General features: G+C 40.1%; 3 protein-coding genes across 4 annotated transcripts; 1 reads left to right on the top strand and 2 right to left on the bottom strand.

Annotated features, from left to right (window-relative positions):
- Window positions 1–2,395: 2,395 nt before the first annotated feature.
- Window positions 2,396–10,403, top strand: fam219ab (family with sequence similarity 219 member Ab). The gene is given in 6 exon segments (XM_073467022.1): window positions 2,396–2,562; window positions 4,142–4,241; window positions 7,032–7,137; window positions 8,265–8,345; window positions 8,439–8,502; window positions 10,103–10,403. Coding segments are annotated over 6 exon segments (630 nt in total). The 5' UTR covers window positions 2,396–2,484; the 3' UTR covers window positions 10,304–10,403.
- Window positions 10,404–11,926: 1,523 nt separating this feature from the next.
- klf9 (Kruppel like factor 9) lies at window positions 11,927–17,070 on the bottom strand. The gene is made up of 2 exons (XM_073466526.1): window positions 16,451–17,070; window positions 11,927–13,994 (listed from the first exon to the last, which is right to left on the bottom strand). The coding sequence occupies exons 1-2, from the start codon at window positions 16,845–16,847 to the stop codon at window positions 13,714–13,716; spliced, it is 678 nt and encodes a 225-aa protein (XP_073322627.1). The 5' UTR covers window positions 16,848–17,070; the 3' UTR covers window positions 11,927–13,713.
- A 12,417-nt stretch (window positions 17,071–29,487) lies between these two features.
- Window positions 29,488–196,582, bottom strand: trpm3 (transient receptor potential cation channel, subfamily M, member 3). Of its 2 annotated transcripts, none has more exons than XM_073466053.1 (27): window positions 196,379–196,582; window positions 108,415–108,494; window positions 106,910–107,111; window positions 105,575–105,788; window positions 103,799–103,923; window positions 101,417–101,588; window positions 87,011–87,185; window positions 85,893–86,016; window positions 75,069–75,141; window positions 65,996–66,096; window positions 64,324–64,458; window positions 64,066–64,116; window positions 59,929–59,964; window positions 59,623–59,763; window positions 57,300–57,329; window positions 55,494–55,786; window positions 52,409–52,637; window positions 46,170–46,373; window positions 41,755–41,895; window positions 39,102–39,230; window positions 37,825–38,076; window positions 35,509–35,683; window positions 34,850–34,978; window positions 33,069–33,219; window positions 32,296–32,489; window positions 32,007–32,139; window positions 29,488–31,108 (listed from the first exon to the last, which is right to left on the bottom strand). In XM_073466053.1, the coding sequence occupies exons 1-27, from the start codon at window positions 196,580–196,582 to the stop codon at window positions 29,488–29,490; spliced, it is 5,514 nt and encodes a 1,837-aa protein (XP_073322154.1). The 2 variants fall into 2 exon arrangements, with proteins under 2 accessions (XP_073322154.1, XP_073322155.1); XM_073466054.1 differs by lacking the exon at window positions 196,379–196,582 and adding an exon at window positions 166,752–166,841 and having other exon boundaries at window positions 34,886–34,978.
- Window positions 196,583–207,586: the final 11,004 nt, after the last annotated feature.

Here is a 207,586-nt window from a genome sequence, read left to right as displayed (position 1 = left end):
AATAAACAAACTGAGCTTAAAGGACAACACAATTTCATACTGTTTTACTTTGTTTATATGTGGCGGACCCTGCCACCTTTCTAGCTTCAAACAGTGTTCTGGGACCTTATTTTCCTCTGAGAACAGCTTGTTTATTCAGTTATGGAAAATATACATATTTCTGAGTTTGTATTATTACCTCATTAATATAATAGATATTACAAGTCTGAGTTTGAATTTATTTTGCAAAACTACATAGTGCCCCTTTAAATTGCATATGTTATTATACATGGGTTATATTCTTTCATTATTCAAAAACCATACTATTGGTTATACTTTATAATTATTTTGTTTTATGGTTGAATTTTTCTGAAACAGATTCAACATTAAAAATCACATTCATGGTTTTTCTATTTGCTAGATTCTCTGAAATGTCTTGGGTACGATTATCTTTATTTTATTTAACTAGTTGTTTGAACTCTTCTGGAGCTTGGCCCCTAAGAATTTGACTATACAGTGTATGATTGTGAATGAGACAATAAACTTGATGAAGTTTGATTGTTTGAATGTTATTATTGATGAACATGGAGGCAGCATTTTAAGGTTGTTGGATGTTGGCTAGTTTAATCTATAACAATGCAACACATGTTATTAGCTGATTATATGAATGTATGTTAAATTTGAATCTGTTTAAGTAAGTATAGATGTCAGATAAATGCAGTACATTTACTAAAGTTCTGTACTTTAATACAATTTTCTGGTACTGGTACTGGTACTTACTTTATACTTCCACTCTGCTCATTTCTTAAGCAAATATTGTACTTTTTACTCACTACATGTATTTAGTACACTAGTATAGTCACAAGTTACTTTGCAGATTATATGCTGCATCAGAGCCAAAGTAGTGCATTTTTAAATTGATTATTTGAAAAAAATACTGATTCGGACAATCAGAAAAATATGAATATCACACACATGTAAATATATGTATCATTTACTTTTACCTGTACTTTCTTTACTTAATAAACAAACTGCTAAATATACTTTAAAGTATACTCCAATGAAGTATAGGCACCTAGAAACTGTGCTTAACTGTAGAAAATCTACTTGAGTAAATGTACTCAGTTACTTTCCACTGTTTTTCATAAACAGGATGCTGAGTGATGGCATGAGTCAGAAAGCTGTTGTGTACTGCAGCTCCTTGGTGACAGAGGCTGATTGACGTCATATAAACTAGTTGATCCTAATTGTTCATTAGGAACCCAAAGATATTCAACCTCAATAATGAATGGTGACAAATATTACTTTGTTTTGTGTTAGACATCCATTTTTATCCCCGATCAGCTAATTTCATGGCACTTTAATTAGCTTAATTGGTTCCAAACTGTTTATTTGATTGATTAATCTATTCTGTTTTAATTGGAGTTTCTGGGTGAAGGCCCCACTGTTAATTGGCTTTCTGAATGATGGCTCGTTAAGTGGTCTGCTGCTGCTTTTCCTAGTATTTTTATAATAAAGGAGTGTCTTGAGTATTAACCGCCCTGCAAGATTTCAACTGCGGTTGAAACAATAAAAACTGAATTTCATGCCATGAGTGCCGGCGTAGAGACTCATATTAATGATGGAACAGGAGAGATTGTTAATCCCCGAGTTCATTTATTCACTTAAATTTGATCTGAGACTCATCGGTTACACCAGAGGAGCGAGAAAATACAAATATGAGAAACAAAATGAACAAAAAGCTACACATGAAAGGTCATATTGTTATTATAATAAAGTGCTATGGGATTTTTCAACTTTTCCAATAAAATCTTTTAGGATTCACATGTGTTTCTACTGGATATCTGTTTTTATTTCTTCCATGGGTTCCTATCACTTAAAAAAAAAAAAATCCTACAGGAATTCTATGAGAAAAAAATGTCACAGTCTTATTGGGAATCATTTTTTCTGTGGGTCCCAATAAAATCCCTCAGGATTCCTATGAAATTCTTAAAATCCCATGAAACATTGTATTCCCTTCATGAGAAAAAAAAATGTCTCGTTCTGTTTTGGTGGGACTTTCAAAGACTGTTTGTGTTCTTGTTTTTCTTTCTACTGGATCTTAGAAATATGTTTAATGTCTTAGAAAACTGTTCACAAATCAAGTAGAATTTCTCTTGGAGATTATCTTTGGATTCCTATGGGACTCACTCACGTCACTATGCCTTCAGTCCAAATCACACCACTTTGCTGGGGACCACCTCGCTCCTCTTCAACAGGCCCCTTCTGGGTGCCCGGACCATAGCTTGGGATACCCTACCCGGAAGTGGGTGGTGGAGTCACCGTCACCCAACTGGTCACACCACCGTCGACATACTGCCTGCTGGGATGAGGCTCGCCACCGGAGAGCCACAGAGATTGTTACGAGTGTGAGATCACAACACAATCTCGGCGATAAGTCGTCGAAACGAGCATCTGGCAGCAGTTTGTTTCCGGGAGCAGGGAGGAAAGAGGCGCGTCGCCAAAATGATGGAAGAAATAGATAGATTCCAAGTGCCGAGCGCCGTGCAGGAGGCGGAGATGCAGGCAGAGATGCAGCCGCTGGTGAGTCAGATACCAGATCATCATCAGTGTTTTGGTCGTGTTGTTCCGATCCAACACGTCTTTATTAATCCGGGATTATTAGTGTACGAGGCCTGCCATTCATAGTGTTCTGCTCTGGGATCCCGATACATCCATCACCTGCCATGCGTAATATGGGCTGATGTGCCAACAGAGCGTTTTCACCAAGTTTTTTTTTTTACCACAGTGAAATGTAATAAAATGTCAGAGTAACGTGTGAGATAATAACTGATCTGCTCATAGTCTGGCGTTTCTGGCCATGTAACGCAAGCAGCGTCCGGTCTGCTGCGTAGTGAGCAGCATCCGTCATGTCTGGCGAAAACAAGCATCCCATCCCAGCGCCGCTGCTACATCCTCAGCATCCATGCAGCAAGTTGCTCCGGCGTCGACGCCGATGGTGTCGCCGTGACGTGATTAGTGAGCGGCCTGTAATGGCAGATGTGCGCTCGTGTTTACCCGTCAAACCGCTATCTTTTGATTTAAAGAGGAGAATCAGTGGACATGGTGTGGCTGTGCGCTCCGTGGCCTGTAGCGGGGCCCTGGGTTACTGCAGCCTGCAGGGCGGCCTCTGCTGCCCACGGCCGGAGCCAGACTAGACCCAGAGCAGCCTGACCTGGTGTCCATTCATCCCTGGTCCTCCTGTTTCCACTCATTGATAAGATCTTTTTTCTCCTCACCTTTGCCCTGTGGATATAAGGTCTGAGTGTTTCCTGAGGTGGGATCCAGGGACTTCAAGAAGTCCTCCAAAGGGTCCCAGAGCAACCTGAAGAAAATAAGTGTAGTTTTAAGTTCAGTGTTTGTATGGCCTGGCAATGTATCAGTATTATAGATTAACATCGTCTCAAATGTTGGTTGTATTGTGATATGGCACACCTGTAGTCTGTTTTGAAAAGAGACATTTTTAAGGTATGGCCAGAATTTGAGTCTAACGGGTTACTATGTAACCTCGGAGGAGAAATTTAAAGTCATAATTCTGCTATATACAATCTTAATGAGGTAATAACACAAATTCAGAAATATGTATATTTTCCATAACAGAATAAACAAGCTGTTCTCAGAGGAAAATAAGGTCCCAGAACACTGTTTGAAGCTAGAAATGTGGCAGGGTCCGCCACATATAAACAAAGTGAAACAGTATGAAGCTGTGTTGTCCCTAAAGCTCAGTTTGTTTGTTCAGTCACAAAAACAAAGAGAGTTTGTTTATTTTGTTTGATTAGACATAAACTAAACTACATAGTGCACCTTTAAAGGTGGCTCATTCCTAATATTTTGCATGCACTTGAGACGAAATGTCAAATGTCAAATGAGACGAGTAATCTGTTTTGTGTTATAGTTTCAGTCTGTTTCTGTTTCTGTTATCCATAAATATACACAGGTGCTCATTAGATAGAGGAGGATTCCTCCTCACACGTTTTATCTATTCATGAACTGTTTTATTCTCATAGTCTGGGCATAGTAGGGCCGATTGTGCATTACAAAAGTGCATTAATTATTCAGCGATGGCTCTGTAATGCACATTTCTGCTCATCTTTCTGCCGTCTGCCTTGTTGTTTGTCTCCAGGACCCGGCCTCGTCCACAGCCTCAGAGGCAGACTCAGACACCAGAGAGGGGGAGCCTGTCACTATCAACTACAAGCCCTCACCCCTGCAGATGAAAATAGGTGAGTAAAGGAGCTGCAGTGTTTATAGGCCAAGTGTCTGCCTGTAGGACTCAGCATCTCTTGTAATCTACTGTAAATTTAAAGTCCCGTAAAGAGTAACCTGCAGATGTGGCATAATCTCTAGACAAGACAGAGGGATCTGCACAGAGACTGTGTAGCTGTGTTGGGCCATTTTATTTCCTGGTGTGATGGCATTTGAACAGTGGGGATCAATTTTCGGAAAATCTTTCTATGACGAGACAAATCAAGACTGTTGTGGTTTAATCCTCCTTGTTATGCTGCTAAATTCTCAGTAAAATGTACCATTATCGTCCATTTCAGGGTTACAACTAGATGAGTTATGAGTTATTTTTCTGGTTTAACCCACTAATCAGTGAGTCTATTATATGTGAGGAAATGGTGACAAATGCCAAGTTCCCAGAGTAGGGTGTTACCAGGATGATGCCTGTTTTCTGTGCGGTTACATACCTCAAAAAGTCTTCAATTTACACCATATAAAACAGAAAAAAACACTAATCCTCATATTTTAGAAGCTGGTGGCAGCAAGGCTCGGGCATTTTTGCTTGAAAAGTAACTTAAACAAAGACTCACTTATCAAAGTTTGTCCGTTACTTTTCAATAGACTAATCATTTCAGCTCTTATAAATGATATGCATCATTTGGCTTATGGATATCCACGGCAAAAGATATTAGCCTGTTTAATGTTTGGCAATTGAACTCTCCTGTGTGTTTGTGAAAAGCCACAGTCCTTAAAGTCTCATTTCAGCCCCTTGGACAGAATCCAGTGGTGAGCAGCAGCGCCTCTTTATTTTTCTTTTACTCCTACTGCAATACTTTCCTAGCCAAAAACCTTAAAAGCACCAAGAATATTCAAAATGAGTAAACTGCTCAGCTACAGAAATGCATGAAAAATAATAAAAAATGATAATAGTGTAGTGATTTACAGTATGGTGTTAGAAACAGAACCCAATAGAAAAACAATAGAAAAAGTTCACAAAAATCATAAAGATCAAACAAGAATGCCACTCACTAGAGTGCATACCTCCACCAAGGCCCAACAGTCCCCTGTAATTCAATCAAGCCTAATCCAATATCAAATAAAACATAGTTAAATCCTCTAGATCCAGGGGGATCTGCATCATATTGTCCCCACTGATAGATACCAGCCACCTAAATATGTCTGTTTTTCCTATCAAGATCCATGCTTTATTCCCTGAGAAATTTACGAAAATGTCTCGCTATGTTAAAGAAAGTGAGAAAAAATTCCTGCATCCGTCACTTCATACGGATACACACCAGAAGTTAATGGGGTCTATTCTGGGCTAAGACCCATCCTACATCTAAGTTGTGAAAATTTGTTCGGTAGTTTTTGTGTAATCCTGCTGACAAACAAACAAACAGGTCATGGGTGATAAACATAACCTCCTTGGTGGAGGTAATAAAAAGGCAGATGAGAGACGAAAAGAGACAAAAATCTACATCATTAACTAAGCGCATGCCTGAATAAGTCGGTCTTCAGTTGACTTTTGAAACTGTGAGCAGTGCTTTCATATCTGAAGTAACTGGGAAAGGTGTTTCACAGTCTTTGGGCGTAGAGGCTAAAAGCTGCTTTCTCACTTGTTTTGTGGGCCACTTTAGGATCAGAGCACCAAAGAGCTGGTTGATCGGGAGTTAAAAGGTCCAAAAATGTAAGGAGGTGCTATTTCATTAAGAGCTTTGTATGTGAGTTAAAGGATCCTAAATCAGTTCTAAAAGAGCCAAGGAGTCAGTGTAGGGGAGCTGAAACAGAAGTCATTTGCTCTCTTGTCCTAGTTTCTGTTAAAAGTCTGGCAGCAGAGTTCTGAACTAGCTGGAGTCAAATGAGTCAACCGCTCCGCATCATGTTTTGCCACACTTTGGCAACATTTCTCAGGTGGAAGAGTCTTGATCACATTTTCTAATATGGGCCTCAAAGTTCAAATCGAGTCCAGAACGACTCTGATTTGGTTCTTTGTGAAATGCAACTCCAGCAATGTCAGCCAGCGCAGATGTTCATGTCAGTCTACATCCATGGTGACAGTGAGAAGCTTTAGTTGTACTTCATATTATTCTGTTTAATCTCACTGGAGTCTTTTTACAACATGTAAACACAGCACTTCCTGTGTATAAAATACAACCTCCTCATATTGTAATAATGCGTGCTTGTAAAACTAGTGTCTCTGTGACCTTGGGATGGAAAATACTCTGATGGACGGCCTTTTAAAACTCTTTCCAGGATTAAACATGTAATGCCATTAACTGGTGTCACAATATAAATTAGACGCAACATGTTCTGGTGTCACTGATGTATTATATTCTAGTTAACCGCTGGCTCAGACTAGACTAATAGCATTAGTTTAGCCATTTGTTTTGGGATCAGTGACGAGAATGGAACCATGGGAGAAGACATCTTTTCTTTCTCAATATGTTGTCTAATGCTTTTATGATTTTCTATTTTATTGATCGTCGTACTTCCTGATGAGCATGTGTTTAAATTATGCTGATATCTTCTTGTTAAATCTGCAAATCCGACAACCTGGAGACTTCCACAGAGTTTGCAGTGTTGTTTTAATCTGATGCTATCTGGCATTGCTATGCTTTACATCAGCAAATTACAAAAGTTCCCCAGTTTATTCAGGAATCTTACTACAAGCAAATTGCAATCTTACAAATAGCCGACACTGACATTAGTTCAACAGTAATCCATCACTTTTTCATGCATGTTTGTGTGTCATTTGGAGCTAACCTGGTGTGTGTGTGTTTCTTGTGCAGAGAAACAGAGAGAGCTGGCCAGGAAGGGCTCATTGAAGAACAACAACACTGTAGGAAGTCCCGTCAACCAGCAGCCCAAGAAGAACAACGTCATGGCCAGAACACGGTAAGAAGTGAACGCTGTGGTCTCCACTTCCATCTTCTTTCATTCGCTGGTGTCTTTCTGATAGATGACAGCAATTCAAATGTATTTTGTTTCAGTACTCTGGTGGAGTGTAAGGTAAAGGTAGAAATAATACAACAACCAGAATGCACCAGACCCATAAACTCTCCCGCTGATGGGTGACATAATGTGAGTTGGGTGGTGCTTGGTTTTGGTTTTTGAAATAGGAAACAGTATGGCAGCCAGCTGTTAACAAACAATATCGTATTACAGCTGAACAGCGCACTAAAATATGTTTATGAAAACATTTTTGGAGAGAAAAAGACAAGATTGTGGTTCATATTTGATCAGCACTGCCTTGTTTTACAGTTTGATCAAAGCTTATTCAGCCTCTTTTATTTTCACAATACAGGAACAATATGGCGGCCACTTCTAGCGCACAGGCTTTCTCTATTGCGGCTAAACAGTATGCTAAAAAAAAGTTCCTGAGGCAAAGACTTGGTTTATAGTTTATCAGCACTGCATAGTTTTGAAAGTTTGATCAGAGTTTGGTGAGACGCCCCTCACTCTTGATCCGAGAGGTAGATAGAGGGGCGGCTGTGTCTCTTGAGCCATCTATACCCTTTGAGTCCAGGATGCATGCAAACAATATGCAGGAACAACAATCTGTTGTCAATTTACTGTCTGTAAATTGACAATTCCAGCAACTGTTCCACACAATATCACCATAAAAAAGTCCACTTCTCCAGTCCTGTGTGGTCTACCTCACAGTGAACCGTATGCTGTTTTTATGTGTAGGATCAGAAGTATGTTTTCAGGGCTTGACAAAACGGATTATATTCTCTTGTCATTATCTCTGCCTGTCAGTGAGGCTGGCAGGAGAATAGTTTTATTGATTTTGGCACTTGTTAGATGTCGGAGTTAGAAATTAGACCTCTTTCATGCTGCTTTTGTTACTGTAGTTCAGCTGTGAGGCTGCCTCAAGGCTGCCTTCCTTTTCTTTCAGCATTTCTGCCAGTCTTGTTATTACTCATCTCTTCCTGTGTTTCCCTCCTCCACCTTTTCCCGTCTTGCTCTGTTATACCCTTTTTTCCCTCCCTCCTCTTTCTCTCTCTGTTCCCACCCCACAGGTTGGTAGTGCCCAATAAAGGCTATTCCTCTTTAGACCAGAGCCCAGATGAGAAGCCCTTGGTGGCCCTAGACACAGACAGGTGAACACAAACACACACATTAACACACCTCTTGCTACATAAACATCCTAAACACACAAGTAAAAAGCTAACTTGTGCTTTTGTTTCTTTCAGCGATGATGATTTTGACATGTCGAGATACTCGTCGTCGGGATACTCCTCTGCTGAGGTGAGATAAGTTACAGCTTCTTCATCTCATCCACTCCCTCCCTCCCTCCCTCCCTTGCATTCTTTCCTCCATTTTCTTTTATTGTCAGGAGTCAGATTTTATAAGCCAGCCTTGAAGCAAACCCATTTGTATCCATCCTGCTCATCCATGTTAATTCTCAAAGCGTGTGTGCTCTTGCTACATGAGTGCATGATTACATTGCAGACGCACATGAACACAGATGTGTGTGCGAGACACAAAGCGGGAAACAAATGAAATGTCATCTCTGGGTGTCTGCTCCTGAAAATCCTGTTTTCAACGCTGCTGCCAATATAAGTGCAAATCACAGACACATCATCTGATTTATTCTCCAGGGGGAATCCTCGTTCCCACCCACTACATCCATTTTATGCCTGACAAGGCCAGGCTTGTGGATATATTGCGGGTGTATGCCACAATGTTGTCACATAAAGTAAATGTTTTAACCCAGTTTAGCCATTGTCTCCTCCCTCCTTTTCAGCACTTGATAACAACAGCAAGGGCAAAGCACACACCGTAGCAAGAGCAGGATTAACAAAGTGAGGGATTTTTGTTGTTGTGTATGAAGTACAGTAGATACAGTTAATCCACTGTAGGCGAGGCAGCTAAATGCTGGGATTTTGAATGAAGTCATGAAGACATTGCTTCTGTTTTACATGCAAACAAAGGCATTGTTTTGCCAAAAACAAATCACACCAGGACAGTAGTCATCGTGTTCATGACTGAGCTCCAAGTGATGATCCTTGCAGCCATCTGTGAAAGTGCCTCAACTCACTTTGCCGTGGTTACTGCTGTAATTTTACCCAGTCTGAGTCAGAAGCTCAAGAAAACTTTGCTAAATCTGATAAAGTCAGAGGGAAGGTGTGTTTGTGTGAGAAACAAAAAAGACCAGCGAATTGTCTCCTTTTTTTTTGTACAGATTAAGCAACCAAGATATATAAAGACATGTTAATTGGTGTGATTTAGAAGTGCTGATTGGCACACATTTTGTTATCTTTGGACGGAGCCAGGATGTTTCCAGTCATTGTGCTAAGCTAACCAGCTGCTCTCTGTGGATTCATATTTATGGTAAGACATGAGACAGGAAACGAGTCGAGCTTCCCATCTAACTCTGCCAAAAATGTCTAATTATTTATTTAATCTCTCTCAAATTGTGTCACAATGTTTTTTTGTTTTGTTTTTAGCTCGATTAGCTAGCTAATTGTTATGATAACACACTACAAAATTTGAAACCAGAATTTGAACCAAGACCTGCAGTTGTTACATTTCATCCATCATCGACTGCTAGCTCACCAGGCTAATTCCTACATTAGCTACACTCATTAGCTCTTCCCACTGGGTATTTTCTAGCCTGGGCTATACTTGCAACACATGACAGACACGGAAGCAGACGATCTGCACAGAGAAAATTCTGAAATTGAATTCCTAATTTTGAATTGAAAAACTTGCCTGCAACTATTTAGCATTAAAATATAAGAATATATATAGTCAATATGTTGAAACAAACATCCTCGTTGTGTAAAGGCCTCATCAGGTAGCAAATGCTCAGTAGCCGGGTCCTGGTTCACGGCCCTGGTGAAGGGAAACGCAGCTCCAACCCATCATTCTCGTCTCTCTGTCCTCCCTTCTCCAGCAAATCAATCAGGATCTGAACATCCAGCTACTGAAAGATGGTTACCGCCTAGACGAAATCCCGGACGACGAAGACCTGGATCTGATCCCGCCCAAATCAGTCAACCCTACCTGCATGTGCTGCCAGGCAACCTCCTCCACCACCTGTCAAATACAGTAACCCCACCCCCCTGACCTTCTCCCCCTTCCCCCTTTTCCACACAATATAACCCCTGATCTTCATCTGCTGTGAGTTTACTTCGCCGCCAGAGTGGCGACAGTGAAGCATTGGTAGAGTATTGTAATGACAGTTAAGTGCTATGATGATAATGACAATGAGGAATAATCAAATTAACATGTAGAAAGTTTTGGTTTCAAATCAAGGGAAGGAACACACATGAAAATATTCAAAAACAAGAGTTAAAGTGGTGGTTTCCTCCTATGGTAGGACGTGCACTTGTGTTCGAGAGCCTCTCTCCTGGTGATGTAACATAACACACTGATATTAGTAGACAGAAAACAAAAAGGCTAATTGATGCTGTAAAGTGATTTCCATTTCCCCCCGAAGATTAAGAAACATTATCATAACTGCTGACTCAACTGTTCTGCTTACCTGAATTCTGGGTTGCATTTTTCTAGTTTGTTTTTTTTACATTTTTTTATTTAAGTGCTTACTTTTTTTTTAAAACCCGAGGGATATGTATGATTGTATGTGTTGACGCGGGAGATATTTTAAAAGCATGGACTGCAGTCTCGGTACCCCAAATAGAGGATATTTGGTACTGTATTCATCGTACTGTACAGGTTTGTTATGTAGCACAGGCCAGGTATTGCACTCATCCACACCACCCTCAACACTTAGTGGAGGAATGTATGAACATGTATGGCTGACGAACAAACTACATGAAGAAAGAACACTGGACTGAAACAGGAAAATAAGAAGTAAGTAGCTCGTTGCACATTTGATTTTGTCCCCATCTCTACTGTGCAATCACACGCTACTGCTGTGGCACTAGCTTGACTTGTGTTGTTTTGAATTTGCACATTTTTTTGGGCCCATATCTTTGTACTCTTTCCTGCATTGCAGTGACAGTGTCTTATCTGAAATGAACTGTGTCAAAAAGGGAAGACGATACAGCACACGATGCTCATGTGATTCACATATTAACAAGGCCAAAGGGAAGGTGGGGGGCCTGTAGATCGATTTTTCAGCACACACTGCTGTGTTATCCCCCCACTACATTTTTTCTCAGTGTCACTCCTTCATTCCCATTTCTGTTGTCACCTCACTGATCACACACATATGCATGCATACAGTGCCAACATAAAGAGTGAGATGAGATCTATTTGTCTCTTTCGACTAATAGTTGGAAATTGTTTTGTAACTTCAACATCAAGGATCATTGACTTGGAGCACTAATATTCTTCATTTACGACTCTCTGCCCCCCTTAAATCAGTTGATTATTTGCAATGAGAGTATGCCTTAAGTACAGAGAAGTGTATTTATTGCCATCTTGATGATTTAGTTTATTTGAAGAGCATTTGCCGTCTATGAAGTTATGCTTTTTTTTTTTTTTACATTTAGACACGGGTGAAAATTTTTGTTCTTTGGTTTTCCTTTTTTAAATGATTTTCTTGTAAGGTAAACACTTCCATTACAGTATTTAACAATGTTATTGTTATGTGCGGTGTATGAAAAACAATGAATAAATACAAATCTAATAGAGCACTTCCTGTTGTACTGTTTGTGAAATACAGTGTCAGATGTGGTCGTGTGATGTGGGACAGAAATACTGCGCAGGGTTTTTAGAAAGAAAAATAATTTTAATGTTAAAACATTTGAGCAGTCATTATTACACAGCTATGTATATTGCAATAACTTGGGGTCTGCGTTGACAGTCCCTGATTACAGTACAGTAGCATCAGAAGTAAGGGCATTAACCTGAAAGGCACCAACATCTAATCACAGTTGTCATAATGCCGGAAAAAGAAAAACATTTCACTGTACAAATGTATGTAGTTTGTGTCCTACTACACCTACCTTACACTCTATCTGGACGTTTGAATACATTATGTTGCAAGTATAAAAGAAAATTAATGACATCAACAATGTTTCTGGCTCCTCCAGTGGACGAATAAGACCTCTCATCCCATTAGTAATATTACAAAAGATTACCAGACAATTAAAAAATACATTGTACCAAACAAATACATACAAACATGCTACATGATGTAATTCAAAAAGACTCGGAAAACAAACTAATCAACAAAGAGAGCGTGCCTTAAAATGCTTGAACAGAAAATAAAAAAAACTGTTTGTTGTGAGAAATGTTGTGCTTCCACATCACCACCAGGGGGTGTAGTACTGGTTGAAATGACCATGCATCATTATTCCCTGATAAGAAATGCAGTTCAGATACAGAGTAAACAAAAGTTTCAATGTACAGCAACTGGCACTGTTGGCATAAGAGACAGTCATTGATATTCAACGTGTTGTTGAATATCAACATAAAGAATCTGATGATGTTCATTTAGGTAGTATCTCCAAAGGGTGAAAATGTAGAAAGTCCTCTCTGCTACAAAACCCTTGAAAGGCACAGACCTCCTACGTTAACTGTACGTGAATCTTTATGGTCTTAACACCAAAGAGTGAAAAAAAATCTCTAACTTTACCTTTTAAAGGCTTTACCCTGTTGTGTTTTCCTGCACTATTGACAAAATTCAAGCCTGAAAAAATTTATTTTCCATGAGGTCTGCTTATATATTATGGTCAAGCAGAAGTACTTTAAAAGTATTCTGGTTCATTATGATGCGTCAACATTTATGTTTCCATACAGGAAACACGCTGTCTAAGCCTACAAGCTCACAGTATACCTGATTTACTAAGCCCATAGCCAGATATAAGAAATTAAATACCCAAGCTCTGTTATTCTCTCTATTATAGCTTTGTCTCTAATAATACTTAACTATACTGAGTATACAATCCATCTGAAAAGTAGTCTGTTTATTTTATTTACATGATAATACTGCTATACTGTACATTCACCTTGTCCTGGACTGGAGATAACTGTACAAGTATGAGTGTATGTGTGCAACAGTAATATTTACTAAACGACCATTCCCAAAACGTCTCAACACATCTCAGTCATGATCTGTTTTCTTCCTGTTGTCTTCGCCTGAAATGAAATCTATGATGCAAAGTGAACACATGTAGTGTTAATGTACATGAACACCTCTTAGATTGCAGACTGTTCCAGGCAAACATAGAAAAACCTCACACAACACATAGTCAAATAATTACAAATGGCGAAGCAACTAGAAGCTGTCTGACAGGCCCTGAATAACCCTTAATAAATACCAATCACCTCAGGGAACAGAGAGGGGAAGCTCTAGTTTGATTACAGTCAAAGCTATGTTTCTGTTACATGCGTAGAAAAAACTTTAAATAGTGGTCTGGCTGGTTGAGGTGTGCGACTCGACAGGATGTGTGTAAAAGTGCACACCCTGCATGTGGTTGTGTCTGTATTTGCCTCTGTATCTACTGCATGAACCTTCGTGTATATACAGTATGTGTACTATGAGGGTGTGTCTCACACCCCCGCAGGGCTTTGGTCTCCAGAGTCAGAGGAGGACACGGACACGGAGCAGCGGCGTCTCTTGGCCGCGCCGGCGCCCTGGAGCATGCTGGGATGGAAGCCTGCGTGTCGCCGTGCATGTTTAGTCAGGTGGTCGCTCCTCATGAAGCACTTGTCACACATCGGACAGTTGAAGCGCTTCTCGCCCGTGTGTGTGCGGTAGTGACGCGTCAGCTCGTCTGAGCGGGAGAACTTCTTGCCGCAGTCTGGCCAGGTACACTCGAAGGGCCGCTCACCTGAGGAAACACACAAGAGTTTTGTATTACTATTCCTCTGAAGACTTTCCTTTGACTGGATTTAAAGCTTTACCACTTTCATACTTTTCTATATACTTGGTTTTAATGAGGTCAGAAGAAAAGACAAAAGTATTAAAAGGAGACTTATAATTGATTTTGCAATTATTGTTTCATATGTGCATCAGCAGGGTTCCCAAAGGATGGGGAAAAACAGCACGGGGGCTAAGGTTGAAGCTCACGTCCCATTTTTTGTGATATTTTAGTCCTTTACACACACTGGAGTGTGACTTTAAGCTTCAACCTTAACCCCTATTTTTTGTTATCCTCTTTGTTTGGGGACCCTGCTGCTGTATGTGTAAAATAATAATAGCAAAATCAAGAATTAGTTTCCTTTAAATACTTTTTTTCCCCTCCTGACCTCATTAAAGCCCAGTATATAGAAAAGTATGAAAGTTTACAATATGTGGTGATGGTGACAAAATACAAAAATAACCATAAAGTATTGTTAAGGTACTAACTATACAAATGTTCATGTTTAACATGTTATGTGTGCTATATATTAATAAACATATTCATTTTATTTGCTGAAAAATTGTTCACAGACCAAGAAATATGTTGTTTGTCATCCTCCATAGTGATTTTACTACGGTTTAGAATGGATTAGTCAGACCTCAGAAAGGTCAAACTTTCTGCTTTAAGTTGGGATTTATTATGACCAGACTATATTTAAAGGGTAACTCCGCATATTTTATGCAGAGGAAGCTGCATGTTATCTGATTAACTGCCTCCAGTGCTGCATACTGGGTAATGTAGGCGCCAGGTCTTGAAAAGGAAGAAGAATGTAACCATTTTGATAATTTATTTTTAAGGTGTCCATAATGGGTCCAACAGTGTTATAGGTGTGCAATGCTAGACCAGTGGACTTTCAAAACCTGCAACTACATTACCCACAATGCAATTTAGTATTTGAATGACATCACTGGAGGCAATTTATCTTTTTACTTTTTATTACATGCAGCTTCCACTGGAGCCACAAAAGGATTTATACTACTTTTTCCACATATTCAGTCGGACTCCCCAAGACACTTTAATGTGTCAAATTGTTGAGGACTGGGGGACCAAATGAAAATCTATTGTATTTAACCATGTTTTACAGGAGTATCATGGTGATAAAACAATTTTTGAGCTGTTAAAAAGGGCCTGAGGTCTCCAGGAGCCCAAACAGAACACTGAAGTTAACCTTTGTCAGTGCACACCTGCTCTATAACCTTTACTAACCTATTATTAACTCACATTATGATTCAGAAGCATCATTTTACGTCTTAGTCCTGAAAAAGAAGGCTGCAGATAATGAAAACAACACACAAACACAGAGATTACAAAACATGTATCTATTGAGAGGAGGGGGAGGCAAAAGATTCTGTTTTCTTCTGTGTCTGTGACAAATCATGTTTTGGACACCTGCTGTGCATGAACAGCATTTTCCTGGAACAACAACAGAACATATTGATTTAAAAATGATGAGTCATCATAACAGTCCCATGAATAAAACCAAAAGAAAAAATGAGCATGGCTGCCCCCCCCCCCCCCACTCCTCCTCCTCCTCCTCCTCCTGCTGCACGTGCTCTACTGAACCACATGTCTGCCCTTGTTTACAACCCGGCGCAAGGGGAGTGGAGGAGGATGACGTATGAGGAAATAGTGGTGCAGGGAGATTATCTCCGGACAAGAACATGTGGGGACAACGGTGTCGCAGTGACCTGCATGTGAATCAGAAGCCAAGATGTCGACTTTTACTGCTCTGTTATTACAGTATCATGTATGTACACACAGAACCGGATATATATCGATTAATAACAGCCATCAATCATTTGAGACATCAAGAATGTTTAATGATCCATGGAGGGATTAATAAAGTATCTCATTATTTGGATAACGTGTCTTGTGAATTTTCCAGATGACCAGTCCACCATCTTTTGTACAAACATGGGCGGTGTTCCCTGATCGCAGTGGGTGCGTGTCAACAGCAGATTAAAATACCCTCCCCCCCACCATCTCTTCTTTATCTCACACACCTCCCCTCCCCTCCCCTCCCCTCTCCTCCCTCAGCCAGCCCCTGACCAGCCATGGGCCGCTCAGTCACACCCCCCCAGCAGCAGCAGGGGCCAATTCATGGGACCACCTTTCCTCTAATCTGTTATTCATTGGCAGGAACATGTGGTCCCTCACTTACCCTCCTCTCCTAGTGGAGTCTGTGGCGTTCAATGTCACATTATAACTTATTAAATCATGGGTGATGATGATGATGATGATGATGACATCATTATCAGTGAGCTATTTTCTCCTCCATGCTTGACGTCTTCAGCCAGTAGAGTTTGAACAGTGATGTCAACACATGCGTCTGAAATAAAAAAAAAAGATGGCAGAAGTGACGCAGAGCGGTCACTCAGGCTTACCAGTGTGCACCCTGAGGTGGGCTTTGAGGTGGGACGACTTGCCGTACATCTTCCCACAGCCCGTAAAAGGACAGCAGTGTCTCTTCTCGGGAGACTCCTGTCTCACCGCCACCGCCCTCTTGTTCCGGGACTGTTTGGGTGCCGCTGAGCTCCGGCTGTCCCCGGCGTTCAACCGGCAACTCCCCCGCTCCACCTTCTCCTGCGCGCCTGCAGCGTCGCTCATACCCCCGAGACATCTGCTGCCTCCGCCGCTGACGGCGTTGGGGTTGTTCAAGTCCAATAAAATCATTGCCACCATCAGCAAAGTCCTGTTCTCCTGGTTCTCTTTCAACATGTCCTCTGTCCGACCCGGTGGTCGGCTGGGGTCACAGTCTGCAGAGACTCCAACCTCCGACATCACTACAGCAGGTCCGGGTGGAGGAAGGGAACAATGTATCTAGAGTGGCTGTTTGTTCAGAAACAATCCGACACCATAAAGTAATCAGACCGCGGTCTTCCCAGAAAACATGTGGTTAACCATCCACACGTGTCGTCTTCAATGTGACTATTCCGCAAAGGCTGCGTTTCTCGTTGAGGTTGCAGGGTGGGTAAGTAAACACCCCCACAGCAGAGATAGCACTTTGAGTCCCGGCTCTTCCTCTCCGCTTCTCCTTCTCTGGGTCCCTTCCCTCTAACTGCCGGATCAATAAACACACAGCAGCGCAACGAGGCAGCTATTGTGTCTGCGTTTATTCCGCCTTTCTGTGCGCTCCCACACATGCGTCAACTTGTCCTATTTTACTGCGAGCGGCACATCTCTCAACTCCAAGAAACAATTTCGCGGAATCCCACGGCGTCATACGAAAGCAGGGCTCTGATTGGCCGCGAGGAAACACGACTCAGTTTTTGGAATTGCCTATTCACGTGAGTGAGCGACGGGACGCTGGACCAATCGCAGGGCGGGATTGATGAAAAGAGGGTGGGACCAAACTGATGCCACATTCAGGTGCTTAAAATGACCAGGAAATATGGGCATCGTTTTCTAAAATTGATTTTGAAGCGTCAGCTAAAATGACTACGTACTCAGAGATGGGAAATATATTATAGTATATGAATCCAAAATATATACAACATTTATTATAAAATGTCTTTTTATTGAATGTTATAACTTTAAACATAGCGTTTGAGTTAAATTTAAATTTTATAATAGAGTTTGAGTTAAAGATGCAAAATAACTTGCAGTTGATCATAATTGAATAATTCTAATAATTCTATTATGATTTCAGTTCAGTGATCTGGATTTGTTGTTAGTCTGTATACAGCAATGTCCCATCAATATAAATTGTTTATATTGTTCCAACTGTCTTATATGCCTCTTGTTCATAAGTAGCTTTTTTAGTTATTTATTATTTATTGTTTTGTAATGCTCATCTCTATGTTGCTATCCCTTTTGCTGCTTTAACAATACAAATTTCCCCGTTATGGGAATAATAAAGGATTCTCTTATTTACGTTGATTTTACTAATGCGTTCTGAATTTCAGTGATGGAATTACAGCTTGATTTACAATTAGTTTACTACCTGATCCTTTCACACTTTGACGCAAAAAAAATGGGAAAATTAAACACTGCTGAAAGGTTATGAGATGTTTATTGATAGGTCAATGTGGGGGGATTTAGAGCAGAAAACTGTCATTAAATTTAATCCCATTCATTTTATCATCTTATTGTTTACACTTTTGTCGGTTTAATTCTTCAATAGCAATTCAAAGCACTTATGTTTCTCGTCTGCTAGAAATTCCTATCACCAGGTCCATTTTTCCATTTCCCACCATACGCAACTCATAATTACGACATGCTTTGAAGAGGCACTCGAATGCAACATGACAACAGGGGTACACTGACTCAACATGGCACGCCTACAGGCCCGGCCCACACTGTTGCCTCATGTTAGAGAAACCTGCCTATTTATTGTATATTTTCATAAATACATATGTTAACACTTTCATATTTGTAAAATAAAATAACTTGCTGAGAGATAAAATAACAGATTTTATTGAATTTTTAGCCCAGCATAAGCAGGATCATGTTGACTTGCAGGAAATGCACATCCTTTGTGTGCGAGAATAAGAGAAAACAACAATAGACTGTATGATTGCTCACGTGCATGCAGTGAAAACCAGCCGCCACAATTTACAGTCTCTGTGATGATAAATTAGATGCACCACAAGCCACACTGACCATGTCATGTGCGTGTGTGTATGTTGATTGTTGTATGATTCATAAAGAGGCCAGTTGTGGCTTGTGTTGCTGAATGTTCCGCCTACAGCTGCAAAAGTATTTGCCCTGCTGTTATCAATCAGTGAAGGTCAAACCATGCATGCGGCCCGTGTGCTTTATGCTGCATAAGGTCATCTGTGGACCGTACGTTTCTGGTGGTTTCTCCTTTAATTCTACCAGTATGAATCCTGTGTGCAAAGGTGGACAACTGATACTGACATCCACATTATTAGCAGTGAGTATTGGCATCACACCAGAGCTAGTGCTTCTGAATTTAGAGCTTTAAGAGAGAGATGCACGTTTTGTTTTCTCAGGTGAAAACACGACCCAGCCACTGTGGCCCATAAAGCTTCAGATGTGGACAGGTCTCACTTTGTGTCCCAGTTTCACAACCACGCTCTGATCCCAAATTAGCGCAGTCCTCAACGGTCCTCTAAGGCACACTTGAACTCTCTGTGCCAATGCACCCTCGCTTGACACCGTGTATCAGGTATGTCCATGTTGGCATTGTATAACAGTGTTTTCTTAGCAAGAGAAACAGATATATGAAGTGTAAGTGTAATGTTAATTTAGCTATGTCACCTTGCAACAGCAAACTGGTATCATAATGAATCCCTTTCTTCCCATTTAATTCCCAACAATGATAATTCAGTCATTATCTACTCACAATCATGCTGAAGGAAAGTCAGGTGAAGTTCTGTAGAAACACAAAACATTTCTGGAGCTTCGCAGCAAAACAGCGCTGCAGCGTTCTCCTCAACAACTGAAGTGGATGGAGAAAAAACAACTAAAAGGTTAAATCAAGGGCTCTGTACAGCTGCTCGTCTTGCGTAAGCCAAGTCTGAGGTAACCAAGCCCTGAGGTTTTAAAATTGATTTGGAAAGACTTTATTCACACCCTTTTGAAAGAGGAAATCTTCACTGTAGCTGTTAAACTAAAAGCGTTAGCAAGCACTCTGTCTGAAGTGAGTTTACAAGCTTGAACGCTCGTCGAGGGTGTAAATATCGTCTTTTCAAATCAATTTAAGATTGGATTATGGATTATGCCCGATGAGCGGTGCAGAGCCATTTCATGTTTTTTTTTTTTTTTAAGTTTTAAAACAAGTCCCCATCCACTTCAGTTGTTTGGGAGAATGCTGCAACGCTGTTTTGCTGCAAAGCTCTAGAAATATTTTGTGGACGACGAAACTTCACCCGACTTTCAATTGGAAAGGGGGTGAGTAGATAATGACTGAATTTTCATTTTTTGTTGAACTTATCCTTTAGTGTCTGACATTAGCATAACAATATCTGCATCCTCAATGTAAGAGGTCTTGTTAATGCATAGAGATGTTTGATGATTACAGTCATAAAGCATTACAAGCATGAATGTACCAACAGATTACAATATAAAGGCATGTATCACAATGATATAAATATAAATCAAATAAAAAATGCTCTACCTAAATGCATGAAAGGTTGTGAGATTGTATTAGCAGAGAGTGGATAGTGTGGTTATGGCTTTCTGTAATGTTTTTATGACTGTTCTGTATCTGTTTCGGGTAAAGGAACATGTTGACAGGTGTGTGTGTAGTGTTGCATCTCATGGGATTTAAATATTTAGACATGGCGTTTTGTTTTTTGAGACAGGACAAGAAAATCACAGCTTTTCTTCTCTCCGTGATGTTCAGTGTCACAGTGACACACCAGAATATCATCACGATTTCTATTTTTGAGACAGTTTGAGTGGAGCACAAAGGTAGACAGGAACGAGGAGTTCTGCAGTGACTCATACTTGTTTTGGTTTTTTATTTTTTTTATTTTTTGATGTATGAACCATCAGAGCGTAATGTGTTTCTTAATCCTGCCACACCAGTATACCCACCCATTTAATTAGAGACGTTCTTTCAACAAGGCTGCAGTTCTGTTTCTTCCTGCCTCAATGCACTTTCTCTCAGCAAACAAGGAAATGGAAAAGAACAAATAAAATAACACAAAGACAAACATATACTCTCATACTGGCATCCTCCCCTGGATTATGCACAGCAGACATTTAGTTAATAGGGTTGACCTTTAAGTTTTGTGTAACCAGCCAGTAAAGGGTCCCCATGTAATCACATAGTGATCGAGCTTGTTCAACAGAGAAGTTGTCACTCTCTCATAAGCAGCCACTTGTGCCATTGTAGTGATCCATTCTTCATAAGGGTGTGGGTGTTTTTCTCTCCAAAGTCTCAGTAGTATCCATTTAGCTGTTATAAAAAGCCAAGATGATCCATCTCTTCTCAGAGGAGGACAAGTCAGAGTCCAGAAGATCAGGCTTGAGCCCAAGACAGACAGTTTTGCAGAGACCTGGAACCTCTTTCTCAAGGTTTTAAAATGGAGTCAGGATCAACAGATACTGTGATGGCCTGTCTGCACCCTGTGATGTTTAGAAGTAGACCCTTACTTTATTTAAAGGTTGAAAGCATTAGCCTGCATCCCGAATGAGGTGCGTGCACAAACTCGACTGTGCGCCAAAGGTGTAATTAACGTTTTTTCTGGATCACAAATTGATTTGAAAAGGTGTTTTTTTCACTTCAGGCAGGATAGATAGATAGATAGATAGATAGATAGATAGATAGATAGATAGATAGATAGATAGATAGATAGATAGATAGATAGATAGATAGCCTTACATGGAACATGGATACAGTAGATCAAGGTCTTATAATGCAGTTGCATGTGTTATAATAAGCTACATTATCATAAATGTTAAGTGGATCTGCTGATCTTGTATAGAGATACTTCATACAGGCCTATATGCAGTCTGCAGGAGAGGCTATAATGCAGCCAGCCTGTGTAACCAGACCCTCTGCTAAAAAAAAAAGTGCTCTCAGTGCAGTGGGTGGTTCATTCATGGGTAAAGTTCCTAGAAAATTCTATTGAACCCAGAGTGGGCTGGGATTGAGCAATGCTGCTTCAGGACGTGAACTGTGTGTTCGGATACATGTTCCTCCCCGGGGCTGTTCATACGAAAATACAGTGATTCAGACACAGAGCTGAAAAGTGTTTTCCTGCGTCTTCACAGCACATGACTCAATCATATGTCACTGTTTCCCCTCAAAGATACTTCACTGCTGTATACATTTCAAACTGTGGGAATGTCACAACACAGCAACATTTCACAACAGGCAGAGGGGAGCCACGCCTCTCAGCTCTTCAGCTGAAGCTGAACCCTGTTTGCTCTGCAGTGACTCACTGCTGTGACTACTGCATTTATTATTGTCGATGCTGACATGATATAAAACAAAATGTGCCTGAGGAAATGTTCAAGGAGAGGAAAAACAAGAAGTCCCTATTTGCGCACAACAGATGCGGGGAACTCTCGCCCTTTTCCTGGATCGTCTCGCCCCGCTACTCCGCCTCCACTTGTGCGCGACTCAGTGGCAGAACCCCAAAGTTTTCCAGGAAAAAAAAAAAAATCAAGGTTGGGGGAAAAAAAAGATGTTTCTTGTAGTTTCCTGCAGCAGCCCCCTCCAGCTCCTCCTTCAGCAGCAGAGCTGTAAACATTCCCTGGAAGAGGAGGCGCCTCTTCGCCCTCCTCCTCGCCGCTCCCCCGCTTCAACCCCTCAGACAAGTTCAGGAGTGCACGGTGCATCTGGGTCATGTTGTTGTGCTGACATGATGTGGTGAACGTGTCAAAGATGTGGCGCTTGCACTGTGCGCGTGCTGTGACAGAGGGGAGGGGCACGCGCATGATCCCGGTACAGAATGTTCCCTTCCACGTGCGGAGTTAGGGCTGACGCACCACCGCCGCCACGCGCCCTTATATGACTCCACAGACAGGCCTCACACCGCTTATGATCCTGTAATATAATGCAGTGTGAGCATTGAACGAGTTAAGGAGACTGGTTTAAATTAGCCACTACAGCTACAGCATTACAACCATTACTCATCTAACACTATTATAGAGTGAGTGAAAGTAGATATTATGTTAACATATTACTTTGGTAAAAGTAAAAGTCACCCATATGAATAATACTTGAGTAAAAGTCTTAAAATATCTGAGTAAAAAGTGCAATGTTTCCTTCCAAAATGTAGTGGAGAGGCAGTATAAGTAGCAGAAAAATGGAAATACTCAAGTAAAGTACTCCTCTACTCAAGTCATGAGTATTCTTCTATTATTAAGTATTATATTGAGTGTTACCCCTGTCCTTACTTCAGCTCAATCATATCAATCTATTTAGTGAATCAACATTTGTTTCCCCCACAAAGATCAACAAAAATAGAACATTGTAAGGGGAGGCACAGCCAGAGGGAGGCCTGGGGTGGCACAGGATTTGAAAAGATGTTATATACACGTGTGATGTGATCGAGCTCATGCTACAACTTTAGAAGGGGAGTGCGCTAATGCTGTAGCTTAGCAGCTACAGTGAAATTTTATACAGCTTATAAAAAGGGTGTGAATAACTTCTTTTCAAAACAATTATCCTAAAACATTCTGGGCTTTTTGCCTCAGTTCGAGCAAACTTTTGAGACTTTCCTTTTAAGTTTTGCACAATTTTGTCAATCCAATATTTTGTCCACACATGCCTATTTATTTTGTTGCTACTTTATACTGTGAATTTATTTGTGAATGTGCAATGTTTTCTTTTGTGTGAAGCTGCCCATGAGGTAAAACTGATTTGAAAAGACATTATACACACCCTTTTTAAAGCATAAATCTTCACTGTTGCTACTAAGCCAGAAGTGTTAGTGTGCACACCGTCTGAAGTGGGTGCACAAGCTCAACCACACCAGGGGTGTAAATTAACATCTTTTCAAATCATTTTGGGATCTTAGGGGTTCTAGATACATGGATTACGCAGGACAAGCTGCAGGGTGCTATTTTATGTTTTGTTTTTTTTATGTTTTATAACAAGTCCCCATCCACTTCAGTTGTTTAGGAGAATGATGCAATGCTCTTTTGCTGTGAAGCTCCAGAAATGTTTTATGGACTATAAAACTTTCCATCGGTATGGATATGAGAAGATAATGACTGAATTTTCATTTTGGGATGACCTTATCCTTTAAAGAATCTGATTGGTATGACAACATTTTATACAAAGGAGTATTCTGACATGCGTGTTAATGTGCAGGTACTTCCCACCCTTGCACAGTCAAAAATGTCTGGATGCGTCACTGGTTGTAAGCCTGACAAATGAGCAAAATTACTCACAGTGCTACTGCGCTGATTGCATTATAATACAGGTGGTGCAGGCACGTGTTGATTTTATTGTGTCCATAAAGCAGGATGAAACCAAATCTCTGCGAAGCAACACACGCCTAAATGCAGAAGTGGTGATTTTCAGTTTCTGAGCTATTTGAATTTAGTAAACCGACGCCCAGGTGTTTACTGGTTGTTTCACACACAGGCCAGAGTCAGAGCTCAGGACCACAGCTATGAAGAAGTGACTTTATAAAACAATCATTTATAACGAATATGCTGTCAAAAGTGGCACATGTATTGAAAAAGAATAATGTTTAAATAATACAAACTACACATTTTACAACACAATTTAAAGGCTAGTTGGTGTTAATGGCTGTGGGACAAGTTTTAAAAAGGACTGTCCATCCAGCAGCACCTGTCCCACTCATCTCACCAGCAGGCAGGGGGGAGGCCTGCTGTCCTGCATTAACTGCAGCACAACTTGTCTCATGTGCCTCATTACTCGACAGATTACAGACCGTGTGTGTTTGATGTTTAATGAGTTTTACAGCGACGAGGTTAACAGCTCTCGGCCTCAGTTTGTCGCTCACATTAAGGGGTCAAAGAAATGCAGATGTTCCTGATGTTTAGTCCAACAGGCTCTTTTTCTCTCGGCCTCTTCCTCTGTGTAAGTTTGTGTCACAGAAACACCTCCCTGCTTATCTCTCTATCATTACTGTAACCTGCTGAAACCGCCATGCCATATGTACACGTTTGAAACCTCTGTGGGTCAGAACCAACATGGCTGCAGAATGTGGCTCCAAAATGTTGTATTCTATGAGCAGTCTTTGGGTTTCATTTTTATTTTGTTCTTTTCTGGAATGATGTTTGTGTATTGATTGTTTTACTTTAATTACTGTGTGTTCATTTGGAAATTCTTGTGTTTTGTTCAATCTCTATGCAAAGCACTTTGGTCAGCGTTTGTTGTTTATAAATGTGCTCCATAAATAAACAGAGATTTTAACAAATGACTGGGAGATGTTTGTTTTTATGAACCTTTTACTGAGTCTGCTGAAGAAGTGGAAAGAGCTAAAATAAAATGTAAAAAAAAAAGACAATCCTGGTGGAGTAAAAACAGGCGAGACACAGGCGTACCAATCTATGTAGTTTTTTTATTTAACAATGCATGCCAGACATGATCCTATTCACATTGAAGAATACAGATTTGTATTTGCATCCAAATACTCACTACTTTGATTTCATATTATAATCTCTCTCTATCTTTCTCTCAGTCATCTTTATAGGTCGTCTCTGTACACTCTGAGTGGAAGAACTGCATGCATTTGAAGGACATTAAATAAAGTGTGACCAGTAGGGGGGTTAAGTCCCTTTTCTGTTGTAAAGCAACATCAGCAGTTATTGCAGAAAAAACATGTGCGTGAAACTCTCTTCTAGCTCACGACGGAGGTCATGGGAGGAAAGCAGATCTGTTGATTATCATCATAAGCTCATGATTCCACAAAACTGTACGATACAGTATAGGAAAATATTTAAAAATACTGTACATCGACATTTTGTTAGGTTGTGTTGTGTTGCCATGCCTCCCCGTTATTGGTCTCACCTACATCTCCGGATTCACACGCAGTTAACTTACTCTCACAAACACACATACACCCACGCTTCCTGTCGAGACCTTCCACAACAGCCATGTCAACAAATCACAAAACCATTTCTAGAATCATGTTCTCACGAGTTTAGAAGTGTCATGGATATGTATGCTATCTCACAATAAAAAATACAATTGATTTGCTATCACAGTAGGTCAAATAGGAGGGTCTGTTTTCGTAATTATGTGTACAAACCTGAGTTGAGCTGTACGACCTTTGGTTGGTGCCACAGCTGTGTAGACAACAGGTCAGCAGAGCACAACTCAGCTCATTTCCATTTGGTTTGGCAAAGTTTGGTTTGGCTCAGCAACTGTTAAAGAACTTAAACTCCTGCGGGTGAACAATGTCAGTCGATCAGGTATGAAGACATTCATTCATATTCTATTGCCATTCCTGAAGACATAGAGCACAAAATACAGAGATTTCCCTACAATCCTCAAAGACTCAGAAAGCACAGTGATTATATTAGAGGCTGTCTGCGGAGAACAAATTCAAATCTATTTCTTTTTGTATTTCCATCTTTCTTTCCACAATGATATACTTACAGCCTTGCATCTGGGGTAACATTGTCCCTGAGCATTGTCTTGGGGTCAACCTTTCCTTTTTAATTCATACCTGAACCCACATATTTCTTGAGGAAATTGCAAATCTGATCCTTTGTATGCATCAGTGGGCTGAGACAATTAGGTTATTTTCAGGTTATTTTGCTCGAGACGTAAAGGTCCAATTTCTAAAAACAGTTGACTGTTGAGTAGCATTCCCAACTCGTCAAATACTGGCGCTTTCGGTCAGTAGGTCGGGCCGGCCGGCAACCCAAAGCATCAGTATTTGACGAGTTGGTTATGAGACTCGACAATAAACTCTTTTACAAATTGGACCTTTAAAATATTAAACAGATAGCCTGCTTTATAATCTGGGGGCCAAAAGTTTGAAAGATGAGAGTGAAGTTTTACAGAAAAAGAAGGTCCATCAAAGGAATCTACTGAGTTGCACTATGGCAATTTTAGGCTCCAGTGTTTTTGAAGCTTGACCAATACTGACTAACAGGCTGCTCACACTTGGTATCAACATGTGTCCTGAGTGATCCAATCACAAGTTGACAGCTCAAGATGCATTGAAGATGCATTTGAGATCCAATTATTCAGAGGTGGTCTTGAACGCATGTGACCACATTGACGGACGTAAAGCTATACACTTGTGATCGGCTAACTTAGGACAGATGTTAATACCGGGTCTGAATTCCCTCCAAAAGTCTAGATATCTCAGCCTCTGTTTGTTCATTTTCGACCATTTATTTTAAAATCTAGAAAGTCCCCAAACTCTGTGGATGTGTACTTCTCTGGTCTGGGTCAGGGTTAGTGGGTATATGAAGAGAGATGTGACACAGATAAGTCATATGATAAAAACCACAGCACCAAACCTCTGGTGATGCTTTGCCCTCAGCTGCATGTCTCAGTTTAATGTGCAAATATATTTGTATCTTCAGCTATGAAACTAGCATTCTCACTGAGTTCTATTTACGTATTTTGTGGGATTCAAATAAATGTCCATACAGGCAATGAAACAGTTTACTTATGACAAAATTCCCCTCACTCTGTACATCAGATGTCTTTAAAGAGAACAACAAAGATCTATGGAGAAGCCACATGTTGAAAAAAATAATCACAGATATTTGGGCTCTATGATTCGGAAGAAGAAAAACAAAAGGAGATGTTTCACAGATTTCTGAATCACTTCAGTCCCCACATACTCCATCCATGCCCAAAAGGCACCCTAAGTTTGGTATACGGGCAACTGCGTATTGCCATGTCAACTTTACATTAGAAAATTCTCATAAGCGTCTTGATAAAACATACAATAAAAACTACTTTAAATACTTTAAATATGATTGAAATGTACAGTATATTAGACAATTCTATATTTAATAAATAATATAATACATCAGCATTTAGTGCATGTCGATGGTCATCTTTTATTAAATTTAAAAGCTTAATTAGAAAATACTTAAAATTCGACAAAAATATCACTGAGAAGATATAAATATTGATTTCGTAATTCAAACAGGCATTTACTGTAATTATCAATAATGAGCAAGAAAATGTCAATAAATAGAATCAATCTCAAAATAAATGCAACATGATTATTAAACTGAAATGTAATAGTGAGGAAATATAAAACAAACATAAAAAAATCAGTAAGAATTCTATTAATTTCACCTATCTTATCTTTACAAAGCTATCAGAGAAGGGCATCTTCCTCCACCCACATTTTTCCCGTTACAATAAAAAATGAGAGATTTTAAAACACTGATCTGGCTTTCATTTTTTCATAATAATATCCCCATGTTTCCGCCTTCATGTCACTTAAAATGCTTTCTTATATCTCAGCTAGAATGCATATACTTGACAGCTTATTTCAAGCTTTTTAAAAAATAAACTCATCCCTTTTTCTTCAGGAACTCTTCTTGACCTGTTTTATAATGGGCTTTAGTCATCGGGCAATGACCGTCTTTTAAAGTCTCCTTTTGCAGTGGCTGGCTTTCAATGCAATTTAAAAAATAAATAAATAAATAAATAAAGGAGGAAAAAAGAAAATGAATGACAGTTATGTAATAGATGAAGGACGGATCCATTAGGTGTAGGTGGATGTTAAACCATTGCAACGTAATGCCACTGTAGAAACCTAAAGGAGGAGGAGGGTTGGGTGCCAAGAGAGCAACGATTGGTTGAGTGTAAGGATTTTTGGTGTCGGGTGCAGGCAAAGAAGGCTCACATCAGGTTCACTCAGCAAGCATTGCTTCTGAAGTAGGCTCACAGCGCCCTCTTGTCCTGTGTTTTTGCAATTGCACTTGTTAAAGCTCTCAGGGATCAGGTCTGAAACTTTCTCTTGTGTTCTTGTGTGTGTGCAGACATGTAAATATGATTGACTTGATTAAACTCTTCTATCTCCTTTCCTTCCCTTTCCTGTTGTAGATGCATGCCTTGACTCAGTGCTGTCACCTGCTAGTCTCTATTTATGTCACTCTGGTCACATGGCTAATTAAAGCCAGTTTTATCTGTTCCACTTAACAGCAACATGTGACTGAGTGACCTTTTGACTGAAGTACGTTCAAACACTGCTTTCTCTTTCTAGCTGAACTGACAAATGAAATAAAAACAGTTTTGTAGAGAAATTATGCTACAAATACAATTAAAGGCAAAATCGATATTCTTCTGAAAAAAAAAAAAGATAATTGGTGATTATTTGAAAGGTGTACTGTACTTGTGTATCCAGAGGTAAGTTGTTGCCATGTTACTGCAATCATTTCCAGTGCAACCAAGAGGAGAAAAAGTCCCTGATGGTTCCAAACACTTTGATTCCTTTAAAGAAGCAGCCAAAAACTTCTTTCTGTTTGCGAGTGGAGTTATATGAAAAGAGAAAAATGTATTTAAAGCAAACGTTTTGCAACAGTAAGGACTCTATGCTAAGACAAAATGACAAAATGAAGTGGCTGTTTTTTCTTTCTCCGCTCTCTTTGTCAAACAGACTAAACAGTTTCTACCATATAACGCAGCTAAGAGGAGTAACAGTATACTTTCTCTGACTAACATGATTGATATGTGATGTAACACAGTGACAGATGTCTACTTGACGTAAAGGTTGGTGGGTGGAACATACAGTACAAATACACCTTTCATTGCCATAACACCCCATTGAGAGTTACTTAGCTACAAGAGGAGGTAAAAACTACTCTAGATTCATAGCTCTTTGTTTTTGACTGGTGTACAGTAGGACCCCTACATCTCCCATCTATTCATCCTGACTTCTGATCCAGGGTAAAGTTGCCCCCCAGCACTGACTATCAATAAACCTTTATCATCTTTTCTATCTATGGGCAACTTCACCCTGCTTTCACTTTCACCCTCAGCCCTCTCAGGTTTCCTCCCTGGTCCTAACAATATGTGTGAGTGTGCTGACCAGTGTTACTGTCACGTGTAGTTTTGTCTATCAAAGCTGCGGAAAGCCGACGGAGTGGCCAACTTCCTCATAGATAGGCTGTCAGTCTTGGCTGTATCAGGCCTTGCTCCAGACTTGCTCCTGAGGAAGGGGTTTCTGGTTCCTGCCAGACCCCGGCCCCCCGGCCCAGGCCCCCTGTCTGCCCCCAGACCCGGTCCCCTCTCCATCCTCTCACTCACCGACAGGCTCTTCCGTTGTGGAGGGGCCAGTGTGAGGGAAGGATGGGAGTCATCTGAGGAGCAGCTGTTTGCTCGCTCCAGCCTGGAGAAGGGGGAGCAGAGAGGGGCCCCACTGGGCCCACTAAGCCCCCCTAGACGAGGGGTATCAGGGGCCGGGATCAGGTCCTCAGGGTCCTCTGGATCAGACTCTGTATGACTAAGCTCTGCCTCTCTCTCTGGATGAGAGGAAACAATGTCTGACGGCTTATCAAAGGGGAATGAGGTGGATCCTCCGGGGGAGTTTGAGCGTTCTGCAGGAGTGTATGGAGCTGAGACACAGCGCGTATCAATGCAGTCAGTGATGCTGGTATACTCTGCAGCTTTTACCTGGACTCCTGCCCCTAGTCCGCTGTAGCAGCCTCTTGGTGTGAACATGAGGCTGTGGGACTTGACCAGAGGGGGCTCATCCAGAAAAGATGTGCCTGCTGTGGAGAGGTAGCGGCTGCTCTTAGAGCGCTCAAGCAGCCCTGCTGAGGGAGGTGGGGATGGTTCTATGTCCCAAGGAGGTAAAGTGGTGTCTGGTAAGAGGTGGGCTGAGCACAATGACAAATCAGCAGCTGCACTGTCATCAAACATAGCTCCAGCTGTTCCGCTGCTGCCTGCACCACCCTCCGAGTGCCTGTCGCCCATACCGCTGGTGGCGACGCTGCTGAAGTCCCGGCCTCCTGGCAGCACCGTCTCCATGATATCTGACTGCAGCGAGGAGTCTCTCTGGAGTTGTGGGACCATACGGAGAGGATCCAGAAAGACCTCTGCAGGACCCACCTCCTCAGAAGTTGAGACATAGATATCGATGCATGACGATGGACGGTGCTGCTGGGAGACCGACAGCGTCGCCAGGGGGAGGGGCTTAGACTCCTTGGGGGCGGCACCTGAGGACACTGATTGTGAGCTGTTGGCTCGGTGGAGACTGAGTGAGCGTTCCTTGAAGAAGCTCTCTGCTCGTTCGGCTCCACTTGAACGTTCGCCACCACGACCGCCTCCAACATAAAATGAGTGGCTTCTTGTCCGTGTAGCCATGCCAGTAGGAGAAGGAGGGGACATTGAGCCTTCCGCTGTTCCCTCCAGGGCCTCCTGCAGGCGGTAGGCGTTCCCTTCTGTGCTGTTAAAGCTGCTTTGACGGAGGATGTATGCTGCGTCTGGGCACTCACCCTGGCGGAGTATGTATGCTGAATCTGTACAGTCAGATGAAGTCCGGGAACGTACTTTGTTGACCTCTCCACGTTCAACACCTGTCACACGCTCCAGTGCTACGGCAATACGTCCAATCAGCTCCTCCATTTGGGCCAGACGGATGTCAACAGTCTGCAGTGAAGCTTTCATGAAGTGTTCACGTTCATTGACTTCCTCCAGACGCATTGCCATATTCTCCACCCTGATCAAGAAGAGAAGAAATCAATGAAAGATTAAAAGCACTGGAGGGTGGAGAATAGCATGGGACAATGGCAGAGAGAGACCACCACACTGACAGAAAAAGAAAAAAACTGAGAAAACAGCAAGATCGCATTCAGAAATTGAATGGTATATGACAAACAAGCAAATACAGATACAAGTGACTGAATACACTGTGGTTTGGAGTGTCAAAACTTGAGTAAACTTTCTACTTAGTTCACCACCAATGATCTATGTAAATTGAGGGCTTGTGCATTAAAGGATAAGTTCATCCAAAAAAGAAAATTCAGTCATTATCACCCGCATGCCGACATAAGGTCATGTGTTTTTGTAGTCCACAGCATTCTCCTAAACAATTGAAGTAGATGGGGACTTGTTTTAAAAAAGCGTTAGCACACACTCTGCCTGAAGTGGGTGCCATTTTATGTTCTTTTTTCAGTCCATTTTTACGCATTACAAGAAGTCCACATCTACTTTAGCTATTTAGAGTATTGCAATACTGCAATGCTGTTTTGCTGTGAAGCTCCAGAAATGTTATGTTGACTACAAAACTCCCCCCAACTCTCCATCGGCTTGAGGGTGAGCAGATAATTGGTTTTGTCCTGTGCTGTGGCCCATTTAGTCAGTCACAGTCTAATTATAAAAAGAAGTAATTCAGCAGTTTGGTCATTTGTGTTCCTTTAAACATTTCAGCTGTGTGTTCATGCACTGTATGCATCATCATAAAGACAAGAAGAAAAATTATATAATCAAAATATGCACTACAACCTATGAAGAGTACGTCTCCTCTTTCCTGGTAGACAGAGCACTGGACTTATTTATATACCAATTACCCACAGACTGAAAGCCTTAGTGCAGACAGATGTGATACTATGTCTGACCTTTCAGAAGTGACTCTGATCCTCTCATCGTTAGAGGAGTGGAATCGGTCATCTTTCTCTCTGAAGTACTCTTCTATGCATTGCTCCTCAAAATCGTGGACTTTCTTAAGCTCATCCTCGGTGATGAAAAGTTCTGCAGACGAAAGAGTTTGAAAAAGGTTGATTGGTTGTACAATAATAGCAAAAGTTGAAATCCAAAATATATATAGCACAGTTATAGCACTAAAAACAGAGAACTGAAAATAACTTTAAATTGAGTTATCAGACTTGTTCATGTTCTGCCACTCACTCAGTCCGTAGTCCCTCTCGTCATCGTCATGCTTGCGCCAGCGACAACACAGATGCTTGAGGACCATCGTTATATGACTGAAGATGATGAGGGGTGGAGGGAGGACTGGGCGCTCATGGAAGGTCATAATGAGCTGGTATCGCTGGAATTTCCAAACTTGGTTGGAGATGGACTTCACCTCGAAGAATGTATTACTATGATGGACAATAACACACCAACCATGAAATATTACATGCACTGAGAAAGATCATTACTACTTCAGATAGTATACAGATTAATGAACTAATTCCTTCACTCAGCCAAGTAGGGACGAAGAGCATGTATGCAGATCGAAATGAATGCGGCAGCTGACGATGGCTGCTGTAATGAGATTAAACCTTCAATTTAGCTGCTGTTTTTATTCCATTGTGCATTTTTTGGTAATTACCCTGACAAACGTGAAGAAGAGGATGATCGTCCTTGCTACAAAGATTATTCAGATGTACAATAACAGATCATTAGCATGATAATGTCTCTGTGGAAGAAGTGCTAACACATTTTGTTAACACAATTTGCTAGCAGCCTCTAGTGAGTGTCTTAACAAACAGAAACTACTGTCATATCTCTTGCTCTCTCACATATAAACACACAAATCTCGAGAAGTAAAGCAATACAGTTGTGTCAACAAATGCAATATTATTTCATTATTTTATTATAATTCTGCCAAAATATGTGTGTTTCAGGTCCTGAGGTGTCTGTAAAGCAGCGCAGTGTTGATTAGATAGTGTACGTACTTGAACACAGCTATGAGTAGGTTAACCAGCAGGATGTTGGCCACCAGCAGGTAGCAGGCCATGATGGCTGGGACAATCCAGGCACCGGTCTTGCAGGGAGGCAGGGCCACCACCACCCCATCCTCTGTGGTGATGTTCTGCCCACAGGGGGCTGCACACCGCCACAAAACAAATACATACACATATAAGTTAATACAAGGTTAACAATGTCTGCAGATAGAGACGTGAATACATTGTGTATATTTTGGTCGAAATTGTAGATGCACAACGAATTACGATGACATGGAAACACAGAACATAAATGAAAGATACAGTAAAAAAAACAAAAAAAACAGCAAAATAAAATCAAAGCAAATAACATAAACATAAAACATTGAAGCACATACTGTACACTGATGTACAAGACAGAAACAATAACAAACAAAGAGACAAGCAGACCTGAAAATACCAAACAAAATGCACAACTACATATTTTGCAAACAAACAAGAAGCATAATTCGTCTTTATGCTTCTTAGCGTGGGGACTGGAACGAGTGGACACTATAATGGTTGGGGCTCATGTTCAGAAATGTGCATCTGAAAACAAAAATACACCAAAAAAAATGCATTAATCATGTGTCATCACAATCTGTGTTCCCAATATATTTAAACATGACGTCCATGTTTGAAATATATTGTCACATATGTGTGCCATAGCTTCATTCAGCAAGGGTGGATTGCTCTAAATCATTTGAGATGTATTTAGGATACATAGTATGTTTTTTCCATCTGTGATGGTTCAGTTGCTGCGGCTTATCTGGGGAACATTCAGCATTTGTTCTTGGTTTGTTTGCCTTTGAGATTCATTCTAGTCATGCTCATCATTGCTTGATGTTCAATTGATTCACACAATGCAGCCCAAAGACAGAGAACTGAAGTAATTTTTCTATTTAAAAAAAAATAATATTTTTACCTTTAAAAAAATTTGGATTAAAAACTCTGACAACTGAACCACGTGAAAAAACAGATTATAGATGATGAAAGGTGGCTGATTAAAATATTTGGTGTGGATGTGTGTATATTTACGTGTATGCTGTGGTATTCATATGTAAATTTCAATGCTTGCTTATGTTAAATGTTGGGGAAATATTGGTAGAAATATTTTGGCAATGTTGTCATTGCTCCAGTGAGAAGCTGAGCGGGCATTAAGGGCAGGGTGACATGGTTTATGTGACAGACGGTGTTAACATGGCAGGGTCACTTTTTCAAATGAAACTAATTAAAAGTCAAGAAACAAAACGGGTGAAAGAAACATCAAGGGAATATCAAAGTTTAAACTTTGATAGTTCCTCTTGATATGACAGTCGTGACAAAACCATAATATTAGAACACATTTGAAAAAAGTGCTACTGCCATATAACAGTGCCATTTGCCAGCCAGTGCCAAAATTAGTAAGGTTAAAGTTGCTTACAAGTTACAGCCTTGGGTCAAGCTACCAGTCAATCAAAGATTCGGAGAAGATGAGAAGCCTTATGAATCAGGTTGTCATTATGTTTAAATTATCTAAAACAAGCTTCTGTCAATATTTAAGTAAAGTGTTGTTTAGATACAGTAGCTGACCCAAGATACCAAACAGACAAACGCAACTTTAACCTTAGAGCGTGTGGAGCCGCATGCACACTTTTGTCTCAAGTGGCCTCTAGTGGTGGGAGTGGGTATGACATGGTGGTAATGTGAGGATGATGAAGGAGAGGTGGGATACGTTGATGTGGTTAAATTGACGTCTGTATGTATTGATTTACTGGGATTTTGACTGCACTGGAAAATGTGGAATGCACCATTACTACGCCAGCTTCCGTGAGTTCGAAAGTAATTTTCGACCAGCCAGAGTTTTTCATTCAGCCTGTGCTGTAACTTCCTACTATGCATATCTGAAACAAAGAATGAAAACATTATTTCAGATCTCTTCTCTTTGGGCCACTCCTCACATTCTGTAAACACCATCATATACACTACCATCCAAAAAGACAACAGAACAGCACATGGATGCACTCTCACTCTCAAGACATTTTCTCACAGACACTGCTCACAGTCTATGTTTGATTTATTGAGTTAAATGTCACTTTGTCTACAAAGTATGAAATAACGTACAGACAAAAAAGATCCAGACAATCTGACAGTAAAAAAATATGTCCTGATGTAAGGAGCTACAGAATTTGAAAGGAAAAATTATGCAGATATGACTAATATGATGCAACTTCTCTTGTATTTGATAATAATGTATTATAAAAGGACAACTCTCAGTGTTAACCTGTGGAGGAATGACTGAAAATTAAATGTAATTCTGCACTCAGGTAAGTGCGTATTCAGTCACATCACTTGCATCTCTCTTTATTCTCCCCTGAAATTAAAGAAAAAATAAGTTTATTCCAAAGCTCTGATGCTCTGGCCCTGAACTTACGGTCAATCTGGTCGGCAAACACCTCTCCGTAGATCATCCAGTAAGGCATGAAGAAGATGTTCCTTGCTAGCATCCAGGACGGGTCTTCATTTGGGTTGAGGATGGCCTGACGCGCCACTCCGAAACTCATCAGCACCACCAACATGATGATCACAAAATACATCATGTCGATCATCTGACAAAGGGAGGGGGGTAGAGGAGGATTGTCAGAGAGAAGGGAAGGGGTGAGTGGTTAAAGAAGTGAATAAAAACAGGGAGCAGTTGGTGGGAATGTTTTTTTTTTTTAGAAATTACTGATTGCTGCCTTCAAATTGATCATGTTTTCGATGTTCATATGAACACCCTCTCTGGTGGTATTCAAGACCTCTTAAGTCCCTGACACACTAGGTTGATGGTTGGCTGTCGGGCATTGTCAGAGCTGTCAGTGAGCTCTAGTCAGTGCGGTGTGTCCCGTAATCTGATTGGCTGTTCAGGTAAGTGGATCAGTTCACAAAAAGAGAACCGCAAAACGAAAGGGAAAACCCACTGAGTCTGTTGCTATAGTATCCATTATTTCACCCATTTAGCACAATTTCCAATCATTTTTCTCCTCGGCCTCTTCCCCAGTGCCATTTGCAACTTTTTATCAGACATATTACTGATTAGAAGTGGCTGTATTAGCGAGAGTGGTGTCAAAAAATGCTGCTTAGTCATAACAATCGTTTGTATATTGGCGGTACCTCCTCTCACGCAGGGGCAGAATGTATGAACTTGTTGGCCGTCAGCTGTAGTCTTTGCAGTGTGTTCAAGTGCACCTTGTTGCTAAAACACAGGAGCCATGAGCTAACGCAACAGTTGGCCTTTTATGCAGCAAGTTCTTTGATGTCAGGTTGGTGTGTCTGGACCTTTAAGTTGAAATGTTCTGAAAGCTCAGAGTTCACGAGTCGTGGCGTGTTCAGAACCGCCACCGCCTCATCCCCATGGGACGCAAGATATACCAGTTCCACAACACTCCAAATGTCAAGTTCAGGTTCGCTGACCTTTTCAGAAATGGCGGAGGCCGTGTAAGTTCAGCATACTGTGGATGGTAATTTAATATATTGTAATGTTAGTCTGACAGAGTTTTTCTTTTTTTAAATAATTTTTTTGGTGGCTTTCATGGCTTCATTATAGAGCCACACATCTGATTTGAACCCTGAGCTACAGCAGCGAGGATGCAGCCTCTGTACATGGGCCACACTCTCTACCAACTGAAGTCCCGGGGCGCTTCTCTTTGTACAGTTTCTCTTTCTAATTTTATAATATGTCTGAGGGAAATTTTGATATTACAGCCTCAATATTACAGCCAACACCCAAACAGCCTCATCTTTTTTATGCATTTTCTGCATTAAGTTCCCTGCTCCCTATCAGCATGGGTGGCTTGTAGAAGCCGTTGCCTTGCAGTGGTGTTTTAACAACTCGAATCACCTGAATGCCGAGCATATCATGTATACGTTTTCCACTGTCGTAGTTCAATTTGAAGGCAGCAGATGATAAAACCAGAGGGAATGGATATGATGAAGAAAGCAGCAATGAGGAAAAACAAGTCTGGTCCGTTACAGCTGGAGAAGCATTTTAACAGGTTTAATAAATGATGGTCCGCATTTGCATTTTTTGATTACTATGATTCCCAGAGTCTTGGTTGGTCAATCAAACTTCAATTTTAATTTGTTCTGGAATGAAACCTCAACTCAATATTTAAAATAAACTTAATCCCTGATTGATTAAGGGAGTTACAGAACCGAAGAGGGACAAAAACTTCAAACAGGCAGAATTATATTGCACTCACTTCTGTGTGTGTGTGTGTTTTTTTTTATGAAGGCTACCATTCATTGTCCTTTTTACAAAAACTGAAACACATCTAAGTTATAGTCACATTATAAGGTTCTTTCTCTCTTTAACTAATGGCTACATTTTCATATCAAAGACAGCTCGGGTCCAATGGTCCATAGCCCATGTAAAAGACAGGAGAACATCAGATACAGATTTGGGCCTTTGATCCCTTCTGTAGTTTTGTCTACATGTATTTATCAGAGGCTCTGATCTTGTGCTGTTTGAGATCAAACAATGAGTTTTAGAAGCTCCATTAGGGCCAAGCCTGCGCAACACATACAAATGAACCTTTGTATTCATAGGTCCCTGTAAACTCTTATAATCAGTATGAATTGTGTGGAAGGTAGGAAAAGCCAGACATAAATGAAGAATAATGATGGACTGAGAAAAACATGAGAGATAATGTGTATAGCAAAGAAAGACACACACACACACACAGACGTCACCACCCCTGGTTCTTCTCACCATCTTGCCAATCATCATCACATAGGGACCGAGGTACTTGTTGACCCCGAAGATGTCCAGCAGCCGGATGTACCAATAGATGATGTTAACGCAATAGATGACCCGCCCGTAGCTCATGAGTGGTGGCTCCTGGAGACGCAGGACCATGCCGACAGAGAATATGAGGATGGCCATGAGGTCTGTGATGTTCCAGTACTCCTGAAGCCACACCTTCACCTTCTGTAACAACTTCCCCGGCTCTGACATCAGGATCTGGAGGTGGGTTGGAAAAAATTTACTTAAGCATCGATGCCTTTCAAATGTGGAACAAATTGCAAGAAGAGCTAAGAATTGAGACAGTGCGAACTACTTTTAAATCCAAGCTAAAGGCCTACCTGTTGACCATTGCTTTAAATTAACTTTTATAACTTTCTGTGGGCTTTTTTTTATGTTATTGTTTCTACTCAGTCTGCTTTTGCTGTTTTATTTTATATATATTTGTGTGCCTGCTTTTACAGTTATTATTTTTATCATGTCTTTCTTGTGCACTTACTTGCAATCTGTAAAGCACTTTAGGTTGCCTTTGGGTCTGTAATGTGCTACATAAATAAATTTGCCTTGCCTTCTCACTTGCCTTGAGAGAGGAACTCTCATATGCAGGAATGATGGAAAGATGTGTTCATAAACACATAAATTGAAGGGGGGGAGGAAATTTAAGTATGCTGCAAAAGTGATTGAAACAGAGAAGAAAAAAAGACATGCATTATATCTTGACCACCATTAGAGGGCAGTATGAGTTCACCAATCAGGACATCTAGCAGATGTTTGAGGAGGCATTGTTGTGCAGCTGAGAATGATGTGACATAATGATTAATGCATTTCATTCACTTACAGTACAAACACAGCCACAGAATGAGGCTGAACTAGATAGTCTCATATGGCACATACCTTACTCTCTATTTACTCATTTTTTTGCTGTGTTTTTTCCCTTCTCTGTCTCTATCCTTCATTTCCACCAACCAGTCTCCTCTTCCTTTCTCTTTCCCTTTGATTCTTTCTTTTACTTCCCCTTCCAATTATCACAATTTCTCTGTTTATTATGAGCAGTTTGCTGATAAAGACATAAAATTTAGCCTCGGCCCTCAGCCACAGGACTCACTGAATTAAACTGAACAATTATAACTATATAACTGTCTTTGTGTCTTCAGTTCACTGGGTAGTGGTGAAGAATTGATTATTGAGTTTTCAATACAGTAGTGCATGCAGGGTGCACATTTGCATGCTAGGATGGGTGGTACCTCTCTCATCTTCTCAATGCCGTTGGTGAAGATGTAAGCGATGACAATCCACTCTTGAGGAGAGGGCCACAGGTCCATCTTGACCAGGACGATGTAGTTGTACAACATCAGGTAGCCAACGTACGCCATCTGCGTAAAACACAACAGCAGAGGGGAATCAGGGACAAATTTGGCCAGTTTTGCAAACAGTACATCAATAAAGTTAAATTCTCTCTTCAAAGGGCTACAGAGAAAAGGAGTTTTGTTCGTACCAACTATTAGGTGAATGATTGACCCTCATTACACCTTCCTTCATGCAGTGTCTCAGATCTGATAATAGAGGTTTGATGTCAAGACACTTGATTGCTGTACATCCACACTTGGGCTGAAAATATCCATTATGCTCCTCCTGTGGCTATGTCTATTTAAGTACATGTCAGCAGTCCAATTTCTTTTTTTCCTGCACTTCTTTAGGCGCTCTGGCTCATCATGATCCACGCTAGATAAAAATTTGATTACAACGCAAGCCTAACCATCTAAAGATCAGGCCTGAGACTTGACACAAATGTATTCAAAATCAATTTTTACATGTTTACCTCATTCACAGGTCCTGACATCAGTTCAATCATATGTTTGACATTTTTGATTTAGTGATTGGTGATCCAATATCATTGGAGAACATTTAAATGGAATGAATATATTTGGTTGTGATTTGGACACAAAAATGAAAAGCTTTAACGTATCTAAATTATGGATTAAAGTAGATACAAACACACTGGGGGGTGGTTTCTCTTCCAGTCCATGCTTAAATCAAGCATTCTAGTCAAGTAAGCAGGCAAAGTGATTATAATCATGTGTGACCAGGACTGTCATTCTGTCCCCCATGCACAGTTGGTTTGTGTGATATATTTGACTAATATAACTATAAATGGGCAGCGCTCTGCAGCGGATGACAGGTTTGAATACAAATCTAGTAAAGATGTAAATACCACATCTTGACCCTGAGAAAATCCAGCATCTGTTCTTATCAGAGCAATAATGAAATTCACAGTATATTTTCTTTAACCTCGAGGGCAGGAAGAAGAAGTGAGGGGTGAGAAGAGTACGAGGGGAGTAAATAGCCACTGAAGAGAAAACAGGATGAAACAAAGCGCAGTCAAAATATTTTCACAGCATAGATAAACAGGGAAAACCCTGCTGGTGATGTATAAAGATGTTTTCACTGGGCAAGCAAATTGAAGGAGCCTAAGATGGGAAACAAAATATCAGCTTAAATCAAACATCACACACACACTCACAGGCAGATACTGTACAAAACACAAGCCCACACAGACTTCAAAGAAATCAGGGGCCAGATGCAAAAAAACTCGACTAAAACTGTGTGTACATGCAGAGACAGAAATGTGCATACACATTCTTTTTGGCAGATTTATAAAGCTGTGCATATGCCTGATTCTGTTTTATAACCCTTAATCATTGTGGAAACTGTTTTGCACGTGCACGAGCTTCATTTCTACTGACACAATTATCCAAAAATAGATGAAGAAATGCCCTTTAACATCTGTTTGTATATCGATACTTATGCTCACTCCACCACTCATTAGACCTGGCAGAACAGAAAGCAAAGTTTCCAACAGCATCACAACTGCTGTCATTATACGCAGCTGTGGCTTTTAATGGCACCCGTACCACTAATTCATCACATGCATCTGTAAACCATCATCGTGGTAATATCTCAGTCATGATTATTAAAAGTCAGAACAATGATGAATGGTTAATCTATAGAGTTTATACTGAAACTGACTTTATAAAGTGCTTGGCAACTTAGGATGAAATGAAAAGATCATTACCAGGGGAGTAATGGCTCCGAAGTCAATAAAAAGAATTACAAAATTCATCACTCATAAAGAATTGAAAAAAAAAAAAAGTTTATCAGTGTGCCTCTGAGCGACCTTTTACTGAACGCTGTGTAGACTGATAAATAACAACACAATCAGTGACAATGGCAAAATCGTAAACAGCGTTTACATCGCTCCCCTCATATTTCAAGTACACCCTGTTTTACCCACACAAGAAGCTAGAAAAATGTGTGTATGCTGGTCTGAAGTAAGCGCAAGGTACGCACATTCTTTATTCACATTCTTCCTTTATAAATACCAGTTGTGGGAAAAATCACACAAATTTTTTGTGCGCACTCATTGTTTATACATTTGGCCCCTGGAGTTACAGAATCCACATGGACAGTGCTGTATAGAAAGATTTTAAGACACACATACAACATGCAGACTTCCCCACATATGTAAACACTATTTACGTATTGTAATATTTCATCCTGTGGCAATATGCTATAACTGAGAGGTTTCAGTGTGTGTTTACACAGTTAACACAAAACCTCCTGGTTCAATCTTTGATCGCATCTCTTTCTCGCAGCTGTACTTTTCTCCCCATGTTGCTTCCATCACTCTCCCCATCTCTTTCACACAGAAGCTTCCCACCCCACAAAAGCTGGGTAATGACAGGGTGGAACAGCAGGTTAATGACAACAGAGGCACTGTGGCAGTAGAAGCAAATGGCAGGGAACCAGGAATAGTTGGTGTTACAGAAATACAGTTAGCACTGACACTGGCAGCAGCAAGCTGAGTATGTAGGTGGCATTGCTGCAGCTGACACTGACCGTATGGAACCAGAACTTGACAATTGGAGCGTTGTAGAACTCGTATATCTTGCGTCCCATGGGGATGAGTCGGTGGCGGTTCTGAACCTCCTCAACATCCTTCTTTCTGGATGTCTCTGTGGTAACCTTACCCAGCATTGCCTTGGGGAATGCAAACCCCACATGGAGCGAGGGAGGAAGTGAAAGGTGTGAGGGATAAAAGCATGGAAAGAGTGGGAAGAGGGAGGTGTGACAGATTGGAAAGACAAAGGAGGAGGAGTGGGGGAGACACACAGAGAGGATAGAGATGAAGGTAAGTATGTGAAAGAGGGGAGGTGGGATGGGAAGAGTCGAATAACAAAGGAAAAAGGAGAAAAAAAAGAGAAGGGGGAGAGGGTTACAATATGGCCACTGCACAGTTTTAATATCATAATCAAAAAGCAAGCACAGGCAATGTCATCATTCCAAAATGTGAGATGTGTGTTTGAGGTGGAGTGTTGGGTGAAGGCTGGTAACACTGTATGATGCAGACAGGAACACTCATGGATTGTGTCTCAGACAACAATTAAGAAGCAGAAGAGAGACAAGATAATGACAGAAAGAAGACAGATAAAGAAAAGATAAAGGGTAAGACATAGATATCTCTTTTCAATCTGTGACACATTTCCTTATCCATGAGAGAGGGTTCGGAGCCCACTGATTTAATGGGTCATGGTCTTAATGTCAAAGCAACACCAGACCTCTGAGGGAGTTTATTCATTGAATTGTATTGTATGTCAAGAATTATACTGCCCAACAGACAAAACACAGTAACTACATATTTATTGTTATATCATATCAAAACTGAATTATAACTTGTATCTAACATTCTTGTATCACATCAGTTTTACTATATAAACACATATTATACCAGTGTTTTAAATCTGCAGTAACTACAAAGCAGACCAATAGAGTGCTGCAGGAATAAGTCATATAACCCGAAAATAAGTTAGCATTTATGCACTTTCAGTTCCCTTGTCTCGAAGTCGAAGTTGGTTAATTGCCCTCAATAAGGTCTGTTGTTAGCTTAGGATATTTTCACGTTTTGTTCTACAACATAAGATATATCTGACTTCAATTGCAATCTATTCTAACTCTAACTTTACAACTCATATATTGATCAATTTATAACAAAGTGTGTATAGTATTGTGTAGTAAGATCCATAGAAATGGCGAGCGCAGTGTAGGTCATTATAGCTTAATGTTAGCTTTTTCATTCTGGCGATTGTATTTACCCTTCAAAAATCATAAAAGTGTTCATCTGTGAAGATTATTTTACTGAACAAAACGTGCAAGTATCATAAACTTGTGTTTCGAACAGAGCTTATTTTCTGTAATAATCCAAAATCCAATGGAAATATCTCATAGGAGCTTTGTCAGGGGAACCAGGACGATGCTAACTTCCAAGTTAGCCAGCAAAAATTTGTTATCCCTGCAGCACTCTATAAACCAAAAGGCAATATTTTACTGCTCTGTAGCTTGGTAATCTGTGTACTGCAGGACTGCACTATCTGCTAAAGAATTGCAGCTAACTAGACTCAACTCATGAATTCAATGTGATTTGGTTTGGTTAAGCTATCTGAAAATCATATACTTTGTAGACTTTTACTCTTTTAATTTGTAAATTTATGTAGTAAATACTGATTACGATAGAAATATTAATAGTACTTGGACAGACAGAAACCAAACACTTGGTTTCCTATAAGCTGTGGACTAAGTTATAATTAAATTTTCCTCAACAAACTAGTTAAAACTGATAAGAACTGCAGTTTCTCTGAGCAGTGATTGTTTTTAATGGTTTATTTGAGAGGGATGATACATGTAGGCAATGTTACATCTAAATAAAAGCAACCTATGAAATGAATATAGCACTTCTAGCTGTAGCATATAGCTTTTCTGTTCTTGTCTCTTGTATAGTGGAGTATATTGCATTTTTTTAGCCTATTGTGTTGGTTCTATTAAATGACATCATTTGAAAACTTTTACAAGTCATCTTTTTTACAGTTTGCCATCCAGTCTTAAAAACCCTGCTTCACTGCTTCTGTAGTTACTGCACTGTCTTTGTAGGGCAGTATAGCAGACCCGGGGAAAGATAAATATTTGATCTGTCCAAATATTTGAAACACATGAGTAGTTGGTTTAAGTTCCCAGGCCACTGAGTAGGTGATAAAACCATCATTAAGAATTTAAAGAGGACATCACCATCAGTAAGGAATCAAGGGATTTCTATATTTTTCCAATGTTTGAAACATAAACAGTCAAAGTTTCGTCCAAGGCACACACAGACAGGGGCCTTCAGGGTGAACAGATTCAGATGCCAGTGTGTAAATCACACCATGCCTTTACTGTACTGAACATGCACGTTATCGATCAGCAAGTGGAGATCACACAAGCTATAACATTCATCACAGTGTGGTTTATCTAAAGCATCTGAGGATAGGACAATACAATCTCCCTCTGTGGTGTAGCAGTCTGTGTATATCTGTATGAATCTTTGTGTGATTCATAAGTGTCTGTAGGTGCATTTGTACAGTCAGAAGCCAGGACAATAGTAAAGGACCATTGCAAATGCATCCTTTGGCAGCAGGGTTCTTTGTGTGCCTCAGTGCCTCCAGGACTGCATGTGTAAAATGGCCCGTTTTGTGAATCTTTGTGCTGGCTTGGCTGGCTGTGCTCAATGCAGATGAAGAGTATGTACAGTGGTGCTGAAAGGCATTCAACTTCAATTCAATCGCTTAATGGGATAACCTCACACTCTGGCTACATGTAACGTAGGAGAACCATTCACAGAGCTGATGTGCCACTGAATGTATCTTTTTACTTGCTACACCTGCAGCGCAAGTACGCCGTAGAGTGCGAGTCGCAGGCAAATCAAGACAGTGAGCTTCCCTTTTTTGGATTGTGTCTTCAGTTGTGGAACCCATCACATCCCTGTGAAACTTCAACCTTTCACTGAGTTTTTGTAATAAGTTAAGACTACAGTAAGCTAGATAAAGTTACTAAGCAACCAGCGGCGACTATTTAATCGACCCCTTTCAAAACAGACAAAAGCAGGAAAAACACAAGTGGAACTTATAATATTAATGATGGCTGCATACACTTTAGGTGAGCTAGTTCCAGGTATTGTGCTTGCTCACTCACTGACATGACTTACTGGGACACTGAATAGAGAATAAATTGTATTATGTCACACCTGTGCTTGTCCTGCCTTGACGAGTCAAAATGTCTGCTATGAAAAGGGTCTACTGCTGACAGGGTGATCAAGACCTCAAAGGAGAAGCTAGCTGGCATCATTTCCTGTATACAGGTAGTTTAATCTTAAAAAAATTAACACTTTATATATATATATATATATATATATATATATATATATATATATATATATATATATATAAATAAAAATATATAGCAGACTGGTCTAGTCTTATGCTTGTAGAGTGGATCTCTTACGCACTGCACTTACGTTGTGTGTTGCAGCAACAGCTCCATCAACAGTCGGCATACGTTAATGTAGCCTGTCTGTTAGATTCAGTTTGCATATTAAAATTGTCTTTCGTAATCCTGCACTTGATTTCAACAAACAAACTGGATCTTGGTATCATCTCCAGAATTGACTGGATTGAAATGGAACGAGTCCTAATCCTGCTGTACATCCATGTCTATGCAGATGGATCAACTCTTCAACTGTGAGCCGGGAGAAGATGCTCAGACTCTGCATGATTTAAGCTCTGCAGCAGCAGGCGGCAATGGTTATATAATGCAAAAGCCTGGGCCTCCCATGCTCATCAGCCAACATGCTGAGTGGTATGCTGCAGCAAGCCATCATCATGATGGGAGAGAGTGAGGGGCAGCAATCGGCTAGCATACAGTACTGTACCTCAATCAGAACTGAGCTTGGAGAGACGGAGAGAGAGAGAAAGAGCTAGAGGAAGGGGGAGCCGAAAGCAAAAGAAATAAAGGAACAACAGAGGAAAAGAGAGAGAGAGAGAGAGAGCTGGGCAGAGAACGAGAGGGACCAAAGAAAAGTAGAGAGAAATAGAGGAGGAGATAGGTGGAAGAAGAAACATACACGAGGGAACCCACAAGCGGCGACAGACTGAGACGCTACAACTCCAAGACCATGTCTTTGCTGAGACGACGAGAAACAGGAAAGGCCGATTTGGCTGGAGGGGTCCAGTTGGCCAGAATAGAGAAACAAGTATGTGTGTGTATGTGGAGAACTGGGTGCATATGTGTGTGCGTATCGACATCTCATTGTGAACAGGTTGTAAAAAACTGGTCCACAAGAGAAATGTACAAAGGACACAGAATCGGGGCTATGTGTTCAATGATCAGCTGTTTAACGTTTGAATATGTGTATAGATTCTGAGATGCGGGGCTGAGGTGGGTTCTCTCACCACGGAGTTGTACTGCGTCTCACAGTAAGATCTTACTGTGAACTCCATGTCTTCCTCCTCCTTCTCCTTGACTGGTTTCTCAGGCTCCTCCTCCTCCTTCTCCTGCAGGTAGGTGTCCTGATCCTGGGGCATGTAGGACATCTCATCCTTGTTCTTGAACTCCAGACTCAGGATAGACGGTGGCAGAAGCAGCCCTAAGATTACCTGAGTGATGAGGAAGCGGAGGTTGAAGTGACAGATGTGACAACGATGTACAGTTTCATGAACAGCGCTGCTGTAATTAGGACACAGAAAGTCTGGAACAAACAAACCTTCATGATCAGGGAAAAACACTTTCCCCTCATGCCTGTACACGGCTGAATGACAAAGCCTTGGTATTTACAACCGCTAAAGCGAGGGTTCTCATTGTGGGAGTCGATTACAAAAGCATTAGTCCAGACAGGCAGCATGAGTATTGTGCTGCCACGATAGATGAGAGGGACAAACACCCGCAGCAGATAAGGGAGTCAGGCATGCTGTAAACACTTCAGATACAGTGCATAGTACCAGTCAAACAAGAAAAGCGTGAGCAAGGCTGTTACCACAGTAAGAAAGTGACAAATAAAAGACAGAGAAGATGGAGAGCAGTATGTCTTCTTATCTCTGGACTGAAAATGTATCTTATAATTTAAAGTCAGTCACAAGTTGCTTATTATCAGGCATATTAGTAGCATATTGACTGATCATTATTCATTAAAAAGCACTTAGTGATGCCTTATTTTGCCTTACCATATTCAGCTACAGCTACTAGGCCACAAAAACTACCAAACTACTGCTTTGTGATCAGGATGTTGTGCATTAATTACAAGGTTGATATGCTTTAATCAGTCTGGGCTTTATAAGGTACCACAAGAGCCGGGGTGGCAGTGGCTCAAGAGGTAGAGCCCCAGAGCCCCAGATCCCCCAGCTGCTTGGAAAAGATACTGAACCCCAAACTGCTCCCAGTTCCATTGGTGTGTATCAGTGGCTATGCATAGAAATGAGCATGGGCAGCCTCCACCTTGTATGATTGTGCATGTGAATGGGCGAATGTAACATGTGTTGCAAAGTGCTTTGAGTAGTCGTTGAACTAGAAAAGCCCTATATAAATGAAGTCCATTTACCATTTAGTACCATGAGAATAGTCATTCTCTATTTTTATGTAACAAAACTACATGTGTTAATAGTAATACTAACACTAAATTAAGCCTTTCTGATTCAGAAAATCTCTCCCATTCTGAGGTGAGGTCTTGCTCATAACTAATTCACTAGTATTTTGACACTTATTAACCCACACAGGTTCTACTAGTGAATAAGTTATAGTGAATGAGACCTTATGTTAGAATGTGGAATGTAATCTGAGTGAGAAAGGCTTAATCAAGAGTTCTTTGGACACTGTAAATACATGTAGTTTTGTGTTTTGCTACACAAGAATAGATCCATTTTATGAAGTATTAAGGGAAAATAAAAGGTACCAGGTAATTTATTGGTCATTGTACAACACAGGTTTGCATAACAAAATTAAAGTTCTTAAACTCCTTCGTGCTACACAAAAAACAGAAGATACATATGTATTAGGCCTGCACGATATGAGGAAAATCTGCGATGTGCGATAACACTGTTCAATATTGCGATGACGATATAACTTGCGATAAATAAACAAATATTGAAGTTTGCATATTATTAACTATACAGTTAATAATAGTGTTTCCGCATTAATAGGTACACTGCTAACATAGACCCCAAACATTGAATAGCCAATGTCCACTGAATAAAGAATGAAATAAATTATTTCGAACATGCTTTTATTGAACAAACTGCACATGAATACCCAACCAATTAAGCAGAACATTAATTTAAATAAGACATTATAACTATATGAAATTAAAGTTTAATTTCCCCTGCTCCCTTTAAACTATTTTATTGTAAACTCAACCAAAACATCTCTTACCATGCAGAGTTGAAATAAATGAAACATCCAGGGGGAAACAACTTAAATAATTAAATAAATATAAATTAAACATGGCACTTTAAATTAACTGTAATGTCTCTCATCACAATCATCAAGGCCCTTGACTCTGCCTAACAAGGTGCAGAGATCTATAGTATGAGGGACAAAACTGAAATAGAGTAGGGCCAGCCCACTAAATCAAGAGAAAATAAAATCAGGAAAAAATATCTACCCGTTAGGGCAAGTTACAACCTTAGTTATTCCCTTAACACAAGTTCTTGGCCAAGAAAACCAGCATGTTAACTTTGTTAGGTTGTTACCACATTCCCAGATGTGCTGATGTGCTCACACAGTACCTGTCATTGTAACACGTTGTAACAGTCAGTTGTTTAATGTAGCAGCACTAGGTGGCGCCTCCTTTTGTTTAGTGGGTAATGTAACCTGTACGATGAAGAAGAGCAGGTGTACTTCCGCTCCTCATGAGAAAGGATACCGCTAACAGAGCGAAGACTTCCCTTTTTATTTTGTCTTTATTTTGTGAAGTGTTGGTAGAAGAACCTCGGCCTGTGTTCATTTGCATGTATGCCTGTAACATTAGTGCCGTAGAGACCTGGCATGGTGCGGTCAGTGTTATGAATAAAAGTGCCATGCGGAAACCCCCACATGTTGCCTGCCGTCTCTTGAGTAACCGGAGCAACCGCACTAAAGTGGACCATCACCTTCCCCTTCACCAGCCCACGTTACAACGTCGTCTCTCCTGAATCCAAAATAAGTTCATATAGCAGAAGTGCTGTTTCTTTTCACCACAAGGCCTTCGTCGACCATTTTCATCGCTTTTTTCTCCTCCCTCAGCCATCATAACCTGGCAATCACCACCAAACTGATGCCGATTAATTTTGTCAGGGTAGCTAACGGCTAGCTGGGGCTTCATCTGATTGGCCTTTGTAAACAGGGCTCCGTCTGATAGGCTAAATGTTAGCATGCTCATGGCGCATGTAAACAAAATGATTTTTCTTATTCATCGCGTGTCAGGCAGTCTTTTGCGATGTGTTTATCGCACATGTTCATATCGCGATGACGATGAAAATTCGATTTATCGGGCAGCCCTAATATGTATACAGTTATTTATATATAAATATACATAAACATGTAGTGTATCTTTTGAATTTGCATCGGTGTGCAAGTTAACAGCAACTACAACATGGTGATGATATGGTCGGCATCTTCACATCAAAATTTCAACATCTGGGAAACACTGTCCATCCACTTTGAGTGTGAGCACCAAGCATCAATGTTATAAATACAGAGTCCACCTCTCATCATTCGGCTGTAGTCCTGCACTCTGTTGGTTTGAAACACTGCCCGCTTGTTGAGTACAACAGCTTGATCCGAGATGTTGTGGTGGAGACAGGTCTCAGGAGGCACAACGGTCTCTGATTTCATTAATTGTTTGGCCAGTCCCCTTTGTCCATTTCCTTTTCCTGCGACCAAACATTAGTCAGGAGCAGCCTTAAAACCAAGCCGGATTAGCATGGCTCTTATTCCAATTCTCTTCCTCCCTGGGGCAGTCTGACTGCTCAGGTTGGATGGTCAAAAGATGCTGTGGGCAATGATTGTCTCAAAGTCTGCTGCTCTTAATCCAAAACACTCGCTTTTTTCCCTCCAATGCTGATGAAGTATTTCTGCCGAAGGCAATAGGTGTTTCAGCAATAAAGCAGAAAAAATTACAATTACTTCTGACTATTTTTGTGGTACTGCCCGCCCTATACAGTCCAATACTGAGCGAAGCATATTATGATCTTAATTTATATTCAAGAACTTCCTAATCAATAAGCAGTAATTAGGAGATTACTGAGGGAAACTCTTAGTTGATAGCCTAGTAGTAGTAGAAGAATGTGGTCATGCAGAATAATGCATAATAGGAGTTTTAAAATGACTAATAAAGAGTCAATATGCCACTAATATGCATGCTAATAAGGATGGTATCAGGATGACATATAATGAGGGTAGTGACTTGTGAAAAATACAATTAAAACCACAGCACAGAAAGTGAAGTCTCAGCTTCTCTTGTCATCAGTCATGTCGAGGGGTTGAAAGCAAAGAAATCAATAGTTTGTCAGACTCATTGATGTGTGAAGAAATCAATGTACTCATCTTTGCAATTCATAGTCTACTCCCAGCCTCCAGTAACGGTATACTGATATGGTATGAGAGTGTTGGGAGGGGTGAGGCCGAATGCCCTAACAACTATAGCAACTCAAAAATGTACACACATATTATTTTGACAACATTTTGACAATGTTATTTGCTGTATATCATGAACTCCTGGGGGCATCGAATCTTGTTTGTTCCACTTGTGGTTTCCTTCCTGTCTTTCTGCTCCGGTGAATTTGCTTTAGCAGTGAACTATCTCTCTCCCTCCTGCAAAGGCCAAACCATACTTAAAGCACTTGTAGTCTGCCCTGCTCCAAGACCTATTCCCCTGTCTCATTCTATGTATGAACGAGTGTGAACCCAGCCGTCCCTCCAGCAACTCCCAGGGTGACTCTTCATTATAAATAACTCTAACCTCTCCGATCTGAGCGGCTGCCTTCTGTCACCCTACCACCAGACATCGAGAAAACCCACATGAGCAAAGATTACTCAAGACTCAACCACCAGTCTTAAATGAATCTACTCTGGACTCAAAGGATGTTCACCAAATAAGCCTCGATATAAAGTATGTGGCAACAATGTTTTGAAGTAATATGGTCTGTACTTCTGTCCCCTCTGGCTTAATTAAAATGCTTTGTAGGCTCATACTAATGAAGACCAAAGTTGGACCTGGCGGGCCACCTCATCCAGACACAGTTACATAATTCAAAGTATTACCATCCAAAAAAAACCTCTTTCCTACAAATAAACACCCTAAAAATAAAATATTTAACAACTTTCTGTTATTAACCAAAAGGCTGGATTTCGATTTGTCCAGAATCCAATGAAAAAAAATCAAAATTTAATTGTAACAGACTTTTCCATCGGGGTCAGGTCTGTTTAGTCCTGAGCTTCCACAAACTAGAAGATAAAGTGTGTTAACTGTCAGTGGTGACCTGTGGTCTTTTCACAGCCCAGCGCTCTCCACATTATTGTGAATGAGTCATCAAAGCGAAACCACAGATATAACCAGCCAGATGGGTGTACTCCCAGCTCTATTTAATGAAGGTAAACAGCCCTATGTTGTACAGCATATGGGTTATCTGAATTGATTATATTGTTTTTTTGACTATGTCCTGATATTTGAGAATTGTGGCAAAGATATGCAAAGATATGCAATGATATCTGCAACTGTGAAAATATGCACCTGTCAATGTTTTTAAATTACCTGCATTTCGTACTGCTATTTCTCATCTGTCAACGTGTACACTGATACTGCACATGTACCGATATATATTTAATAGGCAGACCCAAACAGAATCTGCTGATTTTTTTCAGTTTTGTGGTGATCCAGAGTAAAAATCTACAGAATTCAGAGGAATGTTTCTTATTCATTTAAAATAAAAAAGACTGTTTTTGAGCAAAAATAATACATTAAAGCAACCGAAAATTATCTAAAAAAGGTTGAAATTAATATTCATTACTTAGTTCCTCAGCAGTAAATCCATTTTTTAACATATTGTCACACTGCACCACAAATTTTCTTAACGTTAACTGAAAACGAAACACAACAGTCCCACACATGCAAAAAAGGGCTGAAGATGTGTCAATGTTCTGAGTTTAACAAGCAGCAACTGTGCTCTGTTAGAATCTGTGGAAAATCTGGGGAGTTGTTTACTGAATTCTGTGGCTGCAGATTGCGTGTGAGCCTGGTAATAACCTAATGCTGGGTGACCTCTGCTTCTCATATAGGAACATTACGTCCAAAGCAACTAACAATTTTCATTTTCTACAGGAAGGTAATCAGCACTTCTCTCTGCTTCACATCTCTACAGTTCCACACCTGGCAGCTGTCACATGTAACAACTCTCCACTTAGCAGCACCACTCAGCAGATCCACAGGAGTGATTTGGGCCACCTCTGCAGAAGTTTCTCAGAGAGCTGAGAGCCTTTCTCATTACTTTCTGTGCCATAACTTTTCTCAAATAAGTCTGAGGGGATTCAATCGTTCCAGTGCAACCCTGCCTTTCTAGCCTGAAGCCTGAAGTAACTGTGAAGTGCACAGAGATGCTACTTAATGTGAGCACACTTTCCTTTACCCACAGGTTATCCCAAACATCTGTCCAACTTCTTTTACCTTCAGGCCTGAGTTCTTGCGCATCCGCAGGCGTCCCATCCACATGTCGGTCAGCAGCATCTGACTGCAGGTGTGAGCGATGAAATCTCTGTGCTTGGCTGCTACCGCCAGCTGCAGGCAGGTGGCGTTGCTCCAGTTCTTCAGCTCATACGTCAGCAGCTTCATGGCCATCTGCTCGTCCTGTTTATAGGACTGGTCGAGGAGTTCCACTGCCAGCTGGCCAAACTCTCTGGGAAATTATATACAGGACATATACAGGCACACAGAGACAAGAACAGTGATACACTGTGCTCAAAAATGTGAAAATGTAATTAAACTAGTCGAGGAATCACTGACCATCTGGTCAGATTCTGTAAGAGATTAAATTTGCATACAAACACTTGCACACAAATAGCGATACAACATTTGGTAAATCACGGCACACAGGGAAGGTCAAGGACTTACAAGAAAAGCGTATCTAATTTCCCTGGTGGATGCACACTCGCATACAGCAAAGTACCCAAATTCTCACTGGTAACTATGTCTGTATCTTTTCCAGGGTGACAGGGTTTGAAACACTTGTTATTTAAATTATAATGTATGTATACTGCATGCTGAACAAGAAATGCTGTGTGCAGCAGTTATTACACAACGACAGTGCTAATATGAAATATTTCTTCGAGAAATTAGGCAGAAATATGAAAACAATATCTAAAAGTCTAAATGTTTGGATGTACTATGACCAACACACAGCACACAGACAACACAATTTATCAAATATAAAAAATTGCAAAGTAGCATAAACCTCTCGCACCAACACTTTAATACGTCCCCTTTGGACAATACACACATAAATCAATACTCCGAGATCAAGTTTCATCCTAATTTTAGCCTTTGAGAGGACTTTCTTCTACACACACACACACACACACACACACACACACACACACACACACACACACACACACACACACACACACACACACACACACACACACACACACACACACACACACACTCACACGCATTACAGCACAATATTGCACACTACACTAGAAAGCAATCTGTTCTGTACAGTTTAATGTGTATAACAAGGCACCAACACCACTGGGGTTGGGAGGATTTATAAAACAAGGGCTCAAAATGGCACAGATGACAGCACATAACCCAGTTCAGCAGTTTCTGTTTATATGAGGGGCTTTCCTAATGACTTGTATATCATGAAAATAAAAGGTGAATATTCTACAGTAACACAGCTTGTTTGCAAATGTCTTGGAAAGTAAGAAAAGGTCCCTACAGAATGTATGCATTACTGTATGTACTTTCACACAAAATAACAAGTTCACATAAACATCCCTCGAGTTTATCCATATCTACACACATACAGTCATTCTCAAACACTGCAATCACAAATAACAAAGGTTTACATGTAGATATAAAAATGCATGAAGTTAAATGAGCTCCTCGAAGGAAGCCAAGCAAATTCTCTGTGGAAAGTACACTTAAAATATGCCAGCTGTAAGGCTGTCCTTTGAAACTGTGTGTAAGTGTGTGTGGGAAATCGAGGTTGGCGTGTTTTTGCTTCATCTGTAGTAACTGAAAACTTCCCCCCCAATTAACAGTAATTTCCATAGCCAGCATTTTCATCTCTAGGTGATTACCTTCATCTCAAATGCATATCCTTAACTAACGATGATGCATGTTATTAGATTTCTGTATCTATGTCACTGACGTCCCATGGGAGCCTGGAGTAGTCCGAAACGGGTCAGTTTGCAGCGAAGAAGGTATGTTAGTGTGTGTCTATGTGCCCACATGTAATGGAGTGTGGAGGCAAATGTCCCGTCTAGACTCGCCACTCATCTTTACATAAATAATTTAGAGCAGAAAAATGTGCATGAGAGAGGTCTGAACTAACAGAGAAGGACTACAGAATCTCAACATATTGAAATACCCCGTTTAAGAACACATATGGCTGCAAGTGTGAGTAGTTGGGAAAAGTTGGGACACTGTGTTCCTTCAGTGTGTTATATAGGTCCTTGTGCATGTAAAAGAACGAAGAAGGGCGGGCCTTAAAAAGACAGTAGCTAAAACAGAGTGTCAGAGAGAGAGGGAGTACAGTGCTGCAGCACTGGACAGAATCAGAATAATTTTTTTTTTTTGAGCATTAAAGGTTGTAAACCTACTCGAGTAGTAACTCAAAATAAAATTATGAACCTGAAAATAAGCATACTGCTGTGTCCTCCATTGATTTTTGTAAATCTATTACTTATCCTGAATTTGATGCCATATGTATATATATATATATATATATATATGTATATATATATATATATATATATATATACACACACACACATATATATATGTACTTGTGCCATATAAATATACTTATCCTGAATTTGATACCAGCAACACTTTTTCAAACAAGTTGGGACAGATGCAACAAAAGACTGTAAAAAGTTGTGGAATGCTCCATAAACACCTGTTTGGAACATTTCACAGGTAAACAAGATGACTGTATCATGATTGGGCATGAAAGGGGCATCCTTTTAAGGACTGGGTGAGGTTCACCACTTTGTGAAACACGATTGTATAAAGAACATTATTACATGGGCTGAGTTTGTTTGGAAATCATTGCATTCTGTTTTATTTCCATTTAAAGCCCAGTTCAGACCAAAGATTTGCGACACGAAAGTTGAAGGGGAAAGATGCAGCAGTGTGAACTGACCCATTGCAGCTCGACGAGGCTGGCTGATAATGTTGCCTGCGATCCAGCTTGCCAAGTCGTGGCTGTTTTTGTTTTTCTGCCATTCCATCATTACTACAAATGCAACTATAGCAAGGATCTCTGTGCACATTCATATTTAAAAGGTGTTACAAATATATCCAGCTATAAAAAAGCCTGACAAGCTGGCAGTTACCACAGAAGTACAGAGCATTGTAAATGAGATGATAGACCGCCTCATCTAGTCGCATTGGTGTGAACTGGCAGGTTTGCAGAACGTTGCAGACTGACACTCGTCTCGTCACAGATCTTTGGTCTGTACTGGGCTTAACACAGCGCCCCAACTTTTTTGTAATCTGGGTTGTAATTCATGTCACCCACCTGGAGTTGTGGTTTAGTTCCTGAGAGATGTCGTCCACCATGTCGTTCTCGGAAGCTTCGTGTGCCATAGCCTTACAAAGCTTACATGCCACCAAGGCCTTGGCCATGGCCTCTTCGCCATGCTGCCAGAAGAACAGCGCCATCTTCTGACGTTTCATGAGCACGGCCCACACCATGAGCTCATGGAAGGGGAAAGGAAAGTGGTTGATTTCAGGGTCGTCTAAATCGATGTCCACTTCCTCCTCTCGTTTACGTGTCGTCTTCTGGCGACCTCTCCGGATGGGCATGTCATCCTGGTTGGGACCCATAGTAAGTGAGTAGGGTGGAAAGAAAGAGACAGCTATGTAGATAGACATATTTTGGGGTGAGTTGTTACAGATTATAATTATTTCCATAGGTAGAGTACAACTGCAGAGTGTTTTAGGTTGATGCTGTACTACTTTTGGATGTATACAGTCAGAGCTTGGGTTCTGGATTGTACCCGTAACTCTGTCTCTGAAGGACTGGCCCTGTGTCTGGCCACATTGCACACAAGTCTAGAGGGGTCGTAGCACTCAAGGAAGATTTTCAAAATGTATTTTCTAAATTTGCTCACCCTCCACATGATGAGAGTTAGTCATGAGGCAAAATCAGACTTTGAAGGACATGGGTGGAAGGACAAAGAGCAACACACAAAATACGCATCACAGGCTTGATCTCATACACTTTTCAATGAAATCTTCTCAGAGGATTTTACTTTGGTCTCTCTTTTTATACTTTTCCATTAATTTTGAGAACGGAAATAGCTCCTCGATGCAGATTGTCTCTAGAGGGATTGACACTGCCAGTTAATGTTAAAATGCCACATCAGCTGGATGGCATTGATCTCCAATAATTTCATATTTTAATAATTGAGGACTACTGATGGTTGATCAATGACAGAGATCTGAGAATTGGCTTTCAGCTGTTGTAGAACTGCTGCTTGCTTTGAGACAGATTATGGCATTAAAAAATATGGCATTAAATCATTCAGTTGGTGACAATCCATTTACAAAAGGGTACGTTTGTGATTTTTTATGGATATTTTGGAAAGATTACAGCACCATATATTTATATCTTCAACAATCACAAGTGTCGAAGTTAACAGCAGGAAATTACACTGATTAAATTATAAATTGAATTACAAAAAGAGAGAAAGACATTAAGGTAAAGACTTGAACAGACACACATAAACACACACTGACAGGGAGACGGATTTCAAACAGGCAGACGTACAAAGGAATGGACAGCCATGCACGTTAGATATAAATACCTCTGAGAAAACTGTAGACACATGCTGTGATAAAAGCTTTATGATGTGGTTACTTCATGGTGTGTACACCATGGATACATGTGAGTCCACAAACCACATATTATGTAATCCTGTCAGGTCTGTCATAACCTATTCTGTGAAAATGTGACTGGGCTGCTCTGACATGTATCATAATAGTTACGGTCCATTAAACAGTAATGTGGACATATTTTTTCATCTTATAAATCTCTAAATTGTAAATGATCTTTGAAAAAGGTAGTGTAAAATGTATTAATAATTTTATCTGACACAGATCCTTCAACTGGCTCAAAAATGTATGCAATTTCCAGCAGAATTAATTCAATATGGCTCAAGATCTTCCTTTCAAAGACTGAGAGGCACACACACAATGATTATTTTGCTGAAAAGATTCTGTAGACTGACTATACACTGAACATGTTATGAGGGAGAAGACGAGAGAGAGAGGAACAGTAAAGGAATGACTGAACGACAACCTTGATGAGATCAACACTCACCTCCATCCCCAGCAGTTTCAGGGCTTTGGGCTAGAAAAGCAACAAAAAACATAAAGAAACAGAACAAGACCTTGTCGGATGTGTTTTTATAGAGTAATGTACTCTATAAGTACAACACAGCACAGACTGACAGAGAGACAAACTCACTCACATGAAACCAGAAACATTCTTTGATATGGTAAGTCACTCACTTTCAGTTTAATGCTTTTCTTTAAAATGGCAACATCAATCAGGGATAGTAATTTGTGCTGGTGTGATTGACAGTATACGATACATACAGAAACAATCTCTTGTGGTTGCGTGCTTGCATGTATTATAGGAGAATGTATTTGTGCATTTGGTACAGTACTGTGTATCTGTATTAAAGCAGGGCATGTATGAATTATGTATTCATGAGCCATCATCTGAGTTGGTAAAAATAGCCCAGGTCTCCTGTGGGGATTTTGTTATCTGCATCTATTTCGAGGCTTTGTTTTTTCTTGTGTGTGTGTGTGTGTGTGCACGTGAAAATGTGATCCCAGGTTTATTTCATCACGAAAATCACAGTTAAATTGGAACTGATTGACAAACACTCTTTCTCTCTCTCTCATTTTGCCTCTTTGCTCTGCTTTTTGCTTTATCTGCGTCTTTCCAGCTGCTTTGTTTCTCCCATGGCACACATACACTGAGATAAACAAGCACATGAAGACTCACATACACACATTCAAACATACAAACACAAAGGTGCACAATCAAGCAGAGGTATGGTGTTACTGATACAGCTGTGTGTTCTTCTATTTTCATCACACCTGTGACGGTGCGTGAAGTATTGAGGCAGAATGAGAGAATTAGAACATCAGAATATGAACATAAACCAGATAATGTGCAGAATGTGTGGAGTGAAACACACAAGCACCAAACACTATAGCTCATGATTTCAATGATCAGTTCCTCCACTTTGATTGAAGGTGTGCTAATCAGTGATATGAGTTTCTGTAGTGGTTGGAATGAAGTGTGTGTATCATTCGGGTTACGTTATGATGGCACATGATGAAGAGCCGCTGCTATAGATGGATGATCTGTTGCTCTCTACTTGATGTGGAAATGAACTATTATGTTTGACCTCTGTGGTTGAGCATAGGAGAACGTGATTTCGGTGGATTTGGTGACATCTTCCCAATTGAAACAATACAATAACTAATGAAAATATGTTTGTTCATGTTTTGTCAGGCTGACATATGTATGCAGATTTACATTTTCATCCTTGTGCGACATTAGCTAGCAGTTGCACCCCCAAAACAAACATGTCAAACCTGCGTGTTTGGGCTCATACATAAGACTGACATAATAGAAGTCATTTGTTTTCCATCTATTCCAGGAGAATTGTTCCTCCCTGCAATTTCAGTCAAACATTTATGACATTTATAAAACTTTATTTCCTACGCAACGGAAAGATCAAAATCCACTGGCAGTATAAAACTATAATGATTGTCTCACGGTTGTATGCCTCCGCATACCAGTCAAGTTGCTGGTTCATGGGCTATTGTGGATGTTTGTGCCAAATTTGAAGCAATTCTCTCAATCGTGTTCACAAGAATGGGACTCCATGAGGTCAAAGTGACCCTGAACATTTACCTTTGACCACCAAAATCAAATCAGTTCATCCTTAAAGCTGCTGTATGTCATCGTTTTAGCTAACTTTCTGTCCGTTTTGCAGTTTAGCAATCCCCTCCATCCTCTCTACATCACCACATGAACAGGGAGTGGTCATCGCCAGATATAGCAGCAAACAAGGAGGATCCTGCTCTCCTGCTAATGTGCTGCTAATTAACACTTATTTTAACAATAAAATATCACTTACAGCAGCTTTAAGCCATAGTGGACATTTGTGCCAAATTAGAAGATGTACCCTCATTGTGTTTCTGAGGTATAGCATTCACAAGAATGGGACAGATGGTCAGGCGAAAACATAATGCCTCTGGCCCCGGCTATCGCCAGCGCGGAGGCATAACAACATACAAACAGGATGTGGTTAACTCACTTCTGTCAACCTTGCTGTATTTCCTGCTCATTCAGTCATGTCACAACTAATAACATCTAAATGTTCATGCTAATTCACTACTTGCATCAGCAGGTGAAGTTTGCCCTTGAGTGCACAATGCCTAATTAACATTTTATTATAACACATAATTTGCCCATATTATTCATCTTTCCCTTATCAGGGATAATTTGATAATGAGGTTCATTTCACTGATATTGGTCTTTTGATTAATGGCATTAATAATCCTAGACATTAGTGTATTAAATGGAGGGGTATTAATTCAGTTGAAAATCTTTCACTCACCCTCTTGGGTCCAAAGAGGTTGTGGTAAAGTGTTCTGAATCTCTTCCTGGTGTAGTTACAGCGATACGCCCCGCCCATGAGGTATTCAATGACCAGTCCAATGTCGATGAGGCTGATGCGGTAGTCCGGGGGCAAGTTTCCCTAGAAAATCAGAAAGTGTTAACAGGCAACAACCCAAGGCAACTGATTAATAATGGAGGTTAAACAAAACGAGTACAAAACGAACCACACAGTCTTTCGCACACTTTACAAAATCTATATCAAACATTTTTTGGCTATCAAAGAAAACGTGATTATCGGATTCACCTTGAAGTAGATCCAACTGAACCCTGGATATTCTCGCTTGGAAAGAACACACAATGTCAGTGAGTAAACGGCACGATAAGCAAGAGCAGGGGAAATGAGATACACAGAAACTCTCAGGCACCATCTCTCTTCCAGCCTCTTTAATAAATGGTTATCTCGGCCAGACTGTGGTTCAGTTTATGTTTTTGTATTGTGTTTAAAAGTCTTAAAAACTATGTGAATCTAGAATTCTTGAGCTATTCATCTGACCTCTTAATTGTTTGAACCAAGAGCTGGTCGCAGCTTCAGGTTAAGACATTAATCCCGAGCCCCGGATGTAAATTGTTCTCTTATTGAGGAGCAGAAAATGAGGAGAGAATGAAAACTCAGGTGCAGTATGAATCGCAGAGAGAATATTCTGACTGAGGACAATTACTAAGGATGTAAAAAATTGAATGATTTATCATAATTTGCATTTAGGGAATTAATGAGATCTTCTCAGTAGAGTTTAATGTAGTCTTGAAGAAAGGAAAAGAAAGAGAGAGTGGTAATATCTCATTAGCCTGGAAGAGAGGGCTAATAGCATGGAGAACAGACAGGTGGGAGGGGAGAATCGCTATTGAAAAAGAAGTCCTTTCACGTGAGGACTATAACCATATCAACACTCACTGCTCCTCATCGTGCCCTCAATGTCAACCCTGGATCCTGCAGTCATTATCCTGACCCCCGCTGTGTCTTCGAGCTACACACAATTACCTTACATATCTTTACATCTTCCTTGATACCATCTCCACTCCTCTGCCTCAGATGCGAGATCCTAGAAATCCTCTCTGACCTGCTCATGCCCAGCCTGTCTTCATATCCTACGATTCAATTTCATTGGCGGTAAAGCCTGGCAAATCCCTGTAGGCCAACTAATGTGCTTTGAAGTAGAGAGAGCCACAGCTACTGCTTGTTTTCATACATCCACAGTTTAAAGTGAATACACAAAGCTTCACTTCCTGCTACTTATATAAAAATGCACCAGTCAGCGGTCAGCCGAGCCCACTTTTAATTCTCTGTGGGGTTGACGCTCAAGGTAATAACTGTTTCTTAATCTTGACTGGCATCCGAAGGGAAAAATGATGGGTTAATTAACGGAAGTACAGCAGAGTTGACATCAAATCGAAACTAGACCAAACATTTAACACAGTTGACAGCTATTCTACAGGTCCAAAACTTTGCATTACAAACTGGAACGTGTAACTACTTGGAAATAATCTATGATAATAAAAAGTGATTCGTTAGGAAGGTAAAGATGCTACAGGATGCTCCTCATACAGGCAAATATCACCGCTGGACAACACAATCATGACTTCGATTACAGTTACACTGACAGTTAATAAATTAAAGGACACTGTGCCTGATATATGGCTGTTGGGACGGACTCACAAATCTATTACACATTACTACAAGTTGAGATAAAACTTCAACAGATGGGAAACCAGAATAAATACTAAGTATAAATCATGAAAAAGTTGACTCTTCCACAGTTCTTGTTCTTATTTCAAACTTTACTAACACCTCAGGTAGATGTAATAATGAAATCGATGAATAATGGAGTAAAAACTGAATAGAAACCAACTCGACAACAATCCACACTGAAAATCAATTACAATACTATACTACTTAAAAAATAATAGATGTGTAGAAAATACATTCATATATTTATAAAATAAGCAATTTCGACAATGACTGCCTATTTCAAAGACATAGTGAGTGATGCATATTTTCTGCCTAAAAAATGGATAAATTACTCGAAAAATGGCCAAGAAAGAGATCCAGAGTGTCTGATAGACTCATCTGAAACACTAGCAACTAAAATGTAAATACTGTAGGTTACAATAATTTCTTTAAATATGATAAATAAGGAGTCAGCTATGCATTTGTCACTAAAATGTAAACGCAAAAACAGTAAAATAGTTGCAAAACTGTATAAAATCTAACAGGAAACAATGGTGTGGATGACACAAAAGAGAAATGGGAAACAGAATGGACAGTAACAATTTTGGAAGAAGATTGGGAAGAAGTATTGTGAAGACATGAGGCTTTTTTTGTTGTTTTTTGTGTTGATAATGTTTTGGGGGATAGTTTAGGAGGAAGCCCCAGACATTTTTCAACTGGAAGGAGATAAATATCTGTATACAATAATATGCGTAGCTGGACTGAAACCAATCACACAGAACTGGCCGGACCTCTAATCAATTCAAACCAACTTCTGACCATTGGAAACTTACAACAAAGTCAAAGAGATCAAAGAAAGGGCAAGAATCAGTCATTAGTTGAGAAACAGAGAAAAGGGAATTTAAAAGAAAGAGTAAATAGACCCACTCACACCCTTTTTTCCCTGTCTTTCTTTCATTTCTGTATGTCTGTAGTAAAAATTAATAAATGCATAAATTAAATAAAATTTTCGTACATAATAGGCCAGTGTTAACCGCAATTACTTTAACAGTTGCTTTTGTCAAGGTGTTATTTTTTGCCAAACTTACAGAGGCTCACCAAATTATCACAACAATACAATACTAAAATGTATAAGGCAGTATAGTGTTTTTTTTATCTAATTCTCATGTCATAAAATTCAAATAATAAACTGATGACCAACAATACAAATCAACAATAACTCTGGCCCATTCCTGCTATCAACTAGCAATGAAAACTTAAATATAAAAACCACTCGATTACATTTGGATTTTCTCCTAACCAGTCTGAGACTCAGACACAAGGTGTATTGCTACAAGCTTCAACAAAACTGCATCGTTCATTTACTCTGTAGGAAAAACAATTTCTGCTTTGGCAGCTGTAGCCCACAGGCCGATCTCTGTAATTCTCTGTTTTATGACTCAGTTTTCACACAATCTAATGAATGGAACAGCTTGAACCTGAGAGCAGCCCTCACCTACAGCTGTTAACACGACACCTGCACGACACCTGAATCAAAGTATGACCTGCCAATAATCAACACCATGACCCAACAATCTACAGAGAAGAATGACAAAGGAAGAGCACAGCAATGACATGGTGACTCTACCTGAGGGATAGCAGTTACAACTAATTAGCATCGTACTATGAAACAACAATCACACACAAACACTTAGCTACACTATGGCAATCACGCACAGCTCTGCAAAAAGACGATGAGGATGTAATGCCATGCAGATTAGTGTGTGTTTTGCATGTGTATGAGGTGTTGTGAGTATAAACTGCATATTCTCTCTGCACCAACTTCTGATCAGTTGTTTTTAAAGACAGAGAGGAGATAAAAGAGAAGAGCTTACAATATTGAGCCTCCTCAGTGATTCCCAGAGGAGCAGGCAGCGTTACTGTAATCAGTAACACTTTAATTAATGAACACCTCTACATGCTAATGGTGGTGCTGCTGACCTCTCCATCATCTCTCAGCAGTAGGATCACCCCTAATTGGCGGGCAGACATGTACTGACTGTAAAATTTTATGTTGTTTCTTTTATCGCAGCATACACCACATAGGGTTGATATGTTTTGGCTTTAAGTGCAGCCACAACCTACTGAGAGAGACGCTTCCACCATTTCAGCGTCAGACACATGAAAATAACACAATGCTGGGAAAATACAGTTTTACTATTCAAAGAACCACATGATACTCCATATCAAAAGCAACACACTGATTAGTGTTGTTAATAATACAAATAAAAAAAAGAAATGAATCAAGTGAAGGCATCTACTGAGTTCTTCCTTCTCAGCCTCACAGCGCTCCACTGCGCTCCAGTTTGCTAAAACTCAAGCACTGTGGATAAAGCAACGTTTAATACATTTAGTGTGTGCCTGAGAGAAAGAACAGAGTAAATTGCTGAAAAGTCATGAGAAGGATGTGAGTCGTGCACAGCTCTACACAGCCACTGCAGCCCGCAACTCCAGCTGAAAGAGAAAAGCCGGCCTCTATTTGCAGTTAACAGCAACTAGGGCTACCAAACTTTACACACACAGACTGATGCAAACAGAGTCACAACTCAAACTGCAAAAAAAAGCAACTGAAACTCTATGTAGTCAACCATCTTTAATATACACATTCAAGCCAACATTCCCATACAGTGTGCCCGAACAGCCATAGAGCTTAAAGGACAGCAGTGATGCCCTTACCTTTTTGACATCTCTGACAAGGTGGTACAGCGTGTTGGACGGTCCATGTCTCTGTTGACAAAGCAAACAAACACATAAAGATATTATTACCATCACTGACAGCATCTAGGGACAAAACTGAACCTACCTGCTACACTGTTCATTATCAGCACCATGTTTTTCTGGGAAAATAACCTTTCAATCAACATTTTACTTTGAAACTCACTATGGCAACTATTGGTTTGTTGCTAATATAACCTTCTGCGCATTTGTTATTACCGTGTTGTAGAGCTCCTCCAGTCTGGAAAGCGTGAGGAAACGGTGCATGCTGACTCCATTTTCAATCAGCAGCTTGACAAAGTCCACTCTGTCCAGAACTAAGGCATCAAGCATCGCCTGCTCCAGGGATCCGACCTAAGACAGATGGGATGGAGAGTATATGTGCTCACAGCCGGTTCTCACTCCCAACGTATCAAATCCAGCAGCCTGGTCAGTAGCTCTACGCTTCAAAGTTATTCATAGGACACAAGAGTGAGGAGTAGTTTGTTTTTAACTGACCCAAGTAAGTGAACGTACGTAAATTGCATAATTGATGTCACATGAGTTATGTGATGTGAGTTACTTCACTTACGTAAGTTATGTTAGTTATATTAACCCAAAGTATGATCTTTTCATAACTGTAACCAAGTAGTTTATTTGTTTTTGCCAACTCCTAACCAAGTAGTTTATGTTGCCTAATCCTAACCAAGTATTTTATGTTGCATAATCCTAACCAAGTAGTCTATGTTGCCTAATCCCAATCAAGTAGCTTTTTGCCTAAACCTAAGAAAACCGAGACCGTTTGACAATGTTGATAACATTCCAAAAGTCAGAATTTGTTATACAATGCAAACGGATTGTCAGCACACTTTATTTTCAAAGTCTAACCAGACGTTGTATATAACTTTTTGTTGCTAACTTGACTGCGGAGTCCTTCCCATCCAAAACTGGCGCTAGAGGGGTAGGTAGAGCGTCATAGTTTGAAGCTTCAAGGCACTGACTAAGCTGCCAAATTGAGTTCAGAGTAACAATGTTGATACTGACAATACTATACAGAGCACACATACACCTCATATGATAAACTATACAACAGGGAAATAATTAAAGATCATTCACACCTCACTACAACAGCATTATTATGATGGTATTTCACACAACTTATGAATGGAATTCAAAAATATCTATTTGAATACTCATATTTGTGTCTTCTCATGTTCTATCCGTAATAACTTTCACATCCAAAATAAAGAGTTGAAATAAAATTCTTATTGAGACAGCTTCAAATTATACAGTTTGAAGACTGCAAAGAATGCTGATAATGATTGATAATCATGATTGCTTATTAACCAGCCAATTAGCTGGTTGCTGAACCTTTCACCCATGACTGATCCTGAGCTGCTTTCTGCATCTAAACTGCCTTTTAAAACTGAAAGTATCCTTTAATCTGCTGTTTAAGTTATCATTTCTCTCTCTCCGACTACTTTAGAGACAGTCAATCTGTCTTGATGTGAAGCTCTTTGAACTGCGGCTCTGGAGGTGGGTGGGTGGAGTGGGTCATCCACAAATCACAGGGTTGGTGGTTGGATCCCCACCTCCTCCTGCCCACATGTCAGTGTGTCCTTTGGCTATATACTGAACCCCAAATTGCTCCTGATGGTGGTAACTCAGCAAACTCGGCAAAAACCTTGTAAAGCACTTTGGATAAAAGCATGATATTAATGTAGCCTTTTAGCTGCATTTCTTGTCTACAATACCATTTATTATTAATAATACCATCTGATGAGAACTGTAAACAAACTTCAGGCATGGTATTTCAAAAATCAGAGAGAATCCACAAAGAACACACAAGCCTTGAGAATACAATCAATATTTCTGCTGCAGAATTCTTGTTTATGCTGTTTTTGGTTCTTACAGGCCACTGCTGTCCGTAGATGAAGATCTGACTGCGGGCGATGTCCACTCTGTTCCATGCCAGAGCCAAACTCAGCTGGTCAGGAGCTGAAGCGTTGGCACCTGAGAGAGGATACAAGTGAGTTGGGAGAAAATGTCATATTGCAGGAAAACAAGGTTCCTTTACCACTGATCCACATAATACACTGGTATTTTGTAGTTGGTGAGTTATTAGATCTAATTTGCTGTTATAGTGATGTCTTTACTGCTTAATGAAGTTTATTTGAAAGTCAGAGAAGAAGAGAAGAGAAAAGATTTATTGTTCTATGTTATACACATCATCCTATGGACGGAAGAGAAAAAGATGGTGAGTGAGTGAGTGAGTGAGTGAGTGAGTGAGTGAGTGAGTGAGTGAGTGAGTGAGTGAGTGAGTGAGTGAGTGAGTGAGTGAGTGAGTGAGTGAGTGAGTGAGTGAGTGAGTGAGTGAGTCCCTTTTTCTGTAATCTGATTGTGTAGATTTTTCAGCAAAGGTCCTCCAGGACATAAACCAACTAGCTTCCTTTGTTGAAGGTTGAGGGCTTTCTTTGTGAACTGCAGGAGCTTCATCTAACTTCAGGCTTTGTGGAGCTTTGCTTTAATTTGTAATGTGTCTGTTCCTTTTCCGTCTTACTCTATGTGTCTGCAGAGAAAAGATGTCTTCCCATTAAAGAATGACAGCTTGGTCTTTGATGTATCACTCAATTTAACGCTTCACCTCATCCCTGCATAAAATGTGGAATACAACTGCGTTCTTTTGATTTGCTGTGTCCGTGCTCTGGTCCTGCTGTAAAATCAACATGAATGTAATGTACTCAGTAGAAGAAGAAAAAGAAGTACAGTACGTACGCCCACAAGACGAAAAAAAATGTGAAAATGAAAGGAAAGATAAAAAAGCGGCATTCTGGACAGATCTGATTTGTTTAATATAATACTGAGTGATGTAAAGGAAAGAAAAAAAACATCTTGCTTATGAGATTCAAGGACACACTGACAAAAAGGATAAAATAATGTATTATATGGCACTGATGAGCTTTGATGTGTGTCATTGCTGTGTGGTGAAGGACAAACTGGCTGATGTAAATCTGTGACATATTCACAATGCATGGCTGGTTAGTTTGTTTGGTGTAACTTTTCAACTTTACAGGTTGACCCTGTGATTATTTTTGCACTCATCTTTGGTTTAAAAATATACTTGACATACTTTGGAATATATTTTGTTGAGTTGGGTACTTATATTATCCAGAATGTTTCAAAAATTTTCAAAACCAGAGAAATCCAACGGTAGGCTTTACAGTATGTTCCTGGTGTTACACAGTGGTCGGGCATAGACCCAACACAGTACTTGCCCACCGTTGTTATGCTTTTTAAAAAATCAATACTTAGCTGGACGACAGAAGCTACAATTACAGTAATGTCACATTTCACTTGCAATGTGACAAAAGTAAGGACAGTTAACGGACAAGATGATGGTGGAGGATTTGTAGTCAAAGGAAAAGCACAATTTGGCAATATTTCAGATTTAAACCCAGTGCTAACAGGGAACCTGATAACGTTAAAGGAAAAGGAGTTGTCTTATGTTACCTCACTGAAAAGTTGAACAACAGTGGTGCTAAACTCACTCTACACATTGCATTTCCTTTGACTACTTGACTTCAAAAGAAAAGTAATCTCGCGTTTCACCCGTTAAATGCTTTTTAATGTAAAGCTGCAGCAAAAGGAAATGTTCGGTGCATTTCATCTGGTCGCCTGTGGCAATAACTTCTGGGAAAACATTGGATGACTCGTGAAGAAGGATGTTGGTGAATGTTACGAAACATAATGTGAATAAAACTTAAATAAATTACATTTCTGCTTGAGTCACATCAGATAAATTTTCATTGGCCACATTGGTTGTTTAACAATGAAGGCAACAACTCCCATGATTCCACACTACTTCAAGTTGTCATCAAACTATGTCCTAGTGACAGAAATTACATACTGTGGATTTACTTGATTCAAAGAAACACCTTGAAATGCAAGGAGATGATTATGATGGGTTTTAGGATCATATAAGCCCCAAAGACTAGGAATAGGGCCCAAGTATGCACAGTAATACCTCCTACTGTAGGTATTTTTTATAGCAGCGTACTATAGATAACAGTCAGAGATGTTTGGATGTTGGAGATGAGAGAATATGTCTTAAAGCTGGAGTGTGTAAGTTATTTCTGGCATCATTTGGTCAAAAATCAATAATAACCTTTCAGCATATTGTAATTCATAGTGTTATGACAGAACACTGGACTTCTGTGTCTCCTCTTGGCTCTGTATTCAGGCTTTAAAAAATCAGTGCCGTGACGGCAGTGTTCAGCCAATCACAGTTCATTTTACAGAGCAAGCTGTTTTGGTCGTTCCTATTGGTTGCTTGACCAAAGTCGATGCGCATTCACGTTCCGTGAAGGTGCAACGGCGGACGTCCCGGCAGGTAAAGCCGCTATCCCGGCATTACCAACAAAAGCGTACACGGCTAAGCAAGCCAAAAAAAGGATGACCGATGTAGAGAAACGAGAGTCTAAGAGGGAGAGTGACAATAGACAGGATAAATCGTATGTAAACATTGGACAAGCATATCCGAGGTGGAGAGAGCTTAGCGATAGCATCGGGCTGAAGCTGGATTCTGAGCTTGCTGTTCTTCTCCTGGACAGGTGAGCCTCCAATGCAAGTTTTACGTAGCTGATAATCTAAAGGTGTGGTAGTAATTGGCTGTGTTGTTGAAATGACCGTGAATCTAATTAAGCAGGCGGTTTGTGGTCACAATTGACGAGTAATGTTGTGAGTTGATTAGCTTTATGCTAACCGTAGCCAAAGGCTCACGACAACAAGCAAGTCAGAGCCAAAGTCAATGTCAAATGTATTGTCAATACCGTTGTATATACACGACATACAGAGGACGTGAAAGCGTAAAAGTTGGCAGCTATGTGACAGAAAAGTTCCGACGTGAATATTCCAAGCGCTACAGTCGCACGTGTCCACGAGAGTGGAAAGTGAAAGTGTGGAGCTACAGAGTCAAAACAGGCAGGGGAGGGGGGAGCGCAGTTGTTTCCATCCCAGTCTCATGCGTTTTTCACATATTCTACAAACTCCAGCTTTAAACACAAAAATGAAACAGGGACAGACCACTATAAATATAAAATCAAACCTCCCTGTTCAAGACTATATAATCAAATGTAAAACACGTCACTGTAAAAATGCTATTAAATGTGCTGCAAAAAAGGCATTTGTAGTGATTCACTGTTGTAGTGAAACACTTTAGACCAGTGAGATCTACCACAAAAACCTCAGTCTGCTGTTCACATAAACAATTCACCTGTGCACGGGGGGGAATTACCCAAAATGAGGAAGATAAAGCAACAATCATCTCAGTCTTTAGAGAAATCCGATGTTATACAAAAAGTATAATAATAATCCCTTGTGTGTAGACAAGACTGTGTAATTTTTAATAAGCACACCAGTATCATCAATTTACACAGCGCCCTCTCCGTCTTAAGGGCCTGTGCAGCATTACTGGAGCTTAATGTTCAGTCAGATCCCAGCTAATGAGATGCAGAGCCTACTAATAAGAGCTTTAGTGGAGATATGTGTATATTAAAAAGGCAGAGTGGCCTTGCTTCATTAAAGGCCTGCGGTTTCACTCTGTCTGCCTGCAGGGTGGTTGAACTGCAGCCAACTGACTTTATGGACCCAATCTTCAGGATATTGACTACCTCAGACAGCAGATCATCAATTACTCCAAACTCCCCTTGGTTACCCCATGTGTCTTTAGCTGCAGTTTCCTTCCTGCTCTATCTGTTCTCTGTCTCTTCTCTAAATTTCTCTAACACAGTCTATCCTTTATTTTTTTTTTCCTTGCTCTTGTGCTGTTCTCACCGCAACTTGTATTCCTGACTGTGCTGTGCCTTGTTGAGCTTCAGGCAGTAGCTTAGTTCTTCAGTGAAGGAGTCTAATCCAGTGTTTTAAAAAGCTCTGAGGCAGGATGTGACTGATTTCATTTTACACTAAATGTCTTAATGCGTCTCATTCACTCATTCGCAGAATGAAACTTGCATCTGAAATGACCCTCATGCTGTTTACCATAAAGCACTTTTTTGCTCCTTTTCTTAATGTTCTCCTCTCATCCTTTCACTTCTTGGATTCATTCCTTTTTATTTATCTTTTTCCTATTTTCTCTTCTTTTTCTTTGGTTTCAATACCTCTCTTCACTCATTCATCTACATCCCTCTCCTACCACAGTGTGAAATGAAATGACTAGAAAAGGGCGAAAACAAAGGAAACAGATGGAGTTGACAGAATACACGAGTGAGACATGTACATGGTTAGAGTAATAGGGCACGAGAGCGAGAGTCTGACATGAAGACAAAGATCAGTGAGTGATGCATGGGCCAAAGAAATCATGCGGCTTGACTGCTTAACATAAATTATGTAGAACACATTTCTCTTTCACTCATTCCCTCTCCAAACTCACTAGTTGAGTCTCTTTTTCTCTGTGGAATGAAATGTTTCTCTGAGGAACAATTCCTGAGATAGTCAAGCATATGCAATGAATTGCTAAGCAGTCCCTCAAGACTCATTTCCTTTTAGTACGCGTGCATGAGTGTGTACCTTCGGTGTTCACATGTGTAGGTGTGTATTTGAGAGAACACGCATGCAAACTCCGCTGGGCCTGGTTAGCATTAGAGTCCTTGAAGGGGCAAGAGCAATCCTGATCAATATGGGCTACTGAACAACCAATCAAAGGTATGGATCTCCTGTGTGTGTGTGTGTGTGTGTGTGTGTGTGTGTAGAACATTGTGTAGAAAAGTGTAAAAGCGGTAGAGGAAGGGGAAGAATGGTGGTTGAGTTTAATTGCTGTTTCTGCACTTGACACATTTTCAATTTTGTAATCCAGTTTGGTCCAATTCATTGGCAATTTGTTACAATGTAAAGAGTACAGTACAGTCTGCTGACTGTATATCTTACTGTTTTATATCTTAGGTCACTGATTATCCTGTATGTTTACAATGTGATTTGTGGCTGCATGGCTGCACACTGAAATTGCTCACACAATAATTATTTTAACTTGACTGTTAATTATTGTATTTTGTCTACCTCAAATGTATTATATACAAACAGTTATAAGCCGTTATATTGTGTCATTTCCCCGTATGTAGCTTAATGTTATTTTATCATGTGGATATTCTGTTACTTTTCTCTGTGTATAGCTTTATACTGTATATATGTCTTTTCTTTGACATTTGCACAGTTGACGGACTTGCTGCAATCCCATTTCACTGTCATTGTATATGTACAGTTATACACACATACATACATGTGACAAATAAATCTATTGAATCTTGAATGTAGAGGGATAAACCAAGATATCAGCCTTTCAATCTTTAATTACTTCCATGCCTGCAACTATTAATCTTTATTTATATACTAACGCTAGGTCAACTCTTTTACAGGGACAACATTAGTTTGCATTTTTATGCAGATGACTCCCAGATTTATTTCTTATTTGAATCAGCACAACACAATTGGTAAAAGTACAACCCTGTCTTACAGATGTAAAAAACTTTTCTGTCCTGTTGCATCAAATCCCAGTATAGAAATCTCCGTGTTATCTTTGACAATAAACGTAATTTTGATCGACATGTGAAATCACATGTTCAATTGCGCTTTCTTCAACCATGTAATAACTCAAAAAAAGATATTTTTTATCCACTGTCATGCACACCTTCATTAGTTTAGATTACTACAATTTGCTATATTCCTGTCTCATGCAAGACAATGTTTCCCAACTTCAACCAGTTCAAAATACTGCTGTTTTAGCATCTCTACATGGGCTACCTGTATGTTGTCTAGAATTTATTTTAATCATGGACTAACTAACCCCTGACGAGCCTGAACGCAGACTGAGATCTTATGGCAGAGGACTGTTGATTCCTAGGTCAAGGCTGAAAACCAGGTGTGACCGAGCCTTTGGAGTTATAGTCCAACGACTTTGGAACAAGCTGCCAGAGGAGATCAGGCAGGCCAGCTCTGTTTCTTCTTTTAAAATCTATCTTAAAAACATGTTTTTTCAGGAGACTTTCTCCTGAATTGCTCACTCTTCCTTTGTTATTGCTTTGCTTCGCTTGTTTTATTATTGTATAACTGTATGAATTGTACTGTTGTTTATCATTTATCTGTAAATTTTCCTGTTTTTATGTCTTCGTGAAACACTTCGTAACTTGTTTTTGAAAAGTGCTATATAAATAAAGTTATTATTATTATTATTATTATTATTATTATTATAATGATGGTTGTGTAACAATACCTGTATAGATGCTGGTCACACTGTAAGGATTAATGTAGTTCTGAGAAATGAGAAGCAAATGTTGCATAATAGCATATCATTAGGCCATGTGTTTGTTTTCGAGTGATTATTGATCTCGAAGGGAATTAATTTCATAAATGCAAATTAAATTGAATTACATACTTCAAAAGAGATATTAACAATACATCATAATTCGTGGGTGACTGCAAGAGTGGTCCAGTAATTATTTGTCTCTGGCCACACATTAATGAGCAGCTGCGATCCAGCTAATTAGTTATTCTGCAGCTGTTGTTACGATATCAGGATTTTATTAACATATAAAATAAGAAGTGGGAACTCACTGCAAGCTAGTCTGAAATGGCTTTAATAGCTGAAAGGGCACAAGGGCCATGTCCTCCTCACATTTGAGGGCAGAGTTCAATCATTTGTGAGACACAGAAGATGGATGTATAATAAATATGTAGCTAAAGCTAGCAGCTGGTTAGCTTAGCACAAAAACTGTAAACAGAGGAAAATTGCTATGACTGTCCTGACTCTGTCCAAAGCTAACAAAACTTGCCATCACTTCTAAAGATCACTAGTTAAAACATTATATCTTGCCGCAATTTGTAAGAAATGGCCAGAATTCAAAGGTACCCCCAAAACCACAAGTGGCAGCATAACCACTAACTGCTGCTCACGATACTCTTTGCTGTAGCTATCTTTGGCTGTAGTGACTAGCTGCCATTAGCAAGCAGTTCAGTTAGCCATGAAGCCAGGTCGCAGGTGTCTGCTTAGAGCGTGGAATCACCGCAGGCAACTGGGCTCTGCCGTCTCCCAATGAACACAGCTGGACACTAGATTGGGACCAACAGATGCCAGTTTGAGGACAGGGGATACAGTATTGAGATGATTTACAGCAGCTCTGACCAGGACTACAACTCTGTGCCCAAGCAGACATGGCAGGTGGGGACAGGAGAGGCATGAAGCAGCAGAGGAAGGAGAAAGAGTCATACATCAGCAATGAGTGGAAACAGCGTGTAAAGTTGGAAAATTCACTTAGTCGATGAATTAAGGGTTTTTTTTTTTTTTTTTTTTGACTAAACCAGAGGTGTATGTGGGAAGACGAACCAGGACTGTCTCATTGCAGTTAAGCTCATCTCAGTTCGGTAAAAGAGAGAGACTTGAAATCAGAAGACATTTTGTGAGTTAATTCATTTCACTTATTAGACTACTGCCCCTTTTCCACTGGTCAAAAATCCCACTTAAACCCACTAAGATCTGCCTTTTGTGTGAAATGGGAATGTGTAAATTCTGCATTTACACCCAGGTCAATTGACTCTACAGTAGACACAGGTTTTTATCACCTCGGCTCTGCTTTGATCCAAATGTAAGACCCGGGTGAACACGCTAAATTCCGCCGCGCAAAGTGATGATGCGTTATCAACATCCAGTGGTGACACGTAAATAAAGAAGGAATTTGGGATGCATCTATCCAAAGACGTTTTATTACTAGACACAGTGTTGGAGGCGGTGCCCCGTTCATTCCTATGAAAGCTGCCCAGTGATGTTTTGAAGCCAAAAAAGCTCGACTTCCCAGCTATGAAAATACCTGGATCGCCGACCGAGCCGGATAACTTCAGGTTTAGTGCCCGGCTTACTTGAATGAGGTTAAAATAATTTAACTGTGCAGCTCTTCTAGACTTTCAAAATGTTATTGGACTGAATGGCTCAAATTATGACAGTGAAACGAGTCATTTCGTAGGGGTTGTGACACTTAACAGAATTTATCCACTGTTTTACAGACACTTCTTTCACAATGAGTCTGTTGTTGTTTTCTCTTCTTTCTTTCCGGTGCATTTGTGACATGAAACATGACGTCACTGATGTACAATGTGACGCTTCAGATAAAAATTACAGACGGGCTGCCTTGCCTGTAGGAAGTGGGAATGGGGTCAATAGGTGATTTTTAGCAGGTTGACCCGTGTTGATAAAGCCTGTGTAAACACGCTAATTTTGGTGGAAAAGTGGTATAAGTAGCAATACACAGATGTCTTTGACATAATAACATCAACGCTGTTATTCTTCATATTCTGTTGATAATGTTAGTTCCTTTTTCTGAATGTTTTAAGCTAAAATTCTGGCCATATCTTAAAAAATTCCCCTTTAATCAATTCATAAACTCAATTGGAATAACAGCATGTTGTAGTTTTTAAGGGTGGTTAAAATAGTTAGCCTCAAAGAGAAAGATATTTTTTTGGCAGTGGATAGTTGACTTTATAGGACAGGCAGTGATAAGAGGAATATTATATGCTCATGGTGCTGTTTCTGCTTAAACTGTAAGAAAGCAATTGTTTGATAAGCTAATATAATACCAAGATTTAATGCTGCAAGTTTGCTTTGGAATCTTCCTGCCCTGCAGAGATCAAAAATCGCTTAATGGAGCTTTAAGATAGAAAAAAAAAAAGCATAGATGTCTGATTTATTCTTGAGCTACTCCAAAAAAACACGAACAGACGTAACATATACACCTAAACTGGGACAGTGAGAGGAAAGCTTTCTGAAACGATATCATCTTCCTTTTATGTACAGAAACTTCAGAATGACAACATCCCTGGAGGGAGACAGTGAAATGGAAGCATTTTACTGTACATCCATGCTCCAACACACACACACACAGGCACACACACGAACGTGCGCACGCGCGCGCACACACACACACGCACACACAAGTGCATACACCCACCTTTGAGTAATGCAGTGAGGATGGCAAGGTCAATATCCTGATGACCCTCCGAGCCCATCCGGAAAACTGTTATCTGAGAGACAAGGAGAGAGACAGAGAGCAAGAAAGAAAGAGTGACAGACAGGTGAATTAATTCTATTCAAGCCAAAGTGTTTGAAAGTGACTTTACTCTATTACTTATAGTGTTGTTTGATTGATTGATGTCAAGGCTAATACTATAAAATTCACATCCTGAGTAAAAGTGTTCTCATTTGCAGGATAGAGGCGAGGCGAGGTGAGGCGAGGAGAGGAGAGCAGAGGAGAGGTACTGCTCTGATGTAATGTGCTGTATCTCCTCTCCAGACTCTCTGCTGTTTCCTCTTGTGTCTTGTGCAGAGAAAACCAGAAAACTCTCTCAAACAGCATGTTCACTGTGAGGTGGGAATGAAGGGATTCGCTGAGAAGACAACTGAGGTAGTAAAACATGACATAGACAGGGATCAACTTAGTATAATTAATGGTGCTCTCCATTAACAAGTGATATTTTGTTCTTTTTTTGAACATTTTTTTGGATTAGGATTTATGAAAAATATTTCACTCTCAGTTTAGGTCTTCTCCTGTGTAGTCTGATGTGTCTTTAAGCTGCATTTTTTAGAGCCCCGAGTGAGATGAACTAATGGTGCGATGGATGAAAGCCAAAGTCCGCTGAGAGGGAAATCAGAGAAGTGGGGCAGCTTTTGTGGAATGTTTTTTTTTTCTTTGGTCAAATATAGCAAGCGCATGTACACATACTGATACTAACATGTGTGTGGGCAGACATGCACGTATGTGTGCATGTGTGAAGGGCACCTTGTGGGAGCCGTGTACGAGAGAATGCGTGTTCAGAATGCCTGACGAGCTATTCCTCTAATCCTTCCATCCACCCATTCATCTCCTCCCACCACCCTCTTCTCCCTGCAGCCCATCTCCCTTCCCATCTCCCCCTCTAAATGGCTTCATTTCATGGAGCTCCTGGAATCTGTGGGCTCTGCTGCCGCTGTTGCTGCTGCTGCTTTCCCTTGGGCGATGTTGCAATCTTGAAGCCTAACCCTCCTCTCTCTCTTTCTATCTCTTTCTCTTTTCACACATTCTAAATGCACAGCAGCAATTCAATTCACATTGATGATTTACAGTATCTATTATGTTGCCACATTCATCATTTGCACACCACATGCCGATGACATGTTGGCTCCTCCCTGAGAGAGGAATGAGGAGTGAGACATGATGTAACACCTTGGACCTGATCCACGCATTGCAAATGCAATCACTAATAAGGAGAGAATCTTAGTGTGCTAATTTGTGTGTGGCGGTCACTATCAGCCTGTCTAATCAGAAGCTCCTTCTCTACGTGAAATAGGAGTGCAATGGGATGTGAAGTATCGATTAATAAGTCACTGGTGTAGTGTGTAATTTTATGTGGTTCTCCGAGCTAAGTTATAGTGTGTGCTGTTCTCTCTGTGTGTGTGTGTGTGTGTGTGTGTGTGTGTGTGTGTGTGTGTGTGTGTGTGTGTGTGTGTGTGTGTGTGTGTGTGTGTGTGTGTGTGTGTGTTTAAATGGAGTGGCTAGTGGCAAGATTATTATTTGCTAGAATGCATCGTTGCTCACTCTAAAAGATGTTAACATCACACTTAAGGAAGCATCTGAAGGACACACATGCAATACAATGATCTAACCAAGTGTTAGTGTGGGTGCGTGTGTGTGTGTGTGCGTGTGTGTGTTTGGTATTGGTAAGATAGTTGATTTTTGAGTCTCATTCCTAACTCGTCAAATACCGACACTTTCTGATGACTGCCGACTCGATCTACAATCCCAGAGCGTCAGTATTACTATCTTATCAGCAGGAGCTTTAAGCCCCCTCCCTAAAAGCCCACTTTCGCGTGATTGAACAAACTTCCAGAAGCCTGTCAAGATTTGCATGCTAATAATCTTTTGATCCCGTGTGAATTGTGCCATGAATTCCAGTAAAGAATAGTTATGTTCCACTCAGTTTTGTATTAAATTGCTCAGTGAACTACATATACTTCACCAACACCAACAACGCATGCTGGCACAGTAAAAGTATTAAAAGAGGTGAAAATCACTTAAAGTCTGGAAATGATGACAGCTGCAGTTATGCGAAAGTAGAGTTAGTTGGTTACGCAAGCTTGCTAGCATGCAGGACTGGTGAGGTGAGAAAATAAGTTGTAATTTAAGAAGTTTCCAGGCGTGAAGAAAGATTTACTTGGGTCGAGCAGATCCAGCGGGGAGAGGCAGCTCGAAGGACTACTAACTGCACGGCTAACTTAGCTAACTGGCTAATGGCAGCAAGTTACAGTTAGCGTTTACTAGCAACAAGTAAGTCAGCTGCGATTTCATGCTCTCTCTTCCCTTTGACAGCGAGTTGACAAACACACTGCTGCAGTACACACATGGGCCCACCTCCACCCACTAATTTAACTCAGATGCTGTTGTGTTTAACATAAAGGGCACAAACCTTGTTATATATTTCTCTTATAATTAAAATTGTAAACTTCACGTCATCAGTGATGTCAGTTTTTCCCAATGTTATCGAACATGGTATTGAGTATCTATATTTTTCATGGTATCGTATCAAAGTTAGAAATTCCAGTATTGACAAGTCTATGACAACACCAGCGTGCTGTGCCTGAAGCAGATCACCAATAAACAAATGTCATCAGATCTTTGTGAAAGTAGAAAAACCTGTTGGAAATGGTGCATTCAAAGCAGTCAAAAACATTAGCTTTTTGCTCAGCAATCACTACATTACATACATTTACCTCGTTATTTAAAACTGTGGCCCCATTTAATATAAACTTCCAACACTGTAACATCTCTCAACCTCTGAGAGAGTGAGTGGTGTTGGGTGTGCTCCTACGCTGACTCTGAAGGGTCAAACTACATGCATGCAGAGCTTTCTAACAAGATCAACAAGATCTTGTTTTGTTGAGAGAGAGAGAGAGAGAGAGAGAGAGAGAGAGAGAGAGAGAGAGAGAGAGAGAGAGAGAGAGAATAAAGAGATAAAGAGAAAGAGAGTGTGTTCATGTGCAAGCACTAATTTCAACCAATCAGTGCAGGTTCCTATTCCGGCCACATGCTTTTTATACCCTGCAGTTTTCATTATAGCAGAATGAAGACACACACACACATGGCTCTTGGCTGCCTTAAGGACTAAAGATGGATGACGGTGTTATAGGGGATAGATGATGATTACAGAAGATGTTCTCCATTGTTTCTATTCTCCCCTCTCCCTCCAGGCTCCACCTGTACCTCTACTCCATTGCTTCCACCCATCATCTTTCTGCCCTCCTACCTACAACCACTAATCTTACACCAATGTCCCACTGGCATGCTACTCTCCCTCCCCCTTTCATCCTTACCCACTCCCTCCCTACTTCTTCCCCCTCTTCCCTTCCTCCAATCACACCCCCAAGGTGACCCTGTGGATATGTTTTCATGGAGGCTCAGAAACACAGAGGAGGCTAAGAAACACAACCGCTATGACAACACAAGGTTGCTAATTTAATCCCAACGATCCCACAGAGTCATCTCTAGGTGTGTGCGAAGGTAAACAGACGGTTTCTCCCCATCTGTTTTCATCATATTGTACAAGCGAAGGTGCTCTCAAGTACTTCTTGTGAGCAAACATATTTTGTTTGTCTTTTTTTTAATCTCATAGCATAAACCCATCTGTAGTACATTACATTTTTCAATGCTTCAATGTTTCAGTTTATCTCATGTTTAGTTAATGTAGCTTAAAATGTCTTTAAATGCTGAATGTATTTTTTGACCTTTCTCTGCCTCTACACTAACAGCCATCACCTCAGGGGTCAACATGCAAGAGACAGAGCGCTGACTTGTGTCTGTCGCACTCCATCTCTCTGTTGACAAGGAATGAAGAGAGAGGAAGAGAACGGGAACGTTAACGAGGGGGGGACGAGAGGAGGCAGGAATCTGGAGGGCCGACAGAAGACGGCAGGAAAGAGGAAGAGGAAGACAGAAGGAGGGAGATTTAGTGTCAACAAATTGAAGACGGACGTAAGCTATGAAAGACGAAGAGCACCGCCGTGTCTCCCAAACGACTGGATTCTGTCGGAGGATTCCTGCATCTTCAGAGATGCCTAGCTACATGCTTAGAGGATCAGAAAACTGCTCTTCACGCTGCAATGAGCCAAGCTGATTGGAAAGCATTCATCTTCATTTAACAGGCAAAGACCCTGCTGATGTTGCTACACATGGCGGACCACACACATGCGCGCACACACACACACACATTAACACACACGCTCGTACAGTCCACAGAGTCTTCCATCTTCTCCAATCCATCCATTAACAATGTACAGTGTGTAGCAGTTCAGATTTGATAAAGATCTGCTGGTGGTTTTATCTGTTTGAAGTTAAGCATAACATATGTAGATGTATATTTATTACTTTCTGGCATAAACCATAAACCAACAGTCTTTACGGAAAGATGCAGAGGAAAGATGGAAATAAACTGATACACTGTCCTGCTGATTATCAAGGAATTATCTCTCTTCCAGCATATTTATCTCTTTGTGGCTCAAACTCTTTACTGTACCCCATTTTCACATTTTGCTCTTCACCCAAACCAAATTTGTTTTCCCTCTCTCTTACTTCTTGTCTCATTTCCTCCATCCCTCCCTCTCTCTCCCTTCATCTGCCCCTCAAACCCTCCCTCTCTCTCTCATGGTCCATTTAAGTCACTCTTTTGCTCTCCTCGTCGTCCTCCCACTCATTCTTAGTCTCTCTTGTCAGGGGAGGTGGAGGGAAATTGCGGGTTGGTGGTTCCTCCTCAATATTTAATCCGAATTAAACATATAAGGACTATTCTACACTCAATTATTCATACCAAGCTGGGAGATACCAGAACATTCATCTTGCATCCCCTCCTCGCAGAAGAAGAGGGGGAGGGAGAGAGGCACTTCTGTTTTAATTACACCTTGAATTGAATTCACACATTTTTAAAAAAAAAAGAGCTACCCGACAAAGTCCTTTGTGATATTTCTCACGTAGCCTGTAGTCTTTTCAATATGCTTGTTTGACATTCATATGAAAATGTTCCACCTTTGTGCAAAAGAGATAAAAGAAAGAAGATAAGTGATGAAAAAGTATGAGGAAGATAATTACCCTTATCATCTTAACAAATTGATGCAAATGTGGCCTCTGCTTTCATAAATATTCCTTTTCATTGCACTTACTGTATATCACACATTATCTGTATATTCTATACACTACATCTGCTACTCCTCTATAAAACTCACGAGCTAGCACATTATTCATTGATTAGCTTTGCAATTATTTCCCCTCCTTCCTCCTTGGAACCTAATAATCTGCCATCTATCATAAGAGATTTTTTTACAGCGAGATGAGCCAGCACACTTTGAAATTAGAACAAATGAACGCATAAAGCAGTTAATTGGGGTGACTGTTTATAGCTGCAAAGAGGACTTCTTAGTTTTATAATTTACTGCCTAACTAACTTCCCAGCAATTTATTTAAAAAGCAGCATTTTGAAATGAAAATATTACTGCAAAAATGGCTATGAGGCTTGTTCCACCTGGTAAAACAAAGATACAAACATAGAACACAGAGGTGCAAATATATGTATACACTTCAGTGAGAATGCATTAAGGAGTGCAAGTTTATTGCCTCTCCATATAAAACATAAATAGTCCTGAGAACGATAAACAAAGCAGAGACAACAGGGAAATAACTGAAGCGCAAAATGTCGACATGAATAAACCAACAAACTGAAAATAAGGGAAAAAGCAAGACACAGCCTTCCCTTGGTCTTCACACACACACACACACACACACACACACACACACACACACACACACACACACACACACACACACACACACACACACACACACACACACACACACACACACACACACACACACACACACACACACACACACACAATCTCCCTCTCAAACATTTCCCCAACCAGTCACCTTTACTCTTTCTCTTTTCCTCCCACTCTCTGGCTTTCCTGCTGCACAGCCAAAAAAAAAGGAATACATAAATAAAAAATATGAAAGCACACACTAGCGTACTGGCACACAGACCAACACACTCTCATTGTCTCTGTCACATACTTACCCATTTCAGACCACTGCACTGACCCAGGATAAACCTGCATTTCCTGCCAATGTGAGTGAGTCAACACAACTCTCTCGGTACCCTACTCTTGACCTGGGTGTTAATATGGATTTGACACTACTTGGCGAGCAAACATAGGTTTCTGTAACTGCTTCTGGATTGTGTGGAAGGTACAACAGAAGTAATACGGTATCACTGCAACGTCTAGACCTCTCAAGCAGAAGTTACACTCAAGACATCTGAAGAGATACATGAACATGATTGTAGTGGTATTGCATTAACCTTTCACATGTGACAGAATATATAAAAGTATCTCACCAATTCCCCTGCAATGTCAGCCATTTTTCATCTCCAGTGTCTCGTCATTCGTGCGCAGCAGTTTTAAAGTTGTATAATTCTCTGGGTCAGCAGGGATGCGTTAGGAGCTACACTCATACAGTATGTATGAATAAAACACAATAATCTTGTAGGTTATAAGATTTTTATCATTGCCCTGTTAATGATACTATGTGGACCTGGGACTTGTCAGTTTCTTATTTTAGTTTGTGCAAAGTGGTCGGCAGTTGTCTCAGGAATACCTTTGTGGCAGCGCTGAGGGAAGCCAAAGCCAAAAGCCAAATGCTGCCAGTACAAGTTGGCTTTTCCCACTACAGTACAACACCGAAGACCACGTACATACTACCAGTCAGCTAACTAGATATGATAAACAGTTGTTCACTGTGTTTGACCTCATTGTGTAAGTGTGGATAACATTTAGAAATCTGGTGTTACAGAAACTGAGAACGAGATGAGGAAACAAAAAGACAATTACTTGAGGTATCAAGATAATTTATCATGTGAAAACGACTTTTGTTTTCTTGTGATCACAGGATGATTATGGGAAACTCAAAAATGAGAGTCTGGTTCATTTAGTCACACCTGAATTCAGCCTTCAAGATCATTGCCATGACTGTCAGGACGATTTATTACTGAACAATACAGTTGCGTGCATTTCAGTGATCAGTAAAATCACTGTGGAATTGCTGCTGGACAAGTCTTTTTTTTTTAAATGATGAGGACTGATCTGAATGTTATCTTTAACAGAAAGACAGTTGATTGATTGAAGTACAGTCTGATGTACTGATTAATAATTGAGTACCCATTATTGATTCAACATTTTCAGCTTAAATCAGTCACTACAGTCACAGTGACAATGCTCGATTTCTTGAGATAGAGAATTAATTAGCTTGAGATCTGTGCAGCCATTTTGAATATTCATACAGGTAAACAGCAAACATGGAGGATAAAACTATAATCACATCCTGAGAGATTCGATTAGGCCTCATCATAAAAGTATCTCCACAGCACTGTGTCAGCGTTGCAAAAAGTTCTGGCTTTACCAATTCTCATTCTGGTATAAGGGAAAATATGCTCTGGCTGGCTGTTTGCATGTCTTTAAACAAATCGCAGCTGTCTTTGGCAGCACTTCACCCAGGATGCAGTGACAGCGCCCCTGCAAAAAAGTGTCAGGGGAGACTTGGTTTGCACGTGTGGAGTTGATGCCTGACATTGAAATGGCTAAATCCCAGCAAAAGAAAAAGTCACAGCTGCTCGCTTGTTCATGCTCGTGCTGTTGGCGAACAGGGTAGTGTGAGAGTGATTTGCCAATTTCAGCATGTAAACGGCTAGCTCGGAGGTTGTTGCTGTTTCAAGTATCGATGGCTATTTTGAAAACAGTACAAGCAGATAGCAGAAGGAAGGGGGAATAGGGGGCCAATGACATGCTTTATACCAATAGTCTACACCCCGTAAGTCAATCTGTCTCAAAAGGGATGCACTGCTCTTATAAAGTTGCCCTGCAGCATTGAAATGTTTGACATTTGAAAAGTGGTTCAGTCTGATTAGGGATCAAGAGAGCAACTTTAACACAGGCTGTATTAGAAAAAAAGAGGAAGCTCCCTCAGAGCAAAATGAAACAGGAGTCCAAACAGGATTTTTGAAGGACTCCTGCTCATTAATGACCTCACTATTAGGCCAAACTTTACATATTCTCTAACAAAATCAGTTAACCACAAAGGGAAATGTGTTCGGTCCACTTTAGGGTCTTGAGCCGAGCATGACAAGATTGTTTCTGGAACTCTCTTTTGCTCATTCGTATTTTCTCTTCCTCTTTCACGGTTACTACCCTCTAATCTCACACACATACACACTTGAATCTGTGGCTGATCGTGGAGTGTGATCAGGAGGGAACCCCTGTGATGCCTATCAGCCTGATAAACAGGAGAGGTGCCAGACAGCAGAGAGGTGAGACATCTATCTCTCTTTCTCCCACAAACATAATAAACTTTGGCTTTTTGAGATTCTCTGCGTGGTGCAAGGGCAATAATAACTGCAGTATGTGTTCAAAGAAAAAAGACTGTACAAGTAGGAGGATTGTGTCTACTCATAAGGGAGTATGCTTTCAAAGTTTCATGTCTGGGTAAATGTTTTATGGCATTGTTCAAGTTATAAGCCACAGATGACTTTTTATTTTCACATTCATACATACTACATGAAGCACAGCATCCTACCTCACTGGCAGTAAATGGATTATGAGAGAAATGCCTAATTGGCCAATAAAATGCAGAAATATTAATGTAAAGGTGAAGCAGGGTTGGGGAACTTTTATAATGCTGCGAAACACACTCTCAGTGCTCAGCTTCAGTATGTAGTATGAGTTAACAGTTTTGTAAGTTTGGAGAGAGGCAGCATCTGATTATCTGGCCTCTACAGCTGCTCCTGCTGAATGATTCACACCCCATTGTTCTGCTCTGGTGTATTGTGTTCAGAAGATCCATCAGTGTGAGCATCAGTCAGCCACTGGAACCCCACCGAGGATGCGATCAATCCACTTTCACGCTACACAACCATGACCAATGCTGGGCTGCCTGCAAATACAACGTGCACTATGTGTGTGCATGTTTCTGTATTTGTGTTTTGGGTGACTCGTTGTGTAACAATTGTCATAATAACTGACAAACAATGAAAACAATTAACCTACAGTATTTTTACAAACAGAGAAGACCATAGCGTCATTTCAAACGTTAAAGATGCACCAAACCAACATCATAGAACTAGCTGCGGTGAAGGCTGACTGTTGCGTCGTCTCATGTGGACTGTGTCTCGGCCAAAAAGCTGCATTTGAACACACCGCAAAGACTACAGCAGACCAACTACCTAGTATGTTCTGCGATTGCATGAGAGGAAATACCACAAGATAGCGGTAATCTGTATTATCTGTATTATCTATCTATCTATACTATTATTATCTGTACACCATTTGAAAAGGGAAACCAGAAGACTCAGGACTGTGTTGTTAGGATTAAATAGCGTTTTTTGACACCACTCTCGCTAATATTACTACTTTAAATCAAGAATATGTCTGATCAAATGTTGCAAATGGCACCAGTGAAAATGCGGAGGTGAAAAACAAGGAGTAAATATGCTAAATGGGTGAATTTTTTGGTTAGCGCCACCGGTTCTGCAATCTCAATCGTCCAAAAAGCAGCCAACAAGGGCCAACTAGTGCAAATGGAGCGCAACACACTGCAACGAGGCCACAGACACTCACCATCGGCCCCGACATTGGTGTCTCAAGGCCCAAACAGATGCTAAACCGTATTCTAGTTTAGCACTGTTACTCCAAAATTCATGATTAAATATGGCTTAGATGTTTATGCAACTAATTACAAATTTATTTTGGAAATGCCCCTAGCTGCCAGCAGTACCAACAGTCACTGATCTGGCAAGTATTCCCCTCCTTACAAAAGACATTGTACGCTATGTTCAAAGTGAGTTGAGGCGAGAGCATCCAAGTAATAAATAAGTCTGAGATGCTGCAGAGCTCAGATACTGTAAAAGCTGCTAGCTGTTTGTTTGCAGCATAGAGGATGTGCTACACTATTATCTTGTGAATGAGTGTAGGGTTGTGTGTGGGTGTTTGCATGTGCACTGCATGTACTGCTATGGCAAAGTCTTTGGATCGCAAGCAAGCACCGTGCCCCCTGCTACTGTGTTAAAATGTACCATGATAAACAAACATGCAATCATGGAAGACACACATCACCTCTACACAGACAGCATTTAACTGCATTAATAAGAGGTTGATGTGACTGACAGTGCTCCAAAGGGACTGAGACTGTCCCCTCGGGGAGAGGTGATGTCTGTGACAACCCCCAGTTGACAAGACGTTTTTCTTGAGTTAACCACTGCCAAAGGGGTAAAGACTCTCAAGGTGGAGGCCATTTGGTCCTGAACGTCATCTGAATACATTTACATCCACTTAACATTACACGCCATGCATAAAAGATGGGGTAATAATTGCTTCAATAAAAGTTTCATGATGAGCAAGCTTCATTTGACAAATCCATTTTGTTACTCCCTCACATATTTTTCATTTTTCTTCATACAGCAGAGACATCAAAACATAAGTGAAATGTGATATTGGTGTTATTAGTGGTTTAATGGTGTGTGCGTGTGTGAGAGAGAGAAAGTGTTTATGTGCATCCGTCTATGTAAGTCTTTTCTTCTTCAGTGTTTTGTGTAGATACTGCTCATATCTTTGCTTTCTCTGCTTCTGCAAATACACTCACACCTGGACAAATTTGTGCATGTGTGATACCTGGGACGTGTCCATGCACATGTGTTAAAGTGACACTCACCAGTTCCTTCTTCTTCATGCACTCCATGAGGATGATGAACAGATGTTGGGCCTGTGTGCGGCTGTAGGTGAAAGTCTTCTGGATGGTCACCAGCAACTGGTCTCTTAGAGACTCGTTAATTATGCTGCAGAGGCAAAGGAATAAAAAAAGAGAGACTCAGGAAGGGGGTCATATAGAGGTAAGGGGAAGAAAATGGTGAGGGGGAAGCAGGAAAATTTGATTTGTTTGTCAGTAAGTGAAAACAAGGTTGACTGTAGCTCTCAGCATTACTTTCTCTGAGTCCTTGGTGAGATGTGATTCTGTAGGTTTACAATAATCTGTAACTGGATATATGAGGCTGTAAAAACACCTCTGAACTCAATGTGTGACTCATGAGAAAACCCATAACCCAAAATGTTTGTTTTTTTATTAAAGCAATGCATCAGCACATTTCAGAAAAAGTTGCAGACTTGTATCACAAAAGATGCAGAATCCATCTAAATTTATAGGGCCATCACTTAGCTTGATTTTGGGGACATTTTCTGACAAAATAATGATGCAGGAGTGAGTGTAATATATGTTTCTAACTGTAGCCAGCCTCCTTTATGTGAGCTAATTGATGGCATTGAGGAAACACAGCTACTCTTGTAACTCAGTCTTGGATATTTATACAACTTAAGAAAAGCGTATATAACGTGTATTAAGTCTCTGAAGTTTGTTTTGATTTCCTTTATAACAATCATGGAGATAACTGATGTTGATTCAGGCATGTATGAATAAACTTTTTTTTTGCTTCTCTGTGTAACATACAGCAGTAACAGGTAATTAATATCTATTTTCCAAAACTGCCAGCACACAATTTTATCGTTCATCAGTGTGGATGCTCACATCACTATCTTTATAGCTATTGTTATAGTGATCATTCTTGGTGTGGACGGCCCTTTACACTGTTGCTGCTATGTACTGTACAATAAGCAAGACATTGTTTGCTTGTTATATTTGATAATGGGACTTAAACAAGAAAATATTTTCAGAATTTCTGTTTACAAACAATCTAAGGAAGACATTTTACACAGCATAACTGATTTTCCACACCGGATACAATTTTTATTAGTACATTAGCACATGTGAGCGCATACCCTCCCTCCTCGGAGTATTTGTGTCCGAAGGCCAAGATGTCTGACGCTCTTCCGCTGCCGTCACACACCACCACAGGGACAGGAGGTGTGTCCCTGAGGTACTCCAGCACAATTGAGATGACATTCGGGCCTCCTTCGACGATGAGAGCCACCACTGGCACACCCTGACCAATACCTGCACAAGAAAACAAGCGGGGAGCAGGAGACACACAGGGTGCAGTGTGATTGTAGAGAGGAAAACAGGGATGAACAACAGGGTTAGAAATGTGAAGAAGAAGGAGAGAAGCAAAGGATAGAAAAAACATAAGGAGGAGAGTCAAAAACTGGGCTTCATCACATCAACAAGACCTTTGAATTGATCTTTGAATCCAAATTTGTTATCAAGGTGCAGATGTGTCTCTTGACTGTACTGTCAAGACACTTAATGCTTTCTAATTATGGTAGAAAGGGTTTAAAAAAATGCCTGTACCAAAAATAACCAACCCACTTTGTGCTTTGTGCTCTGTTCCCCTGGCATTGACGTGTGTGTGTGTGTGTGCGCGTAAGAGAGAGAGAGAGAGAGAGAGAGAGGGAGCGATAGATAGAGAGAGAGAAAGATAGAGAGAGAGTGTGTTTCACTGATAAACCCCCTACTGTTCCACACAAAAAACTGGCTCCTTGCCTGCTAATCACAGGCTATTTAGGGAAATTATGCATATTAAGCAGGTGGGCTGCTTTGCACATGGCAAGTCTATGTACAGGAGAAGCTACTGTAGATATTAAAGTTATTGCCAAACTCTCAAAGGAATTTCGTGCCCTAATCTTGCTTGTGTTGCTCCTTTTTCCTCTTCTGGTTTCCTTTCTGTACTCTTTCTCATTATACCACTGAACATCACCTTTAAGACACCATGAACCCTACAAACCCAGGAGTCTCATTCTCTCTTACCCCCTGTGTTCTTTCCCTTTTTAGTGGTCTCAGTGCAATCCATTTTCTAAGCCCTTCCCTCATTCCGCCCTCTGTCTCACTTCCTGTCTCACTCTCTCCAGCTTTCCTTCCAATACAGCTGCTCCTTTCTCATCCTCTCCACACCATTCTGTTTTATGTGATTGTGTTTTCTGTCGGGTGTTTTGACTCTTCTAATTCAAAAGCTGTGTAACTGCCGGATCTTCCCCGCCCAGCACCCTCATCCTGGTCTGCATAATTCACGGAGGAAAGAGCGTAGTCTGTCTCTCAAACACGCAGGCCGTCGAGCACATACAGATAAGTGCTTACATACTCTATGCACAGACACACACACGCAACACAAGCACAAGTGCACATTGGGAAGCAAGCTTTGCCTCACATAGCCCCGTGCGGCCTTGCAACAGGGACAGTTACATAAGAAGAATATTTTCGGGGCCTCGCCTACTTCAAAGAGGTAAAACGTCACTGTGCCACAACACATCACACGACCATATATCAACAGAGCTGAATGTGAGAGAGAGAAGCAGAGTAATGACTTGCATTTTGAATCTGATTCTTCCTTTTCTGCTGAATGTGTGTTACCTGCGTGTGTGCATGTGTGTGTATACGAGCTTGCAGTTGGTGTTGGAATGATGGATATTGATGACGAGTGAGCTTTGGAGGCAGCGCGGCAGTATCTAAAGCAGATTATTGTTCAGATGAAACCCACTGAGGAGCAGATGAGGAGGGGAAAGCACAGCTGTGTCATGGCTAATTGGTAGAAGAAGATTCTGCCTGGGCGCACACATGCACACACATACACTCAAACAAATACAGATAGAGGCACTAACACATAACAAACCACAAATAAAATCAAATTCTCTTTTGCCTGACTAACTTTTAGGCTCACAGGCACATTTTATGCTTGACTTTTGACCTCAAATTCAAAGTTAGTTTTTCTAATTAACTGTATTTATTCCTGTGGGAACTTGGATGCATTAGACATGGATGAGGAAGCCAAACATGGCAGCCCATTTATTCTAATAACAGCTGTCAACCCAGAGCAGTTTGTCCTGTTTCCCACTGCGGGTGCCAAAAATGCACATGAATGGCACCAAAATAATATTACACTTTAAATTTGATTCTACCTAATGGTTATAATTGTGATAATCCAATTAGCAGTCTGTGTGTGGCGCCCATGAAAAGCTGTTTTTAGTTTTGCAGACATTTGTATTATACTGTACTGTGGCGACGGAACGTTTTTCTGGATACACGGACACGATGTGACCTGAATTTCGATTGGGGCCGCCACTGAAAAACTGCCTCACAGTCCAGTGATATTCCTGGAGGCTTGAGTGGGAATTGGAGCCCTAAACTTAGCAGCGTTAACGCTCTGCCAGCTGCTGATTCTCCTGAACTTGCAACTTTACGGTCTTTTTAAATTTAATCCTGTGATTGTTAGAAAGCTTAGAGTTCTTTGATTTATTTTGTCTGTGGAGGCGGATTTTGTGGTCTGAACTCTGCTTTTATATCAAATAAAACACAAAGTATTTGAACAAGTGCAGTTTAGTTATATGAGTCAGCCCTTTCAGAAGAATACCTATTGTTTCTAGATGGAAATGCTCATCTGTTATTACGTATTTACTGAAGACACAATCTTCAAAGTGCTAGACTGTTGTGCAGTCGACTATCGATATGCATCTGTGATTTATTCTCTTCATTTCTAACTTTATTTTCCATAGCTGTTTCTTTTTGTTTGCTAATCCAGAAGTGAGGTAGGAGGTACACTTTTTTGCTTATTTAACTACCTGTTATTGGAACCTTTTGAGTTCGTAAATACTTAAAACAGAAAAGAAATATTACTTTACAGCCTGGTGTTTAGTAAAGTTATAGGCTGTTATGACTACAGTTATTACTTGAATACTACCATCTGATTTTAGGTAATATAACAAATCTATATCTATTTAATATTAAAAATAAACTCTATGGATCAGTGGCCCCTCTCCTCTAATCAAAATAATTAGTGGGCTGTTGATTATGTGATTATGGACTATTGGGTGTATTTCTGCAGCAGTGCCACAATCAGTGCAATCAGTGCTCAGTGCTCAGACCTTGAAATCAACTTTGCCCCTGTGTTTGGTATTTTTATTCCCAGCACAAGTGGGAGGCAAGGCACAAACACATGGGATGTTCACTCAAATGAGGCAGAGCAAGGCGAGTTGATGATATTTTGGTGTAAATTGGATCTTTGACTAGCGCTACAAATATACGTCTCAGAACCACGTCAATGTGCTGCCACTTTGGTGATTTTGTTAAAGCTGCTGTAAGAGTAGTCATTATTTTCACTGACTTCCTGTCCGTTTTGCAGTTAGCAGTCCCCTTCCTCCTCTCTACGTCACCACACTTGCAAAGCTCCTTTCTTTTTATGTAGTCAGCTCAATTTGCCTCTTTCTTTTCTTCAAATGATTTCATCGCTTGACCTGTTTGGTGGTCCTGTCACCAGGACCACTGGAATTGGTAGTATTCCCTGTTCAGCCATTGCTCGTGTAGGAGGATCCTGCTCTCTGAGAGTTCTCTGTCCTGATAGGATAAAGTGGGCAGGCATAGCAGAACATTTATTTTCTTTTTTACTGCATGAGCAGGGGGATGAGAGACGTGTTACTGACCAAACACTCTAACAGTGATACTGCTGAGCTATTTAATACTTATCTTATATATTATAATACATCACTTTAGGCAGAACTAATTCCCCCGCAAGTAGTTGCTTTTAAGTTGGCATTAAAAATTATGTCGAAATTTCAAAAATCCGTCTGCATTTATTCATCACCACATCCCCCATTGTGCAGTACATGCCACCTTATCTTCTTGGGATGTTTCACATACACGAACCACAACAGCAGGTACATTTGGAGGCACCCACTCAGTCAGAGCACCCAAGACCTACCAATTTTACGGTCACTGTGCTCACAAAATTTCAAATAATCAATATTAAATCAATATGTATGTTGCTGAGTGCAAATGGCATTTATAAAATCAAATTATTTTTCTTTTCTAGTTATGTTTTTTTAATAAGATGTAACCTGTTTTTAATCATCAAAATAAAAACTATGATAAATATACTAATATATACAGTACAATGTAAACATACAGTATGTTCTGTGGGTACATGATTTCAGAAAATACATACTCTGCATAACACACCCTATACAATCTGTACTGTTTCTCTCAACACATTCAGTCTTTCTACCCCCTATTCTTCTATTGACTGTATCCATGCACCATTCACACACTCCAACGCATCAGATAAATCAGTCGTCAAACCCCTACTTTCTCTTTCTCTTCCTTGTCTCTCTGTGCCACATAGATTGTTTCAACCCAGTGCCCACATCTTATATCTCAGGAGGTACACTACCTTGAAAAAGTGTAAAAAAAGAAGAGGCAGAAGACAGGGGGAGCGGTGGTCGATGCCACTCCGTGGCCACAACTTTTTCTATAATTATCCAGCCTGGAAGACGAGGAAGTAGCGAGGAGCAGAAGGAATTAGGGAGGGAAAGAGGAGCGTGTAAGCGAGACACACATAACATGCTTAAATGGTCCTAATTAAGGATCGAGCAATGACTCATCCTCTGTGTGTGTGTGTGTCTCTATGTGCGTGGGTGTGTGCGAGTGTCTGCGAGTTTGTCCTTGTATGTGTCAAATTAGTATCAGCGTGACTGGAGGAGGTGTGCTACAGTATGTGGGTCGTTGTCTTCGCACCCCCCACACCACAAATAAAAAAATAAAAACACGCTCACACACACAACAGCATCAACTGAGCCACAACTAAAGCAGACAGGAAACATCAGATCCATGATGGCAACATGACTCGACAGGCTACAGAACAAAAGGTCAGGGGTGCGGTACATTAAAAGGGCAAAGCTTCGTCAAATTTTACTTTTCAGTGTTTTTTTTTTGTGACATCAAGAGGAATTAAGATTCAATCGAATGGTCTGTGCCACCTTTTCATCAGTAATTTGAGTTGAGTTGTGGTGCTACCAAGGCCGAATGAGCCAGAGAGAATCAAACATGAATGGTGTCTTTGAAAAAGAAAGGAGATTTTTAACTTTGAAATTGAGGTCAAAGGTATTTTATTCTATTGATTTCCGTGTTAATGGGTAAGTGTGTGTCATCCTTTTGTCAGTGCTGAGGATAAAACCATGGCAACGATGGTGCATGCAAATTCAGCAGCCAGTTGCCTATTTAGATTTACTTACTTTTAACTTTTAGAGACAGAAATTAATTCAACAGCATTGAAGAAAAAAGCGCAGGTTTTGGATTGAGCTCAACAGACTTTGGGACGACCACTGCCCACTGCACCTTTTGACCAGCCAGACCAGGATTGGGAGCCATGTGAGCCCAGCTTGGACTTAAGGCTGCTTCTGGCTAATATCTGGTGGAAAGAAAATGAAATGGACGAAATGGGCCAAGCAACGGGAAATCAGAGACTGAGACTGTCTCCACCACAACATCTCGGATCAAGCTGTAGCACTCGACCGGTGAAACTGTTTCCTGAACCAACAGCACAACTCAACTGCAGGAGTCAGTTTCAACTACATGGTTGATGCTTGGTACTCAAACACAGTCAAAGTGGATGGACAGAGTTTGTCAGTTGTTCAACTTTTAATGTGTAGAATAAAAAACATTATCATCACCATCTTGTGCTGCTGTTTATATTCACCCAGATGTAACATTGATTGTACCCAAACAACATTACACAAGTACACAACCTCATGGTGTCCTGACACACCACAAAACTGCTCAGGAAATGGCCCAGGGAACGTGACAAATAACTTGAGGCATTGCCCTGTCCTCCAAATATCCCAGATCCCTATCCAATCTAGCATCCGTGGGACATATTGGAACGAGTCTAATCCAAGGAGGGCACACTATTAATATTATGCGGCTCAGGTCTGTTAAAGCATGAACCAGAACCTCTGAGGATGTCCTGTTGTGTCTCATAACAGGACGCTGGCGGCAAAACCTTTGAGTCCTGTGGGTTGCAAGGTGAGGCCTGGATCTCACTTGTTTCAGCATGTCCCACTGATGCTTGATCAGACTGGGATCTGGAGTTCTTGTAAATGGTGGTGCGTGTCAATTGGAAACCACACGAATGCCAGGACTCAGGGTTTCCCAAATGAATATTGCATTGTGATAAAATGCTTAGTGTTACTCACTTCACCTGCCAGTGGTCTTAATGTTGTGGCTCATCAGAGTATAGTAATGTATATACAGTATGTACATTATGTTTGTGTGTTCAAGAATTGTTAAGCTGCATCAACTGAAGGCAAAGTATCAGACAACTATCAGATATCAATTGCTAAGTGTTAATGCATCCAAGAAGAAATTGAGAGGGACTCAACTCCAAATGTTCACATCACCCCGGGAGGTTGTTTAAAAAGCATTCTAGCAAGATTTTAAAAATGTGTAAATGGATTCATCTCTTCCAGACACATACACTAGATTTAGTCCTCCCAAGTGAACATGAGTTATCTGTCTGTGGACTCATAAGACCCATCACCTGAAAAACTGACAGCTAAAGTTACACTGAAATGAATTGTCACTCTTCCAGTCTCAACAACAGAAAAAAAGTGACTGCAGTGACTTCATCACAAATAGTCGTTCAGAGGGTTCAACAAGTTGTTGCAGAGCTTATCTGATCTCTGATCACTTTGACTATTGAATGAGCTCAATGGGTGACAGAGCTATATGAGACCTTGAAGCTGGCTAGCTAGTTATTGTTATAACATAACTGCTCGAGTGGAGAAAAAAAGTAAAGTACAGCTTCAGGTGCATTACCACCTACTTTTTTTAGACAAATTGTAATTACAGACTGTTTGTGCTGCAGCTGGCTTTTTAAAATAATAATACCAAAAATTAAATATTATAAATGTTGTTAATATTAAAATCTAGTTCACAACCTTTAATCTCTTTGTTAAATTTTGCAAAAACATTCTAGATTCAGCTCATTTAATAGCATCTAATGCACAGTATACTATGTGTATATATATATATATATATATATATATATATATATATATATATATATATATATATGTATTCTGCACTGCCTTTTAATGCATAATATCAAAAGTGAACACATCATCATGAGTTTGTAACACTTGCCTCAACAAAGACTTGGTAAAAAAAAAATACATTTACATGACAGGAAGTAACAGACTTGTTTGTTTTGCTGTTTAATCTTTCATTGTTTACTTGTGTGAGTCGTTTACAGGGCATTTCTGGCATTTCCCAACAGACATTTTCAGCAGTTCACACTACTGATCATGCACTCAAATTCTTTCCACACCACATAACATGTTGCCATCCATGCACTTCCTCAAACTGGTACCATACCTGGAGCAAGTCTTGTTTCCAAGCTCACCCACTACTGGCTCTTATCTCTCCACCACAGGGTTGAACACTCTGGCAGTTTGTGTTCATCATTTTGACATGTTTTTTGCATCCATTCGTGCATGAGCACACCTTAGCCCCATGACTTCCACTGTTGCCACATTGTCTTTGCAGGCCTATTCTTACGTGCCTGCAAATATTTATCTACTGATCTACCCCATAGTTTCAATTCAGCCCTACTGATTTAACCTGTTATTAATTCAGAATGACCAAAGAAAAACAAATATTTAATTTAAGTGACTCATAAGATTATCTCGAGACCTAAATGAAATTTTTCACAAATTTCAAGCTTAATATCTTCCTTCTGTTTGTGCTTCATTGAAAACAGTAGCATTCAGTGGAGGTTGACATTTCTAAGCCTGATTCAGAGTTTGAAACTGCAGCTGTGTGATATGTGTCAAAGAACAAGAGCCATCAAGTAATCCAGTTGGTCACACAGTTGGGCAGCACAAAAAAGGGGCACTATTATTAGCTACTGTATATCTGAAAAATCAAGAGTTTGTCCAGGCACTTATGGTGCTTGAAAGAATAGTATTACAACCCTCTTCACTTCCCATGTAGCAGGGTTTAACTGTAATCTCTTCTGTAAGGGCTGCCTCATGGTGGAGGTCACAATGTCACAGCTAATCTGCAACGCAAGGCCTTATGGCTTCTGGATTCAATTACCCCAGCTACTTCATCTTTTACCTATGCTGTGATTAATGAAACCACTGCTATAGGAGGTCTGTGAAGGTTACACAGTGGACATAGAGCTTAAACACCCATATGCCTGCACCAATGCACACATTCAATACACAAAGTATGTATGGTATGTGCCCATTTTATTTTTCTAAGTAATTTAGGGGAAATGGAAGAGGGCACACTCAAGGTGCCTCAGTCATACTCAAAGAATTTAACCTGACTTGCACAAATTACTTACAGCTTTTTCTCTTCTTTCTGCCTAGCATATGATTCCAATTTAAGATTTTCATGTGTGAACACACAAAAGGATGAATGAGTAAGCTGCAGGATTTTCATATTTTATCTTCTAACTGAAAGAGAAAATAAGAAAACACTCACGTATGAAGCCTTAAAATATTGCTTTCTCTTGCTGCCTTTTCACTTTGTCATCCTGCTTTTTCAGTGAAGACACCTCAAGGTAATATGTCGTCTCACTGCCTGGGTCCTCAGCTGCTTCACACATCCTTCGCTTTTTGTATTATTCTCTTCCCTCTCTGCTCACCCTCAATCCCTTTTCTCTGTCTTCATTTTCTCACTCTCCTCCCTTCCTCTTTTACTTGTCATATCTCTGAGACAGGTGTGTGATTAAAACACATTATGACCACTGCTGGAGACATGTCAAAAGAGCTGTGCAATGGTTGAGTGAGCTGTGCTGAATGGTGCCAATCATTTTTATTGATTTTCTCCATCTTTAGGTTTGACAATGTCTGCCAGCTTCAGGAGACAGTAAGGAGGAGTTATGTTATGCCATTGTAAGTGTGACCTTACAGACCATAAATAATAGTGTGCTGGGATAAGAAATATTTCTTTTACATCACCAAATTCATATATGATCATGCAATGTATGTTAATGATCCCTGGTTGTATGCTCTGTCCTTCTGTTTGCATGTGAAGCAATCTTTGCTGCCTAAGCTCATTCGTATTTGCATCTCAGTCCATGTTACATCAAGCTACACCACATCTGGTGACCACAAGTCACGAGAGAGCCATGCATGTACAGCAGGGCGCACTGCAGCATTTACTCTAGCGTGTGAATGTGTCAGCACCAACTGCCATATTTACAGCCCCCCAACCCCAGGCTCCTTTCTTAAGACATTTACTTTGTTTACCCCTGACCAGAAATGTCCCTTAGATATTTTTGTCCAAATGCCTCTAAAGAGGGTACAAAACTATAGGCGGCGACGCCTTCAGTAACATCAAATACGCAGTAGAGACCAGAGGACAAAGTATGCAGATGGAAAACACACATCTTCTCATCAAGGGGGTGTTAAGAGGTTTCGGGACTGCGCAGCTGTGCTCCACTGATGAGTTTTGACTGGCATCAATAGTGCTGATGTAACTTGCAATGTGCAAAAAGACCACAATTATCAAAATGTTGCCAGGTTTTTACAAAATGTTCATGACTCAGAAGATTTGTTCAGACATTGTTTGCAATATTAAATTTTTTTCTTGAGCCAAAACACCAATAAAAGTAATTATATAGAATCAATTCCCATACTGTATCTTAAAACTGTGTTATAATATTGTGGATCCAATTTGATTGCTTCAGCATTTCCGGCAGCCTCATGGTGATAGCCGTTGCATGGAAAATTGCACACAGACACAGTAGGATTAGCCACAGGATTGCCCAGACATCATAAAATACCACAGGGGGAGATTACGCATCTCTATCCACCACACTTCTTTCATGCAGTGTGCAGTGTGTGTGACTGTGTGTTGAGAGAAAAAAGAAAGAAAGAAAGATAAAAGAGCTTGTGGTTACATGTGGTCCACAGCCCACATGTTTGGCCATTCAAACTAAACTGCTCTTTCTCTCTTTACCTGCTTTGTCCTCCTTTCCTGACAGAACCTGAGGCTATACTTGGATCCCACAGGAGCCCTGCTGTGAGGAAAATTGATAAACTCCTCGATTGACCATGTACAGGTAATCAAATCAAGAAATGGTCCTTGTCTGCCAACCCTACAGCTATAAATGACGAAGTAAAGGATACATACGCGCGCACAAAAAAGTACAGTAAATCATACAGACACATACAGTAATCCCACACGGCGGCTTTACTTGAGAAACATTCATACAACAAGAAAATGTATATGTGGCCGGTTTGTGATAGTGTATTTATGTTACCTTCTTTTAGAGTGTCAAGGTATTTTTCCCATGTTTAGAAGCTTAAAAATCTTAATGGGCGTCAAATTTTGAAGCAATAAAGATTTAGTAATGAATATGTATAACTTTGATTGCTTTTCAACAACAACTCTTATTGGTTCCTTCTATTTTTTTCCTGTTAAGGGTTTTTTGGAGGTGTGTAAATTTGTTAAGTCCCTAAACGCAAATTTGTAATTTCTGACATTTGGAAGATAAATACAATTAACGTGAAATATTAATAAATGTGTGCATGTGCAGCTGCTGCATCAGCATTTTAATTGGTATATACCACATACAATTAAAATTATATTTAAGCACTTTTTAAGTCCAATTTGCCAAGGCCATACTCAACAGGTGGTTATAATCGGTGGGTGATTAACTTTTATGGTAATGTTAAGGTTTTGTAAATCTACCAATTAAAAGATTCTGAAATTTCTAACCTGGGCAACATTAAAAGCTAAATCCATCACATGTTCTTGATTTAATGTAAAACAGTGCCCAGACAAAAGAGGTTAACTTGCTTTGACTGTGGAAATAATGTTTGTAGAGCCAAATCACTTTATACTACATTAATACAGTTATTGGAGACAGGTTATAAAGTTGAAGCTGGCACACAATGTAACCTCAGACACAACTCAGGTTATTTGGCACTGTGATAACAGGACTACTGCCTCTCCCTAAATGTCAGCAAAACCAAGGAGCTTTTTATGTATTTTGCAAAGGAGCAGGGGAGGAACTACAGTACAACCCCCTCAAGATCGATTGGTCCACAGTGGAGAGGGTTAGGGTTAGGGAACCACTCCAGGTTCCTCAGGGTCCAGATCACAGAGAACCTGACAGTCTGTCCACACTAACATCTTGATTAAAAAGGCACAGCCATGCCTTTGATCACCTGCACCTCATGGCTGTCAGGACGGTGTAGCTTCAGGGAACATCATCGCCTGGAATGCAGCAGCACCCAGCAGGACTGCAACGCCCTGAAGAGAGTGGTACAGTCGGCTTAATGTACCATGGTACACCACGCAGTGCAGGACCAAGGTCGATAGATCATTAAGGATTCAAGTCATTCAAACTATGGCCTCTTTGAACTGTTGCAGTCAGGGAGGCACTACCACTGTTATGGGTGCCGGAAGAGAGAGGTGAGGAGCTGCTTCCCCCAGGCAATCTGATTCCTGGGTTAGGGTTAACCCATGGACACCACAAGTTTGTGTACAACCTGATGACTCATGTTATCCCAGCATGATTTGACAGTATCCTACAAATCATCTTGTGATGTCACAGATTGTTTGGCTTTCTCAGTCCTCAACTGCCCCCATAAATGTTCAGTGGGGCTGAGGTCAGGTGACTGTGGAGGAAAGTCCATGACAGTCAGGACTCCTTGGTGTTCTTTGGTCTTCAAGTAGTGCTTGCTAAGCTTTGAGGTGTGTCTGGGCTCATTATTCTGCTGCAGTTTGAGGCCAAGTCAAGTAATTGCTCGACTAAAGCTTTCTAAGGGGGCATTGCTGGGAAATCTAAATCACTTTTTAGAAACTGGATCAGTTGCATCCTAAGCACAGTCAACACCAGACCACCAGATGATTAATACATCAAGCTTATTTCCCCAAGAGTTACAAAAGAACTTCATCACAGATACAGAATTTGCTAAATACATAATGTAAGACTTCAAACAGCAAAATGACTGTCAAAATAAGGCTGTCTTGTTGTGGTCTCATCAGATGAGTAGCAGTTTCTAAACCCCTTCTCAGGAGGGGACACAAGGCCATTTGTTTGGGGGTAGGCAGTGTTGGCACTTGACTTGGATCCAGATATATGTTAAAGCTACTCAAATGATGGATAAATCAGGGACGGTACTGTACATTACCATTATTAGATGGTCAGATGCTTGTATGACGACTGGGCGTCCCTTTGCCTTCCCAGCCCCTTTTGTATGAGTCCAGGCATAGGATGACAAAGGGAAGTCCATAGGTCACATGACTGGATGATGAACAGGGAGGAAGTACATTTGCGTATCCTGTCAACCCCAGTTAGGTTTCTTAATTCCCTGAAGTCAAGGGATTAGGAGGAATACGGTAGTGGTTAGTATAAAAAAGCCCAATTTTATCCTCAGTGACGTTTAAAATACCCTCATAAAGTCCCTATCAGTGAACATCAGAGGTAGGGTCTGACAGTGAACATAAATAATGTCGCCAAAGGTAAGGTCTGAGTCATGATATTGCTCTTGACAGTGTAACCACATATCCATTTGGTGACATCTATTTCCTTACACCCTCAGTTTTTAAATAAGAATGGATGTTAAAATGTGTGCATTCATGTCACCCACACCCTGAGGAAATTTTTATAAAATGGCTTTATGTTGACAACAAAAGAGGGTAATAACAAATAGATAGCTGCAAACAACATTTCTCTGACTCAGGTTTGTTCCAAGCCCTGACACATTTTTAACAATGCTGTGAGAGGCAATTGAGAAATGCATTTAAAGGGTATCAGAGAGGTTTGTGAGTGCTTGTGTCTTTGTTTGTGTCTTTGTGTGAGAGAGAGAACAAGAGAATGAAAGAGAAAAGTAATGCATTTTGTATTTATGCAAATCAATTTGGTTTTGAGCAAAGGTATAATGTGTAAATTGAAAACGAAGAAATGCAATGTGACAAGGGCTCGACGGTGGATGAACACTCCACTCGCTGGCCAATACGAGCACATGCAGTCACAAACACATGAACATACACACAGGACAAAAACACCTATGCCTTCAGGCACACAAACAAGAAGTGAAATACACTCCAGCTGCCCTTGTATGAGCATAATGGGCTTTTGATGCAACACATTTTAAAATGAAGACATGGAGAGCTGCACAGGAATACAGAATAGAGCGAGATTCTGTTGAGTTTCAACAGCAGCTATAATCAGTGGTGGAATACGTATTCAGATCCTTTACTTAAGTAAAAAAAAAGCAATACCACACTGTGAAAATGCTCCACTTCAATTAAAAGTCAAGCATTCAAAACATTACTTAAGTAAAGTATCACAATATTATCAGCAAGTATCAAAAGCAATCATCCTTCACTGACCTTCAGATTTTCCAAAGGATGTGACTTTACACACGTTCTTGAGAGCCCTGTCTCTTCCACAGAGCCCCGTTACCTACTTTACAATATATACTGTTGTGTATTTTAATCTACAGCAATGCATCATATTCTATCAGATCATCATATGTTTGTAGTGTGGCTGTCTTGTGAGAACCACATACCTTGACAAAGTAAACTAACTAATCCAAGAAGACTTGAAATAGTTTATTTAGCTGGAGAAGAAAACAAATCCTTCAGATTATCAGAAAAAATTGGAATCCATATCCCCGAATTTGGAGATACATGGTTTTTATTCAGTAGGCAAGGTTATGAAAATTGTAATCTGAAAAGTAACTAGTAACTAAAGCTTTCATACAACTGTAGTTAAATGAAAAGAAAACTTGCCTCTGCGATGTAGTGAAGAAGTTTAAAGTTGCTTAAAATTAAAATACTCAAGTAAAGTACAAGTACCTCGAATTTGCACTTAAGTGTAGTACTTGAGTAAATGTACTAAGTTACAGTGTCAGTCAAACTACGCATAAATCACACAAAATTAGGCCGTCCTTACATTCTGTGATATTGACCCTGTGTGCTATGTTCCAACTGGTTTGTACAATCAAGTGTCAAATAAACATACAGCACGGCAGTAGAGTACACATGTGTGTATATGCAGGTACAGGGGTTGTGTGCTGGTCATAATGTCTGTGTTTGTTAGCTGGGTTGGCAGCTTTGTAAAGCAATTTATCAAGCAGGTTCGTTTGAGGAGTTCATCAAAGCTGTCAGGAAGCTTTAAAAGAAAAAATAAACCTCTCCTGACGGCAGGGACAGTTTCAAAGGTTCATTGAGTTATATCACAACTGACTAAAAATACACCGTCTGACAGCATGTGTTCAGTATAAAGCAGGTAAAGATAGTTTTAGTCTGGCCGCAGCTATAAAATAGAGTGTGAACTCAATTAACCCACAGTGGTGTCGTTAATAAAACAAGGATTACAGTTTCATTATGCTGTTATCACACGCTATGTCATTTAAAGACACCTCCTCTAATTTAGGGAAGATAGGTCAGCCTGGCAATACCCGTGACAATCAGATACAGTAAATTCCACTCACGCGTGTTGATCTTCTGCAGAGAGATGTGTTTCTCTAGCTGGCGTCGCAGTTTGACCTCAGCGCCGTACTTTCCCGTGGTGCCATTGTCTGCCAGGATGAAGTGGGAGTGGAGACTGTTTAGAACTGTCAGCTTGCTCATAGGGTTCGACATGGTCTGGTATGGACGCACCACCTAGCCAAGAGAAGATAACATTTGACAATTACACAAACATCCAAGGAGTCCACGTACTGTATAACAGAGGTATATGATGACTTGACAAAGGCTTGACAAAGACTTTGACTTGACAAAGGCTAGTAATGTAACTAGTAATGACTAGTAATGTAACCCGAGTATAGGCAACATGAATTGAATTTGGCAGTTATTACAGTATGATCTAACCTGAAAATCTCGAACTTGTGTTAACCACATACTTTGACTCTGGGATTTAACCAAAAACCAGTCCAAAAAACCCACTGACTTTGAGACAAGGGAGCCTGAAGTGCAAAAATACTCATTTACGGGTTTGTACGACTCACTTAGCACTCTATGTCCTCTGTGGTTTGAGAGGAAGCTTTCCAAAGTTTGAAAAATAATCCTGAGGATGTCATCAGGGATTATCTTGCCTTGTTTTTGGAGGTTAAACATTTTTTCAACAGAAACCCTGTTATAAACTGGAGCATAGAGATTGAATGGCATGAGCATTTACCATGTAGGGACTAATAAAGAGTTGCTATTAGTCACGTTATGGGAAATGCAGGATCCAGATTTTTCAGGGTTGACCCATACTAGAGACTAAATGTCTCAAAGCAGTATCTCTGCCTCTGATGCACTGATTTTGACAAATGTTTTCTTTTTTATTTTGAATCCGTGTCTTGTGAGTCATCCAACTTTATTGAAGTACAGTACTATATAACTGGAGTGTCTTTTAGGACATTTAACACATCATATAAGCATACCAATTTTGACAAGGTAAAGGGAAGATGTTTCTTAATAAATAATCATAGAGATGTTCTGATACCATTTTGTCCTTCCCGATCCTGATTCTGACACCTGAACTTGCGTATCGGCCGATACCAAGTACGGATCATATACCAAAAAATATATATGTATATAATTATTACCTTTAAGCAACTGTATAATACTAACCCTGTAAGAATGTGATACGACTGCAATAATCATCGTATGGCCTGGCTCAGGTTAAACCCTTTGCAAAACATGAGCAAATACATACAAAGGGAACTTTCTTCTAAATTGACACATTTTTTAAACAGAACTGAAAAATAACACAAATATCAGCAAAAGTATGTTTAATGACCTATGATTGAAGTTACACTGGTCACTTGCCCTTTACGGATATTGACAACTTTAGTAAAGTTGTACAAAGGCTTACAGAATGCTGCTGGGAAGTAGCAGAGTCCTGATCATGGGCATTGAGTCAGTGCAGAGACTGCTGTAATCTGGGATACCCAATACAGCATTTTAGGCTCAGAGACATTTCCAGTACTGGTATCGCTATCGGCAAAACCCTGAATAATTAGAAAAAAGTGTCGAAAAGCACAGGGGTGACCAACAATGTTAACGATGACACCATTCCATTTAGTGTCCCAGTGAGTCATGCTAACTAGTGAGCATACACAATACTAGGGCCCTGTAACTAGCTCACCTAAATGGAATGCAACCATCATTAATCTTACCAATTCCACCTGTGTTTTTCCTGCTTTGCCAATCAAAATGTCTGTTGTGAAAAGGGTCCATTCTCCTAGGTATTTTCTATAGTTCCTGCTGTCTTTTCTACAGCAAGGTCTACAGCAGGAATAGCTCACACAGACATTGATATGCACAAACACAATTATTGTACTGGTATTAAAGTAACAGGGAATTACACTGGGGGAACATCTATACAACATTAATGACAGTTTCTCAGAAGCCTAGATTCAGTCTATTGGGGCACTGCCTGACAACCTGAGGTAAATTCATCTGGCCATTAGGCATACAGTTGAGACCAATCAAGCATGAAAAAAGAGCCTCAGCACTTAATAGTCTCATTTCAGTCACCAACATTAATCGTCTCTGCTCCACTTGTTCAGTTGGACAGAGTGCTGATGAAATTTTAACTATAACATAACATTAATTTCAGAGATTTGAATGAGTCAGCATGTGCTCCGCAGTCTCATGTGGTTCTACCAGCTGTCCAACTCACTTTGAACAAGTGTTTATCACAGATTGGATTGGCCTACTCAGCATCTCAGTTAATAAACTGTCAACTGCAATTTACCGTCCCTAGCAACTGTGGACTGCATGTGACATTTTTCACATATACACAGAAAACATCAGGGCTAAAGCATGAAAAAGCCCACTCAGTGACTTCATATTGTTCTGTTTCTTGGCTCTCAGGAACTTACATCTTTGCCAACAAGATCCTCTTGATTTTCTACGATCCCCCACGGTGCAATGCCAATGGTGCAGATCTTCCCCCTTGACTTGGAGGCGTGATCTTTCAGTGCATCACCCACATGGCGAATCACCCCTGTGTGTGTGTGTGCATAAATGTTTAGTGTTGAGTATTTGCAAGGGGGACAGAGAAACATAAAAAAAAAAATCAGTTTTGTCACAATCAATACCCAGGCTACACTTAGATAATGATACACTCTGCTGAGAAAGATAAACATAATCTATTAGGTGCAGAGTACAACAGTGTGGCAGCCAATGTGAACGCGCGCGCACACGCACACACACGCACACACACACACACACACACACACACACACACAGCTTCAAACACAGACAGGTTGTAGCTCCCGCCCTCTAGTTGTTGTCCTCAGGGGAGCAGCAGTCAGACCTGGAGGCCATCTTATCCCATCTCTCCTGCTGACATTCATTCTTTCTCTTCCTTCACCCTCATCTATCCCTCCAATCCATCCCTCTATCCATTATTCAGGCCTCTCTCTTCCTCTTTCTTGACTCTGCACCCATTCTGTCACTAAATCTTACTTTCTATTCCTTTCTGTATTCAAGTGTGCCCACTCTTCAGCATCCAACACTGTATCATTTCTTTCCATCTGTTCTTAAACATTGTTATCCTGTCGTTTTTCTTATTTTAAGCCAGCTAATCTTAATCTACTAAAAATGCTTCTATTTTTGAAGATCTAGAAACAAACAGTGAACTCTTACAGTGAAGATAAAGTGTAACAGCACTGATAACAGTTCCAGTATCAACACTACACATAAGGTTTTGGCTAAAAGCTAAGAAACAAATATGCTGTCCGTACCAACCCATTCTAAAAAGCATGTTTATTTTGCAACACAGTCATTAATGCTAATCCCACCACACGTGACACTATCTATAGCTTACCAAGATCAGAAACATGGAGCTCAAGTTTTCTTGCAGAGACTACTTTTCCATATGCATGTTGACTCCACATTTAGCATAAGTCATAAGCTGTCAAACTGTCCACTGACTCTTCACTATATTCTTTTCAACAAATTTTGTCACAAACTCTGCTACCCAATCATCTTGCTGCTGTCAGACTTTGAAATAATTTCTTTCTGGACTGCTTTGACCCTCCTCCTCCTCCTTCCACTATGTGTTCAAGATCCAGTCCACTGAGCTCCTCATAAATCCTGCTCCAGGCCAAAATCATCCTGCTACTCAGTATCTGCAGAAAGAGATCTCACAGAAGTCTAGAGTCTTTTTCACAACCTTGATTTTACTAGACTCCAGCTGGGAAATCCCTATATTGCTGAGTGAAGTGGAAATACCACTCCTAGTAAAGTATAAGTCCATGATAGCCCTCATTGCTTCCTCAATCCTTTCTGTCACAGTCTGTAATGCAGTGTGCGGACTCAAATACACCTTTAGGTCTAAATGTTACACTCCGTCACAGACTTTTGCCGATAAAAATAAGCACTCTACACTTCCTGACACTATTTTCATTAAAGATGCATGAAATAATAATTGAGAGCTATCACTTCACCTGTCTGGTCTGACTATGAGTGTCTCTCAGTATAGTTGAGTGCTCATAATATACTTAAAAGAACACTTTCGCAGTGATCCAGTGGTTCAACATCTTTACAGCCTTAAGGGGCTGGTGAATGATTATTTGATAGCTGATAACTTATGAGGAACATTTGACTACATGTCCACTCAATGTGTTTAAAAAGTATGTACAGTTCTTCACCTGTGTTGACCCCTCCGGTGAAGATCCAGGCTCCAGTTGTCATGGCAGCCTTAATGAGCCCTTTGCCAAAGACCTGTTTGAGTTTGGGCTGCAATTCAAAGTTCTGCAGACCCCCGTGGACTGAGATGAGCAGCTTGGGCAGATCCAGCTGCCACTCCTTGGTCATCAGGTGGAGCAGCAGGTCAGGCTTGGTGTCATAAGAGACTCGCACGTACTGAAAACAATAGAGCATGTGTTAGTGGTGTACAGTAGTACATCTGCTTCACCCTCAGGCACATGAGGACTAGAAGCCTGCATGCGCCTGAGAAATAAACAAACAGGAACACATACATAAACATATGTACAGATTACACATGTAATAAAATCATTCAATGTGAAACACATCTGTGAAAGCAATTAAATGAAAGATAACACATGGATGAGTGTTGCAGACCTGCCGGAGCTTCACTACAACGGTATTGAACAGATGTTCGCTGTTATTGGAGAACCACATGCAATATAGAACATCTGTTTATCTACCTAATTCACCCTTACACACACTGCCTGACATGTGTCTGGATTAATAATTTAACACTGGGAATAAATCAGACAGTTCAGCCTTAATCATCTGAGTCCCCTGAATGCTATAGCATGTGTGATTTGATTCTGTCACCATGGTTGTGATTGACAGTAATTGTGTGTAATTGTGTGACTAACATATTCAATCAGACTACTTTTGGAATGGATCGTTTAATCAAGCAACACTTAAGTCTTTTTAAATATATAATGACATGATTGCATATAATCATACTCATTTGATCTGATTTTGTTGTTATGGTATGTGAAGAATGCAAATGCAAGAATGCATATGTGTGACCAATCCTCATTATCCTCATTACATTTCATTTCCATTTGGATTTGGACCATGTATGTAATAATTCACAAAAAAACTTTGTGGGATAAAAACGTGGGATATCCTGGGAAACGTAGCACTGGTATAACTTTGCCATCCAGATCAAGAGTAGAAATCATTTCTGTCATTTCAGACATCAACACTTTCCTCCTTTGTACCTGTGTGCTGTTACTCTTCATGAGTTTACTGCAGCTGAGGAAAATATTCATCATTCATTATTTTTTGCTTTTAGCTTTCAGATTTTACAAACCACACATTGGAAAGCTTTAATCAGAGGTCATAATCAAGTTCTTGGTCCCTTGTGTTGTGTGGAAGTATATTTTTGGATCTCCAAAACCAAGTTGTTATTTTCTTGTTTGAACCAGATGTTGACAATCCCAAGAAGCAAGGCATCTGCAAGAAACTGACAAAATACATCAAATTAGATGTGTTATGGGAGTCACCATGGCTTTGTTGGAGTGTCCCCCTCCCTGGAACTCAATGGTGCCAAAGGCATCAGTGGGGCTGAGCTGTGTGTGTTTGCTGATCGACCACTTCTCCGACAGGCTGTCATTCTTAGCCAGGCGCTCTGCCTTATCATTCTGACTGGATGAGATGCCCGGGGGCAGGCCCACATGCTGACCTATCAGACGCCCACAACAGCACCTGGAGGCGAGGAGAGAGTAGAAAGGAATGTAAGATTGGTATATTAAACTGTAAGCTACTGTAGCATTGGGAAGGAAAAAGAAGATGATGAGAGAGACTGTGTGTGTGTGTGTGTGTGGGTGTGGGTGTGCATGTGTGTGTGTGTGGGTGTGTGTGTGTGTGTGTGTGTGTGACTGAGAGAAAAAAGCGTGCGAGCTGCCATAGTTATGTGCCTAGCAGTAAAAGAGGGCAAGTGACAGCTTGTCATCTGACTTTCATCTCCTGATTGGGAGGAGAGGAGGAGAACGATCTGTAGGCCCCTGCAATCTTTTATTGGTTCTGTCTCTTTTTGTTTTCTGCTCTTCATAAACATCTGTCTTTTTCTCTCCTTCGCTCCCCTCTCCTTCTCCCTCGCTGCAACCGCAGGAGTTAGCAGATTGACAGTTACATGAATTGTAGTATTCCTCCACGAGTACATGCTTATTCAGATGTACTGAATACAGCTTTCATATTCTGTTTTTTTTAACCTTGCAGGATGGAGTTGGAGCCCTGGGAGGAAAGGGAGTCAGGAGGCTTTGATTATCACTTCATGTTTACGTCATCTCTTACCAGCGGTACTTTGCCTCCTTCTGCCTAATGCATCAACACAAGTGCTTTTGACTAAAAAGGAAAAAGCTGATTTGATCTTGAGGAACATCGGGCTTCCACCCACTTTCCTTCAGTTATGCTAATTTTTTTTACCTAACAAACAGTGGCATTTCCTGTGTCTGTGTGTATATGAGTGTGTATCAGGGCCCTTGCTTCAAGAATTAGACTTGCCTACCAACATCAGCTGTAGTAAATATTTCAGTAACAGCCCTTATAAATGTACTTTCACAGTTAAACTTTGCTATACTTAGCAGAACGCTCCTATGAGCTTAAATAAACAACCTTTTAAAATGATGTGGAATATTTTAAAGTCTGAACTGGGCCGACCCTGAATTTCACATTTGTGGTTTTAAATTGTATAATGTCAGTGTTTGGCTCATTAGTGTGGAGCCTCTACCTGTGACGCAAATAGAGGCCAGCATGATATTACTCTGAGGCATGTTTTTAAAGGTCAGTAGTGAAACAGAGCTCTTAATCTGCTATATGTGAGCTGGGTATTCACATTAGCTAACCCGCTCATTACAGTCTCATAGCTTTTAATGCACAGCTGAATCCTGAATTTAGAAAAACTCTTTACCTTCTTCTTCTTCCCAAATTAACAACTAAATTATGTTAACAATTATGCATAATGTCATTCATATTCAAACACAGTAATACATCACATATTCTTACTCACCTATGGGGGTCTTTGGCGCTCACTATGATATGAACACATTCTCTTTTGCTGAACGCTCTTTCTATCCACGATTTCTGTGCCTGCAAATAAAGACATAAGAACTCAGTCAGTCTTTGTGCTGTCACTCCTGCATGCTCAGGTCATAACTCCATTATCTGACAAAGACAGCAGAAACAGGCTCAAATCCTGCATAGACTTGTGTTTTGACAGGAATTCACCTGTAAAATAAAGAGTTTTCTTGTCCTTCAAGAAAAAATAAGTGTTCTGTTTCTTGTGTAAAATGACCCAGACTGATCTCTGTTGTACAGATACGTTTTATCCACATCTCTCCAGTTATCTGGGATAGCAAACAGAACATACACTTTGAAATGTTTGACCTAATGTCTCAGACGTTACATTTTTTCTACAAGTTTGGAGAAAAAACAGCAATCTCACATCAAAACCTGGTTTGAAAACTCAACACACAACAAACAAACAGTCCCTCACACATAATTTAAACGCTGAAGACAGAAATGTTTTATGTTATTCAGCAACTCAAGCCTGAACAGGATGAGATGAAGAGCTGGCAAAGAGAAAAGCGGATGTTGAATGCAGTGAGGCAGTAAATTGTGTCCCAGTCCACAGACACTCTTGTGTGCAGCCAGCTGAGTGTATGTCTATATGATCAAGTGTGTGTACTTCTATGTGTGTATGCATTGTGTCGTTATATTGTACATAGTCAAGAAAGACTTCCTCAGCATAATGCAGCAAGTGAGATGGTGTATGTGTTACACTGCAGTCGCATCTGCTGCAGGTCTGAGTGACAGAGACTGACTGAGCCAATTATCCTGACACAGACGCGACCGGAAAGACGGCGTAGAGCTCCAGAGCAAATCTGAGATACACATGTAGCACAGGATTAAAAGCTGATGTATGTCTCAACAGATTTGTGCATGAATACTTGTTATGTGCAAACAAGATTTCATGTACAACAAGAGTTAATATGTTGTTTCTAGTGAAGAAGATGCTTCTTACAGCTTATAGGAAAGGGCAATATATCCAAAACTCTAAGAAACAAATGGGGAAAATAGTCCACTTGTTTTATTCAAAGGTGCATCATACTTCTAATGGCACGAGACCTGGCACTTAAGTGTCTTTGGTTTGTTATGTACCAGATACATTTCAGTTGTACAGTAGATACTTGCTCATGTTTCTCTTCTATTAACCAGTTGGAAATGGGAGTACAAATGATGGTACCCCAAAGGGCAAGAGTAAAAAGGACTATGCTCCAAAGTGACTTTTAAAATGTCACCTATTGCACCATTAAAAGAAGTTCATTTAAGTTTGACAAGAGAAAGTACATACTGCAGTTATTCCTACATAAAGTTCACAAAGTACTGGTACACTGAAGCAAAGAGGTATTTCCATCAACATGCACAGCAAGTTTTAGAAATGAAACGCAGAAAGGAGCACATAATAACGAGTCAATCCAGAGCTAACACACTTGGGATTAAAGACTATGATTAGACTTGTGTCGATAAACAAACAAAATCCTGTGAAAAAACAAATTCTCACGTGTTTATTTCCCAAAACAGAACCTGACTAATCAAAAAGAGTTTGCCTCTGTCATTTATCTTCCAATCAGTGCTGACAATGAGATAGGAAAATAGAAAAAATCTGTGCTGTGCCCTAATGGTGTATCTGATATCGTCGTGTTGGACAAACTTGTTGGTTAGAACATCATAATTAATATTGTTCCAGGGCCATTTGCCATTTCAATTTAGCAAAATGGGACTAAATCTGCACTTAGAGCAAGCTGTTTCAGCTGATTGGTTATGTATAGGACTCTCACTCAGGAGACAGGGGTTTGAATCCTGTATGGAAGATTTTATTATACTGTTCACTTTACATTAAGTTCACTTATTGGGTTAAAATAGACCTTTTTCACAACAGTAAATACATGTTTGAAAGGATAACTTCTCCCATGGGCATATTCTTCCAGCCTTTTTCAACAAGTTGCAAGCTATGACATTACAAAAACATGACTGATCAGTTATGATGATGGTCCTGGAGCAACATGAACTCAGGCATGCTTGCGTTAACACGGCATGCTTGCACTAATAACCGATAAAGCGTATGTTTGCACACCATCATTGTTCAGTCTGATTTTATAATTTCTTCTCCTCACAGGTGACGTCAAAAGCTCTGATTGCAAAATGAAACATGTTTAAAATGGATTTCAATGACAACAACACAACTCCATTCATGATGATATGATTTTATCTCTAGAACTAACTTGTCCCATCAGTCATCCTACCTTAGTCATTTTGATAATCATTTGTATAATAAATTATAGTAGGTATGCATGTCCCTGCCTTAAGAGATCAATATCTTTCAGTCTTTTTCACCCTTCTGTAATAAAGTTTTCATGTGTGTGTTAATTAACTGTAGAAATAAAATCCCAGTTCATCCAAAACAGCTATGTATTGCACACTGCACAATTTACATGTTCTATTTCTGTGATTATGATAATGTTACCCTCTGCCATTTAAATGTACAACTTTCTACTCAGCACATTGTGGTTCAAAGGTTGCACTTCCTGTGTTGACACCACCATTCCAGGAAGTGGATTATGTCTGTGTGATTTTGTGGCAACAGAGCACAACACTAGAGGTCCAAAATAGGACCTAATGTCACAACCGGACAGTCACAGACAACCAGGAGGACACACAGACCAGACTCCCAAACCCACAGCGGAGGGAACACAACAGCCGTGAAAACAAAAGGACAGAGCTTTTTTTCTGCTTTTTACTCTGGGAGAGCTGCCCCGGCTCTTCTCCCAGCCAGCAGAGCTGAGAGCTGCTTGTACAGGGCTTTCCCCACTGCCACGGCTACAACAACACACGCCCCATCCGCCTGACTGGCCCTGTCACACCACGGCACGCCAAAACCCACCGAAACCGGCCACAAACAGGCTCGGCTTACACATAGGCACACTTACCCTAACACCAGACTTCCCACGATTAACCATTACTCTGGGGGGCTGGGGGGCTGCTTTTAGAGATCACCCTGGCCACGATGACTCAGCGGGCCACAACAACGCCCCCAGCCCCATTCTTTCCCTGACGTGCTAGAACTGTGTATTCATCCGCCGGCTCATCCTGGGACAAACTAGACCCGCTCAATGGTAGCAGAAGCAGGGTTTTAGATTTGATTTGTACTGACAGTCACGGTACACAAAAAGCCTTTTATGTTCTCTAAGTAAATCCTTAAAAGAGAGAGCACAGTCGTTTCACCTCAGAGCGTCCCAGACAAACATATACTTCCCTTTGCACCCCATCTTTTCTCCTCCAACCCTTTCACTGTTGATTTCTCTTCTTTTCTGTTCAGACATTGTATGCACATTCTCTCACTCTCTCATACTATTGCATGTCTGTGTCTTGCTCTTTCTCTCACGCTCTTGCTGTTGCTTATGAGATTTGACATGGTATGATGAGATGGCACATGGCCCGCACTCCATTTTGTAATTAAGATTTATCACTGGGGCGCACTCACACACACAAAAACACTGCTGCTGTGTTTGTGTGTGTGTGAGGAGTGACTGTGCGGCAAGTGAGCAGCATCTGACAGCCTGTTAGGGGTCTTGACTCCATTACGCTCAAACTCACCACTTCCACCGTCTTCCCTCTGTCCTCTCTTCCTTTTACTATTGTATCTCCTCTTTCTTATTGGCATTGGCAGGGAGCTGAATTGGGAGCCACATCCAATCAAGAGCCCTAATCTCTTTGCTCCCTCTCTTTTCTTCACCTTATTCTGTTTTCCTTTTTACAAACATGAATGACTAAGCTTTTCTATGACTATACAGGTGGCCATATAAGCACCCTGTATCACTTTTGCTGAGAGCATGTTTTCCATAAGATATAAGTTGCCTTGACAAGAGATTTTTAAAAATGGATACAATTAACAAGAGGGATACACACACATTCAAGATACCCAAGCACTCCTCCTTTGTTTTTCTGATGTGAATAAAGCTAAATAATCACCTTTCCTCTTGTGCCGCAATATCTTTATCTTCCCCTCTTTATAAACCCTTCAATTATTTTACACTGAATCTGGCTTTACTGTCATCTCAGTGGTAAAAGTAATAAAAACGCACCCTGAAGTGCATCTTCATTTCTTTCTTTTATTAACCTGGATTTAAGTGCACCAAGAGCAGCATAACACAGACAGTTATACTAAATTTAAACAACTGATGTCAGGAGACAAAGAAGACTTTGAAGATAGAGGAGGGTCAGGATGGTCAAAGATGAGAAGAGGAGTATCATAAAAGATATACATTTGATTCACGTTTAGAGTAAAAAAAAGTAAAGTCTAGAGATATTAAATGAGCAAAACTAGAATGGCACTCAATAGAGAGCATATCTCCACCATCTGTATGAAATCGTACTGACTCATAGATACCAGTCACCAAAATACACCTGATTTTTTCATCAAGATACATGCATTATTTCCTGAGAAATTAGCTTAAATTTTCGAAAAATGCCCTATCCCGCAATGTTAAAGAAAGTGAGAAAAATTTCCTGGAACCATCCCTTTATCCGCACCAAAAGTTAATGGGTTCTATTCTGGGCTGAGACCCAACGTCCATCCAAGATTCATGGAAATCCGTTCATAAGTTTTTGTGTAATCCTGCTGACAAACCAACAAACCAACTGACAAACAAAAGGACACAGGTAAAAACATAGCCTCCTTGGCGGAGATAATGATATCATAACTCAGACAGTTATAAATGTCAGCAGACAGTGAACACATTTATGATACAGGATGGTCCAAGATGAGAAGATAAGTATTACAAAAGATACACTCTTCTTATGACACATTTGATGCACCTTTAGAGTAAAATATAGTAAAGTCTAGACTCTAGAGCTATAAAATAAAAAAAATAAAATAAAGAAATAGAGAAAAGCTCTACCGTATAGCCCTTAGATGGAGATACAAGCCTCTGGATATACTACCACTGAAAGAGTCTCTGAAGACACTCCAGCATCTCAAATACAAAATATTGTATGATGTCAAAATTTTCTGCCCAAATGTTTCAATCAAGAATGACAGTAGTAGTAAACAAAAATCAGTAAACAGAGAGATTGAAATCCACAAATGGAGAGATAGTGTAAACTGCAGAGAAGAAGTTTTAACAACAATGCCGAAATTAAACAACTATCAAAACTGTGACACACGTCTTGTTTTGTGACTCACCTGTATTATGTGATGGGCTGCATTGTTTTTGCCATCCCTTCATAAGCATTGCTGAAGGTAGTGTAAGAGGCATGTCCCAACTTTAAAACTAAGATTAATGAATGAAACTGATCAGAGCAAAACTGATCAAGCCACCTCTCAGTCGACTGGCAACTGGTCTACTCTGGGACTATTAGCACTGCTTGTATGTGTGCATGTTTGTGTGTGTGTGTGTGTGTGTGTCTGCGTGTGTGCTAAAGGTACCCACTGAGAAAGCCCTGAAACACCACTAAATTTGACTTTGCCTGTCTCTCACAGTCTCCTCTCTGCTCCCAGATCCAAACAGCTGTCAGTGCATGTATGAGCTAAGAAATTAAATGTTAATATAAAAAAATCACATCATGACACAGCTGGTTAACTATTTTTACGTAATGCAAAAATAACGTCTGACCCCTGTGAAATATTCCAAAGAAAATTAGCTGCTGTCCTCCACCTCTAACAAGAACCTCACCTGTTTTAGATTCAAATTAAAGTTGGACTGTCAGGCTGTGTGTGTGTGTGTGCATGCATTCATGCTGAGTATGTGAGTGTCTGTGTGTTAGAGAGAGTGAGAGTGAAAGAGAGCGAGTGATCTAAGCCACAATTCTGTCTGGGATCAAGACCAGAGGGGGAGTCTGAATGGCAAGAGAGCCTATTAGGTGGAGCGATATGACATCCCTCTAGCCTACTCACCATCCTTACCTTGTCCTAAATGACACACACATACACACACACACACACACACACACACACACACACACATGCAATCTTTGCTGTTGCATCTGCAGTTTTCCAAGATTAGTCTCCATGCTGTTTTCAGTAAAGGGATTATTGGACCTGTACATAATACGGAGCAGGTTTAATTAGCAGGAGCAGTGGGGGAAGCTGGGCACATAAGACTGTAATCTGAACTAAATGAAGTCCAACAATAGACGAGCAGGAAAAGCACAGAGAGGAAAGAGAATGTTCTTTCCAAAAACTGTAATCCTACTTAATGTAAAACAGTACATGCACACACCTACCACACACACCAACAACACAATGTGAATGTAAGCGTACAGTAATGCATTCAGTGTCATGACAGACTCAGAATGCTTCAAGGTCTGCACCTGAGTCCAGATAGTCCAAATACTGCAAGGCACTAGAGGCGGGTGTGTTTATGTGTATCTATATGTGTGCATGCACATATGACAAACAACACACAAACACACACCAATGAGCAAAAAGTGAGGACGGTAAGGTCATGTGTGTGCAATGTCGAGTAAGGCAATTTAACACAGCGCTTTCATATTTCAGATGTGTTTTTTTGTTATTTCACGGCATTCAAGTTTTATATTAAGATTGCAGCACTTGATAAATATTGACATGATGCCACTCAATTGCTGTTACCATGGTTACTTTTGCCTACTGTGACATCATGTGCACGGCCTTGATTGAGTTATATAAGTTTTCTGGTGAAAATTCATATAACAATATATATCGCAGTGAAACAAATTGTCACAATTTAATTTGTCTTCCAATATTGTGCAGCCCTGAGAACATTACTCAACAACCCTGTTACAACTATATACTGAGCCTGGTGAAGTTTATAAGGATTACACTGTGGCACAATAGAAATAATACGAGCATCTTTACATGGGTGTTATTTCACTTTTACATTATATTTGCCCTATACAGTAAAATATTATTTTTTTATGGCTTCCAAAACGAATGTGCCCATCATGTTAACAGTCTTAGCTAATTCATATCACAAAAGCACACAAGGTAACAGACCAGGTAAAATAAGGTTTAGATATAAAGTGTGGACAGTCTTGCTACAGACCTCTATATGTCTTCCTAATGACGGCCAAGCATTTTTAACAATATTTTAATGGCCAAAGTAGATCAGATCAATTCTCTGGGACTGACTGCAGCACTGACTCTACTGTGCATAAGAACTATTTAGCAACATAACTGTGTACAAAAGTACAATCAGAAAAAGAAATATGAGTGGCAAAACATATTGTTTGACCCCATGGCTTGTATATGTATAAAAACTGGTTGGAAGAGGTTTCTGTTGCAGAACTCTATAAGCTATAAGCTGTATCTCCAAGTGATCTGTACTGTTAATCCAAATTTTGCTTGGAGAAAGAAACTCCTGTTCCTGGTAATTTATCCTAACAGCATTTGAATGAGCGACAGAAAGGCATAATAAACTGAGGTACAGTTTGGAGTGTTGAGGTATCTCTTGCATACAACATCCTATTGAGTCAAGTTTTTTGTGATGTCAAGTGTGAACATTTTACCTAATGTATATGAAAAGATGCTGTCTGTCTTCATTCTTGTGTCCTCGGCTTTGCAACGGGGTTATGTAGACACCACCGGGTTAATTGCAATGAGTTTGAACTCTGACACATTTTACATTTAGTGAAAATTTGGTCAAATGATCCAAACAAGTTCACCATCTAAAGGATGTGATGAGCTTCTCAACAGAGGTCATTTGGTCTGTCTCCTCCCATCCACTGAATCCACTGGATGTGATATAGACGCTTCAATGCACTGATGAAATCCAGATTTAAGAGTTTAACATGTATGAGCTGGTTCAGGTATGGAATACAACCATATTGGTCATCTGTGGAGCAGCTTAGTACGACCCATATTTACATTTATTATTACCACAACCTTTTCCTGAACCTAACCAACAACATTAACCACTAAAAGTAATCTGCAATTCTTTTAACTCACATCACTTTTTACTCTCTTATTACGTATCTATATTGTATTTTTATGTCCAAGGTTGGACTAGACGACTAGAGGCTAGTCATGTGCTTTCAGTGGGGATCTTTACATAAATATAAACTTTATGTGACAGAACTACGTCACCTATTTAAGGTATAATTTATGTTTCTAATGAAGCTTTTTTGAAGCCAAACCACAATCTTTTCCCAAACCTAACCATGTAACCAAACTTTTTTCGTCCAGTTCACCTGTTGTTAGTACTCTCCATCAGCAATATGTCGTAGCTTGTGTGTCTTTGTGGGAACAGTCACATATGTTTTTTTGGGAGTCATTGAAACTCTCCCTCTTCAGTTGTTTAGGTAGAAGGAGTTGTTGAATCTAGCTGCTGAACTCTTACTCAAACAGAGCAGTTCAGAGTTTTCAAGATAAGCTGAACACTGCTGAGTTTTTTTAGTTGTGTTTGTTTTGGGCTTGCTTTCAGACCCGGGCTGACCACAACACTTGAACTGAACTGCAGTTAAAAGACATTTGGCACAGCCACTTCACCTTCTATCTCTATTACACTCATCTTCTCTTAATGTCACTCTGTCTCTCTCTGCTTATCCCTTCTCTCTTCTCAGTCCTTCCCTTCGGTCGAGTCTGTTTGTAATCCCATACAACAGCAGCCAAGGGCAAATCAAGCACACAATATGTAACCCCTGAGATGGGCGATATTATATGCAATGACCTTCAGATGACAGCCATCTTAGGCAAGTCAATGCATTGGTAAGCAGCACTGGGTTGTGACTATATGCTTGATCCAGACCCACATAGACCAATGCCAGTGCAGTGTAGTTACTGCTTACATTAAGGATGAGGTCATTGACTGTAAATGCAATCTTGTCAAGGAAAGGAACCACTTATGCAAGTGAAATAGCATTCAGTGACCTGGACACGCAAACACTGGGTTTATCATCCTGGAGGATAGCCGGCATGCAGGAGTATGGTCCACACACACATTCATACACTCTCTCTGACACATACACACACAAACAGGGTTTTCCATTTGTTTAAGCATTTTGAAGCTTAAGAGATTTAAAGTATAAGCCAAAAAATGGCAACAGTGTTGATTTACACGACCAAATTCAAATGCATGTGCGAATATGTGTGTGTGTGTGTATATGTGTTTTCATGGGTCAAGGTTGGCATGTGTGCTTATTCTGACCCTAATGATTTGTTGTTGAGGTACTTTCTGACAAAATGATTAACAATCAGCTGCATATTGGAGGCTCTCTGTAAGTCTTCTAGAGCAAAGTGCAGATTGTAGGCTGAACCAACATTTTCCACTCAGCACACTCCAGCTCTTCTCATTCCCATTCTCTGGTCTTGAGGGAAGAAACGAAAAAGGCAAACACAGAACCCTCAAAAGTGCAGACTGCCTCAGCCCAAACTAATCTTTTCCATCACTCTATTGTGTTGAATTGCAAAATGGCCAATACACAAGATAACCAAGTGCTGATTGGGGGTTGTCCTCTGGTATGTTACACTGTGGAAAACCTCAATCACAACCTTTCCACCTCTGTTCAGCAGCTCTCCTACAGTCCGGTAGACTGGAGTTATCAGTAAATTGATCAACAACCCAGAGCAGCCCAAAACTACTTTTCTCACCTCTCTATTCCCTATGAAGTGTATACTGAAGAATATTCAGACTATAAATAACAGCAGTGACCAAAAAACTCAAACACAAGACTCAGGGTGAAGACTCAGTCCTCCTGAGGCAATTGCCCACAATTTCATCATGCTCACTATGTCGTCCAATTAGAGCCATGTAAAAACCTCAATTAAAAAATAGCTTTATTAAATTTCAAACATTAATAAGCACTAAAGATAAACATGGAACATTTATTTAAATCCCATAATTTGTTAGGTGCCACTGGGATTCTCTCGTTTAATCACACACAATACACAAATTCACACTGTGCAAACATAAGCTGCTGAATAACAAGTCTCTCAATGCTTTTCATTAGCACCTAACTGCATATATTGGATCATCTGCCTGCCAAAAAATGGCAAACAAAGCGCTTTACACTAAGCAGATGGGCTTTTATTTTGTCCTTAGTGGTTGCTTTCAAAGAAAATGATGTAGCAGATATAAGAAGGCACATCTTACATGAACAGATGTAAAGCCTTTTAAGTTTTAATAGATGAAGACTAGGTAACATAAGTTGCAATAAATCTATTATTCAATCTTAAATAGGCTTTCCAGGCTGCTTGATGATTAATAATCATTCACAACATCAAAGATCAGATCAATGACTAGCGTCTGACCTTTTAACTCAATGGCCATGAGGAGCCCTTCAGTGAAATCATCTGAAATGGGATTTCTGCAATCCCGATGGCAGTATTTACAGCAGGTTGCACACGGTTTATGGAGTGACTTATATGTAATTTATTGATTCGCCTGCAGCTATTTAATGTCCTTTGAACTGAAGAGTGTAGATAGCGTGAAACTTATGAAGTAGTTTTTCTATTTCACTGTATACACTGAGTTTGATTTATACGAAATTTAATTTGAATCCTTTATACCCCTTAGATAAATAAATGATGACACTACATTAAACTACTATTCGATGCTTCACATATTAAAGGTTTTCTATGAAACAGACCTACAGTCACTGCGTTTCATTGCGTCATTGGCAAGTAATCAGAGCACAATATAAAGGGGATAAATAGAAACTGCCACAAATCCTGAGATAAAGTTATGTGAGAATGCTGAATAGAAATGTAAGTGAGAAAGGGGGATCAACAGCGATAAGAGGAAAAAAGGAACGGCATGGTTGAGTGCAAGAGTCAAACACCCAAGGAAATGAAAAAGTCAAAGAGAAAAACATGGACACTGAGGTTTACATTGTTGCTTTGTGGTTAAGGATGCATTGATTAGATTCACAGGAGCGATATCTGCATCAATACTGACTCTATTTAGCAGTTTGGGCTAGATGTGACTGAGCCACACAAAATACAATTTCACTGTAAATGTTGTCAGAGTTTCAACTATCAGTTACATTCTATCAGTTATGACAGGCAGCCAACTTTCTTTCGTGCTCCTACTACAATCACTGAGAATGAGCCTCAAAAATCAACTAAAAATGCCTGTGGAAGATGCTGCCGTTAATCACACAGCCTGTTAAAATCATTGAAACCAATGTGGTACAGAATGACAATGCAACAACCAGGTGCACTTACATGCTTGCACAAAGCAATGGTATAAGAAGCACTGCATTAAATATCACAATCAGTCTGTTTACAGCAGGGATGTAATTCCAGGGAACTTCTCTCCCTCTCTGTTTTTTTGCAGAGCATGTGCGAATGTCAGTAGACAGGAGGGGTAGACCAGGGGCAGATTGTCCACCACTTAATCGTTGCGATTGATGCTGTTCTCAGACAGATTTTACAAAAAATAGTAAATAATGCTAACATGGATCACCAAATATACTTGGGCGCCATTAATATACCTGGGTGGCCCGCCTTCTTAAAGTCTATGTGTAGGAAACACTGGCTTGTATTGGGTTCTGTTTTCATAATAATATGTACAACGCAGGGGAATGTCTTGCATGTAGAGAAATATTTAATGAGTTGTTTCACACTAAAGCATAATTTTAAAGAACAATGGTAAAAGATACTAATAAAAAGAATTCAGTTTCTGCATTGTTCAAAAATCAAATAAAAATCAAATGCAAAATGCATGAGGAAAAGACTGGTTTAAGTGCGTGATTTTTCAATGTACTTGGGCATGCGTCCGTTTGATTAGACTGCTGTGACGTGCTTCTTTGCTTACTAGGGCGCATGTGCGGGTGTGTTCAATGTGTGAGTGTAATGAGAGAATGCTTGCTTGTTTTAGCTCCCGTCGTTTTCAATCCATCTCCTGAGGCTAGAATAAGCAGCTCTCTTTCCCACAGGCCTCTGCTAAGCCTAGCTGAGCATCTGTCCATGCAGGCTCTAATCAACACTGGCATGGCCATTCTGTCTGTGACAGAGAGGGGAAAAAGGGGGAAGGCGGGTTCACACTTTGGGGGGTTGGAGGCAGGGGGACTGTCGTCAGCATCAGAGGAGATGCAGAGGAGGGAAGGGTTTTAGAGAGTAGAGAGGTAGGTGGTGGGAGAGATAAGAGGCGACAAAGAGGTGAAGGTGAGAAGAAAGAAGGGAGAGAAGGGGGGAAAGTGGGAAGTCGTGACATAAAGCACGTTGTATCGGAATTTGTGTGAGAGACATGAAGGTCAAAATGACGTGAGAAAGAAAACGTGTGAAGGTGAGCAGAGGGGGAAAAAGGCAGGAGAGCTTACGAAGAACAAAGGTACTTCTGAAGTGAGGATAAAGTGGACATGGCTGAGGTGAGAGAGAAGAGAAGAACCTATCTGTTGTACATCAGATGCCTGGTCCAAATTGAATTGGGAATTTCAAAAGCGTACACAATAATAAAAAGTAGTAGAAAGAGTGGACAGAGAGAGAGAGAGAGAGAGAGAGAGAGAGAGGAAGAAATAGACTGACAGTGAGGAAAGATAAGGTGTAACCATTTTGTCTGTGTCAAGATGAGGGCAGAGAAGTGAGAAAACCTTCCATCAGCAGAGATGAGAAGCCGGCAGAGAAACGAGCCACAGTGAATGACAAGGGGAGCAACCGGCAAGTGAACTGCAGTCAGTCTAATGATCACACGGCGTTTTAGTTAACCGTGGTTTGATTGAAACCTGTCAAGTAGCCTGCAAGAAGTGACGGTAGGCGTTCTAACAGTCAGGGGCCAGAAGAAGTAAAAATAGGTAGGAACAGAAAGGTTTTACTTGTTTAGTGGTTAATTTGTTAGGTCTGTTAGCACTAATTCATCAGAGTAATCTTGAATGGTGATGTTCAATACAAAGTGGCAAAAATATGAAGTCCAAAGTAGAGTTATCAGTCCATTAGTTGATTAAAATAAAATTAGTTTCCAACAATTTGATAACTGATTAATTGTTTCAGTCAATTTTCAAGTAAAAATGTCAAACACCTGCTGGTTCCAGCTGCTAAAATGTCAGGATTTGTTGCTTTTCATCATTAATGATAGCAAATCATAAATGTTGTTAAGTTTTGAACTGTTGGTTGGACAGGAGATGCAATTTGAAGATGTCACTTTGGGCTCTGGGAAATTGTGATGATCAATTTTCACATTTTTACCTCTGCCAAGGAGGTTTTGTTTTCACCCTTGTCCATTTGTTTGAAGGTTGGTTAGTTTGTCAGCAGGATTACAAACTACTGAAATGAAACTTGGATGAAGGATGGGTTTGGCCCAGAGTAGACCACATTAACTTTTAGTTAGTGAATTTTTTCTAACTTTCCTTAAACATTTTGGTTAATTTATCAGGGAGTAATGTAAAGAACTCGATGACAAAAATCAGGCATATTTATGTGGTTGGTACCTATGAGTGAGTACAATTTAATGCAATTAAGAGATGTTGGACCTTGGCGGCAGTATGCACTCTACTAGTTTATCATGGTGGAAGTTGGAAATCTCAACAAGGAAATTCGGACCTCTGACTTTGGCTGGAATACATCAATAGCAGTCACTGGATGAGTTAATTTGATTTAGGTTGATTTAAGAGCTGCTTAGGAGCTGTCCATTACATAGCTGTGTCAAATTCATCTACATCATCCTTCTGCTACATTATTCATGGAGGTAAATTATACTAGCCTTGAAGGCAGATCACCATTTTTAATCCTGCCTAGAAAGCTCTGACAATTGTTTCTGGAAGCTGCAGAAACAGCCATCAACTAACACAACATATCTATTTAAAATTGGGGAAACAATTGGAGATGTGGGTGAGTTCAGACAGCTGGAACAAAGCTATGTGTTACAACATGTGCTGGTTATATTTAGTTTTTGTCTTTCTTTGTGTGCTTTTAAGCTTCATGTGGTATCTCTACCTGTCCAGCACCGTTGTACCCCTCATTATCTGGCAGCTTTTGCTATTCCACAAAATGATTGCTGTTTACCAGACCACTGGCACTATGACTTGGACACTGTGCGTGTGACCACCATTATCATCAAGTGCCACGTTCAAGGTCACAACAAGAGCTGTTGCACTCCTCTGTGCTGAGTTGTGTGTGTCTATTTATGTGCAGCAGACCAGTGCCAGTGTAATGAAGTTGCAGGTGCTGAGGTGGTTCAGGGCAAGGGCTGTGAAATTGCTTGTTGTGCGACCACCACACTCAAGCCGATGGGGAGTTTGTATGTGTGTACATGTGGAAAGACATAGAGATAGAGAGAGAAAGAGGAAAAGGAAAAGGGACAGGCTGTCCATTTTGGGAAAAACTGCATTAAAAGAGGTCATTATTATGCTCATTTTAGGTTCATAATTTTAACCATAATAGGTTTAGATGATTTAGTGCTCAAAAAAACACATCAGTTTTCTCATACTGTCCAGTGCAGGTCGGCTCTGTGGCATTTTCAGCTTCCAGTTAGCTTCACTTCTACCTTAAATACAGACATAAATTATATAATGTGTGACATAATGACATAGTGTGATGTCACAGAGTCACAGAATTAAAGGTGGGACTACTGACTACTGTTTGAGACACTTCAGGAGCAGTGTTTTCTGTAGGAGAGAAGAGCTCCTGGTGGCGTGGACTTTGGACTTTTTTTTTAACTTTCAAGACCTTTACCATGCACAATAAACTACATAACACACTGAAGGGAAGGGAAAAAAATGTAAAAGCATAATAGGTCTCCTTTAAAATGATCTGTACAGTAGAGGCTCATATCAACTGCCTTTGACTCGGTCTGTTCTCCACTTCTTTTTCTCACTCTTTCTTGTCATCCCTTTTATCAATTTATAATGGATGTATTTCTCAGGTCAGGTGTACTTGGCCAGTGACTCATTTTTAAAATCACAACCAGCAAAGTGGTCACACAGTGATTCAGATGCCGTTCCATTAGTGCAGCTCACACTCCCACTGAGTCCCTTGTCCAGGCTGCAGTCAGATATGTCAAATGGCCTTTGGAGATCTCAACAGCCGGACATATTGAAAAGCACAGAAGAAGGAAAAAAAAGTTCTTTTGAGATCTATTGACGCATAGTCTTGTGATGAATAGAACCGATAAAACATTTCAATGTAATTGGAATAAATTAGGCCACTAAAAAAGCAGCAATTGTGTTCTTTTGTGACATAAATGGAGGAGAGTTTTTTAAGAGCAGCAGAATGTGTCTGTGTCTAACCATCCAAAAACAACTACACATTATTTCCTCCATTCTACATCTTATTTTGGCAGCACAAGTTAAATATGAATCAACACAGCCAAAGTTGTATTCATGGTTACTGAGCTGAAGCAGAAATGAACAGCTACATCCATTTATCACAATCACAGACAGGCATAAACAGTGTGGTCACACAAATATACAAGACCCACATGCATACAATTTCTCTGTCTCTTTCTCTCTCTGTCTGTCTCCCTGTTGTTCCCAGCACAGCGGGAACAGCTGACAAGTTTCCTCTTCTGGCACACCATCAGTATCACACACACATACACACATATAGAAAGGACGCTACTGAAACTATAGCATACCCAGGCTTTCCCTTTACACCAACACAAACTCAACCCTCTGCTGTTTTAGAATCATTAGGCCTGTATTGAATTGTAGATCTCCCCCCTTCATCTGCCACTCTCTGAAACTCCTACCGCGATCGATAAGCAGTTTGGCATCTTGGTAAACTCAATCTGACTCTCACAACTGAGAGAGACAGAGAGACAGGATCCACACACAGAGGTAGACAGGAAGAGAGGTGGGGAGAGGAAGGAAGTCACAGCTCATCCCCTCTGGCCAAACTGCACGGTGCCAGTGTTGGCCCTAATGCGTGTTGGGCGCGGGGGTCAGGCCATGTGGGTGAAGGATGCAGGGATGTAAGAAGCATCATTTTATTGTCCACTGAACTAGCAGGTAGAACAAGTCCCTTCCACCTCTCTCTATTTATTTGTCCATTTATCAAACGACCCCATCTACCCCTTATCCTTTCCTTTCCCTCCTTTTTATACATCCTTTCAATCCCCCTCATCCGCTTTACCTTCCACCATTATTTTCCTTTAGTTCTCCCAACCTTTCTTTTCTTTCCTTTCCTCTTCCTCCCTCCATCCCCTCTTGTGTCTCTCTGGAGCCCATCTCAGCACCACTGACACAGATCCTGGCAGGGCAGGATGGTGTTACCATGGATACTGAAAACTAGGAGGAACCCCCCTTGCTTCCTGCGCCCCTCTATCGTAGCCCCTCCGGCATTGCTGAGAACTGGAGTGGTGATCTCTGGTGCATACCCATGTGCGTCAATGCACTGACACAACAACGAACACACACATACACAGACACACAGAATAACTGCATATTTGCCAAACAATATTTTACTGACAGGCTTATGGAAATATATGAATCGTATAGAAAAATTGTGAATATTAATGAGAGGAAATGAGGAGCAGGGATAATGGAGCAGGCCGTTTGTGTTTATCTTTTCTTCTGCCCATCAAATATGATTCTGTATGTCAGGTGATATCTGACAAGCCTGGGAGGGACAGCGCCCCATCATGCTGTGTCCCAGCATTTATGCAATGAAGATGATTGGCATCAAGGGAGCTAATACTAAAGGTTAAAACATTTAACTCACATGCGATATCACAGAAACACTAACCACTGATTCTGACTATGGATAGACCATTCTGTTACTGCCAGGCCCAAGAGGTGTCCTAAACATTTAGAAAATGACCTAGTACAAACAAAGGGAGAAACTGGCCTGTTGGCTAGACTTGCTGAAGTTGTGAGAAGTTTGGAAACTTAATTTAAGAGCAGGACCTATAAAGACACTGTCCCCTGCCATCTCATTTTTTTTATTTCTGACACCGACACCTTATAATGCAAATTGTGACAATAGAGGTAACCTACATATATTGCAAAGTTTAATCAATAATTGTGTGTTGACATTTCTGTGACATGCTCTTTTCTATGGAATTGGCAGAGTATGTTGATTTGTTATCAGCCTGTTGGTTGAGCTGTCTGACCTTTAATGGTGCTGTCTGTTACATGTGCGGACAGTTCAGAGAAAAAATGGCTGTATCACTGCTTCATCAACTGCCTGTCACACATGTGCTTTGTCTAAACATCACAGATCTCACGGGAGATGATCTTTCAAAGGAACAAACACAGTCGTCTGTCATTTTATTTGGATCACATACAATGAACTGATTAAAATGTTAATATGATGATTAAAAATAACATTTTTTAAGTTTTCTGTTAAGGTCTGAACAGCTCAAATAATTCCCCCGAAAGGCACATACATAAATACTTCCAACATATGATTTATAGACAGCTCATTCATTTCCAAGCATAGTTCCAATAGTACATGATGTTAGGGAAACTGAGGAGTACAGAGAAGGACAGCAACATATCTCAATTTCCCTGCAGAGGGCCGATAGCCAGAAACTCATCCATGTGAATCAGTTCTACTTTGTCTGTGTTTGCAGAGACTCAGTAATGTATCTGTGGTTAAAGCTACTCTGACACAAAGCTCTTTACTGGGGCCAGAGCCTTAATCCTATTGTCCCTCTCCCTATCTCTCTATATCTGTCTAAGTGTAAATACCACTTTTCTAACCTTGCATCTTGTTTTGTGTACGTGTTTGTGTGTTTGGAGGGCATATTATACTATGCATACATTTTAGAATATGTATGGTGCCAAAATGGAGTGGTGGTTTGGGGGGAGACAAAGAGAAATGGACAGAATGAGGCAATAAAAGTCTGAAAGTATTACACACAGTATTTGTAACAGCATGGCAGAGGTTTACAGAGGCCGGAGAATGCTGGCTTTCTGACAGTATTACATGTAGCTGTCTGGCAGATAAAAATAATAATGGCCAAAATGTAAGGTGGGAAATATGCCAAATAAATTAATCAGTGGTTTATTAAATAACCTATTATTATGTGACCTGTAACATAAGTTGCCAAGTCAACTTAAATATTAACTTATATTATGCAAAAGTTTGGTTTTGCTTCCGCTGTTTAGACATAAAGAGGTTCACTGAGTCTTAGCAGCGTTTTTTTTCCTTTACCGCAGTTGCTCATTATTGTGCATGTTAAAGGTCTTGAAAGCAGTTCATCCAAGCGCTCCTGTACCCTGCAAGCAATTTCTGCCTGATAAAAAAACACACATGGATATGAGCCTTAGGCATGGGATGAGACAGCAATTAAAACAACTCTGAAATACAGACATTGAAGATGACATCTCTGGGCCAGTTTAAAAAAGAAAACAAGTGATGGTGCAACAAGTACTGAAGCTTTGGCCAGCAACACCACGGAAAAGCATCAAGCCCCTGCTCCTCAAGTAATAGAAAATGCAACAACAGCCAAAAAAAACTATGGAGGCTTCAAACCAGAAGGGCATGAGAAGTTTAAGCGGGCAGCCAATCGTGAGACATGTCACAAGCAAAACCATTGTTTATGTGATGGTATGCATGTTGTATCTTTCCAGCTGTATCTTTGGACTAGCATGAAAATGAATATATTCTCAGCTTTTCAGCACAAGTCATTAAATGGCACTGCTTGTAAACAGCACATTTGGCCCAGGCAAATTGCACATGCAGCCCTCTCCACCCACATCATCGGGGCATGAATAGGTGGACTGGGCTGCAAGAAAAAAGTCAAGCATAAACTCTGATCATGCCACTAAATAAATTGCAAACACACAGTTGAATAAAGCCTGGCTCTATTAAAAGGGCAATTAATCAGGCACATATAATAAGGATTAAGTAAATAACAGTTTTTGTTGTTTGCTACTGCCATGACCACATCATGACCTCTGATAACCATTGCTCATGGTACAGAACCACATATCAGGTGTCCCACCGACAAGGAAATTCTGCATGAGACACTTCAAGGTCCACAAACAGTACATGTATAGAGAAATTATTCACTGGGTTGCCATAGTACACATACACACACACATACACACACACACAGGCACAACTACTCTCATTATTATTCTGTTTATCTGATTCCTCTTGTGTGTCTCTTATCCTATTTCCAGAAACTTGGCTGGACCAAAAAATGTCCAAAGAAAAGAGTCCTACTGAGCCTCCAGCAGCCAAACAGTTTTTAATTTGCTTTTAAACTTAATGAAGTGTGACTTCTTTAAATCACAGCAAGGAGGAATCTGCCAAAAGGAGAGCTGATAAGCACTCTAAAATATCTTTCTCTCTCTGTGTCTTTCCACATCTTCATCAGCATGTTTATATTCTGATATGGCAGACCAGAATGAACTCTTATTCGGAGAGACTGGAGAAGCTGTCACTCCACTAAGAGCTGTTGTGTTTGCCTGATAGCAGTGGTACAGTGGAAAACATTACTAATAGAAACATGCATCAAAAACATGTCGCCCATGTTAAGTTAATTCTCCTGTCACTGCACTTGACCAAGGCACTGGCAAGTAAGTGTCACACATGCCTCAGTCCATTAACTATGAGCTTCTATATACTGCAGCACACTGTTTCTCACCGCCAGACTTCAGCACAGACATCATGCATCAGGGGCTAGTAGTTGGGCCTGCTATAGTTTCAATTTGGGCCACCAGATAAATAGACATAAAAATTCTCTTTCAATATGTAGGATCCCTAGTTATGATTATTTTTCATAATCCGAGCACGGCGAGCAGAGTGACAGGAATTCAGTCAATTAAGGGAGCCTAGGCTCTTACTATCATATTGCATCTTAACAATACCATAAAATAGGTGCTTGCTTTTGGCCTGTGTCCCATCGTTCAGTTTAAGTTTTGGCTCTCCAAGGGAGAAAGTTTGGCGGCCCTGGGCCAGAGCAACAGGCACTGGAGAGAACAAGAGAAGAGGCTGGTGAGGCTGAAAGAGAGGAGCAAGATGACCAATTGAGGGATAATAAGATGAGCTGATGATGAGAAGGATAGATGTACCAGAGATTACAGAAGGTGAGACAGACCATTGTGGCAGTACTTGAAGCTCAGTGTGCAGGTTTTAATAGCACATGGTTTTTACTTGTCGCTCTCTCTCTCTCTCTCCTCTCTCGCTCTGGCTCTCTGCTCTTCCTCCTCCTCCACCTCTCTTTTCATTCAGGCTCCCTTCTGCTGGACCACGGTCCCTCAGAAAACCTCTCTCTCTCTCCTGGCTCCCGCTGCCTCATATATATATACAGATCTGGACCGTCATACTCATGGGCCCCCATGGATCATTGCTCTCTTCTGTTTTACTATCTCATTATATCTGTACTTCTGTTAAATTTAAATCTTTTTACATTCAGATGGGTCTTTTTTTAAATTATTATTATTAACTTGCGGCCTGTCCCGTGTGGCTCGAGCACCACTTGACGATGCCTTGGCCTGCTCAGTCATCCTCCTGATCACCCTTCACATATATTTTATATAATTTACTTGTATCAGACATTCTGTCAATGACATTTGCAAACTGTGATTTTGTTGTACTTTTCAGTACACATGCGATCTATTGCATGTCTGTCTGGGAGAGGGATCCCTCCTCTGTGGCTCTTCCTGAGGTTTTTCCCATCTTTCTTTCCCCCTGTTAAATGTTTTTTTTTTTTTTTTTTCAGTATGGCAAGTTTTTCCTTACTCTAATCGAGGGTCTAAAGACAGAGGATGTCATTCACTGTACAGATTGTAAAGCCCACTGAGGCGATGTGATTGTGATTGTGGGCTATATAAATTAAATTAAATTGATTTCATTTCATTTACTTTTTGTACTTCCCAAAATGGAGGTCAAGCACCTTAGTTTTCTGAAACCAGAAATGAATGGGATACAATGAGAGATGCAAAGGTCTCTGCAGTTTTGGAGGCTGATGGTCCTACCTCTAATGTCCCTGATACTAAAAGAAGAAGCACACGTTGGATAGTATTTGTGACATAAACTATTAGGAAAATCTACTTTGTTAAAAACACAGTTGGGGAGAGATTTGGACAGTTGAAGCAGGTTAATCACACTGAGACCGGATCTCAATTTTTCCCCTCTAGCATCTGTTTTGTAATAGCTGAAATGGCTGCGAAACTGTTATGCAGTAATGACTTTTTATGATTATATAATTTGTTAAAATTTCGTCTCATATTGAGATAATGTGCATACGGGGAGGGATGGCTGCAGGGAACAGAGCGTTAGGGATGCCAAATTTTATGCCAAATTTACACCTGTGTCACAACTGCTGTGTCTAATGAGGAGAAGTTGGAGAGGATAAGTGCAGCTGAGCTGAGGCTTAGATTGATGGGGTTATACCTGAGTTCAGAGAGATTGGTCTCTGAAATGTGGAGGAGGTATCATAGGCAACTGAGACTAGATTGTCTGAGTGGAAGTGTCTGTTCTCTCAACTGTCTATAATAATAATGACTCAGTAGCTTTGTGCCTCTTGCACCTCCAGGTGATACTAAACCCTCTGGCAGCTTTCTGGCACCAACCCAGAAGCAGGTGGTCTTTGGGTCAGGACATGACCGCACACAGGTTTTGTGTGGTATGGCAGGAGTACAGTTAAGCTTCACTGACCTGGAGAGAAGGGTTCAGGTCCCTGACGCCCAGTAGCACAAAAACCTTTGCATCCAATATCAATCAAATATTAAGTCGGGCTGTCAGCTTTAATCTAGGAAGCTACATCTGAACAACATAAACATCGCTGAACAATCTATGAAATCTGGACTGAGGGCTGATCACCTCCTGCCCTACACATGTGATTCCAAACAGGCTTCTCTTTCACAAATGTTTCTAGTTGAAGAGTTCTTACACCCTTGCCAGCACCTAACTCTTGTAAGGGTACATTCACACACACCTCACACACACCCTCTGTGTGTCAGGTTGACTTTTTGTACGGAGGATTTTTTATTTGCCCATGTCTGTCAAGCTAAATTTCCACTTAGCCATTTTAGCCTTAAAACAGGATGATATGGACAGTCTATTTGATAATTCTTTCTATTAGTAATGGTTCAACCTAATATCCGATATAAGGGGTAATGTATCATGTGCTGTGAGCTAGAGGAAGGTGCCAGAATATAATATAAGCCGGACCATGATTCTGTAAATGCCACTGTGTTGGAGTTAGTTTCTCACATTTAATTGGCAAAAACTCTGAAAGTCTGAAAAACTGCCAATCAGTCATACAGCATGTGGGGACTGTATGGGAAAACTGTGTGCATTTTGACAAGTGCTGTCACAAAACAGCAAGGTCAAAGTATCTGAACAGCTGCGAGATCTAATTCTTCAGGAAAGTTGCATCACTTTAACAGGCTGCCATACAAGCTGATGAGCTCTCTCAGACACACAGTAAGAATGCATTTTCCTCCATGGTACTTTATATCACCAACCGCCTGTCTTCGCCTTAACTGAGAGAAAAAATTCCCAAAGAGCTTGACCCACCTCTAGTGACACAAGTGTTCTTACTGACATAACCTGGCCACTGTTCATCCATCAAATAAAAACATCTGTCTAAAGACACCAAGCCTACCCACTGTTAGTCTTTTCCAAACCAAGTTTGACAGTGTATTCAACTACATTAAATGCCTGAATCCGACATCAAGCTGAATGATGCTTTAAGACCATTCACCAAAAAGATGTGACTCCTTGACTGACAAGCAGGCCAGAGGCAAGTCAGGGTCCCAACTGAGAGATACTGTTAGAACACTCAGGCATCCTGATCCTGATGTCTGGAATTCCACATCACCACACTGTTCATCTCACTGTTCATCTTAACATTTTTGCCACGAACAAATACGTCATATTTGTACATGTCATTGACATTGTATTGTAGTTTGTGACCTGACTTTCAAATCAGAAGTTGGAGGGGCTTGCCTTCACCTAACCTAAGCAGATCATAAACATCATTTACAACATAGAATTGAAAAACTGAACTTAAAAAAATAAATGTTAAGTTGCAACATAAAGTATGTATGTAACATTTCAACATTTAATTTGATATAAGACTTCACAGAAACATACAACGTAGCTGACATTTATTCTAGTGATTGGGTTGTTTTACCATATCCAAATCTGGAATGAACTATTATTCACTGCATCAAATAGTTGAAAATGAAACCTTTTCATCTTGTCAAGCTATTTGCAATTAGGAATAGCCAGCCAACTTTGCCACATTATTCTGTTCCAGCAATGTCTGCCAGGATTCTGCTAGACCCAGTCAAGTTATTTCTCCTGCCCTTGCCACACCAAATTTCAGTAGTTGGTGAACCACAACGTGTAATTATGACAAATGGCCATAAACCAAGTCTGGACGGTGTCCGTAATTTACTTTTTGATTTACCAGCGAAGGGAAGTGATAAACAAAAATATCCACCAGCCAAGCATATTTTGTACCAGCCAAAATAATAAAAGAAATGCTGTGAGAGATTAATGTTCATTTAACACAGCCAATGGGAAGGCGGAGCCAAAAGGGCTGCAGCGGAGGATATGTGTCGGTGGAAAACTCAAAACTCTCCGTTTCTGGATCAGATACATGCCCTGGGTGAGAAGTGTGGAGGCCGCAGAGAGGCAGACAGTGTGGATGAAAATGTGATTAAAAAAAACAAAACTTTTTCCCTTGAGAGAGGGACAGAAGTGACTCTATAGCTGACGCAACGTGTGTGCGCAGTGGAGGGACCATGTGTGGGAAACATGTGTTTCAACCGTTGCAGAATACTCAGTGGAGAGAGAGGCAGGCTGCAGGCTGCATGCTGCGAAAGTAGGAGCACATGAGACGGACAGTTTCATGGCACTGTTTAGACTGTAGCCTCCTTGGATTGTCTCACAAAACAGAATAGCTACCTGTATTTGGCACTTTCCAGGTGTTACTTTCAGACCCCACTGGACAGCGATGTAAACTCACTATCATGTACATCCTGTTGCTGCCAAATAAATATGCAGGCTTGACAATTCATCATTTAGTTACTAGTTTATCAGGCACAATTTTATGCAACAGTCCTATAGTATATCATATCACATTATAACATTCATTATAGTAATATATGTGGAAAACACTGCAGTGTGTATGTGTAGAAGTTAAAGAGCTTTCAGGGTTATTTTAGCATATTTTGTCTCTGCCTTGCTGCGACATATGTTTCATTAAGAACATCAGCAGGCAAAGCCTCTATTAGCAGGTTCACAAGCTCAGTACTGTGTACAGTGTATAAACTGTGGGTGGATTTCCTCTTTCTGTGTGAATCTGTGAACCAATCGCTTTGTGCTCAGCCTTTCCCACACACACTCACGACAACAGCCTGTCAGCTAAATCAAGATGAACCTTGGCCTTCAAGACAGGCTTAGAAGTGGGAGGAGGAGGAACAGCAAGGCTCATTAAAATGATTTGTCCCTCCTACACTTTCAGCAGGAAGCCATTTAAGTCGAGATGCAATATTGTTAGAGATGAGATAAAGGGATAAATTAACAAGAATGGATAACAAAGGTAAAGAACCGACACAAATTTTGTTCAATTTTTGCCTCCTTTCTTTCATGGCAGCAAGGTCAAACTGCAGTTTGCATGTTTTACAAGTTATTCTTTCACCTATTCAGGTCGAACTTTGTCCCTAAAGCAGAGCACAGCCTCCCCATATGCACAAAATTGCATCAAGTCAGAAGCTCAACTTGTTATACTCTAATCAATCCTTTAATCAATTTCTGTTTCCTTTAACTGTTGTCTATTTCTATTTCCTAGAAATTCCTTTAAGTAACTGATAATGAAGCTAATTTATGTTTTTTTTTAATTAAAAAATGAGAAAACAATCCTCTAACATCTGCATAGTAGGATTTACACACACACACAAACACACACACACGCACACACACACACAAACACACTAGTCGCTAAGACTTTTCCATGATCGTCCACAAACTGCACTAATTATCCAACAACAACATGTGAAATAACCTTAAATTCAACTTATCACATCCACAATCATCCTTCCACACAAACAGGCAATCTATTTAAAGCATTTGCTATGTGGTTATCCACAAATGCCAGTGAGCATGACAGTACCGCGTCATTTTAATTGAACTCATTTAAATAGTTGGAAAAGTCAAGAGACACCAAACCGACGCCAAAATTAGTGAGTTAGAGTTAGAGTTTTAAACCCTGCAGCCAGACCTGTCACAACAGCTTCAGTTATCAGTCGCATCTAAGCATATGACAGAATTATAATTGGACTGCAGATAGAATTCATTATTCCTCTATTATGAATCATTATTTGCTGTTTGTGTGTCTGAGTGTAAGAGAGGGAACATTAAAGTGAGTGCATGCTTGTGCACTGATATTATTGCTTTGCAGCTCCTGTAGGCTACTTATTACAAGCAACATGAAAACCACTCAAGTGAGACTTGAAACATTATGTATAACAGCGGGCATGCCTAGAATAAATCCTTGTGGTGATATTCAGATCTCTGCTCTGAGCAGATTCACGACTTGATCAACTTTGTGTCTGCTAATAATGCCTTGAAAGGCAGTTTTTGGGAAAAAAGCCTGAGGAAGGACAAATGTCTATCCCTTCCCCTGTATTTGCTCCCTCCATAATCTCTATCATTTTTAATGAAGCGTCTCTTCATGTGTCATTGGTGGTGTGGTGTATGAAACAAGGGTTAATTGGATGGGCAAAGGCCTTGGTTTGTTTAACTATGACATGACAAGATAATGACAACAAAACCCTGTCACAGAATGAACTTGTACTGTGTCTGTGACACAGTAAGACATGAATAGAGTATATGTTTCTGTTAAGTGTCTGTCTATTTTTTTTTCTTTTCCTCATGTCTCATCATTAATGGCTTTGTATTCTTAATCTGACGATGCAATCTAGGAAATATGACACATACACACAGATGTCTTACACATACACACACAAACACATTCATGGATGAAGCAAAAAAAAGCTCAGAACTTATTGATTTTTGCACGTCTAATGCCTTGCCCTCCTTGTAACTCTTATTCTTTCTATGTCACTCTATCATGAAATAAAAAAGTATAATGTGATCCACAACATCTGTATGTTTGTGTAGGAGTAAGGTTAGAAGGAAGAGAGGATGGAGGAAGGGGTCTATGTTTTTGACATCTGTTGTCCAGGCTTTTTTTTTTTCCTTCATCTTCTTCAAACAATCGCAACATCTCAGCCAGCAGCATCTCGTATGCTTTTGCAGATAATTACCCATTTGTGCGCTATTTGTCCTTGCTCAGCGGGGATTTGTGTCAAGTCTTCTAATTGGACAAAGAGGAAGTGCATGGTACAGTAAATGGCCTGTATTTACACATCATTACCTCAGCAAGAAAATCTCCCCCAGTGAAAACATTCAAACGCCTATTAATTAGTGAGGCAAGGAGAAAGAGAGGGAGAGAGATAATACAGAGACATAAGTTGAAGCAGGGTTCGCTCCACAATAAAGAAACAGATATTGAGAACAATTTGTACTCTGATCTGCTCACACTTGCAAAGATTTCCATCTGGAGTTGCAGCATAATGATCTCAGGGAACCCAAGTATTGGCCATGTTCAGTGGATAATGTGTTGAATGGAGAGTTAGCAGTGTAATGATACAGCATTAGAAAGCTGTATTATGTAATTAGTTACATAATAACAAGAGGGGTTCTGGCTGTAAAGGGGTGCAAAATTAACATGAAATGTCATTGAGTCATGAATTAAGCTGGAATAACCATCATAGTTAGTAAATAAGTGCAAGCAGTAGGTGATTTGCGGGTATCACACGAATTAACTACAAGTTACCCCTTGTTAGCAAAAGACCAAAATGCGTTGCCCTGCCATCCCTCTCCATCCTTCAAGTGGACCACTATTTGGGTCGGACACAGATGCCATCCTATCCGTAAGCGGACCTATAAGCAGGGCTCTAGACTAACTTTTTCCCAGGTAGCACTGGTGCTACCTAGCTTTTCATTTGGTAGCACAAAAATAAATTAGGTAGCACACCTTATTTTTCTTTGTTGTGTGACATTAATAAAACGTATCATGCCGGTGATAGTTTTTATTTCTATACCATAGTTTTGCCTTGATATGACGTAAGGATTGACAATGACCCAAGCTTGACATTTGTAAAATGTTTTAATCACAACTGATTAAACATGAACAGCTGATTACTGCATGAGCAGTAGACAAAAGGTCTTCTTATAAAGAAAAATAAAATCAAAGGACAAAATAATATTTTACATTACATCATGTAAAGACATAAGACTAACTTATTTAACAGGTGCAACATGACATGATGCTACCAAAGAAGACATGGGACAGTCTGAGGACTTTACTCCATGTACTCTGGCCAACTCTTAAAGTTAGGCCTCCTGCTCCTCTTTCCCTGGGAGAACCAGACCTTAACATCCTGCTCAGCATCATAGTCCGAAAACACACGCAAGGGAATTTCGTCTTTACACACCATACGCAGATACCCGGTAGTTGCCCGAATTAAGGGTTCAGCTTCGGGACAAAAAAAAAATATTTCTTTCTATTTGAGGCAAAAGTCATGAACAAAAACGTGTTGAAAATGCGCTGAAATTACAAAGTAAACGAAACAATTGTAAGATAATCCACAAGACAAATCACAAGTTTTAAATCAGTCATCACTTTGGACTGATTGACTGACTTACCGGTAGAAGAGGAATCGGCGCATTGTCTACCTTTGGAGTTGGCGGAGTTGTTCAGAGGTGACACCGAGGAAGAAGATTTCGTTGGCTTTAGTGATTATGAGTGACACTGATTGTTTGGTTGTAGCATGTTATATATGCTATATTTAGTCGAATGACTCTACCGTAATATGTTACGTTAACATAGCCTACCAGGCATGTTCTCAGTTCGTTGTTTATGCGTCATATAACGCAGGCTACACTTATTCAGCCTGTTGTTCTCTATTCTATTTTTATTTTAAATTGCCTTTCGTGACATGCGCATGCTGTTATTACTATTCTGTGGAAGCGCATCGTTCGTTTTTCCCGGCAGAAATGTACGTTGTTTAAAGCCCCCAACAGTGCGCTGATGGTCATGAAAATAGAGCCCGAAATGTCTATCCTTGGTGTTGGATATTATCAAATAAATTTCCCCAAAAAATTTGATGCGACTTATACTCCAGTGCGACTTAGCCTATACATGTTTTTTTTTTCGTTCTTTATTATGCATTTTTGGCTGGTGCAAATACGGTATATATTATATTTATTATCAACCACACGTCCGCACGGTCACGGCTGAGGAGGGTAGTGAAAGGGGGGTCCTCTCCAAGTCGCACCGGTGCGACCTGTTTGAAAATTAACTCGCACATTTTGAAATTAGGTCGCATGTGCGACCTATTAGGTCGCACTCTAGAGCCCTGCCTATAAGTGATAAATTATTGAGAATTCTTACATTTTGACAGTGTTTCTATATTAATTGGCACAGCTTTTCTAGCCTTTATAGCACTAGCGGTCCAGGAGACTCACAAACCAATTGCATGGATTGTTAATCACTCATATGATGCTACTCAGCCAATCAAAGCTGTGTATTGCTTAAAAGGTCCAATCTGTAAGACAGTTGATTGTTGAGTCTCATTCCTAATTCATCAAATACTTAAGCTATGGGTTGGCGGCAGGCCTGACCTACCAACTCAAAGCTTCAGTATTTGTAAGATAGTTGACTCATTCCCAACTTCTCAATTTGGACCTTAAAGCACTGTGATTCGAGTCACTCACACACACACAAACACACACACACACAGATGAAACAACAGTCAGAGAAAATAGACAGCTAAAGCAGAGCTTTTAATCAAGAATGCATTCTTACATGTTTGTTCTTCCCCCAGGTAGTTCAAAGTCAGTATTCCTCATATCTGAGGCCTTGGCGATTATTAAAAGCACCAGCGCCACTACTAGACAAAACACAGAGCATGTTTTAAGCAAACATACCCACTCAAATCTAAACTGAAGGCGCAGGAAATTAAATATTTTATACGGTGCTGAATCTGAATCATGACGCATTTTTAAAATAATGATGTTCTGGACTTGAGTACATTTTCTCTAACTGGACCTCTTTGTGTTTAAGTTTTTCCTCTGAATCCTGCCGTCAAATCGCCTACTGAGTGCAAGACCTTTCAAACAAAGTGGCGTAAATAAACAGGGCTGTTTACACAGCTCAGATGGACTCATTGTCAGGGCTCAGTTCAAGTTAACACTGACAAAAGTTTGTTTCACTTTAGTCTCTAAAGTGAGAACTGTTAAAGCTGCCTGAATGCTTATAATCAAATCAGTCCGATGAGCTTTAAACTGTGGGCACCACAGGCAAGAGACGACCTTTGTTTGCTTTATATGTGTAATTTAAAAGATTGTAATGCAAGCTAAAGAAGAGGCATTCGCTTGTCAGCATTTTGTAAAGCATGCAAGTGTTGCTCAGATTAATGGTGTCACATTAACACTCTGTCCAATGAAATGAACTGTCAGGCCAGCTGGGTGTACAATCACCTTCACCTTCATAGTGAGCCAATCAGCACTGCCCTCAATCACATATGCACGCACACCATCAGCACTGCAATCACAGAGCAGCTGGGCTGTTATTGTACACATTCTCTCTCTCTCTCTCTCTCTTTCTCTCTCTCCCTCTCTCTCCCTCTCTCCGGTGGACCTCACCTAGTCTGTGTCAAAAAGCAGGTACATGTCACAGCCTGATTCCACATTAAATGACTTGGCTTTACATTTTAGGTCAGCAAATCCATGATTATTAAAATGTTCACACTCGCAGCGGGAGCTAAATGTCAGTAGAGTTTACCTGCTCGTCTGTCAGCTGAGCTCAACTGCACCACTCACCCTGAACGGACACACACAGACACACATAAACACACTCACATCCAGTCTCACATACACAGATTTATCAATATATTTTTCACTGAAAGCAGATTTCTGTTTAGATAAAGGATCTCATTATCAAGTAATACCTTTGCACCCACTCCCACAGATAGCTACATTAAGTTGAAAGTGATCTCACTTCAAGTTCTCCATGCTGTGTAACCCTGTTGAATAAAAAAACAAACATTCGGCTGTTTTAATTTCTGAAAAAAGAAATGCAATTAACTAGTATCTGTCCTCAACTCCATGAATGACAACATAATGTCACTTTATAGATGAAGATTAGGATTAATATAAAAGAAACATTTGACTCTCTTAAATAAATTTAAAAAAGGAGATGCAGAAGTCTATCTAAAGTAGACAAATGAAAAACTACTTGTCGGAAGTGTTTACAGATACCTGAAGTAAGGTTATCCAAAGTGATATTTTTTCAATACAAAGTTTAAAACCATACAACGTCCATATTAAATAGTATGGAAAGTACCGCAGCGATAAAAAGAAACTGATCTACAATCAGATTTGAAACCTAGGGCTGCACAGATACTTACATTATTACAAAAGTGTATGCAAGTGTTCCGTGATTTTTTTCTGCACCAGTCCTGTTTATGATTTCTGAACCCAACTCAAGTTCAACACAGTTAATGTCGGCTGAATGGATGGTTGCTGCCTGGAAAGTAACAAATGTTTGTTTTGCATTCAAAGCATTGTCCTGTATATAATAGACCACCTGCATTTAACAGGAATATAGCACCAACACAGACAGTACTTACTGTCACTTATTATCAGTTAAATTAAATTAACTTGGTATCACTAATAACTTATTTTAATACTGTATTTTTTCACTGAAACAACTTAAAAGTACAAGGTTATTTGACGTGAGAGAACCCGACCCAAACCTGGACATCATTAGTGTACAGTAACTTGTGGTTGGGAGGAATGAGACAGGCAGGTTTATCTACAACAGATGGACAGAAACAAAAGCAAATAGAGAACTCACTTAGACTCACATAAATACACAAAATGTCACCCAAAACAAACACCTGGGTCAAATTTTTGTATAGGCTGCAGTCATCCATCCCTACAAGTCAATATTTTCAGTGATATGATAGGTAAAAGCAGATTCACGTTTACCACATGCTACCTGTTCAAGTTCGATTTTTCACCTTTGCATTCTGATTCTTTTTGTGATGAAGAATCTTATCTCACCCTAATGTAATTTCCATGGGAAGTTTTAAGACACTGCATTCACACCCTTGCACACACAGTGCATAAGTCAGTGTACCCCCCACCCCTCTCTCTCTCTCTCTCTCTCTCTCTCTCTCTGATTCTCGCTTTCACACCGTGCACAATATGTAATTTCAAATGGAAGACGAATGATTCGAAAGGCTTTTATGTTGATTTTTCACGCCTGTGTCAACTTGAAATGACATCACACAGTCCGCTGGCTTTTACCCTGCAGCTGAGGAAATGGCTTCGCAAACTCATCAACCACCTCATCAATGTCTATCAGTGGGAGTCACACTTACTAAGACCCACCTTGATCCCACACAAAGGGCTTTGAGCATATGGGAGTAAGCGCGCACACACACACACACACACACACACACACACACACACACACAAACACACTGGGGCCCACAGAAATGACCAAAAGCAGAAACTACATGTCTGACTTGTTTGATGCACGTAAGGTCAGTGTGAATATTTGCAGATTACATGTCACTAAACAAGCCTTATGATAAATGTAGTGGCACTAAGTGTTGTGTGCATTTAGACAGCATACTCATCAGCTTCCCTCAGTATTGCCTCGGGCTGCAGCTCACTGCAGCTGAGTTCTGTTCCATCTTGACTGACTGGTGCACATGGCTGCTTGTGCTACATTTTCAAAAGCCATTTTGGCTGTATTAAAACCTCCAATTCGTCCATTGGGAAGACATTCTGCAGTTCTTCCATCTTGCTTGAAATTGGTTTAGTGAAAAATTATTACCATGAAACAAAGAGGAAACTCATGTATTTATTACCTCCACCAAGAGGTTATGTTTTTCACCCGTGTCCATTTGTTGGTCGGTTGGTTGGTCAGCAGGATTACTCAATGACTAGTCAACAGATTTCCACCAAACTTGGATGGAGAATGGGTCTCGGCCCAGAATAGACCCCATTAAGTTTTGGTGCTGATCCAGATAAAAGGACCGTTCCAGGAACTTTTTCTCTCTTTTTTCAACATTGCAATATATTGCAATAATACAGCATTTTTCATTTCATTGCCTACATTTTTCTGGGACTAATCTAAAAAAAATAAATAAAAAAAAATTAGGCATATTTTGGTGGCTGATATCTATGGTTGATCTAGTGGATGTAAATATGTTTTATTTGTCATTGGATTAGGCTTGATTGAATATAAGAGGACTATTGGACCGTGGCAGAGGTATTGCTCTACTGAACGCCATTCTAGTTCCAGCAAAACATCATCTTTATAGTTGGTCAGCATGTTTAGGTACATTTTTTGCAAGTGTGTTCCTGTATGACCTTGTACTTGTGTTTTTGCACATGTGCATATTTGTCTCATGTCTGAACTGCCAACTTAGACAAAGATGCAGACAGTGATGTGACCTGGACTCAACTTTAGATTGCGGATGGCTGGGTCTGGGGCATACATGTGTCTTTGGGCATGTTTGACTGTGTGTGTGAGAGAGCTCTGCAGACAAGCTTTCCTTGAATCCAGAGATGAAGAGCCACTGGCACTGGCAACCAACCTCTGAGCTGATAGGACAGGGTTAGGGGTTCATTCCAGGCGGATGGGCAAGAGCCAGAGTGCATTGTGGGTACATGTTTTTCTCCCATGCCTGGACTAGCCTGATAAGGCAAAAAAAGCTGGCTGAGGATCAGGGCGATTGAAACCTCTGTCTTTCCCTCTCTCTCTTTCACAGCCTGCCTCGTTCACGCCCTCATTCATTACCATGTTTTCACTCTCCATTTCTGACATGTCTCTATCTCCGCTCGCTGCCTTCTCATGCTCTCAGGCTCCATAGCTAATCACACTTTTCCACTATTCAAGTCCTGTTTTTCTCTGCTTTACACTGGACCTCTTCACTCCGTTCCCTCATTCTCTCAACAACTCATTACAGCCCCTCAATCCTCAACTTCTCTCTATTTCTCTTTCTCACTGAAAATTGGATTTTTATTTTTTTTTCCCTTTTTGTTCCACTGTTGAAACACCTCATCACTTCCCAGTTCTCGACTCTTTGCTCTCCCTCTCTTTAGCTTTCTTTTTCCACTCCTCTCTCGCTGTCAGGATGTCAGCCCATGGACATGTTCCTGTAAGACAAACACTGAGGAGTGGGGACATGTGAGGAATCTGGAGGACTTGGTGGCAGTTGATTGGGAACAGAGAGTATGAAAGAAGGCTTGAAATCTATGGGAAAGTGATAATTTGACTCCATGTATATTCAGTGTGCTAAAAAATGACGATTTTTGAGCTGTACTTTGAGCTGCATATTTTTCCTAATATACAATTTATATTAGAATAATCATTAATCCTACCATAAACCAAGTTGGCTTTTTAAAAAAAAAAAAAAAGTATTACTGTAATTTGTCATCATTGCCAGAGTTTTCCACATGTGGAGCAGAATATATATAATTGATCATCTGATATATTCCTGCAGGAAATTTGATCACATCACTTCTTTTAAACATGATTTTGGGGCAGCTGACATTAGTTTGCATTATTATGAAAAAATACAAAAGCATTCTAGGACATTTAAAACAGTACAATTAGGGCCGGATCTACTAAGATCACAAATTGCTTGTACTAATCTGCGTGCCAATCTAGAAATTTGCGTGTGGGGTTGAACCGCGGTTTGCGGGCGATTTACTAAGAGTGATTGCGTAAATGACAACAGGTGCAAACGTGTTGGAGACACGCCTATTTAAATGAGGGTTTAGCGTGTTTCATGGTTTTCAGCATGGCGAGTTTGAGAGAGCGAAAGCGCAAAGTGAAATTCGACCCTTTGGAATTAGAAGTGTTGGTAGAGGAAGCGAATAAACATTTCAATGAGCTGCAGCAAAGGAATCTGACTGTCGCGCAAAGGAACGCCATGTGGGAGAAAATCGGTGAAAAAGTTAATGCTGTTGGAAAAAACAGGCGAACAGTGGATGAAGTGAAAAGGAGATACCAAGACATCAGAAGAAGAACAAAAGAAAAATTGGCGTATAATAAAAGGTCTGCAAATAAAACAGGCGGGGGCACCGGGGATGAGATGCCTCTGACCAGCGTTGAGGAGCAGGTGCAATCCGCTCTGAGTTCCTCCAACAGCTCAAAAATGGCAAGGCTGGATAGGCGATATGTTATAGTACATAGTTTCCTCATTCATCCCAAAAATGTTCACACGAGGGTGAAAAATGCGTTCTCGGCGTCTCCTTCCATTGTTTCAGCGTCTCCTTCTTGCAACAATAACCGCAGCCATGTGTGCGCAATTACGCATACAAACCATTTGCACATCCCTTTGAGACGTGTTAAATATAGAAGCAGTTTCTATTAGCAAAATTACTTTCAGGTTTGATAAATCACTTTGCGTGTGCTAAATTAATATATTTACATTTTCTCCACCCAGAACACGCACAATTGCGTGTAAACGCCCCATATTGCATATTCATTACTGCAAACGTACTAACTGGATGCAAACGCGCTATTTTGCACCTTTGACAAACGCAACCCTTTTTGCGCACTGTTAGGAAATCAGTTTGTACAATTTTTTGCGTGTGCAAGGAGTTTGCACAGCCAACATTTTGCTCACAGGATGTAGGCCTATTACTTTAACAACATTGCATGTTTTGGTGTGTTTTCAATGCATCTCAGAGATGGCTCTACTTTATATAATTCATGAATTTGTTCATTCATTAAGCCCATAAATGTCTGTGTGTATGGAAAATGCACCACTTTTCTGGACTTTTTAATGCATTAATGTTCAAATTGCTGCAACCAGTGCTATCCGAAGTAGCCTGCCTAATCAGAATGTCAACAGCCGTGCAATTCTTAATGCGTCTTGTCATCAGTTATTTTATTATTATTTGTCAAACACAAGGGACAACTCTCTGCTCTCTTCTCTTCTCACAGCCTCTCAGCTGCGAACTGAACATTCACATTCATATATGTGGGGATGGCACTAATACAGACAGATCTCCATCATCATTCTTGAAATGTTCTGAGGTGGAGGCAAGTGGTTGTAAAATATACACGCATCGCAAATAGCAACTCATCAACTCATCAATCAAAAAATTCTTAAATTCGCATGCCTAATGTCGATATTACACTTATGAGTGAGTCATCATATTTTCTTCAACAAGCATATGTGATTCTGCATGTTGAGTTCTGTTTCCTTCTCACTTCTCTCATAATATGTGAAGGTGTAAAGGTAATTGATCAGACGGACATGAGTTGTCAGTTATTTACAGTCTGTGCCTGGGGAACACACTGAATTTGCACATCAATGCAGAATTGTTCAACACAGAATCACTGCGCTGATGATTGCATACTTTCGGATGAACGAAAGAGCGCAAAGAAGGTGAGCTGAATTACGAAAAAATAATGGATTTAGAAAGAGCATGCACCAGATTACGAACAATTATCATCTGCTGAAATTATCTTGACAATGTCTGCCAGTCAGCACCTCGCAGTGTGTGGTTTTAATCTTCTCTCTCTCTAAATCAACGACTTAACAAACACACCAAACATTTATAATCCTGACAGTTTCCCTCCCTCTACAATATCAGACGGGTGACAGTGGAGCCAGATCGCACATTAACATGAAGCCTTGCCACATGTTCCTGGCTCCTCTGGTGTGTCATGATGACACACTCGTGGTGAGGGGGCTAAGCGTAATTAAGCCAGGGACTGACTCCATCCGATGCTCTGCTGCACCGCTACCATTTGACTGCCACTTTAATTGCTTTTCTTTCCCCTATTCCCGATTCGCTCACCTGCCCCGTCCTATCAATCTATTCAATTCCAGTGGGGAAAATGCCTCCATACAAACATGCAAATATGGGAGCGATAGAGAGATAGCGTGTGTGTGTCTCCATGCATGTTCAAGCAAGTGTGTTAATGCACACTATTTTACTTCATATACGCTACCACACACACACATACATTAATGTATGCACATGTCCCAGTGGATGTGTACTTCGCAGCCTTATGCGTACTCATGAGCTGGTGTCTGCCCATGAAATGACTCATGTGAGTCTTGCTCTTCCCCTGTGGTGCAGAGTTGGGGACTGTGTGAGGTTTCCCCAAATAGCTACTCTCATTTCAAGCCTCTCTTTGGTCTAGGCTTTCTTTGTCTGCCTCCCTTGGCAGCAGCTACTGTGAAGCACCTGACCCTCTTTGCCAGACGCGCACTAACACATACATACAGACAAATATGTAGTACACATGCATTCCAGGACATGAAAGCTGGTTCCTGAGAGCCTGTAAACCTGAGTATGTCATGAAAACAGCCAAGGTCATGTGTTCAAAACATATTCTAAAAACATACAATATAGATATACACTCTCATGGGGCAGTGAGTAGCCAGAGATAAAAGCATACATGAAATGCCATAAGGGACAGCAGGAGATGGATCAACACAGTGCATTACTGGCTTTTCACATGCCTCAGAATGTCTCACACACTGCTGAACTACATGTGAACTCTCCTGACTCCTGATCTACAAGTAAAAACAAGGGTTGTGGTTTCTGTTTTGAACCCAGTTCCACTGAACCATGCAATGTTTGCCTGTCCTCCTGACCCTGCGACCTTGACCTGAAACAGGACTGTCAAAATTTGTGTAAGAATCGTGGTGATCCCTCAAAAGAAACATGGAGGATGGAGCAACAAATGCAGCAAGAGAGAGAGCAAGCAGAAATCCTGAAATAACACACTATTTACATGCAACTTGTATCCAGATTATTTTCACATGGCTGTGTGCTTTTTTAGTGAAGTGCAAGTGTGAAACTAGAAAGTGCATCTCACTGTTTTTATCAACAGCTTGTTGTTTTGCACTAAGCACAAATACAGCATCTCACTAACTTTCCAGTTAAGTATACTGTATTATCTTTCATGTACAGTATCTATCGTACACACAAGTATAAGTATCTATCGTACATATAAGTATAAGTATCTATTGTACACGCAAGTATAAGTATCTATCTTACATATAAGTATCTATCTTACACGTAAGCATTAATATCTAACGTGCACCTAAGCACAGGTATCTATCATACTTGTACGTTTGAGTATCTATCATAGATGAAAGTATAAAGATCTATCATACACATAAATATAAGTTACAAGGTAACTTAAAGCAACATTAGGTAGTTTTTCGACCTTAAATTAATGTTTCTAAACTCAGTTAAATGGTAGAAAAACGGTTAATAGGATGAATGGTGACGTCTCTACAGCCTGAGGGAGGTCGCGCCGGCAGAAACCGCACTGTGTAACTTCCCAGAGCGGGTAGGAACCTATCTGACGTAAAGGCGTCTAGTGCAGCCGGCTTTACGGCATACGTCACACGTTTATTCGTTGGTGGATTCAGCCAGCAGCTACTTGGATTTTTCGTAAACCAACGCCATGGCCGAGCCAGCTAAAAAAGCCAAGAAGGTATTGTCTGATGAGGCGAAGAAAAGAAAAAGAGAAAGTGATAGAACAGAGCCCGGACACGGATAAATATTGGACCAGCTTACACTCGGTGGCGTGAGCTGAAAGAAGAAATAGGTTTCAAGACTGATGGCGACCTAGCCTTGATACTACTGGATTTGTAAGTCATATATTCCATATGTACATATTTATTATCTTACCGACTTTTACTTTGAGTTGATTTGTTGTTATGTGGTGTTCATTGGGGCACTATTTGTCCATCTGTCGTTTTGATAGCTTGCACGTTTTCATGTAGTGACTGTAAACGATGACTAACTTAATAAAACACTATGAACGTCTTGTCTTGAAATGTTGCAGATTCCTTAGTTCATGCAGATAATGTAATTGTTGAACAGTGTGGTCAGGAGGTAACGTTAGGCTATTGTTGTTATCGGTAACGTTAGCATGCTACTTACTGTTGTCGTTGTCATTGGTTGTAGTTATTACACCAAACACAACATCAACTTGCGATTGTATTTAGTAACTCCCGAAAACATAGTTATATTTTCAGACGTTACTACACATTCACGTGTATTCTGTATTTTTCCCAGGGATGCTCATACAGCGACAGTATTTACGACACTGGTAACAGATAATTGCGCTTCTCAACCAGCTGGGGGTAGTAATGAGTCCAAACTACCTAGTTTTGCCTTAATTGTCATTTTTTTAAAACAAGGTTTAAAGGGGAATTGCCGTTTTTTACAACCTGGACCTTATTTCTAGCATAAAATACGATCATTTACTCACCCAGATAACTTTGGTGTCATTTGGAGTCGTTCGGACGAAATTAGATCCAGTGGAGCGCCGTGTATATCCATATAATGCGAGTGATTGGGGCACCGAAGCGCAGCCTCTATATACCGCATTATCTGCCGCGAAACTAGTTCATTTCACCAATATTTTGTTATGATACGCTAGTGCTATTCCCCTCTGAGTCCGGGGTTGCCTGTTATCAAAAGTCTCTACCACAGCCCGATTTATCATTGAACGGAAATCCTCCAGTGTGTGATACAGACATTTATTGAGACATCCAGACGCGTATCTCCTGGCCTCAAATCCCACTCTGAGCAACAGAGGCATTCCTCTTCTGTTGTCATAGATGAACATTGTCCACAAGAACACCACCAGTTACCATCTACTCGTGGACGTGCAGCCGTTTGTTGTTCTTTGGCCAGCTGTTCCTCTCTCTGCCTCCGCATCCTCCTTTCAACGAGCTCCTCATCCGTGTAGTCTGGCTCAAAACGGTAAGGACGTCCATCATAAACAAAGTCATCGTCCACCGCCTCAGAATCGGAAAAATATTCAGCCATGTTGCAAAAAACTAGCAGTAGCAAACTACAGGTAAACAAGCTGGCTGTCGTGGGTGCGCGCGGCGCTCAGAGATGACATCATCCAGGTCAGTGGTTAGTAGGTCAACCTACAGACCCCGGATGTTGATAACAGGCAACCCCGGACTCAGAGGGGAATAGCACTAGCGTATCATAACAAAATATTGGTGAAATGAACTAGTTTCGCAGCAGATAATGCGTTATATAGAGGCTGCGCTTCGGTGCCCCAATCACTCGCATTTTATAGATATACGCGGCGCTCCACTGGATCTAATTTCGTCCGAACGACTCCAAATGACACCAAAGTTATCTGGGTGAATAAATGATCGTATTTTATGCTAGAAATAAGGTCCAGGTTGTAAAACACAGCAATTCCCCTTTAAAAAACAAAATAATGATTGAGTCCTTGAGTCCTGCTACATCTGTTTTAGACAATGGAGTGATGAGGATGAGTTCAGGAGTCTCACATATCTATCTTACACGTAGGCTTAAGTATCAATCATGCATGTAGGTGTAAGCATCTATCGTACATGTAAGTATAGGTTTCTATCGTACACATAAGTGGATGTATTTATTGTACACGTTAGTAGAAGTATTGTCCAAATAAGTACAAGTTTCTATCGTAAACGTAAGTATGTGTTTCTACCACACACAGTAAGTCTGTTGTACACATAAGTTTGAGTATGTGTCGTACACGTAATTATAATTATCTATCATACACATGATGTAGTGTAGTTGGCTCAGATCAAGTATTGATATTTAAAAAATGTATTTAATGCATGTTTAATACAATTTGTAATTTTCACATACAAAAAATGACCAAAGATGTCAAATATTTTTCTCTTACTGTTCTAGCTTCATGGTCTAGGGGCCTCCTGGTGGTGAAAGAGCCCTAAGAAACAATCTTTGCCCTTATTGTCACTTTAAACACTGACGAGTAATAGCCTAGGATACCCAATTACTTGCAAAAGTATATGAAACGTCTAGTTCCATACCCAATCTGTTACAAGTCAAAGTGGTCAGTACTTTGCACTGATTAGCATGTTAATGATTCAGCAAACAATCTACAGTAATTGCAGATGAAATTAAAACAACCTTTAAAGTCAAAAGCATAAAACCAATGTCACACTTGAACAACCTTTTCTAAAGTAAACCAATTTTAAAACAATTGATTGAGTCACAGCACAAGATGTAATCTATTAGGAACCAAAAATGAGAAGCTGAGCTAGCAAGTCCCATTCATGTTCTCTATAAGGATCTCCGGCTCAATATTTCTTTGTGGCACTTACACAGAACGGAGGCAATGTGCCGCTGTACCTCTAACCCTCATGGAGTGACAGGGATAAAGCTTCATTACATAAGGTTACTGGCAGGACTTGAGCTTGTTCTCAGCAGCACAGCACCTGCCAACAATCCCACAGAGCACCGGGCACACATTCATCATTACACTGACTTCCTGCATCCTATTTTCTGAGCCTCTGACGGTCTGCTCATTCATTCATTTCTCCTAACTTCACTATTCTCTTCTTTTTTCCTTTTCTCCCCTTCCCCCCCTCTCTCTTTTACTTTCTTTCTGGGAAAGTGATGCATCCTACTTTCCTCCTTTTGGGATCAGGCTGAAAGGCAAGCAGAGAGAGCAGTGCTGTCTAAGTCTCTAGTTGTCCTCAAAGAGTGTATAATCCTCTTGATGTTCTGCCACTGTTGTTGCACTCGAGAGGAAGGCGGTGTAGAACAGGCAGTGTTAGAACATCCATACTGTACAGTATGTATGTGCTGCGCAGAAAGAAGCAGTGTGTGAATTTTGAGGAATACCAAAGCTATAACAATACAGCTGTTCGTAGTAATACCTAAGTATATAAAATGATGTTTAGACTTTGCACAAATGTTTGTACAAATTATAATTCATCCTTTGTTTAACATTTTTGCTTGTACATGGGAACAACCATTCACTAAAACTCATGCTGAAATGCCAACAAGCAGTTCTGTGAGACATTCATTTGTTCTTTAGTTGACAAACTTCAGTCATACTAGAAATGACCTTTTGACTATATTTAAACATATACTACTATATAATATGTATCATTACTGTGCTTCAGTCGGAGTCAGCCAGAGTGACCCTCATTTCTCCTTGTATGGAAATCATGTCATACTGTAGCTGAGGCAGACATTGAATTTTTATAGATACAGATTAATGTAGCATTGCTGAGCTGTCTACTGTAGAGGCGGGTAAGGAAAAGATGAAAAGGAAGGTAAATCCTGCATAACTATTGCAGAATTTTCCAAGAATTCTCCTAAGGGGCACAACAACAGGGCTCCTTCAGTTCACTGCAAACATGTAAAAAAATAATAATAATACATACCTAAATATTATGCAATAAAAACAGTAAAGACTGAAAACCTGACTTTTGGATGCAGGATTTCGCAGGACATTTAACAGGCTGTGTGTGGAAATGATTTATGAGAGGATTGAAGAGATAATTTTAGACTGACTGTTGTAAAAACTGCACTTTGGAAGCCAAAGTGGAGCACTGCTATAATAACCTCTTAGATGTAAAATGACAGCCATTCCTTCAGGGCAGGGGGCTGTAACCACAGCCTAAGATGGAAGTGCGGCTAGTCTATAAAGGATGGGATATTGAGAGTGTTTGACTGGTGTGACTGGGCTGATATGGCCACAGATATATCAGATATATTGGACAGGAGGAGAAGGGGAAAGATGACAGGGAGAGGGGGGAAAAAAAGGGAAGAGGAAAGTTAGGGAGAAGGAGGGGGAGAAAGGAATCCAGAACTGAGAGAGCGTGAGAAGGACTGAGAGATGGATGGAGGGACAAAAATAGCCCTGTGTGGCCATGCTGTTCACTTTCATTTTCCATGTCCCAATATCCAATTTACAGACACACACGGGCAGGCACATATGCACACACACTCACACGTCTCCCACTAATGTTTCTCACATACTCAATGTTACCCCAATATTACACTCACACACGCAAACACACAATCTCATTTAGCTTCATGATAAAACTGTTCTATTCTATTCTCACATTCTTTTACACCTCCACACTCGCTCTTATTCTCCATCCTGTTCCATCCTCCATCCTGTATATTTCAGTAAGTTGAAGCTAGCCATGCATTGTTGGCACATTTGTACTCAAACATAGGCCAACTTATGCATACACATGTACATACACACGCACACAGACTGACTACGGCTGGTAGAGCTCCCCTGGGGGCTGTCCTATAGCTGTGCAATGTGATTTACAGCTGCTCATTTCATTTCAAGGGGACAAAAGTTAGAGTGATAAATGGGAAGAGGTTGGGAGGAGATGTAGAGAGTAAAAGAGACAGAAGCACTGAGATAAAGGCTGAGATGAAGGGAAGGAAAAGAAGAGAGGGAAACTGGAATGGAGAGGACATTTGCATACATGTGGTCTTAATTCCTGTGAGGCCCATAGTGGCACACAGGAATCCAGCCTATTTTTCACTAGATTTAAAAATTAAGGCTCAGTGTTACAGCTGATCTTCAAAGACCCTTCATGCTCCTCACATGCATGTATGCGTGTGCACATGAAGGCATGTGTGTACCATTTAAAAAGGCTTCCACTGGGTAGACTCTTTATCCGTTCCCTCCATTATGCTGGACAGGGAATACACTTCTATTAAAAGTATCATTAATCTTTGCCAAAGAGGAAGCAGGGCGGTTATACAAGTGCAATAAAAAACAACATTGTCTTTCTGGTTTGCCTGTTTTAGGGGCCTGCACGTTTGCGCTTGTGCGTGCGTGGGGGGGGGGGGTTCTAGGAATTAGCTGTTAGCTGAGATTGTTGTATGTGCATGCATGATTTGGCAGCATGTGTGTATTCCGTTTTGGGGTGCTAATGTGTATGTGTGTTGATCCACGAGTGCAAGCACAGGGAAACATTTTGGAGGAGGCATTCGGGGGATATAAAGCTGCCCCAGCATGATTTAAGATGCCACCGCTCTCAGCTAATGACCTGAGTGAGATCACTGAAGTGAAACAATACACTGTGTGAGCTGCAGAGAACAGTGTCGGTAGGGAAATGGATAAAGAGTGAGAGACAGAAGCTGGCAAAGAGCTAACAACAGAGGGGGGGAGAGAGATGAGTTACTGTAAAGAGTCAGTGGGAAATGATGGAGAAACACCTGAACAACATTTTTATAAAGAGGAAACATCAAAAACCAGGTGTGAATTCGTTCTGAGCAGAGAAAGTGAAAAACAACAGGGAAGAGTGAGTGTATTAGTAAATGGTTGAAAGGCTTCCAAACTCTTATTGCAGACCACATATTGATTGTCAATAAAAAAGTCTTCAAGGCCTTAAATAAACAACTGTTCATGGAGATAGCAGAGATGATTATGGTATTGATAAAAATGTGTTTGTGTGTTGATGACCTGTCCCACTTCCACAACAGCACGTCGTCAGAACGTTTTAAGTGACAGAATCAAAATTAGAATAGAGAAATTTCAACTTATAGGAATTCTGTGTGCTGACCATGTTGACGTCGTTCATTTATTTGAATATATTCTACCAGAACAATGTTAAAAGAACAGTTTGACTAAGCATTAAGTTTGCTGTTGTGTTAAGTTGTTTCACACGTACAGAAATTTAAAAACGACAAGTCGTGGTTTTATAGAGGGTTATGTGCTAGAACTATTTGTTGGCGACCAGCAGCTGGCAGAGAGAATTCAGAGTCTTATCATTAAGTTAGGCTGCCAGGCAAACAGTGGAGACTTCTAGACTTTATTCTAAGCTAATTGCGCCGTGGCTCTCGATACATACAGTATCTTTAAATATCGATGCTCTCATAGAGAAATTCTAGATTATTAAGCAACGAACCTTAGATAAAAACACCTAAAATAAAAGATGAGAGCAGGCATACGTCACTCCCCTGTTACCAGAACAACCAAGCCACATTTTGGGTGAATACAAACACTGTGAAAGGGCCGGCACCAAATTGAGAAAGCTATTAACATTGTGCCTTAAAGCCACTGTGTTGGCAGTTTACACATTAAACAATAAAAAAAAAACACCACAGTTCATGATTTTCCTTACTTCCTTAAACAGTAATAGAAGAGATCTGTGGCTTCAGGCCATTTCTGCAGAGGATGGAAAAGGTAACCTGTGGGACCCAGCCAGTCAATACGTGTCAATCTTTGGCAAACACTTCATCACTGGTTAGTTAATGACTTTACTGAGTAAATGTGCCAATTATAGATCAAGGCGAATAAGAAGAGGGTGTGTAAAAACGTAGAAGTGGGACTAAAACCGACCTGTTTTCTACTCTTGGCTCATAGTAAAAGGTCGTGTGATCAGCACACACAGCTCTGCTTCAACACAGTAATGGAATTCGTTTACAGTAACGTCATATTTGACAGAACACCAAAACAGCAAAAGTCCTAATGACAGAAAAACTGATAGAAGTGGACATTAAACACACTCACCAACCCCTATTTCCTACATTTTTTTCCATATAATGACGCCAATCGTCAAGATCAACAACAAAAAAACATGATTGCCTGACAAGCACAGAATTTGGGCTCAAAATAGCTCAAAAGCAATAAGGTATTCGTATTTAACACTATAAAATTGGCAAAGACCACAGAATTTGTATTTACCACCAGTCAAATCATGGGCTGCTTTCACCCAAAAAGTTTCATTATGAAAGGGCAAAGGACCTTGCTGGGCTCTTCTCTGCTATGTCAATGTGATTGAGAAAATAAAAAAAAGTTTTTTCGTATAAATGTTCTGCAGATTTTGATGGCATAGTTTTCTTGATCACTAGAGAGAACGAGACAGAGTTGGAGCGGGTACTTATCAGAGTGACATTGATAGTCATTGATGCTGAAGCAGGGAGAGACACATTGAGGGGCATAGATAGAAAGGCACAGATCGAGGGAGTGATGAAATGAGACATTACATAAAGGCAGGACAGGCAGAGAGAGAGCACTCTGTTCCATTGCTCTCTCAGATCAAAGCATTTTGTTAAAAGACTCTCCCTGTCATAAAGAATCCTATTCTCTTTCAACACTATTCATATTTAAAAAAATCTTTTATTCACTCCTTTTCATTTGGCTGTCACACTGCAAAATCAGCCCTCCAACACAACAGATAAGGTGTCAGATATGCGATCTTTTCATGGCAAATAGTTCATTGGCAACCAACCACAAAGCTTACTTTTTTTATGCAAAGAAAACTTGTATGTGAAGTTTTTTTCATGTTACTGTTAAAATCCAATAAAAATCTTCACAATGATTAATGCATACTCCACAAATCTGTGAGGCAGAAATAATCATATGCGTGGGCATCCTTAAAATGAAGGAATAAAAACTAATAAAAACACTTTTTTAACACGTTTTTATTTGATGCTTTAAAGTGATAAAGGCCAGAATACTGTAACTGTTTATGCAACAGATACCACTAGGCGCAGCTCCAAACGTTTGATCTCCTTCAGTACTGAGGAGAAATAATAAATCAGCAATATGCAAAATCTGAAACAATAATATTCAGTCTTTTTAATCTGTCTTCTTTGTGTGATGAATGACACCTCAATTTGAGCAACCAGGCAAGTTGGGTGTAAAGCATAAGATGATTCTTTTAAGTTTTTGGGCATTAATCTGGATCAAGGAACAGTGCGGGGTAATATACTGAACTGCACTGTCCACCACAAGTCTGCAAAGTGTTTAGAAACTGGAGACGTTTTATCATGACTCAGCCTTTCATACTTCATATTTCAAGACACACCACAATTACCAAGGCCATATCAATTATTTACAGGCTACCACATGCTCAAACATCCACAGACGGGCATGTCTATGCATCCATTCCTATGAGTTTGTCTGAAGTCGAAAGAGAAATCTATGAAGGAAGCATATGTAAACCCATGTCGTACACGCTGAAGCACACATGTGATCTGTTATAGCAATCAGCATCACTTCTGGACAAGACCCGCTATCTTAGTTAATTGTAACGCTAATGTATCATAGCCACAGCTACTGTATTTTAAAAATAAAAGATTATTCTCAGACACCACCGGTCCAGTCTTTACAGCACATGTAAGACATCGTGGGTAGTGCCATGATAGAAAATATTCACTATTGTAAATTAATAAAACACAGTGAAAACAGTTTACAGTTTTCTTATTGATGCTATCTCAGCATTAAAAGTACAATACAATTATGGAAAATAAAGTTAAAATTGATTAGTCAAGAGACATGCTTTGCATCTTTTCTTTCTCTTATAAGATAAGTCATTTATTGCTTGTTGGACAGAAAAAGACATCTGAATATGTCACTTACATACAGCTCAGGTTAACTGCTTTTTTCTCAATTTTCCAAAATTCTATAGACAAATGATTAATAAAGAAAATGATTGGTACATTAATCGATAATGGCAATAATTGTTTGTTGTAGTCCTGATGAATAACAGTGACTGTGCTAAATTAAAAAATTAAAAAACATCTGCAGTTGGGACTTGTACAATCACTGTGTCTTCAGTATCAGAGCTTAGAGACTGGGATGCTGTGCGGCCACTGTCCATGGTGCTGATTGTGAAACTTCAGCTGATCTGGCTGCATCTCACCACAACGTCATAGTAGCGCTGATTGGCTGGCTTCAGTTCAACATGAACAACAGTTTGATTGATTGCACACGCTTCAGTAACAATATGGCTTCTGCTCTGAGATTATTACAGCCTCTAATTTTAGTCTCCTGAGCTCGGGATGCAATTTCAATACTTTTCCCATCCTCCTCTCACACCTCAGCTTGCCTTTTCATTATCTTAACAGCCATGACAATTATAGTCTTGGTTCTGGTCTAGGCTCTTGTCATCTCACGCCTACAGCACTGCAACTCACTCCTGGTTGTAGTGCCTGCATGTAACGTCCGAACTCCGCAGCCCGGCTGGTCAAACATAGACCATAGCCCATCCACTACACACTGCTGCTGGCAATCAGCGCCACATCGAGAGGGGCTCAGCTGCTGGTCGGCAAAATCCTGACTGTGGCAATTTTTGGGTTGCATCTACATGGTTGAATGCATTTATTGAATGTCGCTTTGGATATATGGGAGTGATTATGTATTGATTAGTGGATTTATTGATTAAATGTTGACCTATGAATTAGCTAAAATTTACCTTCCAAGGATTCATGAATATATGAATACACAACAGGCGATTTGAGGGGGGATTCCATCCCCCTTAGCAAAATGCATCCCACTCTGAAATATCAGTAGTGTAATTGTGTTGTGTATTGATAAATTCATGGGGCCGTCCATGGTGCTCTAAACCATTTGATATAAATAGCCTATTCTTTACTATATTGTAGCCTATGTAGTGTCACCTTCATGATCAAAGTGAAAAGTAACGTGTGGTTGCGGATGAGCGGGAGGATCAACTTAGGCTTTTCCATACACATGTGCTGGCTCGGCTTGACTCAGTTTGTTACGCCATGTTAGCCCAGTTACATTTCCATTAACAGGGCTACATGCTTGAAGGGGTGTATTTAACTCACGATGCGCTTGTCTTGAGTTGTGGTTAAAGGAGCATCTATAAATTTCCTCCCTGCAGATTTATTGCAGATTTACCCTAACAAAGCTCCGCTAATTTGCTAACCCTAACACCTTTCATTTCTCCTTTCATATAATTTCTTCACAATAAAAGTTCCCCATTATTTAGTTATTTAAAAGGTTATATTGTGAAGCAGCAAAATCAGGATTTGTTGGGTTTTTAACCAGCAGTAACTTAACACTACTCCTGAAAGTACAAAGCTGGAGACAAATCACAATTTGTGATTCAATGAGAAGCAGAACCCACAGGGAGTTTTCTGAAACTCCTTTTTTTTCAGGTTTGATGGACAGACATGAGACCAGTATCACAACACACGCTTGTTTTTGGGGGTAAAGAGCGTTCATCACGGGTTGGCCACAGTCGCGAGATGTCACTGCAGCTCACTTGGAGAGTGGGTGCAGCCCCACTCAAGAGGATGTCCATTGCAGGCATGGCATGGCTCAACATGGCGCAGTAAAACATGGCAGTAAACTCTAATTTAAAAGCAGTGTGGGAAGGCTTGATCAAGACAGCCCAAAGAGTTGGTTGAAAAGCCCCAACAGACACACACTGCAAGAATGTCCTTTCAGAGGTGAACATGGGTGTGTGTGTGTTGGTTGGTGGTGTGGAGGCAGGTGGAGCTACCATTGGGTCCCCCCCTGTTAAAAATTAACAAATCACCGACTATGAATATGCCATAATGCACTAAATACAACCAAAACCAATCAATTCAGATACATCACACTTCCTATATGAAATAGCCTCATTCCTCATTCTAGGCAGCTATACACTCCAGCAATACCACTTAAGTAAGTAATAAATTAAGGTGCTTCTGCATCCATACATTGTTTAACCTTTTAGATTTGTGTAAAGATTTTTTACTTTAAATTTCATGGAGCATATTGCGGGATATTTTGGCAGATGTGAGCTTCACCAACGTGATAAAACATTGTATTTCAATATACATACTACACTCGCTGTTTCCCCCTGGCTCCAGCTTCATTATGAACTGACAGAAATGAGAGTGGTATCGATCTTCATATAAATCTTGGCAAGAAAGCGAATACATGTAAGCTTATTCGTACTTCAATGATTCCCTCACCGTGTACAAGTTTCTACAAGTACAAACATATTCTCACCAACAACCATTGCTGTGTTGGTCTGAATTCAACTAAGTTTCTCCCTGACATTCTTATCCACCATGTCCACATGCTAAGGAATGGTGATGGTGAAATACTTTTGAAAGTTAGGTTCTGCAAGGCTGCACTCGAACCAAATGTAACATGAAGCTGCACATAAAATCCAACAGCTACAAATTACATGCAGAAAACCTTTGCACACACGCTGCAACGTAAAAATAAATGCGCACTATAAATTCTCCCAATACCTGTGTCATACTCTTTACATCAGTATATAGTGTACATAAAGCATATCACGAGGATTCATGACTTACTGTCCTTATACATTATTAAAGAGCCCTACATCACCGGTATATAATTCCCCATGACAGTTAACAGGTCAAAGGTCAGCATTCAGAGTTCATAACTCTACTGCTAGTGTCATGGATGCTGCTGCTCTGACTAAAAGGTGGGAGCTGTGGGTGGATGGTTATAGAATTTACGTGTGTGTGTGTGTGAGAGAGAGAGTGTGTGCCAAAGGTGTTTGTGCACTAGCTTGTCAGAAATTCCACAATGAAAACTCGAAGTGGTTTGCCAAATTATACATTTATTCTGACTCCGCAGGTCCTTTCAGCAATGAATCTCATAAATTATTCAGCAGCTGACTGGTAGGTACAGTCTTTCTGTAGTAGCTGATGCATTAATTCAAGACAAATGCATTCAGATTTAAAGAGAATAAACAGTATGATGACACATTGTTTCCTCAAGCCGGCTTCTTGTTTAAAGATCCAGATATTTTAGAAAGCATAAAAGACAAATTCGTAAACAGCTTGTTTCACTTCCTATGATGTTGTGTGGAAGCATGCCAAATAGGAAATATAAAGTCTTTGTGTGCCAGAATAAAGGAATTAGGTGTTAATTGGGAGCTTATGTTCTCGCTTTGGCTCATTAGCAAGATACTGTTTTAATTGAAATTTCACAAATGTGGTATTTACCGGTTAATTGAGACAGAAACAAGCAAGCTTTGAGTGACTTTGAGGCCTTTTTACATTCACACCAAAAAAGAAAAGAGAAAAAAAAGAGGAAGAGTGAGGGTGAGAGAAAGGGGAAAGGACCCTCCCTTAGGCATGTGCATGACAACATGCTGTTTCCTCTAGTTTCATTCAACACTCAAGTAGCATTTGCTTTCAACACGTTGGGGTCTGTCAGTAAGTGTGGAAGTAAGAGAGAAAAGAGTGTGGGGAATTTGGGAGACACAAGACTGACCTCCAATGCACTTAAAAAACACACACGGCACATGCTAGTTGTCTTTGTACATGTGCTGAACATGTGCTTAATTGTTTTGTGGCTCTTTTGTTTGTTGTAATGTTGTAAACAACATGTTATGTAACTGTTTTTATGTTTCCTGCAGAGAGACTACAAATAATATTGGATAGTAGCTATTATCATTCTCTGTAACAACAATATTGAAGGCAACACATTGACTAGGGAGCAACAAATGCACAAAAAGATTCTATTGGAAGAAGCATGTCATGAGTGTCATTGTCGTGCGTCATGGCAAATTGAATCAGATACTCAGTGGTTTCTGAGAGCTCGCTAATTAGAACAATCCCCGCTGTCCCAATCTTGACGATTTATCAGAATGTTTGAATTTGTTGTACAGTTGGAATCTCATGCAAAGACAGAAAACACACACTTCAGCTGCTCCAACAATCATATTACATCTGATTATCAGTTCAAATCAGTAATAGGATGTTTTATGCACAGCATCATATCATACTGAAGTCAAACAGACACTTGTTATCAGCCCAGTGAATGTGTTACGCTCTTTAGTCAGGAAAAAGATATGATGAGGTGCTGCATTGGTGCAACATCTGTTTCATTAAAAAGACCCCACCCCCACTCTCATATATAGAGCAGATACAAAGAGAAAATACAGATCACTTTTGTTATGAAACATTTTGTTCTCATGTAATATACATACGCTACTTATGTATTAAAATATGTGATATATACTAATAGAGCGCAGATGTATAGCCACAAGGAACCTTCATCTGTATCAAACTCTAAAATGCCCAGGCTTTTAAGATTAGTTCACAACAGTTTTTGTGCTGAGATCTACGGAATCTAGGTGGTGCCACCTATGGGTGACAGATTGTACTTTGCTCCTTGATTATGCTGTATAATGTAGGTGTAGATTATTTTATAAATATAATTGAGATTGTTGTATGCTCCCACACATATTCACTCCTCGCAGCTAAACTAGAAGATATAAAGCACTGCAACAGTCTGTCTTTTTATGTAACACAAATGTATTTTTAGCATTAGAGAGATATGTTTCTTTTTTTAGCAGCAGCATCCCGTCTAGTGCTGCACGATTTGATGAAAATATGCGATTGCGATTATTGTGGACTATATTGCGATTTGCGATTGCGATTACGATATTATAAATGAATGGTGTCATGAGTCTACTTGCTTGAATATCAAGGACAACACAGAGAATTACAATAGATTGTATATTTCTCAACTCAAAACATACAAATATGACACAAAAAATACAAAACCTGAAGTTTACAGTACTGTATTTTTTCCCCAAATAACTTATGGAGTCAGTGATTTCCTTGTGTCTTTTCGAGGTATTTTCGTATGGTGTGACACTTGCAAATGTATCCGTAATTGTGCGTTGTTGTGGTCGTTTCAGGCGTTTTTCAGTTGTATCTTTCACGTTACTTTGTTGGGCTTTCATTTGAATGCATTCTTCGTATTTTTCTTTGTGGTGTTTCAAGTGTTGATATAGATTGGTCGTATTGCCGCGGGACGTAGCGACTTTAGCTTTGCATGTTTTACACAGCACATCTTGCTGTTCAGTGTCGTCGTACCTGAATCCAAAGTATCGCCATATATTAGAAGTTGCATTTTTTTTCGCCACCAACTGAGCTTGTCCCTCCTCGAGTTCCTCTTCGGCGTCCACGTCGGCTGCTCTGCTCTGCTGAAAGCCGGGTAGTCACGTGACTATACCTGCAGCTGCAGCTGCACACAGTGTGGATGTGGTGTCACCGTGCTCCACACCGCACGGGAGACAGTCCCGTTCATTGTAATATTTGTACTGATATGACTCTATTTTCATGTAGGCTACATGTTGAATGTCTGTATTTTTCAAAATGTTAGATAAAGATTTTCATTAAAAAAGAGAGAGAGAGAGAGTCCTGTTCACAGGCACACACGCACATTTGTTTACATTAAATCGCAAATCGCAGTCTTTTATGCGATTACATAATTGCACAGCATGACATCGCGATTGCGATTGCGATTAGATTAATCGTGCAGCACTAATCCCGTCCCCCATGTATTTTGCATAAGACAGAGTGGTATCTATGCTTTATGATGAAGATGGGAAGCCAAAGACAAAAAGAGAAGGGGAAAAGAGTTTGTAACAAAGAGAGAAAGAGGCAGAAAAAAAGAAGATGACAGCAAGAAAGACAGTCACACAGGGCACGACAGAAAAATGCAAGGTAGAGACAGGGAGAGCAGAAACTAAACGACTTCATGAAGAGAATCAAAGAAAGTGTTATTACTGTATTCACTGTATGCAGCATTTTCTTTCCACAAATACTGCTTAGCACTGCAAAGGTATTAACACTGTCTGATTTTCTAAAAAGGTGAGGAGAAGTGAGATTAAACTCCCTTGAAACTGCCAGAAGAGGCATCTTTTTTGGAGAACTTAATGCAGTATGATGATCAAAAGAAAGATGAAAACAAATCACAAAATCAAAATGTGTAATATAAGAGAGGCTGTCACCTTAGAAGGCTGAGGAAAAGACATAGAGATAGGTGAATGAAACAGACATTGACATTCCAGTATTTTCCTCTGTTATCCCACTAAGTCTACACAAAATCCCAGGCTTACACTTGTAAAAATCAGAGCTGTCACTGTTGCATATAATTGTTTTAGGAACAAGGAACAAGCTCTGACAGAGAGAAACCTTTAATTAAATCCATTTTATAATATATCCAACAAAGAGCACTTTTTTAAAAAGGTCTGGATAAAAGAGCACAAGGTTTCAAAGGGACAGTGAACCACATGACTCTCCTGTTTCTGGACCGTTTTCTGGCTAGACAAGGGATGAGAGCACATGGACCAGAGTGAAACCCCAGGTGTGCTTTCTCCTCCTTTTTTAGAGGTGTCCTACTTCAGGAACATCTCGCCACCCCCCCACCCCCACCCAATAGTGGCATTACTCTTCTGTGAAGTGGCGCTTGACCAATTGCTTGCCATTTTAAAGGTCAATAGGAAGCAGTTGTAATGAATTCAATTACTTGCTGAACACTTGTGTCAGTACAAAGTTGATTCATTGTCAGTTGGGGACATGGGCGTAGGTTTCTATATAGATGGTCGTGACATGTCACAACCAATGTTCGAGGATTGCAAAATAGTCACTACCAATATTTGTCTGCTGCTGAGCCAGTAGTAACGTTAGTGAGTGGCGGTAGTGAGCATCTTCCAAACTGTGTCCGCTACTTGAAATGGATAAGAGGAAGAAACAGCTGAGAAACAGCGATTAAAAAGTCGAAGTCTCTGGAGGTGGAGGCTGCTAAATGTGCGAAGTTGACGGAGCTTTTTGGTGCCGGGACCAGTGACACCGACCCGCCAGCAGCCACAGGTGCTGCTGCGCCGGGAGACGAGGGAGGAGGACCTGACGATGATGAGCGAGTGGAGGCAGACAGGGTCAGTAACGTCAGCCTGGGGCTGGCTCGGCTACATGTTTGAGACACGTCCAAAACAAAGTAAAAAAACGTTTTTACATTGAATGTGATGCGACCTCACTAACTGCATACTGATGAACGCAGCTGCCGCTAATGCTAACGTAGCTGCCGCTAATGCTAACGCAGCTCCTCAGGGACTGAAGTCGTTATTTTCTAACTTTGACAATCTAACATGTGGCAGCACATCAGCCCAGAGTTAAAGGGCTGTGACTGTTGGTAGTTGTGGTTGATTTTGTTCAAATACGCCGAATTGTGATATTATGGGTTATTATTGTTCAGATGATTTAGCTAAGCTAGCTAACAGATGCTAACGTCAGCGGTCTCTTGTTGCCATAGCAACAGTAAACATTCACGTGGCCTGATGAGCTGTAAACAGAGATACAAAACACAAGTAAACCTATAGCAAATAATAAATTTAATTTGCAATATTTACCATTGAATTTATTGTAATCTTTCAATTCATTTATTGTTTACTGAGGTGATAACTATCTAATAGGTATAATTTGTGTGTAAATGTGTTACTTTTACTGTAGTTTTCAAATGGCTGTGTATAGTGTTAGTGTATAGTCTTGAGCATTTTCAGGTCACAAAGATCTGGCTTTTTTGCATTGGGAAACACTAGTAAAGTGTCCTAATGAAAACAAGACAAAGCCATTTGACTATCTTGTTCATAAATGATGGTGTCAGGACTTTTTTTTATGACACACACACTTTCATTGATAGGAATACTTGGTTTTGAGGAATGACCTCTATTTTGAGCATGTGACATGCTTTTGCAGGTTATCAACAAGGTTTTGCAGTTTGTACTAATTGTTTTGAGAAATGCACCAACTGTTGTGCAAATGTAAGTAATGATGTGAGAAATACTCCACCCCGTCTCTGGTTTTGGGTTCTTCCCGTTAGTCTCGTCCCACCCCTGGTCATAACATAACTTCTGTTGTGATTTGACACTATAATGAACAAAGATTGATTGGTTGATTGCTATAGCTGTCAGTTTTAGTCCTTGAGTTCATAGCTATGTGCTTTATTTGTTAACTGCTATCAAGGAATATGACTCTCCTTTGTAGTATGTGTGAGAAAGGACGCCACGAGATTTGTGGACTTCTTCGTGGTGTCCGCTGATAATATAGTGGGCTGGTCTGGACAGAAAATGCCAGAGCTGAATTTTTGTCCCAGTCCACCCCTGGTAATGTCACTACCAAAGCTGAGACCAAACCTACGCCCTTGGTTGGGGATCATTATTAAGTTAGTGTAGCGCTACCGCCCTTGCAGACAAAAGCATGTATTTTGGAGATATCTTAAAGGCTGAAGTCCATTCACACTGACACAGACCTCAACAATATTTATCTTTGACCTGAATTGAAAGACACACAGGCACATGGACACCACAGACAGAAACACACAAATGAAAAAACATTTTTACATCTGGTTTAGGGTTGAGCCGATAGCTGATGCCACTTCTGAGCCCAGTATCATCATAATTTAAAAGGCGCCTCACAAGAGAGCACAAAAAAAGTAGCGTGATCCCTCAGAGTTGCCGTAAGGCAGAAGTTTTTGGTGTTCATGACATGTAGGAGAGATAATGAAAGGAAGTTTGCTGCTGCTCAATGCAAAAAAAGCAGCAGTGTTTCTTTTTCATATATTTCTTTCATTCATGCTGTTGTTATTTGCGTTTTTTTTAGCCTAGCTTCCTCAGTATAGCTAGCCAGTTTACCTTGTTTTGAGCTTCTGAGTTTTAGACGTTTGGTGTGAAGACCTTTTTAAACCCAGCACAGGGATGTATGTTGGTGGTGATGGGAGGTTTCTCAGCTGGGTGAGATATGTGGGTCAGAGGTACAGTGGGAACCAGCGGTGAGTACAGTGGGGAGCTAACTCTGGCCTTATGGCAAACTGAGGCGACACACCACCTCAAATTCAGAAACACTTAGGAATGCTCCCCACCAACAACAATGTTTCATTGTGGACATCGTCGTATGCCGATTCAGTAGACATCCCCCAACCCTAATCAGGTTTGCACTCAAGGACATGCACACACACCCACACACAATTTTGCACATCGTAAGCCGGGGCTCTCTCATGGATCAGACGTCAAACAGAGTCAATTCCACATCAATGCTATGAGCTTCTGGGTTTTGCCACTGGGAAAATGATATCTTTGTATGATCAATATCTAAGCATGCTTCAGCTCTGTGTTCTGCACACACACATGTGCAAACACACACTTCTACTGTCACCTGGTCAGCTTAAGGATAATGGGAGGTTGCTTGAGAAGATGGTAAAACTGGTAATGGGTTTTTGATTAACTGCATGAAATCAAAAGAAACACTGGCTGCGGGCAAATTAGCAGGTTAGGTTGGTGATGTGTGTTGTATAAGATGAGATTAGATTGCATTACTGGCTAGCTTCGAGGAGATAGATGTGGTGGTGGTTCTTATTTGATGTGGGCAGTAATATTTCTTGGTGTGTTATCCATATTTGCAATGTCAATTTACTATTATACACAAAGGTATCAGTTCTTATAAAATGTACTTACTGTAACTGTTTATCCAACTCAATCATACGCTCTCACAAAGGTGCTTGCAGAGTACATACTTGCCGCAACATGCCTGTAGCACTGCATCATAAATGAACATACTCATAGACAAGCATCTGCACAGACACAAGCACACACCTACGCACAAACACGCATAGACAATCTGCCGGACATATTTTCCTGCCTAAGGTGGACGGGAAACATCTCTGACAGCCATATAAATTGTAGTCACACTCACATGCACACACAAGCAGAAGTATGCAGTTGGCAGCAGCAGGCAGGTAATAGGTTAGAGGGACACGGGAGGAAAGTGCTTGTCGTGCAGAAATTTCTGACAATAATGACAGGCCTATTAAGTTAATTTTACAATGACAGCCTGATGTGTCCCTAGAAGGATTCACATACAGTACACACAGTGTCAGGGATCATAATTCTTTGTGGCTTCTACTGTTATGGACACTAAAACTATAAGACTTTAACCTCAAAATGAAATATCAGCTCTAAAATTCACATTATTTTTTAATAATATTATACAACTAATTGGTAATTCTTTTGAGCAAGAATCTCCTGAGTAAAACAGCAGAGACCACACTGTGCAAATTATGTTGTTAATTCTGGAGCTGCTTTGTAAACCATCGTTGGATACAAAGATGGAATATGGGATGGGAACATTTTGTGTTTCACAGCTGGGAGCCCTAAATTTAAATAACACTTAGAGGGAATGGCTTAATCCCCTAAAAAGTCTCACTTGATGACATCATCTTTTCAAGTCTTGATGCTCACAGATCCAGCTTGGGGAAGGAAAAAATTTAATTAAATGTAATTTGTGTAAATTCAGTTCAACTTTTTGAAGTGTTTGGAGTGGATTTCTTTTATGGCTTTACTTAAAAAATGTTCATTTCAGGGAATAGAATCACCTAGGATTTAGAAATGTTCACTGGTGCAATTTGAAAGGATGTTTTATCTAAAGTGAATATATTGCATTACGCTTACAGCATCGTGGGGTGCTCTGAATACTCTGAGAACACACCAGGGTAGGAAAGTAGCATCAACTACCAGCCAAATGCTGGTAAAATATGATGATAATGATTTACTACTGAGTGGCTGGTGAATTTGAACATTTTTCTCTAAGTGGCTGGTAGATGTTCATGTTTTAAAAAGCTTCCCACGCTGCGCACACGTGCATTGAGACAACACTTTCTGAAAAACTGCCTTCTCATGTAAAGTTTCACAATAAAGTGCATGTTAACAACCACACTATGAACGTCCTCAGGATCTGTTTGTTTGCGTGTGTGTGTCTATGCACATGCAATCAAGGATTACAATGATAGTCATTTAACCAGGCCATACAAATGCAAATGCATGACATGTGAGCTGAAGCACTCCTGGTTGTGTGGTTCAACATCACAGCGACACTGTTCTGTGAGACACTTTGATAAAACCAGATCAAAGGAGAGGGAAGAACAGGCATTCAAGACCTCCAACAATAGCCCGCCTTCAAGAGTGCCTGTAACTGGCTTATAAAAGCACATAAATGAATAAAAATTTGATTTTAGAGCAGAAATGTCTGTAAATAAGCCAAATAGAGGCACTCAGATGCACCCGCACATGCTCAGATACACAGATGAAAAGACGCTCATTTACACACATTATATTACACACCTCCGCTCGGGTGATGGTGTGAAAAGGTGTGCTCTGCAAACCAAACCTGGCCAGCTCTAATAAAATATAAGTCCTGTGTGAGGCTTTACATTAAGGTGTGCTGTGAAATTCATTTTAACACCTGTCAACTGGGATTTGATGTTGCACATCCACCTCTTTTCTAAATCGCTTCAGTCCTCGCCGTCACTTCCAATTCAACATTTCTGTTCACCCATCGCTACAAAATCCTCTCTTTCTTTATATTGTGCCTCTTTCATTCACCATCCACCTTTCCTTTCCCCTTCTCTCATCTCTTTCGCTTGGTCTCTTCACCTTCACCGTTTGTGCATCCTTCTTGCTATTTCCAACACTGGACCCCTGTGATCTACTCTCACCCTCTGATTCCTTTACATCACTAGTTGTCAGTGTCTTGTCCTCTCCTCTTCTTCATTTTTTATGCTCTCAATCATTTATAAATCTTTTTTTTTCTAACACACTTTCTGTCACTGTTTCTTCCATTTCTCCATCTCATTCGCTGTGTGCATCTCTCTAACATCAGGCTCCTGCTTTCCCTCAGTCTCCATTTTATCCTCTTTTTGCATCACCATACTTCCAAAGCTTTGTGCTCCCCTCTGAGTGTTATGCTGGCAGATTTAACACACTTAGATTAATTTTCAACAACATTCATCCCTAGATTTCTTCCTAATGCTTGCCTTACAACCACTAGGTAATACACACAGTATAACGTGTCATAACAGCTTCTCTAGCATTCATTTTGTATCCTCACACCTCTTTCTACTTGTCTTCCTTTGCAAAAGTAGCAGGATAGCAGAGGGGCTGCCTGCCATCTTTCACTATACATCTCCCTGGACATCTAGTTTTTAGTTCATTCCCACACTCCCTTCCCCTGTGTTCTTTTACCTTTAGCAGGCGTACAGATGGCAGGAACGCTGCATGGCACAGTTTTCTGATGGTCCAGTTGAGTGGCCGCGGTGCATCCAGCTGGTTCATGGTGCCCACTCTTCACGGTGGTGCCGCTGGTGCCCGGTTGCTTTTCCCGGCACCAGGATCAATGCTGCCCCACTAGGGGGGCAAAAATGGGAGAGGGTCTCCAACTCCAACTGCCGAAAAGCACGCAAGTCCCAGGGCATGACCCTCGACGGAGAAACAATCGCCACCACTACCGCCACCACCTTGAAGCCTTTTACTTCCCCAAGCAGATGAAGCTCTCACCTGGGCAGCTCTCTGCCCACCCTCCTCTTCCTCCCTACCTCCTTCTCCTCTCTGGCCCACACAGATCCAAAGAGTTCAAGGCAAGCCAAAACTGGAGCACCGGGAACATCTGAATCCTCTTCCACCAGTAGCTGGAGTGCACTCAGCTCTGGCGCAAAAACACCAAGAGTGTATAGTATTTTCCCAAACAATGGAGCAGAGCGCAGCAATGCACAACAGAGATAAGAGAGTGTAGTGAGAGAGGGATGCAGGTAGAGAAAGACAAAGAAGGGAGAAAGAGAAGGAGGAGAGATGGAGATGAGAGGAGAGACGAGCAGTGCAGTGCAGTATAGCGCATAGGAGAGAGGAGAGGGAAGCAGAGTAGCGCAGAGCGCATAAACGGAGCAGCCTGACAGGCAGCGGCTTAGATTTGAGACTGCATGCACACCCTCCAAGATGAGAGAAAGAGAGAGAGGGGGAGACTGCAAGAGAGGGAGGCAGAAAGATGGAGAGAGAGAGAGTGAATGGGGAGACATAAAATAAGATCCAATTCAATTGACGGACGAGCTGAAATTGAAACTATTGGAATGGGATGCAAGAGACAAAAATTGCTTCTGCGCATGGGAAAAAAAAGGAGCGAGAGAGAGAGAGAGAGAGCAGGAGAGAAAGAGAGGGAGCAAGATAGAGAGAATGGGAAGAGATGGAGTGGTGTGTGATGAGGCTAGGTATGGTGGTCAAAAGGAAAATTTTGTTAATGCTCAGTCTTACAGAGTTAATTCAGACAGAGCTTGAAGATGGAAGCACATGAAACAACTTGGTGCCGTGGCAGCGGAGGAGAGGAGTACGACCTACTTACTGATTTGCACGTGTTACACAAAATATTGTATAAAGTTGTTAAAGAAGAACATTAAAAAACAGGGCAGTTGATGTGACTGTCGGATAAAGTCATCTTAAATGCCTCTCAGCATCTCTACCTCCTCCTCTGTCATTTTATGCATCTCAGTTTGCTGTCTTTGCATGAATGTTGCAATAACAGCTATGAGGACAATAGAAAATAGACGGACAAGACAAATCATTTTCTTATGATGTCCTCTAAAGACGCTTCTTGAAATGAGTACATTACAGGTGTACTCATATATGACTTGTAGTCCTAACAAAGTGATCAATCTGATGTCTCTTTAAAGCCAGGTGTTTATGAACAGTATAATAATGTGAGTACAGTCAGGGCTTAAAATAACATTGCAGTATTTTTAGGCTATATCACGATACACAATATATATCTCGAGATTTGAAATCTCCTCAAAAGCACCTGGTAAATGCGACAAAATCAAATATCGCAATATGTTTTGGACGAAATACCTCAATATCTATATTGCGACAATGTAGGGATGACGATTGGTATCGACACAGTAATGTGGATATAATGACTGAGTGGGTAAAGGCAAGCATTAGAACAGGTAGTTCAGAAAAAATGCATCACTTTACTGTAATGAAGCCTTAAAACCAGGGAAAGACAACACTTATGCCACATTATGATATAATAATATCCAAAATGTAAGACAATATATAGTCTCATATCACGATAACAATATAAAGATAATGATATTAGAGGACTCAAGGTAGTTGTAGAAACTGTGCTGGAGAAAATGAGACAGTAAGTAACATTCAACACGCTCTCTTATCTCTCCAGTAGTTAACGTCGCCACAATGTCAACGACAGGGAAATAAGCCACATCAAAACCACATTAATCTGTGGACAGGATCGCTGTAAATGACCGTGAGCTATACTGTGTATTCAATGTCACTTACAATTTATCGATCGATAGAAATTATTTTGCAGTTCAACGCAGATGTGGAATCGGCGAAACTGAATTTGATACTTTTTCAATTTTAAATCAAAATCGTAAATATACCAAAGAACCAATTTTTTGTTTTGTGCTATATTCCTTCCCGCACCATAGAAACAAATGCCTACAGTCATCTCACTTTAAGTTCATTTAAAGTTACATGAGGATGACTCATATTTTTCTATTTCTACACAAGCCTGAGATTATCAGGTTTGCTTAGAGGCTAAATCATTACTCTCACTGTCTTAGGGCAGAAGGAGAACTGCATGTTGCAGTGTTGTTGGTTCACAGGCTACAATCATCCACAGAGCTGTAGGGACCCAGAGTATATGAACAATGACAAATCTTATCAGTGCAGCACAGCTCTCAAAGACCTGAATACAACAAAAGGTAAAATGAGCTGGCTATTTTTGCTTCATCTTTGTCACTATTCTGTATTTGGTGTGTCTTTATTTCTATTTCTAGTCTCAGACTGTTTGTCTCCAGCGGGCTACTGCTTCAAAATAGTCAAAAACTCAGACGCCTGTCATAACAAAAGAATGAAAAACACAAATTAACAACTCTTTTTGTGATAGACTTGGCATGCTTGGACGGGCTGAGGAGTGATTCAGTGTGATATTATTCTCGGGTGTAGAGATAAAAAACACTCAAGGTTCAGAGGTGTTGATGACAGCACATGATGCCTCCTGTTAGATGTACTGCACATTGTCATAGTAAAAGGAAAGGTTCAAATTAATGTCACTATGAAGGTAGCTGCATTAAGCATCAAAATACCTGAATATGCCTGTGCAGCACATACGCCACTTTGGCTGAGGCATTACATCTGTGCAAATAAAAGGAAAGCTTAAAATATGGACACAGAATACTGAGGGAACAGTTTGTCTTATATTTGGGCTTTCATTAAAGGGAACCTTGAGGAAAATTAAGCTCAGACTCAGTTAACCTCACCTCTGTGAAGCAAGACAGGCTGTCAGAGTTATCCTGGGAGCAAAATAAAGAACAAAGAGTACTACGTTATTAACTGAGAGTTCACTTACATTTAAAACAATAGCTGCGGCAATGCAACACAAAACAGCAAAATATGAATGATATACTGCTCTTAAATTGCACCTTACTGGTATTTTAATACATATGTATTAAATACATGTTAGTATAGAGTAGGGCTGGGTGATAAAACCATCTTGACACAGGATCCTGATCAAAATTACATTGATTATGGCCCATGAAACTTTTGAACAATTTTTGCCATGCATGTTGAAGCCCATTTCATACCACAAAGCATTGTTTGAGCCACCGGTAAAGTGGATGTGAAGGAGTTTTTCTGGAGAATAGGAAAATATTAAGTGGTACTGAGGGCCACGAAAGCAACACTGAAATTGAACTCGGGTCATCCTCCAAAGCTGAGGAAGGTATATATTATCTATTCAATATATTCTTTTATCACAAAATGTATTATAAACCAAGCCATCATTGTACAATTTCTACATTATGTTGTTCTATTTTTATGTTAATAAACTACAGTATATTCTTATGTTTAACTAATTAACCCTCTGGTTTCTTTTGGCTCTAATCGTTATCACCATACTCTGGCAAGCATGTAATAAATATCTATATTAAACAATATGGAAAAAATATTTTTGGCATATTTTTTTGCCATATTTCCAAACCCTAGTATAGAGTATTTTGTTAACATCCTAATTACTGTCTTGAGTCACCACCTCACAGTAAGTATGTGGTGCCATGACAGCCACAGATTGACATTCAGAATATCCATCTCACTGACCACCGACTCCCCCGGGGACCTCCAAGACCTCTGGGAAATGTGTCTGTCAACTGCACAGCCAGTCACTGTGGAGATGATCTGTGTGTGTGTGTGTGTGTGTGTGTGTGTGTGTGTGTGTGTGTGTGTGTGTGTGTGTGTGTGTGTGTGTGCGTGTGTGTGTGTGTGATGGAGGAAGGGGCGGTAGGAAAGGAGCAGCATGAGAGTGTGCCTTTTCCCCCCTGACCCTCTGGCTTCACACTTCTCAATCTCACCCCATGAAATGGTTCAGCAAATACATCTAACCCCATGAATCACTCTGCACTGTCTGCATCCCGACTCTAGATGGCAACCTTCTAATGCACAATACCAGTCTTAGCCTAGGCCCCATCATTCAAACCTGACTTCTAAATAATGCTGTAATAATAATTCTGAATTATTATTAAACAATTGGTAACTTTACTACAATACAACCAGAGTGACTGCCTTTTGATTACTCTGTGCATCAAGCTACTGAACAGATGAAGTCTGCAGGTGCAAAAAATACTTACACACTTCAACCACCAGGGGGCACCGATTCAACACACCTGCTGAAGACAAAGAGAGTGTCTTGTGTGTTGTATCCTCTCACTCTTCTTGGCTACACTAATTATCACAACATTAAAAGGTATTAAAGCACTTGCAAAGAACAAGACCAGACAAGATGAGATTTAATTCTCTCACAGTGATTCGTTTCTCCCCATGGGAGCTTAACTTGGCTGATGCTGGAGGCAATTTACTGTGAATTACTAAAGTGATTCAGCGCTGAGAGCTTGTATCAGATGGTGAAGGCAAAACAATAAATATCTAAAAACGTTTTCTCACTCACATTTTCAGATGAGGTGGGAAAAGGAGTGCTGTATTGTACTCTTTGTTAGAGCAAGCGGAGGTTAAGTTGAATGGCATCCATATACATGAATCAGAACAGAATATACTGTCAATCTGAACATATACTGCCCTGCACTCGTAGCAAGATTACTGTGCCAACTAAAGTCACTCCGCTCTGGTGCCTGAACATGTGGATTTATGTGGTTTTATGTAAATGTAAGAATGTGTAAATGTGTGTGTGCGTGCATCGGTGAACGTCTGAATAATTTACTCACGACCCACAAGTAGTCGTGAGGAAAGTACATTTAATCATCCATTGAGTGTGTGTGTGAGCACATTTATGTGTAGTAACACGAAGTGGGTGTTCTCCGTAGCCCATTTCTTCTCGGAGACGTCTCTGATACAGGTGGACACTGTGACATCTGCACTGTGACAAAAGTGGGAAAGAAGCCCATTTCCACCTGTCAATCAAGCAAAGCCAGAGGCTCCCGAGAAGCTGCTCCCTCACTGAAAATGTGAATCATCTCTGCTGGTATTCATTTGAAAGAGTGGAAATCAATTATTTGAATTCTATGTAAAAGAGGTAGATAAATGTTATTTTGTGGTTGTATTGTATACATTAATTAGAATCCTGACAATATTTTCAAGTACTGCATTAAACTGTACAAAGTCAACTGACCTGTGTAAGCTGAAGCAAGAGAGTGTCTTCAAGTGCCTACACTTAAAATCAGATTTTAATTAAAAGCTTTTTTTGCTACAACAGCATATATATCTTCCCTGTCTATCACTTGTACTATGTTCTCCTTTGGGAAAAACCATAATATAGAAATGTATTTTTTCTCTTGTTGTCACCCCACTAGTTTCGCATTATTTCTACAGACTATCGTTACAGTGTCAGTCCAAGTAGATGGAGACATTATTTTGTTTCAGCCAACTAAATCCAGCTAATGTCTTCTTATCTAATTTACAAACATGAAGAACATCTTGTTCTGGATTTTAGCTTCTTGGAGGAGCCACCAAACAAATATTCACAGGGGATAAGAGCACTGTTAATTTCAGTTTGCAGACTAGAAAGCTAATTAGCTGCTCAGCTGTAGCTAATTAGACCAAATGTAAAAATACCTGCAAATGTCATTTTGGTCTGGTTGGATGCTGAAGTGGTCCTGACTATTCAATACCATTACAAACAGGCTCTCTGTCCCAGCCAGCTTAGATGAAAAGCAGCATTTCCAACCTTTTTGTCTTAAATTACACAAACTATTAACAATCAATATGAAAACACATTGATTTAGACTGCAAAAAGGGATGACTAAATGTGATTTCAGTTGGATTTTAAACTAAGCTATGACAAACCAAGACACAATAAAGATGAAAAAAGACAAATATTATGTGGAGACAGCCAGCAGAAGTACCTTGAAGTTCCGCAAATTGATTTTTATGTTGGGATCTATCAAGACAGCTTTGCTGGAAGTCCCTGAGTTATTTATGTCCCAAAATGTTTTATATTGTTTTGTTTCAACTGAAGCTTTTGCATGTACAGAAGACAACCATTTTACCTCTTTTAAAAAGCTGTGATTCAGTTGATATAGAGTATCCTCCTGATGCAATTCCCATTAGTTGTGCCACAGGACAGGTCATATACACAAGCTGAAATGTCTCCAGGGATAGCATCCACTTCTACTTCTTGGTATATACTTCCCCTGATTAGGAGCTCAGCTCTCTCACAATCAATCATGGTGAAAAACGTAGATGTAGTACCATCAAGTGTTGTAAATGACGGCATCCACCACACATACACACAGACAATAACACTGTTTTTAAAAAAAACGAGTGACTGAAGGTATGTGATAAAGTTGTCGGCTGTAGATTGATGATGCCAAAAGTCTCTATCTGATTTGGCTTCCTCACACTCTTCTCTGTGTGATGCTCATCCCCTGGAGGATTCCCGGTAAGTGACAGTTCAATACCTACCTCCATATGCACTCAAACACACTAGTGAACACACAGACAGACAGACAGACACACACACACACACACACACACACACACACACACTTCAACCCCCTGCGTCTCTTGCCCTGAGGAAGCAGGAAGACCTCTACTGAGTCGGGAACACTCTTCCATCTGGAGAGAGGCAATGATTATTAGCCTGCGGGATGGAACCACACGCACACATAAGCACACACACTCCAAGTCTCAAAATGTGTTGTTGCCCGACATTTTTTTCTGCTGCTCACCATTCAACCCGTTATCAGGCCGATGTGTGTAATAGACCAGCAAGCTCGCTGTGTCAGTGTCTAGGTGTGAAAAGTACAATTTCTTATTTGGTTGTCAAGTTAGCAACAATAACTATACAATTTCGATTTTAAATCGCAATCGATGGAAATTTCGTCACAATCTCGAACTTCGAATTAAAAAATGGAATCGACGATGCTGCCACGCCCCCATGTCACATCCGGTCAGCTTGCCAAGGGGGAAAAAAAACACACACGTGTTGAAGTGCTGCGAGTCAACCTCCTCTAACTTAGCTACTAGCTAAGCCAGTAGCTATTAGCTACAGCCAGTCAAACGATAGCATGGTGTTACACCATTCCTGTTCGGCTCCCGGACCGTGGTCGGGAAGCACAGGGGAGATGATTTCCTCCAGGGCCGAAGTTTATGTTTACCTTCGGGGTGAACCCCCTTTCACGTGTTAAGCTGGTCGGGAAATAATACCAGGGAGCTTTGCTGTATCTTGAGGAGCCGTCGCCTTTATTCACAGCCAAACTGCAGCCTATATTGTACACTTTATTGCTGTTGCTACCACTGCTACTCCTTTTGCTTCTCCTTCCTCTCCCATTCATTCACTGTCCGCACGCATGCACACTCCCTCACTCTCGCTCACCCACTCACACCTTACGCACCTTGTGTTCAAGTGTTCGGAAATAGTTTGTTAAGACACTTAATTGTTCAGAGAAGACTATGGACATGGCTGTTTTATTTTTTTTGTTTGTTTTGTTGTGAACTTGAATGTCATCTTCTGTGAAGAAGACTGCAGTTACAAAAGAGAAACTAGATGGCAGGTTATTTTGTTTAAGCTTCTAATTGACTGAAGATATAAGTTATTGTTACATTATGTTGCTAATAAATGTTTTAAATTTGACAATGTAGTGTGGTACATTGCGAACAAAGGTCAGATTTTATATTGCATAAAAGTCTAGTCTAAAAATGGCATAGCAACCTGTGCTTCAAAAAAAATAAATGTAAAAATCGAGAATCGAATCGAACTGTGACCTTAGAATCGAAAATTGACTCGAATCGAGGATTTGGAGAATCGTGAAACCCCTACTTATGATTAGACTTGTGAAATAAAGCTTGTTGAGAAACATTTCAGGTGACAGCTGCACTTTGGTTAGGTTTAGGAAAAGATCATGGTTTGGCTTATATACTACTTCCATCAAAACTTAAACTTTTACTATTGGTTTCACATGGCAAATGAATCTTGTGTGTGAAAGTCTTGTGTTTGACTCATCCACCCACTCTGACCCTTGCTCCCGTCATTATCACCCCCTACTGGTGTGGCACCTTTATTCACCCATGAACTTTTCATGCTTTGGTGCGGCAGAACCTCACATTGACATGGTACTAGGGCCAGGTTTCAAATCTATTTTCATCTGAATTATCTGAAATTGATTCATAAAATCCAGTAAACAATATCTAAATATTTGCCTTTTCCCATAGATGCATGCCAGGTACAAATTTATCCCCCTCCAAGAGCAAAATGCAAGTCGATTTTCTGTTTGGCAAATACACGTTGGCAGGAAAATGTTTGTGTCATGTAATTAAGAACTATGCTGTGAGTCTCTAACATGTTTTGGTGTCATTTACTGGCTAAAATCATAATACTCCATTAATTCCTCCATAGGCAAATTTTAATCACAAATCTCCAGAATCCTTGAGGTCCCTCAGAATTGTTTTTAATATCCACACAAAATTGGTAGTGTAACTGAAATATCCCTAACCGAATGCATATTTTTTTGGTTGAATAACCAAATTAAAATGGGACCTTGTGAATCAGAAACAAAATCGATTTGGGAAAGCAGTTGCAACATGCATCTCTATACAGTACTCTCTAGCAGATCGGCAAGTCGATCACACTCTTTGACATGAGACTGGGCTGCACCATCTCTCACTATCAGCCAATGAGTCGTGCATCGAATCAGTTGTTTTAATATGCTAATGCCCCCATGCTTCCTAAAAATTTCGTCAACAAGTCATTACTTCAATAACCTCAAAAACACATAAGAGTAACTGTCTTCACATCCCTGAAATCAGGTCCACATTTTTCAGCTCAACATTTAGGCCTCTTGCAGTACTGACACATGTTCGGCAGGTGCAAACAACAGTTGGCAAACAGCAGTGTTATCAGTTTAGACAGAGGGAACAGAGTGAGAACATGGCACTAATTAAAAATAATGACTCGCAGGGGTTGTCCATGTAGCAGTCCTTTAAGCTATCCTGTATCACTGCTCAACAAAAATTATATTTCAGATGAATAAATTTCGGTTTACTAATTAGATCTATCAGTCTCTGGACACCACAGAATTTACCTTCTAAACAAATTCACCTGAGCATAAACCCTAGTCTGAGTGAATCAAATGGTCTAGTATCATCTTAAAATAATCCAAAGAGGTCTCCTTAACTCCTCCTAGTCTCCTTTTTACATTTAAATTCCATGAATTACAATACAAGCTAAAATTATCATAAACAATACGTTCCACAATAAAACAGGACTGCATTTTGGCTGAATTTTCCTTACTCAAATCGAGTAAGGACAGATGTTCTTGTATGCTGTACAGATTGTAAAGCTCTATGAGGCAACGTGAACTGTGATTTTGGGTTATATGGATAGAATTGACTTGATTTGACTTGAATATGACATGTACAGCGTTACCAGAAGATTTTGTTACCACCCTAGTGAAAACATTCCTGCATGGCATGTTCAGCACATTCTTTTCACTCTCAAGCTCAGAGCCCTTATTTTACTCTTACTGTAACACCTGCATGTACTTTCTGTCTTGTTTGTATTAAAGGGACAGTTCACCCTAACTTTCTTTATACTCATGGACTGAAGGCTAGCTAGCGTTACAGTTCAGCTGAGGATGAGCTCAGCCGATTACATCCCATGCTGTCGCGAGCACGGGCCTCTCAACCATAAGTAGATGCACGCTTCCTTTTGCATTATGTTACAGCTGGCGGTTGTAGTTCCTGCATTAAACTTCTCACAACAAGGTCTGTGGATTATCTTGAGTCACTGAGTCATCATTTCTGGACAGAGACATCACTGTTGAGATTTTCAAATGTATTTTTTTAGTGCTTTGAGCACCACAAGCAGAGTACCATCATATTTAAAACAAGGCAGATATCGCTACAGCCGATAAAGAGCAATACAGGTAAGGTATTTTTGATTTTGGGGTTAACTATCACTTTAAATGTCTATCAATCATGCTGGAGAGCTGGAGCCAAGAGCTAAATGCTTGATAAGAGATACAAATGTGATGGGTGAGCAGGTAAGGTAAATACCAACATTTGTATGTAGGGAAATGGTTAAAATGCCGGCAGACACAGCAGGTATGACAGAGATATGATAAAGTCAGGTTGTTGAACACAATGTGAGACTAAATCAGACTGAGACAAGACTAAAAAACAAGCTAGAGGGGAGAGGAGGGAATTCAAAATATACCGAGAAAAGTTTGGAGTCATGGAAGGGAGGAGAACAACAACCTTTCCTTCTGGTGAATTCAACCTTTTAGTTTAGCGCGTAGTTTTCATGCTGTGAGGTTGTTTGACAAAGGAACAGCGAGAGTCAATCCTCTTTTCTCTGCAGTAGAAATTATTTATGTGGCATTTGGCATTCCCCGTAATAGAAAGTAGTAAAACCACAAATATCTCCAGACTACATAATTGCAGTAGAACAAGGACAATTAGGTTTAGGGTTGAGATACTTGATCTTATACTCACCATAAACACATTTAATGTACTGCATCTGTTAATTCACATCTCTCTGATTTTAAGACATCTGTTCCTGTAGTAGGGATGACCTAAGATTGTATTATTTTGTGTCTTTTGCAGTGATAGTGTTATGCTACAAACATGACAGAAATAGAGGAGTGCTTGAGGAGATTAAACAAACAGACATAAGACAAACAGATGGATACAGCCTTCATTAAATATACAATATGATCACATATATGTAAACTATGAGGAAAAGATGACATCATCCTCCAAGAAGGCCTGCTCTGCATTTAGAAGCAAATCATACACGAAAAGGGAGCAAACAAAACCAATCTCTTTGAACAACACAACCATCTTAAATGTGCGAAGGTCAAACGAGCAAAGATACGTTTATCATAAGTTCAAAGATAAGTCAATTACAGTAAATTGCACAGTATGTACAGTCTGCATGTGGGTGCATGTTAATTGTCTGGAGGCATGTACTTTTATGAGTGTGTGTGTGTGTGTGTGTGTTTGTGTGACTGAAAAGCATCTCTAAACTCCCCAAGCACTGAGGAAGGCAAAAACAGCACACAGCATGGTGCAATTATGGGGACTCTGTCCCTGTAATTGGAAATGAATAATGTACAAGGACTACTGGCGGTTCTCAGAGAAGTTATCATTTTATAGTAAAATGCCACCTAGCCTGTAAACTATTCAGATAAAATATCTACCGACAGTTTACTTTTTTTCAGTGAAAATAGTTTCCATTTGTTTTATTTATGATGGAACTATCATTTATTATGAATGTAGCATACGCGCTAGTCCCACTTCGAGTCAGTGATTTTTTTTTTAAAGGTGATCAGATATTCCCAATAAGAGAGCTTTTGTCAAAGATCACTTAATGAGGAGAAAGAAGTTCAGAGCAAACTTCACAGCACATTGTCCTCCCACTGGGCTATAATTACATAACTATTATGCTGCTAGTCTGTAATCTTTTTTTTCACAAATGAGGTGTAATACTACAACAACACTACTATGAACAGAAATCTCACTAAAGGATAAAGCACTGATTTTAAAGTGAAGTCAAAAAATGCAAGTACTGTACATATAAAAGCTACTAATTTACAGCATCAGTACTCAAAATGTGTTACTTTACACCCTTGATACCAGTATTATTTTGACCAAGCGCGACAGCATCAGCTGGTAATGATCAGTTAGTGAGTCTGTCTGCGTCATGTTAAAATGTGTTCCTGTGTACAGACTTTTGTCCACACAATAGCATCATAACCATGTAACATGCAGTCACAAACCTTTACCGGTGTGTAGCTGAGATCTAAATGAAGGTGGTGGTATTTGTAACATGTCAGTGCCTTCTAAATGGGCCTGATGAGGTATTACATATGAAAAATCCTCAGTATACAGAACCTAGTATCTATTTGCTGCATTCAATGGTTAGCCCAAAGCAGCAAAAGTCTCAAAAAAAGTTAAATAAACCCTGGAGACCAAGGCAATCAGTCCAGTGTTTGTGTGTTTGTATTGTATCACAATTAAGTTTTGATGCTTTTCCATCTATTTCTATCAGTATCTCAATTTTGAGTAAACAGTTTCAGCATGGGCCTTTGTACGATATTATATCTTGCATTCCACGCTAGTTAAATACAGAAAGTTATTCTTTCAATTGATTGCCAACTGTTTTTGTTTGTGCCTTTGTGGTTTGAGGTTTTTGGGAGTTAATTTGATCCGACTAAACAGCGGAGGTGTAAACATATGAAGGCAAAACAAACAGTAGATAGATCTTTGTTAAATAAATGGTCAAGACTCCAGAATCACTCAATGATAACTTTAGCCCAGTTCTGAAATATCTTGTGTTAAGCTTCAAGCTTCTGAAGAAGTACAGTGAGGGAACAGTTTTTAGTGTTTCCATCTTCTGTCCGATGAAGCAGAGAAGTATGACTAAGAACCATGGCAAGGGAGCATCCCTGCTTTTCCTCTGAGACACACCAGTCAGATACTGACCGAGAGGACAAAATTAGAGAAGAGAAGGAAGTCAATGAGTGAGGAAGATAGGGAATGGACTGAAGAAAAAAAAAGAGAGGGCATGTCAGAGAACAATGAAGAGGCATAACCATTTAGGATAAACATATATAAAACGTATACTCCTTTCTATCATCATTGGACTGCAACACTGAATTGCTCTTTAGCATAATGTGGCTGCATTAAAGCAGCTGAAGCAATTTAAACCCTGACATTTAGTTTCCCATCTGAATCTCTGCTGGAATTGGGCTGAGAAAGAGATTGTTTGTGTTTTATTTGCGTGAAACAACAATAGCTGTCTACCAGAGCAATTTAGATCATGTTCAAACCACCAGATATCTTGAAGGAAAATCAAACTTGATATCCAGTGCCTATAATTAATTGTTTGAGAAGCGCAAATGTAAAAAGGAGAGCACACGCACTTGAGGTAGTTACATAGTGTGACCACCTCTGGTCACAAACCCGAGTTCAAAGAACAACTTTGTGACTACTTGGCAGTGGTGCACACACTAACCCTTTCAAAGCCATATCAAAATATCTGTTTTACTCTGTCTCTATGGGGTTATTCTTAAATCAATTCCATGCAGTAGACTTTATATAATACCCATGCTGTCATACAGCAAAGATGTCTCAAGTTGTGATGAGTGTGAGTTGTTGACTAGTCGATTAAACGTTGCTACCCTTGCTAGTTGGCAACAGAAATACTAGTCAGTTGAAGGTGCAATTTGTACGAATTGTAGTTGAAAACTACAAAAAATCAAACCATTCCAATAATTTACTAAAATTATTAACAGAATGTGAAGAAATGACAGATTGTTGTTGTGGAAACACTAAAAACTGTTCCCACAGTGTATTTCTTGAGAAGCTTGAAGCTTAACACAAGACATTTCAGACCTGGGCTAAGGTTTTCATTGACTGATTCTGGAGTCTTGACCATTTATTTAATAAAGATCTATCCACTGTTTGTTTAGCTTTCATATTTTTACAGCTCCGCAGCTTAGTCTGATGTTACGTCTATGTATTGTTGCAACCATTAGGACCGTTATCCGCACGGCTAACTAAGGTAACTAGCTAATGGCAGCTACCATTAGCAGCAGTTAGAAGTTACTCTGGTGATATGCCCCCATTGTTTTGGAGTTTGAATTCGACAGGCAGCTGATTCTTACATATTGCACCTTTAAACTTTCTTTTTTCCATTATTCAATTCAATTTCATTTCATTCAATTGAATTAAATAAGTAAAAGTACATATTGACATGAGTGTCACATCTTCCTAGGCAAATTTTGCTTTATTAAAAAGCACCCCTTACTAATGTTAGCGACACCAGTTAACTGTTGCGTCGTAAAATAAAATTAATGCAATATTTGTATAACTATAACATACAAAATAATTCTTCAAGCAATGTTTAACCTTGTAGATTAAATTGTGCTCAATTTTGAGTGTTTTCTTACATGTAAACTAGACTCAGAACATCCCTAATCTCAAGGGTAGTATAAGAGAGCTGGCAGTTTATACAATCTTGTAAATGTCCAAGTTGCTAATCTCACTGTGACTGCAGTTGTGGCATGATAAAGTGCTTAGTTTAGCATTAATATTATTGATTTATAAAATACCTTTGTGTGCTTTGTGTGTCCTGAAAAAACAACAGTCTATCTATCCTTGGAAATAGATGGAAAACTGTATTTAGTTTGTGCTATGGGACTCCTTAGATTGCTTCACAGTGTGTAAGTTGACTCGTATTGTTTACTTGACTCGTATTGTTGTCCAGGCAATTAAGGAACTCTGCTGCTTTTAAATGGCGATGGTTTCATTGGTCATTACTAAAACTCCCCCAACCCTACCTGCTGAGAAAGTATTCCTCCGACTAATAATGTATTTATTTTCCTGGACACCTTTCCAAATTTCACTGCACTGTGCATGGATTTCACTTCCAAATCCGGTCCTTAAATCCTTAAATTTGCAGACTTTAGTTGGTCAAGGCCCTGTGAAGAATATTTATCCAGTTAATGAAAAAGACCTTCACCCTCCAAGTAGTAAGGAGATGTTTTTACTTCCTTTAGAGCCCATTAGCACTTAAATTGGGGGGAAAGCCAATCAAAAAAATTAAGATGCCACATGAATAATAATTAGGCTACAATAAATGAGTAGACATTCAGTATTCAGTACAGTCACATCTACAGTACTAGACATGTAAATAAAGATGACAGATGATTTAGGTTGCTGGGCTTGGCAGGAAGTGTCAACTTCTGCCAAATGGAAAATAATGCAATGTCTACATATTATGTGCCTTGGGGCAAAATAAGATTGGCCCAAAAATTGGAACCTGCCACACTCCAGATGTTATAAGGGCTTTGGAGGAGTCACTGTTGCCAGTGGAGATGAAATTATTGCCAGGAAGAAAGAAAACCATTAAGAAGCGATGTCAAAAATGCTGGCCCTGTGCTGGATTTGTCAGAGTACCTCTGTCAACAGTGTGAAGAGCTGCTCTTGCAATTCACAAAACACAAATTGACAGTGGCTTTGCATATTGTGCTGAAGACAACATTTGATTTATTTATTCATTCTTTGTTTCTTGCATTTGTTTGATCACACCTGTTTTAAATTTCCTTGGTAGTATTGAAAAAAATGACTTCACTTCAGTCTATGAAACATCAGTGTGATTCCATCCAGTCTTCATTTGCACACTAAGTGTAGACAATTTCTTACTAAATACAGAAAAAACACAAACAACAAAAATAGACAGCAGTGGAAGAAATGGAAGTCACATCCATGCAAAATCTTCTGTTTAAGCCAGAGAGGAGGACGGTCGTTTCATATAAAAGGTAATGTGGTGGGGCCTTTCTTTTCTTTAGAATGACACTATCTCCCTCTCTCTCGAGACAGGAGATCAGTGCAGTGCCCATCTGGTAATACCTGAAGCCCCCAAGTCCCTATCAGTCCAGTGCTCAATGGAGAAAAAGAGAACACACTCATGCACATGCATGCACACACACACACACACACACACACACACACACACACACACACACACACAAATCTATAAATGCCAGATTAGCTTTGGTGCTTGCCGATCTAATCTTCTGAGCCAACAGAGCAATGCAGACATGGCTCAGTGTCAGAAGCCACGATAATGAACAGTCAGTCTTTTGCCCCAATACTGAAAAGTAGACTGTCGTCTTTAAAGTCTCATTCTTCAGCACACTGGGTGGCTTTACTAGACTTTTCATTAATCAATTCAGTCCAGGAACAAGTTGAGAAACTTTACCTGAAACTAAGTGGAAGAAAGTGAAACATACAACACATTTCTACTGTACCTTTAAAGAAGGCTTACTTTACCAAACTAATCCTAAACATGCCAATATTAGCTTATGTAAGCCGAACTTAAGCCATATGGCTCCTGCGATTTTGATGAGATAATTTCCCTCTGGCAAAGAAGGCAGAGTTTGGACCAGTCTGGTTCAGGCTAGTTGTATCTAAAAGCTCCGGGGCACTCAGTGTCTGACGTAGGAGTGTTTCAAGGTTGTCCTAAAAATCAGGCCTCAGTGCTCAGCTGTGTGGACGGAACCAGTCAGGTGAAATAGTGGATAGTACCACTAATGCCTCATCCTCCCACATTTTGTCCCTCCGTAAAATGAACCCCTTTGAGAAGGCAAATGTACAGCTACACAAACACACACACGCACGCTGTCTCTCTCTCTCTCACACACACACACACACACACACACACACACACACACAATGCCTGTGTATGAAAACAAAATGCCAAACTCCCCTAACATAAATTCTGCATTAGCCGTTGAGAACCATCATGTTGCCGTAGCAACATAGATATAGTGTAATTACTGTCTCGCGGGTCGGTGTAATAAAGCTAGACCCGCAGCCCAGTGGCCCCGGGGCCCCTGGTAATGGCTTTTATGGCAATCATTATTGCCACACCGCCACACCAGGAAACACATAGGAGGACACGCTTAGCCTCAAAGCCCAGAGCTCATGTCTTCAGACAAAAGAGCTTCAAAGCATAGTTCAAAGACAGGGTGCAACACGGGTTTCAAATCAACAGATCTCTATTCTCTAAAGATGTCTAAATTTACATAAATAAGAATATCTGCATTTACATAAAAGGACAGAGCTCCCTTTTATAGGGTTTCTTAATTCTAGGTTTGAGGCAACAGGTTTGAGGAGGGCTAGCAGTGATCATACAGTGGATGCAATTGCTATCTACTCATGAAATATTGATAATTTTGGAATACTAAAAATAACGGGGCTTCCCACAGCATACTTCAGTGGAGGTAGGCCACCTCACACCTGAAATAAGGTGTGCCTCTGATAATGTCAGAAGAAATACTACGCTTTTATTAACACAATATTAAATACTAGGTAAACAACTAGCAGACAACTTGAATCAGTAGCTCTATGTTGTTTTGTTTGGATCAATGTAATTAAAATGGGGGGACTATAGCATTTACTATCTCCATTAAATTATTCCTGGGAGAAATCCTGAATAGTGATGTTCAACACGTACAGTAAATGTAGAGGCAAAATAAAGAAAGAATAAAAGAGAGGAGTCTAAAGTAGAGCTGCCAGTTGATTAGTCGATTGACAGAAAATTTAGTCGGTTCCAGCTTCTTAAATTTAAGGATGTGCTCATTTATGATAGTAAATGAAGAGTCTTTGGGTTCTGGACTGTTGGTGGGACCAACGAAGCAATATGAAGATGTCATTTTAGGCTCTGGTAAAATGAATGGAAATCAATTGGCAGAATAATAAATAATGAAAATAATAATTTGTTTTCGGCCCTATTCTAAATATCTGAATACTAGGACTGCATAATGTAAAAAAAAAAAAAAATCCTATTGCAATTATTTTGACAGATGTTACAATTGCAATATGAATCATGATTAGTGGGAATGATTAATTTCGCATCACAATTTTCATTTTCACTGAACATACCTATTAAAATCATGATGTGACATTTCTTACATCTGGAGAACAAGACCAGGGCATGTCTGCAGCACCACAGTATCTCATTTTAATGCTGTCACACATTTTACCATGATAACAAATTTGAAGCTTCTGCTTCAGATATTGCACCATTAATATTTCTATTAATTGTACAGCCCAAGCTCAGACTAAGACGGAGGTACAAAAAGTGTGGCTGTTTGGCCAGTAGAGATCCTATACTGAAGCTTTGTTAATGACATCAAACCACAGAACTAAAATCAGTGAAAGGAACAAGGGAAATGAGAAAACTAAGAGCAGGATTTCTTCCTGCATACAAAAAAGCTGTAATCTAATGTCAACTCTCTAATGGAAGACATTTTGGTTGAGGCATGACTGAGCATCTCTGAAGCGTCTCTGTCCGTGTCTCTCTCTCCTCTTCTGTTCCTCTCCTCCTCTGTCTGAGTGAGGATAAATTAGCAGAAGGAATTCAGAGCAAGGCTTCTTAGAGGAGGGTTTAAAAAAGCTTTGATCAGGACCCATGCCAGTAATCTGACAAATCCATAAGGGGAGCAACTCAAATCATGTCCTATTGTGAGAGGCTATATATTGCTTTGGCAAGTCACTAACTGTGTTTATGAATATGTGTTTCCTCCATGCTGCCCCTGGTGATAATGAACACCAGTGCCTCTAATTATTTATTTCAGAAATTTAGGAATATGATTTGGTGATTTACTATTCTGTATGCTCATGTTTCTGTGTGTGTCAACGGTATATGTACATGTGTATCCAGTGTGTGTGTGTGTGTGTGTGTCAACCCAGTGAGCTACTAGTTTTTAATCCTTGACTCCAGGTAGAGTGGATTACACTTTCACTTTGGCAATAAAATCTGAACGAACAAGTAATCTGACTTCTGTATCCCTGCCACTGACCTGGAGGGCAAGGAGCACAAAGTGTAGACAAAGCCAACTTTAGTACAATAGCACACTTCAATTACTGTGACATAATGAAAAAGAGCTTCTCAATTTAATTCATTAGCCTCTCACAGTGTTCTCTTACAGTTCACTTCAACAAATTTCCCAAAAGCCTGGCAGAGAGAAAGGATTATAGAGCTGTCATAATACCTCTCCCTCTCTTAAATCACATGGAGAGAAAAGAGATAAGGATAAATGGATCCATAGATTGATAAAACAAAACAGAAGGAGAGAAGAGTTGATTAATAAAAGCCCAATTAAATCTACAAATTTGTTGAAGCCTGATCACATGTTTTCTGACACCCATGCATGCGTTTTTGTCTGCATGGCATTTTCAAACCACAAGAAAAATGACAAGCTCTTGGTGGTGTAGGATGTGGTATTTCATCTATAAAAATCTGTCAGCTCCTTTTTGCTATTTTTACTGATCTTAACAGACAAAGGCAGACAGTACTGTAGGCAAACTCTCTGATGGTTCAGTGCAACTTTGCAGTGGAGTCAACTGGAGTCAAAATTCAGCAAAAGTGATATCCATCAGGCAGTCCATGTTTTCTACACATACTCACGCCACACACGCACACAGACAGATAATGTCTAACAGGTCAACTGTGGTCATTAACTCAGCATCAAAAGTTCTCCATGCGACCTTATCAAACCCAGTCCTCTTTCTTTCCTTTCCCCTCCCTTTTCCTTTTCATGGCCAGAGTTCATTTCGCTCTTTCTACTCCCCTGCTTGAAAAGTTCACCATCCACACGAAATGGTATCTATGGAGAAGATCTCCTGTGTTAGGATTGACAACAAAAAAAGGATTTGTGTGTTTGAGAGAGAGAGATAAAGAGAAAAAGAGAGAAAATGTACTTTTTAACAGCTAACACTCTTAGACGTCTCAAAATTACCATGCCAACCCTCTCGTTCTCAAAGCTCTACACAATCACACACAAATAAGTTCTTCTATCCTCCCAAAAGATGCTTTTGTCTCCCCGGCACGTTCTCCCACTATCTAACACCTCCCACCACGTTCACTACTTAAGCAAACTCTACATGATACTTCAGGCTGTTTCCAAGCTACTGTTGCTACGGATGTCAGTCAACACCCTCCACACACACACAAACTCACACCATCACTGCCATCAACTAACCAGCTTATTTGCACTACCGGTCCACCACTGAAACGTGTGTTAAGCTGATTAAAATGTTGAGGATTTAGCTGTGTTGGCATGCCAGCTTCAGGTTCGTTATGACTCAGCCCCACCAAAATGAAATGAAAGTATCATGGGTGGCATGACTGAGAGAGGCCAATTACTACAACTGCTATTGTTACGCTCAAATGAAAGAGAAAGAAATGTGTGTCATTCGGGTGATTTGTTTTGCCGCTGGTGATCCCTGGTGTGTTTGGTGCTGTGGTTAAAGGGTGGTGTGGGGATTGATGTGACATTTCCACACATCTGTCTCTGTCCCTCTGCCACCCACTATCATTTCTCCAGATGGCTCTCTCATCTTTTCACTTCCCTTCCCACTGCTACCTAATTTCTCTTTAATTAGCTTGAGGTGTGTTACAATTTACAAAGACTAATGATTTACAAATGGGCTGTGGGTCTAATCCTCCTACGTTGTTGACTGTGCTTTACTATGAAGGATGTCTCTATTGAACCAATGTGTGCAAAAATTTGCATTTAAAAATTACTAAACAAAATGCAAAACATAGTTACAGTTTAGGCTGAACAATTGATTGATTGATTGAATTACACTTGGTGGGGTACATACCTCCACCGAGCTCCAACAGTACCAATTTGTACTTAATCATAGCTACCAGCCACTTAAATACGCCTTTTTTTTCATCAAGATCCAAGCATTATTCCCTGAGAAATTAACAAAAATGTCAAAAAATGCAATGTTAAAGAAAGTGGGGGAAAAAATCCTGGATCCATCCCTTTATCTGCACCAGTTACTGGGGACTGTTCTGGGCCAAGACCCATCCTCCATCGAAGTTTCATGGACATCTGTTCAGTAGTTTTTTGTGAAATCCTGCTGACAAACCAACCAAACAAAAATTTGCTAAATTATTGTTAAGATCAGCCCTTGTTAGGGATGATGGACGTCCAAAATCTAATTACGTTTTTTGGCCTTCATTAATATTGGGCATCTGCCGAAACCAAGTCCGATCTGATACTATAAAGAGTATCTGCAAAAGATATGCAGTGCTGTTTGCAAAGCTATTTGGCACACCAAAATAACAGGTGTAGCAGGAGTTGTTGGAACTTCAGAACCGTTCAGTTCAATAATAATTAAACAGTAGTGATGCAGAGTAATCACAGGATGCCATATGATGAGTGCCATATTAGCCAAGTTTAATTTTGGCCTGTCATCAAGTTACTTCCTGTTATCAATTAGAGACAGTTGACATGGCATTTGTCATTGTGACTAGTTGAAGTCAGTCAGCACTGACTGAAAGGAAAAGCTACTAGCTGACTGTTTCCTGTACTACTACCTTTTTTTTCCATGTATAGCTGCATACAGAGAAGGATTCTGTGGTCTGCAGTTGTCTGAAAGTAAGATGTCACCTTGCTGCATACTGACAAAACGTGCATTGTGTTAGAAATGTTCACATTCTACAAAAAGTGTACAGTATTTAATTGTTCCCTGCAAAGATACAGACATGTTTTTTTTTTTTTTTTTTTTTGGAGCATGTATCAACCATCAATGGATGTTCATTGTGAACAATTTTACCACAATGAAGGTAAGGTTAGTGAGTCTAGCCAAAACAAACAACAACAAAAAAGGAAAATTTAGGAAAATACAAAACCTGAATGGAAACAACACAGTTTTGCTGAGACAATAATCGTGCAAGCAAGATTCAACCAAATACCATTTCCAGACCATCTGTACAGTCCATCTTTCTTCACACTTGGTTTTAGCACTACCTTGCAGTGGCTCGCCACATCACCCACTGTTTTCAGTAAACCAACTGTTGTTAGTGTTTCTACATTGCTGACATTTAACACAATTTCATGTCAGTGTTAGAAAATATTTGTGTGCTCAATGTCTCCTTAATTCTTAGTATTTCAAAGTGGGAGCCACAAGGGGGTACTAGAAGCTCTGTGTTAGCATGACATCAAAAATGTGTTCAGTTACGTTCTAAAATAAATTTTGTATGACCTCCACAGTTTTAAACTTGATTTTGGGGGAATTAATCTTATATAAGATTATATTTACACAACACTAGATGGGAGTCTGAAAAAGGAAATAATAAAAAGATAAAAGGACAATGGCTAGGGTGCAGGTGCACGTCAGGCAACTCAAACATTCTCAATATGAATCCAGCTACTTTGCATCAAGTTTAACTTCAGTACAGCACATAAAAGCAGAGCAACAGGAGGGAGACCAAATCTCACCTACAGAGTCTCTCAACTGTGTTGAGGCAGCAAAAGCCCTGTGGGCCTGTTTTTCATCCTCGTATCATCCTGTCTTTGCAAAAGAACCACACTGTCATATCCTGCCAAACACAAAGCCTGGAGAACTCAGCGTGATGAGGCTGTTTAGAAAATCGGTAAAGTACGACTGTTCAATAGCAACAGCCAAAACTTTACCACAGTTAATGAATGGAATGTATAAGGAAAGTCTGGTTGGTAAAGTCCTTGAAAGCTTTTACTTGTTTGTCTTTTGGTGTCTCACTCAAATACTGGACATTATTCATGAGACAGTGAGGGGTATAACTTACTGTAAAGTAAGTGCAGTATCTCAATGAATACTAAGTACAGAAAAAAGGTTGCAGTCCTTAGAAGGGAGCATTTTGAATAGAAATATCTGTAACGCCAGAGATGGTGGTGGTATGACATATATCCCTCCCTTTCCAATCAAAAGCCAATTACTTGCTTTATTACAGCCACACCAGGAAATATATCAGCCAATCGTATTGTTTCACTAATGCCAGCACACAGCTTTCAACCAATTTAGTGTACATATGCACATAATAATTTATTAGCCAAGTCTGTATTCATTGCACGTTGTGGTATTTTGCTTCTAACAATACATACATTTTTCCACCTTGGCCATGTGTAAATGTGACATTTTGAGTTTGTTTTGTTTTTTGGCTGTTTATTTGCACAAACCGGGGGATGGGAAAGCACGCACAGTCTTCTCTGCTTCCCCAAGAAAACCCTGACACACCAGATGGCTTGTTACACAGAACCATCTGGAAAGGAGCCACTAGAAACTTTTTGGAAAGGGGCAAACACCCTCACACATGCTACCATCAGCCCATCAGATCAACAGTAGGACAGCACTACGACCAGCTGAGGCAATGGGTAAATCAAACTATTACCAATGCTCATGAAGAGAAGAGCAAAAATATTTTTCCCATCGAGAAACGTCTACAGTGTTGTTCTTTGCCCTTCTTTCAGCAAAATATACTTTCCAGTTCACTAATGCTAGTGTTGTTTTCACTGAAGGGTCAATCTCAATGTCCATACCCACAGACTCTGAGGGGCATTCCCAGTAAGTCCACTAGGGTTTAGGGCAGTCCTGCTGTCAAATCGTTAAGTCCATGATGGCTCTCTTGTGGACATTTTGAGCCATTTATGGCCACTTTCCCTAAGTTTGGACTTCTGCACACCTTAAAAAAAGAAGGATAATCCAGATGCTTTTCATTATTCTATATTCAACATTTTTGGTTTACAAATGGAAATGTTCTATATGACTACCTAAAATTTTATATCATCTCCTGTAATTGATTCTCCCTAAATCACTCAGTGGTGGGGTGGCTGTAGCTCAGGAGGTAGAGCGGGTCATCTAGTAATCGGAAGGTTGCTGGTTTGAATCCCTGGCTCCCCCAACTGCATGTCAAATTGTCCTTGATACTTTTATCTTTATACTTGAGCAAGATACTGAACCAAATGGCTCCTGATGACCTTGCATGGCAGCCTCTGTCAGTGTATGAATGTGACAAGTGTTTTTAGTGCACTTTGAGTGGTCAGTAGACTGGAAAAGTGCTATAGAAATGCAAGTCCATTTACTAAACAACAAAAAGTGATAAGCTTTTGAAAAAATATGGAACTTTTGCCCTGAAACGACTGAATGAGTTTTTTAATGCTGCAACATCTCAACTGTTCAAGGACAGCAAGAAACTGTCCAACCTCACCTGTCAATAAATCACCAACTTCTTGACAGACAGGAAGCAGTGACTGCATCTCTAAGGATCCCTCTGTCAAAATTTTCAGATGACACGCTGATGACTAGCTGCATCTGAGGTTGTACAGTTGTATAATAGATGTGTGTTTGTTTTTATTTCTGTATGTTTGCTTTTGGCACTACATGTTAAGTACATAACTACTGACAACTGGAGTTGAACTCCTTGTTTGAGTGAGCATACTAATACACTTTTGATTTAGAAAACAGATTCCAGGTAGTTTCAAGGCACCAAACAGGGCTGTAAACATATTAGTGTTTTTCAGAACTAAAATGTGTTGAAAAATTGTCATTTAGCAGATCGTGCTCCCAAACAGCAAAAAAACAAAAGCCAGATTTCCACAGAAAACACTTTTAATTGTGTGAGCCACTGATTTGTCCCACAATCATCCCTTTTTAAAGACAACATAAATCACTGAACCATGCGTCATTTCCAGGAACCGCCAAATGCTTTGCTTGCTTCCAAACTCTTCCTCATGAAATAATACCACAGTTGGGTTCCTTGCAGAAAGAATCCAATAAGAGCATTCAAACATGTTCACTTTTGTTTCCCCACGGTACAGCAGATCCAAAAAAGAACAAATGACATTTTCAATAACAAAACCAAACTTGTCTTTTTCCTTGCAATAAAGCAGTGAATAATCAGTAGTTTTGAATGCCCTTATTATGTGAGTATGCATATGTGTAGTGTGCCTGAAGAGAGATCAGAGGTCAGATTGAGACATTGTTATATTTGTACTCTAACTATAATATATAATGATGTAGTGCATGAGATATTGTTTCACAGGCATGTATAATGGTGTTGGAGCAGTACAAGAGTGTCCAAACTACATTATGATCATCTGAAATTTGTGATTTGTTGGAGACCTATTTTTCTCCTGAAAGAGCTGAAAGTGAACACAATGAATGCAGTATGGTGTAACCTGGTGCTGTTTTTCTTTTTCTTAACATTAGAGAAATCTCAAGGAACACAGAGTGAGCACCAATGAGCCTAATCAGAGCAACTTAAGACCACTGAGGAGAGGAAACAAATGGGTTATGGAGGTTTTTAAAGTCATGCTCTGAATATATGGGTGATTACAGAAGGCAAAATGTTTTCAAGGCTATTGTGGTCCCACTGAGGTGCCATGAGATGAGGCTCATAACAGCCAAAAGCATCAGGATGATGGTATGAGCTGCATTGCCATATTCTCCAAGGGACAGTCTTCATGACATGCTATTCCACACATAAAAATAAACTCACAACAAAGCACAGAAAACCCACACAAACAGACATTACACAGTCAATTTAAAGCTGAAAAACATTCTGGTCTTGAAAGCAACAGGGGATTTCTCTAACTGTACTGAGCAGAAGGCCTCCATGAGCCACAGATGGTTTGATGAACTGCAGGGCATTCACATGGCAATAAAGATTGAGGGATGACACAAACTGAGACACATGCTTCGTCACGCACTTGATCTTGACAGGCTCTTACAGTCACACAAAAACAAGAAAGGACCAGCATGTGTAAAATATCATACAGTAGGTGTGTAAGGAACAAGAACAAGAGTTGATATATTACAATAGCTATTCAAAACAACAGATCCAAACTGAATTTAGGGTGAAATTTTAACCAGGGTTATGGCAAAATATTAGTAAATAACTTTGTCAGTATTAAGCCTTTGTCTGTGTGTGAGAGCAGAGAGACTTGCATATCTTGCTATTTCTTCCAGTTGCATACAGTACTTACTTCATACCATTCGCAAGAAATCCAACAGAAGAACAGCTAGAATTACCACCTCATGGTTTAAATTCGAAGAAATTCCCTCCAGGTGTTCCTGAGATATCACATCCACGAGATCATGACAGACCTGAGGTCAATGTGACCTTGACTTTTGACCACCAAAATCTAATCAGTTCATACTTGAGTCCAAGTGGAAGTTCATGTCAAATTTGAAGAAATTCCCTCAAGGCGTTCCTGAGATATTGTGTTCACAAAGATTGGGCGGACACTCGGAAAACAAAAACACACTGGCAACAGCTATCACTGGTGTGGAGGCAAAAAACAGCCTGAAGTGTATACAATGTACCAGCCAGACTTCAGTTCAAATTTTGGATTACAGAAAAACAATAAGGGAAATCATGAAATCTCAACTCAATTGTTGCAGTGTGCAAAACGTGTCCAAGCAAGTGTAATATATGACCCAAAGCAGTTAACACCAACATAAGGGTGAGCAACAACTTCATGGCCCCTACATGGCTGAACTGGAGAAGTGAAATATATTATTTAATAATAATTTTACACTGCCAACATTTCTGGGTTTCTGGGTTCTGGTATTACTGAGTACTGGCTTACTGGAAGGGCTTACTAAAAACTTACTTTGCTAATAATGTTATTAGTTCCTATAGCCATCCTTACAATATTGTCACATTATCGTTGGAGGTATTTGGTAAAAAATATTGTAATATTTGATTTTGTCGCCCAGTCCTTATTTACTTTGCTAATAATGTTATTAGTTCCAATAGCCCAGTCCTAGCAATTCCGACTTGCTTTTCAAGAGATTTCAAAATATCAAGATATTTTAAGATTTTTTTTAAGATATAAGACAATGTTTGCTTACTAAATTATAACCAGTCAATAAGTAATTTCTGTTCACACCGGTGTATAAAGTAGACATTTTCCTGACTCTTCTATTGGTCCTGTAGCACCTGTACTATGCAATCAATGACTCCACCCAAAATGACCCTGTGCAGAGGTCTAATCAGCCAAAACTCCAAACATCTGTGTGGGGGTGCAGAACCTTTCACGGTAATTACTAAAACATTTTACAAAAGGTACTGTCAGGGCAGTAATTCGATTCACAGGGTACAAATGTACGTCTTAATTTATCATTTTTGTTCTGCAGGTAACTACATTTTGTTTTGAATTTTATGGGAAGAACTTTAACACCCCTATGGTTCCATAAAAGACTTCCACGGTGGACTTAAAGAGATCAACTTAAATCCACAGTGCTGATTATCATAAAACTCTTCTCTTTCACTCTCCCCATCTATCTTTGCCTCTAATTCTCCTTGTCTTTCACTCATTCAGCACTATCACTGAGCGCCTGAGGACCAATTCTCCATCTCTCACTCACTTTTCTCTTCCAATTTCTTTTCTTCAGTCTCTGTCTTACTCATTCCGTCAGTCACACACAGAAAGGCTCACTCATTCAGTAACAAACACACCTGGCCATTACAAATGACTGATGATTCAAAGTGATGTGAGAGTTGCAGCGGTGTTGTGGTGGTATCACTCTGTGGTCCATATCCAAGCAACACAAATCCCAAAGGAACAGTATTAGCTTCTCTTTGTGCACAGTGACACACAAACTTAAATGATGGGAGCACACACGCATGTTCTACTGTTATAAAAATATAGTGATTCATTTACATAGGCCTTAATCACATCTGCGAGTAAGCTGGCAGACAGCCTATAACCATACAGTAAGTTTAACACATTTCCTCTCAGATTTTCTTATCTGTATATGTGTTTGATACAAAATAGCTCTGGTTACTGGGACACAACTGAAAACCAGAAATGGATCTTGCATCTCCAACTGTTCATATTTCTGTCTCCCACACATCTCCCTGCTCAGATATCGCTGCCAATATCACCCCACAGAAGTCCATGACCACAAGCTAGCAGCCAGCTTTAGTTATTCTGACCTTGATCCATAAACATCAGTGAAGCTCTACATTTCAAAAATAGTGGACGGGACCCCAGATCCATCAGATCCACATCATAGAGACGTTTTATCAACGCCACAATGGCTCTTGAGACATTTCTCAAACCAGCCTGCTAAAAGACATAGGGCATATATCAATTTCCAAGCACTACAAGCAACTCAGTACCGTGAAGCAGGTGCAGGGACCAAACAAACAGATGGGAATGAAAAATAACAAAAGAGAAGAGTAAGACAGAGAGTGTATGTGTGCAACCAGTTTCCAAAATAGTCAGAGGTTCCTCTTTCACCATTCTCTCAGTAACTCCCAACAAGGAATGCACAATGGGAAATGTATATTGGCTATTTATCGGTATGACTGAAATTCTAGCCAACACATAGAGCAAATGATATTGAGCCAAATTGCTTTCATTATCAAGCGCATCATTTAGAAACTCTGATACAGAGGTAGATGTTGCAACTTAAAAGTTGGTCTGAGATCCACCAATAAATACAGAAAAGAAGAAGAGTGCAACCTGTTGTACCTGAGGAGAGTCGGGCAATGTAGACTAGAGAGCCACCCTCAGGTGTGCGTCAACTACACCTGACTTCATTTTAAAATATAAAAATTTGAAATTACAGGTTATCATATCGCTATCGGCCATGAGAAGCAGGAAATTATTGATTATCAGTATCGGCTCAAAAAAATCCATATTGTGCCTCTGTTCTCTCAACGTTGTTTAACAGCAAATTTTAGTAAGTAATTTCACAAATACTAACAGTTGCATTGTGTCTTCAGGTGTATCACAAGTTCTGCAAGTGCAGTGTTTCTCTCACAATCCTTCAATTGTCCTCAAATAACTACTATACTACCATTCTATTAAAAATGTGATTTCACACCATGAACAAAAGCTCATGGAAATTAGCCAAAGTCATTCAAAGCCCACCAGCTGTCAGTTGTCCTGTTGATATTTAATTAATATTCCTTAATAAGCCCTCACCAGCAGGTAATGTTTGACTATAAAAATCCTAAAGAATCCAATACTTCTTGATATTGGCCATCGTTGTTTTACGGTTACACCACACGTCACTTGATGCCACCAAAACCAGCTGGCACAATCAAACAAACCTGCCCTCTTTCCTTATTTCAAGTGCATGTTTTAACAAGTCTGTTAGTTTTAATTGATGACCAGGCAAAAGTCACTGAAACATTGTTCATTATGCAATAATTTATAAAGCCTTAAAACAAACAGTTGCCTATCAAAAGATGACTAACTTGCAAATGGCACACATTTCCCTTCAGGGCTTCTCTCATCCTTGGTTCAAACACCAGGTTATTTCATGGACTGAATCACTATTGCATGCTACAGAAAGATCGACTGGGTGCTGAGGGTTTGTGTCAGGCTGGCCCTTTGGTCAATTTACTCATTATGTACAAGGAGCACAGACACCATAATCACTGACAGGCTTTAGTAGATGTCATTTTGTGGTCCTCCATTAGATGACTAGCATTGAATGCCTCGCAATATTTCAGTTAAAAAATGAGAAGCAGCTTTCAATCTAAATGGTAATCTAATATGTTTTTGTGTGTATATATATATATATACATAATACTTATAAAATACTTATAATTTAGTATTTTATGATATAGAGTACACAAAACAAACCAAAAAATAAGCAAGCTATTCTGTTCTGATTATAGTACCTGGTTTCTAAGGTAACAGGTGATGGAAAGATGTGTAAAGCTAAAAATAATTGCACAGCCCAAAAAAAGCATCTCACTTTAAGTAATGTTGATGCCTTTTATCGCTGGAGATGCTTAAGTATTAGCGATGGGGGGCCGCAGAATAAATAATCTTGTCACTTCTAAACTGGTAAATCAACCAACTAGTCTTCCAGATTCCTCCAAACCATTTACCTCCTAATCCTTCACTGCTGCTTAACTCCCTCCCAGGCAAGGTGCTAGCTTGACAGCAGCCTTTCCTGTCCCATTTCCCTCCCAGCACCAGGGTCATTGATTAATCTTTGGGGGGACATGTAGAGGGGGCCTGTGTGTCCTCGAAACATCTTACCGGTGGCTGCTGAGAGTTGAGCGCCCCCCTCTTGGTGGACCCCCCTCTGGAGCTTAGCCTCCTCCACGACTCTGAGAAACGCCCCCTGGTGGTGGGACGCCCTGGGCCAGATGTCCCGGACGCAACAGATGAATCGTCCCGGGTGGAAAATGTCCGGTCCCTGCGCAACTCCCTCCTCTCGGCCCACTTCTTCTTGGAAGCCATTGGTGATGAAAATTCGGTCAAAGAGACGTGGGAAGCAGGGCAGCCACGCTGAGTCAAGGAGGCTGTTCTTTAATCAAACTAGTGCCACAGGTGGCATCTTCACTTCACTCCACTCTGAACTCTGCTGCTTACTGGACTACCAGGATTTGCTCAGTCTCTGGGTCTCTTCTCCTTTTTCTTCTTTTTTCACTTTTTTCACACCTTAAGATTGTGCAAGAAAAATTTCCGACTCCTTTATCCCCTTCTTTTCCACTTTTTCCTCTTCTGAACTCTTGATCAAAAGGAAGGGAAAACAGATCTTCACCTGCTCGGCTGCACTCCTGTGATCTTCCTTTCTTCACCGTAGGCTTCCTCTGTGAGGGATGATGAGAGTCAAAGAGGAGAGGTGGCAACGCAGAAGGTGCTGTCTGCACCCTGTTGCATGTGCTGTTACTGTGGCTCGGCCGTTGATGCTGTTTTCCCTCCTCACAGAGAGAGAGAGTGAGAGAGAGAGAGAGAGAGAGAGAGAGAGAAACTGGGAAACAAGGCAAGGGAAAGAGAGAGGGAGGGAGGGGGAGAGGAGGAGGTGGTTGGAGGGTACGATATTCAGATCCAGGTTAGAGGGGCTTCAAGACAGTGACAAAATAATAAGAAGGAGCTCACAGTGGTCAGAGAAAGAAAATGGAAAAAAAGAGCAAATGACAGCGAGACAGGTGGAGAGAGGGGGAAAAAGGTTACCAGACAAAAAAAACAAAGTGACAAGCAAGAGTCTCTGGAGTGTAGGGTTCCTGTTGAGCATTGTGCAGAGCTGCTTAAAGCTGAGAGAGGCAGAGAGACAGACACCCTGTTCAGTAAGTCACTCTCTCACTGTGAACACTGTGCTTTGAATACCCACAGCCACTAAACCTCCATCTCCTCCCTCTCCTCTTCCTCTTACTCCCCAAGATTCCATTCACAATCTCGCTCTGTCCTTCTTTTCTGTGCGACGTACGGATCTCCCCATCTTGTTCTTATTCTTTCTCTCCTTTGTCTTTGTGGGTTCACAGTTCATGAATTAAACCGCCTGAGACTCAGTTCTTTGGTTGCCATTGACGAATATAGGATGATACCAAAATAAATCGGCAGTTGAAATCTTCTCTTCATTTTCCAGTTGCATTAATGGTCATCTTCTACCTTCGCTGTCACACTTCAAAGTCTTCAGCTGTGCTGTGGAGTTATGGAGTTGACAGCAGGTGAGTAATTTCTTCACGTGGAATTGTGTGCGAATAAAATGCATGTTATTCTATGACAAACTAAAACGCTGCTGAGTCGATTTTGGCAAAATAAGATGAGAAAAAAACATTATAGAACAAGATGAGGGAGACAGAGTGAGAGACAGACAGAGAGAGAGAAAGCATATGAGATAGCGGGAGAGAGACAGGGAGACCAAGAAACAAGAGTTGACAGTGTCTGAACACCAGGGACATCGTTGTCGTCGCTCCGAGCAACCACTCACCACACATAAATACACGCAGGAGTACCTCCTGCGTGTATTTATGTGTCTGTGAGTGAGAGAGAGACAGAGAGAGAGAGAGACATAGAGAGATTGTATTATCAAGTAAGAGAGAGACAGGGAAAGTGAAAAAGCATGACCGATATTCTCTAAAGGTTGAGAAGGAGGGAGACTGAGAGGCAGGGGAGGAAAAACAACTAATCACCACTTTCGATCAAACATAGAACGACACCATGGGGAGTTCAAAGTAAGCCCTCACTATTGAATCACTGAAACAATAATTAACTTTCTGCCAATCATTACATATTTCATCAGAAAAGCTGAATGGAAATGGCAAAATACAAAGTATTACACTGAAGCTTAACTCGGAAAATGATACCAAATTAAAATGAATAATTGGGTTTTGAACTGTTGGTTGGACAAAGCAAGACATTTGAAGAAGTCATCTTAAACTCTGTGAAATAATAGCCTGTTTATCATATTATAATTATTCTGCAAGCATTAAATATTCGGAAGATTAATCAATAAGTAACATGCAAATAATGCTGGTTGCAGCCCAAGTAAGTGTTGTTAATTGTTATTTGCAGCACATTTCAGACAGTGGCGTCTCGTACAAGTAATTTGGTGCATTAAAATAGAAAAGCATGTTCTTTTGAAAGAATATTACTCCACTTATCTGACAATAAAGAGCAAAATTACAATTTTCTCCAGTAGCACTGACTTTTAAAAGGGCTGCATAATAACGATTCACGATTAGTGTGAATGATAAGTTTTGCATCGCAATTTTATTTTACAATGAAAAAATACTATTAGGATCATGATGATGTGACATTTGTTTGGGTCTGTATCAAACAGACACATCTTTTCACATCTAGAGGACAAGATTTGTAGGCCAGGACATAAGTATTTTATTATAATGCCGTTTTACCTTCATCAAATAATTGAACCATGTGCAGGTTGGATATTTTACTTGGTCATACTGCGATTTCTATTACATTTCGATTAATTGTGCAAACCTAGTTTTGTCTGTTCAGTTTCCTTTTCATATACTGTAAATAATGTAAATACTCACACACACTCAAATTTTGAAATTAAAATGAAGTTATAAATTTAACAAAGAGTAAAAGGGGGAAAGTAGGCTACCTTAGTATACACAGTGCAATAAGTGCTCCAATGGCAATAATCATATATTACAAATTAGCCACTTAGTTAAAACCTGCTATAAACAGTTCAACTAAGCAATATAGCTTTGCTAGTCATGGGTTTTGTTTTTTTTTTTGTTTTGTTTTTGCCTGTAACACCATACGTTGATAAAGACTTGGTATATTTGCTGGACATTTTGTAAGAATGACCAAGCAAATCTTTTGTTTGGAGGCTCTCAGTCACAGGTGTCAAAAATATTGTCATTAACGTTTCTAGCATAGCTAGCTTGCATGCTAGTGATTGTTGATAGCAAAACTTTCCAGCTAAACCACAATACTGCAATTAAGGACGATAAATACATGAACATAATTAACAAAAGCTTCAATGTGTGTAAGGTGAATTAAGTTTCGTCATTGCTGTCTTTATCTCACCTGCAGTACATGGGAGCGCCCGGCTGCTCTGTCTCCTCCGTCATTTAGCTCAGTTAGCGGCTGCCTGTCTTTTTTGATGCGACCACTAGGCGTCCATTTTAAGAGAGCCGAAGCCACGCCCCTTCCGGTCTCCCCTCATTGAAAAGGGCCAATCCCACTTGAATTGTGCCAATCATCACATATGATTGAGTTTGTCAATTTAAAAGATCATTTTCCAAGTCGCAGTTTGTCATAAAACTAATGAACTAATTATAAAGACTGCACAGCCAACAGTTGTGACAGTGTTAGCGAGTTGCTGATGTCGTCTCGAAAATCCGCAGGTTAAACATTGTACAGCAGGTCCTTCATATTAGCAGCAGACTTTATTGACTTGAAAAAATATAGTTTTAATTTACAAACATCATGTGTGTAATTCATGGCACAAACGGAATCAAAGAATTATTTGTCTTTCTCTGTTCACTTACATACAAAGTTTTTCCAAAATAAGGTCCCATAGGGTCCACTGAAAGGGGCACGACTTCGGCTCTCTATTAAAGATTGGTTGCAACAATAGCCAGAGTAGATAATGGAGAAATAGAGAAAAAACTTGACCGTTTGTCACATTTGTAATGTACTGTGTAACATACTAACCTTAGTGTGCGTTATAACTAGCTGACATAATCAACTAAGAGCTGCATTTAATCATTAAAAAAAAAACAGTTAAATAGTTTTGTTTTTTTTAAAACGTACTACAACAGGCCAACTACAGGTTACTAATAAAAATTCAGAACTGCAACAATAACAATGTTATTAAATCTATAACTATTGAAGTAATCCTGATCCACAGCTGGCAAACATCTTGATCCTCTGCATGTATCCCAGTTAATCTATATATATATATAAAGTGTATCACCTCAGACAGCCAGTCTTCATTAAGGAAAGGCTTATGTATTTCAAATTAATTTTTCCCCTCAAAGTCCTCAAAAGAAAAGTTACACTGAAAGTAAAAGTAGAAAAAAACACAGATAGTGTAGGAAGACATCACGGTAATGGTGATTTTACTACTTCCGCAAATTCTCCTGTATCTGTACATGCCCTTCACAAGGGCATGTACAGATTGTGACTGTTAATTTAACGCTGAACCTCCTTAACTTCAGCCCGGTTAATGATAACATAGTCAAACACACACTCATACAATTGCCTGGAAACCTTACAACCTTTCCAAACTCTGTGATGTGAAAATGCATTTGACAGTGAGATTACACACAGATTATCAACACACATAAAGGGAAAACAGGAGACTGGTGTATTGATTTTAAAAATATGTTTTCATAAAAAAATCAAGACAAAAAGATAGACGTTATCTCATGGGTCTGGCTCTTGAACGCAGTAAATCAAGGGTCATGCTAAACTGAAATTTACAGTATATGGCTTACAATTTACTGAGTTCATGAGAAAAATGAGGACACAGTGCAGAAAGGTTGAGAAACCCTGTGATAGAGAGTGAGAAACCCTGTGATAGTGAAAAAACATACACTCTGAGAATCAGGATGGGATATAAAAGTTGCAGATTTCACCCACAGAGCTTTGAGGGCATTTGTCACGGTATGTTTAAAGTTAGGACTACTCTCGGTGTGTACTCGCTGACATCTGCCTTCCTCCTGTCTCCCAGCGCCACCCCCTTTCTTTAACATCAAAGATCCACCTACACAGGGTCGTGTGGTTGCCATGGTTACTAACCCGAAAACTTAGACGTTGCATCATCAGAGCCTCATTATAATCCTCCCGTGTATCACAATGCACACTCATGTAGAATTTCACATCGTTACATCCATGAAACACACACTGCCCCACAGCCAATCACCTGCAAGAATATTCTTGTTTTCTGTTACGAAGACACACACACACACACACATAGACGTGCAGGTATCTTACAGGGTCACTGATCTCCAGAATTGCCAGAAATGTTGCTGCAATTAGCAAATGACCCGAATGTCTCACACACAGCATGGAAAGGATTTCATAAGAAAAAGCAAAAATGAAGAAGCAGTACAGAGTCTGGCCGGAAGCCATGCGAGGACATTTTGTTCAGTGCCAGCTTGACATGGCCCAAACTCAAATAAAATAATAAATAAAACACCTACAGAGATGCTCGCCGGGTCAAAATATATCCGTTAGTTCCAGGTTATTTCATTAAACAAGTACATTTTTTTGAGAGGCTTTTTAATTGGTTTTCTGATTAGTGGAACAGTTTTTCTGGGGTTGTGTACAGTGTCACACTCTGACTCTAACAAGTTACAGAAAAAAGGAAAAAATGAGCGGAGCATGCCCCTGCAAAATGAGCTGCCATTAGCTAAAGGAATAACAAAATACTTGAGGAAATTGCTCAGTTAGTTTCTGATCTCTAAAACAAATTTTAGAGTTGTAAGACTTTCTGAACAAGACAATTATTTTTTATCTTGAGGTAGATTGATGTGCAAAGTGCATCCCTTTTGCAAAGTGACACAAAAATTAAGAATTGCTTTGATTTTTAACCCTGAAGTGTATTACATCACCACCAAAGAGAAAACCACATTGGAGGAAATTTTGTTACTGTTTCAATCACATTTAAATACACAAATTGAGCTTGTGGAACAAATTATTCTGCCTCTGCTGAACATCAATTGATCCAAAGCTACGGTTCTTTTCTAAATCTGAGCTTTGAAATCATCGCACATAAAATCACAGTAATTATCAGCAACAAAAGAAAAACCCTTCGCTGAAATTTGGAAAGTACTCAACTTTGACTGAACAAAAATGTAGAAAATGATTAAATGTTTCCAGAATAAAAGCTTGATTGCATCCGTTTCAATTTTACAAGTATTTCATCAGAAATAGTTTCTACAGTCTACAGTGTAAGAGTTTAACATTGTTTAACTTCTACAATCCATTGACCTCAACATGCACTTACAATTTAATTCAAGAGTAACATCATCTTTAAAAATGACAAATATTGCAATGTTATAACATTTTATTCCCCCTGAAATGTTTGTAATTGTAAAATGCAGCATTCCTTTGATACTGATTAGCAGCAGTAAAAAGCAGCTGTTCAGACAATTCTAAAATCATTTCAGCTTATACTGTAGAAATAAATAAATGTAAATATAAATATGAAGTGTGATCTTTTTTTTGTCTATTATGTTGCAGATCCCGAACAGGAAGTGTGTTTCCTACCTTAATCTCTGTGCACAGCGGTGTCAGAACTCTTCTCGTGTGAGATTTCCTCGTCATTTTCCTCTGAAGGACAAAATCAGAGAGAGAGAGAGAGACACAGGTAAGAAAATATTATTATATATATATGATGTTTGAATTTTTAATTTTGTAGTTTTCTGACACAGATTTTATTTTTGCCAAACTGAAATCGATCGTGTTCATTTACAAAGATCTGTTGATTCTACAGCCTTCACATGTAAGCATGAGGCAATATGTTGAAAACATGCACCACTGAATATGGTTGCGTAAGACTAGTCTTGGTAGTGTATTTACAGTGAGCTAAAAGATTCTATTATTATATACTACTCTATTATTGAACTCCCTTTATTGCTATTTTCTATTGGTATTTATCACAGCTATGTGATCATTAATTGATTGGCAAATGTTTAAATTATTTTGAAGTCATTTTCCATTCACATTTCATGGTTCTAGCTTCTTAAATTGTGACAATTTGCTCTCTGTCCCTTTAAATGTGCAATATGTAAGATTTTAGCTGAACATTAACTATCAACAGAACATAACTGTTTTTTGTCGTTATGATGTCATTAATCAGCTAGTCCCTACATGTCCCTGTCCAAAGCTCCTGTGCTTTGGGTGTAAATATCAGATCCCCCCTGATGCTGCATGGCTAACTGAGCTAACTAGCTCACAGTAGCTACATTTAGCTGCAGTTAGCGTATACACTACCAATATGCTGCCCCCTATTTGTTTTGGGTATGAATTTGACAGCACCTTTAATCATTTTAATAACCTTAATTTAATAACTTTATATATAAAATATAAAATAAATTGTATATGATCATTTCAAAATAAGGATTGGACTGTTGATTGGACAAAATAAACATTATAAAGGTGTCACTTTGGGCTTTGGGTAATTGTCACAGAATTTCTCGCTCTTTTCAGAATTTTTATAAAACACAAACAATCAATCAATTCCCGGAGAAAACAACTAGCAGATTAATCTGTAATGCTGTTGCAGTCCTATAAAATTTAGTTTAAAGTTATATGGCATAGTATAAGTTAATAGCTAAAGTAAAATATTTTCAGTTTTTTGCTTAAAATACTTTACGAACATTTTCTTGATTATACTTTTCATTGCAGGACTTTTACTTGTGTACGTGTTTTTAAGCACATCATTTCAGACAATTACACTGTGTGATCAATTATTAGGTTTTTTCATGAACTTTTGTTTTTCAAAGCTACTGCCAGGTGAGCCTCCTATTCTGGTAGTTAGAGGGATAAAAACAAATTCATGTACATGTTCTAATCAAAATCATTTAGGTTCACAAAAATCCAGATCATTTGAAGTTAAAAACTGCTGCATCAAATCGTTTTAAGGCTAATATGAAAGTCTGTTTTAATGGTCATTAGCAGTATTTTAAAATTAGACAAATTTTCATTCCAAACTTTGCCCCAGTATTTTTTAAAACTGAATAAGATGAAATTGACATAGAGATCAGCTCTCAGGACATTTTTATTAAAGGTGTTGGGAAAGTATTTCAACCTCAAGTTAATTGAAAGTGTTACCAAGACACGCCAGAGTAATGTTTCCAATTTCTGTGAAGGGGGCAAAGATTCAAGTGATGTAAAATTTCTTTGCTAAAAAGAAAATTAGCTCTGTCGTGAACAGATGCTTTAGTGCCAACGGACCTAAAAAAATCAAATTAAATGAGAAGAAATACTTCAGTATGCAAAGCTTTACTCTCACCTTGTTTAAACAGATTTTTCAACACTTGATCCATGCAGGAGCTCCATATTATACCAAATAATAAGTTGATTTAATAGTGGTGTGCCAGACTCCAGCACAGCTTCAGCTCTCACCTGTCACTTTTGACCATCAACTTCTCGAGCTTCATTACAACCAGCCTGACTTGACTTACTTCACTTTCTCCGACAATTCGTCACCTTTTCCCATCTGCAACCGCTCCCATTCCCCATCCATCCCTCCATTCTTTCATAGTGTTTTATTCATTCAGCTTTAAGTGCTGTCTGGCATGTGGCCACCTCAATCAAATGAGCAAATCAATGTAGGAAATTGGTGTAATGAATTCAAGATGCTCTTTTCCTTGAACGTGAAAAGCTCTGTGATAAGTGGCTCCTCTCCAATGCTGCATTTTTCTTTTCATAATCAGACACCGCTTCTTTTTTTCTCTTTACAGTTGTGCCAAAGCAAAAGACTTTCCTCAGCTCCTCTCATCTTCCCTCTCATACCTCTTCAAACCAAATAAGCTGGATGGCAATGAGGGACAAAAATAACAATAGAGTATTTTCACAATTTGTAAACCTGCAGAATCTGTTGTAAATAAAAGAAAATTTAATCAAAAAGGAGTACACAAGCTGCTGTGTTTACCCCACTGATAATTAGCCTATGTCTCCTCTCATATCCTAACACTAATTACTGCTTCCTCTCTGTGCGACAGAAAGGTTGGGGATGCATTTTTAAGCAGGCTGACGGCATCAATAATTCACACACGGCATCCACAGACAATATGTGTGTTTCTGTTTGCCAGAATTTGTGAATTTCAGTCAAGTTTGCCTGCTTTGTGCATCAGGTGGGAAATATTTACAGATTATGAGCATTACTGGCCCAAAGAGGAAAGAGATCTAGAAAATCAATACTGCAGCTACAATATGTACTGCGTGAGCTAACCCTAGCTACAATATCCCTAACAGGAGAAAACATATGATGAGATTAAAGCATATTTTTTTCTTTTGCAGCTCCCTCAAAGACTCAACAAGCTGTCAAGTCCTAACAGCAGATGAGCCAAAAGCAAATGCAGCTTCCTTTGGAGAAGTGTCACGAAAACTGTCCATACTGCCGCTCAAACTCCTACACATCTCACGGGCTGTTTGACAACAGTCTAAATGACGGCCAGCAAACCCATGATATTCTCAATATGCTCACAAAATGATGCATGTGTAGTTTTTCGTGCGAGTGTGTGTGGGTTTGTATGACTCACTGGTGCTGGCTTACCGTCCGAGACACGCGTACACTAATGAGGGACTGCTCATCTGTGTCTGAGCGACAGCCACAGACCGGCTCAGAGACAAGTCACTAATCACTGAATCACGAGGAGAGGAGACCAGAGCAAGGGCACAGTCTGATGATAACTCATCGTGGAGGGAGAGCCACCCTGATAGTCCTCTGCCACCTTTGCATCATAGAGATAAAACTCAAGGAAAAATAAGACTTAAAACTACGCTCAGACCTCGGGGAATGCTGTTATGTTGAGGCTGAGGCTTTAAAGGTGTCAAAGAGAAAACTAAAACCCCACACATGAAAGATGATTACAATAATCTGCCCTCAAAGTCCAAAGAAAAGCACACTTAAGAGGAGACATAAGTCAAAAGAAGATTACTCTGTTTAGAGGACATAGAATCCCTCAAAGGCTTGGGCTTGAAAAATGTGTTAAATCCATGTTTTATCAGACTAACAGGGAGCAGGCTATTGTGGATGATTTATACATAGAGAGCATATGGTTGCGTCAGTGTCCAACGGCCAACAGATGGAGGCGCGAAGCAAGAAAGAGAGGGAATATGGGGAGACGACTATCATTTATTTAGCACACCAGCAGCCGACCACTTTTCGGCATTGATCTGTTACCGCGGCTTACATAATGCATTTTTTATCATCGCCCAACAAAAGTTCAACGCATGATCCCAGACAGTGATCTCCAAAGTAACACTTCTGTAGTTTCCTATATCAATTTGCCCTCCTTTCTGCTGCTATGATTTCATCAAACTTTCTGTGAATGTGTAAAATCATCATCTTTGATTTTTTTTAATCACATTTCTTATAACCCAAACTTCATCACCAAGAGAGCATTCAAATCCAAAATGGCCGATGTCTTACCACTCTGAAGGTGTCCAAGGCTCCTTTGGGAATCGCTTTCCTCTCAGCCGTCCTTCACTTGAGTCTTGAACTTCTGAACCCTCTTCTGAGCAAAGATCCTTCTTCCCTTTAAAAACTTGAAACAGAAACTTGTAAAGCTTCGCAACCAGATGAGGAAAGAGGGGGAAAAAAGCCAGGTGATTGGAAGGAGACAGAAATGGTGGCTAAGAGAAGATGGCTGGCTCCAGGAGTCAGAAGCCACAGGTGGGCAAGTCGTCCCTCTGCTAGTGGAGGCGTGTTGGAGGACAGGGCATGACGCAGCCTGTGAACATGTGTGTGTGTGTGTGTGTGTGTGTGACACTGTCAGTCTCTATTAAAACACATCTGTTGGTCCAGGAGAAACGCTGGGCCGAGGGTGAGAATCAAGGATTTCCAGAATCATCTCGTTACAGCCTCAACAGCGGAATCTAAAACTCATAAAACTCTCTCTGATTGGGTTTGCTGATTTTTTTCAAAGCTTATTAAGTCAAGTCTTATGGTGATTCAGCCTGCAAAGCCAGAAAGAAGAAGAAGATGAAGAAGAAAAAAAGGCAACTCTAAGCAAAACATCTCTCATCTGGCCGCCATGAAAGTTGAATAAATGTCCAAGGTGAGGAAGATGGAGCAAGGCATCCGTTTTCCCCCAATTAGGCTGCACGATCTTCTCCACTCTTCCTGGCAAGGTCTTGTGTTTCAGCAGAGGTAAGGGAAAAGGAATGAAAATTGGGATGTCAGGGAAGACCTGATGAGCATCTGGCAGGTGGAACGTCATCAACGAAACCACCTGAGTCACAGTTACTGTGAGGGGCTTCAGGGTGGGAGACTCAGTGTGTGTGTCACCCCCAGCGATCCAGACC

The sequence above is a fragment of the Pagrus major genome, chromosome 5 (assembly GCF_040436345.1).
Source record: "Pagrus major chromosome 5, Pma_NU_1.0".
In the NCBI taxonomy this organism is placed as follows: Eukaryota; Metazoa; Chordata; class Actinopteri; order Spariformes; family Sparidae; genus Pagrus; species Pagrus major.
Note: the sequence above shows the minus strand (reverse complement) of the source record. Positions and strands in the feature narration are given on the sequence as shown.

What these genes read in the sequence shown, in the direction of transcription:
- klf9 (XM_073466526.1), bottom strand. Translation starts at nt 16,847, where the DNA reads ATGTCGGAGGTTGGAGTCTCTGCAGACTGTGACCCCAGCCGACCACCG. An exon ending in CCACCTCAGGGTGCACACTG is followed by an intron (nt 13,995 to 16,450) that starts GTAAGCCTGAGT and finishes GTGTTTCCTCAG; the next exon opens with GTGAGCGGCCCTTCGAGTGT.
- trpm3 (XM_073466053.1), bottom strand. Translation starts at nt 196,582, where the DNA reads ATGGCTTCCAAGAAGAAGTGGGCCGAGAGGAGGGAGTTGCGCAGGGAC. An exon ending in TGAAACTGCTGGGGATGGAG is followed by an intron (nt 55,787 to 57,299) that starts GTGAGTGTTGAT and finishes GGTCCCAACCAG; the next exon opens with GATGACATGCCCATCCGGAG. An exon ending in CTACTCATAGCTGTGTTCAA is followed by an intron (nt 32,490 to 33,068) that starts GTACGTACACTA and finishes TGTCCATCATAG; the next exon opens with TAATACATTCTTCGAGGTGA.